Genomic DNA, 288,358 nt, shown 5'->3' with positions numbered 1-288,358 from the left:
TAAACCATCAAGTCAGTAAAAATCAAGAACTCTTGTGCTCGTTAATTATTGGAGGGAGCAACACTATCCATCCATTTACAAATATCAAAATTACAACTAAAATGTATTTGTATTTTGTTTTACCTGAGCCCATTTGGACTTCTCTTGGATGCTGATTGGCTACTGCCACGAGAAGAAATGAAGTCATCCTCATAGATCATTCCATCAAATGAGCTGGAAGCAGAAAGAACAGAGCGGAGAGCTGGGGAACTCTTACCTCCCCTCTCTTCAAATGCTACATAAACACAAGAAACCAAAATATACATTTGTTTTAAATAATTTTTACAAATAAATTCCACATAAGTACATAATATATATATAAATATAATTATATACCTTTCTGGCACATTGTTTTAAGTTAAACAACACCGTTTAATTAAGTTTTTGAAGTTCTCACCATTGCCATAACTCTGCATGTTCTTGGTGAATATACTGATAACACTGTGTGGGCTTCCCTTGGCCAGTTCTTCCCATGGTCCACTGCTCTCTCGTATAACACGTGCCGGACTAAAGGGCAGGTCCATCTCTGCCTCTTTCTGGAAGCGTGAAATTGGGTTCAAACAGTCTCCATTCTGCTGAGCTGCACAGTATCCAATGGTTCTCTGTTTGTGACTGGATTTTGGCAGCTCTTGGAGATCTTCACCATCAGAAATGCTGCCCTCACTCAACAGAGGACCCTCGCTGATGGAACCTCCACTGGAGTCCAGCACAACTTCCTTTATATGAGGCTTTGGAGGAGAAAGGGTCTTGTGTACGTTTCTAGACGTGAGGCCTGAGGCAGGAGGTGTTGAGTAGGGTTTGTCCACATCCTCAGTTCTTTCCCTAAAGCTGTGCAGGTTGCCAACTCCTGGTAGGGCATCATCATAGGTGCTTTGACCTGCAGCAAGGAGCCTCTGAATCCTTTCAACCAGGTCATCAGATTCGGTCTGATTCTCTCTGACTGGTGGACTGACAGGCTTGGCCCAGTGGTTATCGTTTGGGATCGAAAGCCCAGTGACTGTATCCCTGGCACAACTGTAGTTTATTCCGGCACTGGCTAGCTTGCATGCCTCGCTCTCTATGCGATTGGAAAGAGAGGCAGCGGTGGCCCTCAGAGCCTCGATACGGCTCATTTTGCGGGATGTTTCTGAGGGGAATGCAAAAGGTGAAATTCTGGAAACTCTTTCGGGTCCTGATGGTTCTGGATTGAGTTCTAAGAGCTGAGAAAATATTTGGCCAGAGGGGGGTGGTAGAGTGTTGCTACTTTTCATTAAAGCAGGGCTACACCGATCAGACTGGAGCCAGGGCGGACATGCAAATCCCAACTCATTCCTACAAGAAGTTCAAGACAATGCATCATTAGATTATACTTAACAGTTTGCTAAATAAATGTACAGCTTTTAATGGATACACAAAGCTGGAGTAGGCAAAACTTTAAAATAAAAATTCTGTCATCCATTACACACCCTGATGTTGTTCCAAATCAGAATTTCTCTTTCGTGGAACACAAAAGAATTTCAAATTTTTTTTTATATACAATGCAATAGGAGGACTGAGACATTCTGCCTAACACCAATTGTGTTCCATGAAAGAAAGTCATACAGGTTTGGAACAAAATGAAGTTGAGTAAATTATGACAATTGTTTTGTTTTGGGTGGTCTATCCCTTTAACAATATGAAAATGAGAACATCTATAATAAAGATTTTAACAGATAAATATGATATAAAGCATTACATTAAGTAACATCACCAAAATAATTCATTAGAAGTTTCAGGAGTTCACATACCATTTTGTTCTATTTAAAAGCTGCTCAGGAACTTCCCAGTGTCCAAAAACGTTATATACAGCAGATGGCACTGAATATATAAACTTAAATGTGGCCATGGAAACCGATATGGGCCGGTAACAAACACTTCTGTCTAAGCACTGGGCTTAGGAATAAATCTATTCTTAAAAGATCTACTTGAAATACTTAAGAGTATGATTTCTCTATAAGAGAATACAAATGACTTCTCATTTAAAGGAGGTGGATATTTTATTAACTGTGAAAGCTTCAATGCAGTTAAAATGGCTTTGGTGGAAACAAACATACACAGTGTTTTCTAGCTGGTGTTTAGGTGAAAGCATAACAAAACAAAGTCGATGTACTTAGACAACAAAGATTGTCATGGCTATGAAATGGATGGAAATCATTAATGAGATTGAGTGTGCATTTTACCTGGAGAAAGGGGGCTGGAGTCGCCCCGTAAGAGATAGATCACTGCTTGAGGTGGCACTCTGAGGTCGATCGTGTCTTTTGTTTTCTTTATCAGACTCTCCCGATGGTTGGTACACTGGTCTCAGCTGCAATGCCAAAACAAAAACATTTAAAACTAGACATCTATCATTTAGGATTTTACAACAGCCACCACAGATATCTAGAGACCATGGTGTCCGAATGCCAATATACAGTGAGGAAAATAAGTATTTGAACACCCTGCTATTTTGCAAGTTCTCCCACTTAGAAATCATGGAGGGGTCTGAAATTGTCATCGTAGGTGCATGTCCACTGTGAGAGACATAATCTAAAAAAAAAATCCAGAAATCACAATGTATGATTTTTTAACAATTTATTTGTATGATACAGCTGCAAATAAGTATTTGAACACCTGAGAAAATCAATGTTAATATTTGGTACAGTAGCCTTTGTTTGCAATTAAACGTTTCCTGTAGTTTTTCACCAGGTTTGCACACACTGCAGGAGGGATTTTGGCCCACTCCTCCACACAGATCTTCTCTAGATCAGTCAGGTTTCTGGGCTGTCGCTGAGAAACACGGAGTTTGAGCTCCCTCCAAAGATTCTCTATTGGGTTTAGGTCTGGAGACTGGCTAGGCCACGCCAGAACCTTGATATGCTTCTTACAGAGCCACTCCTTGGTTATCCTGGCTGTGTGCTTCGGGTCATTGTCATGTTGGAAGACCCAGCCTCGACCCATCTTCAATGCTCTAACTGAGGGAAGGAGGTTGTTCCCCAAAATCTCGCAATACATGGCCCCGGTCATCCTCTCCTTAATACAGTGCAGTCGCCCTGTCCCATGTGCAGAAAAACACCCCCAAAGCATGATGCTACCACCCCCATGCTTCACAGTAGGGATGGTGTTCTTGGGATGGTACTCATCATTCTTCTTCCTCCAAACACGGTTAGTGGAATTATGACCAAAAGGTCTCATCTGACCACATGACTTTCTCCCATGACTCCTCTGGATCATCCAAATGGTCATTGGCAAACTTAAGACGGGCCTTGTCATGTGCTGGTTTAAGCAGGGGAACCTTCCGTGCCATGCATGATTTCAAACCTGCTGGACGCTCTTAGTGTATTACCAACAGTAACCTTGGAAACGGTGGTCCCAGCTCTTTTCAGGTCATTGACCAGCTCCTCCCGTGTAGTTCTGGGCTGATTTTTCACCTTTCTTAGGATCATTGAGACCCCACGAGGTGAGATCTTGCACGGAGCCCCAGTCCGAGGGAGATTGACAGTCATGTTTAGCTTCTTCCATTTTCTAATGATTGCTCCAACAGTGGAACTTTTTTCACCAAGCTGCTTGGCAATTTCCCCGTAGCCCTTTCCAGCCTTGTGGAGGTGTGCAATTTTGTCTCTAGTGTCTTTGGACAGCTCTTTGGTCTTGGCCATGTTAGTAGTTGGATTCTTACTGATTGTATGGGGTGGAAAGGTGTCTTTATGCAGCTAACGACCTCAAACAGGTGCATCTAATTTAGGATAATAAATGGAGTGGAGGTGGACATTTTAAAGGCAGACTAACAGGTCTTTGAGGGTCAGAATTCTAGCTGATAGACAGGTGTTCAAATACTTATTTGCAGCTGTATCATACAAATAAATAGTTAAAAAATCATACATTGTGATTTCTGGATTTTTTTTTTAAGATTATGTCTCTCACAGTGGACATGCACCTACGATGACAATTTCAGACCCCTCCATGATTTCTAAGTGGGAGAACTTGCAAAATAGCAGGGTGTTCAAATACTTATTTTCCTCACTGTATATAGATCATATAATACAATTTAATGAGAGCTAATAACAATGTATTACAATATCAATAACATAATAATGTCTGAAAGTAAATGTCAGTTACATTATAGCCTTTCATTTTACACAATATTTACTCAATTCACTCAGATATTCAGCAAATGTTTTAGGCATTTGTAAAAAATGTTGCATATTAAGGATGTCTTAAATAATGTCATAAATTGTTTTCATTTATCAGTTAACATCATACAAAATCCAGTAAACATATGAAAAGCTAAATCGATATTTGGTGTGACTACTTTTGCCTTAAAATCTTTTGAGAGATGGGCAGGATGTTCCACTTATTAAATAGTTTTCCAAAAAAAACTGATTAGTGAGGTCGACTAGTGAAATTTATATATATATATATATATATATATATATATATATATATATATATATATATATATATATATATTTTTTACATTTTAACAGTGGAACTTTTAAAATTAAGAAATGCAACATCTCTGAGAGGTTTTACCATGCTGACAGATTGCTTTGCGATGCTGTTCATACAATTTTGCACTTCCCTAGAATTGACATGGGAGAGCTAATCCTTCTGTTAATCGACAAAGTGGGTACAGATAAGCCGATGCCAACAATCTCAAAAAGCTAAATATGAGCTGATCAGTTAGCCAGGGAACGATTTCATTAACTTAGCATATTCAACAGGCTGTTGAAGGTGTTGAATGCATAGGAGTACTAGTTTACCTGTTGGCTAATATTTGTTTCTGAAGCAGCGTTGATCTCTCCTCCATGCGGAGTCTGTTCCAGCAATAGTTTGGTGTATGTTTCCTGCAGTCGCTTCTTAATTGCCCCTTCAGGTGCTGCCGGGCCCTTTGTAGCTCCTGAACGCTGTCTTTTGTAGAGCTCCTGGAGACGTTTATTCTTCTTCTCTTCCTCCTCTCTCTGAGCCTTCCTTTCCTCCACTTGCCGTTTCTTACGCTCCTCCTGTTTTTGAGCGATGTACATACGCACTGCCTCTGCATCATAGTACCGCTTCTTTGGTAAGTGCGGCTCTGGGGGCTCTAGTGTCCTTGTAGTCTTGGCAGGACTGGTACTGCGGGAAGCTCGGGTTGAGGCACGAACTCTGGAGCTGGGCTGGGCTGGTTCCCTTCTGCTGTCCTCCTCCAACTGAAGGTCATCTAGGATGCCACGGATGTCAGCTGAGAGGAGGTCTGTGTTGGAAGACTTGCCTCTATCCACCCCTGCTGATCTAGAGTGTCCAGCTGGCTCCTCAGGAAGCACGTGATTGCAAGGTTGTTCTGTTCTGTTGGGCCTAGAACGGCGGGTCCGCTCCAGACGAGAATCGGAGCTAGCGCGAGGAACAGGGTCTTCAAAAAAAGATGATGCAAAGATAAGGGAATATAAACTGTAAGAGCTGTTTTTTTTCCCATTCCATATTTAATTTAACTTGAATCAAAACAAAGCTATGAGGGATGAGTACAGTCTTATCAATAGGTTGTACCATCTTCAGATCCTGGGGTCAGCAGTTTTTGGTTAACTTCAAATATTTTTAAAATACGTTTTTTCCCAATGTTTTCATTCACATATATTTAAATATAACTACGTTATCTACCCTGACTAAGGTCCACTGCACCTGGCTGCAACCATTCAGGTGTTTGAGAGGTGTTTTTATACTTCTCAGTACAGGACAACCCCAATGGAAATTCCAATAAATTAGCTTAACTAAATCTAAGTTTCCTCTTTCTTTTGAAGGGGGAATTGTTTGGGGGCATAAGTCAACAAAATTACCCAAATACAAAGCATTTGCAGCATATGCCTCTATTTGTACATCTGAACTGAAAAAACATCTACTTCAGCAGTTGCTTGCATATTATGTTTAAATCAATACAGTATCGAGCACTTCTGTCTCTGCAGTCCAATAAATCAGTATTGCAGAGTCTGTACTGTATAAAGTCTGGGTACAGCCCAATGTATCTGGAAAAATCAGGCCGACTTGCATTGTGAAGTGAATCAGAAACACCAAGTCAAACCCTATTTATGGTCACTGAACAGTAAAGATTACCAATTTAGGGAGGCTTTCTGAATATTTTTGTATTAATAGACCTGATACTTGGTCTACAAGCTGCTACAACAAATGTGGCATTTAATAATTGCTGGAATTAAACATATTGAAACATTTGTCACAGACATCATTTGTTTGTTGCATCCAAAACCATTTAGCTTTTGATCCTTTGAAGGGATAGTTTACCCCACAATAAAAATTCTGTCTTCACTCATCCTCATGTTTTTCCAAATCTGTATGCCTTTTTTTCTTCTATGAAACAGAACAGATTATGTTGGCAGTCTGTTAGTCTCAGTCAACATTCACTTTGATTGCATCTTTTCAACCACTCAATAAAAGTGAATGATGACTGAGGCTATCATTCTGCCTAACATCTCCCTTTGTATTGCACAGAAGAAAGTACTTAAGTTTAGAACAGTGGTTCTCAAAGTGTGGGGCGTGCCCCGTGGGAGAGGGGGGGTGTGGAGGTATTGCAAGTGGGGGGCGAGGAAGACTGACCCATCCTCAAATCTCATTCATACATTCAACAAAAATAGTGAAAATACACATAAGAACCGATGTGCGCAATTTCTTTTCCTCTGCCTTTTCTCCAGACTTGTTTAAACTTTCGCCTGGCACTGCAGTGCATCCTGTGTGCGCAGCTCTCAAATGCCCAAAGCGTTGATGTCAGGTGCGCTCATGTAAACAAGGTCATTCTTGCATACATGGCAGTTTCAAATGAGTGACAAGGTGAAATACTCAGCGCTGGCTAGGATGCGACAAATCACAGTCAGTTATTATTATTTCTGGAGAAGGATTTTTTTTTTTTGCTTCAGACTGCTGAAGCATATTTCCATTCATAGATAAGAATCCTTGTAGTTATCAGATTTTTATAAAAAAAATAAAAAAAATTCTAGATTAAAACTGTCTCCAATGTGAAATAAAACTTTCTGGTAGTTAAATGCAGATGAATGGAGGATTCGGTTTTCTGAGAGGCCAAGCGCCCCCTGGAGTAACTTTTCATTCAGATTTCATTGTATTTTTAAATAAAACCTTTTTTGTTAAATGAAGATGAAAGAAAATGTAGTTTAATCTTTTAAAAGCATTTTTGTTTTTTGTAAAAAAACAGGGGGGCAGAAATTATTTTTTTCAAAGGGGGTCGTGACCCGAAAAAAAATTGAGAACCACTGGTTTAGAACAACATGAGGGTCAATAAATGCTAATCTTTGGGTAAACTATCCCTTTAAAAACTACTGGCATTACACTAATTTAAGCTAAAATTCACACTAAAGCCCTGACAAGGTCACAATTCTGTTGTGCATCCAAAATCAAAAAAGCCAAAAACATGTAACTTCTGGCTATTCAAGGCTAAATTAATACTTATATTTAATGACCACATGAGTGTTTTGTTTGTGAATTGGCTGAGCTCAGAGTTGTAGCCATGGCAATGGGGACGGGGTCTGGCAGATAATGCTCCTCTCACCTGTTCTCATCTGTCTCTCTGTGGACTGTGCCCGGGGCTCTCTGTGTAACCGTGACGCTGGCCCCAACATCATCTTCACCAGCTTCTGACCATCTCGCCATGATGACGTGCTGATTGCTATGGAGACAGGTTACCCAGATGCATTAAGGATCCAGTTGTTCCCATTAATAATTTGTACTTGTACAAGAGTGATTAATGCACAGCGGAAAGTATGACAAAGTAATTAATAATGAACAGTCAAGAGTAACGGCTCTGAATAATATTTACACAGATGTTTCATTAAAACAAAACCCTTGTTAAAGACTACTCGTCTTCAAAGAAATAAAAAACCCTGCTCACATTTAATTAAAAACAACATAGTGAAATCAGAATTGACACTTAGTGAGCATAATTCATCAGTGCGTGTTATATAAAGACAAATATCAAGGTGATGATATTTGCATAATCCCAACCTTACCCTAAACCAAAGCCTCACAGAAACCGGTTGATATCAGCAAATTAAGCATAACATTAATTTGTCCACTCTGAGCAATTCAAATAGAAAGGACCACTTCAAATGTCCTCACAAGTTGATTTTCATTTCACTATATTTGTAAGGAAATATAAAACAAAAATCTAGCTCTCCCAAGTACAGCCAAACCAGTACACACAAACACATGTGGAAAGAGTGACACCTCTCCACCTGTCAACAAGGCCACAGCAGATTGAGCTGGGACATATCAAGCATTCCTGTGCAAGTGTCGCAGCAACCATCCTGTTAATCTGCATGCTACATTCTGGAAATGTATGTGGGGATAAGAGCTTTTGCTTGTTTTTACCACACGGTTGCCAAAAATAAATAAAGGATGTACAAAACTACATATTTTCAAAATATACTAATTTGAAAATTTGGGTTGCTTGAATGAATAGTCAACTGTTTAATAAGCTGGTTTCGGGTTCACCTGACCATGATTGGACAAACATTACTTTCTGAAGGACTTTCCGTAAGATGAATTATTGTGCTCACTAAAAGCTGGTCAGAGATCTACGAAATTGAACAGGGTGTAAGAGATGTGTTTTTTAACTTGACATGCCTTCTAAAAACACAACAATCATGGCCGATCATCTCACTTATCAAATAGTCAGTTATGGACGACTAGTTGACCATTGTTACTTATACCTAACTTGCACATTTTCCAGTGCAGATGATTTAACCATCACATGTAACTGTTCTACACACTATAAAATGTTCTGATCTTGATTACAATATAATTTGCTTAAACAAGCTGCAGTTGTTTGCTTGAAAGAAAGAGTGTGAAAGAGAGCTCAGACCTGGTTTAGGATTGGAGTCTGGTGCAGAGGAAGACCTGTGCACTTTCCTGACAGGCTTGGATGGTTTCTTCTTGTTGGCCCGCTCTCGATCTGCAGGTCTCTGCTTTGGTTTTACACTCTCTGCTGTGAAGGGATGGGGAAGACAAATGAGTCGGGTAACACAGTTTATCACACTAAACTTGCATCAACAAAAAGAAACTGAATCAACCAACCACATAAAATGGCACACATTTTAAACAGCGACAATATTGACATCATGGAGAACAGGATTTTACTTGCGCTTAAAAAATAAAACAACAACACTGGAAGTGAAGCTGCATGTCTTCTCAGAATCAGCACACACAAATCAGCTGTAAAGCTTGACGCTAGACTTAAGCAATGGTAAAGTGGGTGAAATTTATAGCACTCTAGCACTCTATTTTTTGAAGTCAATTAATTTAACTTTAGATGTAGACAGTGCCTGATTATAATGAGTAATTATAGTTATAGAGGAAATTTTGTTTTGACACTTCATGACGCACAACTCGCTTCCCGTATAGACAGGGTTTTACATTTACAACATAATGCTGCAAAATGGTTATTTAAAACTAAATGAGTAACATGGATGGATTGCAGTGAAAAAATAAAAAGCTATGGCCCCTTTAATGACATCATCTCAAATCTACTGCAGCCAAACAGGGAGATGAACTGCATTGTAATTGTATATTATAAATTAGCTTGTTTCATATTGCTATCCTAAGCAACTATTTTTGAGCAAACTGATGCAATCCTTTCATATAAAACTCTTAAGAACCTTCAGGATTGAAATGATAACTCATAACTATGGCTTTGGCAGTACGCTGGTTTGTTTTTTTAAACATGTGTTTTGACCTTTAATGTGGTTTTAATTCTGGATGTACAAAACATTTATACATTTCCAGTAGAAATACATGAATTTGTGTGTGTGTTTGAAGTTGCATTCAGTGGTGTGTATACCAGTAACACTGGCCCATTGCCTGTTCATTACTCATCCTACTTTCTTACTCAATAGGGGGCCTAGATTAGGAGATAAAACATGATTGAAGTCAATCACGTCAAAGGATAAGCGTTTTAATTCCACCTTATTAAATAACATCCCCATTCACTATGCAGCAATTTGGCTGAAAAAAAAAAGAGAATTACTTAAATGCAAAACATTTATATCATCAGTGGTTTAAAGATGACAACAATTAGCTGTGCATGACCAAGACATTGCAACCTTTTTATGGCTCTGTATACCTGTGAGCTGTTGTGTCAGGTCTTTGTACATTTCCCTGCTTAAATTCTGGAAATCCTCCTGGGCCCACACTTTTCCATCAGGTGTGCGAATTTTAGTTTCTCTTGTGTTGAAGCCTAGAAGTTGAAAAAACACAGCAGTGAGCTTCCTCTTGCTCAACAACCTCAAATATTTAACTGATGTTTTATCCCAAGTATCTTACAATACTCTAATCACAGGGATAGCGCTCATAGAGCAACCTGAGGTTAAGTGTCCTGCTCAAGGGCCAATGGTGATTACTCTTGGATTGCCCATAATTTGGAGTTTGAACCGACCAGTGTAGGTTACTAGGCCAAGTTTCACCTTTCATCCCTGAAGTCATCTTACCTTTATAAATGGGTGCCGGAGGGGCTGGGGCCACTTTACGAACTTTAGCATTGGGTGCTGTGATACTGTGTCCTGCCTCCCCAATTCCCACTGGCTTATCCAGGTATCCCTGCAGATTGTTTCTATCCATAGCCTCCTCCAGATGTTCCCTCTGTTTGCGAATTCGCTCTTTCAGCTTTTGTAGTTTATCGTCTGGTTGCCGTCGTCGTAGGTTCTCTAGCCGTAGTGAAGCGGAGACTGAACCCGGGCTGGACACCAGGAAAGAGTGAGACATCTCAGCCTGTGAGTGTGTTTTGGGCTTGACCTCTGACCCCGTTGTAGCTTGGTCAGGATGGTGAATGGTGTTAAGAGCAGACAGATCATTGAGGTAGCGTACAGATGTACCGTCTATAGCTGAGGAGTGGGTGCTGTCCAGTTCTGCAGTCTGCATGTCTCGGGTGTCACGCTGATAGACCAGCCGGCTTAGGACACAGTCCGGCTGAGAGACACCCACATCCACTGGTAGCGAATGGGGGTCGGGTTCAGAGTGCATCTGGGACACTGACAGTGGAGAATCTTCCCTATAAAAACCAGGAAAATGCAGCACACACTTAAGAGCACTTGAGAGGTTTTAAACGCTTAAACCTCTGTAACCCAGCTGGCAAGCAGACATGAAGGAGGAAGTGTCAACTACATGTGCGCTGAATCTCAAACAAAAGAAGCAGAAGTGGCGGTTCCTCTATCAAATACTTTAATGAGTTTAAGAGGATTTAACAGTGAACTCACAAATAACTTATGGGTATAAAACCTGCACTCAGTGACTTCTATACTCCACAGCCAAATCTGAAAATAAATTCTTCCAACTAAAGCATGTTTTGAATTTAATCATTCAGCAGTAATAACCAAATATTGAGCCAGTGTTCTCCTCTTTGTAACAACCATAGATTGTTATAATTGTTTTTTGTGTGCGTGACAATTTTCACATTTAACCCACTGAATAATTGTTTTAAATTACCTGTATGAAGCGAGTGGTTCTCTAAACTCTACGGTGCTAGGCTTCCTGGCATTGTTGTCCAGAGTGCTGTTCCTCAGTGGACTTCGGGAACTTTTGTCTGGACTACGGCGACTCCGTGTTCTGGACTTGGACCCACTTTCATCCACACGATGCCCATCTGTAAGAAATACATTTAAGAAATTCTATATTTTAGGTGCTGTATGTATTTCTTTAACACAATTTATATAACCTTTCAGCTTTTTTGACTTTCACTTAAATAGTCCTGAGATGTAACCTTTTCTTTTGGTAAATATTCTGTGAAATCTCTCAATGAGGTAAAAAAAAAAAAAAACTTTTACAAAACAAATAATAAAACATATAAAACAATGCAAGAGTCAAAGGGGAAACAGCTGTTTTCGTATAGCACATAACTTCTTGACATGTCATGTGAACTACCCATTTTTCTTCTACATTTTCTCTGTTTATTCTCATCTATTTCTATATCTACATATTTATTATAAATCGAATCATTAAGTGCAAAAAGCTTTGTGAAATATCTATTATCCCAGATGAAAATATCAGCTAAGAGCATAACACAAACTATAAATCTTAAATGTTCACAACACAAAGATTTAAAACACCTACAGTAGCACAGGGATATAAAGTATTCTCTACTGGCTTGCCTGTTTGTGTACGTGATAGAGGATGTGGCTGTGTCTCACCTCTGCGGCTTATTTTCAGACTGCCACTAAAAGTTGCTTTCTTTGTGTCAAGCACCACATCCAGAAGCACTCCAGAGCCAGGTGCAGCCTCCAGACGATTCTCAATGTGCCGTAACTGAGACAAGACCATATTCAGCCATTCAGTCAAATGATGCACTCGTGGAATAATTATTATTTCAGATATACCAAACCTACAGGGTGTATCTCAAAGTGAATTATAGGTTGAGCAAATAATGTTTTTAATCTTGTCTTGATCTCTGTATGAGAAGCTATTTATAACTGGGCTTCTTTAGAACTTAAGAAGAAATGTATCACAAATGACACATCCTGTATGTAACAAATATCTGAAGGTATCATGCTTTTGCATCATAAGTAGCCCAGCACCTAAAACACAGGTTAACACAAATACTTACGGCAGCTTTGGTCTGATTTAGACTATTCCAGGCATTTGATATCTCTGTTGAGAAAAAACTTTATCATAAGCAACTACACAAACATACAACTGTCTCTATCAAACTGGTTAATTTAGGTGTTTATAATTATGTTGCCAGCATAGCGTGACATAGTTGGACATACCTCTCCTGTTATCCTGCCCAGAGAGGGCAGGCTGGGATGAGACAGCAGCTGGCGGCCCCGCCTCACTTTGGAAGCGACTCCACATCGCTATGACAACCTGTGAGGAAGAGGGAAAGAGAAAAACAAACAATGTAAGACAGCCAATTATCTCGTTAGCACCTGCAGGCAAACACTGTTTCCTTTGGAATTGGCTTGTGGCTGGGACTTTATCCTTAAGGGGCACTGAAACACATGACTCCATTCTCAGTACTCAACGGTGTCCTTTCTGCATTCACTATGATTATGAACGAGGCTTAAAATTTGGCCAAACCACAAGTTTAACTGATGGTTATCAGGCAAATAAGCGATGAGAGCATTCACTTTCTTTTTCAACATTTCTAAATGTTATGAAACTCACCGCCGGCCTCAAGGTGTCTATGAAAGTGAAAACCACTCACTGTTGGACACTTAAAGGGATAATTCACCCAAAAATTAAAATTCTCTCATAATTTACTCACGCCATCCCGTATGTGTGCGACTTACTTTCTTCTGCCGAACACAAACAAAGATTTTTCAAGAATATTTCAGCTCTGCAGGTCCACACAATGTAAGTGAATGGTGACCAAAATTTTGCAGCACCAAAATGCACTTAAGGCCAACATAAAAGTAATCCACACAGCTCCAGAGGTTAAATCCATATCTTCAGAAGTGATATGATAGGTGTGAGTGAGAAGCAGATCAATATTTAAAAATGCCTGAAGGGAGGGTAGAGTCACATGGGGTAACCTCCTCGTGGTCGCTATAATGTGGTTCGTTCTCGGTGGGGCGCATGGTGAGTTGAATGTGGATGCCGAGGTGGATGGCGTGAAGCCTCCTCACATGCTATTTCTCTGTGGCAACGCGCTCAACAAGCCACGTGATAAGATGCACGGGTTGACGGTAGGGCTGCACAATTAATCGAAATTAAATCGAAACCGCGATATAACATTTTGCGATTATTAAATTGCAAAGGCTGTGATTTAATTAAATAAACTAGTCTGCTCCCTTCAAAGTTTATTTGCGATGCTCAGTCCAGTCTATATTAAATTAGCTTATTGTTACAGTTTTTTCAGAGCGGTTCTGTGCTCCACAACTCCCTCTCATGCTTAGAGTAACAGAAGTGATCGGAGTTCGTTCCGTTTGCTTCCATGCGTTAAACGCTTTTACACTAAACTGGCGCATCCTGTGTGAAATGTTTTTTATTATTATCTGCGGTAGCAGCATCTCAGTCTCCGCAAGAAACAGGTATCATAATAATAATCGCAGAATACAAGATGGGGTATAATTCAAACATATTTATTAAATGATTGCTGAGCAAACAGTATTAACAGTAACACCTGTAGAGTCCAGAAACATCTCTTCATTCTCCTGTCATCGTTTATTTCAGGAGAGAGTGTCGCCCTTATTACACTCCCGGCAGAAACAAGTGAAAGCGGAACTAATATTACCAACATCCAACAAAATGAAAAGGAAGGAACATACTTATAATAAATCTATATCAAATATTTAGTTACTATAATATAATGCATTGTTAAATTAAATATAATAAAATAATGAATACAAATAATTTAATTAATTGGTGACAAACTAACCAACATTTTCACTTTAAATTTAATTAAACCAATGGGTTATCAGTTCAACTTCAGTTTGACATTAAGCCTCATTCTTTAGGACTATCTTATATACAGTAAGGAATATTTTGTATAAGCCTACTAGTTTTTAAGGTCTAAAATAAAGCGTAACATTTATATTTTGTGTATACTGAATTATTCAATCAATCAACATTATTTTTGACAGCAAAAACTAGGCAGCAACTATGGTTTTACCAACAAGCAAATTTAGTTAGCAGTGACATTGAGCAGAAAGCTTACATATAACCAGATTTGACAGAGCTGCTGATAAAAAGTTAAATGATCAGCATCGATTGACGAGATGAAAATTGGAGATCGGTGTCGGATGTTAAAATCCTGATTTGAGCATCCCTAATATTCAAGTTGACTGTTTCAAAAACTAATGTTGATGATTAGTGGGCTATACATGGTGGATGGTAACATTTGGATATGAAGAATACTTTGTTTCACTGTTTATATATTTATTTGTTTGTGGTTGAACTGAAAAAAGGTCTCAGTTTGTTTCTTTTTAAGAGGGCTCAAATATGATATCTCCAGTAGCGTTTTTGCAGTTGAACATGTGGAAAACATTACCGTCATAATCGCATTACCATCAAATCGCAATCGCAATATTTTTCTAAATGATAACAATATGACTTTTTGTCCAAATCGTGCAGCCCTAGTTGACGGTCTCAGACGCGGAGGCACCTGAGATTCATCCTCCGCCACCCGGATTGAGGTGAGTCACTACACGACCTTGAGGAGCATCGTGATTCAATCATTTTAAATTGGGTGATAAAAAAGAATGTGATTAGACAAAAATAAAAGAAAAATGTGAAAGTGGAGATTGAAAGTAAAAAAGGACTTAATATTGATCTGTTTCTCATCCACACCTATCATATCACTCCTGAAGATTTGGATATAACCACTGGAGTCAAATAGATACATTTTATGCTTCCTTTATGTCCTTTTGGAACTTTAAAATTTTGGTCACTTGCATGGTATGGACCTACAGAACTGAAATATTCTTCTAAATATCTCCTTTGTGTTGTTCAGAAGAAAGTAAGTCATACACATCTGGGATGGCATTAGTGATTAAATGATGAGAGAACTTTCATTTTTGGGTGAACTATCCCTTTAAAGAAGTTGTACAGCTAATCTTAACTAGAGTTGTTCTCAGTGAAACTCCTGCATCAAATCAATGTTAAATATAATAATCATTCAATTAAGTGAAGACTATTCCAATGAATTTAGTTTTTCAATATTTTTTTTTTCTTTCAATTTCTGATGTCTACATGACAATACTGTAAGATACCTGAAGAACTTCAAGAACTGTTTACCTACTATTAATATAACTATAAACTTAATATAACAAAAAAATGTAATGGGGATATAAATTAAGTAAACAGAAAGTGACTGTTTTATTGCATGTATTTCAAGACTTTTAAAGCTACAAGGGTTCAAGCAACAGCGTCAACATAGCTGAAAATACCCCGGGCCCAGACATGTGATGGTGACAGAGGAAGACTGGGTCATTTGAACACTTTGAAAAGCTCTAAGCACTGCCATTATAACATTGTGTCCCTGTCCTTGTACATCTTCAGTGTGTGATATCAAGCAAGAATATTCAATGGACAATTCTGGGGTAATAACACTGAAGTCTCAAGTATTGTCACAAAAGCACAAAGTATTTCAAAGGAACCCTGAAATGAATTATACTGTATTAATTAGTGATGCACCGAAATGGAAATTCTGGGCCGAAACCGAAATTCAGGATGCACTTGGCCGAAAACGACTTTTTTTTTATACCCATTTTAAAATCATTTTATATAATATATATATATATATATATATATATATATATATATATATATATATATATATATATATATATATATAACTGTATTAATATTATACTTTTTAATTCATCTGAATTGAAAAACTACTGAATCAATAAAATGATCACACTTTATTATTACACTTTTATTGAAACACACCAAAATTGGACAGAAAATATTATAACAATATTAAATATATTATTCTTTATAAATATATATTCAGTTCTTTAACAATCAAATTCAACAGATTTTAGTTTTTTTACCAATTATCCAATAAATGTAATGCAAAACAGCAGTCAAGTAATGAACTTAGCAGCTCTATGCTAGCATCTTGCAAATACAAAAAGTTGAAATATGCTACACAGTAACTTTAATGAAAACTACAGGCAAAACACAGAACGGCAGAGGGCCTCCATTCTGTTTATGTAAACGTATTTATACTTTAATATAAAATGATTGTGCAAAACAACAGTGCAAAACAGCAGTAATTGAACTAATGTGTATGTGTTCTTTTGCTGTGCTTGGGCAGATAAATACCAGCGTGCAATCCGCGCAAGCAACGGAAAGCGATCTTTGTTCATGCGGCAGTAGTCAAGAGGATTGTCGCGTTCGCAATATGAGCGAAGCGATCGACTGTGTTCCGCAACTGCTTTCGGGTCCTTGAATAATGTATAACGTGCGAGGAAGGGCACCCGGTGGACTTTCTGGTGCCCTCCTAGGTAAAGATGGTGCCCTATACAAACTGCGTAGTACGCGAATAGGTTGAGGCAGTACTGCTTATTAGTATTATATAGTATTTCCACACCACTGACATCGGCCATCGCTTGGCAGCACCGTGATTATGATTAGATCGATTGAGAGTGAAACCGGAGCACTGAGGGGCCGGGAGGCATATACATCGGCTCATATTTTCAGCCTTTTTTCTCTTTCGGCAAAAACAAAAAATGCAATTTTCGGCCGAAAATGTTGTGCATCCCTAGTATTAATAATGCATGCATAAGAAATAGCTACCTCAGAAGGCTGCATATTTTAGCACTATGAGTGAATTTCAGACCGATATACTGACAAGCAGCGGTGAAGATTAATTAAAACCAGTTTCGCCACTTCTCTAGCAGTAGCAAATGAGGTAACAGAGACACCAAATGTGTCTGGTATGTGGAAAACCACATTGCATGCAATCAATAAAAATAGTACGTTCTGTAAACCAGCTTTCGCTTATGACACAGCTCTTGTTTATTGTCTAAGCCCTGATCAAACTTGATCTAGAGACACTCAAGTTTTGCATCTCAAACATTCCACCCATGTCATGACAGTTTACAAACAAATGACCTTAATAGTGATCAAGTCCGATTACTGACAGTCTCTGTCTAGCTACATTTTTTTACATCTTCAAGCCAACATGTTTAAAGGAATATTCAGTGTTCAATACAAGTCAAGCTCACTCAACAGCATTTGTGGAATAAAGATTGATTACCACAAAAAAAAAGTTTGTCTCCTGCCTCTTTTTCTTGAAAACAAGCAAAAATGTAGGTTACATTGAGGCACTTACAAAGGAAGTGAATGGGGCCAATTTTGAGGGATTAAAGGCAGAAATGTGAAACTTATAATTTCATAACTTTTTTATTATTATTTATCTGTAAAAACTTATTTTTGTTGTGAAGTTCTTTAAAGTGTCATTTTACAGTTGATTTAGGGTTTGTTGACACTGCATAGTTATGGCAACATAGTTGCAAAATTGGCTATAACTTCACACAGAAAAGGTAAGCAAGTGATTTTATCACACTAAAATCATGTTACCACACATATTATATTTATGTCTTTTGGTTATACTTTTGAAATAGTATTTTAACATTTCCAGATTGGCCCCATTCACTTCCATTGTAAGTGCCTCACTGTAACCAAGGGTTTTGCTTTTTTTGCCTAAAATTTATATTAGATTTTCCTTTAATTAAAAACCATTTCCAATTCAAAGAAAAATGAATGCCAAAATCAGATGATACCATGTGTATGTGTGTGATGTTCAAAGGAACTCTAATTAGTCAGGGAATAACAAGACCACCTGTGACACTCACTTGTCCATGAAAGGGATTTAAAGTGCAACAGAGCAAGTGCTTCCACAGTGTGCGCTGCCCTGGTGATACTGACAGAAGCCATAATATGTTCTGATACTTTTTGAACTATTTAGCACTTCTCACAATGATCAACATAAGCACAAAGAATCAAAGCTTTCCCAGTTTAAATGTCCTAAGTGCAAAGTATCTGCCAAGAAAAGAAAACATTTTACTTTGATTTACCTATAAAAAGATCCAACATATTCATCTATACACTCTCTCTCACTACTCAAATCTACATGATGCTGTCCTAAAAAGGCAAAACGCAGTACCAACACTGGCAGATAAAAAGCTTCAAGGTTACTTGGCTTTATTGTGGATTTTGAAGTTGCTACAATATTCACACTCTTATTTCTCTGCATCCGAGCATAGTTGAGCTAAGCCAAATTCTTTCTAGTAGTCAGTCATCCACTGGTGGCCATCTTTGAAACGCTCCCACAAAGCTATTTCCAGTAAGGACGTGCAGCTCGTAACTACTTGAATGGGGAAAGGATGAAATCTCCAAAACAGTTGGTCAAGACTTCGATCAAAGAACACATTTCAAATCAGCAGTAAAATCTGACAACAATGGAATCATAAATTGTGCTTCTTTACCTCAGATTGCACACACACATGCACATTCTTGAGTTGATTGACAGGCGATTTGTATCCTGATAGGGATGCGTGATATATTGGTGGCCGTTATATTATTGGCCGATAACCGGGAAAATACAATTATTATCATTGCGCCGATAATGGAATTAACGCCGATATTTTGTTATGAATTATTTGCTTGCAACTGAGAATCTCTGACAGCCTGCGGCTTCTTTCCTTCTGACACTGCATGTATACATACACAATGTGTCTGTGTGAGTGAAAGCTAAAGTCATGTCAATCTGTGAGGATTATTTCAACATCAATGCACCTTGTTACATTGTTTTGGGGCTGGTTTTAGTCATTTGCTGTAGTAACAACATGCCATTTCAAATATTCTGAGGCAATAAACGAACAAAAACATGCGTTACTTGGGGGAAATGAAGAAACATTTTTCATGAAACATAAAAGAATGTCAGAAATAACACATCATTACTTACAGCACTGAGATTAAAACAAGCCCAAACACAACCTAAAATGTTACATTTATCTTGAAATAATTCTCACAGTGTGACGTGAGATGGTCAAAAACACTAGTTTGTGAATTAAATTAATCTGCTTGTTATGTATTTTAGAAGTTGAGACTTTTCTAATATTATGACACATGACTATTCAATTTGTATGATGTTACCTATTCCCATTAAGATTGTGGTGTTCTCATTTCACAAGTTATACAGTGGATCTATAACAGATGAGCACTGCAAAACATCTGTGAATGAGATGTGCATAAACACAATGCCACACATAACACACACAAAACCACCACTGCACTTGCAGGCTGACTGCTATAGTAAATATTACACCATCTATACCGAGATTAGGGTTAGTATTGTGTTTTGTTGTTTTATGTTCATGCGATTTATTGCCTCATTTTGGTTTAATGCAATACTACAGTTTAACAACTTTACAACCACCTGCCTAATATCATGTAGGTCCTCCTTGTGCCGCCAAAACAGCTCTGACCCTTCGAGGCATGGACTCCACAAGAGCTCTGAAGGTGTCCTGTGGTATCTGGCACCAAGACATTAGCAGTAGATACTTTAAGTCATATAAATTGTGAGGCGGGGCCCTCTATGGATCGGACTTGTTCGTCCAGCACTTCAAATAGATATTCTCTCTCTATTAGGGAGTCATCAGGACACTAATAAATGGGCACCAATACAATTTATGCAAGTGTACTGTCATTTATTTGTCATTCAAATCAGCAAACATCTGTAATATAGGAACATTTCTGGTTCATGTTACATCTGCTAAACCTTAAATAGTAGCAAGACCAGAATCCAAGCTTTTAAACAACACATTTTAAATTAGAAGCGTTTAATGAATTAGCTAGCATTTCCAGGTTTAAGGATTAAAAAATACAAAAAATAAATAAATAATTATATTGGTCATAATGAGCTGTAAAATTATAGGTTATTGGTATTGGCCCAGAAATTCCATATTGGTGCATCACTACTGGTAGTTAACGTAATTAAAAATTAGTTCAGGAGATGTATAGGAGTAAATAGAGTAGAATGGTGCAGGACTCACCCTCTTGCAGCTTTATTCAGAGAGACATGAGTCTGTCTTGTCTTCCAGACTGCTGGACACATCAGTCAGCTAGCGATTCTGCCCAACACTCCATCTGCAATAAGACCCAGTGGAAAAGGACGATGTTACATCAAATGCTTGCACTGAGACACTCCCAAATCTGAGACTATTAAAATTATTATATGAATCCAACTGATTAATAAGTACATAACATTCAGCCAGCAGACAGTTACACTGATCAGCCACAACATTAAAACCACTGACAGGTGAAGTAAATAACATTTATTATCTTGTTACAATGGCAAAATGGGCAAGTTTAAGGATCTGCGTGACTTTGACAAAGGCCAAATTGTGATGGCTAGATGACTGGGTCAGAGCATCTCCAAAACAGAAGGTCTTGAGGGGTGTTTCCGGTATGCAGTGGTTAGTACCTACCAAAAGTGGTCCAAGGACGTACAACCGGTGAACCGGCGACAGGGTAATGGGCTCCCAAGGCCCATTGATGCGTGTGGGGTGCGAAGGCTATCCATCTGGTCTGATCCCACAGAAGAACTACTGTAGCACAAAACTGCAGAAAAACGTAATGCTGGCTATGACAGAAAGGTGTCAGAACAAACAGTGTATTGCAGCTTGCTGCGTATGGGGCTGGGTAGCTGCAGACCGGTCAGAGTGCCCATGCTGACCCCTGTCCACAGCCAAAAGTGCCTACAATGGGCATGCGAGCGTCAGAACTGGACCATGGAGCAATGGAAGAAGGTGGCCTGGTCTGATGAATCACGTTTTCTTTTAGATCATGTGGAAGGCTGGGTAAGTGTGCGTCGTTTATCTGGGAAAGTAATGGCAGCAGGATGCACCATGGGAAGAAGGCAGGCCAACCGAGGCAGTGTGATGCTCTGGGCAATGTTCTGCTGGGAAACCTTGGATACTGGCATTCATGTGGATGTCACTTTGACACGTACCACCTACCTACAGATTGTTGCAGACCAAAAACACTCTTCATGGAAACAGTATTTCCTGATGGCAGTGGCCTCTTTCAGCAGGATAATGTGCTCTGCAACACTGCAAAAATTGTTCAGGAATGGTTTGAGGAACATGGCAAAGAGTTCAAGGTGTTGACTTAGCCTACAAATTCTCCAGATCTCAATCCGATTGAGCATCTATGGGAAGTGCTGGACCAACAATTCCGATCCATGGAGGCCCCACCTCGAAACTTACAGGATTTAAAGGATCTGCTGCTAATGTCTTGGTGCCAGATACCACAGGACACATTCATAGGTCTTTATGAGTCCATAACGGGTCAGAGCTGTTTTGGCGGCACCTACACGATATTAGGCAGGTGGTTGTAACGTTGTGGCTGATCAGTGTATATGCTGCATTACGTTCATTACTCTAGCTTTTCTCACATAAATATTGGGATCAATACAGGTAACTATAGCAACTGACTTGGCCTACAGTAACAAATCATGAGCGTCAGTCTGTGAAAGGAAAAGGAGACATTTCAGATTTGCATAATCAGCAGAAAGAGACCTCTGCTACAAAAATGCCAGATCAGATTAAAATACATCCTGTTATTTACTAAAGCAAAGTAAAAGTCAAAGGGTAAAAAAAAAAAACAGACGAGCGAGCAAGTAAAGAAGATAATTTACAGCCTGAGAACAAGAGGAACTAAACTGGATAGCATCCGATTAATTACAAAAACACAAATACATCTCCATGTACACTACAACACTCTAGAAAAACAAAAGAGTATGAAAGAAAAATACGTTCAAAAGAACATACGAACATTGAGAAATACATAGGCGTAACATATCAACAACACCCAAGTGTCAATCACAAATACAACTTCACATAAACTACACTACTGACTTAGGAATATACCACCTAGCGAACTGAATCAACCTACCAATAACCAACTAACATATTAGACGTCTGTTGAACCAAACAGCATCTACCCAAGAACAATTTCACAATATCTAACCAATATTGTCTAACTGTGTATGTAAATTCTCTGAGGTAACTTATTGCTAGCAGCTGCTGCTAACCGGCTAAATCATGAAAGCTCTCGAACTAACAAACTTTTTCTTTTCTGTGTTCTGTTTGTCTTTTGCTGGGCGTATAAATCGGAATTGAATTGTTCAATACCTACCTAAAAAGTGTATTGTCTATCCGCTTTTCGGTATCTGTTTCCCGGCTTTAATGATAAGTTACAACTGAAGTTGGCTAGATTTGACGGTCCGCCATTATCCGAACAACTGTTCCCGGAAGTTCACGTCGGAGAGATTCACAAACTCGCGAGACTTTCGAGCAGAAAGTCAGGTGCTTTTTTTCTTGGTTGTGTTTGACCTCTAGTGTTCACTAATGGAGCTAAACCAAACAACTGAAGAAGAGTCTTATGATAAACTGTTGCTATGGTGTTCTGCACAAATGCCTCCTAAAATGTTAGCCGTAATACTATGTATTTTACACACACACACACAAATGGCTAGGGTTGGTAAGTAACGTAATACATGTAACGGGATTATGTATTTAAAAATACAAAATATAAGTAACTGTATTCCACTACAGTTACAGTTTAAATCATTGGTAATTAGAATACAGTTATTTTCAAAAAGTATTTTGATTAGGCCTACTAAAAAGATTACTTTGCATTTTATTGTCATTTGTTTAATTTAATAATTAGTCCTTTCAGTTGGAAAACATTTACATGGTAACCAGAGACTGGTTGACCTGCCCTGCCATTTCACAGCCAACACAATTTTTGCTACCTCTTTTTCATAATGAAATACTCTCCAATTCAATATGAAAGTATTGGTCCGTACTTCCAGAGCTGTAGCAAGGTAATCTGGGCCCCTTTCCTATTAAAAAATACAGTTTAGAATTTGTTGTGGGGCCCCCTGGACAATTGGGCTCCTAGAATCATTACCACCTTTCACCCCTCTAGCTTCAGCTCTGCGTACATCAGTCTAAATTGCGTGAAAATGAAAGAGGCACAGTATTGGTGCTGTTTAGCATATTAACAAAGGCTCTGACCATAGAATTGTCAAACATGTAATGTGGTGTCTCTGAGTTCAGTAGTATATCAATAGTCTATCCATACATAAATAAAAACACTCAACATTGAGAGATTCAGACATGCCACAGAAAGTATTTTGTTGAGGATGCATAACCTAATAAGACCTGACAAACATTCCATATATCCAAATTCAACCTCAAAAAGATTCATTAAATTCCCTCAAATGAATTGAGTAATGGCATCTCCAAAACATGTGTAATTAGATTACCTTAACTTGGTGATTATAAAGAATTAACTTAACTATTTATATTAAGGTAATTAGATGCAAGTAGGCTTAACTCAGATTTCCTATTTAAATGTTTCTACTTAATCATTTTAATTGAATTGACTTAAATTTACAGTAGGTCGTACAGTAACACAGCTTAAATAAAGAAGAAAACAAGTGATTCTAACTCAATCCTTAGACAAACATATTTCTCAACAGAAATGCATAGACACCTGTCCTTCAGTTGCTCATGCACAAGGATAACTGAGATAGTGTTAACATGGTCCAACTTGACCAAAGGTGGCTCAAACTCTAATGGTGACATCACACATAACAACTACTTGCAACAAAACAATATAAATAATACTACAAAAGAGCTAAAACATCTATGAAATCTTAATAACAACTATTTAAATGCCAATGGTTCGAGATAAGCTAAATCGACAGCATATGTGGCATAATGTTGATTACAACAAAAATGTATTTCGACTCCTCCCTCCTTTTCTTTAAAATGGTAACGAAGTTGTAAAATTGGCTATAACTTTATTTTGTCACATTAAAAGTGTTTTTATCACACTAAAATTATGTTTGCACACATAATCCTTTATGTCTTGTGGTTATACTTTTGAAAAAGTGAGTATTTTAACATTAAAAAAAATGGCCCCCCATTAATTTCCGTTGTAAGTGCCTCACTGGTACCTCGATTTTTAAAAAATTAGATATTCCAATATAAATGAATGTCAGAAGAAAAACTTGTGGCCAATTTGACGCATATCCCAGAAGCATATATAGGGATGAGTGGGCCACACTTGTTTAAAGCAGCTCTCAAACTTTTTGATTACAAGGTCTCTGATTGTCTATGTCAATATTTAAAGGCCTTCTTCCTCCCTGAATACATAAATAAAATCTAAAACAATCATCAGAGCATGTCGCTCAGCAGTACATTTTCACCAGAGTGAGAAACATAACCTCAGTTATCTTGAGGTCCACTTGGAAGTTTACTGAGGCCCCCTTGTGGGCCCCGTCCCCCTGGTTAAAAACCACTGGTTTAGAACAACCACAGAGCACCATTAGGCAAGTCCCTGAAATTAATGAATTGGTTATGAATGCCAAAAAGGAGGAGGATGAACCATTTGCAGGCAAAAGTGTGAGATCTAATGAAAATTTGTCGTAGATAAAAGTTAATAACTTAGATATCAACAGTTTATTCAGTACATAGAATGCATATTGTGCTCTGCTACCTAGGGTAAAAACAGGTAATGTGGGACAATTTCTGATCATTTGTCATTGCTGTTGATTTTAAAATATGATCACTATGGCTAAATCAGTGTTATAATAGTTTAGTATAAATGCTGATATTTAGTAATGGACTACATAATGATACAGTAGATCAGTGGTTCCCAACCCTGTTGCCCCCAACACCGTATATTTTGTATATCTCCCTTATCTGAGACACCCAATTCAGATCCTGGAGTCTCCTACTAACAAGCTAATGAGTTGAATCAGGTGTGTTTGATTAGGGAGATATCCAAAATGTGTTGTGTTGGGGGGCCTCCAGGAACAGGGTTGGGAGCCACTGCAGTAGATGATTAAGCTTGCATGTCCCACTTTACCAGTTGTCCCACTTAACCTGTATTCATAACATACATTTAGATTAAATTAATGTGGCAAAGTTGAAGAAAAAAAATTATGCAAGGATTGAAAGCCTATAGTAACCATAACAATTAGTTTGCTATTTCTTTTTGTAATAAAACTATCAAAGAAACCATGCATGTTATGTGCAATAATTTTTCACGCACCGTTTAACGCACGGTTACCCATAACTAATATTTCCAAATTAGACAGTTCTCTGTATTTTAGACATATAAACCGGGCTGCCGGCAGAAAAGTCATTGTATAGTGTGACATTTAATAATTTATGCTCGCTAATTACAGAGACAGTGACTCTCGGCCCCCCTCTGGTGATCTAACCTGTCGTACTCAGTTTGAAACTGGGATATCACTTCTGTTGAGCGCCTGCAATCTCTCCTGTTATACCCGAACCATTTTAGTGCTGTATCCGAGAGAGAGAAAAACAGATGTACATGTTTTCAGAAGACAGACGCGGCAGAATGGAAAAACGCCATCCACTCGTAGGTGAATGTGAGGAATAGTGTGGAAAAACTCTGCGTTCCTGCGCGTTATGGCGTTATTGATGGAGCTCCGAGCACTTGTGGCTGCGCGCCTTGTATCTGATGCTGGTAAGGATTTGATTTATTCACGCTTTTTTATCGCAGAGGTGGTAGATTAATGTTTACCATGACCATTCACATAAATACGTACAATTGAAATGCTTATCGACGTTTAGGTAGAAGTGTAATTTACATTAGACATCCGTTAACTTGTTTCAGAGTGTTGATTTTTTTTTTTGTAATCTTTTTATTTGTAATTATTATTATTGTTTTTTAAATAGACGTTATTTTCCAGGGCGAATTATTATGAACACGTTATGAAATCAAAATCATCTAGTCAATAATTATACTTATGGATTATTAGAATCATTAGATTAGATTATTAGAATCTATGTTTCATTTATTTTTGCGCATTTTGGACCTTTTTTCCAGTTTTATTTGGATGGCTATTAAAACAGTTAGTTAGTTTGCCCCAAATGCGAGTCCAAACCAGTACCCCATTCTGCATTTTGATTCTGCATTTTGATTCTGCATTTTGATTCTGCATTTTGATTCTGCATCGGCGCTATGGGGGGCCCGTGCGCTGCCCTCCATGCGCAGCTGTACTATGGAGTGGCATGCTTAGTGGTTAAACATCTGCTGGGCTCGGTTGTATGTTCGAAACCCTTAAAGGGATATTTCACCCAAAAATGAGAATTCTCTTATCATTTACTTACCCTCATGCCATCCCAGATGTTTCTTACTTTCTTTCTTCTGCTAAACATAAACAAAGATTTTTAGAAGAAAATCTCTCTGCTCTGTAGGTCCTTACAATTCAAGTGAATGGTGACTAGATCTTTCATGCTCCAAAAATCACATAGAGGCCACAAAAATGTAATCCATAAGATTCTAGCGGTGAAATCCATATCTTCAGAAATTAAATGATAAGTGTGGGTGAGAATCAGATGAATATACCCCACCCCTTTTTTTTTCTTCCAAAAATCACACATTTTACTTTCAAAATTTGAAAGAATGTGAAAGTTAAAGTGGAGATTTATAGTGAAAAAAGGACTTAAAGCTGTACTATGTAAGAGTTTTTGGTTAAATATGAACAAATTGCCATTATTGATTGAGTACATAAACAATCAGTGTTCAAAACAATGTCCTTATACCTTACCCCTTACTTATCACCAATTGTAAAAATTATTTGTATTTTGAGTTGTCGGATCGGATTTGGTGCAAAGTCACTGGCTTTTGACGTACATCCATGAATCATCACTTCATGTCCGTAAACACAGGAGAACCTCATGTTCCAGCAGGAGAAAGAGTACATTCAGTTCAGTCAATCACACTCACTCAGTTCAGATTAGTATTGCAGAATATATATCTGTTATCCATTTGGCAAAGTTGTTTACCTTCTATAATGCTTGGATATGTTGTCTGGTATGGTTGTTGAAGCTAATATTGCTTGTCATGCTTGTATGAATCAAACATTACTCGTGTGTTAACCAATCGTGATGTATCTACTTTGTCGGGGGAAGATACTGTTTGCTAATGTTTACTAATATTTACGACTTCTAAAACTGTCTTCTAAACCTGCCTGATGTGCTGAACATGGTCCTGGCTATTATGGGAGAAGATTAGAATATCATCAAAATAAACACAAAACGATCAGCCATGTCTCTGAGCATGTCATTTACAAGCCCCTGGAAGACAGTGGGGGCACTGACCAATCTGAAAGGCATGACCAAATATTCAAAGTGCCCCCTATGGGTGTTAAAAGCTGTCTTCCACTCATATCCCATCCTGATCCGAACAAGGTGATAAGCATTGTATAGGTCCAACTTCGTAAAGACAGATGCTTGCTGCAAGAGTTCAAAAGCTGAGGACATCAAGAGCAAAGGATAACGATTCTTTACCGTGATGTAATTTAACCCACAATAATCTATACAGGGTCTAAGCGAGCATTCCTTCTTCTTCACAAAGAAGATCCCCGACCCTGCCGGCGATGAGGAAGGGTGGATGAGACCGGCTGCAGAGAGATTCATTGAGATACCTGTTTATGGCCTGTTTATGTTGAATACAGCCGCCCCCCGAGGAGGCAAAGTGCCAGGAAGCAATTCAATTGCACAGTCGTACGGGCGATGAGGAGGAAGGGTCGCAGCGCAGGACCGGGTGAACACTGCCCTCAAGTCATTGTATGTCAATGGTACTCCGGATAAATCTGTTGGTTTATCATGTAACGAAACACAAGACTGGACAGGGGAGACAGCAGAGTTAAGACAGAGCGACAAACAGTAAGGACTCCAAGCAAGAACAGTGTTGGTTGAACAATCTATGCATGGGTTGTGCGTTACCAACCAAGGATGCCTCAACACTACCGGTGCCATTGGAGATTGGATCAGGTAAAATTGAGAACTGCTCTGTATGATTTCCAGAGACGAAGGTGACTGGCTTGGTGGACTGGGTGATGATGGACAGGGGCGTGCCACTGAGGGTATGAGCGGTGATAGGTTCATCAAACTGGACCATAGGAACCCGCCATTTGGAAGCCCAGTCAAAGTTCCCTTTGGCTCTGAAATCCACCAGGGCTGAGACCTTGTGACTGGTAGATCCATACTGCAGCGGGCTGGGAGAAGTGTGTGTAATATGGGGGCTTTGTCCAAGGGTTTTGTGCTCGCCAGTAACCCCCTTCCTACTGATGAGCGGTGACAGGAGGCGGAGAAATGACCTGACTGGGCACAATGTAAGCATTATCTTGAACAAGGCATCACTGCTTCTACTTATGCGAGATCCAAGTACTCCTGGGCTCTGCGTCGGGCCGTGATTCTGACCTTGCCGAAGTGGTGGACGGGGCTGGATAGCCAGCCGCCTGGGTGGGTGGAGAGTGATGGCGTAGGGCCAGACATTGATCTACTCAGATGGCCAGATCCACCTAATCATTGAAGCGTGGAGGCAGATCCAAAGAATAGATTTTGTCCTGAATGTTTTTGGAAAGCCCATGCAAAACCCGGTCCCACATGGCGTGATCGTTCCACTCACAAGACGCAGCTAGGGTGTGAGCTGAAACAGGGTTGGAGGAGGAAACGTTGGGAACCATCGCAGCCGGTGAGTGTGCCTCCTTAGCGAGACCAGCATTGGGAGGTTGGCAGAGTTGTTGAATGACAGAAGTGTGCTCAGCGAGCTGCGATGCCATCATCTCCAGAGCCTGGTTAGATGTGGAGATTTGATCTTGCTGACGTCCCAATAAAGCTCAGGTTTGAAGCTATAAGGAACAAAAGAAGAACAAAATATACAAGTTTAGCAACTTACAAGGTTTATGTCTGCAGTTTTTATCATGTTATACTCACCACCGGTGTAGTCTCATTCTTGCTGTCCTCCCCTCTCTCCTCTTCATCTGGCTGGACTGTCCCCATGTCCCTCTCACCATCACCATGACCTGTCAGCTGCAAGTGTAATAAGTAGTTAGACTAGACAAAGTAGTAACGTACATAGGGCATGATGTGGGAAATGAGTATTTGAAAATTAAAGGTCAAAATTCAATTCACATCACATTCATATTCATAATGAATACCTGCTCTGTTTCTGTAGGATGTGCTGCTGCCAGTAATTTGTCCTGAAGACTGTGTCATCATCCTCTAGTTTATGCTTAAACTAGAGGATCCAATGCAGTCGCCTCTCCAAGGAATGCTCTGACATTGACACTCTATTAAAAATATATATCTAATTAGAATAATAAAACATAACACATTTCATCTTTTAAGTGATATTAATTTTCATTATTCTTTTACCTTAAAATGCTTGCACAGTGAAAAGTTTTTTAACTTTTGCAGTATGGGAAGGATGTGTAAAGAACTTGCATGAGTTGGACAAAGTCCTCTGTTCTTTTTAAGTCCTCATCCGTTAATCTAGCAAGTCTGTTTTGGACAACAAAAAACAAACAAAAAAAAAATGCACTTAGCTAGGTAATTGAATTACTCATCATTAATTACATCCCATTATGTAACATGGATCCAAAGAGGCTGCTTGAATTGCAGAATACTGGTCAAGGAATCTCTCAAACATGAGGTAAAGAGAGTTCCAGCGAGTTGTGACATCGAGAAGGAGAGAGTGCTGGGGCAGGTCTACAAACAGCGAACAGTAATGATAACTTTATCTTAGTAACACATACACAATAATATATAATATTTAAATTGATGATAATGAGTAATGGTTCTTACTCAGAATGTGTTGCTTCTCTCAGAGCACAGTCATGGCCATGGTTGACCGCTTTATCCACACAATCACAACCAGTATCTTTGCAGTCCATTTTGCCACGGAGGTAATTGTATACACACTTTGTGCCCCAATAGGTGTGTACAAAGCAGCCTATTTTAATAAGGTTAAGCTTTTGTACTGCCACATTGATGTTGGATGCATCATCCACTGTGAAAGCTGCAACTTTGCTCCTTATCTCAAACTCATCAAAAATGTCCCCAATTTTTTCTGCGACCACTGCCCCTGTTTGTGCTTTGTAGACAGCTTTTGTTTTAAGAACTTTCTGATTCATCTTTCCCTCAGGTGATATAATTGTGCTGTAACTGTAATGTAATGGTCCTGGCAAATTCTTGTCCAGCAATCACTGGTAACTGCTATTTTGCTGACCTTTTCCAGATATGATTTTAAAGTTGTACCAGGCTGGTATCAAGTGATTGGGCACAGACTATCCCTAGAGGGTGGGTTGTATTTGGGATTTAGGGCCTTGGTCATCTCCCTGAAGAGAACATTTACACTTATAATGCCATACCTACCGATGTGCTATGAGACACAGGAGAATATCAAACAAGGCTAAAGTCCATTGATATTGCTGTGAAAAACTGAGAACCTAATCAAGAATGTATTTTGCATACGCATACCTAAAAAAAGGCGACTCAACCATAGCAAAAGGATGTAACCCCTTTACCACAAATCTTGTCACTGCCCGGTGACATTCATCCACATTCACCTTGCTCATTTTCCCCTTCATGGCTAAAGTAAACAGATGCATCCGAAAATAATCCATCACTTTGAGAACAATGTTCCCCAAAGATACATTTTTTATCAGATTTTGGGCATTTCACTCTCTACAGTGCACAATATAGTTAAAAGATTAAAGAAATCTGGTCAAATCTCGATGCGTAAAGGGAACAATGAACATGGGCTTGGGATAACTTTAGTAAACCTTTGTTAGTCTACACCACTCACCGGTGCATCCACAGATGCAAGTTAAGACTTTACTATGCAAAGCAGAAGCCCTACATCAACACTGTCCAGAAGCACTGCCGACTTCTCTGGGCTCGGTCTCATCTTAGATGGAAAGTAGAACAGTGGAACTGTGTTTTTTGGTCTGAAGAGTCCACATTTCAAAATGTTTTTGAAAACAAAGCCGTCATGTTATCTGGGCCAAAGAGGAAAAGTGTCTGTATAGGTCAGAGGTGTGCCAGTGCCCAATGCATGGGTAACTCGCACATCTGTGAGAACACCATGAATGCAGACAGATATGTAAACATTTTAAAGCAACATATACTGCCATCCAGCACCATCTTCTCCAAGGACATCCCTGCATTTTCTAGCAGGACAACTTCAAACCACATACTGCCTGGATTTAAAGTGCTTGGCTGTGTAAGCAGAGAGAGTGGGTGCTAGATTGGCCTGCCTGCTGTTCTGACCTGACACCAATTGAAAATGTGTGGCACATTATGAAGCACACAATATGACAACAGCGACCCCATACAATTGTGCAGCTAAAGACCTACATAATGGATGAATGGGGAAAATTCCATTTCCTAAACTAAACAAACATGTGTCTTCAGTGCCCAAATGCTTAATAAGTGTTATTAGAAGAAATGGTGATTTGTTTGCAGAAATATTTACAGTGGTTAACACTTGACAGTCCCACCTTTTTGGAGCATGTTGCAATCATCTGATTTAAAATGACTGTACATTTAAAAAATAAACAAACAATGAAATTCACAGGGAAAAACATTATATAATGTGTAGTTGTAGAGCTTTCAATATAGCAAAGGGTGAATGTAATTGTCAAAACACTTTGCTAGGGCATTGCTGATGGTGGCCCTAGTCAAATACTGCATAAAAACTGTATACGTAACCCCTCAATTGCACTGTAAATGAATATAGCCACCTGTCGCTGACCACAGATCGATCAATGTACCATTCTTGATAACATGAGCAAGGGCCTCTCAATGCACATTGATTCTTGGTTAGGGAATACGGTTTTAGTCAATACATGCTCTCTTTTGTAAAGTAGATAACAGACATGCCCATTTATAGAGTCAGCACCCCAGGCGGTGCTGTCAATGTCCAGGTGCATTATGTAGAGCTACTTGAAAACACTAGAGAGCTGCCACATCAGTCATAAATTGAAACATAATTGACAAATGGTGTTTCCTATTTTATGTTCACTGCATTATTTATTACCTAAACAGTTACTAGAAAAACCTTATTTTTTTATTGTTTTAATTTTTGTTTAAATGCGACTGAAAAGTAGTGAGACAGATATGGTATATCCACCCTTGCAATTAAAGGGGTTGATCTTCTGACATATTGTATTACAAAAAAAACAGTTAGGATTAAGTTCTGAAAATGTTGAGTTCCTTCTCACTGTAAAAAGAGCATTTGTTAAAACCAAGCTGCCAAAATAACTTGTTCTCTCCACATTGTGATGTCACACTCTGGTAGAGATTTGTATCTAACCGCCTCCACAACAACAGATCAACTGTCACGATTCCCTTGTTGTCTGCCCTGTGTTTCACTTGTCTTTGTCTAAAACTACACTTCCCACAATTCCCGGATCTCATCAATGCCAGCACTCTTGTCATTGTTCGCACCTGATTGTTTTTTGTGATCATCCTGTGTCTGTGTATATAAACCCTGTTTGTTCTCCACTCCTTGTCGATCGTTGAATGTTGATGTTCCTATGTTTGCTCCGTTGCCTGTCTTGCCATGTTTTCTTCCTGCCGCGTTTCTCTAGTTCCGTGTTCCTCCGTTGTGTTCATGTTTTAGTTTCAGTTTCAGTTTTGTCCCCCCGTGGATGTTTTCTTTTGTTCTTGCTTGTTTTGTGTTTACTCATTTCAGTTAATAAAGAACCCGCATTTAGATCCCACTCCTTGTCTGCCCTCGTTTGCATTCATAACATCAACGCCTACTTAAATTTATCACATTTGTAGCCCACCCAGTAGCGGTGAGCAGTGAGCTAGGAAAGAGAGAGAGCAGGTCAGTCAAGAGCAGAGAGCCAATCATAAGAGTGGGAGTGTAGTGCCATGTCTTAAAGGAGAAGCAGCACAAAAATTAGCGTTTCTGATAGAGGGATTAAAAATCCCATATTGGTTGACTACAAATGTGATTTAATTAAAACAAATGTATTATTATTATTATCTGTTTTAGATTTAAGTTCAACTAAGAAAAGTTTGAACACTAACTTAAAATGTTATCTGCAAAGATTGAGATCAGAGTGCCAGCAGTTCCAAGATCCGGGTGATTCTCTGTCTTCTTTTCATCTTTGATCTCTGTAACAGCCACCTGTGAACCCATCAGATCCCATCACTGCATGTGCCTGTCTGGAATCTGCTGAGTCAAAGAGACTTGTACCAGACTTGCAAAAGGATTGAAAATGTGTATTGAAGTCCCCAGCTCATTTATCCTATTTGGTGTGCATATCTGAATAAGTCTAAGTGAAAACACCAGACTTTGATCCAGATTCCCTAAATCACATAGCTCAGTGTGTGAAGCAATGTAAATTACTTTCACTTTAATTAATGTGCGTGGTGGAAAGGGATCCTTGTTTGTTGTCATGGAAATGAGAGTTGAATCAAATGGCTCATTGTTGTGTTCCTCAAAAGTTTAATTAAGGTTTTTTTTTCTTTAACATCATACATTTACTTATAAGCACCGTCCAAAAAACACATAATGAACACTCAGAATTTGAATTTGGTTTCATGTGAATTTGGAATATGTTTCATGTGAATGTGAAGACATGACCTTGTTGACAACAACTTTTTAGGACCTCAGAAATGTTGTTAAGACATGTTGTTAGAATAATGAATATCCCACAGGGGCTGTTGTTCCATGAAAATTAAATAAAAAAAATAAAAATAAAAAAATATCTGCCAGGAAAACAAGATTTTACTGAGATGGCCGTTAAAAAAATACTTTACAGTTGGAGCTCTAAAGAGGCATTTTAGATGTGGTAAAATCCAAGAAGACTATATATTTGACTAATATATTTGATTAAGAGGACAAAACAAGGCCAATACTGTACTGTACCCATCACTGCGAGAAGAACATTTGCTGAAAGTTCAACAGCCCCTTTTTCACAGTAACAAGTCTTTTATTATAATGTGGTGGCAGCATAGCAATTGAGAGCTTTGAGTGGTAAAAGAAGCCTTTTTCTATCAAGCTTAAAAAATCACTAAGTCTTGTGCAGAGCATTAAAAGTGCACCAATGTATGAGAAAGGATGTAATTCAGAGACTGGCAAGTCATCGATTAAAGCATCTTTTCAGCATAATTAAGTCCCTGATTCGTTTTGAGTAGGTTTTCTCCATCTGTTCTAATGTAAATGTCATTCTCAGATGAAGTCTGGAATGTTGGATACGTCCTAATTTAAGGTATGTTTTTCTTAATTCCTGTGACTTTTTTTTCTTACGAGGAATGCAAAAGATGTTAAACAGAATGCAGCCTCAGTCACCAATAACTTTCATTGCATCTTTTTTTTTTTTTTTCATAAAATAAAACAAATGGCCAAAGTCAGATTTATACTTTTGCATCTAACTTATGTGTAGCTATGGTGGTAATGCCATAGCGTGAGCCGTAGCCTGAGTTGCAACTCTCCAAAAATGTAACTGTGTTGTTTCAATACAGACCACGACAGCTGTGATTGGTCTATTTTGGAACCAGAGACTGTGCGTCAGGATGACAAAAAGTCAATTGAGGTAGTCGCATTTTCTCCAAGATTATTTTAAGATCTGTGCATCATATCATATTGCCTTTAGACTCATGAGTATTGTTTTAATTAATTAACTCCATTTTAACAGTACAATAATGTATTAAATACTTTTGAATCCAGTAATTACTTTGCTATTTTTGTCACGTGTAATTATTTAGAAAATACAGTATATGCATTTTCTTTCAATACATTAGCACTCTGGCTATGTATACTTGCAAAACAATGTAGACTCACCAAGGCAAAACTCTAAATGCAAACCTGTCCAACATGGTGCCTGTGTAGGTTCGACACAGAAGTATAAACCGGCCTTGAGGCTTTTAGTCTATATTAATCAGCCTTATCCTTTTGTGGAAGAATAAACTGAAGAATAAAAGACATACATGTTTGGAACAACATGAAAATGAGTAAAGGAGAATTCTTTAACCCTTCAATTTTTTATCTGTTTATTTCAAATGCATTATCTTCAATGTGTACTAACATTTACAAGAATATCTATGTGACATATGTCTCAGTTTTAACTGTCTAACTAAACTATTTAGTATGGCATTATGGGTAACTTGTCAGTGCTCTCCAGAATCTAAACATGCCTTGTGACTGAGATTTTTTGTGACTGAGATTTTTTCTTTTTTTCAGGTTTCTAAATGAGTTAGCCAGGCTTTTCTTCTCACTGTAATAGTATTACATCCCCTGTAATAGGCTCTTTTGTCATGCCACTGGATGTGACAGTATTCTACCTTGAGTGTAGCATCCCTTGATAATTACACTCAAAGATGTAGAAGATATATAGGCTTATTACTTGCACGATAGATATGTATGATGTGATAAGTGTCCTAGTTGTAAGCGCAGAGTTAGACACTGGCATTTGCAACAAATGTATTTATCCTATTCATCTCCGAGTGCAGTTATCTAAGAATAACATGATCTGTCTTGCTAAGTAAACTTACATGTACCCCAGGTGGTAGTGAAGCATGTTCCAGGGGGTATTTGGAAAGATTTCCATTTCACATTATTAAACCTCTATTACAACTTTAAAAATATTAGGGCTGTAAAAAGATAAACATAATTATAATAAAGATTAATAAATAACAAATTAACATTCTCATTTTGTGGTTTTTTTTTTTTTTTTTTTTTTGTAATTTACTTAACTCATTAAGTTTGTTTGTAAGGAAAGAGAACAAAATATTATGTGTAAATTGTGTTTATTTGCATGGATGATATTGCTCATAGGCGGAGGTTGAAAATCTTAGCCTTCCCCAAGCCAAGGGCATGATGTTCTTATATTCAGTGGCGGGCCACGCATTTTATTTCTAGGCCTTCAGTGTGATTCATGCTATTAAGAAAACACAGTTTCACAATGAATAAGACACCCTATGCTTTTGGGCATCATACATTATGTTGCAGCTAACTAGTAATACCAATTAATTGACATTTTAAAACACGTCCACGCACGAAAGCCAGAAATTGAAACAACACTTAATGCTCAAGCAAGCCTAATTTTAACTGCAGCATGACTGTTTTGTGAAATGAACTTCTCCCGAACAGACATTCAAAAATCATAATTTTTAACATGAATCTACCAAAGAGGTCTATAATACCTGGAAAAATCTATTTGCGATTTAAATGTTGCTTGCAATAAATTTCAAGTTGGATGTGGGATATCTCCGACCATAAATGCATTCCATTCCCCCATATTCAGAACTGCAACACTCCCGTTAGCTTAGCTGACTCTCATTAGCGTTAGCATTTGTGCTTCAGGTGTACAATTATCAAAAGAAATTATAATGTTTAATACACCCGTTTCAGCATTGAACAAGCTTTAATATCATGTAATGTGGAAACAACTTATTTATCGATATATTACTTAATTAAGTGAATGTTTATCACTTACATTGTATATCTTCTTTTACTTACTTTGAGTGTCGACATGTGACATCATGCCCCGAAATCAGAGATGAGAATTTCTGCACATTGTGATTCTGAATTTAAGATGCATTCAATTGCACTTTTCCCAGTAGGAAGTTGTAAAATCCGACTTTCCGAGTTGAATGGAACGCAGCACTACTTTTCAAAACTTGATCCGACACTGAGTGCTCAAGCAGCCTAATTTACACTAAGAAAACTCCTGATATTACTATAACAATGCAAAAAGCATTTACCAATTTACTTGAAGTGAAAATCAGTCTTCCTTTCCTGTTTAATAAATTAATCAATCACACAGTTATGGAGAACATCTCGTGTTTTTAAATCCACAATGAAATCTTTCTCAATGGTGATGTGGCAGTGACTCGTCAACAAGATCTCATGCTCTTCGCTTTTAAATGACGTACATCACTTAAAGTGTGATTGCGTCACTCAAGGCCAGCTAGAAGGCCTCGACCGGGACATATCCTAAAGATCACACCATCCAAGAACAAATAAATGAATCTGATTGGCTGATGAATCTGACAATCTGACATTAATTGTCCATTCATTTGCACTGTTGAGGGATTCTGTAGAAATTCTGAAGGCCTGATGTGGTGGAGCTCAGACTCACACGCTGCTTGGGGCATGCAATTTGTGAAACAGTTGTCACACTTCGCTTGTAAGCATCAAGGAATATATTCTGACTGGATAAACTTTTCATTTTTCTCTATTTGTTTGTAGATTAATTAAGAGTGGAAAGTGATTAAGAATACGTATGCAAAAAGGTGATTGAGAATGAAAGGATGTAAAATATTTATTTATTTGGCATGTTAGACCAGCAGAGAAGGCTTTGCTGGCCCTGAGAAATCACTACTGATTAATGTCAACATGATCACACGGTAAATCAACATACTGAATTTTGTGGTACCCTAAATATCAACCCCATTCTGCCGAGTTACTTACAAGAGCCATCATCAGACTTTTTTTTTTTATCAATTCAAATACGTTTTCCTTTTCCTGCAGCAAAATAGCATATTCCGTGATTCCGTTTCACATAATCAGTGAATCGGAGATTGTTTTTTCTCGTTAAGATTCACTTATGGTTGGGTTTAGTGTTGAGGTTTGGATTATGGTGTATTGTTGACGTTGACTGTATTACATCATTGAGACGTAACACTGCTGCAAACTTTGCTACATAACTCAATGTGCAATGGATCAATCTGCGTCAAATCTGACTGGATGGTTTGTTCACACACACTGTGTGATATAGTAAAAAAAAAGCAGTCGCGTTTTTATTTAAAGCTCTTAATGGTTGACACCAAAAGCAGCGGCTGGAAAAATCAAGCTATGAGCTGACGTTCCTGTCTGTGTAACACTATTATAATAGTAAACCTCATTGCTTTTAGTGCCTCTGCTTTGAACTCGGGGCCATGGCAATCAAAAACCATGACTTCATGCTCACCAAACACAATTCACAAGGGCACTTCATGCCCTCGCCATATTTCCAAATCACTCTCAGCTGTTTTGTCATGCTCTTTGTAGAAGAGTCACAGTTGATCATTACAGTTTGTGTTTAATCTTGCGTTTGTCCTCTGTGAAGTTGTTCAAAGCAGCCAATGGTCAATGGTCATGTTCCATTCACAGTGATGATAATTGAAAAGCATATAGTGCAAATGAGAGTGCAGCATTTTGTTTTTATCAGAGAATGCCAATTTCTTTAGATTCATGGACAAATCTGGACATGAGCAGCCTGATTGTGCAGTGGATCTCTGTCTTTCACACTTAGTTTGATTACTTTGTCCAAACTGAGTTCAATTCTACCCCCCTCCACCTACCCCTTCTGGTTTCTTTGCACATTGTACTTTTGGGTTGGAACTGTTGTACATTTGCATCATAACATGAGAAATAACGGCAGCTGTTTAGCTAGGTAACGACTCTGGGTGAAAAGATGCCAGTTTCACTGTGTTATTAATTTTGTTGTCCCTTTGGATTTACCATGAAACTTTGTCTACCATGGAAAGATGGTTTTTGCTCCCAGAATGGTGTAGTAACAATCTGTCTTCTACCATTACTTCTTAAGTAATCTACCAGCAGGGGCTAACTTCCAATACTAACTGGCCAAACCCTTAACCCTTGTTGATACTGGTTTAATGAGAAATATAACAAACTACGAATCACAAAATTCAAAAAAATCTGGAGAGCAACACTCTTATTTTTGGGCTAATTTGTTCAGGCTGTTTTAAGCAAATAAAAATATCATGTCTGTCAGAATGGTTAAAAGGATTCAAACCCACACATTTTACCCCCTGTAAAACAACATTTTGTTTATATTTTTAATCAGTTGCATTCAGTACCTTACAATTTTGTACATTTCTCACTTGGCAAAAACATTAATACATTTGTGTTGATACTTCTTTGGCTCCCTTCCATAAACATATTTGGCATTTCTGAGCCCAGTATTTCATTTTCTTATTTACCCTTTCAAAAGCAGTAAAGTGTATAGCTGCTGGAGGGTAGGCTATAATGTTTGTCCCGGGACAGGTAAAGAATACGCTATGAATACTGCATATTTTTTGGTACTGGAACCAAACGCTGTGAATTTGTCAAGACCATCAAAAGAAATTAAATGAAAATTAAAATGTGTATTTGTATATAAACCATAGGAGTCATTTACGGTGGGGACCTGTCCCCATACTGTATCATAAGCTTGGTACCACTGGCCTCATTTACTGTGGTGATATGTCCCAACCACATGTAATATTCATTATTTTTAGTCAATTTTACTCTGACTAAAATGGTATATAATTTTATAAAATTACATTTTAGTAGACAGTAATGTGCAAAGCAACAAAACATGTATCAAACTGTAACAGACCAAATTTTAACCACATATTTGGAAAAATGTATAAACTACTTACAATAAATTAAACATGAATAAAACATATTTAAGATTAAGATGAGAAACCTGTTCTGAAAACCTGAGCACCTGAAATAATGGAGTATAATGAATATAATTAAGTATTAGGTACTTTTTAGAAGCTATTCTGTTGTGAATTCCTCAGTTTTGGACAGTTTGGAATATTTGATTCTGTGTTGCACGTTTTTAAGGAAACAACATATTCACTATGGCATATAAATGCGACAAATGTGGTTAATGGTAATACATGATGGGACATGTCCCCACCACTTTTTTATAAGCTTGGAACTGTATATGTCATTTATGGTGGAGATATGTCCCCACCACTCGTTCATAAACTTGGAACCATATGTGTAATATGCGGTGGAACCATAGGCATAATATACTTTGGGAAATGACCCCACCACTTCTTTTATTAGCTTTGAACCATAGACATAATTTACAGTGGAGACATGTCCCCATTACTCTTTCATAAACTCGGAACCATTTGTGTAATATACGGTGGGACATGTCCCCACTGCTCTTTCATAAACTCGGAACCATTTGTGTAATATACAGTGGGACATGTCCCCATCGCTCTTTCATAAACTTGGAACCAAAGGCGTAATATACGGTGGGACATGTCCCCACCACTCTTTCATAAACTTGGAACCAAAGGCATAATATACGGTGGGACATGTCCCCACCTCTCTTTCATAAACTTGGAACCAAAGGCGTAATATATGGTGGGACATGTCCCCACCGCTCTTTCATAAACTTGGAACCAAAGGCGTAATATATGGTGGGACATGTCCCCACCGCTCTTTCATAAACTTGGAACCAAAGGCGTAATATACGGTGGGACATGTCCCCACCTCTCTTTCATAAACTTGGAACCAAAGGCGTAATATATGGTGGGACATGTCCCCACCGCTCTTTCATAAACTTGGAACCAAAGGCGTAATATATGGTGGGACATGTTTCCACCACTCTTTCATAAACTTTGACCAATTGCCGTAATATGCAGTGGGACATGTCCCCACCACTGTTTTATAAGGTTGGAACCAAAAGCGGGATTTACAGTGCAGAAATGTCCCCACCATATTTTTATAAGCTTGAAACCAAACATGTCATTTACAGTGAGGGGATGTTCCCAACATTTTTCACACAAATAGGCATACATTTTTTTTTAAAGCTTGGAACCGTAGACGTCATTTATGTGGAGTTCAATATTTGGAGAGAAATTATGCAGTTTTTTCACGCTTTTTCCTTTTCTTCCTTCAAAATGCATACACAAATGGTCACAGGAGATGCTTTTGAGACACATATCATCACCGGTGCAAGCATTGATGTGCCTCGCCTGACCACTTGTGATCAGATAACCCAAGACGAATCTTAATACCAGGTGCAAACAGAGCCAAATCTAAGTGTGTGAACACACCCATGCTTGAAACAGGTTGTGACACGTGTTGACTTTTCCTTGTGAGATCAAGATCACCTGTTCAAAGTGCTTTTTGTTACCCCTGCACATTTTTTTCATACCTGTGGAAAAACTAATTTTCTCTTTTATCTGTTTTTATTTTAACCCTGATTTCCATACCATCTGTGTCTTTCCTTCCTCGTGTTTTGTCTCCCTTTCATTATATTTAGTTGTTTACTTTCTGCAGTGCACAAATGTATGCGTTCCATGGTAAATAAACCGCCTCCTCCAAGCAGCACGGGATGAGCCCAGTTTTCTTCATCTCTTTCTGCTCAGCAACGCACACACTATACTACAGTAATTAGACACATACTCGCTGCTGTCTCTTTTTCTGGGGAGCCATTTTCAGGGACTGACATGTAACTTGGCCCAGGTGGATGGGGAGGTGAGTTCCTGCAGCTGGGTCATTTTCCCTGCCAGTCAGACATTAGCTGGACATGTTTCTGCCGGTCTGTGTGTCAAACAGACAGCACTTCATACAGTTTCAGCCATCAGCAATGAGTCATCTTCATTGTGAATGTTGCAGAGGGAGAAAAACATTCATCCTCTTCGTTTAGTCACCTCTTAGTTTTACACAAGAACATAATTGCAAAAGAGTTAGGGGTCGTTCACACAGAACATGTGCTTGCTTTTGTCTGCGTTGCAAAAATATATGTATTTGTAAACATGCTCTAGGCGGGCATCTTTGAACATTGTGATGTGTCTCCCTGTTCTTTTTTAGCATCTCACGCTGTGTTTCTGAGATAATGTGCCAAGTTAAAGAGAGAATCAGGGGCGTATTGGCCATAGGAAGAACTGAGTGTTCTAGATGATATGCAGATAAGGACTGCGACAACACTACCCCCCTCCTCCACTTTTGGGCCGGTTGTAAAATATAAAAATGCAAAATTCAGGCCTAATTACTCTTCCCAGTCCGCCCGTGGAGATAATCATCATTTACTCACACTCATGTTGTTCCAAACTTGAATGCTTTCTTACTTCTGTGGAAAACAAAAGGAGACTCTTCGCTTTCATTGTATATAAACAAAGATGCTGTGAAAGTGAATGGTGACTGAGGTGTTCTCCATTCCACATCTCCTTTCACTTTCGTTGCAAGTTCATTGTGAACAATTAGTGAAAATGTTTAACAGTGAGTTACATCCATTTGCTTTAGGACTACATAAATATCATGTAAAAAATATGCTACAGTACGCTATTGTTACCTAGGTAACTGCAATATTTTATTTTGACATATCTAATTTTTTTTTTCCAGATTATATACCTCAATTTAGGTTTCCACAGGTTTTAATTTGATGTTTTTTAAATTTACTTTTAAGTATTTTAAATCAGTCACTAATGAGTCTCCATTTATTAGTCTCTATCTAGTCTGTTGGCAGCAAGGCAGCTAACTAGCTTAATATTCAACCTAAATGAATGTTACCTGATTTCTAAGGGATCTTTTGACATCATTGACTGCCTCTTTCTCTCTCTCTCTCTCTACTGACTTTCAAATGATGATAATTATAATGAGTATGATGATGTTGACTATGCTAATCATGACAGAAAAAGCTATGATTTAGCCTTCACATTGTGATGTACCAGACAATAAAGGACACACACATTCCAATGATTCAAATAGGAATTTTAATGAAATCCTTCTCTTTTATAACCATTTCATGGCTGGCACAATGCAACCAAAGATGATTTCATTGTGTGCTGTCAATTCAGTGTGTATTTTCAGCTTCTGCCATTTGCGGAAATTGCACCAACACTTAACCTAACAATCTGTAACAATCAGATTCCTGGTGAATCATGAGAGTTCCCTCTTACCACCTTCAAGCTTGCATTAAGTGTTTACCACATATGGAAAAAATTGTCTTTGTGTAAATAACAGAATATATTATTGCCTATAGACGTGTACAGTAATATATCTATTCAACATGCTTTTACATTGATAGAAGTCAATATGATGGAATGGGGATGTAATTTTAGGGGTGACACCATTGCACACAGCAGAACAATGCATGGGAACACAACATCACTGTGATAAATTACTTCAGTTGGCACCTTTGAATTTGACAGAGTCATTATTTTGCTGACAGAAATGTGCTTGAGACCATTAACACTGACCATGTTCACTCAGTTAGTGGCTGCATTTAGAGCGCATGAAAATTCCTTATTTGTGCCTCAAAACACTGAACATGTTTTTTTTTTTTATTCCCTTTTTATCCCAATATGGAATGTCCAATTCCAACTACTTAGTAGGTCCTCGTGGTGGCGTGGTTACTCATGGTGGAGGACAAGTCTTAGTTGCCTCCGCTTTTGAGACCGTCAATCCATGCATCTTATCATGTGGCTCGTTGTGTATGACACCACGGAGACTCTGCATGTGGAGGCTCATGCTACTCTCCGCGATCCTCTCACAACTTACCACATGCGCCATTGAGAGCGAGAACCACTGATCACGACCACAGGGAGGTTACCCCATGTGACTTTACCCTCCCTAGCAACGGGGCCAATTTGGTTGCTTAAAAGACCTGGCTGGAGTCACTCAGCACACCCTGGATTTGAACTTGCAACTACAGGGTTGCAAGTCAGCGTCCATACTTGCTGTGCCTTGTTAAAACAATGTATTTTTACTGTTTCATAAACAGTTTTACTTACATAAAATACAGCCCATTTCAACAGTACTTGCTAGGAGAAGAAATTAGATAGTAATCAATTTTGGGTTCGGGTTGGGCTATCGTTTGGGTCCATGCAGACTTCTAATATATTTATACTACCGGTCAGTTAAACACTTGACTGAAATGTTTCTCATGATCTTAAAAATCTTTTAATCTGAAGGCGTATGCTTACATGTTTGAAATTAGTTGTGTAGACAAAAATAGAGTTGTGCCACCATAATCATTTAATTACAAAACTAACATTTTATAAAATAAAAAAATAGTTTTTGAAATTGATGACTTAGACCAAATAATAAAGAAAAGCAGCCAATAAGTGCCCAACATATATTAAAATACTGTTTAAAAAGTATTTATCACCCAGGGCGATACCTCAACAAGTTGGTTGAGAACATGTCAAGAGTACATTTCTGCAAATTCTAGATAAAGGGTGACTACTTTGAAGATTGCCAAAATATAACACAGTTTTGATTTATTTTGGATTTTGTTTAGTCACAACATAATTCCCCTAGTTCCATTTATGTTATGCCATAGTTTTGATGACTTTACTATTATTCTAAAATGTGAAGAAAAAAAATTATAATAAAGAATGAGTGTTTCAAAACTTTTGACCGGTAGTGTATATACACTGATCAGCCACAATATTGTGTAGGTCTCCCTTGTGCCTCTAAACCTGCACCAACCTGCATCTCAGTATAACATTCTGAGATTATATTTTTCTTACCACAATTGTACAGAGCGGTTATCTGAGTTACCGTAGACTTTGTCAGTTCAAACCAGTCTGGCCATTCTCTGTTGACCTCTCACATCAACAAGGCATTTCCATCCACAGAACTGCCGCTCACTGGATGGTTTTTGTTTTTGGCACAATTCAGAGTAAATTCTAGAGACTGTTGTGTGTGAAAATCCCAGGAGATCAGCAGTTACAGAAATACTCAAACCAGCCCGTCTGGCACCAACAATCATTCATGCGATCATGTGGATCAGCCAATTATGTGGCAGCATTGCAGTGCATAAAATCATGCCGATATGGGTCAAGAGCTTCAGTTAATTTTCACATCAACCCCAATGGGGAAAAAATGTGATCTCAGTGATTTTGACCATTTTGTTGGGGCTAGATGCGCTGATTTGAGTATTTCTGTAACTGCTGATCTCCTGGGATTTTCACGCACAATAGTCTCTAAGGTTTACTTGGAGTACTCAGTTTAGTTAAAAACTAAGACACTGAGATTGTGGCCCTTGTATAACATTGTCACAATCAGAACAAATATTAATTTGATCAGCCAGCATTGCAGCTGATTGTATAAAAAAAAAGCCCTTTCCGGTTTCTGCTGTTTGTGTGTTCTTTGTGTCAAAAGAAACTGATTCATATAGCTGTGGAGCTATATGAAGTTCTCATTAATGAGATAGAAATGGCTCACCACTGATGTTCTCTTCACCTCCTGTGGTAAAGCAATAAAAGGAAATCAATTCCAACTCCTTTCCTGTTATGCTTGAGCAGCGAGGAGATGCGGATCCAAATTGCAGTTAGGACTTTTATTAAATAAACAAAACAAGAAAACACAAAGGAACAACCCTCAATGGGGAAATAAAACATAAAATTGAAAACCAAAACACGATGAAAACAAACAGAGAACTCTGGCAGGGAACACATACCGGGCTAACACCAAACAACGACCGACAATGACTAAACAAAGAACCAGGGTTAAAATACACAAAGGAACAAACGAGGGAATGAGGGACACCTGGGGCAACAATCAGGGGAAAACCAATCATAAAAAGAACCTACAAAAGGACTACAAAAACCAAACAGGAACTAAACTAAACTTCAACATAAAAGCACAGAAACAAAAGACAACAGTGAACATGACAGCATAAAAGAAACTATAAAGGACTACAAAAACCAAAACAGGAACTAAACTAAACTTCAAAATAACAGTACAAAAAACAAAAGACAACAGGGAACATAACATAACCCCCCCCTCAAAAGGACCAGATTCCAGACGGTCCTAAAGAAAACGACAAGAACAACAAACACAAATAAATGTCCAAAGGGTGAGGGACTGGAACAGGGGGAAAACAGACAGACCAAAGGGGGCACAAGGGGTACAGGGACAGTCCAAGGAGGCACAAGGGGCAATTAGGCAGTCCAGGGAGGCCAAGAGGGCAGACAGGCAGTCCACGAAGGCGCAAGGGGCCGACAAGTAGACCAGGGAGGCCGAGAGGGCAGGCAGGCAGTCTATGGGGGTGTGAGACGGGGCCAGGGTCAGGTGGCCTGGGGAGCCTCCACCGGGTAGGAACAGGTTTAGGAGGCCAGGGAGGTGGCCACAAGACAAGGACCGGTTCAGGAGGTCTGGGAGGTGGCCACAGGACAGGGACAGGTTTAGGTGGCCTAGGAGGTGGCCGTAGGGCAAGGGCTGGTTCAGGGGGCCTGGGTGGAAGATTGGACACTAGGGGAGCTGGCGGAGCCAAGGAGGACTCCTGAGGCGGAGCAGTCGAAGACTTGGGTGGCGGCGCCGAAGGAGGCGTAGGCAAGGCTGCAGGAGACCCTGGGGGCGGAGCAGAGGCAGGTTGAGCCGTGGCAGACTCAGGTGGTGAGGCCTTGGGTGGACCAGGAGGCGGAACCGTGGTGGGCAGGGCCAAGAAGGACTTTGGAGGCGGAGCCATAGAAGACTCAGGAGGCGGAGCTGTGGGAGGCAGAACCATGGAAAGCTCTGGAAGCTCAGGGGGCAGAGCCGTGGGAGACTCAGGAGGCAGAGCTAAGGGAGGCTCAGGAGGCAGAGCAGAGGGAGGCGGAGCCGAGGAAGGCAGGGCCAAGGAAGGCTCGGGAGGCTCAGGAGGCGGAGTCGAGGGAGGCGGAACCATGGAAAGCTCTGGAGGCTCAAGGGGCGGAGCCGTGGGAGGCTCAGGAGGCAAAGCCGAGGAAGGCTCAGGAGGCGGAGCTGAGGAAGGCTTTAGGGGCGGAGACCTGTAAGGCTCTGGAGGCGGAGCCGAGGGAGGTGGCGCTGTAGGCAGCTCTAGAGGCGGAGGCCTGGAAGGCTGTGGAGGTGGAGCCGAGGGAGGGTGCGACCGTAGGATGCTCTAGAGGCGGAGCCCTAGAAGGTTCTGGAGTCTCTGGGAGAAGAGCCGTAGGAGGCTCGAGAGGCTTGAGGGGCGGAGCCCTGGGAGGCTCGAGAGGCGGAGCCCTGGGAGGCTAGAGAGGCTTGAGGGGTGGAGCCCTGGGGGGCTCGGGAAGCTCGAGAGGCGGAGCCCTGGAAGGCTCGAGAGGCGGAGCCCTGGGAGGCTCGAGAGGCGGAGCCCTGGGAGGCTCGAGAGGCGGAGCCCTGGGAGGATCGAGAGGCGGAGCCCTGGGAGGCTCGAGAGACTTGGGAGGCTCGAGAGACTTGGGAGGTGGAGCCCTAGGAAGCTCGGAAGACGGAGCTCTGGAAAGCTCGGGAGGCGGAGCTCTGGAAAGCTCGGGAGGCGGAGCTCTGGAAAGCTCGGGAGGCGGAGCTCTGGAAAGCTCGGGAGGCGGAGCTCTGGAAAGCTCGGGGCAGGCTCTGGAAGCTCGGAGGCGGAGCTCTAGGAGGCTCGGGAGGCTCGGAGCTCTTGGAAGCTCGGGAGGCGTGAGCCTGGAAGCTCGAGGCGGAGCTCTAGGCTCGGGCGGACTCTGAGGCTCGGGAGGGAAGGTGTGGGCTCTGGCTCGTTGACCGGGGAAGGCGTGGGCTCTGGCTCGCCAGACCGGGGAAGGCGTGGGCTCTGGCTCGCGACCGGAGCGCGGGCGCCGGAAGGCGTGGGCTCTGGCTCGCTGACCGGGGCAGGCGTGGGCTCTGGCTCGCTGACCGGGGCAGGCGTGGGCTCTGGCTCGCTGACCGGGGCAGGCGTGGGCTCTGGCTCGCTGACCGGGGCAGGCGTGGGCTCTGGCTCGCTGACTGGGGCAGGCGTGGGCCGGGAGGCGGACGCCTGTCTTCTCCTCCTCCGGGCGGACGAATTTGGCCGTGCGGGTTCAAGGGAAGCCATAGGCGTGGGGGGTTGTTCGCTGACAGGATGGGCTGGTGTGTCAGGGAGCGGTGAGCTGCACGCTAGTAGGGTCGTTCCCAGGTAGTCGCGGAAAGTGCAGCCGGGCGCTGCCTGTGGCACCTGCTCCCTCAGCGAGGGGTTCAAGCTGCTCCTGAAAAAGATCATCAGTGCAGAGTCCAGGAAGTCAGTAGCGTTCGCCAGGAGGAGGAAGTAGCGAGCGTGGTCTGCGAGTGGGTAGTGTTCTTGCTGCAGATTGAGCAGCCGACATTTGGCCCAAATAGCTGCTGGATCCATGTGTGGTCGGTCGTTCTGTTATGCTTGAGCAGCGAGGCAGACGAGGAGATGCGGATCCATTTGCAGTTAGGACTTTTATTAAATAAACAAACAAGAAAACACAAAGGAACAACCCTCAATGGGGAAATAAAACATAAAATTGAAAACCAAAACACGATGAAAACAAACAGAGAACTCTGGCAGGGAACACATACCGGGCTAACACCAAACAACGACCGACAATGACTAAACAAAGAACCAGGGTTAAAATACACAAAGGAACAAGCGAGGAAATGAGGGACACCTGGGGCAACAATCAGGGGAAAACCAATCATAAAAAGAAACTACAAAAGGACTACAAAAACCAAACAGGAAACAGGAACTAAACTAAACTTCAACATAAAAGCACAGAAACAAAAGACAACAGTGAACATGACAGCATAAAAGAAACTACAAAGGACTACAAAAACCAAAACAGGAACTAAACTAAACTTCAAAATAACAGTACAAAAAACAAAAGACAACAGGGAACATAACATTTCCTGTAGCTTCCTATAGCTCAACTCGAGTTCCTGTAGCTCATCTGGTAGAGCATGGCGCTCGCAACGCCAAGATTACGGGTTAGACTCCCAGAGAACACATAAACTGATACAATGTATGCCTTGAATGCACTTTAAGTCGCTTTGAATAAATGCATCTGCCAAATGCATAAATGTAAATGTACATTTCCCTTAATACAGCCTGTCTCTGCTTACTTTAGCTCTGATAATACTCCCAGACAGGCTTGCTAAGTGTCAGAGGTGATGCCGGAAGGCAGAAAAAAGAGGGAGAGGACAAAAACTTGCTAGTTAAAAGGGATTTGTTCAGGGTAGCAGGTGTTGGCGAAGGTCACACGCTCTTTAGGCCTCACCTTGAATTATCCAAGAATGAGGGAGTCAAGTTCAAATTCCTGTGAAAATCGTGAAGACATATTTCCGTTCTCAGCCTCACTAACATATCTGGTCCACTTTTCTAAACATTAAAGACTCTGAAAGGTTTGCTTTTGTCTATTTGACAAAAAATAACTTGAGTCAGTTTATATGATTATGTCTTGTCCCGAAGTCACCTGGCCCTATTTTATAAACTCTAAACATTTCTCATCATCGTTTCTCTTTTCAATGACATATCTCACTTGAATGACTTATTTTCCTTATGATTGATTCATCTGATATTCATCTGCGATCCTCTTCTGCTGATATAATTAACTTTTTCATTCATTTGACTTTTATGAGGAATGCAACCCTTCAACCTATAAAAAAAAAAAAAAAAAAACCTTAACATGAAAGAAAAAAATACAATTAGTTGCATTTCCTGATGAAGTATGACTCAACAAAATAGAGGACTTTTAAAGATGTCAGGTAAACACAAGCAGTGGAGAGGAAAATATCTTGTGGTCGAAAGGCAAACACTAAGTACTGATAAAAAGAATAATCCCTTAACGTCTGTGTTCCTTCTGGTCCAGGTACACCTTGTTAGCTATTTGAGTGGAATCATGGATCTGTGCCAGTCACTGCCAAATATGATTATTACTGGAGACGCTCACATGTGCTCACAGTTTATTTCTGTAGATTTATAGTTTGCTTGCCTTGTTTCTTTTTGAGTGTTATGGAAAAAATATATCAAGGGATATGCTTCATAAACAGCAGTGTTTTTGCATGGCTGTGCCTGGTAAATTATTTGTTATTATTCTTATACTTCGAATATGTATTTTTTGGGGCTGTGAATCGGTTAAGAAAATTTTAGTAATTACAGTTAATAATCGCACCATTTCTGTAATGAATCGCGATAAATCATGTTACATTAAAACCAACTTTAAAATATTATATAAATATATTTACTTTATACTTGTCTCAAAGAACTTGCACAAATTGTTCATCAATTCTTAAAATTCTTAAAATATGTACATTACAATTAGGGCTGTTGATTTAATGCGTCAATTCAGTGCGATTAATTATATTAAAAAAACACATTAAAACAATTTACGCAATTAATCACGTTTCCGGCCCACAATAAGGAATATTCCTTCCATATGAGCAATTCAAGTATGGAGTACCACTTGTTTCCTCCAGGGGCAGTAAGTAAAACTCACTGTATATGGTATGCACTTATATAGTGCCTTTTTAACCTTAGCGGTATTCAAAGCCCTTTACACTGCATCTCATTCACCCATTCACACACACATTCACACACCAATGACAGCAGAGCTGCCATGCAAGGTGCTAGCCTGCCATTGGGAGCAACTTGGGGTTCAGTGTCTTGCCCAAGGACACTTCGGCATGTGGAGTCGTATGGGCCGGGAATCGAACAACCAACCCTGCTATTACTGGACAACCCGCTCTACTAACAGACAGAGAACAAATCACACTTATGGTGGGTCGGCCGCGAAACGGGCCGAATGGACCGCGATAAGCTAAAATGAGCCGCCGCGTTATGCAGAACGGACCACAAAATGGTGCCGTGATATGCAGAAAAGGACAGCGAACACACTTTTGGGCCAGTTGCTATGTAAAATCCCAGGTCGATTTCTCTTCCCAGTCCAGCCCTGCTTGTGTGCCAAAATGCATTCTAATTATGAGTTCAAATATGCAGATTCAATTCATATCAAGCTTTATTCACGTTCAGTCTTTACTGTGCACACGCTGGATCTTTTTCGCGCAGTGTCGTGTTTGACACTAGTTCAGATGACAGTGAGTGTTTTCGGCCGAACCTGGCTCCGAGGTATTTCAAAGAATACCATGGATTAACGAAGCTACCTGTATATACTGTATATAAAAAAACAAACATGCTAGTATCATGCCCAAAACACATGGCTATATAATGGTACATTTCGTTAGTAAAATAAAAAATACAAAATACTAGGGCTGGGAAATTTACTGCGTTAATATTTGTTAATAGTTGAGTGTTTAACGCTTAAAAAAATGTATAATAATAATTATCTGAACCTGGCTCAGAATTTGCGGTTAAATTCTCCATTCTCCGTATAGTAGATCCACTCCTGTGTTTATTTTGCCTGGGACATGCATTGCACATAATGAATAAGCATGTACTGCTCCACACAATTCATTTCTGTGGTGGAATGTGATGTCGTGTCGAGCTTGTACTTCCTGGAAATATATATATATGCCAATTTTAGTCGCATGAAGTGGGGGAAAACATTAGTGAAGTTTCAGGAAATGCTAAATAAAAACAAGCAAAAAAAAAAAAACATAAAAAAAAAAAAAATAATTAACACTTTAAATGTACCAGCTCTTGTATTTTGTTTCTATTTGACAAAATGTACCATTGTACAACCATGTGTTCTGGATATATATATTCCATGGTTAAACTGTGGAATTCTTTGAAATACCTTAGTGTATCTTGTAGATATGGTATATGAATATGGTAATCATTCAGTACAATGGTATTATCATCTGGTACTGTCATTGTATCATTGTAGTGGCACAGCTTTTAATAAAGGCACTGCCTTGTAGCTGAAGTGTGTAATTTCTGTGTCACTTTAATAACATCTAAAATGGCCCTTACATAATTATTCAGAACCATGGTATTATCATCTGGTACTGTCACTGTTGTTGGGTGACCAGATGACCATGGATGCAACAGGATACATGCACAACTGAAATGTGCCCTAAAATTATTTAAAATCTGAAAGTAAAATGCTGTTTAGATGTAAAATGTATCAAAGATTCTTAATCATTTCATATTATTCTAATGAATGTCATTTCACGCAAGGTAAATGTATTCAAGTGTGCAGTTGATATTAGAAATAGGTTAAAATGCCTGTTTTTACTTTAACAGCTCCCCAGTATTATCTTACAGTACAAGCAAAGCCCAGCACACATGATATACATTCTGTTTTCATTGCACAGTTTCTGAAGAGCCATAAATAAACCAGTAACAGCTCTATGATTGGGTTGCATTTCTGTACAGTAGTTTTCAACAAAATTGAAAAATGGGCATATGTCAGAGGAGAGGATGCAGTTAGCTATATGAAGAGGACACGTTTTATTTTGCCATTTGATTACCTTGACCTGTACTGTATGGCGTTAATAACTCAAGCTACAAATGTAAAGGGTTAATAAATCTGAACAAATTTTTAATGGATGGTGGACCTGTGTGTACAACTCTGTTGTTTGGCCGCCTCAATACATATGTATGTGGACTGGGGGAGGGAATCCCACACGACTGTTTCGATGTTTTAATACAGGATAATGGGTATACCGATGTGTTCATTTTGGTCAAAATGCAGGATGTCCTGGCTAATACAAGACAGATGAGATGGCAGCCACTAGCTTGTATCACATCAGAATGGGGAAAAAATGTGATCTCAGTGATTTCGACTGTGGCATGATTGTTGGGGCCCAATGGGCTGGTTTCAGTATTTCTGTAACTGCTGATCACCTGGGATTTTCACACAGAGCAGTTCTGTGGACGGAAACACCTTGTTGATGAGAGAGGTCAATGGAGAATGGCCAGACTGGTTCAAGCTGATAGAAAGTCTATGGTAACTCAGATAACCACTCTGTGAAATTGTAGTGAGCATAATAGTATCTCAGAATGCATAGCATTTCTAACCCTGGCGGATGGGCTACAACAGCAGAAGACCCATAAGTGTTCCTAATGAAGTGCTTGTGAGTTTAGTTGGCCCTGCTCCATCTATCAATATAAGTTTTTTTGCGAAGTCAGAATCACAATAGCTCTCAAAAGAATCCTTAGAGAATTGTTTTGAACAAAACATATAATCCCACACTGAAGCATTCCGTAACTTTTTTTAAATAAGCCACTCATTCCTAAAGTTGGGATCCTTAAGAAGGCTTTGGAGAAATGCAGTTTTTCCACAACCAGAAACACAATGTCTGGGGACCTTACTTAACATCTTAATCTTTTTGTTGGTTAAATGCAAACTACTGTAACAATAGTACCACCTTCAGAGTTAAAGTACCTTAACTGCTCTATCAGTTCAGCACAACGATTACGTATGCTGTGGTGGCAGGGGGATTCAAAAGACAGTGCACTGTGATGTTACAATATAGCACAATTTTTAATTAGTAAATAATAAATGCTCTTTTTGGACTGGAGAGGACGTTTTGAGTTCTGAAACTTACAGAATGTTTTTTTAGTACAAGGACCTCTTATTTGTCAAAATATCAAATTATTCCTTATGACATGACCGCATTAAGCTAAGTCTGATTATTGGGAAAAAAGGCGTCCTGACTGTACCTCCAACTGGACATGGCTCGTAAAATCATGACTGTTCTAGTTTTATCGGGACAAGGGCTCGAGTTGAGGGGGGGATACGAGGGGATGCCATCCCCTTGTTGCAAGAAATACCAAAAAGCATCCCCCCTGTTAAACCACCATCACCCCTTACCATACCCTTTAGATCAATTGTGTCATGTATTACATAGAACTAATGCAAGTAAAATATTTAATATTTAATTTAATACGTTTGATAAATAGCAGACTTTAAACAAGGGAGATTAGCTGGTCAGAATTAGATTTCGACATGTGTGAGATTGACGGATTTCTATAGGTGAAATCCCCAATCAGATCTGGACACTTGTACAGTTTGGATATATGCTGTAAGGGTAACGCTTTAGTCCCACAATCTGGCAAACTTGAGCACACAAGCTCTCTCTCTCCACTGCGAAAAGACGCCAGTTTTTCTGACAACACTGTAAAACAGGTATGTCAGAGTTTGTGATGGGTTGAATTGTCCTTCCTAGTGTTCACATGAAACATGCACCACAACTTTTCAAATGATTCACGCACTTTATTCAAACATGGTCAAGTAGTAAAGTGGAGTAGAAAAATGTGTGTCTTCAATGGGCGAGCGATCTAGAAAAAAACCATTTTAATGATCATAACATGGATTCTTTTTACAAGATTCATCATAAAATACAATAACAGAGGGTAACAGGTATATATTACAGCCATGTGGCATAAGGGACAATGAAGTGATGCTCATTTTTGTCCATATCTATTAAATTAATAATACATTTTAAAAAATGCAATTCACACAAACCATTTACTTGAATACAACTCTTCTATGATAAACATTTTACAATTCCTGAGTTTAAAGTCATATTGATATTTTTTTTCTAGGGCTTAAAGTAAAAAATGTCATGTGGTGTCCAGAGACTGTAAAAAACAAAAAGTAAAAGTCTCATTAAAATCATTCATTGGATCATTGGGTGTAACCAACATGTAGGTAATTCCTTTGTTGTTTATGTTGACCATTAAAAATCATAAAACAGAGAGGACACCTTAAGACCCTCAAGACTGAGCGCGAAGATTTAAAAAACATCTGTTATTTATTTTGACATTTTTGAAAATGCACATTTTGTTCATGTTGAAAATGTATTGTTACTTTTGACTAAAAAATTAAAAATAAGTTTGAAAACTTTTATTCAAGATGCAAAGAAAGTATTATAATACATTTTACTTAATGGTTACACCACATGACAATTTTAAAGTTAAAAAGTTTTTTTTTGTTGTTGAAAATGCTATAAAATGCTATAAAAATTAATGAAACCAAATTGGACACAAAGATTACATTTCTGAGAATATGACAGATTTCTCATTATAACACCTTGTATAACCTTATTTGTCAATAACCTATAAATATTAGACCCCCCTCCCCCCAAATACACCATCCCCCTTGAATGTTTTTTAAATGATCGGGATGTCTGGTCACCAATAATCATGGCTTTGATTGAGCCAATCTTGGTGTGATCAGGATAATTTTTACACTTTCAACTTAAGAATGGCTTATTTATACTGTAGTTGTGTCTGCATATTAAGATGGGACACAAGACAATATTTTAACATTTAAAAAATGACACACTTCATCTACTCAGGACTTTTCAAACTTCAGTTGATGTCACTGATTTTTTTTATATCTCCGTGTAGCTGTACCAGCTCACGAGTTTGATCACAATATCACAGTGTAATCGTTTAGATTTGTTAAGTTCAGGCATGCTCCGGCTCATTTCAAGAGATTTCCAACAGTTTCACTCTTCAATGTAGGAAATGGATCCATCATGTCAATAATTAACGAACAGTCTGCCACAGAGTACATTACTTGGCTTTTGTTTCTATACAAATGCATGTTTATTTCTCAAACACCCTTTCTTCTTTTTTCATTCATCTGGAAACCGCAGTTGCTAAAGAGTCTAATTAGGACTCTTGACTGAAAATTGGCTCTGGGTTGTGTATGTTTCTCTGGCTCTTGGAAGCTCTTATTTGTATCATGCAGCTGCAATGTATCCCTCTACTTCTGAGTCAATGTGTGGCCTGTAATTAGCTCACAATGGGCAAGGCTACAGAAAGAGTCACCACGGGGCAGAGGTCCATGGATTCAGACTAATGGATTCTGAATGAAGGAGTGTCGTTAGCTTCTCACAATGGTGGAAAAATTTATCATTCAGTGATGCCAAAGTGTTTTCATTTTTTTGGTTTTTTATTGAGTTTGTGTTGTCTATTGTGCATTTAAAGTATGTTATTTTTGGGCAACAAGTGTCACCAAACGGAATTTTGGCCTTAATAATCTCACTTTTGTCCTCTAGAGTTTCAAAAGTGATATCATCAATGTCACAAACTGTACTAAGATTTGTCAATATAACAAAGTCTGCAGTCAAAAGTCAGAGATTTCAAGGTGAAGTGAACTATATATGTAGACTCACTGAACACTTTATTAGGAACACTTGTATTAGGAACACCCTACTTATTCATGCAGTTATCAAATCAGCCAATCATGTGGCAGTAGTGTAACGCATAAAATCATTCAGATACAGTTCAGGAGCTTCAGTTAATGTTCACATCAACCATCAGAATGGGGAAAATGTGATCTCAGTGATTTCGACCATGGTATGGTTGTTGGGGCTAGATGGGCTGGTTCCAGTATTTCTGTAACTGCTGATCTCCTGGGATTTTCACACACAACAGTCCCTAGAGTTTACTCAGAATGGTGCCAAATACAAAAAAACATCCATTGAGTGGCAGTTCTGCAGACAGAAAAGCCTTATTGATAAGAGAGAATAGCATCCCAGAAAGCACATCATGTTGAACCTTGAGGCGGATGGGCTAAAACAGAAAAAGACAACTTCAGGCACTTTATTAGGATCATAGTGTTCCTAATAATGTGTTCAGTGAGTGTAAATATACAGTATATCAAATCTTTTTCTCTTCTGTGTTTTTCTTCTGCTCTAACGTCTGTACTACTCCAGCTACAAATAGAACTTAGCGGTGCGATACTGCGGATATTGTTGGCTTTTGCATGACAAATGGCTAATTTTGTAAGTTGCTTTGGATAAAAGCATCTGCTAAATGGCTAAATGTAGCCTGACTCATTTCTCATCAAATTCTTCCACATTATAACGTCAACACATGAATATTTTTTAGCTCTATACTGTCATTGTGTCAACAGTGTATCATTGGTGTCTAATTTTATCTCAGGCAAAGTTACTTGAAGTAAACATTAATGAAACTCAAACCTTAAAGCAATATAATTGTCCAACAGTTACGCATAGCTACTAGAGATGTAGTTGAGTACCGAGTACTCGGAAGTGATAGCAATGATCTATCATAAAAACAATGATCGATAATGAAAATGAGTGACGTGATTTTTCTCTAAGTTCTAAACTAAGTAAAAACTTCATGACAACTAAACACAAATGTGTCAAAGAGGGGCCTTATTTTTAATTTTGAGATAGATTACATGTGATCTTTGATTTTAAGCGGTACCTTGATTGTCAACAGAGATGTCTCGTAGCAACTAAATTGATAAACGATACTGCAGTGCTAACGTTTGTTCTACAGGTTTACGATAATCAAAAGAAAGTTTAATTCACTGTGTTTTGAACATCTGCCTCTGCAAACATTTGCTGAACAAGTTTTATTATCATGTAATGTAGAAACTTTGACTCATTAGTGTATATTTTTTAATAAAAGTTAAGGTTTATCTTTGATTGTAAATCTCCCTCGGTGACAATGTGTTGGGTGAAGTCACACACCTGCATCTCAGCTAAATAAGACCTGAAGATTTCCGCACAAGTTTGATATAAAGTGCCGTTGCAGCAGCAGCCAAAGACATATCAGGAATATGTACGTATCACATATATCTACATGTTGACGTATCACATATATCTACACTACAGAACTGATCGCAGACTGGATCTATCATCTACAAAACAATCGGCAATGCCTTTTTCTCCCCTTGTACTCTCTATTTCATTTAATGTTAATCATTAGCCGGTCTCTCGCTTATCGGAACAGTGCACATACAAGATGCTTGATTGATTTCTTAAGCAGCAACCCTGCTATTTGTGTCACTTTATTATCACCTGTGGTGTGGAAATGAGAAGCTGACATTTGCACTCACATAAGAGCAGATATCTTGTGTAGCCATGCTGGACCAGCAGTCGATAGTTGTAGTTACAGTTATAGGCTATGGCTTGATTAATTCAAAATGAATAATTTAATACTGTTTAAAACTGAGTGAGTGTACTGAGGACAAGATGGATCATGATGAATCAAGAATCACAATTTTGCAATTGTAATCGAATTGAATCGAATCGTGAAGTGAATATTCACGCCTCTCTAGTAATCACTATAGACTTTGAGTGGAACACAGTATCCCTCTCCACACAACAAATATTTAGATTAGTGGTCCAAAAGTATGATGATTCTTAAAAATGTACCTTTGCCCCCCAAACTTGATCATTTGGTTACATAATTGATTTTGTTTTTTGGCAACACTTATGATTTATTTTTTCCCCAGCTGAGTCTTGCATCCTCCCAAGGTTTAATTTAAATTTAAATAACATCTTAAAGAGTTCACTTCTCTCCTCAACAGTTTCCTGTAACATTTAACTGTCTTGGTAAATATCAATAAAACTAATATCATATACCTTCTGCAAATATGCAGATACCTCCTTTAAACAGACGTAATAAACAATCTTACTAACTTGAGGAAAACCATCGTCCTGTGGAGTGCTAATATTTCTTCCTCCAAAGCACGTATTCCATAAGCCTCTTATCAACAGTTCCCTGTAACTTTTAACTTTCTTGTCTAATGATTAAAAGGCAAATATCATACTTCTATCATGTACCATCTGCAAATATGTGGATGTCTCATTTAAACAGATTCATGAACCTCGCAAAAATCCAACCTTTTCTTAACGTCAAGCAGTCATCTATTAATATCTTCCTCTGAAACGCGTATTAAATAAGCCAGAAAACAAGCCTTCAGGATCAGGATCAAAAGTTCCTCAGACGGTCTGTTCATGACAATCCAAGCAGGCGAACCAGACTGTTTTAAATGACATTGGAATGCTGCTCTCGCTGGATCCGCTCTTGTGTGTGAAAGCAACTTCACGTGTGCTGTAAGCAAATGTCTTATTCACTATTCACTCTATGTGCAATTGGTTTCATTCTGTATTTTCTGTGTAAATGTGATTGTTAATGTGGACATGCCATGGTTGCTGGACTACAGTGTGTACTGTTATTTCCTTCTTCCTAATATAATAATTATTTCTTCATGTGCAAATAAATTAAAAAAATTAGAAGAAACTGCTATGTACCATTTAAAATACAATTGTAATTTTTTAAGATTTTAAGGATTTTTAAATATAAGAGTTTATTCATTATTTAGCAATTTTATGTTTATATTATTTACTATATTAAATGGTGTGATACATCGGCATTGTATCCAATTATCGGACACCCTGCTCTCTGGATATTGGCAGCGGCCATTAAAAAACCCATATCAGTCAACTACTAATAAGGATGGCCTCAAAGCCAACAGAAATGGACTAAAAGCCCCCAAATATTGATTTCATGTGGTCTTTAATACAGAATGTTTTGAGTGTATCATTTTCAGATATGTTCAGTATGTCTAACATGAGACATTTGTAAAAGATCAGACATTTTGTGAGAAAATGAACTAAAAAAAATCAACTCAGAATTTGTTCAGTCTGATTAATTTGATGAGCTGATATGGAGAAGATATAATCTTCCCTGAATGAATTGTTTCACAGCATTTGAAGGGTGCCTTTGGACGATTTGTGAGATTAGCTGGTATTTTATTGGGATTTAATTTGTTTACACTCTGGATAACGAATTCCCTCATAAGGTTTATGCAACCCTGCTAGAACACTGTCATGATTTGTAAAGACTGTCAAGGTTTCAGAATTATATCCAAGGCAACGCATAAAGCAAGCAGCATTCTTTCTAAAGAAATGAATGCTTACTCTGAATGAGACTCAAGGGGAATACATGATCATGTTAGTTACATATCTGACTATATAGTCCAAGAAGTGGAGTGGTGGTGGCATAGTGGGTGTAGTGGTCTAAAGCACATAACTGTTAATCAGAAGGTCGCTGTTTCAATCCCCGCGGCCACCACCATTGTGTCCTTGAGCAAGGCACTTAACTCCAGGTTGCTCCAGGGGGACTGTCCCTGTAATAAGTGCACTGTAAGTCGCTTTGGATAAAAGCGTCTGCCAAATGCATAAATGTAAATGTAAGAATACCACAGCTATTTTTTATTTGAAACATCAAGCAAAGGATGGGCCTATTAGCCGTTCATGTTACTGTCAATGGTAAAAGGTGATGTATGTAACTTTTCAGTGTTAAAATACTTTCTCCTTTCCCATCTAAATTTTGATTGTCAACTATGAGTAAGCCATTGGTAGGTTGATTCCTCTCAAAATTGTGTCTCTGTGGCTATTAAGACATTGCTCTGTTTGTTTAAGCAACCCCGGTTGGCCCAAGAGTGCAACATTTGCTCACCTCACCCAATGTCGTGAATTTGTCATGGTTTTAATGATTATTTTTGGATTTCTGTTTGGTGGGGCAGAAATATCACACTGCAAATTCTTTACTTTATTTACTTACATAAACTCTAGACCAACACATAATAAAACACACATAATGATAAAATGTGCCAAATGGTTAAATGTAAATAAAATGTACCCATGGGTTCCAGGTTTTAGGACTTCAAACTGGACTACTCTATTACATCACAAATAGATCATTAGTTGGTCTTTTCCATGGTAACCCTTTGTTCCTCTCTCTTTTCCTCTGTTGACAGAACAATGCTGAGAATCTGGCCTCAGAATGTTGGAATTGGGCACCTGTTCGGTCAGCGCTCAGTCCCTCTCTGACCGTAATGATCTGGCTGTCCCGTCATTCAGTCAGGGTGTGTGTGGTAGTAGCCCATCTCCACGAAGCTATCTGCTCCATCCTCAGGACCCAGAGGCCTGGCTTAAGCACCGAGGAACACTGGAGGATGGCTCCCGCACTTGCTCCCTCCTGGAGCCCCAGAGCCTGGCGGTCAATTTCCTGTCCCATGCATCCAGTTTCAACACCCTCTACGTCCCCCATGCCCATCCGATGGGCCTGGCCCCATCCTCCCTGGATCTGGGGGGGTCATGCGAGGGGCCATTGGGTCTGGACCCCGACATGCACGTCAGCCCGAATATCATTAAACGGCGCAGGGGGGGAATTATCGAACAACGTGACATCATTAAAGCACACCAGGCACACAAGATTCAGAGCACCCCACAGGCCCGACGCAAGGAATGGGAGTAAGTGGCACATGCATACACACAGCATGCAGTTTAATAAGATGTACATATGTTTTTGCTGGCTCATAATGATAGTAGAATTTACTTGAATTAAAGCTGAAGTGTGTCACCAAATGGAATTGCCAAAATAATCACTGTTTTCAAACAAAATACTTCTCCCATCTTCCATTGGTTTGACAGAAATGTGAAGCTTATCATTTATAAAAGCACATACATTTTTCTGTTAAAAGGTGTATTATTTGATCTGTAAAGTTGTTTAAATTGTTATTTTAGCATGTTTACAGCTTAATGTCAACCTGGCAACAAAGCTGTGAAATTGGATATAACTTTTCACACTAAAATCATGTTAACACAAAATATTGATTATTGATCAGCACATTATTTTATCTATACATTTTTGAAGCATTGATACATTACTATCAGCCAACATTTAAATTAAAAGCCTAATTTGTGTGCTTTAATTCACTGCCAGTTGCATTCCATTCAATGTAGTCTGTTGTAATAGCGACATAGTATTTACTGAAGCCAGTCACGGCATGGAAGAGGCACAGGTATAACACACACATTATGAGCTGATGGCAGTCAGCTCGTAACATCCTGGGTACATCCTGGGTTAAGTGTTATTTTCTAATTGCTTATGCCTCAAAAGTATAGAAAATGGCTATTTTTCCCCACAAACTTTGCTTTTGTGACCAAGACAGTGATATTTTGAAATGTACCTATTTCCAATGAGAAAACGGGCTAATTTGTAACTTTTCGTTCAAATAAAGTCAGAAAACAACAACATATGAATCCAAAATGTATGTATTTATAATAAAGTAATACAAAAATGACTACAAAAGATTTAGAAATGAGTAGTTTTTCGAGATTTATGATTATACTGTAAATCACTTTCACGAATCAGCCCCCAAATGTAGTCTCCCATCATGTTCTCGTTCTACTGTCCTTGGTAGCGCCGTTCAAAGTCCAGCATATCCTGATAGAAGCACTTGCCTTGCTCCTCCGAGTATGCTCCCGTGTTCTCCTTGAATCAAAATGAGTGTCAAAGATATGGACTTTGAGGGACATCCTACAGCCCATTGTGCATTATTTCTCAACCAGCTCCACATAGTTTTCAGCCTTGTGATTGTCCAGGATGCCCCGAACCACTACGACAAAGCGGTTCCAAGCCACTTTCTCCTTAATAGCTTCTTGGGGAATTCATTGCACTCCAGGATCTTCATTATCTATGGTCTGATTAAGACACCAGCTTTGACCTTTGCCTCAGACAGCTTAGGGAAGAAGTCTTGAAGGTACTTGTTGTTTCATAAGGCCCAATTTGATGTGCAGTGGTGGCATTAGCACCTTCCGGGGGTCCAACAGTGGCTCCCACTTGATGTTGATGTTGTTCCTCCCCACAGAGAACTCAGTCTGCTGTGGCCAGTACCGCCTGTGGTAGTGTCCCTGTTGTCCCAAAGGCAAAGATAGCATGGAAACTTGGTAAAACCGCCTTGGCGACCCATCAGGAATGCCACCATTTTTAAGTCTCCTATGACCTCCCAGCCATACTCATCATACTTCAAGGCATCCAGGAAGGTCTTGATATGTATTCACTTAGGCAGCTGAAACTAAACTGAACTGGTGGGCTTAAGGCCCCTGTATTTATACTACTATTTATATTACTGGAAAGTTCTAGAAAGTTCTAGATGTTACTCCAAGTTTACTCAGCACTGAATCTATCTGGAATGTTCTTGAAAATATGTACATTTCAAAATATCACCATCCTTGTCACAAAAGCAAAGTTTGTGGGGAATAATAGCCATTTTCTTTACTTTTGAGGCATACGCAATTAGGAAATAACACTTACTACCCAAGAACCAAAACAATAATAATAATTTTGTTACACAGTTTTAAAAAACATTATCAGTTTACTTCCAAAGTGGGCCAGACAATCATGTGTTCCCATAACGATAAGATTCTAGATTATTTCAGGTTACAAGCAAGAAGGTAGGGAAACATGGGATTCCATGCATTAAGTACCTTTGGTGATGCTTGTGCATGACAAAACTGACTTTGTGTGCTTTTGAGGGCAAGTCTTCAATCTCTGTATTTTTCATTAGACTTACAGGTGTGGGTTTGACAGTCGTTTAACCAGGAGAAAAGTGGGCTCTCAATTTAATACACTTTCTGTGAGCTTATTGTTATCAGTAACTTATATAGTACTTGTCATAACACTGGAAAATTATAGGTGTGTTGCATCATTAATAAAGATTTTCAATTCAATCGTTTAAGTAAAAGGACTCTTTGAGCAGAATGGAAAAAAAGACCATTTTGATTTCTAAATCTCTCTTGAATTTTGATGGTTTCATGCAGCCAATAATTCACTGCACAAAACAAATTGTGGTCGGCACAAACCATGTTTATCCTTGCTGCAAGTGAATGCACATATAAGGTAGTGTGGGCTGTATTTTGATGTCAACAAGATATGTTTTCTCTTTCCCTTTAAAATTTGACCAGCCTTTTTTATTTTGCTATCCTAACTATGAACAGTTGTATTGTCAGTTGCATTTTATTATTTACATTTAGCATTTGTTTCCACTGCTTTCCCTGACCTTTTCAAAGAAATTTGCCTAACTGTCACCCACCAGTTTGAGAACCGCTGGATCATACAAAAACAATTGTGAAACAACTTTCTTAAATGTATTTATTGTAGAACTCTTTGGATTGTTTCTCTATAGTATCTTTGATAAGTTACAGCATTAAAAGTCTATTGATGAACTATTGCATAATCAGGGCAGAGCTGTCAGTATGTTGTGGCAGTGGCCTGCTAAAGAGTCCCGCAAGTGCTGGAGCATTGCACTACAGAAATGGTTACCTTTCATTTGGATTTAAACACAATATGACTGGGTGGAGGTATAATGACCCAACAGCTCAGAGGCACACATACAGGCTCTGCATATTTAGATCTAGCTAAGATCCAGCTGAGCCGGACAGCATGTCTCAGCAACTGGTTTGTTCTCTGGTACATTCTTTAAACAAATTCAAATACAGAGATGGGAATGTGTCTGAAAGGGATTTTAATTAGACAGGATGATGAATAACGACATCAGATGAATGTAAAATTATAATAAAGAGATGCAATCCAGTGTTTGATTTGTGTGAATTAAATGACATTTTGATGTACTGTTGCTACGAGATGAAGTGTGTGGGTTTAAATAAGCTTTATATAGCTATACTATATTATATATAAAAACTATAAATTACTATGGTATGTCCTCATTTAGATTTAGGTTTAATGGTTTATGAGGACATTTTTTAAGGTTACAAACTGGTAATTACAAGGTTATTATGCTATAAATTCATGAGGACATTTCTAGTGTCCCCATAATTCAAATCACTTAAAAAACATACTAAACTATGTTTTTTAAAAATGCAAATTAATTTTTTTATGAGAGGGTTAGGTTTATGGGTAGGGTTATGGGATAGAATCTATAGTTTGTACAGTGTAAAAATCATTATGTCTATGGAGAGTCCTCATAATGATAGCTGCACCAACATCTGTGTGTGTGTGTGTGTGTGTGTGTGTGTGTGTGTGTGTGTGTGTGTGTGTGTGTGTGTGTGTGTTAGACGTGTTTTTGTGTGCACCCGTTCTTTAGAATACTTTTGTCAGTGTGTGGCCTTGAAAATAGTTAAGAGAATAATAGACGTATTAATCAAATCTCTTTGACACATTAATCTGTAAGACTGATGGGATAGCAATTAATGAGTTTTAACAGCTCATTGAGACCAAACTGTTTTAACTGTCACAGTCTAACCTATATTCTCTATATTGTTTCAAAAAGTCAAAAGGTTGTCAAAAGAACCCCTGCTTTGACATACAGATAGAACTTTTTAAATGTCAAATTGTCTCTTGGTGTAGCAATATTTAAAGGGATAGTTTACGCAGAAATTAAAATTTTCATAATTTACATAATTGTTCTAACCCTGCTGTATAGGCATAAGACTTTCTTTGTTCTGTGGAACACGTCAAGATGTTTGGCAAAATGTTATCCTCAGTCACCATTAAATTTGATTGCATGAAAAAAAGATTAATGAAAGTGAATGGTGTCTGAGGCTAACACTATGCCTAAAATCTCCTTTTGTGTTCTATCAAAGAAATTCATATGGGTTTGGAACTACATAAAGTTGAGTAAATTATGACAGAATTTTCATTTCATAGTTGTCACAGGTTTTATATGGAATTTAACCTCTTATTTCCATTATACATACAGTATTCGCTATATCATGAGTCATTTCATAATAGTTCTACTGTTTAAATTGAGCTAAAAAGCCAATTCTAGGCCATTATAATGGCATATCCAATAAATTGATCTCATATAATGTCACAACATGCCCCAGAAAGTGTTAACATGTAGTTAAAGGGATAGTTCACCCAAAAATGAACATTCTCTCATTATTTACTCACCCTCAAGCCATCCCAGATGTATATGAATTTCTTTCTTCAGCAGAACACCATTCAGCCTGGTCACCATTCACTTGCATTGTGAGGACCTACAGAGCTGAGATATTCTTCTAAAAATCTTAATTTGTGTTCAGCAGAAGAAAGAAAGTCATACACATCTGGGATGTCATGAGGGTGAGTAAATGATGAGAGAATTTTATTTTTGGGTGAACTATAACTATAACTAACACTTTAAATCTGTCTATAAAACCCTGAGAAATATTCACCGGAGTGTGAGTGTGACATCTAGCCCCGGTCTCCCTTATACTGTAAGCTGTTTCTGATAAAACCATCAGTTCAGTGCTTGAGTTTTTTTTATTTTCTACAGTATTTGTTAGAATTGTACATCTAGATTAAAAAAGGAAACACTTCTTCCAATACAGAAGACTGCTTTAACCTGAAGCTGTTCACGAGTACATGGCTCTCATCAATCTAGCCCTGCTGGATAATTAAGACTTTTCAGCTGTGCGCTTGCTTTGAGGGAGAAAATGAATAGTGTGAGGCAGGGGGAAGGGTGGGGGTTGTAAAGACTGTACTCGACTGAAAAATAAAACTCATACGAGAACTCATGTGGACACGACTGCTGCAGATGATCTTTTTCAAACAGAGTGTTTGTATTTTATGCAAGATTTTGACCACATAAATCAATTTAACATATATGTATTATGTGAACATATGCAGTACAGTGCAAAAGTCTAATACCTTAATTGGGTGTACTCTTTAATATGTAAAGAAACACAAACCTCTTACTTAACATTATTTCAATATAAATGTATACCTTATTAAGAAACACTTTATTATTAACTAGTATACTGGATAATGTAGCAGAAAAATGTACAGTAATCCTAGTATACACTCACCTAAAGGATTATTAGGAACACCATACTAATACTGTGTTTGACCCCCTTTCGCCTTCAGAACTGCCTTAATTCTACGTGGCATTGATTCAACAAGGTGCTGAAAGCATTCTTTAGAAATGTTGGCCCATATTGATAGGATAGCATCTTGCAGTTGATGGAGATTTGTGGGATGCACATCCAGGGCACAAAGCTCCCGTTCCACCACATCCCAAAGATGCTCTAATGGGTTGAGATCTGGTGATTGTGGGGGCCATTATAGTACAGTTAACTCATTGTCATGTTCAAGAAACCAATTTGAAATGATTCGAGCTTTGTGACATGGTGCATTATCCTGCTGGAAGTAGCCATCAGAGGATGGGTACATGGTGGCCATAAAAGGATGGACATGGTCAGAAACAATGCTCAGGTAGACCGTGGCATTTAAACGATGCCCAATTGACACTAAGGGGCCTAAAGTGTGCCACGAAAACATCCCCCACACCATTACACCACCACCACCAGCCTGCACAGTGGTAACAAGGCATGATGGATCCATGTTCTCATTCTGTTTACGCCAAATTCTGACTCTACCATCTGAATGTCTCAACAGAAATCGAGACTCATCAGACCAGGCAACATTTTTCCAGTCTTCAACTGTCCAATTTTGGTGAGCGCTTGCAAATTGTAGCCTCTTTTTCCTATTTGTAGTGGAGATGAGTGGTACCCGGTGGGGTCTTCTGCTGTTGTAGCCCATCCGCCTCAAGGTTGTGCGTGTTGTGGCTTCACAAATGCTTTGCTGCATACCTCGGTTGTAACGAGTGGTTATTTCAGGCAAAGTTGCTCTTCTATCAGCTTGAATCAGTCAGCCCATTCTCCTCTGACCTCTAGCATCAACAAGGCATTTTCGCCCATAGGACTGCCGCATACTGGATGTTTTTCCCTTTTCACGCCATTCTTTGTAAACCCTAGAAATGGTTGTGCGTGAAAATCCCAGTAACTGAGCAGATTGTGAAATACTCAGACCGGCCCGTCTGGCACCAACAACCATGCCATGCTCAAAATTGCTTAAATCACCTTTCTTTCCCATTCTGACATTCAGTTTGGAGTTCAGGAGATTGTCTTGACCAGGACCACACCCCTAAATGCATTGAAGCAACTGCCATGTGATTGGTTGATTAGATAATTGCATTAATGAGAAATTGAACAGGTGTTCCTAATAATCCTTTAGGTGAGTGTAAGTCATCAGTAGAAAAGAAGCCATTTTATTTGCATCTGGAATTTAAAGGATTCAGATCTCTTTTTTTGTTCATTTAGTTGTAAGATATCAGCTCACTTTTCATTCACACATTTATTTTTTGTAACCCATTCAGCTTAAATATTATTATAATTTGTAAAAAAATATATAATATATTATAATAGTAATATATAGTAATATATCTCAATCGTGCACCTTTAACTTTTAGACCCTCAAGCTTTTATTTTGACATTCAGAACTCTCCTGGAATTCCTGTAAGTGTGTCTGTTTGTAGGCAAGTTCACAGTAGTTTAATTCGATTCTTATTCAAATTTTGGTAAAATGCACCTCCAGTGCCATTCTAAATGCATATTATAAGTGACCCGAACTATTAAGATGTTGTTTGTGAGTAGCGCTCAAATATTGCACAACGCGTGAAGGCTAAAAATAGCCACGAGTGTGTGTGTCAACAGAGCAGTGTCATTCACTGACACGCTGGAGCGTTTTATATATTTATTTATTAAACACAGCCTTTTGTGATTAACAGCACTATCGCACGTCATTAAGTGGCTTTGAATAAAATGCACGAGTCATATGAACTACTTTAATTGTGTTTTTATGGTTCTTTTATTTAGTTTATTGAGTTTTGGATCGGGCTCGTCGGACCGATACCCGATCCATCTAAAAACTTCAGTATCGGAGCCGATACCGATCCAGTTATCGGATCGGTGCATCCCTACCAGAAACATATAAGGACAAACTTTAATTTTGTTCTTTTCAAAGACTTTAAGATGTTTTAAAATGTTCAGTGGTTTAGATAATGGCCAGGTTTTTCCATCTGTTGTAAGTGTATTGTGTGAGTGTGTTCTAAAATACAGAGCACTAGTTGGATTTATGTGCTTTCATTTTCACCACACACTAATGCCAAGCAGCTAATAAGAGAAATGGGAACGGCATAACAGTTAATCTTTGAGCTTTGTCATATAGTTTTCTGTCTTAGATCAGTCCAAATTCTTTAGACAGATATGCAACTGGACTAAAACCTGGTTACATGGGGGTGTGTTGCGTGACTGCAGTGTATGTGTGTGTGAATGTGTGCACAGTGTGACTGCGTGTGAGTCTCTAATCAGTTGTTAAATAGCAGACAGGAAAAAGACATAAAGAGAGAGAAAAAAATTTATCAACTTATCAAATGTGTCATTTAACACACATGCAGAGGCAGTTGCACTTTGCAATATACACAAGGAAATTATCGCCAATGTCTGTACATATGCCTAATGGTTTGTTGATACTTGCGCTGGTTGGGTGATTAAGGACTGTCAAAATAATTCCACAGATGAAGGTAGACAAAAGCACTGGTGCAGTCCAGACAGACAATGTTTTCATCTCCCAGTTGACTTTCGAGTGTATTTAGAGTGGTACAAGTCATCGGCATTGCCATGGAAACCTTGCCGTTGATTGTGCCAAAATCGCGGAGGAAACTCTCGAAAAGTGGCTGGAGCAGATGCTTTCAAGGTCTAATGAAACCTCTCACTGATACTGACCTTTGACCCTCCTGTTAAACATGGGCAGCTTTAAACACACTTTGCTCAATAATGTACTAGATCCCTGAAAAACATGAATCAGCACGATATTGGCACCATTCAAGCCGCTGTATGGTTCTAATGTATGGTAATGTAATTTTTTATTTTTAGAATATTTAAAGTGGTCTTTTAGACTATTCTAATAGAACAACAAATATTTAAAGGTGAAGTGTGTAATTCTTTATGTTAAAATACTTTCTGGATACCGTGGAGAATAGCGTGAAGCCTCCACACATGCTATATCTCTGCAGTAACATGCTCAACAAGCCACGTGATAAGATGCGCGGATTCACTGTCTCAAATGCGGAGGCAATTGAGATTCGTCCTCCCTCCACCCAGAATGAGGCGAGTTACTAAACCACTAGGACCTAGAGCGGATTGGGAATTGGACATTCCAGATTGGAGAGAAAAGGGGAGAAAAAAAAATATGTTATTGTTTCATTCTGTTTTCTAAGGATTAAAAAAGATTTCAATACAATTGACAAGGTTTTTCTTCAGGTTTATAGCCTACATCTAACAGTACTCTTATAGAGGGTAGAAACAAGACACGTGGTCAACTTTATACAAAATAAAATGTATTTTTCAGATTATATTTTTTTTATAATTTATTTTGGCTTTAGTACAATGATAATAGAAATCCAGTTATTCAATTATTTTATTTTGTAAACAACAAAATATGTCTTTTTTCACAGTAAAAATTAGTCTTTACACATGAAAACACATGACTGCCTTTGTATTTTTTGGAGGGAGACACATTGTACGATAATGAGACCTGCTACTAAAAAGAGTGGGCAGGAGCTGTTCTGAGTATACAAGAGAGACTTAACATGACAGGCAGGCCTATATTTAGATATGCATGAAATACAGACACATAGTGACACGCATATGCATTCATGACACATAGCTGCACTGATACACACACACAAACACACACACACAAACACACACACACACAGGCAATGAAAACACACACATATACATTCATGAAACACACACAGATATGCTCACAAATATTCACAATTACTCATTGACGTTCATGAAAATTAGATACACTTACATACATTCATAAAACACACAATCACACACATATTTCTCTCTGCATTGCCCTTAGCCGGTATTATCATTCTGTGTTCTGAAAGAGAGCAGAAATATCTGCATAGTTGTTATGGCTGAGCCTCTTTGCTTTATATGAAAACATAACATCTGTGTGTTGGGCAGAATTGTGTGTCTCAAAACCTCCAAAATATCACCCATAAGGAGTGCGATAATGATTTTAGTTCAACCCAAAAATGAAAATTCTGTCATTATTTACACACTCTCATGTCCATATGTACAAGAGAGTAACCCTTCTTATGAAAATGTAATATTTTTATTAACCTTCATCGGACAGTTTACACTGCATGACCAATTATTAGGCAAGTGAGTATTCTGATCTTATCATACTTTCCATACACATTTTCCAACTCCAAATCATATAAACTTGAATGCTTATTGGATTCAATCATTTTCAGGTGGCATGTATTTGTGTAATGAGGGAGGGTATGGCGAAAGAGACTAACACCTTATATCAATGTGTGCATAATTATTAGGCAGCTTCATTACCTCAGGTAAAATGGGCCAAAAAAGAGATTTAACTGACACTGAAATGTCAAATATTGTAAAATGCCTTTCAGACAGATGCAACACTCTTAAAATAGCTAAACTATTAAGACGTGACCACCGGACAATCAAATGTCTTGTTGGGAATAGTCAACTGGGGCTAAAAAAACACATGGAGAAGAAAAGGTGCAAATTAACTGCAAAAGATTTGAGAAGAATTAAACGTGAAGATACCAGGAACCCATTATCCTCCATTGCTACCATATTCCAGAACTGCAACCTACCTAGAGTGTCCAGAAGTACAAGGTGCCAAGTGCTAAGAGACATGGCCAAGGTCAAGAAGGCTGAAACACGACCACCACTGAATATATTCACAAGTTGATGCGTCAAGATTGGGCAAAAAATTACACAAAGACAGATTTTTCAAAGGTTTTATGGATAGATGTGAAATGAAAACGACTTTTAGACCAGATGTTTGGGCCCATGGCTGGATTACTAATGGACACAGGGCACCACTTTGAGTCAGGTGCCAGCAAGGTGGAGGAGGGGTACTTGTATGGGCTGCTATCATTAAGGATGAGGTAGTTGGACCTTTTTGAGTTGAAGATGGACCGGAACTCAATTCTCAAACTTACTGCCAGTTTCTAGAAAGCACTTTTTTCAAGCAGTGGTACATGAAGTCCTCAGCAATCAAGAAGGCCATGCAGGACAATGCTCCATCACATGCATCCAAGTACTCCACTGCTTGGCTAGCCAGCAAGGGCCTCAAATATGCCCAAATAATGACTTGGCCCCTTCCTAACCTGACTTAAATCCTACTGAGAACTTGTGGGCTCTTCTCAAATGTGAGATTTACAGTGAGTGAAGACAATAGACCTCTTTGAACAGCATTTGGGAGGCTGTGGTTGCTGCTTCAGTGAAAGTTTTTGGTGAACCGATCAAGAAACTCATGGCAGTTATTGAAAAGAAGGGTGGATATATTGGTCACTGAATATTTTTGAAAGGTCAACAATTGTATATAATTGTCATTTTTTGTTACTTATTTGTTGCACTTATGCAAATAATTTAGAATAAACAATTGAGTTTATTGTAATTTAGTTGCTTAATAATTGTGCACACTAATAGTTTTCTAATAATTGTGCACACATATATATTCCCCTGAGAAAGACAAAACATACTTTTTCTTTATTAAACATTCAGGTTTGAGGTTTATTAACATTTTGGATTTACTGAGAGCATTGTGTTTGTTCAACAATAAAAGTAATCCTGAAGAATACAAATTGCCTAATAATTGGGCACACATTGCGTAGCACTCTCGGTGATCCATTCATAGCAGAATTATTAACTTATTGCAATTGGATATTATCAGTAAATGATAACTTTGGGTTTGTTTCTCACACAAAGCTGTCATGGCTTTAGGAGTCATTTTGGTATATATACACTGGTGGCCATAAGTTTGGAATAATGTACAGATTTTGCTCTTATGAAAGAAATTGGTAATTTTATTCACCAAAGTGGCATTCAACTGATCACAATGTATAGTCAGGACATTAGTGATGTGAGAAATTACTATTACAACTTGAAAAAAATAAAAAAATATTCAGAACTTCTTAAACTACTTCAAAGAGTTCTCATCAAAAAATCCTCCATGCACAGCAATAATAATAATAATAATAGTTCCTTGCATTTATATAGCGCTTTTCTAGGCACTCAAAGCGCTTTACATAGTATAGGGGGAATCTCCTCAACCACCACCAGTGTGCAGCATCCACCTGGATGATGCGACGGCAGCCATAGTGCGCCATAACTCCCACCACACACCAGCTATTGGTGGAGAGGAGAGAGTATAGTTATGTAGCCAATTCAGGGATGGAGATTAATACGATGCCATGGTAGATAGGGGCCAATGGGGGGTATTTGGCCAGGACACCGGGGTTACACCCCTACTCTTTACGAGAAGTGTCCTGGGATTTTTAATGACCACAGAGAGTCAGGACCTCGGTTTAACATCTCATCCGAAGGATGGTGCCTTTTTTACAGTATAGTGTCCCCATCACTATACTGGGGCATTAGGACCCACACAGACCGTAGGGTGAGCACCCCCTGCTGGCCTCCCTAATACCACTTCCATGACAGCTTTGCAGATCCTTGGCATTCTAGCTGTCAGTTTGTCCAGATACTCAGGTGACATTTCACCCCACACTTCCTGTAGCACTTGCCATAGATGTGGCTGTCTTGTTGGGCACTGCTCACGCACCTTACAGTCTAGCTGATCCCACAAAAGCTCAATGGGGTTAAGATCCATAACACTCTTTTCCAATTATCTGTTGATCTATGTCTGTTTCTTTGCCCACTTTAACATTTTCTTTTTTATTTTTCTGTTCCAAAAGTGGCTTTTTCTTTGGAATTCTTCCCATAAGGCACCCTTGAGTCTTCTCTTCACTGTTGTACATGAAACTGGTGTTGAGCGGGTAGAATTCAATGAAGCTGCCAGCTGAGGACATGTGAGGTGTCTATTTCTCAAACTAGAAGCATATCCTCTTGTTTAGTTGTACATCTGGCCTTCCACATCTCTTTCTGGCCTTGTTAGAGCCAGTTTTCCTTTGTTTTGTAAGACTGTAGTGTACACTTTTGTATTAAAACTTCAGTTATTTGGGGCAATTTCAAGCATTATATAGCCTTCATTCCTCAAAACAATGATTGACTGACGAGCTTCTAGAGAAAGCTTCTTTTTTGCTATATTATGTCCATATTAAGACATGCCAGTCTATTGCATACTGTGACCAATCAAAAACAAAGACAACGTTAAGCTTAATTTAACAAACCAAAGAGCTTTCAACTGTGTTTGATATAATGGAAAGTGATTTTCTAGTACCAAATTAGCAATTTAGCATGATTGCTCAAGGATAAGGTGTTGGAGTGATGCTGCTGGAAATGGGACCTGTCTAGATTTGATAAAAATTACTTTTTTAATGTCCTGACTATACTTTGTGATCAGTTGAATTCCACTTTGGTGAATTAATGTACCAATTTCCTTCTGAAACAGCTAAATCTGTTCATTATTTAAAATTTTGGCCGCCAGTGTATATATAATTTTTTATTATTTAATTTTCGGCCATGGATCCACATGTATAGCGTTCTCTGTGTATCTCTGTGACTTAACACACAAGGTTAAGTTTTCATCTAGTTTACTTTGTAGAATTGGTCTGGATGTTTCTATTGCGATGCTTTGGGTTTTTTTCATCTTCAAGTGATTTTAAAATATTTGAAAGTGTTTTTTCCTCAAATTGTTCTGTTGAGCCATTAAATGTTCCTCCCTCAACAACCAGCAGTGTTTAAGTGTCAGACTTGTTTGTCAAAGCTGAATAATTTATGTTGACATGTTGAAAAGGCCTATTCATCAGCCTGATCTGATGCATCTCTCAGTCACAAAAGGAGGAGGGGCAGAAATAGAGAAAAGTATGTCTTGATGCATGGCGCAAACTCTTATTTGTCAATATGTTTCTAAATTTAGCTTAATGCACCAAGCAATTATACTTAAATACATATTTGTTTGAGGTGGATGGGGAGGGACAAGACTGTGTCATGTTGATTCATTACTTTCATAAAGTACATGTTTGAATGGGTTCGGTATCGATAACCTAGATATGTCTGCAGTCTAGTGTAGTGAACTAAAGAAGGAAACGTCTAAGGATTTCTGTCAAAAATATTATATTTCTAAACTGATCTGGGCATTTGCAGAATATCTGAATTTCAATGGGAGTTGTTTATTCAATTAAATAATTTCATAAGGTTTGGTTGATCATACGCAACATTTGTAAAAATGTCTCTTTGAAATATGAACGTTAAGCCTTGACTTCAATACTATATATCTGAGACCACATTGAAAATATGGGACTTAAAACCCTATTTATATCTGGAAATGAATAGAATATTTTAGGATTTAGAAAATGTTGAACATTTTAGATGTAAAATAAAGAATAAATATTACAGATACTGCACTATTTCTAGGTCACTAATCAAATGTGAACAAAATTGTGACATTGACATGGTTAACTCATTGTGGCTTGTGTTAAAACACACATGCTTTTTTGGAACATTCTCAAATAATGCTGGTATAACATAACTCATCGTTTCATGCCAGCTCAAATGCATGCTGTCACTAATGCAAAATGAGTATATACTAATTTAGAAATTCTAAAATGTATTCAAATTCTTCAATTCAACTGCACTTCAACTCCATAAGACAAGAATGCAAAATAGACACATTTTTATTACTGGTCTTAGGCTTTAGTAAGTGACAATATAAGGAATGAAATCTGCATATATGTACGTATGGCATTGTCCTATAACAAAATCTATGCTGCAGTACAGTTTGCTAAAAATGAACACTTTTCATTTTGCAGGTAGGCATCAAGTTAACCTCAAATCAGCTTCTGAAAAAGGCTATTTATTTGGAGTCATAAGGTGTCCGGGACTAGTTTGTAGCTTGTTAAGAAGTATGAATAAGTCGTTTCAGTATAGGGCTCATGTAAGCGAGGAGAAACAGGGCAACCTTCTGTATAGATTACCTATTACACTGGCAATTTTTCCTGTTTTCACTTCATAAACCCCTTCAACAAACAGCTGCTGCTTCTGGGCATAAGATGAAGGCTGCTTCACTTAGCCTCAAAGAAAATTGATATTTCTTTCATTTCAAAAATCCCCAGTTTGTTGATTTTCTTTATTCAGTTTGTGAGTGTGCGCATTTTGAGATCTATGCTTTGAGGTCTACAAATAATTTGTTTTTGCTTTTTGCTTTCAAGTATAATATGTTTTGGTGGACGGAACATGTTATATTTGTACATGCAAAAGACTAGTCTGAAGATTATGATCATGTCTTCTGAATTCAAACTTTGTGTGAGGAACAGATCCAATTTTAAGCCATTACTACAGTAGCTTGCTTTCAATTCCAAACATGAGTTGCCATGATGAACCAATTAAGAACCAATGATGCGTCTAGAGGCACCAATATTTGAATGAGGACAAATGCAAATGAGATTTGAAAATTACAGCAGAGGGGAAGATTTTCAGTGAATTATGGTTTAAAAATTTTTTTCAGGTAAAGCTATCATATGGCTTCTAAAGACTTGGAATATAACCCAAAAGTGGGGATATTTAGGGGAGTATTAAACTTGTCATTAATTCAGGCCTTGTTCCTTTGAAAATAAAAATAAATAAATAAATAAAAGCAGACAGCTTCTTTTTTAATAATAAACATGCCAAACACCCAGTATATTATTTTACAATGCATGTGTTAATTGAATATATTTGTCATAGTGCAGTTCCATTTTAAATGTATTTTAAATGTTGACAATGACAATAAAATTGTCTATTTTGCTGGTTTAGGTCCAGTGAAAGAGATCAATCAATTTGTTTCATTGCCACTGAAGGTTAAGGTGTAAGAAATAACTCTGTTTAAGAATACACACTTTGGGGACCTGTGTAGCTCAGCAAGTAAAGATGCTGACTACCACACCTGGAGTCGCCAGTTTGAATCCAGGGCGTGCTGAGTGATTCCTGTCAGGCTTCCTAAACAACCAATTGGCCAGGTTGCTAGGGTGAGTAGTGTCACGTTGGGTTAAACTCCTCATGGTCGCTATAATGTGGTTCTTGCGCTCAGTGAGGCACGTGGTGAGTTGTGTGTGGATGTCGTGGAGAATAGCATGAAGCCTCCACATGCACTAGGTCACCTCGGTAATGGGCTCAACAAGCCACATGATAAGATGCGCCGATTGACTGTCTCAGACGTGGAGGTTCGTCCTCCACCACCCAGATTGAGGCGAGTCACTACGCCACCATGAGGACTTGAGTGGATTGGGAATTGGGCATTCCAAATTGAGGAGAAAAGGGGAGAAAATCCAAAATAATGCACACTTAAATGATTTTTCTTGTATTATATTAAACCCTGTTCTCCCCTTCTGCCTCTTTGAGATCATTACCTCCCTGCACTTCCTATTGTAATGTTGTTTTAGCTTTAATAGACCCGGTCTCAGTGGACGAACATGTGAAATATGTTCTATCACACTGCAGCCTGAAAGGACTCTGTTATACACCAACACACAGTCTTGTGCGTTTTTAATTATTTATGCCCCAGATTTATTTGTATAATGGAAGCCGCTGCAGGCAAAGTCATGAAATTACATGTAAACCACTTTGTTGGATGGAAGCGCTTCATTGTAAATTTGAAAGTTTGTCAGTTTAGATACTAGAATCTTTGATTTGCATCAAAGATTCATTCAAAGAGAGTCCATTGTCTAAGCCGAATTGTTCATATTAAATCATATTAAAAGATCTATCTATCTATCTTTCTTTCCTTCCTTCCTCCTTCCATTCATCAGATTCCAGATCAAGAAAGTGCTTTCCAGTTTTGAGTGCAATATGCATCAGACATGCTGTCTAAGTGCTAATTATTCAGGCATCTCATTCTCTCTTCATTAGTGATCTAGAATCTTAAGATATTAGAATCTTGTGTTTTCAAAGCAAAATCATTGTCTTAGTTGAAATGCTAATATTAAACCAAATGAAACATTAATAGCAGGTTTGACTCCAATTGTATGTATGATTGTATGAAGCTGTGACGAGGAGGAGGGCGTGGCCAGGCTGTGAGGATGCCTGGCGCTGAGTTGCCCCAATCAGCGGGAGAGAGAGATAAGGAGGAGTCGAGACGCCAGAGAGAGAGAGAGAGAGAGAGAGAGAGACGCAGCGGAGGATGGTGTGGACGGGAGGATGCATGCCTGGCGCTGAGTTGCCCCAATCAGCGGGAGAGAGAGATAAGGAGGAGTCGGAGATGCCAGAGAGAGAGAGAGAGAGAGAGAGAGAGAGAGAGAGAGAGAGAGCGAGAGACGCAGCGGAGGAGGGTGTGGACGGGAGGATGCATGACTGGTACCGAGTTGCCCCAATCAGCGGGAAAGAGAGATAAGGAGGAGCCGGAGATGCTAGAGAGAGAGAGAGAGAGACAGAGAGAGAGAGAAACACTACTGCGTGCGTGTCTCTCTCTCGCTCTCTCTCGCACACTCTCCCGCTGATTGGGGCAACTCAGCACAAGGCCTGTATCTTCACGGCCCAGCCACGTCCTCCTCCTGATCACAGAAGCCATTAAAACATAATGTTCAATAACAAGAGCCATATTGCAAGGTAGACTCCCACATACTGTACTTCCTTCAGTCTGTTTTGTTAAAGTCTTATTGATTTTTTTCCCCCATTAGTAATTTTCAGAAAAGAGATAACATTTTCTTTTCCTTTCACTCTTATTTTTCATTATGTCCATTGATGTCTCACACAAGCAAATTCAAAAGGAGCAATTACAACAGTACAAAAAGATTTCTACTTGCAGTCATAAAAAGTATGTCATTTCTGCAACCGAACTGAGTGATTAATTAGACAATTATTAATTAACAATGCTAAATGGCAATCTAATCCAATTCAGTGGTATTTTGAAACAGATTAATTTGTTACTTGGTCGTATGGCTAATAAAGTAATACAACTTTTGAACACGCATTTGTTTCATATACTGTATTAGGCTGTTAAATCACACTTTTGCTGTTGTTTATGCATTAAATATTTATTTATTTATTTTTTCCTATTTAGCCTATAAAATTTGAATAATTTTGCCTATTAGTGGTCCTACGGTATTTGCAGTACATGTTACTATACATTTCAATTTTTGACTTTAAGGATTTTTTTGTTTACGTTTGTATTATAAACAATTTTGATCCTGTGTTGGGTCACCACTTAATATGCTATGTAAAATCTGGTTCTTGAAACAAAACCAGTTTTGTAGAAGGACTCTTTGGTGATGGGTAGCTTGTGTCACGATACAAAGACAAAAATTTTGCAATTGTGGGGGTGGGAGCTTTTAGGAGCATCACTCTGTGCTCTGAAACATAAAAGTGATGAATACAGCAGGCCAGATGAATGTCGGATCCTTCTTTTACTGTGGAATCACTTGCATGTTCATACCACATTTAAATATCAAAGGTAACAGTGTATTTGGAAACCCTCTGCATACCAGTGAAAAGGTCTGACGAAGGAATAGCATTAACCCCTTTTTGGCCTTGTATACGATTTAGAAAAATTGGTGAAAACCTGTTCTTTGAGCATTCACCACAAATTCGTTTTTAATGAATGTGTCTGACCTTCCTGTTGTTCACCTGGGACAGTCTTGCACAGTGGGGGAGTTTGCCAACACTACAGGCAGGTGAAAGATTGTGTGTGTTTGTGTCATCAGTCATCTTGCCTCTTCATACCTCTGTTGGGAGGCCACTGTTATTTCTCATGTGTGGTGAGTAATTTCTGTTTAGAGAGTGTGCTGATTGATCAAGACAGCTAAAAGGTGCATTTCATGGAAGCACCTGACGCCTGCTTTTTTTCAACCCTAATGCAATCTCATCAGCTCTCTCTAGTGTTTGATTCAGATAATGCATTGAAATATTGTGGAGGTCTGGGTTGATTTTCAGGGATAGTACACCACAAACCTACTTCATGAAGTAAAAATCTCATTCATGTTCTTCATTTAGATTTTTAGTGATGATGTGTAAACCTACTATGAGCTTAGATTTTTAACCATTGATACATGCATATGTAGAAGCCACAAGTTAGTGTTTCCTGGTTAAGAAATATACTACCCAATTAGAGAAGTCACTAAAACTGGCAATCACTTCAAATAAGTTCCCATGAAGCATTTAAAATGATGTATTTGAGTCAGCCTCCCTACACTTTCAAACTAGTTATATTTTTGTATACTGTCTCTGCAATAATTTTCGATATTCTTGCATTATATTGTTTTTGTACTTGTAATGAATACCTTTGTCTTCTTTCTAATTTTCAGATACTTTTTTACTTTGAGTCCAAGTTTGTGTTCAGAGATAATTGGTTTAGTTCATGCTTAGAACTTTTTGGAAATCCTAAAGGAGAAAATGAATGTGGATTATACTTCCGGAACCAAGGATGCTAAAAAAGTGTGTTGGTCACTATTGTGCTCTATTATCATAGTCCTCAAGTGAATAAATACCTTTTAGAAAATAAAGAAGTAAATAAAAGATACTGATTTTATGGAATTTTATGCATATAATATTGATGCACCTTTCTATTTGATTGCATCATTGTTGTAATCAAAAACCTAATTTTAATAACATGATCATATGAAGTGATACTTCACTTACCGCTACTAATCATAATTGAACCCTGCTTAAAACAAAACATCACACGCACTAAATAGTAATATAGTGTTTGTTTTACTATATTAGTAAAGACATTTCATAGACAAAACATTTTTTATAGGGAGGTGATGATAATTGCTATACTGTAAACACTTTCAGAAACTTGCAAATATCAGTGCAGTTAAAGCAAAACAACACATGATTTAAGCAGATTTATGAACCTTTAAAATAGTGAGGACTTCGTAAAATGTCCTTACAGGTTAGTTTTTGACTTTTTCACTATATTTGTGAGGACTTTTTCCAAAAACGTTCCCCTCACAGGTATAGCCAAACCTGCATACACGTTTACTTTTCTATCATGGATACTTTCCATAGGCTTCTATAGTTTTAAAGGAATAGTTCACTTAAAAATTATCATTCTCTCCTCTTTTACTCACCCTTGTGACGTCTTAAACCCATATGACATACGTTATTCTTCGGAACACAAACAAAGATATTCTCAGATGTGTTTTAATCCATACAATGCAAGTCAATGGGGTCAAAAACTTTTAAACTCCAAAAAGGACATTAACATAATCCTCGTATGGTTTAATCCATGTCTTCTGAAGAAATACAGTCGGTTTTGAGTGAGAAACAGAACAAAATGGAACTCCTTATGCAATATTAATTACTATAAATGTAGATGTATGTTTGTGTTCCGCTGAAGAAAGGAAGTCATACAAGTTTGAGACAGCGTAAAGTAATTGATGAGAGAATCGCCATTTTTAGGTGATGAATTTCTTGAAAACTGAGCAACTGAAATTTCCCTAAATTTATTCTGTCCATCATCCTACAGTTTACTCCTCAGTCAAACCTTTTTGCATTTAGAGTTAATGAGTTTAGAGTTTAAAGTTTATGCTGGTCCCAAAAATGTAGGCAAAATCTGACCCTCACAAACTCACAGTCAGCACTACTAGTCTTCCTCCTGTTCATCCACAGCCCCATCTGTCCCTTCCCTGAATCTATGACTGATGCCCTTTTCTCTGCCAGCGGGGCGAGAGCCAGGCTTTTCATCCATCTTCCTCCGCCATTTGGGTTCTAAACCTCCGGGAAACCTTGCCAGTGCCATCTCTTGAGGGAGGCTTCTGAATGGTCACTGTACAGGAAGTGTAATTTACTATGTTGCTGAAATCTGCTCTCTAGATGCCAGTATGAATAACTACATTCATTTCACCTCATTTAAATAATAAGAGCAGTAAAATGTATTATACGAAGATTGATTATTTAATCTCAGAAATAGGAGTAATATACTTTAGCATTGTTTAGAGGATCTGGAATGCTTGTGGGAGATTTTTAGAATTTGTTTTAATAGCAGATTTCTGCTAGTTTATAATTTTTTTGTCATAAGGTTTAATACAGTCCAGTTATTAAGGAGCTTCTAGTAATTGGAAAATAAATATCAGGGGGCCTGAGTGTCACAGCCAGTATTGACACTGACTACCACCCCTGGAGTTGCGAGTTCGTGCTGAGTGACTCCAGCCAGGTCTCCTAAGAAACCAAATTGGCCCGTTTGCTAAGGAGGTTAGTCACATGGGGTAACCTCCTCATGGTCATGATTAGTGGTTCTCGCTCTCAATGGTGCACGTGGTAAGTTGTGCGTGGATCATGGAGAGTAGAATGAGCCTCCACATGCTGGGAGTCTCTGTGGTGTCATACACAACAAGCCATGTGATAAGATGCGGATTGACGTTCTCAGAAGTGGAGGCAACTGAGACATGTCCTCCACCACCCATAGTATCATTCAGACTTTCTGATTTCTGAACATTGTTTCTTTTACTAATTTAATGCTTTGATCCATTAACTCAAAACAATCTTTATAAAATGTAAAACCATTTAGTATTGTTTTATATAATCCCTATACTCATTTGAGGTAGTGTGATGGGTGTGCATATTTAAATTAAATTAAATGATATACAGTATTTAGCATAACCTCAGACATGCTGATTTCTATACAATGGAAGTAAATGGGGTGCAAAATGATACCATCAAGCTGCAAAAATGTCATAAAGCACCATAGAATTGTTTCATAAGAATTGTGTTACTGACTTCTGTTACTGTCACTGGGGTTTTCTTTTTATGCTGTTGCTTCAATCTCTTACCACTAGATGGAGACAGTTGTCTGTCTTCTCTCACTGTGTCCAAGCACTGCAACATTTCACACATGCAACAAAAAGTAACAGGTGTGTCTTACAGTTTGTTTGTTTTTGTTTTTAATTCAGAGTCCAACATTTTTTTTTAAAGATTACTGCAGCGAAAAAGCTTTTATGTGAATTCTAAGAAAGAATCTGTATGAAGCCAAAATAACAAAACAAGCAGGATGCTACTTAACTAGACTGGGCTTGAAGATATGAAACAGGTAAACATTGACATTAGAGTTCAAGTGTGGTTTTGCAATTATTTTTATACACTTTTATCTTATATCTGAGGTATATACATATATTTTAAATGGACAAAACAAGAAAAAGCTTCTCTGCTTTTGGATGAATGCAAACAGCAGTTCACATGTTCATACAAAGATCGCTGCTGTCATATTTGATTATATGTTAGGTGATCATATACAACAATTAATATCTTGTTTCATGTTGTTGTTGATAGTCTTTTCTCTTACCCTATAAAATTTAGCATTTCTGCATCACATAGGAAGGTGAAAACGAGTGTGGCTTTAACCTTAGGTATCTCCCAAATACAAACTCACAAATTTACATTTGTATTTAGTTTTGCACAATTTGTGTAATTTCTGCTGTCTTCCAAGTGACAATATATTATCGTACACTAAATAAAGATTATTGTCTGAATATGCAGTTTATGTAAGCCTGAGTTATGGTTACAGCCCAGTCAGTTGAGATGAGGAGAAGATGAGCCTGTTGCTAGGGAACAGAGGACAGAATACACAAGCCAGATTACCTGATTTAGGGCTTGGTTGAAATACTGCAGTGAACCCATAGACAGTCATTATTTAGTCTCTGTTAGTTGTGATCAAGTGTTCTTGTCGGGGCTATTTGTGTTGCAGACACTTTTTGTAGTGACATTTCTAAGGTGATTATTTCAGAAGGTTCCCAGGCTCATTTTGCAAGACAGCAATAGTGTGTGTGTGTGTGTGTGTGTGTGTGTGTGTGTGTGTGTTTTCTTGTTGAAACAGTGTTCTTCCCATATTGATTTTGACGTTCAGTGTTAGGGACACTGTATAAGTTTGGTTCATGATCCCTAGTAGGGCTGTATGATATATTGGTGACTAATTTTTATCAGACAATATTAATGGTCTTGACAGATTGACCAAATTTGGAAGCAGATTGTATCAGGGCATTTCACCCTCCCTCCCCAATTCATGAGTGTACTCTTTATTTTAAGCCAGGTTTCAGAAATAAAAAGAAGTACATCCTTTCAAATGTATGTTATAAAGAAGTAAAGTCCAATTTTTCTTTAACCTCTTCAACTCTGTGGACACTATGGGGGCACTATGTCACGAAAAAAAGTTTACGCTTATAATGTTGAAGTCTCTGAATAAAAAAGTCAGGCATATGGGGTATTGTTTGAAAGATTAGAATCTGAACTTTTCAGAGTTAACCATCACTTCTTCATTTATTATACATAAAATAACAAAATAAGGCCTGAAAACATTTGCATCGCAAATCAGCGCCTCCTAGATGTCATGTGGTAGAAATATTAATACAAATAATAGTCTTTCAAATAGCACTTAAATAGGCAAATCATATATCAGATGCAAGCTTTTGTTCTCAGTGAAAGTGAAATATGATATCTGATATTAAATACAAACATCTCTTTTGCGCCGATAACTGGTAGCTTAAAACGTTATATACTCTTTTACCTTCTGAGAAATTAGACCAATTTTGGGCAATTAGTCCATATTATATATGTAAATGGTGAGCTTTTTAATTTGAGTGTGAAAAATCTTGAAGAATTTCAAGAACATCACAAATCTGCACAACACGTTTCTCCTTGAAGTCAAATAAAATACATCAACTTTCCATTTAGTCATCATCCATTTTTACTGCCAAACAAATTTACAGTTCTCTACCTTGAACTCTGCATCTATTGAGTGTTTGCACTGAAAAATTATCGACTCTTTGTATCAGTTTTTAAAGACTGACAAATAGCAGCCTTTATGGGAAAATATGTTGTGTTTTTGGTTATGCAATGTAGTGTACTTCACTATCAGGATGTATTGTCAGCTGAAAATATACTGTAGATTTCAGTGTCAATTTCACACCTGCTATGCGTCTTTGGTTTTAAAGAGGTAATGTGACATGAGAGCCAAGTGTTTGAGTGTGTATGTATTTGATCACAGCTGAGAAAGGTGTCTTTTGCTGAGCGAATCCTGTGTAGCCAACAATGTGATGAACAAATTAGAAATTCAAGGGTGTTCAGTCACCATGGAGACCACAATTAGGATGACAAGGACACTATATTAAGTGGGATCAGAGATGTCGTACAGGTTCATGCCTTTTAGTTAGCTTTTAATTAGTAGGAACTAAAGTGCAAAACTTAAACAGAGAGGTCAGGGTGTAAAGATTTACCTTGGACTGAGGTGCTAAAAGAATTGTCAAATTAATTCGATGTTTTCTGTGATCAAACACAGACCCGCTGGACAGAAAAAGGGAGAAAAACTAAAAGAGAAGCAATTACCAGTCTAAACATTACATATTTTAAATGTTTTTTATTAGAATTAAGTGAATAGTAACAATGAAATGTATACTATATAATAAGTAGTACCCTAAACATGAACTTAAAGAAATGGCTTACATAAACATGAACATCTTCCATTGTTAACTTTATTTTAACATCTAACTTAAATTTCGGTATGTTCCACAGAAAAAAAGAAAGAGATTGTATGGCTTCTTTATGTGTAAAAGAACTGTGTGAAGATTCTTTATAAATGCTCCTTTCGTGTTAAAAGGTAAAAAAAAAAGGGTTTGGAATGACATGAGGGTGAGTATATAATGACAGATTTTATATTTTTATACCTTTTACTTCCTACAAAAATATTGATCTGAAAAATTATTTTTGGTCTCTCATTTCTCTTTGGAAAAGAGAACTGAAAGTCCTAGCTTCTCTCCCTGAGAACAGTCAAGCTGTATTCTGTTCAGGCCACTCCCATGCTTTCCATAAGGCTTATTCAACAGATTATTATGAAGACGTGTTGACATTTGGTGAATGCATATGCTACAGTGTTTCCTCCCTGTTTCTTTCATTCTCCCATTGTCTCTCTCTCTCTCTCTCTCTCTCTCTCTCTCTCTCTCTCACACACTCTCTCTCACTCTGACACACATTCACACTAACACTTTCTCTCACACCGTGCACCCTTGCACACACTCACACACACTCTTTTTCCCACCATGAAGCAGAGCTATACTTTCACATTGTATGTAGTAACTGGCCATTGAAGATGGACTATTTAGCAGCTCTGGAGTGAGACCGAGTGTTTCTGTGTTTCAGTGCGTTTGTGTGTATGTGCTTGCTTATTTATAGTAAGTCTCAATATAGGGCACCTGCTGAAATGTGCTTCTTCTCAAACTCATTTCAACTGGCATTCAACTGCACTACTTAAACATGTCTGTAATTAGGCCAAAGGTCACAACGTTTCAGACAGGCATTCCCTGGAGGGTATTGGAGATATTGAAGACACCAACTGTATTTACATTTTATTCTGTCTGCACATCTTTTTTGTTTTCTGAATCATTTGTTTCTATGCACTTCTGGGAGAAAGAGAAAGGACATAAGTCTATTTTTATCCATCTTTCTGTACTATTATTTAGATAATTACCTCAATCTAGAATGATCTACGGGGTCATTGGACTATTGCAGTTCCCACAATCATTTACATTAGCCAAATCTATTTTTTCCCCGCTCTACTACATCTCTCATTTTGCAGTTGACTATTATTAGCAGGTCCTCTCTGGCCCTTAAACAGTTTTGCTCATTAATTTTAAGCAGATTAAGTGACAGAAAGCAATGTCTCACTGTCTCACCTCACATTTGTAGAGTGCAGTTATTCGCTTTCAAGTAAGTTTATTATTTGGTTTCTTGGTGAGAAGAGAAAAAAGGGAATATATTTGAAAATGTTGTAGAATTAGTCATATCTATTGACATAACTATTGACTCTGTTAACAAGTAGCAAAGCAACATCTTCACTATGTGAATGTTCATTAAGCAATGATGTGTTATGACTCATGTTCAAGAAAGTACAAGGTGCAATTTGGGGTTCTTAAAGGACAAATGCAACCTACATTGCACCTGAATAAATGATATATGAATTCCGGTAGGGTTGTTCAACTGATAATGTTTTGTCTTGTTTCTTCGTGTCAATTTGTGTTGTTACCAGGCCAACGGGCCCAATCTCGCACACAAGGTATCAGTAGAACTTGCTGGCACCCCGGAACAGTGACTTTTAAGCCCCAATTATCTCTCAAAGCAAGCTGAACGAGACGCTCCAAGAATAGAGATGTTTTTACACCATCCAGAAATCACTTGGTAGAGGTGTCTGTTGTGAGATATTTTTTTTTTTTTTACAGTTTTTTACAGCACTTGTAAGGATGCACTATACTGACATGCCTCAAACATTCTGTTTATGGGATTGTTCTTGTAAAATTATTTCTAGACTTTGTTTGTCTGTTCGAATTGCAAAAACCACACTTCCAAAATAAAAATAAAAATCTTTTGGAAATTCCCCATAGCTGTTGTTTTCTTCTACGGGTGGGTGGGCAGTCCATGTCTACTGTGGGTGTGTTCCATTCAGAAGGGGTCATCCCTATGTCCTAGACATTACCATCCACTGTGAGTATTTTGGAGGGCTGAAAGGTGTGGGGTTTAAAAAAAAAAACAGTCATTCAGAACTTGGGAATTCTGTTAGAAATGACATCACAGCATGGCTATCAGGATTATTCTCCCTCAGAAGGCATCATATATGTTATTTAGAGCGTAAGGATTGTCAGCAAAAAGGTGGGACATGACTTTATCCATTGGGATTTGATTGGATTGTGAAAAGTGATTTCTATGAAAGATGGTTGGAGGAGAGGGGATGAAGTGGGCTAGATGACGTCAAACGAAAAATAGATGAAAAAATGCTTATGAAGAAAAATATATATATTTTTCTCGTTTAGAATAACAAGCACAAATTAGGCAACAGTAAGAGCAGGAACGTGTGTTTAGAATGTAAATATGGTCAATTTTGATTTCATGTTATTTGAAATGTTAACAGATTTTTAGTATTCCAGTGGCTCATGCATGTTAACAGATATTTGACGAACTAAACTGTTAAACTCTTTCAGATTAAATTAAGCTGAAAAATATATTTTAATCCCTTTTAACGCTCGTGGTCTTAAATATAACAAGGGTACAGTAACATGAAGGAAATCATGAAGTAACCTGTTCGAAATGCCGTAGATTCGGTGTATTTTTCCCGCCTTCTGAATAATTAAAGCGAGCGAATAACGGTCGGAGAGCTGCACGCGCTCAAACACATTCGCGCTTTGATGAGGGCTGGCCAGGTGCGCGTGCCAAGCTTAAACAAACCACATTCGCGCCTCCCCGCACACACAGTGAAGATGGAGCTTGTGGTTGATGCGCTAAAAGATCAAATAAAAACATAACATAAACATAAATGAGATGGAAGAGTGACAGAGGATTGAGAAATAGAAGCTGAGGGACTCAAAAAACGTTGGATTTTTAGTTTTAACATGGCGTTGTAATACAAGAACATGGGCAGTGTTGATTTGTACTTTTCTTCAGCAAAGTATTTGCTTTCCTCCTGTTAAAAAGAACATATTCATGGGATGTACGACTGGATATTCGGATTATAAAACGTGTATTCCCTATTGTACTTTCAGGTAATGTTTCTTTTGATGTTTTTGCGCTTTTATGGTCTTCTGTTTGGAATAAGCTACATGTTGCGCTTTTTGGAGGATGATGCAGTCGATCGTTTAATTAATCTGTTTTCATAAAAGGGGAAAAAAAAAACGATTACAATAAACTCGTGCAGTGTTGGATGGTTATTTTCAAGTCACCATGTGGATGTAATTTTACTTTTTTCTTTCTTTTTTCATTTTTTTTTTTTTGCATCTGCTGAAATTCACTCAGCCTTGTTTTCTAAAGGGCTGTAAGATTTCTCTGTTTTTGCCCCACACAGAATGGCTCGGTTCGGAGACGATGTTCCCGGTCTTTTGGGAGCCGGGGATGGTGGGTCGGAACGCAGTCGGAACCTGGAGGCTCCGGCGGTATCCACAGGTGGAATTTCACCAGCTTTCAAACAGACCAAAGCGCAGCGAGCAAGAACTATGGCCCTGTATAACCCAATCCCAGTCCGACAGAACTGCTTCACCGTCAACAGGTCGCTCTTCATTTTCGGAGAGGACAACATCGTTAGGAAGTACGCCAAGAAGATAATAGAGTGGCCATATCCTTTTTTTCATAACGGTAAAACACGCCCTACCCCCAAACACACACACACACACACACACACACACACACACACACACACACACACACACACACACACACACACACACACACACACACAGATGTTGGTCTACCTATTATTATGAGGACTTTCCATAGACATAATGATTTTTATACTGTACAAACTATGGATTCTATCCCCTAAACCTAACCCTCACAAAAAAACGTTCTGCATTTTTACATTTTCAATAAAACATCGTTTAATATGTTTTTAAGCTATTTAAATTATGGGGACACTAGAAATGTCCTCATAAACCATATTTATAGCATAATACCCTTGTAATTAACAGTTTGTAACCTAAAGAATTGTCATCATAAACCACATAAACACCCCCCACACACACACGCACACTTGCACAGTGTTGACAGGATGCTTTGTCAACATGTATTTACAAAAGCATGCTCTCTTCTAATCTGAAACTACAAATGGTTTGTTCTTGTTCATACTCTTGTACATTGTCTCCAATTTGCGCAAAATATGTCCTTTTATTGTACCAAATGTACAGAAGTTGTTGTTAAATAATATATAAAATGGAACTTCCTGTTTTTGCTGCTTCTTTTTAACTTTCTAAATATACGTCATATTACAATGCATAATTCACAGAGGAAACTAATGTATTTCAGAACCACGGACAGGGACAATGCACTAGTCAGAAGAGTCATCTGCAATGACTATTGCAAAATTGGTTATAGCCAATTTTACAACATCGTTACCATGATGATGTAGTCAGCAAACCTTAAAATGACTTCAAAAGCACATAGCTGGTAATCTGATAATCAGAAGGACGCTGGTTCGAGCCCCACAGCCATCACCATTGTGTCCTTGAGCAAGGCACTTAACTCCAGGTTGCTCCGGGGGGATTGTCCCTGTAATAAGGGCTCTGTAAGTCGCTTTGGATAAAAGCGTCTGCCAAATGCATAAATGTAAATGACTAACCCAGAGCCATTTTTAACTATTTATTTATGCAAACCTGGATTATGTTGTTCCACGTTCCAGACTGTTCATACTTTACCCTGGGTTAGTAATTGTAACGAATGAAGGCAGACGAGGAGAGCGGATCTAAAAGCAAACCTACTTTTATTGGAACAAACACAAAGGAAAACCCTCAATGGGGAAATAAACACAAGACTGAGGAAAACGGGCAGGGAACACACACACACACACACACACACACACACACACACACACACACACACACAGTTTGGTTTCCATGTTTTATGGGGACTTTCCATAGACATAATGATTTTTATACTGTACAAACTTTATATTCTATCCCCTAAACCTAACCCTACCCCTAAACCTAACCCTCACAGAAAACTTTCTGCATTTTTACATTTTCAAAAAATATAATTTAGTATGATTTATAAGCTGTTTTCCTCATGGGGACCGACAAAATGTCCCCACAAGGTCAAACATTTCGGGTTTTACTATCCTTATGGGGACATTTGGTCCCCACACAGTGATAAATACACGCACGCACGCACGCACGCACGCACGCACGCACGCACGCGCACACACCAGGCTAACAACATTCAACGACAGACAAGGAGAAAACAAGAAGCAGGGCTTAAATACACAGGGAGTGATGACTAAATTGGACACAGGTGAGAACAATGAACAAAATGGCAGTGATGATGACAGGTGGATACTGGGAAGTGTAGTTCTTTAACAATAGACTAGTGAGACACAGGGCAGACAACAGAGGAACGTGACAGTAATTAATCAAGGGTAGTCAGGTTTTGAGATTTCAAAATGTAAATTTGAGCACCCCGTCTGTGGAAATGTTACCAGTATTTAACAACACAAGGTTAAATGTGGTGCTAACCTCCTTTGAAAATGACTTTGCGTGAAGCATTGCTTAAAGGAATATTCAGGGTTCAGTACAAGTAAAGCTCAATCAACAGCATTTGTGCCATAATATTGATTGCCACAAAAATGTATTTTGACCTGCCCCTCATTTTCTTTAAATAAAAAAAGCTAAAATCTGGGTTACAGTGAGGCACTTACAATGGAAATAAATGGGGTCAATCAATATACGTTAAAATACACACAGTTTCAAAAGTGTAGCCTCCAGACATAAACAATTTGTGTGTTAACATGATTTTAGTGTAATAAAATCACCTACTAACCTTTTCTGTGTAAAGTTATAGCCAATTTTACAACATCGTTACCATGATGATGTAGTCAGCAAACCTTAAAATGACTTCAAAAGCAACGATTTACACAACAGCTCAAGTAATACAGAAGTTTTAACAGAAGAATTAATGTAAGTGTTTTTTTTAAATAAAATTATAAGCTTCACATTTCTGCCTTGAAACCCTCCAAAAAATGGCCCTGTTCACTTCCATTGTAAGGATCTCACTGTAACTTTGATTTTAGCATTTTTTCAAAGAAAAGGGTGGACAGGTCTAAATAATATTTTCCTGTCGGTTTGAACCCAGGCTATTCCTTTAACCCAGATTTTAAAAGAAATGAACACTGTGTTAAGCATATTGTCAAAAAACCTGCAGAATAGAGGTTTGTCTTTTGTGTTGTAGCATCACAAATTACAGCCAGACAGTATGTTCTATGTACGAAGAGGTTTTTATTTTGTTACAAGCTCATTGCGTGAACTTCTGGAGTAAATTAATACTCTGTTAAACTGCTAAATGACAATGAAGATGCATGTAAACAATTGTTGATTAGTTTGTCTGAGGAAGGTAGAAGCATACTCACAACAACATATACCCTGCATGAGGTGTTTGGCCATGTGTAATTGATGATAGATTTTAAAGTGCCTTAGTGTGATTTAAAAAAGGCATCTCTCTGATGCAAATGAGATGAGTCAGTGACAGGAGAAGATAAGGGTGTCGACCATAGTTGTCACAGATGGGAACCACTGGACAACTGTTGGGTTTTGATTGGCCCTTTTCAATTCCTATCATGGCAGACTGTCCAGTAATTAGGAAGGTCAGACAGATGATGGCATTTAATTAAAATAGGCAGAGGATGGTTTATAATTGCACATTGTCAATTGGTTTGTTAAGCCACCGTCAATTTATGTGACTTGTTTTGTAATGCATCTTACAATTGATTTACTAAATGACTGTAAAGAATCAGTAAATGTCTTGCTGTAGTCTAGCGTGTTGTCACTGGTGGTCTAAAGCTTTACGATTTTTTAAGGTTCAACATTATTTTGAGGGGAAATTAAGAGAGAATGTTAGATAAGCACTCTTCAGGAAGAGCACAGTGTGTGTTTATTGGGACATTTAGATGAAAACATTTAAGATTAAAAGATTAATGCTACTTAGACATGAGAAACCTTGGTTTATCTAATCACAAACTTGGAAGTCTGTTTATTTATACAGTATATTAATAGGCTTAAAATGAGCTCTGGTTTACTTTACATTTTATGCTAAATTTAAAACGATCTAAATCAACTTTATTTGCTGAGATGTCTTCTCTCACATGCAGGCGAGGGCTGTAAAGTGTGAACCAATCTGAGCCTTAAACAGAGGCGTTCAAATGTAGAGAGATGTTCAACAACATGTCAGCATGTGTTTATCCCTGCATCAATTGACTGAAATCCTTTACTTATGTTGAAAAGGAGGGCTTAGAGCTGGCCCCTCCACTGATCATGTGACAAAAGTTTTTTGTAGTTTTTTGTGTACTGATGGCTGTTTTAAGAAACTAACATGTTTAATGTTACAAGCACTTCAGCAGCTTAGTAAAGAAAGGAGAGTCATTGATGCCTGTGATATCATGGAAATGTGCTCGTCCATGCTGATTGATATGATATTCCCCTTTCATTTGCAAGAGTATGACTCAGTGTACAACTGAGTTGGCATTTGTGTGCATGTTAAATTAAATTATAGCATCTATCTGGACTCAACTCTCTCGTGTATCTAATGGGCCACTTGCAACATAATTCTTGTGTCAGTGTCTGCGATCACCTTTTGAAGCATAGACATGGTGATGTAATGACTTGGCATTGCCCCAAAACAAATGCAACTGCAATCTGTCCCTTAGAGAAAGTAGAAAACCATGTCCCTGTTGGAGTAATATTCAAGTGCGCTAAATGGAAAGATCAACTGTGTAATTAAATGCATGTTATAAGCCAGGGGTCGGCAACCTTTTTGGCATGAAGTGCCATTTTTTTATTCTTTGTTAATCAATGTGCTGACAACATACATGTATGAAACTTTTTAATCTTGTTCTAACCCTGGCCTGGACCATCCAACTCGGCTGCGCAATTCATTTCGCCAGGCCCCTGCTCCCTTTTGCCGGCGTCCGCTTTACCTCAGTGCATGGCGAAGACGCCAACACCCTGCATGTGGAGATCGCAATTCTTTAACTAATAAAGATGTGATAGAGCCTGTCCCTCCAGCCGAGATGAAGAAGGGTTTCTACAGCCCTTACTTCATAATACCCAAGAAAGACAGTGGCTTACTACCGATCTTGGACTTGCGAGTTTTCAACCGGGCCTTACACAAATTCCAGTTAAAAATGCTCACACAAAGACACATTCTAACTTGCATCCAGCATCAAGATTGGTTCGCGTACTTCCACGTCTCAATTCTGCCTCGACATCGAACCTTCCTACGGTTCATGTTCGACGGCCAGGCATTTCAGTACAAGGTCCTCCCCTTCTGCCTGTCCCCTCGACAGGAACCAGGTGCTCATGCACCTCAGCTGTTTTGGGCTTCAGGTTATCTGGCAAAAGAGCAAGCTCACCCCGGTTCAGAGCATCTCTTTTCTCAGCATGGAGTTAGACTCAGTCTCAATGACAGCACGCCTCATGTACGAGTGCACGCAATCTGTGCTAAGGTGCCTCACTCTCTTTGAGCCAGGCACAGCGGTTCTTCTAAAACAATTCCAGAGGTTCCTGGAGCATATGGTATCCTCGGCAGCAGTCGCGCTGCTCGGGTTGATGCATATGATACCGTTTGAGCACTGGCTTCAGACTCGAGTCCTGAGATGGGCATGGTGCCACGGTACGTACCGTGTGTTAATTACCCGTTCCTGCCCTCAGACTTTCAACACTTCCCTCCCAAGACAACTCCCACTGCCCACTCTGGCACTCCCTAACGGGGGCCCCCCTCGGGACAGACGTGCTGGCACACAGCTGGCCCCGGGGGCTGCGCAAGTACGCATTTCCCCCAGTGAGACTTCTTGCACTGGTGCTGCGCAAGGTCAGGGAGGATGGGAAACAAGTCACCTTAGTGGCTCCTTACTGGCCCACTCGTACTTGGTTCTCGCATCTCATGTGACATCACCTCCCTGGCAAATTTCCCTGAGGAAGGACATGGTTCCTCAGGGACGGAGCACCCACTGGCATCCGCGTCCAGACCTCTGGAACCTCCACATCAGGTCCCTGGACGGGACACGGAAGATCTAAGATGACCTACCACCTGCAGTCGTAGACACGATCAACCAAGCCAGAGCTTCCTCTACCAGGCAACTTTACACCCTAAAGTGGCGCTTGTTCGCAAATTGGCGTTCTTCCCGGTCTGAAGACCCGGAGAGATGCGCAGTTTGGTCTGTGCTATCATCCCTGTAGGAGAGGTTGGAGGGGAGGCTATCGCAGGCCACCACGACGCAGTGGACTGCAAGTCCTTAGGCAAGAACGACTTGATTATCAGGTTTCTTAAGATGCGCCTGGAGGTTGAATCCTCCCTGGCCAAGCCCGTTCCCCTCCTTGGAGCTCTCAGTGGTCCTCTCGGGCCTTCAGAGACCCCCATTTGATCCGGGTTGAGTCGGTCTCATCCTGTGTTTTCTCAGGTCCGAGCTGGTAGAACTTGGTAATGCGGAACAACTGACTGGGTGTACCGCTTGCACCTAACGCCTTTCCCCTCCACTGAGGCGATCAAGTGCGCTCTCATCCCAGGAGATCCCACTTACTCGGCTCCCTGGATGACACCTTCCTAGCCCTCTGGTCTGCAAATTCAGCAGAGGAATTCCCCGACCAGACCCACTACGGGTACTAAAATGTCTCTGTACTGGAATAGGTGCTCCATAGGACGTGTGTGGATTATTCACCCTGTGTGTATCTTCCGTGGTACGGTCACCCTACAGGCAGACCCGCGTCTCCCTTGGGCAGTCCCCACTGCCCCCTGGTTGCCATGTTTGTAGCAACTCCTCCCTCGTAGCAGGTATTATCTACCACCGCGCCATTTCCACATGTGTCCTGAAAACCCATGTGATGTATTCTGCTACTAGTTATCTCCCCCCAGCCTGGGCAGGTGGTGGTCTCAGCGGGTCTTTTCCCCCTGAAAGAATAGGAGTTGGAAAAGAACGCCTTCCCCAATGCGTGTGATGCGTTAAGATGGCCCCAGCTGCTTTGACTCTATGCGAGAAACATAGAGAGAGAAAAGGCGTGGCTGGCGCGGCATGCTCCCATGCTTGGCACGTTGCTTTCTTCCCCCCTTCGGGGTGCCGGGAACCTAAAAGGTTTATGACGATTTTATGGGGTGTTGGGTAAGGGTAAGTGCAGTCTGACACAGCCTGTCTCTTTGGCATGCCACTGCCTGCCAGCACCTGCATCAGCAGCACACGTACACGGTTCAGCACATGGCGCGATTGAATATGGACCCCTTGTGTCGCTTCTTCAACACAACGCCGAAGTGAGCGACAGACAGGGAACGTCTAGGTTACTGTTGTAACCTCCGTTCCCTGATGGAGAGAATGAGACGTTGTGTCCTCCTGGCCACGATGCTGAACCGAGCCACTGTTATGGCCGAACCTCATTCTCGGCTCCTCAGTGCAAAACCTGAATGTACAGATGCATATTTCCCTCCCTTTATGGGAATATACAATTCGGTCTGCCAATTTCTCATTGGCCTTTTCTCAAGTTCAGAGATGCGGGAGGCTCTCAAGTGAGACACCTAGTGTCGCTTCTTCGATACAATGTCTCGTTCCCTCCATCATGGAATGGAGGTTACAACAGTAACCTAGATGTTTTGTTGTTATAACCTAACGTATAAAGGTAAATTCAGTGATGTTAAACATATTTATTAAAATATTTATTGTTAAATATATAATTTTTTACTTGAATCAAAGCAGTTCATTTTTATGTTACTACATGAAGCACATAGGCTACTTGTTGTCAGTGTGTATTTTAAGTTTGAGTCCACTCTTAAATATGCTTCTGCTCTGCGTTTTTCAAATTTAATGCAGTTTAATTTTCAATACAAAATATATTGTCAGCATAAAGTTTCAAACTCCTGCAAAAATTTTGCAAATTCTGCTGATCCATGTTATCCAGTGTGATTTGTGAATGATCCATAGAGCATCTTGACTGTCTTAAAAGAAGTAAGGAAATCTGACCTTTTGTGTAAAAGGAGTTAACACGGTTCATTTGCTTATTTAATTAGTGACCTAAAAAATTGTGTGGAATCTTAAATATTTATTTTACATTTTATTACTTAAAATGGTCAACATCTTTTAATTTGTCAATTTCCATATTTAATTTAGATTTTGAATCAGACTTTTGAACCACACAATGTAAGTTTGTTCTTTTAATGTAGTTTTAGTTTGAGAGTCACCATCATTGTGGTTTAAGAAGCATTTATTCTGGGCTGAAAAAATCCAACATGGTTTGCATATCTTCTTATTTACATTGTGTTGTTCTAAAAGCAAAAAGCAAACAAATAAAATAAGAAAATAAATTATTTCCTCCACTCAACTTCACAGTACAACCGGCGCAAATTGGACACGTTTACAAGCGCTGCCTCAATTGGTCTGTGCCACGCTTTGTGCAGATTGTGATGTTCAAGTGGATTGCACAAGCTGTGCTAGTCTAGCTCAGTATTGTCACACTGTAAAGGTGCACTAAGGAAGTTTTTGGTAATTAAAAAAGTTTTAAACATAAAGACATGAATAGCATTTTTTTTAAATATATCAAAAATGATATACACTCACATCAGATGAAGACTCCAGTCATATTAGAAACCCAATAAAAGCAGTTTGATTTTATATGGAGTGGGTTGTCCCCTAATCGGTGCTGCCATGTGATACTTTGTCATGTAGTTGACTAAGTAACTACCACTAATAATTACAATAATAATAATACATTTACTTTATATAGCACTTTCAGACAATGCTTAAACATGAAAGTACATGCAAACAATAAAACTGTTACGTTCCCGTGTTGTCTGCCCCGTGTTTTCTGTTTTACTCGTCACTGATCACGCTCCATGTCACGTTTTCCTTGTTGTCCGCCCCGTGTTTCACTGTCCTTGTCTAAAAACTACAATTCCCACAATTCCCGGCCTCCCTCACTGCCTGCACTCATCATTGTTCTCACCTGTGTCTCGTTCAGTCTTCATTGTGTCTGTGTATTTAAACCCTGGTTCTTTGTTTAGTGACTGTCGATTGTTGTATGTGATGTTCCATGTTTCCAATGTTTTATGCCTGCTCTTGTTCCCATGTTTGATCGTTCGTGGATGTTTCGTGTTTGTGTGTTAATTTCATTTTCCCATCGTGGACCTTTAATTTGTTCCAGTGTTAGTGTTCTTTTCACCCGTGTGTTAGTTTGTGTTTGAGTTACTTTTCCCATCGTGGACCGTTTATTTTTGTTCCAGTGTTTTGTGTTCCTCTTATTATTTAATAAAACCGCATTTGGATCCGCACCTCTCGTCTGTCTTGTCCTGCTTCCACACCATTCGTGACAGAACGATCAGCCAAAAATGGATCCAGCGGTACAACAGGCAAACTACCGGCTGCTCTGTCTGAAACAAGGGGACCGACCGGTGAAGGACCACATTGGTGACTTTCTCGAGCTGGCTAACGTCTCTGACTTCCCGGACTCTGCCCTGGTGGTCTTCTTCAGGGGCAACCTGAATGCCTCACTGAGGGAGCGGTTGCCACCGGCAACGCACGAGTGGACTCTCTGCAGCTTCGTGGAGGTGACTTTGCGGGTCTGCGGCTCGTCGTTAACCGTGGGCGTCGCTGAGGAGGACCTTACCTCCCCTCCCTCAGTGGTGACTCTCCAGTCACCCATGGCGCTTCCTGTCACGCCAGTCCCACCTGTCAGCGAGCTCACCCCTACGCCAGTCGCCTTCCACGAGCCAGCGCGGTCCACTTCGTCTGCCCGGAGGAGGAAGAGAAAACGGGCTTCCGCCCCCCGGCCCACGCCTTCCCCGGTCTGCGAGCCAGAGCCCACGCCTGCCCCGGTCTGCGAGCCTGCTCCCACTCCTGCCCCGGTGAGCGAGCCTGAGCCCTCGTCAGCCACGGTCAACGAGCCTGAGCCCTCGTCAGCCCCGGTCAGCGAGCCAGAGCCCGCATCACCCACGGCTGGCTCCACGACTGGCTCTTGGACCGTCATGGCTACTGGCGCTGGCTCTTGGATGGTCATGGCTACTAGCGCTGGCTCTGGGACGGTCATGGCTACTGGCGCTGGCTCTTGGACGGCCGAGGCTACAGGCGCTGGCTCTTGGACGGCCGAGGCTACAGGCGCTGGCTCAGGGACGGTCGAGGCTACAGGCGCTGGCTCAGGGACGGTCGAGGCTACAGGCACTGGCTCAGGGACGGTCGAGGCTACAGGCGCTGGCTCAGGGACGGTCGAGGCTACAGGCGCTGGCTCACTGACATCGGGGGCTAATGGCTCTGGCTGGTTGACCGTGGGTGATGCGGGCTCTGGCTCGCTCACCGTGGCTGACGAGGGCTCAGGCTCGCTCACCGTGGCTGACGAGGGCTCAGGCTCGCTCACCGTGGCTGACGAGGGCTCAGGCTCGCTCACCGTGGCTGACGAGGGCTCAGGCTCGCTCACCGTGGCAGGTGTGGGCTCTGGCTCGCAGACCGGGGCAGGCGTGGGCTCTGGCTCGCAGACCAGGACAGGCGTGGGCCGGGGGACGGAAGCCCGTTTTCTCTTCCTCCTCCGGGCAGACGAAGTGGACCGCGCTGGCTCGTGGAAGGCGACTGGCGTGGGGGTGAGCTCGCTGACAGGTGGGACTGGCGTGACAGGAAGCGCCATGGGTGACTGGAGAGTCACCACTGAGGGAGGGGAGGTAGGGACCTCCTCAGCGACGCCCACGGTTAAACCCTGGTTCTTTGTTTAGTGACTGTCGATCGTTGTATGTGATGTTCCATGTTTCCAATGTTTTATGCCTGCTCTTGTTCCCATGTTTGATCGTTCGTGGATGTTCTGTGTTCGTGTGTTAATTTCATTTTCCCATCGTGGACCTTTAATTTGTTCCAGTGTTTTGTGTTCCTCTTATTTAATAAAACCGTGTTTGGATCCGCACCTCTCGTCTGTCTTGTCCTGCTTCCACACCATTCGTGACAAAAACTACAAAGACATATATTACTACAAACAAGTCAACAGTATAGTCCAGAGTGATGATATGGTATGATCCACCACACCGTCCAAGTCACGGTCCAGCGTACAAAAATGCCCATTATAGGGATGTATATATTATGAGATGGATAAAATGATATGATTTACACAGACTAAAAGTAACAAAACGGAAAATAAACAAATTCGGTGTGATGTGACAGCATTCCTGGACAATGGGTGTCGGTATAGATTCCAGAATCACAGGTTACTATTGGGACAGATGGGACGAGTAAGAGCCAGCTAAAAACTTACTTAGTGCACCTTTAGTGTTTAGCTTCCCATTCAGTTCATAATCACATAAAACACACTGCATGAATATGAGGAAGGATTACACCAAAAGAGTAGACTAGCGTGCCAGGGACTTCTCTCTTACTTTTTCTTGTGTGCCGCCTGGGCAAGCTTTTGCCCTCTAAGTGCCAGTGATGGCATGCATGCCATAGGTTGATATCATTATTATTAGCAGTGATAATCACCTAAAACTTTAGCACATTCCTTTTTTTTTTTTTTTTTTGCCTTTTAACCACATATATATATAATTTAACTTAACAATGTATTCTGTATTCACCAACAGCTGTTGACTAAGACTTTTCTAGGTGCATATAATTGCCAGACATTGTGACCTTCCCAAGGGTGAACGGACTCCCATGCCATGCACACATGGAGTATATCAAACCTTTTGAGTATTTTGAGTGTCTCTTTAGATGTTGATGACTTCAGTCACAATCAGGACCCGACTACTGATGTTGATTATAATTTACTAAAGGTTACCATGTAGCTGTTATCTATTTTATTTGTATTTATTATATTCTCCCCTTTTTCTCCCCAAACTTTTATGTTTTACTTTACTGGAGTAAAGGAGTGTTAGTACAAATCTTAAAAAAAACACACATCTTTGTTCATTTCAAAGAATATTACACATGTATGTTCGGGTATGTTTTGACTCACGAACATCACACGTATGACTCACAAACGAACAGTGCACAAGGGCTAAATGCAGTTATATTTAATGTGTTGTAGCTTTCTTAAAGTTCAAATAATAAAGTAGCAGCATGTAAATAACTACATACTCCTAAACTGTAATTTATCTTTGCGGCCAGCGCCTCTTCTATGAGTTGCGCGAATGTCCCAATCTAAGGGGCAGAGACTTGTTGTATCATTATTGTATTTATAATGGATTTTAATTAATTAATATCTGCAAAGATTTACTCAGCCGCTTTTATTTACCCTGGTTTCTGTGCATTATCATTAATATTAACCCTTACATTTATTATTTTAATTTTGAATTGTATGTATTGATGTAACGTATGTGACATCAAGCCATAACGGATAGTGAATAAGTGAACAAAAACACATCCCACCTCATGCACAAGCACACACAGAAGCTTGTGTGATAACCAAAGGTCACACCAGTTTGCAGAACAGCATGTTCACAAGCCCTGTGTGACAACCTGTGTGTGATAGCGGTAATTTAGGAGGGCTTTGTTTGAAGTGCTGCGTGATGTGTGATTTGAGCTCAGGCTGATGGAGCGCTGGGGAGGATGGAGCAAAATGTGTTTGGAGAGAAATGCAATTATTTGGGAAGGAGCACATCAGGTGATGTCATCATGTGGCGTCTTGGTTTCGGTTAGGGTCAGTTGTACAGGTGGATGTCGATGGTCACTGTGGGAAGGACAAAGTCTTAATGAACCACATGGGCCACTATGCTGCTTGGCCGGTGGGGAAGCCACAGCTGTTTGCCCCTCTGATCCCCACTGTGTGGCAAAGGGAGGAAGTACCCCACCGTGCCCATGCTTACTCAATAATTTATCCTGTCATTCGGCCCTGAGACACCCTAGAGAGAAAAGGAGACAGAGAAAGAGGATATGGGTGTGTGTGGGGGGGGGGCTCTATCATGTCTTTGAGTAGAAGGGTCGCTATCCCCAAATCACCTCCATCGCCAGCCGGGTCGTCCTCAATCCGGTGGGAAGAAGGAGCGACGCAGGGGGTGGCTGTAGTGGCATTCCTTTTTAGGAAGGAAAGCCACGACCACAACGTTGCCATGGTAAGGTTCTTGCAGTGAGAACACGAACCATCCACAAATGCTGCCTCGGTGTGATCGTGGCCCAGACACACGAGGCAGCTCCTGTGACCATCATGAGCAGAGAGAACTCGACCGCTTCCAGGAACTACACAGGGGCGGAAGGGCATCTTTATAAAGACACGTCCTGAAAAGTACTTTCAACGTTGCCGCTTATTGCTCTTTTAGAGAAATAAACTCTTTTAAATGAAACTATTCTCTTTCAACAGTGCTGTCGAAGTGCCCAGGGGCAAAGCCGCACTGGTGTGCAGAGAAGGAGAAAGCTGCTGATATGCTCTTGCAGAAATGAAGTGAACAGTCTCATGAAAGCAGCTCACTGATCACACAACCGCTCGGCTCCAAAGTAAAAATTTGAATGGACAGACACATTTCCCTCCCTTTATATGTCAGGGGGCGGGACATGCAAATTCTGTTTGCTAATTTCTCATTGGCCTTTTCTCAAGTTCAGAGATGGGTGAGGCTCTCAAGAGAGACCCCTAGTGTTGCTTCCTCAACACAACGTCGAAGTGAGTGACAGACGGGGAAATAGATTTGTAGATTAAGTCACTAAAGTCACATGTTTGTAAACAGAGATTTAATACTGCCCAGTTTTTCTTGAGCTTGTTATTAATTGATCTGGTGAAATATTGAACATTTAGTTGTGGCTATACTGAAAGGATGTTGGTGTAGATGAGCTGAATAAGGGAGTCACTATTGATTGTATGAATGCACGTGGAGAACACTAATGGCTGAGAGACCATATTAACTCTGAATACTGACTTATGGCAGAGTGGAGAGATCTTGTTGCCACGGAGACCACCCTCCCTCTCTCTCTTTCTCTCTCTCTCTCTCTCAATCCCCCTTAGATTGTGAAGGCTGTAGTATCTTTGTTTCTCACTTTCGTTTCCCATAAAAGTCAAAATACAGCAAGCGAAATGCTGCGTTAATTGACCAGAATGTATCCAATCAAAACAAGTTACATATTTATTATACATGTGGAACAGGATTTTGGACCAATGAAGTTTCACAACAAAAATAGAAATAAAGCATATAATGAAATGTCTTATTGTGCTTTGCTTGTCACAATGACAGGTGGTTATGACAAAAAGTGTGATTATCAAGTAAAAGGTAGGATTCATTCCTTGTCGGTTTATTGCAGTGTGCAAGGGTGTAAACTTTAAACTTTGTAAATTTGACACAATTAAATTGCTATTTGTTTAATCAAAATTATTTTTATTTTTATCTAAAATAACATTAAACATAAAGTCCATTTTTTAACAGAACCATTAGCAGAGCATATTGAATGTACTGTTTACAAATTGTACTGTAAACAGTACTGTTTACAAATTAGATTTACTGATCCGATTAAATGAACTGTAGTGTCGTACTACTAGAACTCAAGAAAGTCTATTAGGTAGAGCTAAATTTAATTAAAACAAACTGGTAGAGAGAAAGAGGAACACTTCCCAAGGGGTCTGTCCTGTTTGCACTGAACTCTCTCTCTGTCTGTCTTAAGCAGATTTGGGCTCCTTTATTTACCACAGATTTTTATCCTCACACACACTGGCAGAAAAAGGGTCAGTGTTCATGCTGCAAATTCAGTAATTTTTCATTACACATGCAAATCAGTGGCTGCCTGTGAACTCACACCACCAGGGTTCATGAGAACATCTTGACAATTTGCAGTAAGTAGCTTGTCTCTTTCATTTGATGAGACAAGACCATTTTGTTCACTCATTCTTTGGGTGTGTGTGTGTGTGTGTGTGTAAGTTAGACAGAGTTGCTTCAGGGTATGTTCTGTGTCATTGCCAGCATGCCGTGCCCTACTGGGGTGTTCTGACACAGGTTACATCAGAAGCCCTGCTCAATGTTGAAGGACAACACACACACACACAATGCAATACAGTTATTCTGATAATATCAATATTGGGTACTATTGGATGAAGCAAAGTGGACAAGCCTCAATGACTCTGGAATATAAATACTGGAATCAATTAAACAGATTATTTTATGTTAAAATGGCCTTATTATAAAATTTTTAAGCATATCCCTGCTGGAGTTTTCATAATTTTCTTTTATGCTACCATTTTTCAAGAATTAAACTGTTGTTATTACTGTACCTTTAAGACTTCTATATGTAAATTACCTCTATTATGATACTGTAAGCCAAGGCTACTCAACTTTGGAAAGGTCAGGGGGCAAAAAGCTGGATCCCTGTACCCATGAGGGCTACGCTCTTAATTTTTATGATATATAGTAAGACATAGTAAGAATGTTGGAATGTTAGTTAACTGGATAGAAATAAAAATTACATTTATGATTATTAAGAATAAAATATTTCAGCTCTGTGGATGGGAGACACAGCAATATTTAAGACCTTTTTTTCTATAAATCTCAACTTTCACTTTCAGATGTGAAAGTGAAAATAAACAGGCACCACATGTGAATTACAGAGGTGAAAGTGGAGATTTATTGTGTAAAAGGTATTATATATTTATCTGTTTCTCACCCACACCTATCATATAACTTCTGAAGACATAGATTTAACTACTGGAGTCATATGGATATCGGTAATGCTGCCTTTATGTTCTTTTTGGAGCTTCACATTTCTGGCCACCGTTTACTTGCATATTATGGACCATCAGAGCTGAGATATTCTTCTAAAAGAACCCTGAATGACCGGGAGAAAGATATTCTTCTTTCTGTGTTCAGCAGAAAGTCATACACATCTGGGATTGCATGAGGGTGAGGAAATAATGAGTACATTTTCATTTTTGGGTCAAATATCCCTTTTAATAATTATTTAAATCTGTTTAACAGTTCTATTTTCTGATGTATATCAGTTTAGTTGTAACTGTGATTGTCTACTAACAAACACCATGAGGGTTCAACATCACACACACCTGAGATGTGTTCAAAAACAAGAGCGATATACCCAAAATTAGCACCAAAAATCCTTAAGTTACAAGTCATAAAGATTTGTTCAACCCCCTCAGCATTTTGCGCCAAAGTAGATCACTAAAAAGCATTTGCGTGACGGCATCTAAACTGCAGGAAAAACGAATAACGTAACCTCGGTTCTCTCTAGATGAGGGAACGAGTATTGCGTAAGCTGGCTTACGCTACGGGAAAGATTAATCTTTTCTGAGATATTGAAGCCAAAAAATTATCCTTAATTTTGTATCATTTGTCAACGCAGTGCAGCAACTGCAGACCTTGAGCGGGCTAGCTAGCAAGCTCATTGGTTGCTCTGCGGCAACTGCTGCAGCCTATAGACGAACTTGGGCGAACTCGCGTCCAATGAGAGGCGTCCGCGCGTTTACTGCATCAAAGCCCGCCAAAATGGGCGTGGCTAGAGTGCATATAAGCGTAGTTCGTAGGCTGGAACCCTGGTTTTCATTGAATGAAGCGAAAGTCGCTCGTGGCGCGAGCAAAGCCGGCTACGCAATACTCGTTCCCTCATCTAGAGAGAACCGAGGTTACGTTAGGTAACCGATTCGTTCTCTTACGAGAGGTTCTCTCGTATTGCATAAGCTAGCTTACGCTACGGGAACCCATTGTCAACGCCGTGCACGCCAAGCATCCACTGCATGAGCCCCGGGGTGGGGGACCCGGGGAGCCCTTGTGAGTGGGGAAATAATATTTGGCCGGCAAGAGTGCGGGCCAGTGTGTGTGTAATACATAAGCACATAGTGGGAAGGGAACGACAGAGCGGCGGTGCCGGTCTGTGTGGAATGAGTCCCATCAGTGCAGCTCACCAGGGGAGCTGTAGCGTATTAAACCGCTAGTAATTTTGCCTGCAGGGCGGGCACTTCCAGATTGTAAAATCTGACAAAGGTGGAGGGGAAGCCCAGCCCGCTGCCACACATATGTCGTGAATGGAAATCCCGCTGGACCATGCCCACGATGAGGCCATGCCTCTAGTGGAGTGAGCCCTAATGCCCAACGGGCATGGCAGGTCTTTTGACGCGTATGCGGCAGCAATAGCGTCCACTATCCATCTAGACAGTGTCTGTTTCGAGGCGGCGAGACCTTTGGTGCGCCCTCTGAACGAAACGAAAAGCTGCTCAGAGCGTCTGAAAGAGGCGGAGCGCGCAGTATACAATCTCAGTGCTCTGACTGGGCAAAGGAGATTGGCGTCGCGTTCGCTATCGGATGCTGGCAGCGCCGATAGGGAAATGACCTGTGCTCTGAAAGGAGTACCGATCACCTTGGGAACATAGCCATGTCTAGGCTTTAAAAATGACCTTGGAGTCACTTGGTCCAAACTCAAGACACGCAGCGCTGACAGACAGCGCGTGAAGGTCTCCCACATGTTTGACTGATGACAGGGCAGTCAGAAAAACGGTTTTGAGTGAAAGGTATTTCAAATCCACGGATTGAAGTGGTTCGAAAGGGGGGGCTTTCATAGTTTCGAGAACTATAGAAAGATCCCAGATAGGAACCGATGGGGGGCGCGGGGGGTTCATCCTTCTAGCTCCCTTGAGGAAGCGGATGACCAGCTCGTTTTTTCCCAGTGACTGGCCGTGCAGGGGTTCAGCGAACGCTGCGACGGCCGCCACATACACTTTGAGCGTGGATGGGGAGCTGCCCTTATCCAGCAGTTCTTGTAAAAACACGAGCAGCGACGACACCCCACATGTCCGTGGGTCCAGGTCTCTGTCGGTGCACTATTTTGAAAACACAGACCATTTTGACGCATAGAGTCTTCTCGTGGAAGGGGCTCTAGCGTGTATGATGGTGTTTATTACCCCTTCTGGCAGAGCGACGGGTAGTCGCTGATCACCCACGCTGCAGCGCCCAGTGCTCTGGGTGGGGATGCCAGATCGTGCCGCGAGCTTGAGAGAGGAGATCTGCTCTCACTGGGATGGGCCACGGCGCTGTCAGTGACAGCTGCGTAAGCTCCGGAACCATGTCTGATTCTCCCAACGTGGGGCTATGAGGAGCACCGAGTGACGCTGCTTCCCTGATCCTCTGCATTACCTGTGGCAATAGCGAGACGGGAGGGAAGGCGTAAAGCGGGCGGTTGGGCCAGTCCTGGGCCAGCTGCCCTCGCTCGAGAAAAATATTGGGCAGTGAGAGTTCTCTTCTGACGCAAGAGGTCTATCTCTGCTCTGCCGAATATGCGCCATAACTTCTGGACTGTTTGAGCGTGCAGGGACCATTCCCTGGAGGAATATTGTCTCTGGACAATCTGTCTGGGCCGCCGCTCAGGTGGCCTGGCACGTGCGTCGCCCTCAGTGAGCGCAGGTGGCACTGGGACCAACTCAGTATGCGTTTCGTCAGATGGAAGAGGTTCCTGGATCTGACACCGCCCTGACGGTTTAGGTAGGATACCACAGATCTGTTGTCCGAACGGACCAGGACGTGGTGACCCTGAATGACCGGGAGAAAGCGCACAAGCGCGTACTCGACCGTTATCATTTTCAGACAATTTATGTGAAGGAGCTTTTCCTGAACTGACCATAGGCCAAAAACCGGAGAGCCCTCGCAGACCGTGTCTGTCGAGATGACTTTTCGGCGAGATACAGCTCCCATCGTCACTCCCCGCTGATACCATTCGGCCACTGTCCAGGGCTGCAGAGCTGAAATACAGGTCTGAGTCACCTTGATCGGCTGGCGGCCTGTGGCCCAAGCCCGGCAAGACGCGCGGGTGTTTAGCCAATGCTGAATCGGGCGCATGCGCAGTAAACCCAGCTGAAGTACTGCTGCGGCTGAGGCCATGTAACCTAGCACTCTCTGAAATTTTTTCAGAGGCGTGAGGCTGTTCATCTGAAAGGACGCGGCTAGTCGCTCAACACGGCGTGCGCGCTGTGTAGATAAGCGAGCCGTCATTGCCACGGAGTCTAGTTCTATTCCAAGGAAGGAAATTGCCTGACTGGGCTGTAGTGAGCTCTTGGTCCAATTGACTGCAAGACCCAAACTGTTCAGATGGCTGAGGAGAACTGTTCTGTGAGACAGAAGCTCCGTATGTGACTGTGCCATAATCAGCCAGTCGTCCAAATAGTTCAGAATTCGCAAGCCCTGACTCCGCAGGGGTGCGAAGCGCCGCATCCATGCACTTCGTGAAAGTACGGGTGCTAAAGACAGGCCGAACAGAAGGACGGTGTATTGATAAACCTGGCCGTCGAGGCTGAATCTCAAGAATGGCCTGTGACGGGATTTATCTGAATCTGAAAGTAGGCATCTTTCAGATCGAGAGAGATAAACCAGACCCCTGGCGCGTATGCGCGAGGAGTTTCCTGATTGTAAGCATTTTGAACGGTCTTTTTGCAAGCACCTTGTTCAAACCCCTGAGATCTAATATTGGTCTGAGGCCGCCGTCTTTCTTGGGAACAAGAAAATAACGGCTGTAAAACCCTGACTCGCTCAGCGAAGGCGGCACTTTCTCTATGGCCCTTTTGCACAGAAGGTTTGCTATTTCTGAACGAAGCATGCAGGCTGCTTCCGTGTTCACAATAGTTTCAAGCCACGCTCTGAAGCGGGGAGGACGGCAATCGAACTGTAGCAAATAGCCCTGTTTTATTGTGCTTAACACCCATTTGGATATCCCTGGGATATTCCCACGCTTTGAAGCGTAACGCTAGAGGGTGAATGGCCAAATCGCCCTGATTGCCGCACACAGCACGCTGAACAGAATGTGTGAGCGCGCTTACTGTGCTTATGCATGACTGCTCGCAGACAGCAGGGACAGGCTGTTCTGTGAGTGACTTCCCGATTGAGGTGAATGGGGAAAGAGTCACATCTGTTAAGTGATGCGCGAGCATAGTCACGGGCACGGGACTTACATACAGAGAAGTGTTTGCTGGCCGTGTGACAAAGCGGGCAGAGAATGGGCGCGCGCACGTATTCGTGAGCGCGTTTATTGACTCTAACACTCGAGCGAGTTGTGTCCGCTTTATGTGAGTGGGCTCTGATCGGGACACGGGAAGTGTAATGCTTGTGTGTAGAGGTGAACACTGGATTGTGGGCACATTTTCTACACATAAGGCTGGTCGTGTGACAGAGTGGCCAGAGAAGGGGCGCGCGCACGGATTCGTGGGCACGTTTATTGACTCTAACACTCGAGCGGGCTGTGTCCGCTTTATGTGAGTGGGCTCTGATAGGAACACGGGAAGTGTAATGCTTGTGTGTAGGGGTGAACACTGGATTGTGGGCACATTTTCTACACATAAGGCATGTTTGCTCTTTACAAGATTTCTTTGGGTCGCCGTGAAAACGGCGTTTGAGTGCAGGCAAGCGGGCAGTATCACCGGCTTGTTGGCTGCTGAATCCACCACTGTAGTAGCCTGAGAGAGGGGACTGACAGGGGCTAAGCTTTGACGGTGGTCCGCCGCGGCGGACTGAGCCGCCGTTTTTTCAACAAGGCTAGGAGGACTTCGGTTGCTCAGGTTTCAGCGCAACCTTAGACCGAGGCCCGCGGGGGGCGGCGGTCTGCGGCCGCCCTGTCGACGCTGAGAAGTCTGACTTTGTTGAGCTGGGTGCTGTGAAGAGGCTCGTGCAGGAGGCTGGTCACGTGGGCGGCCTGCAGAGGAGCTAGCGCGACGCGGCAGGAAGAGGTTCATGGCTTGGGTGGCTTTCTGGACTTCTGAAAAGGGGTCAACAATGCCACTCACCGCGGCGCCGAAGAGACCGGTCGGAGAGAGCAGTGCGTTGAGGAACGTGGAGCGCTCTGCTTCTCCCATGTCGGCTAGCGTTAGCCACAGATGTCTCTCGGTCACAGTCAGCGAGGCCATGCACTTCCCTAGAGTTTGGGCTGCAGCTTTGGTGGCACGAAGGGCCAGGTCCGTCGCGCTTCTTAGATCTGTAACAGCCTCTGGGTGCCTGCCTTTCTCATCCCACTCCCGAAGAAGGTCCGCTTGGAGGATCTGTAAGACGGCCATGGAGTGCAGAGCAGATGCGGCTTGGCCGGCGGCGGAATAGGCGCGGCCAACATAGGCGGAAGTCACTCTGCAGGCCTTAGACGGGAGCACTGGCTTTGACCGCCATCTCGCGGAGGGCGGGCAAAGGTGTGCTGCTACCGAATCCTCGACCGGGGGGATGGAGGAGTAGCCCTTGAGTGTGGAGTTCCGGCAGGAAGGGAGCGGCCCGGGCCGCGGTTGTTGCGCGCCGACGGCTCTGAAGAAAGCAGCCGTCGAGTCTGTTGGGAGCCTGCTCAGGGGGCGGTGACCACTCGAGCCCGAGGCGGTCGACGGCCTGTGTGAGGAGGCGTGTTAGTTGCCCTTCGACTCCGGCGCGGTCCTGCTGGATTCCCGGGCCGAGGAGGAGGCGTGGGAGCCTGACCACTCCTCGCTGTCCGAAGCCATGATGGAACAGCCCTTATCCTCCGCCTCGTCCTCCGAGATGGCAGCAGTGCGGCCGCTGGGCGGCAACTGCGCGTCCCGGGGGGGCGGGGAGGGTGAGAGCGATGCTCGAGGGAGAGGCTCCGGCGAGGCAGTCGCTTCTATCACCGGTTCTGGCAGCCTTTGGGAGCGGCGCTTTTTCCTGCGCGGCGGAACAGAAGGCGGCGCGGCGGCTTCGGTTCTGAGCGCTTCGAGTCGAGCCCGCAGGGTCGACATCGGAAGCTCCTCGCAGAGGTCGCATCCGCCTTCAGCGAGGGCGAGCTCTGCATGCCCCAGTCCCAGGCAGAGAGCGCAGATGATGTGGCGGTCTCCGGCGCTGAGAGGGGCGCGGCATGAAGCGCAAGTGGTGTGAGGCATCTTAAAAAAAGACGCTCGTTACTCTTTTGTGAAGTTCGTTAAGAACTAGCTTGCTCTAAAAAAGGATACGTCGCCAGATGGCGTAGCTCGCAGGATGGCTGAAGGTGGCGGAGACGGCCGGCTTCTTCGAGCGCTGTCCAAGCTTGCTAGATGCCCCTCGAATGGCGACGCAGCTTCCAGTTCAGAGATGCGAAGAGCTTCGCTGAAGAGATGAAAATCAGGGTTCCAGCCTACGAACTACGCTTATATGCACTCTAGCCACGCCCATTTTGGCAGGCTTTGATGCAGTAAACGCGCGGACGCCTCTCATTGGACACGAGTTCGCCCAAGTTCATCTATAGGCTGCAGCAGTTGCCGCAGAGCAACCAATGAGCTCGCTAGCTAGCCCGCTCAAGGTCTGCAGTTGCTGCACTGCGTTGACAAATGATACAAAATTTAGGATAATTTTTTGGCTTCAATATCTCAGAAAAGATTAATCTTTCCCGTAGCGTAAGCTAGCTTACGCAATACGAGAGAACCTCTCGTAAGAGAACTGTTGTTATTTTTTTTCCTGTAAATACTGTTGTCATGATGAGGACATATATCTGATGAGCTATTCAAGAGATTGGTTGAGATTGTTGAAGTGAGAATGGGAGCACGTATGTTTGATTGACAGACCGCGCGTGAGTCCACATGTATGAACGCGTGCATGCAGACCGACCTCCTCTCTCATAATGCCATGCTCAGATATTATAATTTTATTATTATTATTATTTGTAACATGCTCTTGCAGTTGAATTCCCACTCTAACGTGATTCAGAAATGTAGAGAACTAGTGTAAATCCTCATGAAAATGAACACCTCACAATTCATACTAATTTGATAGACTGCTGATAAATATATTTCTGATGATGATATCATAACGCGGGCAGCAAAAAATCGCTCAAGACCCGGATGCAGCCCATGAGTCACGTGTTGAGTAGTGCTGCTGTAGGCTAACTTTTTTTGCATGTGAAGTTCACAAGGAGTTCACACTCTCATTGGTCAGGGTGAGCTAAGTTGCTGTGTACTGGATTGGTGTTAATACGAAATGTGGATGGCCATATGTTAATGTTCCTATGGTTGTGATTTCATAAGAACTTTGTGAAAGGTGGTTTTCATGTTAATGTTGTAATGCAATTCAGTTTTATGGTTTGGCATGTAAAAAGTGTTCACTGTGTGTAAGTATTTATTGTTAAACTTTGCACAGTATGCACTGCAGTGTAATGTTGTATTTATTAGGAGGCCAACAAATAATGAGAGCAATGTGAGTTTATTAATTGCAACATTTGTTTTCTTAAGTCTGTAAATTCCTTAACCTTCCTGCTCAACTCCATTTGAGTACATGATCCTAGCCACCATTATTGCCAACTGCATCGTCCTGGCCCTGGAGCAACACCTGCCTGGAGAGGACAAGACGCCCATGTCAAAGAGACTTGTGAGGACACACACACACACACACACACACACACACACACAGTCAATTTAAAAGAATGTTGAAAGAACTAAATCACTCACTGTTGATTAAAAATTTCGCATAGTCATCCATTTATAAATGCATTTATAGCAACTCTGGAGACCACAGTTTTATTTTAAATGCAGCACAGTCTTTCTCTCCTCTCTGTGACTACATTTATATGGACACCAGTACGTGGCTAATTGTGAGAAAGTGCCATTTCCTTACATTTCTATTGAGACCTGCAAACTCTGTGAATCTCCCAATGTACGAGTGCATAAACACGGACACGAGGGACAGTCGATATTTTACATTGGTGTGTATAAATGGGAATAGTTTTTTATTATTAACACAGAAAAGAAAAACATAAATACACAGAATCAACTTTTTGCACCCACTACCACCCCTTCCCATCCCCAACCTTACACAGACCCTCAACAAACACTACATAAGCACATACAAAAGAAAACGAAAACAAAACCATGAATAAAAAAAATATAAAAATCCCACACATCTCCAAGCAAAACTCCTGAAATGGGGGCGCTCCAGTCGACTTCCAACCCCTCAAAATCACCTATCTGGCGACCATAACACTGGTTAGGACCAAATCCTCCACATGTTTATTCCCCACCTTGATGACCGCCCCATCTCCCAAAATACCAAAAGTCTGGGGCAAAACAAAACCTGAGTGCCCAAGATGTCACATACAAAACTCTGGACCCTCAACCAATACCCTTGGATCTAAACACCCCCAAAAACATGGGTTGTGTCTCCATCCTCCGATTGGCATTGCAAGCAGTTGGGTGTGTCTTTAAGAACAAGCCTATACAATCTAGAGGGGGTCCAATAGAATCTATGTAAAATCTTGAATTGCATAATGCGAACCCTTGCATCTCTAGATACAGACTTGAAATTTTTTAGAATCCTAGCCCACACTTCCTCCTCCAATACCAAGTTTAAATCTTTCTCCCATAATCTCTTGATAGAAGTTAGAGCTCTGTCTCCCAGACTCTGAATTAACAGGGAGTAATACTGCCTGATGACCTTTCCCTTTTTACTTTCTTATCGTGGCTGCTTATGGTTCCAGGGCAAGACAGAACAAGAATGGGGAAAGAAGGCAACCCTGCTAGGTGCCCCAATCCAGAGCTAAATAATCTGAAATTAATCAATTTGTTTGTACCACCGCTACCAGTTGTCTATAAAGTAACTTAAACCATCCAATAAAAGTATAAAAATCTTAAAAAGAGAATCCCATTCTACCATAACAAATGCCTTTTCAGCATCATATGAGATGGCCGTGACCGGAGTCTGATCATTCGCCATTGACCACATAATATTGATGAGACGGCTAATGTTATCAGAAGAGCTGCAGCCCCGAATAAACCCCACCTGACCTATTTGTATAATAGATGTCATAACTTTATTTAATCGGTTAGCAAAGATTTCTGACAATATTTAATGTCTAGCTTAATCAGAAAAATTGGAATATAATTCTTACACTCACTTGCATCTTTGTCTTTTTTAAGAATCAGACTGATCCGGGCATGTGTAATGGTTGACGGAAGCTTTCCATTGTTTGATGATTTAATATAAACTTCTAACAAAAGTGGAGCCAGTTCTGTAGCATTAGATCTAAAAAAACATGACAAATCCATCTGGCCCTGGAGCCTTACCTGTAGACAAGGCCTTAATTACCTTGCCAAGCTAATCCAAGGTTATCTCAGAATCAAGAGAATTGCTCATCCGTCAGTTTAGGGAGTTCTAATGGTTCCACAAAATTTCTAATATCCTCATAAGTAGACGAAGATGTGGAATTATAGAGATCAAGATAATATTCTTTAAAAGCATTATTAATATCAATGGCTGAGGTAAAAATTTCACCACCAGCATATTTCACTGAGGGAATGGTAGAAAAATACACTCTCTGCTTTATATATCTAGCCAAAAGCTTCCCTGCTTTGTCCCCCCATCTCAAAGTATGACTGTCTTGCTCTGAATAACCAAAATGCCTCTTGAAATCTGTATTTCAATCGGGTCAATTCTCTGAGACCATCAGACGACATTTGGCACTTCAGCTCTGCCACTGCACTTTTAATGTTCCCTACCAGCTACACGAGTACTCGTGCTTTGGATTTTTTGATGAATGAGGCATACTGTATGATCCAACCCCTAAGAATCACCATAAGTGCCTCCCAAGCCACACCTACAGAGGATACTGAAGACCAGTTGGTCTCCATATAAACATTGTTTTCAGCCTTTAACATTTGTTGGAAATCAGGATTTTGCAAAAGGGATACATTAAAGTGCCAACTATATGATTTATTTTTCTTCATATGTGGCAACATAATAAATATCTGTAAGACCAAGATTTTTTACACATCCTGTGAAGTATCAATGTTGCTCTAGGTGGTTTACACACTTTTGCTTCACTATGATCAAGGACTGAATCCATCAATAGATTAAAGTCTCCTCCCAATATGTTATCATGAGGGGTGCCAACGGCATGCAACGTCCTTTCAAGATCTATTAAAAAAAAAGCCCTAATCATCAGCGTTAGTTGCATAAATATTAGTCAAAATCAACCTATGCCCCTAAATTTCTACTAAAACAATAATCACTCTTCCTAATTTATCTTTAATATGTTTGAGACATTTGAATTGTAGATGCTTACTTATCAGTGTAATGACTCCCCTGCTCTTTCTTGAGCCAGCACTAAAGAAAATATGCCCAATCCATATCTTCTCAAATTTTTCAGCTTCCTACTGGGAAAGATGCATTTCTTAAAGAAACACTTTATCATATTGCTTACGTTTAAGCAAATAAATAACCTTCCTTCTTTTTATGGGGTGCCCCAACCTATTCACATTCCACGTGGAGAGAGACAATCCACTCATAATAACATTTGACATTTTGACACACGAGAAAAAATAGATTGTGTGCCAAAAATGTAATTATAAAGACCACATTCCAACATTAGAGCAACAACCAAACCCTGAACTGCCCCCTGAACCAATCAAACAGAAAAAAGAAAAATGTGGGCATTAACCCCGTGCATGACAGCGCCACATGGCGCACAATCCATGAATTCCTGTGAGAGCCCCCACGGCAACTTTGCCGTCAGATTACTTTAGTTTTTATACACATTTTTTGAGACAGAATGATATAACAGAAAATAATCTATAAAACAAACTCCAGTCAATATGCAGAATAAACACAATGAATGTGTAGATTCATTCACAAAACTGCCCAAAGGTGTGTTCCTCCACAAAACAAGCTCCAGCTGCTAGCGGAACCAGCAAAAAAAAAAAAAAAAAAAAAACACAAAGAAGGTGTAGATTCATCCACAACTGTCCTGAAGGAGTGTAATTCCACAAAACAAACTCCAGCTGCTAGGCAGAACCAGCACAAAAAGAAACACAACAGTCGCCCAGTTTCTTCGGATGGTCAAGTGAATTTTCAGTGAGTCAGGTCCACTAGGCTGCAAACCGAGCACCACACCATGACTCACTAATTCCGTAGGCTTATTGAAGATCGCATATTAGGGACAAGTATTCACTTTACAGCCCTCCTTAGCATCTATTCTCAACCTGGCCGGGAACTTCAGTGCAAAGCGACCCTCCGTTGATGCAAAAGTTTTTGAAGGAGTGTTATTCCACAAAACAAACTCCAGCCGCAAGGCAGAACCCACACAAAAAGAAACAAAAAGGTGCCTAGCTTCCTCAGACAGTCAAGTGAATTTTCAGTGAGTCAAGCCCACTAGGCAGCAACATGAAAATCACCAAATGGCTTACTCACCCTATTGTCTCTATGAAGGACAATGCTTGGTGTGGGCATGTAAATATTTTGCAGCCATACTTAGTATCTATTCTCAATTTGGCTGGAAACATCATTAAAAAAGAGACTTTCTGTTGATATAAGAGATTCTTGCATTCCTTGAATCGATCATGTTTCTCTCTTGTCGAAGTCTGGGAACAAGAAAATGTTATGGTTCTTCCAATAAAGCCTTCCTTTACTCCTCGCGTAACACAAGCTCTTTATTGGGTGATCTCAGAAATTTGACCAGAATTGATCAGGGCCTGTCTCCCTCAACGGACCTCCGAGCCAGGACACTGTGAACTCGCTTGATTTCCAGTTTATGGCCTGTTATGTTGAGCAGACTTGGAAAGAGCTCATCTAGGAATTTTACCATATCTCGGCCTTGCTCATGCTCAGGAATTCCAACAATTTGGACGTTGTTTCACCGATTACAATTCTCAAGGTCTTCCAGCTTTTCCCAAATGCATTCCAAATCTACTTTGGTCGCTAGTGGATTAGCAGCTAATTGCCTCTCTGATGACTCCAGATAATTGATACATTTTTTCTACGTTCGGAAAAACTTTTCGATTTTTGTAACCAACTCAGATTTTTGTCTCCATCGCAGTGATCGTTCAACATATTACAGCAAGATCCTCCAAGTCCGCCACAACCTTCGCCAGCTTTACAGATATATTCGACAGTTTCCATTGAATCTCTCCCACCTCACCTTCCAAACTGAGTCCCTGGTCTGCAACCCTGTCTGGGGTATTAGCTTGAGCATGTATGTTTCTTTTAATATCTCCTGAGCCCGAGGATTTTGAATTCTTTGACATGTTAACTTCATAGAACAGTTATGTAGCAGGGTGTATCGAACGGTTTAAGACACAAAAATAATTAAAAACTAGCAAAGTGCGCAGAGCTCGCCGTTCACACTTCCAACCCCCACATTGCGCCATGCGACTCCCCTTAAATGGGTAGAGTTAATAGTGTTTCGCACTGTACTCCCACAAATGTTAATTCTTTGTGCTGTGTTGACTTGGTGGGCTCCCTACGATGTTTGATGTTTGCTATGATGTTTGTTAAATAGTCTGTTCACGCACATGCACACTCCTCAAAAACCTGTTAGAATGCCGCATATGTGTTTTCATGGCCACAAAACAGCTTTCAATGGGAGAAACATAGGTGTGTTTAACCGATTTCTCTTAATCCCTTTAACAGCGTAAGGAAATTGGCGTTCTCATTTACATGACATTTCAGAACGCCACTTTCTGCAAACACCCTGGAATAACCCGCTTTCTTAAGTGCATGTAAACGTGGTCTCTCTCTCTCTCTCTCTCTCTCTCTCTCTCTCTCTCAAGATTCAAGTTTCAAATATATCTCTCACTCTCTGTCTCTCTTTCTCTACCTCCCTTCCCCATTCTTACCTTCCTCTTTGCTTTTGACAATTTATTCAGACTTTAGTAACTTCTATTGACCCACCAGAAGCTAATTATTCCAGTATAAACTGTAACGGTATTTCTGTGCTCTATTTGAGTTTTATGACATATTTCATAAAATATGTCATAAAGTGAGTCACACTCGCCTCACTCAATAACACCTTAATTAAAACCAATACCGCAGGAATTGCTTTTAACAGAGTATCTAAATCATGCTGTTGAAAATAAGTACAATAAAACAATCTTGGCTAAGTCTCAAAATCTACTTAGCTTACTACTTAGAGAGCATTTTAGGGTGTCTACACACTAGAGTTTACACTATGTCACAGGGTTCCTGAGAAAATCCCAAGGATTTACGAAAGTGCCACTCCATGCAAACAAAAGTTGTGAAAAATGTAACTTTAGCTCAGTTTTTTTTAATTGAAGTTTAACTCAACTCAACTCAATTTTATTTATAGATCACTTTCAAAAACCGCACTAAAAGTGCTGTACATGGAGTTATAATAAATGTGTAGTATGTAGTATGTGATAAAATCACATACATACATCTTAATAATACAACAAGCATTTAAAACCAACTAAGACAGGATAATTAATTAAATTAAATTAGTTTAATTTATATGTTTGAAACATCTATGATTATTCCCAATAATGCTGTCTAGGTAGGCATCTTTCTAGTTTTTGAGACACTGCCGTTGTCCTTTATGGCACAAATTCTTCTGTTTTCATCTGATTGTCACATTATTTATATTGTCTCACACCAGTCTGTTCTCTCTTTCCTAGGAAAAAACAGAGCCCTACTTTATAGGAATGTTTTGCCTAGAGGCTGGAATTAAAATCATTGCCTTGGGATTTGTATTCCACAAGGGCTCATACTTGAGGAACGGCTGGAACGTTATGGACTTCATTGTTGTCTTGAGTGGGTGAGTGAAAAGTGGCGCTCTGTTCTGTATGATGGTTTGTGAGCAATGGAGCAATTCTAGACTAAGGAAATTGCTGATTAAAGCCTTTCTAGGAAGGATCATTAGTTGGATAAACCTCATAGTACAGTTTTTTTTAAGCATCTTCATTGTTTTAGAGTTTCATGAATGGCTGTATGCACTGTAGGATAGGAGAGAGAGATTTATCCTGAAATACACTTGCAAGCATTCTGCATTGGCAAAGTTTTGCACAACACATGGTTGCAGATTTGCTGAAATTCACATGACTCTTACCTCATTTCACCAGTAAAACTCTGCTTGATTGAATCATATAGATGGAGAGTGCTAACTCTCAGACCAGACTGAGTGTAGAAATGAACAGTACCTCGAGAACACTCTATTGACAAGAACAGATATTGCCATATCTGCAAGAGTTCTCCTGAAGGGAAAGGCTGCTGCAGCTTTCATTTGCAGAGTAAATCACAATGTAGTAGTACCTTAATGTTCCTCATCTGAGTTTTTCAGTGAAGAGAACTAATTAAGAGAGAAAGCAAAAGAGAGAGAAAAAGAGAGTGAAGCGCACACATTCATTCACAGAGTGCAATGTCACGATACATATGAAATATTAACAGCTGTCATAGTGTTAAAGTACAAAGGCAGATGGGCTTCTTAGAGAATTTTACATGATTCCAGCTCACATTCATTATTGATGAGCCCTGAACCTTTGTCTGGTTTAAGAGAGGAAGAAGACTTTAACCTTTCAATCTCTATGTCTCATGAGTTCCTAAGGCATATACTGACACCAACACACCGTTAGTTATGAAGTGTTAAAAGAAAGTAATCAACAGAAGCTAAATGTAATCATACAAATTAGGTTAAAAAGGCAAGTGGTGTAATTAATTTGGTGACTGAGACTCTAAAGAGACTGAGACTCTTTTCACATGCTCATAATTCATTAAGGTTTATTCATACTCTCAGCATTCTGCAGCGCTAAAGTCACCAGAAGCCATTCATTTTCAAAGAGAGCTGGACATGAGCAACATCGCCTGTTGGCTGACACAATGTGGGTGTGCCCAGCAACTTGATTAAGTTGCGACATGTTTAGTGTTATGCAAATGAGCAGAGACGCAATTCAGCAACTACCAGTGGGAGAGTAGACAGTGAAGCTTACATGATAAATCATTCACTTGTTGCTGTGTGTTGTATTGAAGAGACGGTAATAAAGTTTGCTTCTTACTTTACATCGTGATGGTGCTGTGTTTCTTGTCTCCATGTAAACTTCCATTTATATGTACCTGCATAACCTCCAATGATGCCTTTATTTGTTTATTTCCAAAGGCAATGTTTCATTAGCCATGCTGAATGCGAGATCTGTGTTTCAGTTTACTATACGCTGATAAGGAAGAGAGAATGCTTTCTGACAAGAACGGAGAGTAAAATGTGTTTATTAATTTGCCAAGATGAAAGAAAGTTAAAGCAGAATTTGCCCAGTGGCTTTCTTCTCTCTGCTGGTTGTGTAAAGTTTGTGGAGGTGTGTCAGATGGTGCAGAGGACTGTCTTGTCAACGCCTGATCTCTCATTCATTCTGCCTGTGCAACAATGTGATAAAGCAATGGCAAAATGGGATATATTGTAAAACTATATGCGTTCAAAACCAATGAGTTTATGAAAATCATAATTAATGATAATATAAGGACATATATTGCCGCCTGTACAATAAAGCATAATGTAGTATTTATGTATTGCCGGTCTTGTATTACGGATTGACGGTCTCAGATGTGGAGGCGACTGAGATTTGTCCTCTGCCACCCATATTGAGGCGAGTCACTATGCCAACACGAGGAATTCCACAGCAATGTATCTTTTTTTTTTTTTTGACAATTTTTTATCAAGGATAGAAAGGATATTTTTTTACACATTAATTAGTTCCTTTCTTGAATTGCTTTCAGAAGTTTCTTGAGGAAATTTTATAATAATAATAATACTAGTCAACAACTTAACTCAATTTAGCATTGTGGTAAGGTTGATTACCACCAATTTATTTAAAAAAAAATTTACTCTATGTTTGTCAAGTTCCAAATATAGAGAAAATGATATAAGAGGAAGTAGTTTTTATTTCTAAAGTATTTTATTAAATTACTGGATTTAAAAAAAGAAATAAGCATTACAATATTTATTTAATTTATAATTGTTTTTATTGATTTTCTTTTTAAATGTAACTATATTGTGATATATATCGTTATATAAAATGAGTAATATCAGTCATATACAGTATCGGCCACACATATATATATATATATATATATATATATATATATATATATATATATATATATATATATACATATATACATACAGTATACTGTATGTATATGTATATATGTGTGTGTGTGTGTGTGTGTGTGTGTGTGTGTGTGTGTGTGTGTGTGTGTGTGTGCGTGTTTTTGTGATTTACGAGGACAATTTTGTAAGTTACAAACTGGTAATTACAAGGTTATTATGCTATAAATGTGATTTATGAGGACATTTCTAGTGTCCCCATAATTCAAATCGCTTACAAATCATACTAAACAATGTTTTATTGAAAATGTAAAAATGCAGAAGGTTTTCTGTGAGGGTTAGGTTTAGGGGTTGTGTTAGGTTTAGGGGATAGAATCTATAGTTTGTACAGTATAAAAGTCATTATGTCTATGGAAAGTCCTCATAATGATAGGTAGACCAACGTGTGTGTGTGTGTGTGTGTGTGTGTGTGTGTGTGTGTGTGTGTGTGTGTGTGTGTGTGTTGTAAAAATAGAAATTAATTTCTTTAGGAGTAAAACCTTTTTGAATGTGGAAAAAAAATACTTACTGTTAGTACTTTGATGGATCATCTGTTGCGCTGTTGGTCTGATCTATAGAAATCCTTGCAGTGGCGAATGTTGACTGATATGAAAGGGCCTTTAGTGAGAGAGGTTGTTCGTATTGAGACATACGATTTCTGAATATGTTTTCTGATGGAAAAAGATATAAAGTTTGTAGGATTTTGCAGGTGTTGAGACAAATGCAGTTTTTAAGCTTTTTAGATTTTTGCTCTATTTTGCTTTCACATGAACCTTTTTGTGTTGTGTTGATGAAACGATGAGTTAGTATTTCATCAAAGCTGTACCCTCATTAAGAGTTGAGGGAAGATTATACGATTTGGTGGTATCAGAAGATGAGTCATCGGCACTTATTAGATTTTAATGAAGTCATATGCACACAGAACAGGAAGATAGAAGGGGAAATTAATGAAAGAAAGAGAAATAAAGAAAGAGTACAGAAAGTTCATGAAATGTGTGACGTCATTGTTACTACATATACTGTCTGGTAAAATTTTACAATAAGCTTGTATTTGTTAACATTAGTTAATGGGACAATTTTGCCATAATTTACTCAACCTCATGTTATTACATACCCAAATGACTTTCTTTCATCCGTCGAACACAAAAGAAGATGTTGGAAAGACTAGCCTCAGGCTGTTTACACTGTCACAAATATCAGATTTTTTAGTTACATCTGACACAGATCGGATATTGTTGCACATGTGTAAACAGAAAAAATATGCACAAGATCAGATTTGTTCGCATTCGATCTGCGCCACTTCCAAATGTGGATTTAAATCAGATAAACATCCGATATCTGGACATCTGACCTAAGATTAAACATCCGATTTCTCTTGGCTTTTCTTAACGGCATATCCTTATGAAGTAGTCGTCAGTATTTCCGACACGATTTTGTGAGACCTTGGACTTTCTAGGGGGGTGTGGGGGCATGCTCCCCTGGAAGAACATTTTGTACATTTTAAAGTTAAATGCATCAATATGGTGCACTTTGAGAGCCAAATTAAGAGGCTAGATCTATGAAGAACTTTGTGCTCTTGTAAACAATGTTGTGCTCTAGTAGTAATTTAATCATAAATGGTGATGACATGGCAAAAAGTTACACCCACAAAGCATGGTAAACTAGACAGAGTTTAATGCAGTTCACAAATGGTCAAGACACAAAATCGACTAGAGCATACATTTCAGCCAGGGCTCGACATTAAGCATTGTCATGTGCTTGTCTTCCGGACAAGTAAATTGGTCATTCACTTGTCAGAGTAAAAAAGTTACTTGTCCGGAGAGAAAAAGAGGACATTTAATTACATGCTCAAGTAACACGTCAAAGCTTATGTTGTATATTTTTTTTAAATTATGACCGATGACAACCTAATAGTGTACCAATGCAATCAACTAAATTCTCTGCGACAGAAATGTAAACTGCACTGGGTAGGGAAGGAGGCCATTGTTATATGATCATTATTTTATGTTATGCATGGTAAAGAAAGGTATTTTCTTAAAGAAAAGTCTCCATCGCCATTGTTTACAGCGATGCTCATATTTCTATGGAATGAGATCTACTTTTTCATCATGTTATTGCAGTAAGATCTACCATGTACAATAAAGGCTATACATTACCACAATAACAAAATTTCAGAAGTCTGCAGTGAAATTTGACGATTCTCAATACCAGCTTCAAAACCCCAACAAATAATAACACTAATTAATATATAAATTATGGATGAATGGTTTTAAGTCCTTAAGTAATTATTCAAGACTAGTAAACAGTCAGTAATAAAATTTTTATAAAAACAGCAATGAATTGAATAGATTAAAAATACTATAACAAATAACATAAATAATAATATAACAAAATAAAAATATAAATTAAGAAAATTCAGTGCTTTTTTTAATAGCTTTAAAAGTCTATCAAATGTTCAAGAAAATATTCAGAATGAAATGCAACATAAAACTACTACTGGTCTTCACTGTATGATTATAATATAATAATACTTTTTAAAGCTACTAAAGTTACCCAGTCAAGAGCAGAGAGTGTTTTCTCATTTTCTTGTTATGGTTGTTTGATTATTATAATGACACACTAGAAAACTAGATGCTGAAATTGCTCCTCAGATTCTGAATATTGTTACGTTGTCAGAGCCTCTGGTAATAACGTTAGCATTAGATAATTAGCTAACGTTAGCTAGCTAGATACAGTATAATATTTAATATGTTATACATTGTTTTTCACTACAAGCAGCCAGATATATCAGTCGACATAAGCGAGGAGACTGACAGCTAACGTCTTTATTATCGATTTTGTGGCATGCTTGCAATAGTGGCATGCTCATCAATTGTAATGACTAGAAAGGCATGATGCCTTGTTGTCACACTAACATATTAAAGTCAACATGAAACTGTGATCCCAACCCATTTTACTTCGTGAAAAAAATGGGTTGGGAAATTAATTTTATTCATCAGGATTTGATTGGATTTTAACAAGGGTTACAATCAATGTTGAAAGAGATAATGAAAAATAAGATGGCTTGATGGTGTCAGCTGAAAAAACAAAGTCATTTCAGAGGCAAAGTTACTCATTTTTTATTTTATTTTGGAAAAAAGTTAATCAGGAACATGTTTTCAGAAAATAAACAGTCAAGTTTGATTTCATGTTGACTTTTAACATTGCAGAATCCAACCAAATACTCATTCTCCTTCGACAGCAATATCTATGTCTGTTTCATTGAAGCAATTGTAGTCACCATATTCATGTTACAAGAGCCCTCCACGTCCTTGTTTCATTTTCCAGTGTCACTGCATTCACAGATCATAGAGCTTGCAGATTGTTTTCATGCTAGTTATCGTTCCTTTACTCATGAGTGTGTCTTAGCAGCGTTGTGTACAGGAGATACAGATTAGTGCAGTATGGTGGCATGGAGCTGAAGTCTGATTGTATAGTCACTGTGAGTAGGTGGATAAATGGGTTGCCAGTCCTTCCTAAAGGCTATTATCGGCTGGCTCAGGACTCCAGTCATTTAAATGCAAATGGAGTCTTTGCAATCTTGGGCCTGCTTACAAGTCAACATCCAGCACCAAAATCTTGTGGAATGAGAGCACCCCATCCCTAATGGCGTTAATATGCACTGGTGTCTACTTGTCATCTGCCCCCTCTTTAAGCTGTGAGCATGTGGCATTGTGTACCCCTATTGCACCCTCTGTCTTTGCCTCTGCATCTCTGCCAAAAAACACAGAGCTCTCACAAAGACTGTGATAAGCACCCTTCAAAACCACCAACATCAGTCTTCACTGCCAATTTCAAACCATCAGCATGCAAATAGATGAAACTGTGCATATGTGACAGTAAACCTGATTTATTTGGATGTTATTCAAATTTAAGAATCACTAGATTTATGTCAGTACAGCCAACAATAGCAAATCACCTTTGGTGTTTTAAGCCAAGTGCTTACTGTACGATTTTTGCCATGATTTTGCCAGACAAATTTTTGCGATCATAATTAACTTCTTCAATGTAGAGCAAAATCTGCTTTGAAAGGTTAGTTTGTTCTAACAGTGTCAGAAATTTGGAATTGCATGGAATGAAATGTTTTTGAATGTTGAACTATTTTTAACTCTTGTGCATATGCATAGACCAACAATAAAATAAAAGCAGACAAAATGTGGCCCATAGAACTATTTAGCTAATTATTTACATAGAATTTCCTTCTGTGTGTGTATCATGATTAAATTAATGTTCCAGATTCAATACAAGTTAAGCTTAATTGAAAACATTTGTGGCAAAATGTTGATTACAACAAAAAAATTATGGTCCCTCATTTAAGAAAAAAGCAAAAGTCAAGGTTACATTAAGGCACTTACAATGGAAGTGAATGGGGCCAGTCCATAAATATTAAAATACAAAAAAGCACCTAATGGGCATTATGTTAACATGATTTTGTGTGATGAATATGCTTACTAAATGTACCTGTGTAAAGATATATCCAGTATTACTTTGTAACTTTGTAATCATGATGGTGCAACGTTGGTTACCAGCGTTCCAGGATCCAAAAGCAGAACATTTATTGATAAATAAACAGAATAGAATACTACTCTGAAGGAATCTTATTATGAAGAATGTAACACAAACATAACAGCAGTATGCAGGTTAGCAAAGCGCTACATACAAAAATAACAACAAGAACCGACAAGGAACAAGAGAAACACAAGGACTAAATATACACAAGGACTGATAGGCTAAAGTCCCAGACACACCAAACTGACATCAAAGAACTAGTGGCGACATTGCCTGTGTCTGGTGAAAAAGTTGCTCTTGAACACACTGCAAAGACTACACCCAACGGCCAACAAACACGTACGTTCTGCACCTGCATGAGAGGAAATAACTCTCCATACCAGCAGGTGGCAGTAGTCTGTATTCGTCATTCAAAAAGTGAAACTCGAAGAGCTATAACTATGGTTATACAAACCGTAAATGAAGCACTTCTTGCTTACAATTTTCACAGCAATCTCGCTCACCACTGACAAATGCTTAGATGAGATGAATAATGAGAAGAGCCTTCTGTGTGTGTGCCCTCTTGACTTTGTAGTTTGCATGCTTTTGTCACTTCCGTTTTTCTTCTCGTGCACTGGTTCGCTAAGCTGAACAGCCAATCAGACTGATCTGTCTCACTGACGGGTTTCGGAAAAGCTGGCGACAGGGGTTCAACTAGTGCCAACGGTGGGGAACACACCGCAAAAACTAAGCCGACAGATGCTCAATGATGGCTCGACATTGGCCGATGGCCAACCATCGGCATAGTGTGTCACAGCCTTAAATAAGATATAGCTGAAAACAATGAGGAAGGGAAACAGAAAACTAAACATGACAAAGATGGCAGTAATACATTTCAAAATAAGAGTCTTTGTAAATTTCAAATTTCCCCTTGGGGGGAAAACATAATGATGTGATGTGACAGAAGCACTCTCCTTAAAGGGCAGCTCCTGAAGCCCAAAATAGAAAAATGACAACAGTCCAGGGCAGAGCTGGTATTGGGTTTGGTGAGGCATGGCGAGAAAGGGCGTGGAGCATGGCCCGGCGAGACAGGGCGTGGAGCATGGCCCGGCGAGACAGGGTGTGAAGCATTGCCCGGCGAGACAGGGCGTGGAGCATTGCCTGGTGAGACAGGGTGTGGAGCATGGCAAGACAGACAAGGTGGCCGGGCCCGGCAAAGGCTGAGGAGTGGAGCCACAGAAGGCGGGGCTGCTGGAGGCAGAAGCCCAGGGCTGAAACTGCTGAAGCTGAAGACCTAGGGGTTGAGGCCTCAGGATGCTCGGGGGTCATGGCAACTTGCCATGATAGGATAGGTGGGAAGGCAAGGCGGGGCCGACGTGGCAGCCGAGGATTCAGGCGCTTGCTCTGGGATGGTCGAGGCTTCAGGTGCTGGCTCTGGGATGGCCAAGGCTTCAGGAACTGGCTCATTAACCATGGCAGGCATGGGTGCTGGCTCGTTGACCATGGCAGGCTTGGGCGCTGGCTCATTGACCGCGGCGGCCATGATGGGGAACTCAGGCTTGGCAGCCATGACGGAGAACTCAGGGTTGGTGACCATGACGGGGAACTCTGACGTGGAGGTGGATATATATCTTTTCACTTCTTCGAAATGATCGAGATGATCCTCATTTTGTAGGTCACTTTGGATAACACTGGCTGCTAAATAATTAAATGTAAATGTAATTTTCTTCTTAATGGCTAATTTATTTACAGATCAAATCCAGATGGGATGTTTAACAAATGTAAATAAATTTGTACTTTTTGCATGTTAGAATTTTATTATCAAAGCTTGACATTTTTTAAATATAACCTATCCTGAGCAAAAGACATTTTCTTTTTTAATATATTGGCAGTTCTAATTGTTACATGTTACAAGGTCATAAAATTGTGTCTTTATACCACAAACCCCTTTGTCTTTTGCATTTGTATGTAAACATTAGCATCTACCTTAATTCAGTGCTGAAACATATTTCTTTACATGCAGGTTGATACATTTAAAAACTGCTTTGGCAGCTTTGACAATGGAACTACAAAAGTCGAAAAAGAACTGTCAAAAATACAAACACATACACCATTCTGTTTTCAATGTACTATGATTTGGAAAGACTGTATGAGATCATATATGCATATGCTTGCGTGCATGTGCATGAGCATTTGTGTGCTTTGTGTGCACACGTTTTGTGTGTGTTAATTACAGTGCCTGTCTGTTGGCTGTTCCTTTCAACATGTGACTGTGGAATACAGCTTCTTCTAAATAATGCGATCGCGCAATCTATCATTACCTCAACTGCTGCTGTAAAAATGGCAAACTAGTGCCTTGACTGAGATACTGATGCTTCAGTAAGCAGAAAAAGGGTGAACCTACTGTATCGGACACACTTAACCTGTGCTTCTGGATAGAGAATTTATGCCCAGAGTGTTTTGGTTAAAGCTGTTTTTACCTTAAATTTCCAAAGGGGGCCACATTGCTCACATTGTATTGCTTTTGAGATACAATGTTCTGCATTGATTTGGTTTTTGTTTCCCAGAAATAGTTGTGTACTCAATTTTCTGAAGTGTATCTGTGACTAATGGGACTATTCTGCAATTGACTAAAGTATTATATTGCTCTAAAAAGATAGAGCATTAAAAAACTGAATAAAGGCAGAGATTATAAATGTATTTTGCCAACTCTACTTCCCTGTTAATTTATTATTCAGTTTTAATAATAATAATAATAATAAAAAAAGAAATGTATAGAACTTTTAATGTTTGTCGCAAAGCGGGCGAGTTTACTTATTTTTTTTCTAAAACTTTACCAGTTTACATGCTAAAAGAGTCTTTCAGCACACAACTGAATAACACAACTGCATGAATATGATAAATGATTACTGCAAGAGTTAGAATAGCATATAGGTGCGAAGGGACTTCAACGTTTCTAAATTGCACAAATAAAAAATACATTTACATATTCGTCTCCGGCTTGCTTTTGCTCGCATGTCAATGATTACCCCTCCATGTGTCAATGATGCCGAGATCTACTTTTATATTTAATTTAATCACTGAGAAGGTTTACCTGCAAAATTAGTAGCACCAAACATCACAAGCAGCCTCAAGAATGGACACAGAGTAGCCGTGTAACACTTTTCCTTGAGCAGAATATTGCACTACAGATCAATACGTTTTTTCTAAGGAGAAAGAGATACGTGCATGGTTACCAGATTGCACAAAATAAGTATAACATTAGGCGGAATATTTCCAATTTACGCAAGTATAAATCTCAAACTGGGGGTGTTTCGTCTCTTATCTGGCAACCCTGAGCATGTTAAACGCTTGTGGAGACGCATTAGGTCCCAATGCAAGTTAACTGAAATATCCAATGAAAAATAAAAACGCTTTCACGATAAATGAGACACGGGCCACATTAAACCATGTGGAGGGCCTGATCCACCCCGTGGGCTGTATGTTGCCCATGTCTGCTTTAGCTGTTTGCGAGATTATCATTAAATCTACGTCGGCAGTCCTAAATAGCCTATACCTTGTGCGGCCCCCAAAATATCTTCAATGGGAGAACCATGGCATTGCTCTTTCCCTGCTGTCTGCGACCCAGTCCGAATAGACCAGTTGAGAAACACTGCTTTAACTCACACACACACTCGTCAGACCCCCTCGCCTCGCTTCTCTCTGACATTTTCTCTGCTGCATGCGTGTGTGTGTCTTAAGTTGACAAGTCTGACAGGCAGGCAAGGAATAAAGGAGATGCGCACGCGCATATGAGATTCTCCGTCCGGTTGCATTTTTTTCTCAATACCGTAAATAAGCAAATGTACATGGTATGATAACCGTCAATTTTCAAACCGTGGTATACCGTGAAACCGGTATACCGCTGCAACCCTAGTGTCAGTGTACACAATCCTGAACATCATCAAACGTTTGTTCACCGTTTCGAATGATTATGATCTGCACAAGTATCTGGTTCCTGTGTGCAAATTCATAATTTGTGTAGGACAAGGAAAGGCTTATTTTCCCCTCATTTAATGGGAGGATAATATAGAAAATGAAGAAGCTCTTTTTTTTTAGTTTTAGGCTATTTAATTTCTACATTAGATTGACACAGTTTTTTTATGTTGGTTAGATACACACTTTAGCAGATCTAAATGTGCCTCCTCAGTTTTCATAAATTAGAACCCTACATGTTTTTATTAAGTAAAGTTAATCAAAACCTATTTTTTAGTTGAGGGTTTGAGGTCATGTTTGTTCTTCAGACAAATTTGAATGTAATTGCATACTATTTTAATGTAAATAAGCATATTTTTAATAGTGTTTTTTTTCTTCATATTATCATGTTAGTTACAATAAAAGTGTTAGGTAAGATGGATACAGAAAAAAAGATTGGCCCCAGCTGAGTGTTCATCTGGATAATCTGGCCCCCGCAATAAAGTAGTTGAAGAGCCCACCTGTATAGTATAAACCCCAAGTGTATTTATTTATATATAAATAATCATATGTTGTTAACAAAGACAGTCTCACAGTATAATTTATTTATCACCAATAAAATTACTTTTAATACCAACATGGAGAGTACCTGCACTTTGTTTCTTCCACTTCAAGCACTGTAGATTACACTGTGATAGGAGAAGCTTTTTAGGCATCGCAAATCACCTTTAAGATTTCTATATGGGAATGACCTCTGTTATGATTGGCTAACTTCTGCATACTGGAGTAGTTCAAATTATATTGATCAGAATAAGTCAAATTGCTGGCACTGATAATTAAATGTGAACAGACATATTTTAATGTACATGTGTTTTACACACTAATTCCTCAATTAATTATGAATCAACAGATTTTTCATAAAAGGTCTGGATGAAGTGTGGAGGGAACTTTGCATTGTTATTGTTGAACTACACTCACTTAGCACTTTAATATAAACACCTGTACACCTACATATGCATGCGATTATATAATCAGCCAATCATGTGGTAGCATTGCGATGCATAAAATAAAGCAGACACGGGTCAGGAGCTTTAGTTAATGTTCACAACAACCATCATAATGGGAGAAAATGTGATCTCAGTTATTTCGACTTTGGCATGAGTGTTGGTGTCAAATGGGCTGGTTTGAGTTTTTCTGTAACTGCTGATCTCCTGGAATTTTTACACACAACAGTCCCTAGAGTTTACCTAGAATGGTGCCAAAAACAAAAAACATCCAGTAAGCTGCAGTTCTATGAATGGAAAAGCCTTGTTGATGTGAGAGGTCAATGGAGAATGGCCAGACTGGTTCAAGCTGACAGAAAGGATATGTCAACTCATATAACCACTCTTTACAATTGTAGTGAGCAGAATAGAATCTCAGAATGCACAAAACATTGAACCTTGTGCGGATAGGCTACAACAGTAGAATTTACCATAGTGTTCCTAATAAAGTGCTCAGTGAGTGTATGTCATAGTACTTGACAGTGAACACTTTATAGGAAAAGAGCAGAAGATACCCTGTTTTCCATGAAATTTCTCCTGTAAAATATATTTGAACCTGCTTAGAAACAAGTTATCTGGCAAAAACACTCTGATTGCATGGGCGGCAATAGTGGGAGGGTACTGGGGCTTAAAGTGTCATGGAACCCCCAGTTCAACACCATTTGTTCACACATCAGACTGAAAAAAGGATTATCAAAGAGGCCGTACAAATGTAGGCGGTCATGGGGGTGTGGGAGGATTGGAGTGGGTCAAGAGCTTCTTCCAAATCACACACAAAACAGATAGCTGAACATCGCATTATTGGGGCTTTCCACTGTGGATAGTACCTGGTACCTGATACTGTTTTTAGTACCACCTCGGTCGAGGTTCCAAGCGAGTCGAGCCGATACTACATGTGACGTCAAAATCCTGCAGATCACTGATTGGTCAGGGAGAATCGTCACTACCAGCGTCACAGGATTTCTGACACGTGACATCAACCTGCTAGTTTTAAAGTTAGCAACAGCGATAACAGTATCGTTTAGTCACGCAACATTAGAATTGTGAAAATAGAAATGGCTGTGCGTAAAACCATGCCGTGGTCATGCAGCTGTTTGCCGCATACGGCTACCACCGGACCTACCAACAGAGTAAGCAAAAGTAAAAAAAATTTTTAAGTGACTGCAGACCATGCAACGTGTTTAAGATGATGTCACAGCAGTAGAGGTGAGCAGTAGAGATTTCTGGCTTTTGTTGTCGATCTCCAAAAAACTGTCAGCGAGTGAAAATTGGGCCTAAAATCATGTAGTGTAAATTCTGCATTAGGAGCCTGGGTATGCGATTTGTGAAACAGTTGTCACACATTGCTTGTAAGAATCGAGGAATAAATTCTGATTGGATACATTTTTTTGTTTTTTGTTATTCGTTTGTAGATTAATTAGGAGTGGAAAGCTATTGTAAATACATAGGCAAAAATGTAGATGAGAATGAAAGGATGAAAAAATATAAATTTATTAGGCATGTTACGCCAGCAGAGAAGGCTTTGCTCTCCCTGAGAAATCGCCACTACCAAATTCACAGCTGCTTCATGTTTAGTGCACAACGGTGGCCGGCCAACAAACATGCTTGCTTCAGTGTGGTCATTGACTGTGGTACATTCTGAAGAGTAATTTCGGTCTTATCCTGTCCAAGATCCAACACACGGAAAGAAACAATTAAATCAGTGCTACGTTTAATAGCTTTCCTTCATAAACAGCATGTTTGGAGTGCGAGTAGCAGACATATCTGCAAACTAATTGCTTTTCGGAGAAATTTGCTGTTTTTAATCCAAAATAGTTCATTTACATGATTCACACAGATCCGATGAGTTTTTTCCGTTGGGTCTGTGTTTGACAGATGCGATGCATTTCTCTCAAGGCTGACAGGCAACACGCTCTAATCGCACTTCCAAACCAGGGTAAGGTATTCGTACTGTTGAAGTGTATGGTACAAAACTGATTTTCTAACTGTATTTGTCGCTTTATATACTCCAGAGAATTTGTTAATACAGAACATGACTATAACATGTTGTAAAATGGCCATAATGTTTGGGTATTAGTAATGCACAAACTGTCTTTATGATGTCTGTTTGAATATCTCTTATGTTCTTTACTGTCAGTTGTTGATGATAAAAAAAAACAAGATCAATCACATTTAGTGCAGAACTGGCACAGAAACAGTGCAGCGACTCTCTCGTCTATGGTTTCTCATTTCTAAAACTGTCTCTTTTACTTGCATTCTTTCCTTGCATCCTGTCAGCTCCCTCTTAGGATACAATAAAAAGATGCAAGGATGTAGGAATCCAAGTGAATTATAGGCTGTGACTCGTTTGGAAGGCCGCGTCCTCCGGAGGTTGCATTTGTCGGCCGCATACGTCATCGAGTCTCGTTTCAGAAAAGCGAGATGGAAACTTTGAATGCAGCCTTCGAATGCGACCTTATTTCATGGGAATTCAGAAGATGCATGAGGTGTATCCTTCATGGGCACTCACAACCCACAATTCTTTACTTCAACGGAAATGTAAAAAATAAATAAACAAATGACGACAATTTGCACGTAAATATGATGTTCAAACGCAAGGAATGTTAATTCCCAAGTTGAAATACCTCAGTAGATGGTGCAGAGTATATAATATGTATAATGATATTAATATATAATTCAAACAAAGTATTAGACTAAAAGTACACCTGTAATATATATATTTTTATATATTATAATTCTTCTAAAGTTTACCTCATTTATTCCTTTCTAAAGGGACTTTGTTCCCTTCTCACTCGAAGCGCTGGCGCTTGTTATAGCAACATGTTACATTCCGTTTCCGTTTGTCCTACGAAGGCCATCTCGTTTAAACAAAGCTTGCTTAAAGGAGGATGCTCGGTATACTGCAGCCTTCAAAGGATGCATCCTACCTAGCACGCAGCCTTCCAAACGAGACACAGACATATTTGTAAAATGAAATGCCCCGCTTATTTAAGCGTCATTTCAGAGCGTCGCCTATGCATATCTGCATTCCCTCTGAGCGCTTGCCGTTATGTTGTTCAGATTTTATTTATTGATATTTTAAGAATAAATTATAATAATTCAAGATGCACTCTTGAAATGTGACAATTACAGTTTGTTAAAACAGCAATGAAAATGAATTAGATCTATTGTGTCAGATGTGAAGGGGGAGGAGAATTTATGCATGAGTTAGATGCTTCGACACAAAAGATTTTCACATCGAATCCACTTGTGCATCCTTCCTCTGTCCTCGTTTAAATCGTTTTTCATATAAACGTGCTAGATGAATGTCTTTTTGCCAAGTTTTGCTGTGTTTTTAGATGCCTTTAAAGAACTTAAATTGTTCAAAATGCATCTCAAGACACCTGAATTCTGCCTTAATCATTGCACGGCATCTTGCTTTTTTTAGCGCAAGAACGCGTTTGGTCTGAACCAGGGTCAGAAATTAACAAGGGCTCAGGGCAAAAATGCCACTGAAGGTGACCAAAAGTACCCCGAAATTACAAATGTGGGGGCAAAAATAAAATTGCCATTTATGATTTCTATTTCTTATTTGCAACATTGAATACTGTATATTTATTTTTCTGTTCTAGACCTAATAGATACATATCACATTCAATTATTTGATGTTCATTTAAATTTACAGGTAAATCTTATTATTAAGGTTGAAAGTGCATTTTAAGGAATTGCTTAATTTGAAGTATTTGAAATAACACAATGATGCCATATTGTCATATTATTTGTATGGTTATAAAATATGCCCTAACAATGCCCTCATAATGGTAAAAAAACAAAAAAACCCACCTAAAAACAACTCTTCATTACTTGGTCATATGTCTGTGTGTACCCAGAGATGAAATCCGGCAAGCACCCATTGATGAGGCAATGCCATTATTATGCCACATTTTTATGGAAAAAATTTTGTCAAAGGAAAATAGGTTTGATATGTTAAAATATATTCATAGATGTTTGTTAAAAAGCACAAAACCTTTTCCAACTGTACTGAGTTTGCAGATATGAGCAGAACTGCAGCCAAGAAACGCCAGTCCGGTTATGGACTGTGGTCTATTTTGACGAGGGATTTAGATCTCACAACATTGTTTCATGTAAAAGTCTGCTCTTGTGTCTGTTCCGCGAGTGCTGTTGAAGTCTCGCGTCTGCCTGGAAGAGCTGTTGCGTCCATAATTGTAATTCTCCATTGTAATGTGAGCTCATGTATGAGGCTGCATGTTTTCATTGAATGAAAACTTTCCTTCTCATGAATAATGTGAAGAAATGCTGAGAATTTACTGACGTTCATGTGTATTGTACTACCAATCATAAATCAGAGTTTACAAATATACTGTACCTAATTTTTGTGACGTTGCTTCAACTTTCATTTTTAAAATGGAAAAATAACAACTTTCTACTTTAACAGTGAACATAATGAGTGCTATCATTATTTTCAATGATGTGCAACCGTTCAGATCTGTTAACATCTCAAATCAAAACAAATTTGTTTTTGGGTTTCATGACACTTTAAGCCCTGAATGTTTTCAGTAAAGCCCCGTATGTTTTTGCCATCTTGTAGTAGTGATGTCAAACTTACCTGTGCTTTAGAATCAGATTGATACTTAATGTATTTATAAAGACACAATGTCATGAATCTTGCGAATTTGGGGAAATTTAATGATATTTTTTTCAAATGACCACCTTTTTTAGCCTATTTTCAGCCTGCTATTTTCTAAGTTAACTTACAGACAAACCCTTAATAAGCTATAAAACTGTCAATTGTACAAAATGTGCGAGGAACTTCTGATCTCTGAGCGTAACTGAAGCTAAGACAAAAGTAAGCGGGACCCTTTTAGTTCCAGTAATATTTAAAGAATTGCTATATATATGACACCCCACAAATGTAACATTTAAACTTTTATTATATAGTGTAGAATATTAATCATACTAACTATACAGAGGTATATAGCACCACACCTGACTGACTACAATCAGAGACTGGCCAATCTAACAAACAATCATATTGCAGCCTTGTCTAATGAAGCAGTTTACCCAATTTAGTGCATAAACATGACAGTGTGCATTATAACATTAACTTAAAAAAATCACTTTGCACTTCCTGTTTTCCATGTCTCTGTGGTTTTGGCACAACTGGTTTAGATGAATGGTTGATACTTAAGGACTAGAGGCATTCTACTTTCATTTAAATGCTCTGGACCAATTAGCTCTCAGCTTGATTGATGTATTGGACAGGGTTATTGTGTCTGAATAAAGACTTCACCCCCTGGGGCTGTCTTTTGAAGTATTGGAAATGTTCCATAGGGTGCACTAGGATTCTAGTTGTGATGTACTCTATTGTATATCTATACTCTATTCTGATCCGAATTAGGCAACATAGTTCAAGGGGTCATATCATGAGAAATCAAAATTTCCTTAATATAAAATTTAAAGTAAATTTATATTATATTTATAGTAAATTTAATTAATTGGATGATGAAATCATACTGTAACTTTCAGAAATCTAAACTTCCTACCCAGTGAAAAGATAATTTACCATTTAAATAGCTATATAGTCTATATATTACAAGCACACGTGCAGCTCACACCAGTGTTGTAGTACTCCAGTCCACGACGCATATTGATGACTCGTGATTCGTCTCAGACTTGAACACTAATGACTTGGAGAGGACTCGTTACATCTGTTAATTTTTGCATTCTGCCCTTTTATGGCATGAGATCACATGCCTGCCGTGTATCGGTTTCCTTTGCTTTCACTCAAAACTGGATGTGCATTCTCAAATCTCCCTCCTCTCGTTCAGAGAGTGCGTGTGTCACTCAAAACATGTCATGTGTACTCGCAAATCTATTATAATGCAAAATAACTCTTCCTCTTAATCATACAGATAATCTGCCTCTGTAGACATTGTATTGCGAGGGAGAATAATGGAGTTTGAGGAATCGCCATTTGGTCAGTGGTGCATAACAAGAATGATATTCGGATGCTCTGACAATGTAAGAGACATGAGCAAATCAAATGACATAAACTGTTAACAAAGAACATGTTGGGACTCAAGTCCTCTGAAACATTTCACCTCAGTAGAAAACGTACCTGCACAAGTTTGTCTAGAATACATAAAGGACTATTCAGAATCTGTGCGGCAGGACATATCGCAAATCATTATTACGAGTTATAATTATAATGGTAAAATAAGATCGTGTTGACGTGTGTTCATGCGGTTATGACAGTTGCAGTTTCACATAGAGACGAGACTAGCTCATGTGATTCAAGTGATCACAAATGTAGGCTAAAACAGTTAAGTAATCCCTTTGTTAAAAAGAACAAACAGACCTTCATCCATTTTTTATCCATGAAAAATCATGTGAATTGCTCCAACACCTGAATTATAATGAATTTTGATATTATAACACTAGAGGACAATACCTGAGAAAAAAATTATAAACTTCAAATAAATGGCAAGAAGGCACTGTTGTTTACAGTGGAAAGTTATTTTACTGACATCTAATTTTTTATGTCCTTGATTATTTTATAAGCCTATATACAACATTCATATAGATGGATGGATGGATGGATGAGAGAATAGGAGGAACAAATTAATTTTGTTTTGTTAAACCACAAATGCTGTCGATTTAGCTTACCTTGTATTGAACCTGGAACATTCCTTTAAGGTTGATTAATTTCATTAATTCATTAAAGTTCATTAATTATTAGTTTAAGGCATTTTGTGTAGTTTTTAGAAAAAATTTAAATGTTGGCCATTTTTTTATTTCGTAAAGGAAATAAATGAATGATTTTGAATAAAAAAAAATCACTCTTACTGGTTTAAAAGCGAAGCGAAAATGACAGTTTGACATCTTTTCATAACCAATTTTCTGAATGACGATCACATGGTCAAGTGTTTGGAGAGCTCACCGGTGGACTGTGTGCTTCAAAGAGAGGCATCTAAAGCTGGTCAGTGATATTTTAATTGGCTTGTGTCAGAGCTGTTGTCTGGAAAGGTGTGTAGGCTGGTGTTTCTAGCCAGCAGCTGTAATGCTGCAACTACTGGATGCACTGTGACATAAAAAAGGATTGTTTTTAATGAATTACTCCATTTAAACCCATGAATGAGATTCAAAACTATGTTCATAGTTCCCTCCAAACAACATTAAATATTTTTCAAGCAACAAAGATGATTTGCTGCTATGTTTAAGATTAAGAATTTATAATTTGATAACTCTTTTAATATCATACAGCCATGTCAAGAAACCTTTATAGCTGTTTACACAATTGGTTCGATTGCACGGTCTCGGAATTATGATTACTCTTCACTAGTCCAGTTCAATTAATGACTCTATTGGAACTTTTGAGTTAGAAATATTTGGATATAAGAAACATAATTCTTATTGAATTTACTGTTCTTATCAGACTGTTAGAAAAGGATGAAAACATTAGGCCTACATATTTTAACAAGACAGATTCGTGCAAATTTACTTTTATTTTTTATTTTTTCTCCCAATTTGGAATGCCCAATTCTCACTACTTAGTAGGTCCACATTGTGGCACAGTTACTCACCTCAATCTGGGTGGCGGAGGACATGTCTCAGTTGCCACCGCTTCTAAGACAGTCAATCCGTGCATTTTATCATGTGGCTTGTTGTGCATGACACTGTGGAGACTTCCAGCATGTGGAGGCTCATGCTACTCTCTGCAATCCACGCACAACTTATCACGCGCCTCATTGAGAGCAAGAACCACTAATCGTGACCATGAGGAGGTTACCCCATGTGACTCTGATTAAAGTTTCATGAGCCTTAACTACACATACAGTAACAATACTTGGTTCATTTGGAGTCAGATATCCAATTAATGACTTGCGGATAAATACGTTTTTGATTCAGTATTATCAAAATTATCAGATATATACATTTATATATTTATTTTTACTTAATAGTATTCATTTTATATTCTTTTACTGTTTAATCTTATGTTGTGTTCAATATTGAATTCATAAATTAGATTATTTCATTTCAAGGTCTTTGCATCTGATTACTCTCCTCCTGATGATTCCAACGGACCTCTTACATTAAAACTCTGCCCATTACAGTGGTTGCCATCTTAGAATATGATATTTACAGTTTAAACTGTATTTTGAATTTAATAATAATTCATTGTATGTTTTGAATGCATTGTCGGATTTCAATGAAAATTGGTATGTGACTTCGACATCATGTCCTGGGGGTACCTGAGCAGATTGGAGACAGTGCCACATAATGGTCATAATGCTTTGTCAGTTTATAAAAAACTTTTGATATACCATTACTTCCTCATTCTAAGTTTAAAAAAAATATAGATGTAAATATATATTTTTTGTTATTATTTAAAAGCTACTGACTTGCAGATTGGTATGTCTCTATCACTTGTTCAGCATGAGGCTATTTACCATAGTGGTCTGTGTGCCATCCTTGTTAACCATGAAGAGCAAAAGGGAACAGGTTCAAACCCTGCTTTGGAAAACTTGGCAATTGTTTAGAAGATGCAATGAACACTTGCTGGGATCCCTTCCAAAATATATATTTTTAAGTGAATCCCTAAAAATTCGACTTAAGAAAATACAAATTGTTGTGTGTTTCCATTCACTACATAATGCACATTATCATGAGGGAGCTGCCTTATCATGATGGCATAGTTGAGTGACCTCTCCCTGCTATGGGGACAGTTTTATTTGTAAGATTGGAGTAAGTATCTCATTATATTAATTGCATCCACGAGACACTCCAAAATAAGTGTAATATCTGATATAATGTGGGCTGAAATAGCTGCGATGTCCCCACACGCCAATCTCCACCTACCTGGGAGTGCCCGCTCTCAAATCTGTTCTGACAGACTTTATCGACCAGCTGTGGGTTAAACACTTCCAAATGGCACATGCACAAATGGTCAAAACATGTAATCATTTTGCATGGTTATCCTGCTACATGCTATAATAGCTTAGCATGCTAATCGGTTAGCTTACATGCTAATCAGCCATATTGTCTCTTTATATAAAAAAGTGATAAATCTTTACAAAATTGGTATGCATCATAGACATCATGTCCCAAGGATAACTCAGAAGTTTGGAAACCATGTCACCTATAGTTCAAAAGATAACCTAGACTTGCATGCTAACTTTAACATAAAGAAGTCTCTTTGCCAGGCTGCTGTTAGCCCAGTGGCTGAAAAGAACTGTTGTTATTGTCATGAAATGTCAAATGGCAGGTTCCTGGTTTGATCCCCACCTCAGAAAGTCATGCATTAGAATTGAGTGTAGTTCTGGAGTTTTTGTATTGTGCTTACTTAATAGAGGTAGGGCTTTTCCCCCATCAAATGTTGATTTGCATCTTTGTTGAAAAGTTACATGAATATAAAGTTGATCATGGTTACAGCTGTGCTCAGCTGTGATTCATCAAATCTTGTTTCTTCCCTTTGTTGACTGCAATGTGGTGCAGCACACTGAACTGTGGAATGAAAAGGCATGGGCTCAAAACCGTCCAGGGGCAGTGTGTTCTGTGCTTGCTCTGTGAGAGCTATGGGTTGTGCAGTAGTTGCCATGCTGAACTGTTTGTCCTAGAAACACAATTCTGAAAATAAATTTAAGGCTGTGTCTCAGCAATGCTGTGCTCTATCAAAACAAAACTTGGTATGCCTCATGAGGACCTTGGTCTGAGGGGATATGCTGAGTTTTGCGACAGTTCCATGTATGGGTCAAGAAGTGTGAAGAATTATCAAAAGACTACGTTGAAATTTAGTAGCTTGACCATATCTGGGATAATTTGAAAAAATTTACTGGAATTCCTGGCAAAATACAACAGAACTGGTAGCTTTAGTGAGCCTGTAATCGTATATTACATCAAATTCACCACCTCAACCTACTAAAACCACGAAGAGAGGTGGTCCCTTTATCCTTGGCGACGGTAGTTCCGGAGAGGGATGAGCTCTGCCAGGAGGTAAGTCTAAAAGCCAATCAGTTCAACACCAGAGGTTGCCAGGTTGCAAAATAACTTGTTCCTACCGCTTACCCGAACACAAGAAACAAGTGGTATGGGAAGAATTAAAGGCCATTCTTGATATGGGCATAATAGAAGAATCCCACAGTGACTGGGTGGTTCTGGTACCTAAGTGCAGTGGCTTGGTCTGTTTCTGTGTGGATTATAGAAAGGTCAATGCAGTGTCGAAATGTGATGCTTATCCAATGCGTCGTGTTGACGATCTGGTCGATTTGTTGGGCTCGGCTCGCTTTTATTCGACAATGGATTTGACAAAGGGATATTGGCAGATCCCATTAATGCCGATGTCCCGTAAGAATACAGCCATCTCCACACCGTTTGGATTACACCAATTTGTGACCCTTCCATTCGGTTTGTTTGGGGCCCTGGCTACGTTTCAGCATCTTATGGACGAATCCTCAGACCGCACGCTGCGTATGCCGCTGCTTATTTGGATGATATCATTATTTATAGTAATGATTGGCAGTGGCATATACAGCATCTGAGGGCGGTTCTGAGGTCGCTGCGAGGAGCGAGGCTCACAGCAAACCCAAAGAACGAAGAAACGAAGTACAGCACCATAGAGGAGTGTTTGGCCATAAAGTGGGCAGTCCTCACTCTCCACTACTATTTGTTGGGACATGCATTCACCCTCTGTTCGGACCATGCCCTGCTCCAATGGCTCCACCACATGAAGGATGCCAATGCCCGGATCACCTGTTGCTATCTGGCACTCCAGCCATTTAAGTTTGAGGTACTCCACAGACCAGGGGCACAGATGGATGTCGTGGACTTCCTCTCCAGAAAACGGGGGGAGTGGGCAGTCTGGACTGTTCCCTCATCCTGAGTCAGTCGGTGGGGATATGTGGCGGTGAGGGCGTGGTCGAGCACCCGTCTGGGGAGAGAGAGAGAGCTGTAAGGACATCCAGCTGAGATTAATTGTGACTAATTACTATCTCTATGTTCCCAGTGAGAGTAGGGGGAGATAAAAAGACAGCTAGTTCACAGAGAGAGACAGACAGACCAGAGTCTTTGAGTCTGGCCCCTGAGAGAGAGTTTTGTGTTGTGTGAAGCTGAAAAGAGAACTGTTTATTTGAGTGATGCTCAAAAGCTGTCTTGTGTTTTGAGTGAAGCTGTACATATTTGTTTGCTGGATATTTGTGAATAAAACAGACTCACGTGAACTGTGGAATCCAGTTCCCACTTCCTCCTTTATCTGCCAACCAGAACCTTTGTTACACTAACCAAGAGAAAACGAATTCTTTGTCTTTTACTTAGATAAATAAACACTAAATAGCTTGAAATGCTTGAGACAAACATGCATCACTCCAAATACAACAGTCAGCATTATCTGCAGTCAACGTTTCAGAGATGTTTTGATTTACATTAAAATAATGTAGGAATTTACATTAAAACTCTGTCCAAATCCATCAAAACTTGGAATATGTGAATTAATTTGGGTGCTTTTATATAACATTTGGTATAATATGACCCCAAAGCTCTGTTATTTATGACTTTATTTATCTGTCTCTGTACACATGTTGTGATTTATTTTTCTTAATTTGAGTTAATTACTCTCAGCATTCTTTTTCTCTTATGTCTATTTTTATATGTAGGCTGTTGTTTTTCTGTCCTGAAAACTATTTTCTGTAATTGCAGTACAATAATTAAAGAGACACTTTTTTCTGGAGTCTTCTCATTGGCCAACATCCACTCTGTGAACTTAAACAACATGCTGGACTCTTTTTTTTTGCAATCGCACAGGATTAGTATAACCTGGGGTTATTTTTACTGGGCATTTTGGTAAAAGATGCCATTATCTTTATTGTCACACAAATGTGTAGTCCATAAAACATCTGGAAAACCTTCCATCAAGAATAAAGGTAATGTTGCTGTCTTTAATGAAATTGAGGAAATCTCAAGTAAGTCCGAGAGTTCCTCTCAACTATGCTGCTTGTTAAGACATGTGTGATGTAAATTCTATCATGTGACAGAATGTGTTAATGCCATTGTTCTCCACAAAAAGTGTTTGTTTCCAAACTAGTTTTTCACAACATTGTCACAACATTGAAGCATTGACATAGGATTTATGCTAAATATTATGTAGACACTTTTTTATAGATAATTTGTGTTTCCATCAGCTATATTAGTAAACATTTTGATGCACTAAACCTTTTTTCACAAAAACAAATCCTTGGATGGAAAGATAGTTAATGATAGTGATCATTTCAACTTTAATGTTATTGAGGGAAGACATTTCTTTAATGACACAGTAGAACATTCTGCACTATAGATTAGTGAGCTGTGAGTTCCATCTCCCTTTCTCCTTTTCCCCTGCTCTCTTGCCATTAAAAACCTGCACTTTACCTTCAGCAATAAAACGCTAAAAAGAAGGTAATAACAGTAAGTCTCTTAAAAGTACAGCAGTGGGCGAATCATCCCTTTGGGGCAGTTGAAAGTGCCATTTCAGTTAATAGAACCGTTTTTTCAGACTGGTGTGTGGTCTTCTCTGAATGCATAGACAACATAGACAGTGTAAAAGACAAATGCCCTGTGTCCAAATGTGCATACTTTCCTTTTACACAGTATGCAAAGTGCATCATGTCGAATTAGTAGAATGTAAATTTGTTTTGGGCTAATAGTGGCACAGAAATTACATTGTTCATCTTTAGATATTGTTGTTTATCACTATTAATCGCTACTTTTTTATATATTCCAACTTGACGGGTTTACTCGAGTGATTGACAAAAAATTTGCAAGTTCAGTAGTGGGGAATATAGAACAAAAAAAACATACAACATCTCTGTAAGCACACACACACACACACACACACACACAAATTGTAAAATGCTGGCATCCTAAACCTATGACCCAAAGGTAATAACTCCAGCTCTTGAAAGAGTGGGTGCCTATGGTCTGAAATAATTTTCTCAGCTTTGTTATGAGATTTGGTTTTATAAATTTGTTCTAGGTCAATCGGGAATGCCAAGCAACTTGCTTGCAGTAGTTAAAATGTCTTTTGTGCCACAGTAGCATTTCCAAACCAGCAGATGATACAAAAACACACGACCCTCTAAGTAAAAACACTCTAAATCATTTTCACTATTTAGGCAGTTACATAAAAAGAAACCATGTCTGTAAGAAAAAAACTGTCTTTGATGTCCCTTTGTGTTGATTACTTCAGTCCATTTATTCCATTGCAACCTATAATCTAAAACAAACCCAAGGTATTTGTACTCTGTGACCATCTGAATTGGCTCTCCTTTGATAATTGTAACACACATTGAGGACTCTTTCCTAAAATCTATACACATCTCCTTGGTTTTAAAGGTATTGTAAAGTAGGTTAGAAGCATCACACCAAGAGATAAACTCATGCAAATCAGGTCTGTGACTGTCCTCATCCCCCCTGGAGGAGACTGACTAATGCAGTATCATCTACAAATTTAATAAAATGTTTTCCATAAAAAGAACTCAACTATTTATACTATAAAACTAACAACTATTTGCATACAAGATAAACAATGGTAATAGCTTTGTCAGACAAGGAGCAACCCACACACACCTGCTGTACTTTGCAACTTAAGAAGTCCAACAACCACAAGATTGTGCCTCCATCTAGGGAAAACTCTGTTGCAAATCTTTTGGCCAAAATATATGGTTTAATATTATTAAAAGCAAAAGAAAAAATCAACAAATACAATTTTAGCATTGTTCTTTGGAGACTCAAGATGTGAATATATAAGATGCAGCAAAGTTAAAATAGCATCATCTACTCCCTTGTTGGACTGGGATTGATATGGGTCCAATAGGTGCTGTGTGGTTAAAATAATATGTATTTTAATAAACCTTTCAAAGCACTTAAACACCAGGGAAGTTAAGGCTATAGGACAATGATCATTTAGTTCCACAGGTTTGGAAATCTTGGGAACAGGTATAATGGTTGAGGTTTTCCATAAGACTGGTACTATATGCTGATATAAAGAGGATTGGAAAATTTAAGTGAAAACAGGAGATAGTTGCTCAGCACAATATTTCAACTCATGACCACAGATATTATCAAGCCCTGGGATCTTATGTATATTACAATTTTGAAACAATTTCCTAATGTCTGACTCCTTATTAATAAGATTACGTGTCGGTGTTAAAAAAATTGTCTTCTTGACTATTTTTACCATTGCTTGTATCTTCAAAACGTGATACATTTTTGTTTAACTTATTGGAAACCTCAATATTGTTATATTCACCATTTACTGCATCCAAATTAGTATAATGCTTCCCTTTGCCTTTATGTGGTGCACTAATAATGAATTTGATACCCTCCCAAGCCTGCTTTGGGTTTCCCTGGGACATTATATCTACAATTTTCTGTTAGTAGACGGTCTTATCTGTTTTTGTTTGTCTTTTAATTTCTCTTTGGATATCTTTTAGCTAACTCAACATTTAACTATATATAATCTGATACCACAGTAGTTTGTGTTTCTAAATTTGATGATTCAAAGGTTTCCCATAAAGTACAATCAAAGCATCCCTGCAGACATAGGATACTGTCTCTGCCCCAGATCGTAACATTCTTGACCACAGGTTTATTTTTCTAAAAGTCTTTGGTATATTGGTCGGAGTTTGTCAACACTGTGATCCGACACTCCTAACTAAGGCAAGGGAGAAACAGACACTGCACCTTTAACAGTGCCATAACACCTATCCAGTGTCTTATTCCTCCATGTATAACAGTTCACATACTGATAGTATGTTCGTAGACTGTTTTTCAAAGAATTAGGGGATTAAAATCCCCTAAAATAAATTTGGGTGCACTGAGGGAAAGCGTTTCAAGTCTTTGTGAAAGTTGGTATAGCACCTCTGATGCATTAACTGAGTTTGCTTGGGGATGAATACAAACAACTGTGAAAAACAGTTGTGGAAACTTCCGGGAAATGTAGAATGGACGTGTTGACACACAAAGTCAGTGGTTCAATATCTGTACCCCAGATATTAAACTACTTTGTGCAAGAATGTAGATTTGGCTTTCCAAATTTTGGGGTTTCCATTGATCATGGTAGTTCAATATCTGGGGTACAAAGTTTCGATCCATCCTATATGCAGTAAAGCCCATTTTCTCCACTTCGCTCGATGGAATGCTCCTGTCCAGCAATGTTTCTAATATTACCAGCAGGAAGTAATTCCTGTATTCCACAAAAAGCTTGGTATGCGATGTGCTGTATTTATCCATACAATAAGTAGAACAACCTATTTATGTGGGGCCAAACTAACAACAGTTTAAAAATGCCAAGGTGTGTAACGTGCTCATGAATAAAAGCAAAAGACATAAGCAGGGTTGCCAACTCTCACGCATCTGGCGTGACACTCACGCATTCAGCCTCAATCTCACGGTGAGGCTGAATGCGTGAGTGTCACGCCAGATGCGTGAGAGTTGGCAACCCTGCATAAGTGAACACCACACGTGAAATGCACTACAGGTCGGCACAGAGCAGCACCCCGAATGTGTGTTCTTACAAATATTTTAAAAGAAACAGCTCAAAAGAACAACAACAAAAAACTTTCAGGAATCAGACCTTGTTCTAACACAAGGAGGGATGTCAACTGTTCATGATTCCCACATTTGATACATGAAATTGCCAACATTGTGCCTTCTCCCCAGTTTATTTTCCTCCAAGGAAATCTAAAGTTTAAAGTTTATGCTTTCAGGCTAATCTCTGCTCTCTCAGTGCTCCAGACTGCGACTAAAATGGTCGCAAATGTGACCAAAAATTGCAACAATAATTTAAATGGTTGTGTGCGTTCATATGCGGTTTCTTCAGATATCATCTTATGAGTTATTGTATACATATTTAGAGCGTACCACCAGTGTGTCTTGCGCCGTTATTCCCCCTTTCTGTTGTGATGATGAGCTCGCTGTACCAGATGCAACAACAAACCCAATGCAAGGGAGTCATGAACAAATATCTCTTTTGAACTGGGTCTTTTTCATGAATCACCTGAAAAGAACTGGGGGTTTAAACTCTGGAGCTCAGGTTAGCAGTTTGAATCAGAGTCACTTTCTCAGTGAATCAGCCGTAGTGTCAGTGCACTCTTGTAGTCTCTGTGTGGTCCATTGGTAGCAGTAAAGAAGGACTACGGCAATATTATAAACAACTATATATATATATATATATATATATATATATATATATATATATATATATATAACACTTTTTGGACAATACAGGGACTTGAACATAACTATTACACAAGGTGCAAACGTTCCTTGATACTCAATAAGGCAACACACTACTATATGCATACTATACTTTATGTAAATATCTGTAATGTACATTCTGAAGGGCAGTAATAAATAAATAAATATTTTATCTCTAATGTTTGTATGAATTAATAAAGGGGTGTGAACATTTATGAGACAAAAGGGGAATCCAAATTTATCTTCTCATCTATACATACAGTTATTATCAGCAGTTTTCCTTTGTCTTTCTATCTTCTTTCTGAACAGCAGTCTAAATCGAGCAATTCTGTGATTTGGTGACTAAAAACACCCATTTGGCTCCTTAATGTTTCAGTTTAGGAGCCAATGGCTCCTTGTACTTTTTAGTCTGGAGCCCTGTCTCTATTTTAAGTCATTGGGTAAACAAGTTCCTTATGGACGATGACCTATTCTTGGGCCTGTAATTTCTTTTTCACTGTCTTGGCACACTGACAGGATCCGTAATCACTGGCTAGGACTCTCTCTCAAAGTCTCTCTCTCTCTCTCTCTCTCTCTCTCTCTCTCTCTCTCTCTCTCTCTCTCTCTCTCTCTCTCTCTCTCTCTCATATTTCTCTCCTTTTCTCTCTCTCTCTCAGTAAGGTAATGTTAGCTCCTTATGCAACTTTTCAAGGTTACTTCATCAGAAAAAACATTTTCATCAACACTTTAAAGTGAACCAAGTTTTCTTAAACCAATTGTTATCAAAGAAATGCAGAGTAAAAATTCTTAATAAACGTCATTTTTAATTAAGATTTATTACACAGCTTTCAGGAATTCTTGATTACGATCAAGATTGATTAAATTCGACCCAAATCATTACAAAAGTACAAAGATTTATTTACTCTAGCCGTTGCTGGATGATATATTGTGTGTATGTATTGTTTATATAGTCAACACAATATATTTTCAGCTTCAAGTATGTCATTTTGTGGTTTGATAGCTTGAATAAAAGACCTATTCAAGGCTACAAACAGAGATATTGCATAAGAAACATTGCCATTTCTAATCGCTCAGTTTGCACAGTTGCATCAGTTACATACACTAACCTGCAAACTCATCAACATCACTTCGTTCATCCTTGAAGAAGTACAAAATCCTTTGTAGCTTTGGACTACCATCTACTGCACCACATCAGCTCATCCTGCATGCTTGCGTGTGTTTGTGTGTGTGTGTGTGTGTGTGTGTGTGAGGCCAACTGAGGGAGTTGGAAAGCATGCAAATTATGCTTCTAATTTTAAAAAAACGGCTCATTTTAATATATCAATACCTCCAAAATATATACTGTAGATAAAATAACATACCGATCAATATTTTATGACATCCCAATTTTTAATCTTTCTGTCCATATTACGCTCTTGTGTGTATACCCAAACTGTTACTAATAACGTTGCAAAGTGATGTAGAACTGTAATGCAGTCAACAAACCTGGGACTACTTCATAGAAAAGTAAGCAACACCCTTTTAACATGTGTCAACCAAACAGAATTCAGCATTATACCATGGTGTAAATACATAATAAACTTTTCACAATACAGTGCGATCACAGTACACTAAAAATAGCTATAACAATAATAAAATTGCACCTATGTTTGTTTTGATATATCCCCTGTAAAGAAATATCATCAGTGGGATTGTTGATTGGGCCTGGAGTTGGTGAAAGCAGGGGGTGTGTCATATAGCCAGATGGAGGGAGAAATTCCCCTGCTGCTGTGAGAAGTTCCAGTGATGGTGGAGGAAGCACTTCCACCTCAGATGATGAGATAACTGACATACTTTAAAGTCAGCATGGGGTAGTTATGCAAGGGGGGTTATGGCTTTATAATTCAAATGAAGGAAGGGTGACCTGATGTCAAAGTGGCCATCTCTTCTGTCAGCTGTTTTCTACCAGTGTTTGTTAAATTTATGTCACTTATACTTATGGTTTAGCTGTGGTCACACTAGACTTTGCACATGCACAATTATTTTGGACACCACAATATGTGGATATGAGCAAAATGTCATAGAGACCTTTGACAAGGGCCAATAAGCAACCACCTGGCAACACCCCAGCGACCACCCTGAATACCAGACCACATAGCAATGCCCTGGCAACCACCCATTGCATCATGGCGGCGAGTTTTCATGGGAAAGTCCCACTCACATTTTCTTCAGAACATTTTGAAATCTAGCTGTTTTACTATGACTTCTCATTATGTTTTTCTTTTTCTATATCTTTTACTATGATTTCTCTATACCTTTTTCACTATGATTTTTCTATACCTTTTTTACTATCTCTTTCTGTTTAGTTCCTTCTGAGAGATTTTAGCATTGAATTGTGATCACAAATCAGTGTAGGGCATCATATGAATACAGTGGCGGCCTGTGCATTTTAAGTGTAGGTCTTCAGTGCGATTCGTGCCATTAAGAAAACACAGTTTCACAATGAATAAGACACCTTATACCTATCATACATTACACGGCAGTCAACTAATAATACCAACTGACATTTTAAAAATGTCCACACACGAAATCTGGAAGTGTTATTGAATGTATGGGCACTGATGAGCTCCAGTTTCTAGGTAATTGTCCACAAAAATGGCACAAAAAGCAAGTTACATAGTGATGTGCTTTTAGTTGTAAATTATGTAATACACCAACAGGAATACATACTTGCCCTAACCCAAACCCCAACACTAAACCTAATTGTCTATGGAGTAAAAATGCCATCTTTGTGTGAAAATGCAATCTCTGTATAACTCTCTCCGTTGTTTATGTGAATGTGATTACTTAATGGTTTCCACGGCACAATTACACAATTAAGTCCTTGAGTCTGCCAGTCAAAGGTAAGCACATTTGTCTAGATGCAAAAATGTATGATGGGAGTAGCGCTTGTCAGTAACTTTGGAGAATGGAGGCGATGTAAGGTAACTGGAACATTTAGTAAAAACATGTTGATTTCCTATGTGATAATTTTGGTTCAGAACCCTGTCACTATGATTGGTCACCTCAATTCCTGGTTGGATATGGAGAATTTTTTTTACAGGGAATTTCAGGATACTTGCGGCCCACTGACCATAGATTTCACCATAGATATCTCATATATCTATTAGTAGTAGTAGTAGTAGTAGTAGTAGTAATAGTATTTATTATTACTGATTTATATATGGGTGTTGTGCATAAATAGAATAGATTGATCCATGCTATGAGCCACCGAATGATGTAATTGATGACTAGGGTTTGGAATCGTAAGGAATTATTAGATTCCTGACTGTTCCAATTCCGATCCCTTCTAATGATTCCATTTCCTTAATTGTTCCAGTAATTGTTCCAGTCCATTATTTTAGTAATTAAGGCTTGTGAGACTTCAACAGTTCTTATTTAATTTCGAGTTGGACATTAAAAACTTGCATTTCAGTATAAGATTATTTGTATACTGGACTATAAATGGAAGCACTGTAGATTCAAAAGAACCGCCTCATTAGAATGGCGCATTGAAATTGTTATAACATATGACAAACAACCTATTTTAGGAAGAGTTCCATTCAGAAGTGATCATCCCTATGCCCTATTCCCTTCGAAGACTTTACCATCCACCATGAGAGCTTTAGAGGACTAAAATATGAGGGTCATTCGGAACTCACTTTTAGGTCATTTTAATTGGAAATTATGTTTGAATGGCAATATTCTAAATATTTATTCACATATTTTTATACTAATATATATATATATATATATATAGTATAAAAATATGTGAAAAATATTATAAATAAATATATATATATATATATATATATATATATATATATCCGCTAGTGGCCCACCAGCCCGCAGGCTCAGCGGGAAAGGTCCAGAATCTCCAAAATTCCTATCCAAACCTGCCTGTCTCTGTCTCTTTCTTTCTCTGTCACTCTATCTCTCTCTCTCTCTTTCTCCCACTTTGTCTGTTTCTCCCTGCCTGTTTGACAATTAGTAAAGTGTTTGCTCTTTACCCATGATGAATAATTGATCTACTGGTGTCTTAATGATTCAAATGCCATCTGTCACAATGTTACGTTTGCATGTGTGAGTCAGGGGCCCATCAAAGTGATGTGTATCTGCAGTGGGCAGAGTGAGATAATTAACCAAAACTGTCTGGCTAACAGACAGAAGACAGGATATATATACCACAATATAAACATTGCCAGAGATGTGGACTGCTAAAACAGAAGCAATATCATCTGATGTTGTTGATGGAAGAGAAATATTGAGAGAAAGCGATTTGCATACACAGATTGACATTTTGTTTGTAAATTGAATAGAAAACATGAAAAAATAACCAACAAAATAAAAACAAAAAAACAATAGACTTACATTGAAGGAGGGGCCCAGCTTAAATTTATGGACCAAAATATCATAAAGTCTTGAGTTTGGGCTCTTGACTTGGGGCCACTAAGCAACCATCCAGAACACATTAGAAACACACTAGCAACTGTATAGCAATGCCTTGCTGAGTTCCTGTGGGTCCTTAAAAAGTCTTACAATTTCTTAAATTTAGTTTTCTTAAATGTAAGGTCATAAAAAGTCTTAAATATCTTAAATGGTATAACAAAAGTCTTAATTATCATTTAAAGATGTCTTAAATTTTGGAATGGAAAGACACAAATCACGATATAGCCTAATGTGATTATTACACTTCAAAAGTATCTGATTTAATTATAAATGCGTGCACTGCATTCTTTAAATTGTACATTCTATAAGAACGTGGGCGTTTGTGAGGGTTTCCAGCTGTTGCAGAGTGTTTCACAATCAGTGAGTACTCTACATTCATGACAAGTGATCGTTGATGAGCTTCTGTTGATGAATTATAAAAAATATTAACTTAAAAGTGTTTATATTGAAATACATAGTACATTGTAAGACTGCATTTTTAATTTCCCTTATCTCTTTGAATGAAATGTCTATCCTGAGTTGTTTTTACATTTTACTTGTTTGTACTGTTTGTTTAGATTTCCAGTTGTATAATGCTGGATAATACATTTTACAGAATGTCACCTCATGTTCTTTGGAAATCATTGTTTTCTCGATGTAGAACTGTTTACTTGAAATACAATCATGGTTTACTTGCAACTCTATCAAACTCAATAGTAATAAAACTGAGGTTCTTCTTGTAGGTACTAAGTCTAATCTTGCCAAATCAAAAAGTTTTGCTCTGACCATTGACAATTCCACTGTCCTTCCCTGTTTGAAATGTAAGAGTCTGGGTGTCATTCTGGATAGCACACTTTCTTTTGAAGCATATTTATATTTGAATTTATGTTTTATATTATCTTATTGTAAACTTTATTATGTCTGTAAAGTGTCCTTGAGAGCCTTGAAAGGTGCCTATAAATAAAATGTATTATTATTATTATTAGATCTACTTGAAAACAATTGAATTTATTAATCTGAGGTTTATCACATCGCATGTTGCTGTCGCATAATCCAACATTGCATATCGCATTTTTCCTCCATACCTTCCTATTTCCTTCCTATATAGGAAATTAGACTTATTTTTATAATTTTTACTTATTATATTTTACCTATATTACCAGACTTAATACCAACATTTTCCTCCTTGCAATATGTCCCTACCAACTTTCAAACCAAACTTACGCCCGTGGATACAAGTATATGTACAGTATACATGCCATGAAATCAGTGGACATGCTGTAATAAAAAATTTGGCATCTGGTTTTCCAGGGAACTTTTTTTAATAATACATATTCATATATATATATATATATATAGTATGCAGTATATGTGGAAAGTTTTACTGATTAACAGTGTTAAAGCCTTGTTCAATGTGTGCTCCAGCCTATTTAGGAGATAGTCTTGTATATTATTTATTTTCTAATTAAAGTAACCGACATCCTGCTACCTTGACACCCCAGATGTGACTAATATGCAGTACATTCTTGGTTTATTAATCCACTGTTAAATATGGACAGGCATGAGAACTCAGAAGTGACTGTAATTGTTTATCCTGAAAACTATGATCATAATGTGACTTTTCACTAACTTTCGAAATTCAGTGACTATCTAACAACTAAACACAAATGTTTTAAAGAGGGGCCTTATTATTTTAGATTGATTATTTCATGATTTTCGGCAGTAACTTGCAGTCTGAATCATCACAGCAACAATTTCCAACACAGCGCGCTTTGACTTTCTGTCCGGAGCAGAGAAGTGGAGAAGTGCACACAAACCAGGCAAGCTCTTTTTTTAAACTGCTAGATGGAGCGCAGCTGAATGGAACAGAATGCAGTGGTACCCGCTTATATAAATAATTTTGGTGTCTGTGTAGGTTCTAGTATTGACATTTTATTTTTTTTTTAGGTCTTTTAAAGGGTCTAACAAAGTCTTGAATTTAATTAAAAAAAGTAAGTAAAGTAAAGATGCTGACTACCAAACCTGGAGTCGCAAGTTCGAATCCAGGGATTGCTGAGTGACTCCAAACAGGCTTCCTAAGCAACCAGTTGGCCTGGTTGCTAGAGTTGGTAGAGTCATATTGGGTTAACCTCCTTGTGGTCACTATAACATGGTTGTCGCTCTCAGTGTGGCATGTGGTGAGTTGTGCGTGAATGCCGTGGAGAATAGCGTGAGCCACCACACGCGCTAGGTCTCCGCGGTAACGCGATCAACAAGCCATGTTATAAGATGCGCAGATTGATGATTTCAGATGCAGAGGCAACTGAGATTTGTCCTCAACCACCTGGATTGAGGCAAGTCATTACACCACCATGATGATTTAGAGTGCATTGGGAATTATCAAATTGGGGAGAAAATTCTACAATCTTGCCCTGACAACCACCTAGAACACCCTAACATTGTGATGTGAGGTTTTTGCACGGTCGAGCACCGCTCAAATTTTCCTCTGAAAATGTCTAAATCTAGTTTCTTTCTATAGTGTTTTTTTATTTGCAGAGCCAACTTGTTAATCATCTGTGTAAACATTGACTATGACAGGCTCATCAGATAAACCACAGGAAGTGCATCCCATGTTTATTTATGGGAATCTTGTTGTCCTTGTTTTGTGGTAACATGTCATACTATTCATTCAATGCCAGGGAATTGTCTTCATACTGGCTTTGTGTCCACCCACGCACAATGTTGTTTCCTGAGAAAACAGTCAAGATCATGCTCCTTCCTATCTCTCTCTCTCTCTCCTGCCAAAGTGAGAAATTAAATTTTCCTCATCTGATCACAGAAATCCATGTTATGACTATATACAGTACATATGAATTAATGTTTGCTTTAGGCATGTCTTAGAAAGTTTGTCTCTCGGAAGTGATGGATTTTTACAATTGTAATGTTTTACCATTCAGGTTATAAACACAAGCTGATATTAATTATGTAAGAGTAATTAAACATGTGCTGAATTAGTGTTACATAATTTGTACTTATGGACCATTCTCAATGCTTGCATGGGGCATGACAGTTTTTATAAAAAATTCTTCAAGAAACAAGAAGCAACATACAATTCTTGGTGACAGCTATAACGGGGAAAATAATCATTTTGATACTTTTATAAAAAAAAAGTGTCATGCCACTTGTGATAGGAATCATAATGAGTAAAATTATTATATTTCAGAGTCCGATTTCGCATAGCAAAATAAACATTTTATTACTTTTGAGGAAGCACGCACTTCCAGTAATTGGTCCTTACATAATTAATACCTCACAGAAGTAATATTACTTTTGGTAACATATTTGTATATTTTGTTTTTATGATTAAAGCACCATTTAATACTACAAAACTCTGTTCTAAATCTGTATCCAGTCAATATTTACACTGATTTAAATATCACAAACATAACAGTTCTTGGTTCATTTACATGTGGACACGACAAAAGTAATGATTTGTGGTTCAGTAGATACATACAAGTCAAGTAAGTCAAGAAATTACCAAATCGGAGAACAAGTAATTTGTTAGACTGATTCAAACCAATAACTCGTGAGTTGTAGACTGATTTAAGAGTATTTTTGACTGATGAGTTTAAACAACCAGCTCATAAAAGAAATTCATGCATCAAACAGAATACACTGGTTAAGCTGTATGTTGTTGCAACAAGTAAGGACAGTGCAATCCGAAAGACATTTTGTCTTTTTAATGTCTTTGTATTATTTCTGAACTGAGTCTTTTTAAACACTTACAATTCAGACTGCAAACTCATAGCTAAGCTAAAACATAATTTCTATTGCCATGGCACTGCAGATTCAGAAGTGACATCTACAGTTGCATAGCAGTGTAGGAAATAATGTCAGAAAGATTTAGCATGATATTCTATCCACATCGGAAGCTCTCAGTTCATTCTGCATAGTTCATATGCAGTCCTGATCTTTAAATACGCACAGAAGATGTAGGAGCTCTTTCTCTCTTTCTTTTTTTAGCAGTCTTCCAGTGAAGTCTTTCATCTCATACCTGTGCCGCTATTTTAATTCTTTCTCAGATTCTAATTAGAGTAACCGACATCCTGCTACCTTGACACCCCAGATGCGACTAATATGCAGTGCATTCTTGGTTTATTAATCCACTGTTAAATATGGACAGGCATGAGTACTCAGAAGTGACAGTAATTGTTTATCCTGAAAACTATGATTGATAAGGACCATAATGTGACTTTTCACTAAATTTCGAAATTCCATGACTACCTGACAACTAAACAGAAATGTTTTAAAGAGGGGCCTTATTATTTTAGATTAATTATGTCATGATTTTTGGCAGTACCTTGCAGTCTGAATCATTACAGCAACAATTTCCAACACAGCGCACTTTGACTTTCTGTCCGGCGGCAGAGACAGCACTCAGTACTCTGGAGAAGTGCACACAAACCAGGCGAGCTCTTTTTTTTAAACTGCTAGATGGAGCTCAGCTGAATGGAACAGAATGCAGTGTCTTCCAAACTATTTTCAACTTAACACATTCTCTTAACAGAATCTTAACACAATTAAATCATGATGTTATGGGTTCTCTGGTCAAGCCAAATGTGGTTTGAAAATACACGGTTCAGCTAGCCACGAGGAAAACAGTGGTACCCGCTTATTTAAATAATTACGGTTACCTGAAGGAAAAGCAGAGAGACACGCTCTTTGAGCATTGTTTCATTGAGTCAGCCAGCCAGTCTTCATGCCATGATTATGCCATTTTTTTAACTTTTTGTAACAGACCACATTCTATCAGCCTATATTAATGAATATATGTGACAATGGAACAACGAGATGCAGTGTAGTATCCAAAGATGTTTGTCTGACATACATGTGAATAGATATAGAGATACTCACTCATCAGCCTCAGTAACCATTCACTTTCATTATTTGAAAAAAATATATATTTCGTTTTCATCTTGTTCACACTGGCTTTTTTAAAAACATCCATCCATCCATCCATCTTCAACCGCTTATCCGAAGTCGGGTCGCAGGGGCAGCTGCTCCAGCAGGGGGCCCCAAACTTCCCTATCCCGAGCCACATTAACCAACTCTGACTGGGGGACCCCGAGGCGTTCCCAGGCCAGTGTGGAGATGTAATCTCTCCACCTAGTCCTGGGTCTTCCCCGAGGCCTCCTCCCAGCTGGACGTGCCTGAAACACCTCCCTAGGGAGGCGGCCAGGGGGCATCCTTACCAGATGCCCAAACCACCTCAACTGACTCCTTTCAACGCAAAGGAGCAACGGATCTACTCCGAGCTCCTCACGGATGACTGAGCTCCTCACCCTATCTCTAAGGGAGAAGCCCGCCACCCTTCTGAGGAAGCCCATTTCGGCCGCTTGTACTCGCGACCTAGTTCTTTCGGTCATGACCCAACCTTCATGACCATAGGTGAGGGTAGGAACAAAAATTGACCGGTAGATCGAGAGCTTTGCCTTTCGGCTCAGCTCTCTTTTTGTGACAACGGTGCGATAGAGCGAGTGTAATACCGCCCCCGCTGCCCCGATTCTCCGGCCAACCTCCCGCTCCATTGTCCCCTCACTTGTGAACAAGACCCCAAGGTACTTGAACTCCTTCACTTGGGGCAAAAATGTTTTTAAACATTTGTTAAATTAAAGTTTGAACGTCTAACTTTCCACACTCATACATGTATACACACACAACTTTCTTTGGCAGTCTCTTTTATCACAGTGGGGTAGAAAGTGGTAGATTTTAATTAGCCAACAGCAGGAGTGCCAGGTGAACTAGCCACTGCTTTACTGCCATAGATAGAATCCAGTATTTCAGCTTTGAATCATTTCTTCCCAGGTTATACACACACTTTATTCAGTGGGTAGCTGTCAGAAACCAAACGCTACCAACACAAAACTTTATCTTGCTCTCTAAAGAGGGCTCCGCTCATTTCCCTATGAGTGTGGCATGCTAAAGCTCAAAATGAGAAACAGGAATTGTCTAATATCTTCTGTGTGCAATTTGTGATTTAGATAAAATTGAGATGTATGTTTAGTCTTGGTGACTACTCTCATGGATTTTACTATTTTGGGTCACAGTCAAAGCACCACCACCTAGCAGCAAGAAGTGTGGCTCTTACAACAGACTTTAAAATAGTCTAATTATATTTTCCCAAATTGCTTAAATTTTTTTTAGAATAATGTCAAATGCCAAATGCATGTGTCCACCTTGCATTGTTTTCCGAAAGCCACCGGGTGGAAATGGACCATTTGTGCTTGTGCCCATCATAGCTGCTTGCAGCTATAGTCTTCATCTTTTGTTGCCCCATGTTTGTTTTATTTTTTGTATGCCGTACAGTATATCCTGCCCCCTCCCAATTCACCCTGCTGGAAACACCACTTATTAGGGCAGGGTATCGATACATATTTCCCGATTTGATTACGAGTTACAAGCTTTTAATTCAATTTTGATTTTAATATGAAGCAAAATTATGAGGGTCAAAACTATGCATTTCAATTGCAATATATTTATTAGATTTATCAGATATTCAAGGTAAAAGTATTATTAGTAGTAAGTCAATATCGTGATCATTTAAATGAAGATTGCGATCAATCGGAATATTTATATTTTGACCCAGCCCTACCATTTACCCTCTCCTGCCTACACACACACACACACACACACACACACACACACACACACACACACACACACACAACACATACAAAAACACACACACATACCTTAGAAGCTATATTAGTGAGAAACTCTCATAGACACAATGGTTTTCATACTAAGATTTTGACATTTACAATACCCTATACCCCTAAACCTAACCATCATGCAAACCTGTTGACAGTGTTATATTTAAACCAACACATGATTTGTTAGCCTGTCAAGTTTCATACTAATTTAACATTACAAGTTGTTTTATGACATTTCCCACTATATTTGAGAGGACTTTTTCATATAGCTGAACCTGCCTTATAGCCAAAGCCACACCCACACACACACAAATTCAGATGGAGGTTCTGATGTAACTGAGTCTTGAGTGTCACATCTGTTCCTCCTGGCATCCTTATTATTGTCACTTATGACAAAAATGAAATATCAGGTTTCTCCATATATTAAAGTTGTGTGCTTCAATCTGAAAATGTGTGTGATGCTACAGTATATGTGAATGCACAGGTGTATGAATGAAACACAGAGATGACTCAGTGGTCACACCTGACGAATGTCTGCTGCTCTTAAAAGGAAGCTCTGAATCTGAATTGACCCTTATTAGTAAGTGTGCTGGCTGTCAGTCACAGAGAGTTACAGTATTATCTCATTAGGGACTGCACACTTTTAGCACCAGTACTCGATTACTTTACCTACAATATTACGTTGTGCTATCAGTGATCACTATAGCGACGATTACCATATCACTAATGACTGAGATTGTGTCGTTTACGAAACATTATCATTGTTATAGTTGTGAAATATTCATGGATTCTGCAAATTGTTTTTGCAAATGCCTTGTTTATTTAGGTTAATTTGTATTTCTAGGCTTAATTGGGTTTTGTTTCCTTCACAGGATTCTGGCTACAGCGGGAGCCCACATGAATATTTCATTAGACCTGCGCACACTGAGAGCTGTAAGAGTGCTACGACCCCTCAAACTGGTTTCTGGAATTCCTAGTATGTTCATGTTTCTATATGAAAAATTTTAAATTGTATGTGTTATTTGATTGTAGAGAAGAAATATGACACTATATATACATAGTTTATTTATTTTGCATCATGCTGGGTAGCTCCGCCCATAGCCAAATCTCATCTGTCCAAATTTCCACTCCACATATCTGTACATTAAACACCAAATATGTTCTGATTGGCTTTGATTTTGACATTTTATGGCAGCATTTCACATTAAGTGAAGAAAAGAAAAGAAAAGTTGGAAACGGAACATTGGCCTGGATGGGACGCTTAGTTATGTTAGTTATGCATGTGGGTATTATAAAGTTGTTCGCAGGTAATAAATAGGATATTTTTATGTCTGTGTTTGTGTTATCAGGTCTACAAATTGTTCTTAAGTCTATAATGAAGGCTATGGTGCCACTGCTACAGATTGGTCTACTGCTTTTTTTTGCTATTCTTATGTTTGCCATCATCGGACTGGAGTTCTACAGTGGGAAACTCCACAGCCATTGTGAACTTAAACATGACATCAGTGGTAAGAAAGATTACACACTCTAACTTATATTTCAAATATTTGTTTGAAATCACTGCGAATCAATTTAATATCTAAGCATTCTTAAAACATTTACCTGAGAAGCAATTATTTTCAGAGAAAATTTTTTAAAAGAAAAACAAACAATTTGCAAATCAGGTAAGAATGATAAACAGAATTCAAAGGAAAAACAAGTTTTGTTTTTCTAACCCCATTGGCAATTTTATAGATATTTCTGTGAAAATAAATCGTAATTAATTTAGCTTCAGAATTAAATGTCTCTCCTCTCCTCTCCTCTCCTCTCCTCTCCTCTCCTCTCCTCTCCTCTCCTGCAGACAATGAGACAGTGCACTCATCTGATTCTGAAAACCAGTGTGGGTGTCCGCCAAAATATAAATGCTCTGGCAATTGGACCGGTCCCAATGATGGCATCACCCAGTTTGATAACATCTTGTTTTCTCTACTCACCGTCTTCCAGTGCATCACCATGGAAGGCTGGACAACAGTTCTCTATAATGTGAGATTCTGTCTCAGTTCACTTTCTTTTAGTGCAGCAGATCTTTTTATAAAAAAAACTTGTCACCTGCTTGAAATGAAAAAATATATATTTAAGACTGGAAAAGTCATGGAAATTTGTAGGTCTTAAGGTGCGAGAACCCTGCTTTTAAAGAGTTTTAATTTTTATAGATCTGATTTGAATTGTCTATGCCATTGGTACCCAAACTGGTATACTGCCATGACTGGCAAGGGGTGCCACGGAATCTCTGCTCAGTTCAATATTTTAATCAAATCACTTTATTCTCACACGACCATATGCACAAGTGCAACAGTGGGTGAAAGTCTTGTGTGCAGTTCCGAGTAACATAGCAGTGACAGTGACGAGACATATACCAATTTACAATAAACAACATATTTACACAACACAATTTACATATCTAATGTACATATAATTACACAACACATTAATAATATACAATGTACAGTAAACCATACACACAATGTAGAATACACCTAATATAGAATACACATAAAAAAAAGCTATATAAAGTGTAAATATATACAGTAGGTTGTATTGTAAAGAGAATAAAATTTACAACAGTCCAATGTGAGATAATAAGATTAATAAAGTGCAGTGCTGATGTATATTGATCGTGAGAGATTGAGTGTTCAAAAGTCTGATTGCTTGGAGGAAGAAGCTGTTATGGAGTCAGCTGGTGCGGGTCCTGATGCTGTGACAGCCACAATGTTAAAAATAACGGCAGTAGAAAGAGCTGACTCAATTTGGTACCCGCACACTGTTTGACTACAGCCGGCTGAATTCAAAAGCTCACATGCGTATAGTATGTCTGTGCATGCTCTATAGAGCGCTCATGTCTCATTGTGAATGCAGCTGCACTTGTGAACAGTCAAATGCACTTCTTAGTCAAAATGCCCCTCTTGACATGATATTAATTTAAACACAGCCATTAACATATTATGGGAGTGTAAAAAAAATTTAAATAGTGTTTTCAAAAGCATATTTATTTATCAGTGGTTGGGGTGCCATGGAAAGTAAACACAATAAAGGGTGTCGTAGTATAAAAGCATTTGGGAACCACTGGTCTATGCTACATTAAAAACTAAACACAGACAATGTGTACCAGAATAATTAATGTATTTTCTGATATACATTAGATTAGAGCTAAAATAAAGAAATGAAAGAAAACCAGATCCAGATCAAGCGGGGTCATCAAAGTCCACAGTGTTTTTGATCAGTCATCATGTGCTGTCATGCATGTTGATGTGGGTTATGAGCACACGTTCTAGTGTCTGTTTTTCACCCTCATAACTGAGCCGCTGCAGCAACACTGGGATGCAGGAAAATTTGTCTCAGTTCAGCTGGGTAATTATGCTACCTGCCCACACAGTTTTCACACCCTTTGCATGACAGAGCAGCACCCCACTGACCCGTCACCAACATGTTTACAAGGGCAGATTTAGTTTCCCTTCAACTGATAATAAAAAATAAAAGAATCAGAACACCCATGGAAAATACATTCTGGATCATAACAACCTCTATACATTTCTATACTGTTCTTAATCCGTGTATCATTCATTCATTTCATATTCAATTAGGAATTCAAAATTGGAAAACCATAAAACGACTTGTTTGTCTATTTAACAGATATATATTCTATATAATAGAAATATTTAATTATTAACAATAACAATATTAAAAAATAAATAATTGTTTTTGTAATTTCGATTTAATTCTCAGTTGGAAAAATTGCCACGGTACACTGTGCGTTTTGATTATTTGATTCCACTAATAAATGTATATGACATGAATATTTGATTTGCATGAATGGGTGGACCTGAAACGCTCCTTTCTTCTGATTGGTCAACCTGCACTGTCTTCTTCCTCAATGCTGTGAGACAGAATAAAAGTTCTCTGTTGTTTAATAGTTCAGATGAATTTGTCTCAGTTAATATTAAATTCTTTACCACTTATTTTCTAAATCTCGCCATGCTTATTGCAGCTGAGCTATCTCTCTCATCAAGTAGCCAGACACAGTGTTTTTGTCCATAAAAGTGATACATCTGAGAAATATCAATATATTCTCCATTGTTTACATGCAATCTCGCCTGAAAGAATTACCCTTTGTCATCGTTCTTCAACAAACTATGCAATCTGAGCAGCATTCATGTTGTAAAACTGTATATGAGCTTATATATTAGAGTCCTGTAAACAAAATGAGCCTGTCTCTAAAGTCTATTTTTAAAAATGCGGCGTAGTCTTATTCATAATATCCAGGAAGTGCGGTCAAATTTTGTGCCGTCTTGAAAGGCAGAGCCTTAATTTTACTCTGTATACCGGCAGCAATTTTCAGAGAAAGAAGCTTGCAGGAACCTCATTTTTTGTTAGATCATCTTCAAATTTGAAACATAATTTCTTTAGACTTGTGGCTTTGAGAACATTGTATTTCTGGGTTGTCTTGGCACTTTTATTATAGTTTTTCTAGATTCTAAATACATTTTCAGCACAAAATATTTCCATTACTATAAACTTCAGCTTCTCTAACTTTAAGAAATAACAACATATATTAATTTCAAAAGATACCACAACTGTGTCCATACTCAAAAGGATTCAGAAAATACAACCATTTAAGTTCACGTATGTCATTTTCATGGTTTGTGCTCAAAAAGGGGGCACTTATCAACAAGTTAATGTTATGGTATATAAATATGGTAACACTTTACAATATGGGTGCATTTTAATTCATGCTTAACTAATCCACAGATAATATTGAGTTAATGTTTGACTCATGATTAGCTAAGCCATTCCTTAATGACTGCCACATCAGCAACTATTAAAGAGTCTGTCTGATTAATATATTAAGTCATATATGAATTGCTATTAATTAAATGTGTCATCATGGATTAATTCACTAACAATTTATTATATGAACTAATAGTGTTAATTATCACAATGAGCCAATGCCATGTATTTGAATGTCCACCAATACGGGTACAGTAATATGCATTTATACATGCTTAATTACTGCATTATTACTGAAAATGAATGTGTTAATTACAAAAATGACTTAATGATGAGTTAATAGTCATGTGCCTCAACAAGTAAAGTCATAACATAATGATATCTTTGCAAATCATTAGTTAATATTTCATTAAAACAAATGCTGATACAGCCAAAGTCCTGCCTAAAAGTCATGACTTAAGAACTCATTTATCATTAATGACCATCATTGGACTTTATAAAAGCTGTTTATTTAACATCGGTTTCCAAAAACATTGCCTCACTAAAGAAAAAAAAAAAACAGTGGGATGCGGAGATAAAAAAAGAGATGATTACTGAGTGCAAATCTGTATCAAACCCGCCTGAAGAGCTCACCAGAGATACAGTATATACTCATCACAGTAATAAACAGAAAAAAATCTATTGTTTATTTTGCAATAATGCGTCTAATGGCATGAAGACATCTTCACACAAATGCTTAATAGTAATCTGCAATACTTTACCACAAAATGTTAAAGAGGGTGAACAAACTTTTTTAAGTGGATGTGTGCAAATTTTAAACATTAAACATCACTTTAAACATGTATTATTACATCTGTAAATAAAATATTATTGATACACACTTTTTTGTGTTTCCTGTACAGTTCACAACATTAGACAATTTCTTAAGTGTCCAAGAAAAATTGACATTGGGGGCCTGGGTAGCTCAGTGGTAAAGACGCTGGCTACCACCCCTAGAGTTGGCTAGTTCGGTGCAACACAGAAGAAATAAAAACCAAGCGATTGACAATACCGTTTTATGGCTTATAACTTTATCGCATTGCATGCATGATACTTAGCCCTACTGCAAAATAAAACCTCAATGTAAATTTTGCTTTATTTTTAATTACAGACACACTACATTTACCCTATGTTAGTTATAATGCTTAAGATTTATGTACTTCCTTTTTTATGTTTATACAGACCAACGATGCCTTAGGCCCAACTTGGAATTGGCTCTACTTCATTCCTCTAATAATAATTGGCTCTTTCTTTGTGTTGAATCTGGTATTAGGAGTCCTGTCAGGGTGAGTACAATTTACCAGTGTGGTCTCTAAGTTATGTTGACACTACATCTAACCTAATGTCTGAGCTGGCCCAGGGTAATGAGTTTTATCAGAGGTTAATGTGAAGTCGATTAACTTAATCTTTACAGAAAAGAGGTGGATTAAGTCAATACATACTCAGCTACCTTGTCACTGTTTCAACCCACAGTCTCTACACATGTCTCTTGAATTTTTAAATGTTTTTACTGACTTCACATACTACTACTGCAAACTTAAAGTACATACTTAACTTGTGACATCAAAGTATATACTTTTGAGCAGTGTTGTATAGTCAAGTAACTAGATCTTGAGTCCGAGCATCCGTCCGTCCGTCCGTCTGTCTCTCCGTCTTACAATATTATATGTACAATAATCAAGGAAATTAAATATGAGATGAGATGTCAGAAAATAACTTTCCACTTGCCATTTATTTGAAGTTTATTTAATTTGTTTATTTTTTTCACAGGGATTGTCCTCTAGTGTTATATTTTCAAAATTCATTATAATTCGGACGTTGGAGCAATTCACATGATTTTTCATGGATGGATGGGTTTGTCCTTTTAACAATGGGATTACTTAACTGTTTTAGCATACATTTGTGATAAACTCCCATCACACGAGCCAGTCTCCATCTCTATGTGAAACTGCACCTGTCATAAACGCATGAACACACATCAACATGATCTTATGTTCCCTTTCGTAAACTCGTAATAATGATTTACTATTTTGCTCCACATATTTGCTAATTTTTGATGTATGTGCCGCCACATAGATTATGAAAAATCCTTAATGAGTTCTAGACAAACTTGTGAAGGTAAGTTTTCTACTGAGGTAAAAGGTTTGAGAGGACTTGAGTCGCAAAGTGTTCTTTGTTAACGGTTTCTGTCATTTGATTTGCTCATGTCTCTTACGTTGTCAGTGAGCATCAGAATATCATTCTTACAGTACAACTTTAACTATTTATTACCACCGACCAAATTTTTAGCTGATTCCTCAAACTCCAGTATTCTCCCTCACTATACCACATCTACAGATGCAGAATATTTGTATGAATAAACAGAGGAACAGTTATTTTGTGTTATAATAGATTTGCGAGTACACAAGACATGTTTTGAGTGGCACATGCACTCTCTGAATGAGAGCAGGGGGATAGTTGGAGTGCATATCCAGTTTTGAGCGAAAGCAAAGGAAATCTGCGTGCGAGCACAGAGATTCACGCAACCAGTACATGGCATGACATGCATGTGATCTCAAGCTCTAAAAGGATTAACGGTTATAACTAGTCCTCACCTCCAAGTCAGAATCCAAGTCTGAGTCATTAGTGTTCAAGTCTGAGACGAGTCATCAATATTGCGACTTCAGTCGGACTCGAGTCCGTGTCCTGGACTCAAGTACTACAACACTGCTTTTGAGTATGTAGTAAACCATATACCAGTGATATATAAGAAGGCATACTGTCAAATAATACAAAAATGAAAGCAAATCTGACATGGGTCATTTCTCAATCCTGATCTTGTCGAGTTAGTATGCAAACTGGAAAGCAGCCCTCTCTCACTCTGCCTTACTTGATAAATTAATTGTGTTCCCATTCCTGTCGTCCCTCTCTGTGTGGGTAATTGTATGTTGTCGACTCCTGTAGGGAGTTTGCTAAAGAGAGAGAGCGAGTGGAGAACCGAAGAGCCTTCATGAAGCTCAGGAGACAGCAGCAGATCGAGAGGGAGCTGAACGGATATCGGGCCTGGATCGACCGTGCAGGTACTCCTACATACAACAGGGGCATCTGTCACAAATGTACCATGCAAAACAAACAAAGTGCATCATATCTGTCAGAACATAATGCTGTGCCACAGCGTCGCCCAATTTTCCAGCAGAACAACAGTGCAATCAGAATTTTTTTTGTTTTTAAGTAAAAATATTGAAACATCATTCAAATAAGATATTTTTTGGAAGTAAAATTGTATAAAATAATAAGACTTTCAGAGAATATTTCTTGAAACAAGTTTGTTTTTCTCACACCCTTGGCAATCTTTTTTTCTGATTTCATGCAGAAATATTTGTGAGGTTTATACTGAAAAACAAGCAAACAATTAAATTAATAATTACATTTCTGGAAAACAAGACAAACACACTGATTAAGAAAATTATTTATTTGCAGTGAACATCATGCAGTATCATCTTTAACATTGTAAATCTGTATGAAACTTTTCACAATTTGATTGTGTCTTTCATTTTTCAGAGGAGGTTATGCTTGCAGAGGAGAACAAAAATTCTGGACGGTCTGCATTAGATGGTGAGATGTTTGACCTCTGCTCTTTTTCTTTCTGCTTTTCCCACATATAGTATATTGTGGGATGCAAGTGTGTGTTTTTTAATAATTTTAGGGTTAAGGCCATGAGTCTATTTTGAATATCCTTAACCCTTAAGGAGTGGTGGTGGCGTAGTGGGCTAATGCACACAACTGTTAATCAGAAGGTCTTTGGTTCAATCCCCACAACCACCACAATTGTGTCCTTGAGCAAGGCACTTAACTCCATGTTGCTCCAGGGGGATTGTCCCTGTAATAAGTGCATTGTAAGTCACTTTGGATAAAAGCGTCTGCCAAATGCACAAATGGAAATGGAAATATGCATTCCCTTTTTGGGGGGGCCTTGGTAGCTCAGCGAGTAAAGACGCTGACAACAACCCCTGGATTCGCAAGTTCAAATCCAGGGTGTGCTGAGTGACTCCAGCCAGTTCTCCTAAGCAACTAAATTGGCCCGGTTGTTAGGGAGGGTAGAGTCACATGGAGAAACCTCCTCGTGGTCGCTATAATGTGGTTCTTTCCCTGGTGGGCGCATGGTGAGTTGTGCGTGGATGCTGTGGAGAATAACGTAAAGCCTCAGTAATGTCTCAGCGGTAACACGTTCAACAAGCCACATATGATAATATTTTAAATAAATTAATTCGCTCTCTGTCCCAGATTTTATAATTTATTCAAAAGCCTTTTATTGTGTTTTTGACATTATATTTATATTGTGATTCAAAGGTCTCATAATGCATCACAGGGATATTCAGACTGATGTCATAATAAATCGAATGTCATGATCCTGGTGCGCATCTGTGAAGCGATAACCTTCCATATGACACCCAAGCCCTGTGCAAGGAGATTGGTTTTCCCAAACAAAGGTTTTTATTAAATGTTGATTGATTGACAGCTTCCCTGAGGCTCTCTGAATGGAAAACAGGCAGTAACCATGGTGAATTCATTAATATGTCCCTGCTGTGTGCAGTTCTCTTCTATAATCATCATAAATGATTGACTTAAAAAAAAAAAAAAAACTGTCCCAAGTATGCTAAGAATCTTTAAGGCATCAGTAGAGACTGAGACTTGACTGTGGACCTTGGAATGAGGTTTGATATTGGTGGGTATCCGGGTTGCTTTCCAAAGGGCTTGAATATAATGCTGTACATATTATATAATTGCATGGATTTGTGTTTACACCATTGTTGCCTTGGCAACAATGACTGTTGTTGCCGTTCAGTGTGTCCCTAAGTGCAGGCTATTAGACTGGATGCTTTGATTAAATTGGGGAACTTTCAGTTGGTGTTGTTGATTCTGTTATATCCTCACATCCTGATAACAAAACATACTGGCATCTTAAATTGAATCGCTTATGTTTAAGATGAATCATTTATGTTGTATCCTTCCTCATTTTGTAAGTCACTTTGAATAAATGCATCTGCTAAATTAATAAATGTAAATGTTTGGAGCGAGAGGTATGTACTGTCCTGTACATTTACACTTGGCAGGTCTTCTGACCTGCCAAGATCCAGCAAGATTTCAGCAACAAGTAATTTGTCTGTCAACACTGAAAGCAAAAATGCTGTGTTTGACACAACAAATCTACAGCCAATCAGAACATATTTGATATATGTTATATGTATATTGATGTACTGTACAGTGTATTACTGTAATTAGGAGACAACAACTCTGAGATTCAAGTGGGAGAATTTTTCATAAAGTTTCCGACTTTTAATTAGAAGTTAAAACTTGTAACAGTGAACATTTTTTATTAGTCGGTAACTCTTATTATGGTTATTTCGACATGCGGTGAATGCAGCAGCATTATACACAGCTATTTGTGTCATAATTTTGAACCAATGAAATGTGGACAGGCTACCCACCTTGATGCAACATAAAAAAGTAAAATACTTTTCTTACAGATATTAGTTGATTAATTTGTTGATTTGTTTAGTTTGGAATAACAATAGAAATGGCTTCATCTGTTCTCAGTGCTGAAAAGAGCCACCACCATCAAAAGAAGAGGGGCAGATGATGTCCGGAGACCTGCAGAGGAGCACTATGCAGACATCTCATCTGTAGGTGAGTGGCTTCTTCCAGCAGCAATCTGAATATGATCAGGGCATGTTTCTGTTTTCATCAGATTTCCCTCTAGATCTAACAGTAGTTTCAAGTTATTTGCTTTTCTATGTATCTTTATTTTGTTCATCAGGGATGCCTTTGAACAGAGCCAGCATACGCAGCACTAAAAGAGGACCAACTTCCTATTTCCGTCGGAAGGAACGCATGCTGCGGATCTCCATTCGCCGTATGGTGAAGACTCACACTTTCTACTGGACTGTTCTGAGTCTGGTGGCCCTCAACACAATCTGTGTAGCCATCGTACATCACAAACAGCCTCCATGGCTTTCTAGCTTTCTCTGTAAGACCATGAGCAAAATTATCATTTATTTTCTTTATATACTTTCGCTGTTAGACTGATAATGCACTGCAAGAATTATTTTCTAATAGTCTTTATGTCTTGTTTTCCAGTAAAAATATGGAAACGTCCTTAAAATAAGGCACGTTTACTTGAGAACCATCAGTGCAAAAACCTGCATCTTATTCACTAACCACCCGAAATGTAGTTTAAGCAGGTTCAATCAGTGTTGAAATTGCGCTGCACCTTGAGTATTTAAATTAAAGGTGCTGAAAGCAATTTCAGTCGTTCCACTTACACGAGACTAAGACGTTGAATTAGCCATGCCCTCTCTTTCCAAAACCAATTCTGTTTTTTTAAAACAACAGCAGCCAAATAGTACCCTCAACATACAACTGTTATGAAAAAGATTGTGGCAGGGCGGAGGGTGGGGCCGGGTTGTGATCCTATACACCCGGTCCCATATTAGGCTAATCAAGCCTCCGAGAGGGATAAAGGTCAACTGCAGAGGATCGTGCGGGAGAGAGAGAGATCGTTACGGACATGTAACGTCATGTCCGTCATGTGTGTTTGTCTGTTAAAGTTTCAATGTAATGTAGTCGATGGAAAGGAGGAGGCGAGAACTGGCTTGATGATGTAAATAATATTTTAATAGTAAACTTAAACAGACACACAAACACACACATGACGGACATGTCCGTAAATGATCTCTCTCTGCCACACGATCCTCTGCAGTTGACCTTTATCCCTCTCGGAGGCTTGATTAGCCTAATACGGGACCGGGTGTGTAGGATCACAACCCGGCCCTGCCCTCCGCCCTGCCACAATCTTTAAGGGAGGATGACAATTTTTTGCATACCTTTCCGCTTACAGCATCTTTAAGTAATTGTCATTGCTTTCTGCACAAACGAGCCTTTCTATGTAAGTTAGGCTTATTATAGATTGCGCTTCATTTAGAAAAATTGTCCGGCACAATTTCAATATTTTTTACATTTCACGGGCTGCTACGCTGGATGTAAGCAGGCAGTAAAATGTATTTTATTTAAAAGAGATGTTTGTTATCCACAGCAATTCATCAAATAATGACGAAAAGTGTTAAAACCTGGCATATATTCAGATGTGTGGTGTAGTCTAGCCTTTTTCCAACATATTAAAGTGCTGATTCCACTGTCTGGATCACCATAGTGATGCTGTTCAGTCCTGCCAAATTGTTTCAGATGTTTTGTCTGCTGCATCCTCCACAATATAGCACTCAGAATCTGCCTGCAAGATCAGAATTGCCCGTGCAAATTGCGTTTAGCAGTGTTTTTGTGGCCGTGTTTGCAGTGTTGCCTGATCTGCATATTCCTTTAGTGAACCTGGCACTTAACCAATGCAGACAGTACATGCAAATAACCAGTGCTTTTACAGTGCACAATTAATTCTTAGAGAATTCCCCATAAGTCTTTATTTAGAAATATCTAGCAAACTAAATATATAAACAGTGATCAGACACAACATTAAAATCACCTGCCTAATACTGTGTTGGTCCCAGCCCATGTGGCACCAACAATCATGCCATGGTCCAAATCACTGAGATCACACTTTTTTTTCCAAATTCTGATGGTTGTTGTGAAATTTAACTGAAGCTCCTGACCCCTATTTGTATGATTTTATGCATTGCACTGCTGCCACATGATTGGCTGATTAGATAATCGAATAGATGATTGTTGGTGCCAGACAGGCTGGTTTGAGTATTTCTGTAACTGCTGATCCCCTGGGATTTTCACGCACAACAGTCTCTAGAATTTACTTAGAATGGTGCCAAAAATAAAAAAACATCCAGTGAGTGGCAGTTCTGTGGACAGAAATGCCTTGTTGATGAGAGAGGTCAACAGAGAATGGCCAGACTGGTTTGAACTGACAAAGTCTACGGTAACTCAGAAAACCACTGTGTACAATTGTGTTGAGAAGAATAGGGGTTGCTGTTGTTTTGGCGGCATAAGAGGGGACCTACACAATATTAGGCTGGTGGTTTTAATGTTATTTTTACTGCAAATACTGATTTTTTGCTATGTGAATTATTAGCAGCATAACGTAACGTTCAAGCCATTCCTTTCTGCTGCAGACTATGCAGAGTTCCTGTTTCTGGGCTTGTTTCTCACTGAGATGTTTCTAAAGATGTATGGACTGGGGCCCAGACTCTATTTCCACTCCTCTTTCAACTGCTTTGATTGTGGGGTAAGTGAATTTGTTCTTTTAGGTGTCAAAGAGCATCAAGGTGGTGACTCCAAAAATAAAAGTTTAAATAAACTTTTTATCATGAAAGAAAAAAAACATGCATAGAAATAAGAGGAGATGAAACTGGAGATCGAAATTGATAGTTTTTAAAGTTATGCCTTGCCACTCAAGGCACAATGAACACGTCTTTAATTTCTATGTAAATTTGAGAACCCAGCTCTGAATATCAATATGTGGCTTTATATAATTAAAATTCAGTTTTAATTCATATTTAATAACTCTGCATTAATTATCAGATTATCTTTAAAATCTGATGTGTGTGATTTTTTTTTTATGTTAAAATTATCGTATCCCAGCTTAATATGCAGTGTCAACTCTAAGTGACTCTGGCAACTCATCAACACAGTGAGTCTGTGACACTATCAAATCATAGCTCTGTTTGTTTGAACGTTGCGACAAGACTGACACAGCAACACTGATTCAAACAATGGTGTGATTTTGGGACCTATCTTTTTGTATAACAAATGAAGGACAGGAACTTTTTCTGGAATCTGTTTGAAAACAGTGACTATTTCTGCAATTTTGTTTATTTTGTCACGCTATTGGCACAGAAATTACACACTTCTTTAATTATAGCTTTAAGTATGAGTACATTTGTGGCTGATATAACCCAATAGCAAGTATGCAATGTACTGTATAGGCATTAAGCTGATACTGCTATAAAGAAACGAGACCAGAAGTAAATTATGAAACATGCATGTTTGGGATTCAAAGGTGTGTTTGAATATTTGAACACCCTTATGATGCCGATAGTGTGCTGCCCAAGTAGGCAGCTCACTATGTTTTGAAGCACAGTAGATGCTAGCCGTTTTTATGATAACGAAATCTAATCAAGCCTATATATATGAATTTTTTCCAGGTGATAGTGGGTAGCATATTTGAGGTTCTCTGGGGGTTCTTTAGACCAGGCACATCATTTGGAATCAGCGTTCTGCGTGCCTTGCGGTTGCTGAGAATCTTCAAGATCACCAAGTAAGTGCAAGCCCGCCTGGAATAGTAGCCCCCTGGGTTTATTTTCCTCTATAAGAGGCAATAATCCATTTACTGGACTGTGATGCTTTGCTCAATTTCTAGATGTCCCTGTGCTGAACTCAGATATGCTGTATTTATGTTCTGTTAAGGTACTGGGCATCCCTGAGGAACCTGGTTGTGTCTCTCATGAACTCCATGAAGTCCATTATCAGTTTGCTTTTCCTGCTTTTCCTATTTATTGTGGTCTTTGCCCTTCTGGGTATGCAAGTCTTCGGTGGAAGGTAATATATATTTTATCAATCTCACAAGTAACGCCCGACATAGTAGACAATTTTGTGGACATCTCAATGCATTTAAAAATGCATTTATTTTTACCTATCATTGCATATCATACATATCATTATTTAATGTTTTTTCCCCTAAGGTTTACTTATAATGGTAGTAATTTAGTTTTTTAAGATTTTTAATCATCATTTTACACCCTCTCTATGATTGTTTTTTATTTTGTATTGCTGCTTAAGACTTCTATGTGAATGCTCCCTTTGCATTTGAAATGAAAAACAGCATTCTGGCACCGCTCATGCATCTTTGAAGTTTCTATTCTTTGTACTGATCGAAGAGGGTAGTCTTTGTCACATTTGGATCCTCTGTTGGTCTAAGATCTGTACACCATACGAATACGAAGGTCAGACTGTGATCTTTGGTACACAGCAAAAGATGTACTGTAAACTCTTCGCTTGAGCTTGTGCATCCGCCATCCCATGTTCTTCTGCACAATATCACACTTGTGGAAGTGATCCGGTGATTGCGATTGTCAGCGGCGACAATTAATTGCGTATGGCTGGCTCGCCATACCTTTATGTCACATGCAATAACACCTTAACATCATCAGCCAACTGCTTCACTTTTAAACTTAACAACAAAGTGTATCAATCCACCAGACCACTGGCAACAAATTTCATGCTACAAAGCAATTCTTGGAGTGCAACCATAAGTGACAGGTGTTGAAATACAATAGAAGATTCATCAGGTTATCCAGTTAGTAAAAGCAAATCATTTATTATTCAGGATCCTGGTCAGGCTCATATTGAATAAAATGGCTTGCACACAGATGTCGCATTTTCTTTTTTTCTCTCTACAGGTTCATTTTTGAAGACTACACCCCCACTAATTTTGACACTTTTCCAGCAGCTATCATGACAGTGTTTCAGGTAAGATTCAAAATAGTAATCAGAGTATAATGCATGACTCTTAGTGAATGAATTTCCTTAGTGAAATATAGGGCTATGAAGGACAGCTAAATATTTAGATCAAAATCTAATTGCATTGATTCAGATTCAGTGAGGAAATTAGAATCAGCGCACAGTATTACTGTTTAACTACTTTGTATATGAATATACCTGTTCGTCTCAAATTATAGTCCACGTCTTTCAGGTCTTAATGAGTTAAATGCAAGAGACTACAGTGGCCCCGCATAGAAAAAAGATTTGGTATACCCTGAAATGTAGATAATAGTAATAAATTAACTTTCCTTTTAGATTCTCACTGGTGAAGACTGGAATGAAGTCATGTACAATGGAATACGGTCTCAAGGTGGTGTCAAGTCAGGGATGTGGTCGTCTGTCTACTTTATTGTATTGACTCTGTTTGGAAATTGTATCCTACCTTAATTTATCATCCATTACAAGCAATGTCAGTGTATTTGAATGCTTTTAACATTTGTTAAATACTAATTTTAACCCTTTCAACCTACTTTCTTTAATCCAAAACTTTGACAAAATTCTCTTTTAGCAAATATTTACATTTTAAAATGTTCAGCCTCTCTCTTTCAGAAAAAATGTCCAAATAAAATTAATAATGCATCTTAATCTCAGGGCCATTTTCAAGTTTTTGTCCAATAAAATGCTCTTTAGAATGAGAATGTCCTCTCCCTCTTATATGTAGCACATTATATTTCATGGTTTAAAAAAAGGACCACTCTGATACATTCAGCCCCAACTTCATATTTCAAAAATCTTTGAGATTGTAATATGCTTGGTTGAATTTTTGCTTCTTAGTTTTTGTGATTAATGCTGCATAGCTCTTTGTTTTGAGTCAATTTATCCTTGACAATATTGTCAGATACACTCCTTAACGTGTTTTTGGCTATTGCTGTTGACAACTTGGCCAATGCCCAGGAGCTCACAAAGGTTTATCTAGCTCAAGTTTTTTTTGTCTCACAAACTAAAACTTTAATAATTCAATTGAATAACACATAGCCTTGCTATTCCAAAGGACGAAGAGGAGGAAGAAGAGGCATTCAATCAAAAACATGCTCTGCAGAAAGCCAAGGAGGTTGGGCCCATGTCCTCGTTTATGTCCTCAGAGTAAGTGAACCAAGCACATCCTCGCCTATAACATTCGTCCTCTCACAGAGATGCTTACTAACATTGCTAGCACCAGTCTCTTGTCTGGACATTTTATTTTAGGCTGGATTCAGATAATATTTTAGATAAATCGAAATTGGAACTGTTGCTAAACTATACCTGTAGGACTTTCCTGGCCAGATCACTTAGATGCACAAGCTATTCCGTTAGTTTTACTTTATAATGATGTTGTTGTAAGGTTGCCACAGTATGTAAGTAGTTGGTAAAGTTTTATCTTCTTAAGATATTTTGCCTTAAAATCAAGGTCAGAGTTGTAGAGCATTGTGCATTTCACGTGTATCACCCTATCTACACCAGTTGTGAGTAGTGCGTCACAATACATCAAAAGCTTACCTTTGCCCTTCCACTCAATGAAGCTGTCTACACTGGAAGCATCTGTTGCGGTGTGTCGCACCGACAGTGTCACACCTTTTTGTGCTGCACAAGCTGGCGCTACTGCCAACAAATAAAATAAATGGTTTAGAATGTTCACTTTGACGCATCTAGCGTAGACAGCCACAAGCAGTTGCAGCGTGTTACATCAATTGACACGCCTAGTGTAGACAGGTTGTATGACTCAAATTAAGTTAAATAAGTTTGGTTTGATTTAATGGCGTGCACGTTTTTGCTGCAAGATTGGAATGTAGCAACAAGCATTTCAACTTGGAGGTTTTTACAGCTAGTTTACAAAAGATGGATCGAATCAATTACTTGGCTAACAATGTTCCTTACTGATATATTGCATTGGGATTTTTTAGGGCCGTTTATTCAAAAAGCACAATAATTTTCTTTAAAATCAAAAGCAAGTTGTTATAGCAACCGGCAGGCTTCCCAGCTTCTGCAGGGTTGAGTCTATTATGTTGTCATGGAGACAGCTTTGTTGCCATCAAAAGGAGAATTACTGAGTTTTATATAGTTTTATATCAGTCAGCCTAAATACACATGCTATTTTTTGTAAGAACAGAGAAGAGGCATCTAGCTCTCCTTAATCTCATAAGATAACAGAGAATAAGCAACCAAATGGCTAAAAATTCATATTAACCATGAAGTTTCCTTAAATGAAGTTCTCACTTAAAAAAAAACACCTATATATTTTGGGGAACTTTTTGGGATAATTTAACCAAAAATGAAAATTCTGTATGAATTTATATCTTTTTCCATAGAACACAAAAAGAGATATTAGGCAGAAAATCAGTTGCTATTAATTTTCATTGCATCTTTGTCCCAGACAATGAAAGTGACTATAAGTGACCTAACATTCTGCCTAACTCTCTTCGTGTTCTAAGAAAAAAGAAAGTTATACAGGTTTAGAACAGCATGAGGGTGAGTAAATTATATAATTTTCATTTTGGGGTAAATTATTCCTTTAACACTGCATGGATGTGATGCCAGACCTGAAATTGAGCATGTGCAAGTATGGGATGACAGTCTAATGTGTTTTGGCATGACAGTCCACTCACCTCTACATCTCTTGATTGATCATAGATGCTTTAGAAGCTCTAGGTCCATTTTTCCTTCTCTTTTTGCTTGACATATTAGGTAGGTTGCATAATGCAGGAACATATTGCTGTCACAGTAGAACTTTGTGAGTTGGATGATTGTTTGAGTGCAGATGCAAATATTTTCATGCTGGAGGTGATATATAGAGTTCTATCAACCCTGTACTGTGGCCATAAAAGACAATAAGAAAGTTAAGCTAAGCCAGAATTAAGTTGTCATTCAAGAAATGTAAAAGGTTTCAAACCTTTGGCAACTGTCTCTATTCCCTATACAATGTTATTATTTTATTTTGGCCATGCTGACAATTTTCTATACCTAATAACCAATGTTTGTGGCTGTGTTGGATAGAAAAGAGCGTCATTATAGAGCAATAAAGTAATCATTCATCCATAGAATTCTGTCATTATTCACTCACCCTTATGTTGATCCAAACCTGTATGAAACTCTTTCTTTCATGGAACACAAAAGATTTAATTTTTCTCTGTGCAATTACAAGGAATGGGAACTGGAGCTTCAAAAGGGACACAAAAACACCATGGAGAAACAGACCAATGTTAAAATCTTGATATACACTACAGTAGCTCTCCATTGAAATATCCATAGCCATTTCTAATTTGTAAACAAATCATTCAGACTGGTTTTGTCAACTGGAGTAAGTGATTCATTTAAAAGATCTAAATTGACTGATCACTTCTATTTTCATGAAGGAGATCTAGCATAGATGCCAATATATTCAGTGAAGAACAATTTAAATTTCAGTCATTTTCTAATGCAGAAATTAGTCGTATGGACCACTTTTATGATATTCTTGTGATTCTTTTGAAGCTTGAAAGCTCCACACCTTATTCATTGTAACTTCACTGAAAACAGTGACCAGATTTGAAGGTGTGGTATGTAAGATTCGGAAACCCTTGTTATTAATTACACCTGTGGCCATTAAGTAAATCAAAACAATGACATAACGTACAAAGAGGCTGACAGTGATTCACTGGCATCATGCTGACAGATGAGGTAGCATAATTAAAATTACACTTTTATGATTTTGTGATTACTACAGACTTTGAGACTAAACTAAAACTACTTATCAGCTAGCATAGCATACTGATACAGCTACATACTACTGAAATATACCAGACAGTTTACTGTTGCACTGAACTGTTATGTTGCACTATTGTATGTTTTGTATGTCATATGTTGTACTAAGAATAAGAAACCAGCATATTTGCTTAAATTTATCCTGTATACCTGACTTTTAGTATAAAGAGAAGATCGTTGCAAGGTAGCTTGCAATTCATCGGAGTTAGCTGGCAAGACCAAGTTAGCTAAAATTACACAGATCAATCCTTATCACACTTTATTTCACATGGTTTGCAGTTATGTAAGTTTACCTGTCCAATAAGAAGAATGCCAATTCTGGGTCAGTTTTGATCATGGCTGGACTGATAATCAGGCATACCGGGCATTTTCCCAGAGGGTCCACGCACTTTGGGGCCGATCAGGGGCAGACTGGCCAATGGGAGAACCAAGCGGGCTGGTGGGTCGGCCACGATAAGCTAAAATGAGCCACGCGTTATGCAGAACGGACCACAAAACTGCTGCGATATGCAGAAAATGACTTTTTTGGCTTTCTCTGAGTTTGTGTTGGAGTTGGTGTTGGTGTTGTTCTGGGAGCCGGCCGTTTGATTACGTTACCTAGTGTTGCAGTTTGTTGTCGCTGTGGAATAGCGGAAGAGAAGCACTGAGGCAAGGCTCTCAGGAGCACGCATAAATGTCACATCCTTTGGATTTTCCCGTCAAAAGCGGCCCGCTCCCTTCGCATGAAAATCAGTCTGCAGGCTTTAATAGGCAACCTAGAAAGTCCGGGAAGTTGCATTACAAGTCGTTCACACATTGGCAAAAAAAGGTGAATATTACATGAAAATTTTTACATAATGCACCTTTAAAAAAATTATTATTATTTTCTGTGTTTACACACACACATACAAAGATGCTCTGGCCTATCTGACTCAAGTACATTTAGTTTTTTTTTTGTAATTTATGTGTGACAGGTTGTCAGGTTTTAGACAAAAAGACACATTACTGCATTACAAACAGCATAAAATGATGCCTTTACAGTGCACTTTGAAGGGAAAACGATAATGATGGCCACGCTGAAGAATTTTCAATAAAAATTACTTATAAAGTGAGTTCAAAATTACGTTTTATTACACCTTTTAGCCTTCTGTCTCAGTGGATGGTCTTTGAGGTGAACAGGGCATAGGTATGATTATTTCTAAATGGAATGCATGTCGGGATTCAGGGCTGAACTGGCTGTGTGTGTGGAGCAGTAGTGTAGCGGTTAGCGTGCTGCACTATGAACCTGGTGACCTGACATTGATTCCTGCTCATGGCCAACACCAGTGATGATTATCTGAACCTGTCCCAGGCCTCCCCTAGGTTGACTCTGCCTAAAATGAGTACCTGGTGTGGTGTGTAAAACATTGCCACTGGGGAGACAAAAGGTGGTCGGGTGTGGTGCTGGCCACCCACCCCCTTGTGTACTGTTCTGGCCTTCATAGGTGCTTGCTAACAGCACTTGCCCCTACAGTCTGTTAAGGCTAAATGGGGGATCTTTGTCTTGTGTGTGTCCGTGCACGTCTGATCTCTCTCTGGGCGTGTATTTGTTTTTTGTTTGACAGTTATCATGTGTCGCCGCACATGGCTTGTCTCTATTGAGCGGGTCTTGTGCCAGCGTGGTTCTTATTACACTCAGCTGTCTCTCATCTTCTCATTACATGCTGCCTATTTATTCTTCCTCATTTCTTCAGTTCTTCGATGGATTTACTCCTGAGAACTCTTCTCTCTAGTTTAACCAGTCTATGTATCAGCTGCTTTCTAAGCGGATACGTTTCCTTATTAATTTTTCCGATCCCATACCACTCACTTCAAGCGGGGCATATTATTCTGAAAAGGCTCTGGGATTTCCTGTTTTTCTGATACTTTTCTCCTTCTGTTGCTAGCCCAGTTTGTACCTTTTTTGTTTTCTCCAGACCCGGTGGACCAGTCAGCGATCTTCCCTCTTCATCTCTTCTTCTTGATCGTCTGAACCCAACTTTGCGAGTCCTACGAGGGTCCACTCTCCTCCGCCCCATTGTTTGTTCAGCGTTCGCCATCTCGTCGGAGCACAGATTTTACATCCAACCCACTCCTGCTGATTGTGTTATATACTTATACAGTGTGTGTGTGTGTGTATATATATATATATATATATATATATATATATATATATATATATATATATATATATATATATATATAGCTAGCTCTTTAAAAAATTAAAAGACCACTGCAAAATTATCAGTTTCTCTGGATTTACTATTTATAGATATGTGTTTGAGTGAAATTAAAATTTTTGTTTTATTCCATAAACTACTGACAACATTTCTCCCAAATTCCTATTTATTTGCAGAAAACGACAACTGGTCAAATAACAAAAAAGATGGCATGTTTTCAGACCTCGAATAATGCAAAGAAAGCAAGTTCATATTCATTTAAAAAAAAACAATGCTAATGATTTAACCTAGGAAGGGTTCAGAAATCAATATTTGGTGGAATAACCCTGATTTCCAATCACAGATTTCATGCATCTTGGCATGCTCTCTACCAGTTTTTCACATTGCTGTTGGGTGACTTTATGGTGTACTCACATTCCAGAGGTTTTCAATGGGGTTCAGGTCTGGAGATTGTGCTGGCCATGACAGGGTCTTGATCTGGTGCTCCTCCATCCACTCCTTGATTGACCTGGCTGTGTGGCATGGATCATTGTCCTGCTGGAAACACAATCCTCAGAGTTGGGGAACATTGTCAGAGCAAAAGGAAGCAATTTTTCTTCCAGGATAGCCTTGTATGTGGATTGATTCATGCGTCCTTCACAAAAAGATTAATCTGCCCAATTCCATCCTTGCTGAAGCACCCCCAGATCATCACTGATCCTCCAACAAATTTCACAGTGGATGTGAGACATTGTGGCTTGTAGGCCTCTCCAGGTCTCTGTCTAACCATTAGATGACCAGGTGTTGGGCAAAGCTAACAATTGGACTCATCAGAGAAGATAACCTTACTCCAGTTCTCCACGGTCCAATTCTTATGGTCTTTTGCAAACCTCAGCTTGGCTCTTCTTTGCTTCTCCTTGATGAAGGGCTTTTTTCTACCTTTGCATGACGTCTGCCCTGCCTCTAGGAACCTGTTTCAAACTGTCCTCGCCGTGCACTTTACCCCAGCTGCTGTTTGCCATTCTTTTTGTAGGTCATTTGATGTCATCCTACGGTTGTTGAGTGACATTCGAATGAGTTGGCGGTCATCCCGTTCAGTGGAGAGTCGTTTTCGCCCTCTGCCGGTCTGTAGCTTTGTTGTCCCCAATGACTGCTGCATGACCTTGTTATTATGAAACGCCTTCTTTGAAATTTTAAGGAAATTTTAAGCACCCTAAATGGCTTCTCCCTTGGCAAGATCCTCATGGCCATGGCCCCCGTGAGTCTGAGAATATTCGCCAACTATGAGGAGGTGATTGTGTTTTACCTGCTCTGGACTCCCAGTAACCCAGTGGTTTTTGGACATCTGTGGCTGGTATAAACAATATAAAATTGTGCTGGCAACTCTGTTTATGCTTGGAGTTCTTTTTGCTCTTCCCACTGTCGACGGAACGGAATTATGATGTTGTGATCGCAAATTGCTTGCCGTCAGGCTTGTGTTGGAGGAGTGGCGCCACTGGTTGCAGGGGATTGAGGTACAGTTTTTGGTTTGGACTGATCACAAAAACATAGAATGCATCAAAACGTCCAAGAGACTCAATTCCAGACTGGCCCGCTGGGCTCTCTTCTTTGGTAGATTCAATCTTACTATCTCCTACCACCCGGGGTCTAAAAACATCAAACCTGATGTGCTCTCTCATCTGTTTGAGAGTCCCTCTGACTCCTGCTCCTTTTACATGGTCATTTCCCAGCACAATTTGGTCACTGCCGTGTCTTGGGAGGTCGAGGCAAGGGTATGGAGAGCACTGTGGAGAGTGACAGCCCTGGAGGAAGTACCAGAGGGTCTACTCTTTGTGCCCCGATCAGTCCGACCCACCGTCGTCCATTGTGGCCACTCGTCCAATGTGGCTTGTCATTGTTGGGCACTTCATTCAGGAGCGGGTTTGGTTATTAGCAATAGTTAATAATAATCAAAGACAATAGAACATTGATTAGAATCAACATTAGCTTTATAATCCTTTTAAACAACAATCATCAAAGATAAACATCAGTTATAAAATTCAATAGAATAGTATTTGTTATCAAAGATAATTATTCATTTTATAATCAATAGAACATTGGTTAGAATTAACATTAGCTTATTTATCCTTCAAATCAACAATCATCAAAGGTAATTATTAATTATCAAAATCAATAGAATATTAGTATGGATATTATTGCCAGGGCACCACCCTGAAATTTGTCTCACTATAGGATTGTTTTCTTTGGAAAGTCAAAGTCCGGAGAATAAGGAAAACAATGAAGGCTTCAATCCGAGCACTGACATCCCCTGCCATCCTTTGACACCAGTGCATGCAGAACAATACCAAAACACTTCTCTTTCAAGGATAACAAAATTTATTGATGCAGCAATATCAATTAATAATCAATACAATGCAGTCAATAAACTTCCGACTTCCAACCACAAACTAAACAGTAACATGATTAAATATGGTAACAAATAAGCCTATAATACATGAGAGGAAGGCGAATGTGGCTCTCATGGAGAGTACGTCACGCATATTTTCTGGCAAGAGAATGTGTTTGTGAATGTGGGCGGAGAGACTGGTTAATGGCGTCTGCCCATTTAATGCGTGTCTCCACTGGTGCGGCAAGTTATCTGCTCACCAAATGGACATGTTGATATGTGCGGATATGCGGATATGTTTGTTAGGGTTCGTGTGTGTGTGTGATTAGTAGGAGAGAGATAGAACAGAGTGACGCCACCGACGCTGGTTTTAGCAATCATGGGAGAGAAGGCAACCGTTAGTTTTATCACTCAGAGACGCTGTGAACAGCTCATAAATAATATCCTTGATACACAAGAATAACACACTATAATAATCTATCACTGCCAAGATGTTAACCTCTTGATTCGTGTGAGGACATGGGTAGAATGTGTGTTCATTTGTCTTTTGACTCTGACACGGTTCCTCGAAGCTCAGGTGATGATGGAAGTCAGTTTCCTCGCACTGTCGGCGGGTGGTATGGTGGCTGATTCTCTGAGAGTTGGTGGAGATATCAGCAAAGTCGACTCGGTTGAAGAGGGAAGAGAAATCTTCTTCACTTCTGCAGGCAAATGGGTGGTCTCCTTCGGATCCATTAGCATGCTCATGAAACATGGAGAAATCTCAGCTCTTCCTTCCAGGTCATGTCCTGTTCTGCGCCTAGCTTGGCATAGATTGTCAGTTTTGTTGGAGCACGATGAGCACTGCTGCAATCTCCACGTACTGGCTTGTCTTGCTGCACTGTCGGAAGTTGTTTGGTTCGTCGATGTTGTGGTTGAACCAAACAGTTCCGGCTCCTGCGCTCCTAGCGTGTGTCCCTGGGTTTCCTAGGGGCACATTTCTACTGGTTGTTGTCAGATGTTGTGCTGTGCATTTCCTTGGTGACCAGGTCAGCAGCTGCATTTACCTGATCTGGCTTTGCTTTTAGCTAGGTAGCTCTGAACTGCCTGCGCAGGGATTCATTTACCTCTTGCATCCAGGCATTACCGTCCTGTGCCCAGACTCTCTCATCTTGGGTTCACCTAACTTCTTGACGCAGGTTGAGATTTTCCCTCTGCACAGCTTGGTAGCTGTACTGTAGCTGGGTGAGCTGGGCCTGGTTTTCTGTGGTTTACATTTGGGTTCTGCGGTGATGAAGGAAAATTTTGCCCACAAGGTTTGGGAGGTTTTCCTACAATGCTTCATCACAATGACTAACATTGTAACTGTTGAAGTTATCTCTCTCCTCTACAAAGAGAACGAGGACAGCTTCGACCACATCTTGCAGTGCTGGGTCATCTGACCTCAGAGGAGCTTCAGCTCCGGCCACGTTGAGCAACTGCCGAGTCATTTTACCGGGGCAGTAAAAATACTAGTGACACAGTGGCTCTGATAGCTTGTTGTGCTTTAATGCTGACTGAACCCACAGGTGAGAGGCTTCGACCTGTGGCTTATGGGTTACTTTTATGCATTGTGCGAATTTCACTGCGACCTCTCCTTGGTGGATGTTAATTAGGTGGCCTGACACCTCTCTGTAACATCTAGACGAAAGCGTTAGGAGTTAAATAACAACAACAGCAGGCTTGGAGCAGAGTATCCACTCTAAGAGCACTTCCATATCACACTGGCTTATGCATGGCAAGTCATGAGAGAAGTCAATCATCAAACAGATACATACTTTGAACTACTGATTCAAATTACTACTTTAGATTCTTATGAATACACACTGTGACAAAACTGGCACGTAGGAGGCCTCACATGGGGCATCATTAATGTTGGGCGCTTCGTTCAGGAGCTTTTTTTTCCTGTTTTTCTGATAATTTCTCCTTGTGTTGCCAGCCTAGTTTGTGCTTCTGTGTTTTCTCCAGACCATGTGGACCAGTCAGCGATCTTCACTGTGCACCTGTTCTCCTTGACCACCAAAGTATGTTCATTTCTAGGAGACAGAATGCGTCTCCTTCCTGAGCAGTATAATGGCTGCTTGGTCCCATGGTGTTTATACTTGCTTTTTTTAAGCCATTGTCTGTGACTAATATGTTCATATTTGGATACCGCCTTCATGAAAACCATAATAAATTGCAAAACATCCATTGCTAAACTCTCACACATGGTTAATCTATGCAAGTTTGCATCGTAACCTTGACAATTAATGTGGACATTCTAGCAAAAGCAACTGCTGTCTGAACAGAAAAAATTTGATCTGACCATATATAACTTGCAGTCTGAACAGTCTATCTAAAATTGATTTGAGAAAAAAAAAAAAAATGCAGTTTGAACAAAACTCTTTTGTTTTCCACTGAAGAAAAAAAGTCATACAGGTTTGGAATGACAAAGAGTGTTTAAATAATTCAGAATTTTACATTTTGGGTTCAAATTAATATAATAAATTTTTTACGGACATATACTGAAATCAAACCCAAACCAATAAGTTCTGTATGAGACAGTGCAGGCCATGCCTTTGTCAGAACAAATAGGTGTGATGTGAAAACCACAGGCTCTCTTCTCTACTGCAGTTTTGGAGATAATGTGAGAGCCAGTTGCACTTTGTCAGTGAACTCAGACTGGAAATTGTGGCCTGTGGTATTTGGATCTTGCATGTTTTCACGTTTCAACAAAGGAGGTTGTAGCATGTCCGAAACTGCTTGACAAACACTGGAAAATGAATGCATGTCTTCTGTTAGCATGACTAATATGGGCTTCTTCCCTTAGAAATGCATATGTTTGACTGGTTGAAATTATTAAAGAAATTATTTATAGTGCTCTCTCTCTTTCTCTAATAATGTGTGCTTATGCATATGGACTCCATTTATATATGTCCTTTATCTGTGCCATGTTTCTTACTGTCTCAACATTACAAAAAGTTCCAAAATACTGTATTTGTTGCTTCTGATCTAATATATCATCATGTTGTCATGTGACGCTTTTGCTGCCATGCTACACAGCCCAAGACTTTTTATACTATTATAAAATATATTGTAATTGTAATGTAAAATGTAGAAAATGTTGTTAACACCATGTCCTATCTTTGTGCTACGCAATCAAATGACAAGCGAGTAAAAATAACTTCCATGTTGACTTTTCATCCTTACCAGATGTCACAACTACAGGGCATTTTGTTGGTTACTTGATTTCTATTTCTGCTGTGTGGGGATGGGTAGTCCCACCCACTGTAAAATTTAATTTGTAGAAAATCCTGCTTCTCAACTGTGCATTAAACATCAAATATCTTCTAAATTGGCTGTGATTGTGTCACATTGCAATTGCTTGTTGCTTGGAAAACCTGTAAATATCAGGGAATATTAAAACGGCTTGGAGAAGTCATGAAAATTGTTAAAATCTTAAAAGTCATGATTTTATTTGTTTTCGTAATTATATTTTTATCTTGCAACACTCTGCTGTAAAATAATATATCATTGGCTAGATGTTGCACTTGTGTAGAGTAAAACTTGCACACAAGCCATGTAATGATGTCCAATTTGTGAGCAAATTGATCTTATGAATTGTTCAGTTAATCTGTCGACCCAACTCACAAAATAATCTGAATGTTTAATTAGTGATTCGGTCTAAAATTATTTGATTTGCATCAGAATTACTATAATTATTTTAGGTCTTTTTCAGTAATCACAAATGTCTGGAAAGGTTGTGGAAAAGTCATGGAAATGGAAAAGTTTGCGAGCCCTACAGTTAGGATACGTGTTTATTGACAAACCCTAAATATATGTTTGTCTAGATTTTCTTTTTTGGGCTGTGATGCTTGGCTTGTTTTGTCCTTGTTCTCGAAAGCACTAATGTCTTTTTTCAACCAATCGCTCATTGATTACATGGACCACACAAGAGTACAAGTACCAGTAAGTAATAGTCTGTTTATATCAATTTTAATATTCTGCACCGCTTAATTTTCCTATCTGGGTGAAGATTTCTGTTCTGCCATCTTTATCTGAAGTCTGATTTCACATTTTCAAATCTGATCTTTGGTTGTATTTTAATTTATCAGTTACAATAATTCATTTCCTGAACCCATTTTCCTCTTTCCATCCTGAATCAACTCTATTTCAAGTTTTCTGTTTTGTTTTTCACTTTGATATTGCAACTCTATCGAGTTGTTTTCCATCTCTGCTGTACTAACTAGCTGGACCATGAATTCCAGTCACAAAGAAACAGTCACAAACACTGAAATACTTACCTTTTCTAGCAAATGTACTTGTTACAGATGAACTGCAATTTATTATTAATATATTGACTTCACATATTGCATTTCCAATTTGTGCAAAACCAAAGCTGACATTTGGTTATTTCTACCTTGCTGAATGGACCTGCATACCTGGTCACCATCATGTTACTGTATGCTTTGGACACTGGTCCCCACCATGTGCTGCTTAACCAGTAAGATTTCCTTGGTCAACCAACTTTCAAATTCAGTAGACTTCAATATCATTCAATTCATTCAATGGTAGAATATCCGCTGGTGTGTTGAGAAACAGAAATTGGTGTCAAGTTTGTTCTAAAAGGACTGTGAACTGCAAGGAAAACTAATGCTAAAGGCAAATAATAAAATGCAATTAACTATATTATCGTAAATAGTGATGGTATCATAATAATCTTATCAACATTTACGGTGTATTTTATGTGCGGTATTTACTGCTAAGAGTATTAAACTGAAATTCAAGAGACATTTAGAAACAAAATGCTCAAAATATAAAGACAATGTACAATTAATAAGTAAATTTTCCTTTTCGGCATACACTCACTTAACACTATATTAGGAACACCTGTATACCTGCATATTCATTCAATTATCTAATCAGCCCATTGTGTAGCAACATTGCAGTGCATAAAATCATGCAGATATGCTTCAGATGCTTCAGTTTATGTTCACATCAATCATGGGTAAAATGGGTGATTTTGACCATGCCATGATTTTTGGTTCCAGATGGGAACTGGTTTGAGTATTTTTGTAACTGCTGATCTCCTGGGATTTTTACACACAGCAGTCTGTAGAGTTTACTCAGAATGGTGCCAAAAGCAAAAAACATCCAGTGAGTGGCAGTTCTGCTGTCGAAAATGCCTTGTTGATATGGTAACTCAGATAACCACTCTGTACAAATGTAGTTAGCAGAATAGAATCTCAGAATGCACAACATGTCAAAGGCGGATGGGCTACCACAACAGAAGACCACAACAGACACTTTATTAGGACCAAAGTGAGTGTATGTCATTTTAATTTTGCATATTGTTGGCCCTATGCAGTTCGTGGTTTAAGTTAAACGTTTGATTTCAATATTTTGTTTTTGCATTGGATGGTCACTTGATATCCAAAGTAAAACTGAAGCATGAAGCAGAACCAGTTGGGAACCACTGATCTAAGCTGGTCTTTTCAGTAGGGTAGAAAGGGTTTTGTATGGTTTATGAGTGAAAATGCACATTGTAATGCTCACACTGTAATGTAAACCATGGTTATGGCATGACTGTTGAAATACGTTGTTTGTCACCCTGGCTTATTGTGTGTCCTTTTTCTATTCTTCCCAGGAGGAGGAGAAGGCCTTACCTGTATAGGAAGCGTGCAATTCACCGGAGCCGCGCTGCCTACTCCTTTGAGGACTCCGAGAGCCTCGCAGATGCTCCTCCACTCAATGCCTCTAACTCTTTCATGTCCAGGAGAGAAAGGAGGAGAAGGCTGACCATGTCAGTCTGGGAGCAGAGGACCAGCCAGCTGCGCCGACACAGGCAGATGTCCAGCCGCGAGATACTTTTCAGCAGCCCGAGCGAGGAACAGGATGGACCACCTGGCTGCCACCACCAGCTGAAGTCTGGAATATCCCCGTCTGACAGCAAGCGTGAAGTCATCGAGACCACAACTAACACCACCATGCCAGAGGCCACCTTAGAGCCTCCCATGCCTATGGATATGCCCGTGGATGAAGAAGCTTTGTCCATATTTATTCCAGAACCCCCTTTGGCTATTCCAATACCAGATCCTCCCATGCCTGTGGACATATCCCTCCCTGAGCCCTCAGTAATGCTAAATCTACCCCTAATAGAGCCGTCTGAATCAAAAACCTCACCAGAGGACATCAACAACCATTGCCCTAGACTGAATGGGCATAGGCGAGAGCGGGTGGTGCGTAAGTACAGGCCTCCTGCGAGGGGGGACATGCTGACCCCTGATATGGGGCCCAGGCCCAGATGGCCACGCCGTCACGATCCTCACTTAGACCCTAGAGGAAAGGAGGCACAACAAGGAGATGGTGGCTTTGACAGGCGAGATCAGAGGCTCGGGAATGAGGGAGAAGAAAAGGAATCAAAGAATGATGGAGCTATCAGTTCAGACAACAGAGCAATTGAACATAGGTGATGCAAAACTATTTGTTTAATTATTTTCTGTTTTGTTTTTATATGCACTTTGAAGTATATAGAAAATGTAAATATTTATTAAGGTTAGTACGTCATAAAAGGCACTGACATGTAAATAAACAGAGGGCAATAATTGGTTTATATGAATATTCAAAGTAAATTGTATTATGTAATCTCTTAAATAGTAACAAGAAAAAGTAACGTACATTTTTGAATTTACACCATAATACCCAAGTGTCTTTTTCAAAAGAGTAAAACTCTACCAAATGCAATTGGAACCTGCACCTTTCCTATAACAAATTCACAAGCACCAAACACATCTCTACACTTCAATCGTGTGGCCAAACTCTATCGTTCCGACTACGTTGAGATGTCAGAATTTGTCAAAAAAATAAAAATAAACACGTAAAGCTGAAGTTTGTAATTTGCATGCCACTAGCATCATCAGAAATTGTCTTCAAACAGATTTCCAGAACACCAATTTTTCATTGGTTGGACAAACAAATATTCCTGCTCCAAACACAATGTTGTTGTGTCGGGCTGGTCATGACAGTTTTTTACACAGTACACAAAATTCCTTGTTGAGAGTCCGGAGAGAGAAATACTGCCATTAACATCTCCCCCTCTACAGGCAGAGCAAACCAGACAACTCTGAATCCTCAGAGCCCAAACCAGCCATCAATCCCCCCCGCAAAAACCAGCCTCAGGTCCCAGAACCTGCAATGCTACAGCTCACTGAAAACACACTCCAGCAGTCCCCACAGGCCACTAAGAATGCCGGCGAGACAGAAAATAACAACCACGGACCCTTGAACCAGGAGAAGTCCTCCCTCAAAACCAGCATCGTTATAGAAGTGGCAGACACTCAGCCATCCATGGAGTTGACCTCGATAACGGGTTTGAGAATCCCTGGACCCCTAATAACCCTGCTGATAAGACCAGCATGAATTTCCATGCTGGTCCAGACTGATTGCAGGGCAAACTGATGAACCAGCAGAGCTATGCTGTTCACCAGCAAAATGGTCAAACATCTTCACCAGAAAGACCATGCTGGTTGACCATTTTTGCTGCTGAACAGCATAGCTCTGCTGGTCCTAGGTAATATAGCTGGTTGATTTAGTTAAAGATGCTGTTTGTGATTTGTTTTCTTCTCTAATACTTGACAGATATTAGTACAAATATCTGTCAAGTACAAAAAAAATAGTACAAAGCAAAAAGGAGTCATGGGGGAGCCAGTCAGAAAAATAGCCAATCACAAACGCTCTCTGCCTGTTAGTAATTTTTAGGATTCAGGTTTGTTGACATCAGGTTGGCTGATATGTCTTTGGAAGGTGGGCTTTTTTAAGAATGGGTATGTGGTTAAGTTTAAGCTAAATTGTGGAAGTTAGCAAATGGCTGAAATTGCCTACAGCAACTTTAAGCTAGTTAAAAGTTGGAAACACCAGCATCCAAAAAAAACTAAAACATCATGTGACCAGCAATGCAGGTCTTTTCAGCAGGGAAACTAAATGAATTATTTGAATAGTTACTTGGGTAGTTTTAGTCAATTAGGATAAATAGCACAAGAATTTTTGCATAAATCTCAATTCTACACCTACAATTCTTACACTAATTATCTTACGCAGTTGTTTGTTAGTGCAATGTTTGTTTATTTATTATGGAGGTTTTAAGCCTGGCGAGCCTTTATCATATTAATCCAAAGAATAGTAATTTATAATACACATACCTGCATTTTACAGGTAATTGCAAAGATTTGGAGGCCTCAAATCCAGAGAAAGAAGAGGAAACCGCAAATGATCCCAAAGGCCCGCCACCTGTCAGCATGTTCATCTTTAAACCAAACAACCCGTAAGGCTAGACATTTTTTGAGCCACAACTGTACTCTTTATATTCTGAATCTGCTTGCGCTTATCCGTCTGTCTTTCTCTCTTTCTCTCTCTCTTTCTCTCTTTCTCTCTCTCTCTCTCTCTGGATCTCTGTCTCTCTCTTCCTCATCTCTTCTACAGGGTCCGCAATGCCTGTCACTACATTGTCAATCTTCGCTATTTCGAGATGTCAATCCTTCTTGTGATTGTCGCCAGCAGCATTGCCTTGGCTGCCGAAGACCCAGTCAACACAAATTCAGAAAGGAACAAAGTAAGAATTTCCCTCTACCAGTGTGTATCCTTCTGAGAATATTTGTGAATGCAATGACCATTTGTAAATATTTTTTAATAGAAAATAAAATCACACATATAAATAATACTTCTAGATTTTTAAACTAATGATTTTATAATTTATTTAGCATGACAATAAGTAATTCATTCTCAAGCATTCTAAAGAAGAATTGCATAAATATTTTATTATACCACGGGGCTGTTGAATGCTTGATTCTGATTGGTTGACAGACATTCAAAGGTGTGCAATTATTTTTCAGTAAACGCATGGCTATAAAGTAGTTCCAGGTCTTGACCACTTAACGGGTCCATATCACTTCGTCAAATTATTTTTAGTTATTTAAGATTAGTTCAGGCTACCACAGCAAGAAAACCAAGTTAAACAATTAAATCAGATAAGAATGACAATGTCTATAATATACTACATTTATTCCAATTTCTGTGGAAAGCACCCTCGCGCTCCCATTCTCTCTCGCTCTCGCTCTTGAGACAAAACACTGATTTTCACATCTTAGCTGCATTATCACCTCGGATGTGCATTGTTTTTCAATAATTGAACAGTCCGTTGTCAATTATTCCTTCCTTAATTGCATCTAAGGAAGCTTAGGCCACATACGTAAATATGTTTTCGTTTAAAAATTGTTATTGATTTTGCTACACCTCTCATCCACACTAGAACGCCATTTGTCCTCCATCTAAAATGGAGACATTTGAAAACACTCCTAAATATACTTTGAAATATAAAAAAATACTTTGCTAAAATAATGACGTTAGGAAACTGAAAATTTTGTTTTCAAATATAAACAGATTAGTGTGAACGTTGCCTTAGAAACAACATTTCGTATCTTCACCATAGTTATTTACCCACTGCATTCATAATGACATATTTAAAGGATATTGCATGATAATGAACCTCAGAAACAAAATTGTATAGATTACATACACATATATTACTATATATGTTGGTAGTAGCACAATCTTACATCAAACACTGACATCACATTTGTTTTTTCTCTTTTTATTGAGATGTTCACCTCAGATTCGCTCCGAATAATGTAATATCACTACGAAAGTAAAATCTGGAAGAAAAGGTGGAATTTATTTCCATCTGATTTCCAGATTTGTTTTTTAAACTTTTTGGCAAAAAATCAAACAGACAGACAAAATAATTTGGATCCAGGCATGTTTGAGTTCCTTTGGTCCTGATGATGTTGTTCACTGTTTGCAAGCTAATAGAATGAGATGTGTTTTTCAGGTTTTAAATTTCCCTAGTGCCAGTGCACCAGCTGTAAAACACCACAGCTAATTACAGGCTAAAACTCTTTCAGTAAGAGTTGATGAGATCTTCTATGCATGTAAATTAATTATATGAGTTATACAGTAGATTCAAAGAATGACAAGAAACCTCTTCATCACAAACTAAGATACATCACTCTCCATACAGTGTGAGTTATATCACTACTGTGATGTCATCAGTACATCTATCATGAGTATCATGAGAATAGCTACATTCTGTCTCACATGTTCAAATTTTGCAGTCAATTACAAACAATGCTAATATCTAAATTTCAGACTTGCTGTTGACTCACTATGCCTGTTTGCCAATGCCACAGTACTAATCCTGTTTTTTATCTGTGCTTTGTGCTCAATAGGTGCTCCGCTATTTCGATTATGTCTTCACTGGTGTCTTCACATTTGAAATGATAATCAAGGTTAGTGAGTTTCCTGGTTTATTCTGGGGGGGTTTGTTTCCTTTATGCTCCTGAATAAAGGCTCAGTTCACACTGTAATGATGACAGATGCATTTAATGAGATATAAGCACAACATAGAACGGAGAAGTGGGGGAAAAAAAAACGAAAGCAATAGCAATAGAAGAAATGCAATTACTGTATGTTATTGTTTCCACTGTGGTGCAAATAGCATCTGTGGCATTTTATACCTGGGTCCAAATAACATGCATTTGTGCTAATCATTTACACTAATTATTTGTCATTTTTGTTATCATTTGATAGCATGGTCTATGAACATGATTTTAATGCCCTGGTAATTTTCTGCTTGGCTCAACAGAATTGCTTTTTCCCGTATAATCTAATAAAGAGATGTTAAACTTGCTGTTACCAGCTCATGAATGAAATCTTAGTGGTGCAGTGAGATCCAGCAAATGGAAAATGACTTCAATAAATCAGATGATTTGTAGAAGGAATAACACATTTTATAGAATTCAAATTAAAGTGAATAAAAATATGAAATAATAAATGCAATAATACAGAAAAATTTACATTTGAATATAAAATGTTAAGTAGATATATCTTAAGGAAATATATCCAAGGACTAAGTCTTGGAATGAACCTAATAATAATACAATGCCTTGTCTTTGTCTAATGAACAAAGTAAATAAATGAAAGAAGTTAAAGTACAGGTAATGAGATGAGGCATCAAAGCTGGAAACAGGTGCGTAGAGCTAGAGAGTTGAGCGGTTATACTCTCATGAGGACCAAAGTTAAGGTTTTAGGGCTTTATACCCTCTTAAGACTGTACCAAGAAGATTTCCGTTCTTGGTACTGTACGTTCTGTATAAATGACGAGGTCATAACTGAGGGTGTCAAGTCATATTGTCATGACCTATTGAAGTGTGACAGCTGTGGTTAGGTGACATATCTGCCATGCATCCTGTGTGTGTGTGCGTGTGACTAGCTTGCTTTGCAACCAGCTCTGAGCTCTCATCAGGTCAAAAGGTCAACTTATCCATATACTAAGTGCTTAATAGTATATTCATTGCTGCACTCAAAGCTCCACCATTTCCCACCTGGACAATGATAAAGCAATGTTGCAACCTTATAAGAATATGGGAAAGAAACAAGGAATAGTCTCCTAACATATACACTGAACCATGGGAGACTTTTAGTCTCTTAAGCATACATGCATAAACACAGGAATAGATGGATGGACATACAAGGAGTACAGGGAGTCTTAATACAATGATAATGTCATATAAGCTGGTTTCACAAATGTGAAGTATATGATTATATTCATAAATATATAATTGTGGATACATTAATATGCTTATATAATATCAATAAGCAAAAGTATAAAATATTGAAATGACTCTAGCCACTTGCATTACTTAGATGTTTAGAAACGCAGAAAAATACTGATAACTGTACTCCATTTGTGTGTTTTTCTTAGATGATTGAGCAGGGTTTGGTCTTGCATGACGGCTCTTATTTCCGTGACCTGTGGAACATTCTAGACTTCATAGTTGTGGTGGGAGCTCTGGTGGCCTTTGCTCTCACGTGAGTCAAATCAATCAACAGGTGCATTAGTAAATACAGACAAAGCAAGTGCTGTTTTGTGTACAGAAATAAAACTGTAGTTTAAGCCCAAGTTCATTTATATTTAGGCATCAGACATCAGATTTCACTGTCAGTTTAGCCAGTGTATTGTTCATACTGTTGGTAAATCTGAAACATTCTGATTGAGCTGTTTTAGCTGGATTGCACAAATGTTTTGTTATTTACAAATTCTACTACTGACATGTGACTAGGCCATGGGTTATGTGAGAAAAACCATTCAGACATTTCAAATTGTTGACATATATTGCTGTTAGTGGATGCTCTCTTTTCTCTGTTGTGAATGTAAAGCATTTGTGTCATCATTGAGAAGATCTCGGGTTCAGAATGTCTGTTTCTCGTTTGTTTCTCTGTTGATTTTCTTGTGGCTCACGGCATCTGGCAGGAATGTGATGGGGTAAAAACACTCTCTTGTGATTTTGTGCGACTGCCATGTGATAATGTGTGTCTGTGTGTTTGAGAAATATGAAACAAAGGTTTTTAACCTGTGTTTAGTAATACATGTTTTTATTTTATCCAGGAGTAACACAGGACGTGACATTAAAACCATAAAATCACTGCGTGTGCTTAGAGTTCTGCGACCTCTCAAGACTATTAAAAGACTTCCCAAACTCAAGGTATATGAATATAAAATGTGTATATCACTGACCAAATGTATCCATTTAAAAACATTAAAAAAATACAAAGCCATATTTGTAAATATAAAGTTATTAATATATAAATATAAAGAGCAGGCCTATTTTTGTCTGGCTTTTCTGCAGCATTACAGCTTTACATACAGTTTTGGCAGGCACAGGGCAGCCTAACTTGGCTGTGTAAAGACACCTTATGTTTTATTGTGACTTTAACTAACAAGGCATGTTATTTGATTTGTAAAACAAAAAAGTGAATGTGTCTACATATGTTTTTTATGTAAATACAAAAGAGAATTGGTGTAAGAGATGGCGAGAAAGAGAGAGAGAGAGTGATGTGCGGAAAAAAGTGGCAAAGTGAAAAAGTGTGAGAGACAGATTTAGAAGACAGAAGGACAAGTGCTTTCTGTCTCCAAGGAAAATAAAGTGGAACAGATCTCATTAGAGAGTTGCAAATAACTCAGCTGACAGCTGAGATGACAGCTTTTTTTTACCATTGCCATTTGTACTGACCGTGACAAAAATACCTGAAACCATATTTTAATATTAGAATTAAAGAATAGTCAGGAAGTGTCACATATAATGCTAATGTAACACCAGTTCTGCCATAAAGCAGGTGTTTTTATGTTCTTTCTAAATTTTTACTCTTGTCTCAATGATTTGCAGGCAGTGTTTGACTGTGTGGTCACATCACTAAAGAATGTCTTCAACATCCTCATTGTCTACGAGCTCTTTATGTTCATATTTGCCGTCATCGCTGTGCAGCTATTTAAAGGGAAATTTTACTATTGTACTGACAGTTCCAAGGACACAGAGCAAGAGTGCAAGTAAGTGTTAATTAATTATACAGTATAAATTATTAGCATGATGGTAAAAATGAGTATTTAGCTGCTAAGTTTAGCTGCTTAGCTGCTTTTGTGAGATTAAGCCAGAAAATGAAAAACGATTACCCGTTTATTCTGAATGTTTTGTAGAGGCTACTACATCGACTATGACAAAGAGAAGAAAAAAGAGAAGCGAGAGTGGAGGAGACATGATTTCCACTATGATAACGTCATCTGGGCCCTGCTCACTCTCTTTACTGTGTCCACTGGGGAAGGCTGGCCGCAGTAAGAGCAAACTTTGGTTCTGAACTCTCTGGAGTTTTGTGCAACTTCATTTCACACTGTATTATTTTGACAAACTTATTAATCCCTCAATAAGATTAAGATTCTTATTGACACCTTTTTTGTTATTAAGCTGTGTGATATTTGCATATTTGGTAACTCACGCTTAAGGCTTTACTTTCACATGCTTTAGTTTGTTGTTTTAGTTGCACTTTTTTAACTTTATAAAGGAAACTTGGATGTGAATTATTTTTTTTGTATGTGGTAAAACTCTTAAAGCTGTAGTTAACCCCCACCCCCACAAAAAAAAAAACTCAGCTGATTGGTTATAATACATGCAATAAAAATAGTTTAATACAAAAGTAAAGCATTGATCGATGTAATAATCATCTGGCTATAAACAGACCCTTGTTCGGTGTTGTAGAGTTCTGCAGCACTCTGTGGATGTGACCGAGGAGGACCGTGGTCCCCTCCAGGGCAACAGAATGGAGATGTCCATCTTCTACATCATTTATTTCGTTGTGTTCCCCTTCTTTTTTGTCAACATATTTGTGGCTCTCATCATCATCACCTTTCAAGAGCAGGGTGACAAAATGATGGAGGAGTGCAGTCTTGAGAAAAACGAGGTGACTAATTATGCATACACACGGCTGTATTTTTTTAAGAGATTAGACAAGTTCTATTTTACAGTGTTTTCCAAATTTTGCATTCTAGCTACAGTAAATGAAGATTACAGTGGAGTGAAATAATGTTCCTAGTTCGTCCTCTGTCATGTTTCTTAAAGGGGTAGTTTACCCCAAAACAAATAAATTTACTCACCGTCACGTTGTTCCATACACATATGATATTCTTTCTTTTAATGGAACACAATGTGAGATGGTAGGCAGTATGGGCTTAGTTACCACTTTCATTTTCATTGCATCTTTTTTTCCTTACATTAAAAACTGAACGATGACTGAGGATAACATAATGTCCTAACATCTCCTTTTGTATTCCATATAAGAAAGTCATATGGGTTTGGAACAACATAATTGTGAGTTAATTATTACAGAATTCTCTTCTCAGGTGAACTGTCCCTTTAAGAAAATACCATAAAACCTTTATATTTTCAATGTAATGAATACAATCTATTTTTTTAATTTTTTTTTTTTTAATTTTTATAACCCCAGATTATCATCAATAATGTCATATTGGCTCTTTTATTTCAGTCATAGTGTCTGTTCCAAAACTTAGTGAGCTACCTCACTGTATCCTCCTGATATAGGCGTCTGTGTTTTATGGCAGTATCTTAACTGAAATATGGCCTCATAAGAGACCGATTTTGAGTGCTCTTCAACTGATTTCAATACAGATGGCGCAAGAGGAATGATGTGATACTTTAATGAGCATAAATATACAAAGCACTCAGTTTTTGGGGAAAATTGTAAGTTTATAATTGTATTGTTACAATTGATAAAAGTCATCTTTTATCAATACTTTTATGTACTGAATGGATTATAAATATATTTTTAATGAAAATTTCTTCTGCCATATTAGATTTATTTTTCACCGAGCTCTTTACAGTGCATCCTGGGATTGCCAACTCGGGGAAGCCTACTGTACATATGATGCTACCTTTTAAGTTTGCCTAAACAAGATATCTTGGGAGCATAATTAAGATTTTACATTTTGGAACAGCATTCACGTCATGAGCGCACATATGATCCCTAAAAATGCTGCCTCTGGAGGAAGCTCACTAAATTTTTTAACAGGCCCATAGTAACTTGAATTCTTAACAGAAGTGCTTGTGCTTTACTTTTGACAATTACATGCTAATTTAATTTAATGTGTTTTTATTTGTAAATGTCCTTTGTTCAGGCAGAATGCCAGAGTCATAGAAACTGCCCCTGTCTTACTGTATTTTGTTTTTTCTTAGAGGGCTTGTATTGACTTTGCCCTCAGTGCCAAGCCTCTGACCCGCTACATGCCCCAGAACAAACAAACCTTACAGTACCGGCTGTGGCACTTTGTTGTGTCACCCTTGTTTGAGTACACCGTGCTGACGATGATTGCTCTCAACACCATCGTGCTCATGATGAAGGTAAGGAGAAAACTCTTAATGTTGACTGTTGCACAGCTGCATATGATTATTAAAGCTGGGTGCATGAAATTTGTAAACACCTGAAACTGGAGTTTTGTAGCTTTTTATCCTTGTGTGTTTGCCTGAGGCCATATAAATACAGTTTACACTCAATAAGCATTTTATTAGGAACACTAAGGTCCTTATAAAATGCCCAACGTGCCCTTCTGGTGTTGTAGCCTATCCGCCTAATTTTAACAGATATACATATTTAAACTAAACACTTTTTATTTGATTTTAAAGGACAAGCCCTTCAATATGTCAAACCAAATTTCTGTTTGAAATGAAAAAATGTCACGAAGCACAGGAATGAAAACATCTAGGTTACTGAAATATAACCACAATTCCATGAAAGGAAGGAATGAGATGTTACTTACGTTGAATGACGATTAGTTGTCACTCCTGAGTCTCCAATCTCTCTGAATAGTTTTCAATCACACCAATTCTGACTGATCATTCGAGGTCACTCCTGCAAGCTCAGTGAGCATATAAAATAGAGAGAAAGATGGGCTCATCAGGACCTTCTTCGACTGAAGCAGGGAGAGGAACTCAAGCAACTTTTCAGCTGTAATCAGTATTGTGGCAGGAATAGGTAACTTCTTGTTTCCTCCTTTCAGGGATCTGGGGTTAGGTTTCAGTAACCTAGACATTCACTTTCAAGTCGGTCTGTTGGAATTATTTACGTCAAATGATGATTAGGGGGTCCATATAAAATAATGCCATAATACTGATATGACTGCTCTTGCGCCCCAACATGTGGTAGCAATGAGGTTTATCCAATCTCTTCCATATAACTCACATCAGGTAGGTGCGGCAGATAAAACATATTTGGGGACCCACTGACCCATATATATAAGATTACTGCTATCGTATACAGTCCATCTTTAGCAATTCTTCCCGTTTGTATCTAACCATTCCGGGGAATATATCAAATTAGTTTTATGCCATAAGTGCAGTAATTATACTGTATAACCAGTGAGAAGTGGTTTTTACCCAATGGATAATACTCTTCTATTTGGTTCAGAATGAAACTTAAAAAATAAAAATTGTAACCAACAACAGTCATTTTCAAAGGCAATTGCTTCAGTGCTACCCATAGTGATGAGAGATAAATTCCCTTCACCGAGAGCACCTGTGAAACAGGGAGTAAACCCCTGCAGGTGACGAAATCTGGACACCTATTGCACAGGGCTCCACAGCCAGTGGTGGCTTCTGTGGTGGACATATTTTGTCTGGTCACCATGATGCCTGCTTGATAAACCGCAGTTTCCTCTAACTGTGAGAGCAGCCAACAGCAGCGTGTCATGAGCAGGCATAATTTACCGTGGCTCCATGCATCCCATGGCACTTTCGCACTGACCCCACAATGAAGGGGTCTCATGTGCAGTAAACCCAGTGGTGTGGCTGCTATTGAGGTGACCGTCAACCTGTGATTTTTCCCACAGAAGTGCCATTTTCCCCCCAGCATGAAACTTGCAAATGCAGATAATAGAGTGGTTTCAGCAGGGTGTGCCTCTACTGAAAATAATGAGCAAAGCTGCTTTTTAGCAGCTGCAATACGAATCAGCAGGAAATGTTTCATAAACTGCAAGTGCTTCTTTGCAGTTTGCCGTTCTTCTCAGAATGGGTATTCGTGTCTCTGAATAAGCCTAGCTGAGATACCTGTGCCATATTGGTTTTATCGTGGTAGAGGTGTTCACTCCTAAAACATGCGTGCGAGCCCTTTCAGGGTGCTCGCCTAGAGAGAATGCATACCAGTTCAGCTGAATTTTACCATGCCGTGCCAAACAGTTATCCAGTGATATGTGAAATGAAATGAAATTGGATCCTCCATCTAGCAGAGAATTTCGTTGGCATATTCCATAGTTGAGGAAACTTCAAACAGAGGGCAAGGGGCTCGCAAAATTTGCAGCCTCCCTGAATTCTCATCATTCCGTATCTGAGTTTCGCACAACACCTGTCTGTGAAACTGCAGACGTGGCAGTGTTCTTCGATGAGAGCGAATAGTGTGTTAATGCTCATACATTCGCAGAGAATACATTGTGCATCATTGAATGTTGCTTCTGCATGGGCGAAGCCTGAAAAAAATGTTTAGGAGAATACACTTGTTATATTCCATCCCGAAAAGGACATATATATCAAGAGTGTTACATTTTGATTGTATGAAAAATGAATTTTACACTTAAGATTATCTTGTCCTAAAAAGGATGTATATACATCACACTGTTGCATTTTGTTTGTATGCAAAACAAGAAAGTTTAACACAAAAAACAATATTTTATCAATAGTAATACCACTCCTCTTTTGATAATCATTAGGATATACTTCGCTGGGCACTCATATAGGCAAACTTAGTACTGCTAGTAGTACTGAAGAGAACTTCATCCGCTGAAACTGTTCTTCCTCACAACTAAGGGTGTGAGGAGAGAGATACTTTCTCGACTGCTGAAGGAGAAGGTTCTGACAACCGTCTTTCTCTCTGCCTTTTATATGCTCGCTGAGCATGGAGGTGGGACCTTGAAAGACATCTGCCAATCACAATTGCCGTGACTGAAAACTATTCAGAGAGATCGGAGACTCAGGAGTGACCCCTGGTTGTCATTCGACGTAAGTGACCGGCTTGAAAGGGAACTCCGGTCATCAAACAATTTCATGGCATCTTTAATCATTCTCACATTGAGGCAAACTGATACATGCCTTTAATGTTATTTTACTAAACTGATATTCATGAGCAAATGATTTGCCTAGTATATCTGTAACCACTTCACAGTGTATGCTCCCTTGTAGGCATCTTTGGTAAGAAAGTGGCAAGAAAATTATTATACATTTTATTGCTGGGGCAATGTCTCTCTTTCCATGAATGTTTATTTGTCAGAATAAATTGGGTTGATTTTGCTATTTTTTGTGGGTGAGCGTTTCTCTCTACTGTGGCCTGTGATACTGCTCTCAAACCAGACAGCGATGAGTCACATCTTATTAAATATTGATCTGAAGCCACCAGCTACTGTATAACTCTGACATCCCCTGTGACTAATTTCACCTTAGAGTTAGAGGTGGGCTTCCACTAGTCTTCATGTCTGGTGTGGTCTGCAACAGAGATTTTAAATATTTCTATAATAATTAGAGATAATATAGAACATATATTTTTAGATAGTTTTAGTGAAGTTTGAATCAAGAGTGAATCAAGTCATTCTTGATACTTTAACAAAAACGGTTTTATAATTAAGCCTTATGTACAGTAGTTTGAATACTTGGGCAGTTTGATGAGGGATTTAAAGTTCAGCTGTGTTGTGTACTGACATTAATAAGATGGATGGATGGATGGATGGATGGATGGATGGATGGATGGATGGACTGATTTGTTACGCCAACATAATTATAGTATATAGAATAAAATGTAATAATAAGACTCTTTGTCTGTCTCTCTCTATCAGCACCATGATCCTCGTCCTGAAGGCTATGAGGATGTGTTGAAACACCTCAACACTGCTTTCACAGTGATTTTCTTTGTGGAATGTGTCCTCAAAATCCTGGCATTTGGTTTTGTGGTAAGCACTGGGGACATAGTGCAATGCATAATATATTTATTGAAATTTCCTCATCCTGCATCACCTGTGTGTTTTTCAGAATTATTTCAGAGACACATGGAATATATTTGACTTCATTACAGTTCTTGGAAGTATCACTGAAATTGTGGTTGACCAATTATCTATGGTGAGAATAAATTACATTTATATACACACTTATAAATCTGTACACTTAATTATTTAATCAGTGAGTTTTACACTTCTCCAGTTTGCCGTCAGTATCCATTTGCATTAAAAATCACTTTATTCTGATTGCTCTGTACCCAGTATTTATTTGCATGAGCAGTGAACTTTGTATTCTGATTGGTTTGTAGACAGTACTTATTTGCATAAACAATCACCTATGATTGATTTGCAGGCTGGCCCTTTTAATATGAGCTTCCTGAAGTTATTCCGGGCAGCTAGGCTGATTAAACTTCTGCGCCAAGGCTACACAATCCGTATTCTGCTCTGGACGTTCGTCCAGTCCTTCAAGGTCAGACATTTGTTTCACTGGTGCATTATTAAAGTCAAAATATTGACATGTCAGCTGATATCAGCAACATATGGTGTTTCAGACATCTATGGTTTATTAATGGAATATGAATCATTATAGGAGAGTCTCAATCTTTCTCTTTCCCTCCCTCTGTCTACAGTATATTTCAAGTATATTACCAAAAACTTTAGCTCTGTTCTTTTACTGCTCTGTTTAGTGGCTTAACAAGACATTTGTCTTGCAGGCTCTTCCATATGTCTGCCTGCTCATCGCCATGCTGTTTTTCATTTATGCCATCATTGGCATGCAGGTAAAGGTTGTCTTTTTCCCCCAGATGTCTCTCTAAATCTCTATATTCCTGTCTATCTTTCTTTCTCTAAGCATGTAAATGTAACCAACCCCTCATGTGTGTTTTGTAATTTTCTAAAGGTTTTTGGCAACATCAAGCTAAATGAAAAAAGCCAAATCAACCGACACAATAACTTTAAGACATTCTTTGGTGCCCTCATGCTATTGTTCAGGTAAGATTATGTTTATGAAAAAGTATTTCTATTCTTACAACATCTGCATCTGTTTTCATGTAATTTCTAAATGTTATTATATCTATTATTTCTCTATGAAGAAAATACAATGAAACACATATAGTGTCTAATAATAAATAAATTATATATGTGTGTGGTGCGTGTGTGTGGTGTGTGTGTGTGTGTGTGTGTTTGTTTAGGAGTGCAACAGGTGAGTCATGGCAGGACATCATGTTGTCGTGTATAGGAGAAAAATACTGTGAAATCGACATGTCTCTCCAAAACTCAACTAGAAAGGATATAAGAAAAGAATGTGGTACCGACTTTGCATACTTCTACTTTGTCTCCTTCATCTTCTTCAGTTCCTTTCTGGTGAGATGCATTACAGTATACTGACACAAACACACAGAATCAAAAACTTTATACTTAAAAGCAGTATAATTAAAGGAATAGTTCGCCAAAAATCCACCCATTTACTCACCTTTAAGTAGTCTCAAACTCATATGACTTTCTTTTGTGGAACACAAAGAAATATATTTTGATGGAGATATGGTGTGTTTATATTCAATGGGGTCCAACACTTTCAAACCCCAAAAAGGAAATAAATGCAGCATAAAGTTAACTCGAGTGGTTTAATTAATGTCTTCTGATGCAATACGATTGACATTGGGTAAGAACAGACCAAAATGTTACTCCTAATCAAGCTTCAAATCATGATTTCCAAGGAGACTGATGATAAAAATGTATAGTGGAAAAGGAGTTACATTTTGGTGTATTTCTTACACAAAACCGATTGTATTGCATCGTATTAGAAGACACGGATTAAACCACTTGAGATGCATGAATTACAGTACTTTTATGCTTTTGTAGCTAAAAAGTGAATACCCCGTGGACTTGCATCGTTTGGATATAAACATATAATATCTCTGCTCCACAGAAGAAAGTCATATGAGTTTGAGGTGGCATGAGGGTGAGTAAATGAAGAGAGAATTCATATTTTTAGGTGTACTGTTCCATTCAGGCCTATTCACACAACATCCACATTTTCAGCATAAACATACTATAAATATAGATTTACAATTAAACATGAGGTCTGTATGAACTCCTTCACACTTAGTTTGAAATAATCTACTATGATTTGTCTTTTTTGTATGAACCAAAACTGTCCAACTTTTTTTCATGGAATGGGGAAAATTCAGCATCATACTCGAATAGTTTAGGTGTAAAAATACTCAGATTTACATGGAAGAGCTTTTATTGATTGTTACTTTATTGCACTGTGCCTAGTTAGGACATGATGTTGATCTCACTTGATATCATTTAACAATTCTATCTCTATTCTTCTCTCTCTCTACCTCTCTTTCTCATAGATGCTCAATCTGTTTGTAGCTGTGATCATGGATAATTTTGAGTACCTGACACGCGACTCATCCATTCTGGGTCCACATCATTTGGATGAGTTTGTACGGATCTGGGGAGAGTATGACCGTGCTGCATGGTGAGAGAGACGGTTTTACACTCTTACACTCAGTTGATCATGTTGCCCAGATTACAATCAAACAAAAACATTTGACGTTAGACAGACGTTTTATAAGGGCTGTTCGCTTGTTTTCTCATTTTCGAGAATATTATGTATGAAAAAACGTAAACTATGTATTTACAGATTGGGATTTTTTTAATTATTTCTCATGAATGTCCATTATGAAAACATACAACTGTGTATTTACAGTTGGGAATTGTAAAAGTATGTTCCATGAAAGTCTTTTATAAAATGTACAGGATAAATTGCTTTGAAATTTTAAATGGTATGTAATGTCTCTCTGTTAATCTGAAACTAATGTGAAAAACTGCAAGGTGCTTTAGAGGGGTCATATAACTGAGGGATCCATCTTTTCTTTTGAGATAAGAGTTCACTGCACTATGAAAACATACTCTAACTTTCAAAACTTGAACTTCCTCCCCAGTGCAAAAAGACAATTTATTTAAAATAAGCTGAAAATAGGTTCATACTGAACTTCTGTCTACTTGTTTTACATCTTAAAGGCACAACAGCAAAAACATGTTCTTTCTCCCTGCAAGATATCACAAAAATTTGTGTTCTGAGATATCTCACCTGTCAGACTGTAAACAGAAAACAAAAATGTGACCGTGGGCCATGGACACATTCTTTGATCAGCCAATCAGATGACTTTAATATGCTTTCTGCCTATCAATCATTTTGAATGAGAAATTAATAATGTTCACTGCCACAAAAATAAATCTGGACTTGTCCCTCCTTAAGCGAAAACCTGGCCAAAAGTATAGCCACAAGACCAGTGGTATAGTTGGGGCAATACGCACATCTACGCCACATGCTTACTTTTTTCCCAGGACTGTTTGTGTATAACGGATTCTAAGAGTCAATATTTGTGTATACCCTCGGTATACCCACTTGTTTTGCTGCTTTAGAATTCCATAATCTACTGTCGTATTAGTTTCCCTTCAACTGTATTGGATGCTGTTTTGTGAAACTGGAGATTCTTTGTTGTAATTGGTGCATTATCACTTGAATTCTACCATTGCCCGCCCGCACATTTTATTGCATATGTCAGAGCTCGTTTTGGAAAAGAGAGAGAGATAAGAAAAACTGCATTACTGCATTAATTCAAAATAAAATTACAGTAGTACAGGTTTAGTTAAAACACTTAACATGATTTTATTACATTACGCTAATGATAAACCCCATTTACTGCCAAAACAATGACACTAATCCAATGAGAAAAACACTATTTTCGTGTTAAGCCTTTTCTCTCCATTTCTCTCTTCTTCCTGGTTGTTGCATTAAAGCATTTTTCCTTTTAAGTTTAGTAGGGGACATTCACGCTGAATGCGTTTTTGCGTCTGTCCGTGCTGTTTTTCAATGTTAATCAGTGTCTCGCACAGGAACGCCTGTAACTATGGGTCATTCCTGCAATTCCTTTAGTAATTTAGCTTGACTAGTATGACTAATACAATCTTTAATATGTCCCTGTAAAGATGAAACATGAGAAAACTTGTAAAAGTATGTTTTTTTTTTCAAAAGCTTCAAAGCTGGGATGCCACCGAATTGTAGGAATGACCCATTAACGATATGTACAGATTTGCAGTTTACAGTAACAGTAAAGTACAGTGTATAGTAACAGACAATGCCCTGATGTAAGTGTTTTATAAAATTATAAGCTTCACATTTCTGCCTTTAAATCCTCCAAAAATGTAAATAACAAAAATTGCGTGATATGAGAGAGTGTCTCATAATCTTATAAAATAATCACTCCTACCTCATGTAAACCCATCCTAAAATGTCCATCTACTGCTAACAACTAGTGTTTCCTTCTCCAGTGGAAAACTACACTATAAGAAGATGTACAAAGTAGTACGCACAATATCACCTCCTCTGGGCTTTGGAAAGAATTGCCCCTACAGGGTGGCGTGCAAGGTTTGGCTCACCCGCGAAAAACGACCCCACTTCCCTTTGCTCCTCCTCTTCTTTTATCATTACCTGCTCCTTCACAATCTAACAACCCCCATCCCTCCTCCTCCTCATCCTGTGATCGACTCCAGTACTCAAAGACACCACCGGGTCAAAGACTTGCAGAGACAAGAGCTCAGTGCACAGAGAGACAGCTCATCATTTTGGCCCATGTCCCGCTCCTGGAGTGTAAATAACTAAAGCCGTTAATGGCACTGAGAGCCATCCATCAGTAAACGCCATTAGATCATATCTAACACTGCCAATGGATATCAGGAGGGATGTCAGTATCTCTGCATCTGAATTGGATTTGGGGCTTTTATTGAACATCATTCCATTAATGTGGATTTTAGTTTAGAGGAGGGCAGACTCCTTGTGTTCACCATTGTCTCACCTGTTTGTAATTCATGAGAGCATTATGCCTATCTCTGCCCTCGTCTACTGCAACCACTTCTGTGGGTTTCTGTACTATAGTAGCAGGGCTTCATTTTTCATAGAGCTGTTCAGTTTGTAGGCCTTTAACCCTGGAAGAGAATTAGGATTTCAAGCCATGGATCATGAATTTACAATGTTTTTTTTAGAATAGTGGTTTCCACATTTTGTTCTAAAACATTAATTGCACAGTCTGACCTCAAACGCTGGGCTGTAACTACCATAGACTTTGAGGAGGATACCAATGTTTAGAGATTAGATTTGAGTCGATACAAAAACTATTTTTAAATGGGAGATTATTAGACTTTTCATTTTGTCCCCCAAATGTTGAACATTTGTTTGCATCCTTGCTCAAACATAAATTGAAACCACTGTGTGCTTTGAAAAAAGTTTTAACATTAGAACTAAAACATTTGTACAATTCATCAAGAATGTAAACACACATTCACACACATTATAAACTCAGCAAAAAAGAAACTTCATCTCACTTTCAATAGCTTTTATTTTCAAACTTAACATGTATAAATATTTGTATAAACATAAAAAGATTACACAACTAAGACAAAATGAACAAGTTTCACAGACATGTGACTAACAGAAATGAATAATGTGTCCTTGATCAAAAGGGGGTGTCAAAATCAGAAGTAACAGTCAGTATCTGGTGTGGCCACTAGCTGCATTAAGTACTGCAGTGCATCTCCTCCTCATGGACGGCACCAGATTTGCCAGTTCTTGCTGTGAGATGTTACCCCACTCTTGCATCAAGGTACTTGCAATTTTCCCGACATTTCTGGGGGGGGAATGGGCCTAGCCCTCACCCTCCGATCAAACAGGTCCCAGACCTGCTCAATGTGATTGAGATCCTGGCTCTTCGCTGGCCACGGCAGAACACTGACATTCCTGTCTTGCAGGAAATCATGCACAGAACGAGCAGTATGGCTCCCTTTTAACGCACAGCATTGAGATTGTCTGCAATGACAACATGCTCAGTCCGATGATGCTGTGACACATCGCCCCAGACCATGATGGACCCTCCATCTTCAAATCGATCCCACTCCAGAGTACAGGCCTTGGTGTAACTCGAGTCCGACATCACCTCTGGTGAGACAAATCCGAAACTTAGTAACGTGGGCAGATGTTGTTGCCATCCTGCACCTGTTCCGCAGGTGTAATATTCGGATGTACCGATCCTGTACAGGTGTTGTAATAATAGCCTGTCACTGCAAGGATGATCAGCTGTGCTTCCTATATTCCTGCAGTGCTGTCTTAGGCGTCTCACAGTACGGATATTGCAATATATTCCCCTGGCCACATCTGCAGTCCTCGTGCATCCATGCAGCATGCCTAAGGCACGGTCACACAGGTGAGCAGGGACTCTGGGTATCTGTCTTTTGGAGTCAGTAGAAAGGTCTCTTTAGTGTCCTAAGTTTTTATAACTGTGACATTAATTGCCTACCATCTGTAAGCTGTTAGTGTCTTAAAGACCATTCCACAGGTGCATGTTCATTAATTATTTATGGATCAATTAACAAGCATGGAAAACATTGTTTAAACCCTTTACAATAAATATCTGTAAAGTTATTTGGATTTTTACAAAATTATCTTGAAAATACAGTGTCCTGAAAAAGGGATGTTTCTTTTTTTGTTGAGTTTAGTAGCTTTAGTCCTTATTTAGCAACTTGATAGCATTGTACAGAGTGGTTTAAAAATTTATGTTTGTGGTATGACTGTGTAATTTACTTGTTAGAACAAAACATGAAGTGTCTTAAATTAATGTCTGGAACAGACCCTATTTTAAAAAGCAACATGAAATTCCTGAGGGAACCCAAGGCGAATGAATCAATCTTCCATGTTGGCATACATATCGAGTGCAACAGTGCCCACCCACTTTTTCAGCTATATTGGTTCTGGAAGTATTTTTCCCATTTATTTTTTCCATAGGGTTTTCGTAAACTTTTTAATATAAGAGTTGAAGGAAACCAACCAGCTCCGAAGTGTATTACTATTAAAAACTTTACTTTGAATGAAAAAATTATTTGAAAATTGGACAAAAAGACAGTATTGTGTACTTAATGTCTCTCATGAGAGCATGAATTACAATCTAAAGAAGCATTGGGAATGATTTAATCAAATTTAAATTATGAAAAATTATAAAACTATTAGGGGTGTAGCAGTTCACTCATCTCACGGTTTGGTTCGTTTCACGATTCTTTAAACTGAATCAAGAAAAGTTAAGATTTAAAGTGTATTATTATTACTATTATTATAAAAATGGAGCTAACAGTACTGTTCTTAAAATTGCTAAATAATCGATCAGAGATGTACTAGCACTAAAAATCCACCCAGAACTGGGCATTGGTTACACCAAATGGAAATATTAGCTAATAATTCTGTTTACTGAAAATACTACATTATTTTAAATACATATGCTGCTTACATACTGTCACTGATTACAAACATTTAAATTATTTTAAATTTTAATTGTATTTTTCAAAAAATAGGATTGTCTCTGATTACATTTAAATATTCTTTTAAAAAATACATAGGCTATTTAATGGAAGTGCATACTTATTCAGTTCAATAATACAATTTTACTGATGATTTTAAATCAGAAATGACATTTGACATTAGTATTATATTCCCCCATAGCATTATTATACATCATAATCAGCATTATATACAGTAGTAGTATAAACTAAAATGTTCTATATATATAAATATATGGTATATATTCTTTAGCCGTCACACCTCCAGGGATTGTGTGTAGTGCTTTATTTGCTGCGATTCTCTGATTAGTGGATTCTTTCCCTTCATGATCACGGGTAATGTAGTTCTTAACCAGGAATTCTGCTATTATTTTAGATTAGATTAGATTCAACTTTATTGTCATTGTGCAAAATACAAGTACAGAGCCAATGAAATGCAGTTTATATGTTATACATGATTTCATAATTTTGAAGTTGAAATAATGCAGACTGATGGTTTCAACAGAAGCAAATTCCATTGATTATAGTAGGTCTGTCTCTCAATGTGTATAACTTATTGTTAATTATAATTAACATTATTATTTATGGAAGTTTTAATTCCAGAACCCAACTGTTGTGCTCTATTGGCATCATGACTGAACAGCTCTATACACCAAGTCAAGATCCCCTCTGATCCACTCACTTGCCTCATCAGATCTTTGGCTGTTGTAATAATTTCTCTCCTTAGCCTCTTCTATGCTGGCATTGCATAGAAATACCTCCACCTGGCTGCACCTATTTGTTTGAACTAATTTGTTTAATTTTCCTTTTAAACAATGGTTTATTTTTTCTTTTCCTGTTTCTCTATCTTTTCTGTTGTTTCCTTCTCTTTCTCCTCACAATCTTCCTCTCCTCCCTTGTTCCTTGAAAATGCCCTATTCTTCCTCCTCCTCTTCATCACATTGCCCCTGTTGACTACCCCTCTCCCAGTGGCCGTATTCATTACACTGATATGTACGAGATGCTGACCTGCATGTCGCCACCGCTTGGCCTGGGCAAGAAATGCCCCTCCAAAGTGGCGTATAAGGTAGTCTGCAGTCTTACTATTTAGTCTGCTTGTTTACAAGAGACTCAAACTAATAAAGCTTGTTTTCCCAGTTTACAGTGGGGTGTGCATTGATATGCATTTTTTGCTTCCAGGTAGTCATGATTAAATGATTTTGTCATGATATCAGTGAGCATCAGTCACACCTGTTGTAAAATGGCACCATATGGAAGCAAGCAAAACTGAAATATTTTATTTATAAGTTGTAGATGGTATTTGGTATCTTAACCTTTTTATGCATTTCCATTTCATATTTATCATTTTTTATATGTTTTTCCATACATTACAGTACTTGTATGTCATTGTGGCAGGGCGGAGGGTGAGACTGGGTGTGTAGGATCACGACCCGGCCCCGCCCTCCGCCCTGCCACAGTCATGCACTTTGCTTGACTTGTTTCATAATTTCCTGACACATTTAAAATTTAAAACTATACTACATTTTTACTAGATAGTTGATTTAGGTTTAAAATTCAATTGGTTATAGTAGCAGTATTGCCATTCTGAAATAACTTTTTGACATCTCATAAGGCTCTTATTTTTCGTAGATTATAATTGATGTTATTCTTTGTTATTGTCTTCTAGTCAACTTAGCGTAAAGTCTCTGTACATCCATCAACAACACTTTATTTGAATATGTCACTATAAAACTCTTAACCCTGACCTTAGTTTATTACAGGGTTATAGATGTGTTATAAATGGCATGTTCATAAAGTGTGATCCTTCAAACATTTCCAATGTTTCTATGCATAAATCCCATCCTTTCTTCTCTGATCTACTTTAATATGTGACTTAAATGTGTACATGAATGTGTGTTTGTGTGTGAAATTTTGGTTTTATGTTATCTAACATAAGTATTTTTTGAGTCTCAGTCAATTAATTTTTAACAAACTTTTCTGGTGAATATTTCCCATTTTACTTCGAGGAAGATGCAAAAATGAAGCTCTTTAAAAAAAAATGATTTAATTAAAAACTACACTGAAATACATCCTTAACTAAAATCTTAACCTCCACTGAGAAATAGATTGGCATTCAAAAATCAGGAAACATGCTTAAAAAATTGCTAAATCCATTAATGGCGAAGAAGCTAAAGACAGTTCCAAAGAGAACCCACAAAGACATATATGCTCACCAGAAAGGTCCTCTAGTTGTGCTCATACAATAAATGCAATGCTTGTATTTCATTTGTCTTTTCCTGTGTCCCTAATGTGGCCTGCTCTCAGCGGTTGGTGCTGATGAACATGCCAGTGGATGACGACATGTCTGTTCACTTCACCTCCACCCTTATGGCCCTGATACGCACTGCACTGGACATTAAAATTGCTCGAGGTAAGCATAATTTCTAATAGTGAGGCCTGTTTTCACAAGGTAACAAATAGATAATATTAGTTACTGGCCTTTGTGTGGCAGGGGGTGAGGACAGAGGTCAGATGGACATAGAGTTGCAGAAGGAAATCAGTGTCATCTGGCCACACCTCTCCCATAAATCTCTTGTCCTGCTTGTACCCATCCACAAAGGTGAGAGATGAAAACTGGCAGCTCTAACTCAGGGTTATTTTATTTTTATTTTAGCTTTCATTTTAAATTTGTCATTTCAATTTAGGAAAAGTTTAATTCGTTTTCGCTAATAACTCAGCAGATTTATTATCTTATCTGTCTGAAATAAAATAATTTAGCATACTAAATATGAGACATTTCAAACTTTTTGACTAATTTCGTTTTTTTTACATATTTCAATAACTTCTGACTCCTATATTAAAGCCAGCTTGTGATGTTTCTGGTCTATGTCTGGTACTTTTCTTACTATTTACATTTATAATCAATATTAGCAACAATAACATTTCAATAATAATTATATATTAAGTCAATTTTTATACCAGCGGAATTCCATTAAAAATAAAGTAGTATACAGATTGTTTTCCTATTTAACCATGGCTAACATCTACTCAAGCTCATAGCTGATTGGTTCATGCTATCTGCATGTAATTTAGAATGCTGTTGCAGCACGTCAATGTAAGCGCCCAGTGTAGACAGGATATTTAGCATTTTAGGACATCCCAAGTTAATGCCTTAACTGTTTTCACTTAAATAATGTAAACATAGATACATTTCTCTGGGGCTACTAGTGTTATTAGTATCTATAAAAAAAAAAATATATATATATATATATATGTTTAATTATTACAATTTCAAATAGTATAATATGCTCTATATCAGATGTTAAAGCTAAAATTAATTCTAGGTAATATGTATTTAATTTGACATATTTTGAGTTTATGAGTTATGAAAATTTATTTTAGATAAGTTTAAGTTGTTTCCAGCTATACTAGTTTTTATTTTCATTTCAGTTAACAAAATAATTGTGTTTAGTTTTTGTTAGCAATAAAAAAAAACAATTTAAACTGCTCTGACCATTAAAAAAGAGGGGAAAAATTATTTTTATCATACAATTCTAGTTTAGGAGGCATGATTCTCTCCCATAAAGTGTATACTGATGCTGATACTGAGTGGAGTTCATTTATTTTGACCTTAGAAATCTTAGTTTCTTACCAAACTCTCTTTCAGCTAGTGACATGACTATTGGGAAGATCTATGCAGCCATGATGATCATGGACTACTACAAGCAGAACAAAGCAAAGAAGCTCCGCCAGCAGCTTGAGGAACAGGTAAGTGGTAGTTGACATAAAATACTTTTGGTAAGTTGACATGTCCTGTGGTGTAACGTGCTACATAAATACTTCATTAAAAGCTACCGTAAGCAGCATTTTGCTACTTGTTTCAAAAATATTATGCATGCAGTTTTATGACCTCAATATAAATGAGAGATTATTTTGAATTTTATATCCGTTAAAAATGCATTTGTCACACCGCAGCACAACTAGTGCTAGATAAAAAATATTTAAAAAAAATGTAAAGAGTCACCAATTACAGCATCTGACATAAATATTTTCCTTACACATTCAAGGAAATTTTCAACTAAAATCTTGATGTTGATTTAAAACAGATTGGCATCTAATTGTTTGTAATATTGTTAAATTTACTGAAGTATAATATAATTCCTGATGGTGAAAATGTGTGCTGTTTTGGGGTGTACTGGTAACTGTGTCCTCAGCTCTGAGATTGCTCTGACACAGTATTGTTGTCTTGCAGAAACATGCACCGATGTTCCAACGCATGGATGCATCCTCGCTGCCACAGGACATTCTCTGCAGTGCCAAGGCTCTGCCATTCCTGACACACAGTGCAGGATCTGCCCTGTAATTGTACATGTTGTGTGTGTGTGTGTGTGTGTGAGCGTGTATTTATCACTTTGTGGGGACCAAATGTCCCCATAAGGATAGTAAAACCCGGAATTTTTGACCTTGTGGGGACATTTTGTCGGTCCCCATGAGGAAAACAGCTTATAAATCATACTAAATTATGTTTTTTGAAAATGTAAAAACGCAGAAAGTTTTCTGTGAGGGTTAGGTTTAGGGGTAGGGTTAGGTTTAGGGGATAGAATATAAAGTTTGTACAGTATAAAAACCATTATGTCTATGGAAAGTCCCCATAAAACATGGAAACACAACATGTGTGTGTGTGTGTGTGTGTGTGTGTGTGTGTTTAAGTTGGCCCTGTATCTGTTTTAATTTTTATGTCCCCATTTTATCTTTCAATTTTCATGTAGATGATCTCATTTGACAAGTTTCTGTTTTGTATTCACAGCACCAGAGGTGGGTTTGTGGCACTGAGTCCCATCTCTCCCCAAGATCTTTACATGCAGCATATGACCCAAGACACCATGGAAGAGAAGGAGGAATACCAACACCAGTATCACCTCCAAAGCATCGTAGGATTAAATACATTTAAAATATACAAACTATTATATTTCACATGAGATATATTGGCATGTGTCATGCATATACTGTATGCTTATCTATTTTTTAATTTTTTTATTTTATAGTTTTTTACCTACAGTAGCTGTAGAAAGTACTTGGGCATTTTTAAAGACTTAAGTATAACATTTATTTCAATAGATAACAATATTACACAAAGTGGTATCTGCAAACAAATGCAGATGCTAGAGGTTTTCTTAGAATTAACTAACGTTTGAAACTGTCCAAAAATATATTTTTGTGAAATATTTAGCTTAACGTGATCTTGTGCTATCTAGGGCTGAAATTATTAGACGACGTTATCGACAGCATCAACAATAAAAAATGTATTACATTTAACATAACATGAGATCACATTAAACTCTAACGACATGCGAGAGCAGTACTGCAGTTCGCGCCTGATTGAGGAGAGGAAGAATTACACAGCTCACCGTCCAGATGCACTCTAAACTTTCCAAACAGCTTCAGGTGATGTAGATCGCAAAGAACGCACATGCTTAATGCAGCTAGATTATAACGTGATGGCTTGCGACATATCGAATCATAATATGGCAATATGCAGCTTTATTAATAAGAGAGAATTTTGTTTTGTTATTTGTGAGATAAATATGGATTGAAGTGAACAGAAAGGTGAGAGATTCTTCGTCCCATTATATATTTTTTTGTATTTGTTTTTGTTTTGGCTTGTTTTCCAATATAAATATCTAAATCTACTTTAAAACAATGTACATTTTATTTAGCAGCTAGACTGCAGACATTTTTTTTTTTTATCTGAGAATGTTAAATATAATATTAAAAATACAAATATTTAAAATATCTAAAAATCATTGAAATAAAGATGCATTCACATGAGAAGCAGCATTTAAGATATTTAGACTTACTTTTAGAGAATAGATCTTGAATATTGCAGAAGTATAACCAAGTGAAAAAAATGCACTTATATAGAAAATACACTTATACTTAAGATAAGATTTAAAGCAAGTCTAAATATCTTATATGTTGCTTCTCAATTTAAAAGGATTTTTAGACCATTTTAAATTGAAAACAAGACAAAAACACTTCATAACAATAGGATTTTTTGCAGTGAATTTATTTACTGAATTAAACTTAATAAAAAGTATTTTTTCCCCCTTCAATTCAGTGAATGTCATTTAGAGGTATTTTTAAAAGATACATTTTCTTTCCTCTTTATTGTTAGTAATCACATTTAATACAACCTGAATAAGCAGTTTAGAGCTAATGATTAATCGTTGCAATAATTGCAGAATAGTCGAATAATCATTCTAATAATCGTTAGATTAATCGATTATCAATATAATTGTTAGTTGCAGCCCTAGTGTAATCTTTTCTTTCTTGGTTTGACTTTGCAAAAACATTCATACATTGTAAAGTGTGGCTTAAGTGTCCAAATATTCTGTGGGGCCAGTGTACGCTGCACTTAGTGTTTGTTTTTCTTCCATAAGGACTGAATTTCTCTCCCTCCTCCCCAATTTTTCTCTCTCTAACTGCATAGGTGCCAGAACACAAAGAATTTAGCAGTGTGCTGTGCAACACTCGCATGCAGGCCGATCCTCTGCAGGTACCAGGAAGAGGCATCTCTATCCGAGCCTCTTCCATGCCTCGGCTGGCAGTAGAGACACAGGTACTGCTGTCTGTGTTAGCTTAGCCTTGTGATAGCTAGCTGCTGTTTCTGAATCTGCCTTATTGATGAGGGTGTGATTATAGTTATTTAGCATCAGTGTTGTCACTGGTGCAAAAGAGGGAAAGGGAGAGATGATTGAATGGGACTGTAAGGGCTAACCCCGCTGAAAACCCCCCCAGCTAAAACCAACTTTTAAGGCTAGTTTATCATAAACTGGTCCAAACTGGATTATGTGTTTGACCTGCCAGTGATGACCACTTTGGTAAAGCTGGTGGGTGGATCCATGATCTTACCATCTACCAGCAAAATAAAAAACAAAAACAGATTGACCAAATAAAATGTGTCTTATTGTGAGAAATCAAATTTTCCTTAATCTTTGGAGATAAAAGAGCTTGATGTACTTTAGAAACATACTGTAACTTTTAGAACTAAAAACTTCCTCCCTGGTGAAAATGTGCATTTATTGAAACCAATCTGACTCATTCTTGTTTTTTGCAGCTTACTAAAAAATAACATTAACTTAACTAACATTATAAGTGGGCCTCGTGTGGTAAAAATAAATAAAATCATGTATAATATGACCACTTTTAGCTGGTATGACCTGTATTTTCCAGCAGAGATGAGAAGTTGTACCTGCCTCAATTTAAAAGCTCTTGTTTTTCAAGATCTCTTTTAATTTTGTATTCTTTTTATGTCACTGTGTATGTTTTCAGAGACAGATAGGGTGCAAATCCAACAAGCGTAACATGTTTACTTTTTGTGTCTGTTTTTGTGTCTGTTTGTTGATGCACGTGTGCTCTTGGGGTTTGTTTGCATGTTCTGTTTGTTCTCTGTTGCATTTGTGTTTGCATGTGTACAGCAGGTGTCTTTAGAGAACAAACTGATGAAGCGCTCATTCTCCACAATTGGTGATCAGTGTGTTAATGGTAACTGGCAGGATGAGTTCTCTCTGGAGAGGGTGAGCCCCGACCGACTGGAGAGACCAAGGCAAAGAAGCTTCAGAGGTCAGTTTGCAGCATTCATTCCAAACATTCAGTTACTATTAACACTGGCTAAGTTGTCATTCATATTCTCTGTAATGGTGAAGATACTGTGCCGACCTGTGGTTAAGGTAATTATTACCATGAGTCCACTAGATACACGGTGTTATCTAAGATTATAAGGCGAGGTACAGATCCAGTGGACAGGAGACACAGATCAGGGTCTCTCTCCCTCTCTCTCTCTCTCACACATACAGTATATATGCTGATATATATATATATATATATATATATATGTATGTACAGTGGGTGTGGCATCAGGCCTCAGAGAGGCATTTATTAAATAATAATAAACATAAAATATTCAAAATTGTGAAACTAATGTGTCCATGGGGAATTGTGTTTAAAATAAAGGGGTTTCTGGCATCATCGCAGTAAAAGGGGGCATTTTGTTGGATGGGAGTGTCCGTAGAATGATCCAGGACATGGGCGGTGTCCGACGGCCACATGTGCTCCCCTCCTTTTGGGACACTGCAGCTTGTCATTTGGGTGAAAATGACGAGAGGGAGGGGTGGGTTGTTCTGCCACAATAAATACATACTGTAGAGTGCATCTGATATATCTACAAATGTCTTGTCTCTGTTTGCACATGTGTGTCTAAACATGTGTTTACCATATGTTTTTTACTTGCAGCTATTAGATCAAGCCTGCGGGAGCCAGTGGACAATGAGAGGGGACGATCTAAAGAGCGAAGACACCTGCTGTCTCCAGACATGTCTCGCTGTAACTCGGAGGAAAGGAGCCATTCACAGGAGAGATGTCGTTCTCGATCGCCCAGTGATGGCAGAAAGCACACGACACTGAGACAGGTTAGGACACACAAACAGGTGAGAACACACATACACACACATGTACACACCCTCTGTGATACTAGTCAGACCTGGTAGAATATTTATTTTCAAGCATCACTATTATTTACTATTGCTTAAAGTAATGGTTTGGGATTTTAACAAAGCCACATCACAATAAATGAAACCAAACCTATGTTTCTAGAGACATCATTTTAATGTAAGTTTTTTTTTACTTGACACTACACCTGAAAACACATTGATAATGTTTAAGATGCTGAAAAAATATTGAGACGTGTCACAATGGTAAAATGCGTCCATCTAGCATATGTATACATTGGAAAAACAAATAAAAAAAGGTGCAGATGGACAAAAATATGTTCAGTCTGAACCTACATAGACTTCCATTGAATGAGGGGCCAGAGCATATCCAATTTTGGGGGTGATGTCTTTTTACTTGGGCCTGTAAACAACAACCTAACAATCACCCAGAACACCCTAGAAACCATATGCAGTATCACTGCCTTGGCATCTTTTTGGCAAGTTTTCAATGGCCAAGCACTACTCACATTTTTCAAATGTCTAGTTTTCACCACTCTTCCTCTGTGGATTTAATATTCTGATTCTGCATTTATCCATCCCCTCAATCTCTTAATCACATCTTTGCTCTGTTTTTCTCTCTCTATTTGCCCACAATCCTTAAATCAATCTCTTCCTGTCACAATAGGGAAATAATTCAGGCAGCCCTGGCCCCTCCAACTCTGATTCAGGCACTCCTCGAGGGCGCCGTCAGCTCCCACAAACGCCCTCACGCCCTCGACCCCACATATCGTACTCTCCTTTAGTGTGCCGTGCAAATCCAGCATCGGGGGAGGGCCGTGCACGTGTTCCAACCACAGAGGAGAGAGAGGAGCATACTGAAACACGGCCAGAAACAGCCATTGCTCACTCCACCCCACACCACTACATCTCTGAGCCATACCTGTTACTGCAGGAAGGCGTTAACACCTCAAAATCCAGTGAAATAAAGGAGACTCTTACTTTTGAGGCTGCAATGGCAACCAGCCTGGGCCACTCCAACACGATCAGCTCTGCCCCTCAACTACGTCACACTTGGCAGGTGCCAAACGGACATTTACGTAAACGACTAGCACAAGCAACAGCAGGAATGTCAAGCTGCGACCTTCTAAGTGACACTGATGAAGATGACCATTGTTAAGGGTATCGGAATCTAAGACTGAAAGATTCCATGAAATAGTACGAGCCAATGCAGTGGCATTCTGGATTAATGACTGTGAACGTGAGATTTGTGCCTCTATCTATCTAAATTTGCCTGTTTGTGTGTGTTTTTTTTTTTTTTTGTGCCTGTGATTGTGGAGTCTGAGCAGAGATGTAGAAGTATTTCTGAAGAACAGAGAAAGATCTGACTTTGCCAAACATGCTGAAATGAACACCAGTCAAAGCTGGCATGAGCACGTTGAGGTTGAAGATCAGGTATGTGCCCTTACATTTTCTTTGGATCCACCCTACAGATAAGAAGACAAGCTAATACAGATGAATCCAAAGCAGATAGCAAGCTCATCAGCAGCAACTGTGTCATTCCCCAACACACTCAGGTTTCCAAACCTGCCTCAAGATATTGAGAAATTCTGTATACTGCAGATAAGCGTGTACAAACCGAGTGTTTACATAGTTATTTCCCTCTGTGCTGATAAGGTAGCGTAAATACAGCAGCATACGCTCAGATCTGTGTGTGTGGATACAACCTCTATGGCAGGCAGATGTTTTGATTTTCAGAGGCTGATGAGAAGATTCATAAAGGGAGGGCTGGGAAGCTCTTTGGCATCCTAATCATTCTGTGACCGGTTTTGATGGTTCTTTCACATTTAGGAGGTGTAGACACTCACACACACACACACACACATACATATACTCCAATATACACTCTCAGAATGCAAGTAGGATATTACAGTCTGTCATTGACGAGAGGTAAATACCCCTTTAACTATATATCTTAATAATGACTGAAATTCCGTTCAGTTAACAGGGACTTGAAGGGAAATACGGCCTAATGAATTGTTTATTCTGAATAGTGCATGAAGTTTAACGCAAATGGAACCAGGTGATGTCCTGGCCTTTAACAATAGAGTCTATATGGAGGACTCGTGTACCATATGTAAACATCTCAAATCCAGTATATGAAGTCTCCAAGCCATGTTTATGTGTAAATAAGTTCAGTTGTCTTAAAAATGTTATCTTTTGTGAAATGATGACTAATCCCTGTCATTTTGCCTTGTAATGGAAACTATTTAAAAAATGGATATGTTTCACATACTTCATGTTGTTTGATTAGACCAGCTCATTCTTATCCAGCAGATATTTTCTTGGCTCACAGAAAATCTAAAGCACTCGGGAATATTTCTTCTCTCTATTAGTGAATCTCAAAAAGTCTGTCATAAACATTTCTGGGCTAAATCAAGAGAAAAGTAAGAAAATATATTTTGCATAAAGTAAATTGGGCCTAAAAAAAATGGGCTTCTTTATGCAAAATATTATTTCTTATTTCTTTCTTAGTGAAATATGACCCGAACATGTTTTTGTGAGTTTCACAACTGTAGCTCCATTACTAGAATGGGAAAGCAATTACAATTCAAGTTTTGTTGTTTCATTTGTAATGTTTACTGTGAATATCCATTCATAATGTAGTTTGGCTTAGAAACTGAACAAGGCCCTTAAGACAAATATTTTCTGACAGTTACGCACATTTTACCACCCAGTTTTCATTACCATAATGTGAAAAAAGATGGTCATCGTGATATTCTCATTACTGCAATATATATATATATATATATTTGGGGTTATATGAGATTTCCTGAAAATCACCTGGTTTTCTATGAATGCATTTGCAGAAATTCAAAATGTACATTTAGCCTGAATGTGGATGATCTGGTTTTTAAAGGTAGCTGTGGGAAACTGGCATAATTTTATGCATAATATTAGTCTATAGAGTATTATAATGGAAGTATGGATTGTGGTTCATATAAATGCCAATTTTATTGCTCATCTCAAGACCATCCTTCTCTCTGGATTTCCCACAAAAAAAAAAAAAAGAAAACAACATTGATTTTTGATTAAAACACATTTGAAGTCTTACTCTTTGGTTAGATTTTGTATATCCAACATCTTAAAAAATTATTTTAAGATTAGATACCCCCTCTAGAAAATGTCTGTATCATGTATTGTGTTGTAATTTGTTTTCTTGACATGTTCCTGAATGTGAATAGAGAGTATTTGGTACTTGTTTTTGATGACCTGCTGGGGGTCGTTGCTTTGTGAATTATATGAAATAAAAAAGATTCCCATTGCACCCAAATCTTGTGGTTCATGTTCAACATGCTTCGTCTGATTGAAAAAAACTTTATACAATACATTAGATACTGTACATGTATGAAATGTTCAAACACAGAAAATACAAACAATTCAATAATGCCAAAAAATAATGCAAAACATACTGTTTTCTGTCAGCCCTTAAAACACTTTAAACACTTGTACATGCCTTCAAATATTCTCTCTCTATATATATATATAGTTATGTTGGCAGTATCACAGTTATTTATCATCTCAATTTCTGTATAGCACTTTAACAGTGTGTTGTTGGTGGTGATATACTGCTGTTGTCTATATTTGGCCTGTCCCACTTTCCTGGAAGCCTAACCATCTGTTTTCTATTAACTGTACAGTAAATGTCATGTTAGAAACATGTATCTATGTATATATATCATCTACTCACAGAGCACTTTATTAGGAACACTATGGTCCTAATAAAATGCCTGATATGGTCTTCTACTGTTGTAGCCTATCCGCCTCAATGTTTGACATGGTGTGCATTCTGAGATGCTATTCTTCTCACTTCAATTGTACAGAGTGGTTATCTGAGTTACCGTAGCCTTTCTGTCAGATCGCATCAGTCTGGCCATTCTCCATTGACCTCTCATATCAACACAGCATTTTCCATCTACAGAACTGCCGCTCACTGGATGTTTTTAGTTTTTGGCACCATTCTGAGTAAACTCTAGACTGTTCTGTGTGAAAATCCCAGGAGATCAGCAGTTACAGAAATACTCAAACCAGCCCGTCTGGCACCAACAATCATGCCATGGTCAGAATCACTGAGATCACATTTTTCCCCTTTATGATGATTGATGAGAACATTAACTGAAGCTACTGACCCGTATCTGTTTGATTTTATGCACTGCACTGCTGCCACATGATTGGCTGATTAGATAATCGCATGAATATGTAGGTGTACAGGTGTGTTTAATAAAGTGCTCAGTGAGTGTTTTTGTTTTGTTTGTATTTGCAATCTTTTCTTTTCTAGTATTTATTTATTTCCTTTCAGAAAAAAAGTCACTATTTAAGGTACAAGGCTGTAACTGGGGTGGGACACTTGTTTTGGGTCAATTAAAAATACAAATGTAATTAATACATTTTAACTAGAGGTACAAAAAAGGGTACCACCATAGTGATGGCTCTTTACTTTAAATGGTGCCTTTTTTTTCTGAGAGTGCATCAATTTAATATAGTCAGAATGTCTCATTCGTTTTTCGATTTTAGGATGTTTTCAAATGTTTAAGCTGTTTTGTTTTCCCCTTAAGTTATACTTAAACTGTTTCATTTTAAGGAAATGTCTGTAATCTATTAAGGCTTTTATGATATGGTGACTTGCCATAAATTTGCCTAAAATGTTCTCAATATAGTACTGTAACAATGTTAAAAATGGGAAAGCAATTTCTCAGATGCTATTGCTGATGACCTTTGATCTTGCAGGACAGGGTGACCTGTTGATTTTCTGTCTTGCATTGCCATTTTTTTCTGTTGATTGTCAGAAAATCTTGTTCCCTTTGCAGCTTATTCTGCCTGTGTGTGTGTGTGTGTGTGTGTGTGTGTGTGTGTGTGTGTGTGTGTGTGTGTGTGTGTGTGTGTGTGTGTGTGTGTGTGTGTGTGTGTGTGTGTGTGTGTGTGTGCAATTTATTTAGCCTGAACTGCTTAATAGACAGACTCGTTTCCAACTCTGTTTTGTAGATATTTTCAGCCTTACATGTGTCATCTATTTCCGGTTGGCTTTCATATATATAATGTTTCATTTAATGTTAGCACTCAAAATGTGTCGGACTATTTTGATTCTTGACTGAAGCCGACTGAAAGTTAATTGACACAGACCCAAAGGCAAAGCCTAAAGCCCAAGCTTACCATACACTATTCTTTTGATGCCCTTCAGGAAATGCTAATCCAGTTGTATTTAATTCGATTTTTCTTCTACTGCTGTTTCTCTGCCTACTGTGAGTTTTTTTACAACCCACTTAAAATCACATTTGCATTCTGGTGTTCATTAAAAGGGCATTTTCACCCGAAGCCTCCTCAGTGTGGAGTTAGATTGACATGACATTTGGAACAGCTATATTAACTGTAATGTGTAATGATATTAAGTGAAATGCAGGTCACTGTCTATACATACCCAGTTAATTTAACTGCACATCTTTAAATGCTGTATACTTGTTTATTTTGTTAATTGAAATATAATTGTTACATCCTTCACTCGATATACATTTTCCCCCAGTGCTCGAGGGTCTTAATATTACCATTGATTTCTATGAGACTTTAGAATAAATTTTTTATAAATTAATGTTATGACTTACTGTATGCATTACATTTTAATTAATCATATAGAATTAATTGATTAATTAATTAAAACAAATTTTTACATTTTATGTTTACATTATCTGTCTATTTCTACTTTTTTTATAGTATAGAAATAGTTAATTTCTGTTTCTAAGAAACGCAACATAAGTTTATGTCCATGCAAAACACACTAGTACTTTGATCCTAAGGTGGGAAAATCTTTTTTTAAACTTCTGCAGTAACCTTTCAATTGAAAGGATAAAACATTTCTAAAATATTTTTTTTATTTTTATAATTTTTTTTATTTTAAGAAAACAAAAATCCTGAGTATAACCCACAGATTCCCAATTTAGCCTCTTAAGGACACAACCTGACACTGGTTAGAGCTGTTAGTGTCGCTCTAATTTATAACTGTACACTATAACTGTAGAAACAGCTTTCTGATGGATGGAGGCCTAATGCCCAGCAGGGGCCCTGCAGCCATGCCTCACCCTCTTTACTGTAAGTTAGACATTCCTCTGAACACCTTGTCACATTCCACACTGGGGTCATAGTGTGAATATAACATATAAACACACACACACACTCTTATATCCTGAGGAAAAAGGAATATGGAGATGATGAAAGAGGATTCCATGCTGTGCTTGGTGTGAATATGAATCATCAAACCAAATTTGGTTCACACACACTGTTAAAAATCCAATTTCAATGTTGTCAGATAAACTCTGTTTTAAAATTTAACTGAACTATCTAATGTAGAAAAAGTTGATATTATTTAAAACAATCAATAAAGTCAACTTGCATGCTAATCAGAGCAACTTAAAGGGTAACTAAACCCTAAACCAACTTTTTTTAGTTAATGATCTGTAAGCATGGGGCTTTATTAGTACTGGTCATTGATTCAAGTAATTTTTTTGACATTTGTGTATAAAGTGTTTTAATTCTACAATATATGGTGTAAAAACGTCTGAGTGCTGCCCTCTTCAGGTTGAACGGTGGCTACTGCAGTTGAATTTTCCTATTGGCTGTTGCGGTACTTCTTGACGTAAGCGGTGACAGCTGACGTAAGCAGGTTCCAGCTCACCACGCCAGATTCATGTACATGTCGTCTTGCGACCGTGTGAGGAATAATAATAACATAGAGTCTGACAGCAGATGTCAATTAATCCGTCACTACGAGTCTCAGGTGCCCCCTCAGCCCCGCACTCGGTTCGTTCCCTCTATCCCCGCCGGGGTCTGCCCACTTTTCCAGCATTTTCAAATATTTCTAGTGGGTGGAGTCAGACTCTGAGCAGGTGTTTAGTTACCCTTTAAAATTGTAAACAGTGAGCAAGTCAACATCAGGGTGATTAGTGTTCGCTTTGATTAAGTTTCTTCAATTATTAAGTTGACTTCTAAATGTTTAAGTAATTGCTACCAGTGCTGGGTAGTAACTGATTACATGTAATCTGTATTATGTAATCAGATTCCAAAATTCAAGTACTTGTAATTGGATTAAACAACATTTTGAAACAGTCATAATCAGACTACAGACTTTTTATTGATTACATTATTACATATTATCATGGTAACAGCAGTAAATTGTTAATAATTTATTAATCATTTTCATATTAATATCATCATAATCTTACCCTGAAGCGCAACAGTCTTACAGATGAACATTTTGAGCATGTGCTCCTTTTATGTTATCAATGTTTTCCATGCTTATTCATTGAACCATAAACAATTAATGAACATGCACCTGTGGAACAGCTTACAGATGGTAGGCAATTAATGTCACAGTTATAAAAACTTAGGACACTAAAGAGACCTCTCTACGGACTCTGAAAAACACCAAAAGAAAGATACCCAGAGTCCCTGCTCATCAACGTGAACGTTCCTTAGGCATGCTGCATGGAGGCATGAGGACTGCAGATGTGGCCAGGGCAATAAATTGCAATGTTCGTACTGTGAGATGCCTAAGACAGCACTACAGGAAGATAGGAAGCACAGCTGATTATCCTCGCAGTGGCAGACCACATGTAACAACACCTGCACAGGATCGGTACATCCGAATATCACACCTGCGGGACAGGTACAAGATGGTAACAACAACTGCCCAAGTTACACCAGGAACGCATCTCTCCATCAGTGCTCAAACTGTCCACAATAGGCTGAGAGAGGCTGGACAGGTCCAAGGCAGGTCCTTACCAGACATCACCGGAAACAACGTCACATATAGGCACAAACCCACCTTCACTGGACCAGACAGAACTGGCAAATGTGCTCTTCACTAAAGAGCTGCAGTTTTGTCTCACCAGGGGTGATGGTTGGAATTGTGTTTGTCGTCGAAGGAATGAGAGTTACACCGAGGCCTGTACTCTGGAGTGGGATCGATTTGAAGGTGGGGGGTCCATCATGGTCTGGGGCGATGTGTCACAGCATCATCGGACTGAGCATGTTGTCATTGCAGACAATCTCAATGCTGTGCGTTACATGGAAGACATCCTCCTCCCTCATGTGGTACCCTTGCTGCAGGCACATCCTGACATGACCCTCCAGCATGACAATACCACCAGCCATACTGCTTGTTAACTTTCCCTCAAGCCAAATATCCAATTCCTGCAAGACAGGAATGTCGGTGTTGTACCAAGGCCAGCAAAGAGCCCGGATCTCATCAACAATTTTGCCACGCTCCAAATGACTGAGATATAAAAAAAATTACCCATTCTGAGGATTGATGTGAACATTAACTGAAGCTCCTTACCCGTATCTGAATGATTTTAGGCACTGCACTGCTGCCACACGATTGGCTGATTAGATAATCGCATGGATGATTGTTGGTGCCAGACGGGCTGGTTTGAGTATTTCTGTAACTGCAGATCTCCTGGGATTTTCAGTCTCTAGAATTTACTCAGAATTGTGCCAAAAACAAAAAACATCCAGTGAGTGGCAGTTCTGTGGATGGAAATGCCTTGTTGATGAAAGAGGTCAACAGAGAATGGCCAGACTGGTTCGAACTGACAAAGTCTACGGTAACTCAGATAACCGCTCTGTGGTGAGAAGTATTGCGGTTTGGCTCTTGTTTAGCAGCACAAGTGGGACCTACACAATATTAGGCAGGTGGTTTTAAAATCGTGGCTGATCGGTGTAAGGTGAAACAACTATTTGGTGTCTTAGTGGGGCTGACACATGATCATATGTAGAAATGTGGATCTGCTTAATAACATATCAAAAATATTGAAATGATGATCAGTTGTACTTAAAAATGCAAGTTTATTGAACTTAGATCTACTTGTAAAAAAATGTAATATATTTGAGTTTACTGAACTTTGTATTGTATTGAGTTAATTTGCCTAAAATTGAGTAGCTGGTTGCTTTACTTTTTTAAGTTTTAATCAAATTTGTATTTTGGTCAGTGCTGAGCTCAGGATTTAGATCTACAGAACTGGATAATAAGCCAGATTATTGTGATTCACTTGTTCATATGCACATTATGCCCTAATAATGGCTCTAATGCTCATCAATGTGAATTCAGTTTTATTTTTTTGAGAGCAATAGTTCTCAACTGGTTACTAAACCTTAAACATCGACTGGTGACCCAACACAGTACCAGAATTGTTTATCGTTCACAATTAAACAAACATGTCCTCTGAATTAAACATGAATTTATTTAGTTTTTCAATTGTTTCATGGTCTCATCAGTATGTAAGTAATAAGTAATTAAATAATGAATCAATAATTCAACATTTAAAAGTTGCTTATAAAAGACTATCTTAACTGTGGACATTTATAAGATTGGTGGCATTGTATTATTTACTTTCATTTAGCAATATTTTTCTATAATGTCCGTGACCATTTTAGAACAGACTCATGATCCAGTTTTGGGTCGCGACCCACCAGTTTAGAATCACTGCTTTAAAGTTGTTTGCCTTTGCATGTAAAAGTGTTTTTTGTTTTTTCATGCTACAAATGACAAAAACAAGTCAGGAATTGCAGTCCATAATTTTTTTATTTTTTTTATTTTTTGCAGATTACATTGAGTACTCAAATATTAATAACATATTTTATTAATCAAATGTTAATAATCTTTCATCTCTGTCCCACTCTTTGAACCTCCATTAATCTTAGGTCATGTGGGAGGTGTCTAAGAATAAACCAAATGCCCCCTCTAATCCAGGGTCACAGAAAGTGTCTCTTGCAAGCCTTTTTCACTTTTTTGTGATGCACGCAAGACTCCTTTGCAATACAAAACATTGGATATTTGGCTTAAGGGAAAGTTAACAGGTGTCGGGAATATGAGGCTTGTGTGCTGGCTTGCTGTGATTCTCTTGTCACTGTGGTGGGATCTACACTTGTGCAAAGCTGTGCAATGGAGAGTGTGTCCATGGCACAGCCCACCTCTGGCCACTCTCCAGGTACAGTTCTGTTATATTGCCATCCAGGGGTCTAAAACTGACCATACAGTTCCTCATTCTGAAGTGCTTAAGACTCAATGAAACATGCTGGACTCTGATACTCTACTTAAACTTCTCTGCTGTGTAGTAAGTGTCTTTCTTATCCTCATATACAACAAATGCTTGAAACCAAATTTATATTTGTATGTATTTATTTGTAAGCATTTATTTTTTTTATCCGAACCAAAAGTGTGTATTCGAGCAATTAATTGTAACACTCTTTGTGTTTCTTGGGAATTAAACCCATGACATTGTAGTTGCTAGCACCATGCTCTACTCTACAGTAACAAAATCTACATTTATTTTACATCTATGCATTTAGCAGATGCTTTTTGTCCAAAGCATTTGATCTTATAATAATTCATTAAAGGTACATATTTGACCAGTTTAGGTGTTCCGTTAATCAAACCCAATATCTTTGATGTTGTTAGGATCATACTTTACCAGTTGAGCTACCAGAATGTGAACATGTAGTAGAACACTTACACTCAAAAACAATATTTTAACCTATTTTAAGATTAACTTATTTAAATTCCATCAAATTGAATTTGTAATGTTTAAATAAATTAATAAAACATTATTTTGTTTTATTGAAGATTACTAAATTCACTTTGAAACTGGAATGCATATATCTTAAAACAAACTCATAGGAAATCATATGAAATAGCCAACTCATAAAATATGTAAGAATTTTCATGAGACTGGGTTGATTCAGTCCGTGAGTGAACTGTCCATAAGATTTAGACTAAATTGCGAACTGATTCAGATTCGATTTGATTCATTGTCAAGAACTGAGTAAATCTGGCATTGCTGGTTCTGATTCTCAACTGCGGACCGAAAATACGGGACACACGACATGACTGCTCAAATATTGTTGCTGAAAGTGTTTCTCAGGTCGGTACCCAGCAAACACAAAATGTGCCCCTAACGTTAGCATTTGGTTCCCATTTGGTAAATGTTTTTGGGAACCAGCTCCTAATGTTCTAGAAAAGTTCTCTTCAGGTTCTATTGTTTTGTAACTATAAACTAACATTCTAATAAAATTGTAAAGATTTTGTTTGATAACCTAATAAGAACCTACACAGAACGTTCTCTAATGGTTATTTTTAGGTTATATTTTATAACTATAAACTATCCTTCCCAGAACATTGCAGAGAGGTTTTTTGTGTGACAACCTAATAAGAACCCCAGAAAGTTATCTAAAGGTTATTTTTAGGTTTTATTTTTATAAACATAAACTAACTTTCGCAGAACGTTGCACAGAGGTTTTTTGTGACCTATACATAATGTTCTCTAATTGCTCATTTTAGGTTTTATTTTTATGACCATAAACTAAACTTTAATGTTTGTGCATCTTATTTGAAGACTTCTTTCATAAATAACTTCCATTATATAAGTTTGCTCAACAAATGTAAATGTAAATGTATATAAGTTTGACTTATATTTGACGTAATGTATTGTATGATACAAGTTATGTTATGGCTGTTTATAAGAAGATATTGCTTTCGTTACTTAAAGCAGGCAAAGGCCACTTATAATATGATCATGGCATAAAGTCTTTTGAATGTTTACACTATGCTTCACTTATCCAATTAACTTTATAGGCTTGTCGCTTGTGTTATAATGCATTATACTCTAAAGTATACTCTATGAATAAGGGAAGTCTTATAATGTTTTATCATTTTTTTTACCTTATAATATATTATAAGGTGTATTATGAGACATTATGAATGCAGTAAAATGCATTATAAATATGGGCTTCATAGAGAGTGTTCCCAGAGTTATTACTGAGAATACAGTGAACAAGTTGTCGCTTTTCGTGAGACCATAGATGGCTGCACTGTGTAACTGTTGCCCCTGACAACCACTGTTGGCATAATCACAGTTCAAGTTCAATGTCGGCAAGAGCGTTAGCACCAAACAGCTAGTTTTTTTGCAATGCAAACCAGCTGGCACCGTTGTAGCCTCAACAACAACACAGGCTCTATTAAATGAAAGTGAAGTTCAGAGCGCTGTGGAGCCTAAGTTTGAAAAGTAAACACAGGCTATTTCACATTCATTGGCTAAGGTTTACATTTAGCTCAACAAGCACATGATAAAAATGATTGGGATTATTGTGGCTGCTTTACCAGAAATTATGAAGCAGTGATGTTTTTCCATGCTGCGTGTATAACTTGAGCCTTCATCTATTTAAATGCTCCCCTTTTGGACTTCAGAACCAGTAGGCTACTAGCTTATCCAATCAATAAACTAGGGAATTTTCCCACATTGAATCACCATTGATTTATTGTGTTGACATGTAATCACAACTAATTTCATGGTTTCAACCATGTAATGACATTCATTTAATAACTCAAACAGCCGATCAGTAAAAGTGTAAAGTATATGTCACAAATAGATCATGTATTTATAGCTCACAAATTTAAGGAGGCAGGGAACAACAATACAATATTATGACATAAGGGCTTTCATAACAAGGTCATGAGACATTGTCATGGCAACTGTGGAAAAGTCTCACACACAGTGTACCTTTGCTAATAAATCAATGAATGCTCAAAGGCAAATAATAATTTATTTATTTTTATTTCAGAATCTTCAGACTACTGTATGCTTTTGCCATATTATCGTGTTAATAGGCCTTATTCATGAAACATGAGCACTGTGTATAAATCGTTAGGGAAATGATTCCAACATAAATTGTTTCAATTCAATGGGACAATTTACGTGAGAATGAATTTTTACACAAATTTTTTCTGTTCATGTTTCATGAATGTGGCCTAATGTGTTTTCACTTATGGGACTTAAAGGTGCACTCAGTAACTTTTGTCTTTGTGTCATCTTAGACACCTAGTGGCTCAGATGCAGCAACATTTATAATCAATAGTTTTCAGTTTCAGATGCCATATAAATTAATTATTCACAGTCAGCCATGATTCATTTAATCAATGAGTGAAAGTGTCCAATATCAGGACGGTTACTGACATTCAGAGCCATATAAAGAGAGAGTTGCGACAACGGAAGTTTTAAATGCTTGATCGTCACGTGATTCACGTAGACTTCAGATAGTTCCAGGAAGTTCTTTGGCGGGCATTTCAAACTGTTATAGTAGAGTGACAGAACTGCGATTTCTGGTAATTAGTAGTCAATAAATGCATTTATTTTATATATTTATGTAACACACCGACATATGTATGTAGCATGAGTATGTTGTTACAGCGATGTTGTTTTTAAAGATCAAATCAGCTAATATTTGAGGATTAGTGTTCGCTTACCATTATTTGCCTCAACTTATTTCAGGCTAGGGTTTCTGTTGCCTTTTTATGTTACCTCATGTTCATTGTTTTCACTAATCTCATGGTAACTAATGTCATATTTATGACTTTTCAGATAGTACAGAGACAGGCTGGTGACAGGTGATTTCCAGCTCGCACCGCACAATGGGTCAATGAACTATTAACTATTAGCAGCAGTTACATAAATGTAAAATTTAGTGAAATGAAGCTTATTGTTTACAATTCTATATATAGTAATATCATTATTTATGTATTATAAATATTATATATCTAATGTATAATTCTTACAATACTTATTCATATACACAATATATTCAGCTTTAAAACAACTTAAGCATACTCGTATATAAACTGCCGTTCAAAAGTAATGAGGCTGAAAATTCAGCTTGGCATCACAGGAGTACATTACATTTTAAAATACATTAAAATAGAAAACAGTTATTTTAAATTGTAATAATACATTACGATATTACTTTTTTTTTTTAAACGATGGATGAAACTGAATCGAGAACAGATTTTACAATTAATAGGGTGTTCGTTACTAACTTTATCCAGCTCCAATCCTTGCCTAATCTGTTAGTTATCCGATAACATCCCTTATCTCCTAATTTAATGAGTAATAATCAACTATAAGGTTTTAATTTACAAGTTATTTTTATTTTGTACTGATAATATACAGAATAAGATAATATTATTCTTTAAACGTCTCACCTTTTAAAAGTGCATCGCAAACGGTTTGTTCTGCTGCATCTCTACGGCGCGGCATGTGTTTGCTGCTACTTCCGGGAACTATTGAGAGGCTCCACGAGCCGCCATTGCTGTAAAAAAAACGTTCCACTGGAGTCAATGGCGTTGTCGCAACTCTCTCTCTATATGGCTCTGCTGACATTAAGTGAGTAGTATTCGGCTGGTGATGTTATTATAACATGGCAGCCCCATGTGCGGATCCTCTCCATGTAGAGTAAAACAGCTTTTATAAGGTTACTGATATGACTGGAATCTTCATTTTAATGTGAGCGGTCATTATTTCCTACATACAGTATTTTGCAAATTTACAATTCATGTCTTTAGGAGTTAAACTTTTTAATGAGTAAAAAATGACTGAGTGCACCTTTAAAAATCTCAAGTGTAATTAATGTTGTTTTTAGATGAACTTTAGCAATGTTTATTGGTCTGTTGCAAAACGTACCAAATTTTCTCATGACCTATTGAACCCATTATAACACCCTCATTTAATTTCTTTTGTAAAGATCTTAAAATATTTTATGACTCATTGAAGTCAATCACTAGAAATAAGAAGTGCATAAAAACATCTCATATTTTGAAAAAAATTGTCTGTAGAATTTAATGTTTTACTCTGTATAATGTAAGATCTGTTTTATGTTTCCCCCAATATATGTTTGTCCTATGTTTGATGTTAAATGTCATTGTAAGCTTTTATGAAAGTTGAATAAAAAAATAAAATAAAATAAAAACCTATTGAACCCATGACCTTGGCATTGCAAGTACCCTGCTCTACCAGTTAAGCAGTTAGCAGGCAGTGATTTTCATTGTGAAGTTAATGTCTGGGTAATCTATTTTTTAACGAGTTGTCTTGTAATAAGCACAGTTCCATCTCCATTTGCACTCTCTATTTATAGTCAAGCGTAGCCACTAATGTACAGTTATTTTTGTATCCAGTAGTCGCCATTTATTTGGATTTATAGGCAGTCACAGTCAGTTGTAAATGTCAAGGGGTTTGTATTGCTGTAGTTATTGGAGTTGCTTTCAGTGTTTGTAGGTTTTATTATATATACGTCTCATCAGACATGTTTTGTATATATCTTTGGAACTTGTCATTTTTCCCAAGTGGGTGTGTAAATTTGTTTTCAGAAACTCACTCGATATTTACTTTCCTGTTGCTAGTACCTATTGATGCCACAGGGTTGATACATGCCTATGGGTAGCCACAGTACCTGGTGGTGAATTCTCAATCTTACTAGCAACCTACCCTTTTTAATTTCAAATATGTATGAATTATCAGAGACATCTTACAGGTCACCTGCCACCGTGGCTGCATGGCAAATAAGCAAAATAATTTGTCGTAGCACATAAGTTCCCTGCATATTGCTAGTGGCGGGTGTTTGTTACAAACCCTAGTAACATCCTGTTAAGATGTGTACTGTGTGCTAAATACATCTTTGATGCAGGATTCTGAGGCATTTGATCGTCTGATATCTTTCTGGATCTCTTAACATGTTCAATTCTTGTAACACTTAACAATAAGTGTGTATTTGTTACACGTTAATGGCATTAGTTAACATGAACAAACAATGAACATTAGGTCTACTTTTATAGAATTTACTAATCTTGGTTAATGTTAATTTCAACATATATTAATGCATTCTTAAAATAAAAATATATATGTTTAAAGTAATATTAACAGAGATTATTAAATGCTGTAAAACAATATTGTTCATGTTAGATTATGATACCTAATACTCTACTTTTTCTAATGTTAACAATAGAACCTTACTGTAAAGTGTTATTGTAATTCTTCTGTTTGTTATCTTTTCCGTCACCACTCAAAAGTCATTATCTGGGGGTGTGGGTAGCTCTGCGATTAAAGGCGCTGACTACCTCCCCTGGAGTCACGAGTTTGAATCCAGAGCATGCTGAGTGACTCCAGCCAGGACTCCTAAGCAACTAAATTGTCGCGGTTGCTAGGGAGGGTAGAGTCACATGGGGTAACCTCATTGTGGTCACTATAATGTGGTTCTCGCTATTGTTGGGGCACGTGGTGAGTTGTGCATGGATGCTGCGGAGAATAACATGAAGCCTCCACACGCACTATGTCTCAACGGTAATGCGCTCGACAAGCCACGTGATAAGATGTGCGGATTGGCGGTCTCAGATGCAGAGGCAACTGAGATTCGTTCTCCGCCACCAGGATTGAGGCGATTGGGAATTGGGCATTCCAAATTGGGGAGAAAATATATATATACAAGTTATTATCTGTAGACTGGACATTGTTGTTTACCTTAACAGGGTATCATGCAGCAAATGACTTTGGGTGACCCAACAGTTGCTGGTTGCAAGAGTCAGAAACACAAATCTCATTGTGTCCAAGAGTCAACAAAACAGGTAAATAAGATTTACAGTATCTAATTTAGTCTCTCCAAATCACGAGAAGCAAAACTGTTAGGCTCTATATGTTTGACTGGCCTGTAGGTTACGTATTTCCCTGTTATAAAGATGTAAGGGCAATGAACCAGTCCACATCAGTGTGCTAACTTTATGAGCGGATAAAAGACTCAATTTACTTAGGACACAAAAGTGTGACTAAAGAGGCACAACCACTCTTTGTTTGTGTCTGATCGCTGCTGTCTGGAATTCTCTAGAGATTTGCTTTTTAAATCAAGCTAGACATAACAGGTGATTTCAGGATTTGTACACAATCTGCTGTGGGGTCCAAAAGTCTGAAATTGTACTGAAAATGCTATTTTCTAATGTACTTGTTTTTAATTACTATTATTATTTTATTTTTAATTATATTATTAGCATAAAAATAGGAAGAAATAGTAATTTTATTATTAATAACAAATTTATAATAAAAAACGCATCCAGCATGATTTGAGAATGACCCAAAGAGCATCTTGCGTGCTTCAATGGAAGCAAATAAATCTGAACACCTTTTCTAAGGAATTAAGATGGTCAATGTCACCAATATACTTACATTTGATCAGTGACCTAAAAAAGGTGTAAAATCCTAAATAGTTCTTCCTCCTTTTACATTCTAACTTTTATTTGTTTAAAAATGTTCAGAATCCTAAAGCTTTTAATTTATTTCCTGTTTCATATAAGAAAACCTTACATTTTCAATGTATTCTCAGACCTTTGGACCGCACTGTATATTGTGAAACATAAACAATAGTTGTTATAACACATCATATTTTTCTTTCAAATCTTTTCCCAAGGAAGAACAAGTGGGAATGCCAGCAAATGTTCCCCTTTCCGACTTCACCTCTATTGCCATGGTGGAAATGGAGGAGAGCAATAAAAAAGTGGATACTGACACAACGGGGAACAATGATGAATGCCTGCACATGATGTCATTTCCTTTGTCACCTGTTGATTTAAGCAAGCAAAGGACATTTTCAGAAACAGACACACAGTCACAGAGGGACCTCACAGGAATAGGGATGTCATCAGACCCTGATCAGCCAAAACAACAGATTTTACCTGAAAAAGACAGAACTCTAGCAGGTGGGAAGTGTCTTGCTGATGCCACATGTGAAACAACATCTGATTGGACAGATGCCTCAGGTATTACCCCAGACAAGTCAGATGAAGGTAGGATTACAAAGAAAGAGATAATTTCTTCTTCCCTCAAAGCCCAGCCCACCAAAACAACTCAATCATTTGTTTTTCCAGAAACCACAGGCATACTTGATCCAGAACATAAAACTGAACCTGTTATGAGTGTTAGAAGTATTGACTCTGAAGCTTCTTTCAAAATGAGCACTAAGTTCAAGTCAGAGACCAAAGAGGTCAAAGGTCTAACTATGGAGAAACCCATGCCGACACCACAACAATCTGTCTCAACTTTAAAGAACAGCTCTGAGTTTAAGGTTTCAATGACATCAGAGCAAGGGGAAGTATCAGACATAGATGTCCATTCAACTGATATTTTAGATGCAACTAATGGTGTTTTACAAAAACAGTCTGTTAAAGATTCAATCACAATACCAGAAGTTGCACCTCAGAACCTGACCACCGTAACCATGGAAACCGGCACTGGCAGCACCTCAGATGATAAGGAAAAGTCACAGGAGAAGAATGCAGAAATTAGAGTGACTCGTCGACCCACAAAACCAAGGAAAACCAGTTAAAATTTCTCAGCGAATGACATTTCATCAAACTGAGAGTCCCAAAGCTGAAAGAGAGGAAGTTAGTACTGAGACTAGACTGAGAGACATAGAGCAGGAAAATATGAACATAGATGAGAGTCCACAGGTTAGACAGGAGGGTCCCAGATATAGAAATGTTCCAGAACAAAAACCACAAGAATCAGAGACTGATGAATATGATTCAAGGGACATTGATGCCTCTCCAGAAAGTGCTACCACTGCACAAGGTACCACATTAGAGATCCACTGAAGTGTTTCAACTAAATCAAATAGACTGTGATATATTTTCCTTCAAGAGTTTAAAAAACAGACAAAGCTTCTCTATCGAGATGCAGAAAATGCTGTACAATACCTGAACTGTAAATGTGTGTATTTTCAGCCAGTCAGATGCACAGAAACAAGCACAGAGAAGGAGATCTAGTACACAGACCAGGTTTCAGAGGGCCAAGGGTGAGAAATACATTTATCACACTTAAGATGTCTGATCATTTATGATTATTACATGATCTTTGCATGAATATTAAAAAAATAATAGGCTTTACTTGCAAATGTAATGATACTGTGTGTTGTTTACATACTGGTTTCTGATGGTATATAAGTATCTGATATATAAGTCTCTACTAGAGGCTTTAGCTCCAAAAGTCTGGGAATATTGTTGATATAGTGTAGTATACAGCAAGATATTTTTTTAGGAAATGCTTATTGCAAATAACCACTTTAGCAAATGGAGTAGCAATTTTCTGCTAAATATTTTTTGGCATTACATCATTTTTTTAAAGCTCTTATCTATTATTTTAGATTTTAGATCATAAAAAAAATAATAAAATAATTTGTCTCAAAATGTGATATTTCAGGGTATCTCCGTAGATACTCATTTATTATGTAACATTTTGAACATTTGCAGTGCAGAAAGAGAAACACTTTAGGAAAGTGATGTGGTGGTTTCTGTTTATATTTAGGGTTTTGGGGGGAGGAATCCAGAAAGGAGGATATGAACCCTTTTGTAACCCACTAATATACTGATTATATATAATTTATTGTTTAAATTATAGAGAAATTCAGCATAATATTCACATGGCAACATTTAAGAGACGTAAATTAAAGTGTCCTTAAATCTCTTTCATACATGAAGCATTCCGTCATCATCTTCTCCTTGGCTCGCTCAGTCTAATGCTATGATTCTCACCCACATGGTCATCTTGGGCCCATCGCAGTCAGAGCCTATATAGGAAATTGAGTTTGCTGAGGGATTATTCAATTAAGTGTGCAGTAGAGGAGAGGGAGGTCATTTACCTCTGCTGAATAGAGCTCATGCACAAGAACTGACTCACTGAATGACATTGAGAGTGAAATATTATCCTGAATAGAGGAAAAGGATTACAGAAATTATTGAATAAAGCCTGTGCTTTTCTCTGTGATAGAGGCAGAGAAAGAGAGATAGAGAAAGGATAGTACAGACACTTCATGTACCACTTTTGTTTCATTTTATTGCATTAATTATACTTTCTAGTGCATTAGCTAGTTTATTTCATACGCCCGTATTATGTAAACTCTTGAATGCTTTGGCAGAGAGAGAGAGAGAGAGAGAGAGAGAGAGAGAGAGAGATCCTTGATAAGATGAGGATGCTACAAAGACATTTTGCTGTGCACTAATGCCCTCCAGTGGTTGAAGTGTGTCCATGCCAATACTGTAGTCTTGCAAAACTTTCTCATAACTGCATTTTAAAGGAGTTCACCCCAAAATGAAACTTCTGTCACTATATATTCACCCTCTGAATCTTTACACAGCTCTGAAAATCTTCTCTTCTGCTTCAGATCTCAAATCTCATTCTCAAGTTGAAATATATAAACAAATATTTGTATTTATACAGTAACACATTGACTCTTTTTAGGGGTATCCAGGCTCACCTGGGTTGCCAGGTCATCTAGGTGAAAAAGGAGACAAAGTATGCAATATCCATCGATTATATCACAATCTTAGTACATTAATTATGATCCCACTTTTATTTAGTAAATATTGTACGTAACCTTTCAAAGAGTTTATTTATTGCAAGTGTTTTAATGGGTGTTTGGGTGTCACACAGGGCTATGCAGGGGTGATGGGCCGGACGGGCCGTACTGGGTACAGAGGACCGATCGGACCGCCCGGTATGCCCGCTATCGTAGTGTGGAAAACATCGGAAGAGGAATGGCAAGCTTTCAAGGTGCATTATTACTGCTCATCCTTAGTATTCACTGCATATTTTATATAATTTTTTATAGTTTAAGAGATCTTTCAGCCATTTTGTTGAAACAAATACGTAATTTGATACCAAATGAAGACTTACATTTACACTTAAAGGAATTTGAATGTTCTGACTACAACTGGCAATTCAGTGGTGCCTAGATGCCTAAGGCCTATGTAGAACAGAGTCTTGTGGTCACATATTGCAGCTTATTTGGACTTTTCCCTTTGTTTGCAGAAAAATAAAATCTACAAAAAACTAGTGTCATCATGGCCGGTGAGTTTACATTTACAGTAAGATAATCATTCATTTTTTATCTTACAAAAGGGAAATTCAACAACAGTTCAACAACAGAAGTGATTCATCCAAAGGCGATAGTAACTTGCGAAATGTTGCAAGATAAAGTAGCACAATTGTTTGACCTGTACCTGTATTTGACCACTACAAAGATATCTGCTTGAGTTTCATAAGTATGTTATCTTAAAATTAATTTATCCTTTTCTATAGAGAGTGAAGGGGTTACCAGGGTCTTTGGGACCACCGGGAGATCCTGGACCACCTGTAAGTAATTACATTATTGATTCATTATGACAACACCAACCTGCATTTGTGAAGCCATATTGATGTAAGAGTGTTATGCAAGTAGTGTGTTGGGGAAACTACTCTGAAACTACTCATAACATAAAGTAGTTAAACGAAACTACAAGCTACAAACAAAATGTAACTTTTGACTATTGAACCTAAAAAAAATTTTTTTAAAAGAAGACACAGTGACTTGTGTCAGGTGCTCAAATGAATTGGTAAATGCTTTATATAAATTGGTTCATTTACATACTGTATACCGTCCAAAAGAACTGTTTCACTAAAATAAATTGTACTTCTCAGTGTTAAATAAGTAAATTGGTAAATCGCTTATTTATTTTAAACAGTGACTCATGAAATGTTTAGTTAGTGGCATCACTATTTTTAGTTATTTACTTCTCAACCCTGTATAATATGCTGTATGTTATAATTGGATATTTCATTAATTGGTTTATTTATCTATTTGTAGGGGCCTCCTGGAGTTCCAGGGAAACAGGGGAGGAAGGGAGAACGAGGGAAAATCGTAAGTATCTCTTTTGGTCCTCTGTCCTTCATGACATCATCATAAAATGCTGTGTCACAGTTACATAGAGAAACATGATGTTTGGTTTTATATTGAGTGTGATTAAGCCATGTGGAGACATGAGACTATCTAGAGAATTTGACAAACTTAGTGGGTCAACAAGCATAAACAAGCATGAAGTTAACAAGGAACACATTGTTCAGACTTTAGCTCATTCCATGTTGGCTGATGGGAACTCAAGTAGGCCTGTTGCCATTCAAATCATCAGAGCAGTTTCATCTTTGCATGTCGAAGGGAAAAGTGTGTGTCAGATCATATTTATCTGAACTGTTCACAGAGAGCTACATGTTTTCATATATACACTGGTGGCCAAAAGTTTCAGAAGGAAATTGGTTCTTTAATTCACGAAAGTGGCATTCAACTGATCACAATGTATAGTCAGGACATTAATGATGTAAAAAACAGCACCTTCACTATTTGAAAAAAGTAATTTTTGATCAAATCAAGACATGCCCCATTTCCAGCAGCCATCACTCCAACACCTTATCCTTGAGTAAGCATGCTAAATTGCTAATTTGGTACTTGAAAATCACTTTCCTTTATATCAAACACAGTTGAAAGATATTTGGTTCATTAAATGAAGCTTAACATTGTCTTTGTTTGGTTTTGATTGGTCACAGTATGCAATAGACTGGCATGTCTTAAGGTCAATATTAGGTCAAAAATGGAAAATAATGAGAACGCTCCAAAGTTGTTGACCATTATTTTTCATAATGGTTTGGGTGAAATTATTTAATTAAGTTATAAGTTTTTAATTAAAGTATAAGTCCAAGTGAATAGAGCAATATTTAATCCTGTGTCTGCTAAAGCCTGACTGATAAATGTGGTCAATCTTACCTGATGGCTGACTGAGTATAATTATATCTTTCTAGACTGTGATAGCTCTGATTTATTAGTAAATCAGAGCGGTCATGGAGTGAGAGGCAATTGCCGATGACTTTAAAGAAGCCTCTCGCTGACTGGCAGCGCTGACTGAAGTGATGGAGGAATATCTAACTGTACCTTATTTTCTGCATTTTCCTTGTACTAGGGGAGGATAGGACCTGTTGGGATGCCAGGCCCACCTGGTAGACCAGGACAAGAGGGCACAACAGGCAAGGACAAAGAGATGGGCCCACCGGGGCCACCCGGGGAGGATGTAAGACTTATAGGAATTTAAATACTCCTGTTCAGTGTCTTCATAATTGTATTTGGTTCATGTTTGCTTTGTGTAAAATATATTGTAAAAGTCAAATAATTGCATGCATATTTGTGCATATTTATTTTCTTATAGGGCCCAAAAGGCTATGAGGGAGAGAAGGGCAGTAAAGGGGAGCTGGGTGAGTGGGTAAGAATGGCCATGGTTTCTCTCTGGATGATGCTTTGTCTGACCCAATGCAGTCAGAGAACCATATTCAAGACCAAAACAAGAGTCTAGGACTGAGCACTTGCATGTTTATTTACATCATATAGAAATTAAACAAGTGATTGGATCCTTTATGCACCAATTCAGAGTCCATGCTTTATTCTCAGGGTGACATTGGAGATCCAGGGCCACAAGGAACCAAAGGAAGGAAAGGAGAGAAGGTAAGATGCCATTTCTGCTTTCCAGAATTTCACTAGATGTTTGATATCACTGACTAGATGATTGATTTATTCCTCTATGTTTCTCAAGGGAAACAAGGGAGTGAAGGGCCAGGTTGGGGTAACAGGTTATATTGTGAGTAACTACATGCTCCATTCTGTCAATGCCGATTTGACGTTGAGTATATTAAAATAATTATCTTAAAAGACATACTGTATATTTAAAGAAGTTCCATCTATCTATCCATCCATCCATCAATAAGAAGCTAAAATATACTGACCAGTAGTATTAATAAATAATATTTAGGTGTGTCAGAACTTACAAACAATATATTTTCCATACACAGGGTCCACCTGGATCCAGAGGGCCACAGGGATTCATTGGAGCAAATGGTTCACCTGTAAGTGCTAAGCTATCATTATCAAGATCTAACATACAAAAAATAGGAGCACACCTATTGTTCATGTTGAATAATGAAAGTTGATCTCTGTGACAGGGAGAGTTAGGTGGAATTGGCTTTTCTGGCTCACCAGGACCACCAGTATGTAACATACCTCAATCATTCCATGTCATCTTTCTCATTTTCTGACTTGTTCATAATTTAATCTTTGACCTCTCTTTACAGGGACATATGGGACCAAGAGGGTTAAAGGGAGTTCCAGGTGTCAATGGACCACCTGTAAGATACTTTGAATACATTAATTGGTTTTTACAACCTTCAATCCAATGGTACTATTTCCAAAAGTCACGGAAAGCCTGTAAATATAAAATAGAGATTTTCAGGCCTGGAAAAGTCATGAAAATTAATACAATCTTATACAGTCATGGAAAGTATAGCTTCAGGCAATATTTATGGGGCCTGGGCACTTAGGGCTTGTGGTAATGATACATAACATCTTCAAAGTTAAATTCATTGATGTATTACGTGTTTGAATGTTTTGGTATTTCTAAAAAGCTTTAACAAATTTTGACTGGTTTGTCAATTCCCTCACTGAGCCACATTCAAATCTCAGTTCAACAACAGTTTTGTTTTATTTGTGACATTTGTACATGTAATCTACTAAAACTATTCAATAAGAATTGGTACATGACACTCAAATGAAAATCCACCCAGCGAAAGGTGTGGGAACTTTGAATTAAACAGAATGCTGATCATCTTTTATAGGGACAACTTGGTGAGATTGGGCCAAGGGGACCACCTGGAAAACCAGTAAGTGGAAATAACAAGTCTCATTTTTATATGCAAAGGTTTTCTTCATGAATGAAAAATATAACAATTTGCTAAGGTAATAATAATATATATATAAACAGTCAAATGTACTATAAAAAGATCTATGTCAAAAGTACAAGTAGAGAGTAAAAAATTCATGTAGAAATGGGTAATACTAAATGTCATTCTATTTTGCAGGGAGAGGAAGGGTCTGATGGCTTTACTGGTTTTCCTGGAGTTCCAGGTCCGCAGGTGCTGTGCATTGGTCAACAACTTTGTGGGCATTCCAATTTTTTGCCATTTTTGACCTAATATTGACTTTATGACATGCCAGTCTATTGCATACTGTGGGAACTCAAAAACAAACACACAGACAATGTTAACCTTCATTTAATGAACCAAATATCTTTCAACTGTGTTTGATATAATGGCAAGTGATTTCCTCAAACTGTCACATCCACTGATTACCTTTTTTATATCACAGAAGTTGCTTTTTTTTTTTTAGGGCAAACCAGGGGGAGATGGGCAACCGGGTCCTAAAGGAGACCCTGTATGTGCATTTCAACTTTTTTGTAAAACCTTATAAAATATGGTCACATTGTATTTCTTGCTCCTTTTGTTTCTTCTGGGTTTACCTGATGTTAAATTAATATTAAAGGTTTAATACAAGTTAAGCTCAATCAACAGCATTTGTGGATAATGTTGATTACTAAAAAAATAATAATAATAAATTCGACTCTCCCCTCGTTTTTTTTTTTTTTTAAAGAAGCAAAAATTTAAGTTACAGTGAGGCTGTGACGAGGAGGAGGCGGAGCGGTTGAGGCGGCAGCGCATCCGGGAGCCGGCGAGCAAGTTCTTCTCTCTCTCCTCTCTATCTGTCGCTCCGCCTCGCTCTTTCCCTCTCCCCAAAGGCAGGGAAGACCTGCCGGCAGGCACGTTCGGAAGGACAACACAACTCATGCATTATTTAAACTGTAAAGTTGTTTAAATTGTCATATTTACAGTAGTTTATGAAGTTCACACCAAAAAAATTAGAAAGCAATTTATCTCACTAAAATCATGTTAATACAAATATTGTTTATGTCTAGTGGCTATACTTTTAAATAGTGAGTTTTTTATTTTTCGGATTGGCCCCATTAATTTCCATTGATTGAACCTGAAACTGATTACATTTACATGGACACCAGAAAGCAGATTATTGCGAGAAAGCAGCGTTCCGGTTTACATGAACTGTATAAGCGGTATACTCTTTACTCCCGTATACATGCGATTTGTTCTGTAGGCAGCTTTCTCCACAGCAACGTATTTTCTCCACGACGCTTGTGTACATAACAAACATGGCATCCCATGAAGACTATTTATTCTCCATTGCTTTTCTTTATTTCCAGATGTTCAATATATTCATATTGTTGTGTTTGTTTTCGTAACTTTCTGTTGCGACCTACAGCGGAGTTGCGCTGCAATAGTGGGGTTTCCCTTTTACGTAAAACTTGAACGCATATATGTAAACGTGAGGGACAGTCAATATTTTACATTGGTGTGTATAAATGGGTAAAGTTTATAGTGTATGTGCTTTTCCCACTGTACTCCCAGAAATGTTGAATTCTTTCCGGTGTTTTGACTTTGTTGGGCTGCATCCAATGATATTTGATATTCGGTCTGTTCACGCATATGTGCACTCTTTAAACACACTTCAGAATGTTGTTTATGCGTTTAAATGGCTGCATTTAACCGTGTTCTTGAGGAGAAACCCGGGTGTGTTAAACCGCTTTTTTTCCATCTCTTTAGCGCCATAAGGAAACCAGCGTTCTCAGAATGGACTTACTGCAAAAACCCTAGAATAAACAGTTTCCTTATGTAAATGTGGTCAATGTTACCCAGATATTTTTTAAAGAAATGGAAGTCATGAATATCATTCCACCATTGCTGTCAATTGAGCTTAACTTGTATTGAACCTGGAACATTCATTTTAGGCCTTTAGACATCTGTTATTCAAACAGGGAGATGCAGGAATTGAGGGAGTCATTGGAAATCCAGGACCACCAGGCATTAAAGTAAGCCTGCAGACCACTCTTTATAAAGATAAAGAGTATAAATGTCTTCATACTCCTCTATTATTACTTTTATATTCCAGCATTTTTATAGATTAATGCAGGTATATTGTGTTTTCAAGCATAACGTGATATCCTTATTTTAGGGCACCAATGGAAAAGAAGGAAAAAATGGACCCTCAGGTGATCCAGTAAGATTTCTTAAAACAACTCCTTTATATATAATCTGAAAGATTGATGAGAGAATGTTACCATATGTATTTTCTTTTGTAGAGGCATCTGGTAAAGAAATATACTATGTTCACTGTTTAGCTAGAGATACTTATATAACAGTTGGGATATGTCTATTCGGTTTTCCATAAACTGTAGGGTTTGAAACCTCAGCGTGGAACGAAAGGTGATCCAGGACAACAGGGAAATCGAGTGAGTTCTCTGAAATATTTACCAAAGCTCTTGCCAAATAAACAATGTTTTTAAAGGGATAATTCACCCAAATGTGAAAATGATTTTATCATTTACTCAGCCTCATATCATTGCGAATGGAAATTTGCCATTTGTGTTCTACAGTAGACATTTTGGGCTTTTGTATACTTTAAGGAAGACTTGAAAAATAACACAAGTCAGATTGACCTCTTCTATGATACTTTTTAGAGCTTTTTTGTCATTTTGGGGCTTGAATTTCCCATTCACTTTAATTATATGGAAGAGAGTGGACAGGATATAGTTCAAGAATTAACCTTGTGTGTTCCTCAGAAGAAAAAAAGGATTACATGTTTGAAATGACAAGAAGGTGAGTTAAAAAATAAAAGCATTTTTCTTCTTTGGGTGAACTATTCCTTTAATATGCAGATATGCTTGAAGAAGTGGAAATTGAAAGAGTGAATGTTAATTTGTTGTTGTGTGGTTTCTCTTTGTTAGGGTCCTCCAGGGCAGCCAGGTAAACAAGGATTCCGAGGCAGAGGAGGGCAGTCTGGAGTACAGGGAGAGATTGGCCTTATCGGCCCTCCTGGTTTACCAGGACCCACGGTGAGCAATGATGACTTTTTAACTTGTTAAAAGATGGCTCGGTATAATTCAGACACTTTGACATTATACATGTATTGCTTTTTGTTTAGGGCTTTGATGGACCTATGGGAGACCCAGGGAGACAGGGAAAAGATGGACTGAAGGTATAGTAAAACTCTACTTCTCTTCAAATTCTACAGTTTTTATAGACTTCAGGGGGTCCTAACTCTAGAATACTATCTTATCTGTTTAGAATATATTGGGATTTCAGTTAGGAACTTAAACTTGTCCGATCTTTGCTTAAGCCTTAAGTGTCTGTTACATGGCCTCAGTACTTTATTTGACTAATGTAATGTGCTCTCCCATTAAAATAATGTTATCTTATATAAATGGCATCCTCAGGGAGAGAGAGGTCCCCCTGGTATCCAAGGAGTTCATGGGCCACGAGGTGACAAGGTGATACATACTTACACATCATGTCTTTTTTAAGAGATGTCCTACATCAGATAAACTACCATATAGATAAACATTTGAAATAACAGCACATATTATTTTACTTCAAAAGGGTCGGATTGGTCAAAGCGGATTTGCTGGTTTTCCAGGACCTTTGGTAAGTATAATTTCATAAATATGGCTTCAGGCAACAATGGGGCCTGTACATTTAAGGCATTGTGGTAATGATATGTAACATCCTCACATTTAGATTCACTGATGTGTTACGTTTGTTTGAACAATTTGGTATATCTAAAAACAAAATAATAAGCAAACTAAGAGATACATATTACACATTGACCCCTAATTAAATGCTGATCTCAACAAAGAGAAGGAGACTGTAAATATTCTAAACATTGCTTCTTGTTTTTATAGGGGGAGATGGGAAAATCAGGAGAGCCAGGACCTGAAGGAGAGCCTGGTATTAAGGTTCCCTTGTTCATCAAATCATTACTTTTTAAATACCATTATATAAAATGTTTCAGAATGAATTTAACTTATTTGGCGTCTTTTATGTTTTCCTCATTTCTTTGGTTGTAATTATTTACATTACAACAGAAAATCTTATTAATTTCTTCAAAGAACAAAAGTGGACTAATTAACTCAATAAAGGAGGTTGTTGATATTTTTTCATTTTTGTTTGCGACAGGGTAGACCGGGGGTCCCAGGAGGAACTGGATTTAAAGGTCAAAAGGTAGATGTACAATTTTACTCATGATGGGTCAAATGCTGGTCATTCTCTAACACTTTATCTATAAATGGGCCAGATGGAAAAAATCTTCTGGGCCAAGCCAGAATATTTTATTAACGAAAAGCTTCTGTCTACAGATATTGTATTACAGTAGGCCAATGTTGTTTGCTCATTATATAAATAAAATAATAATTTTATAGCTTTTATTTTTTTATCATTAGAACATGTTTCACCTAGCAGGAAACTACAGGTAACTTGGAAAAAAAAAATGAACAAAAAAGTCCATAACAAAGAGAGTAAATCAGGCTAAAATGTTATTGAACAATAACGGTAAAGTTTGATATAGATGCAATGATTTAAACTTTTGATTTTTAAAATCGAATATTTTCTTGATCAGTTTAATGAATAGAACTTTTCTGTTTCCCTGAACTCATGCTTGTCAGTCGTCCATGATTTTACTTCTCTAATCTTCCCTTTTGTCAAAAATGATGGATATTATTCGTAGCAAAATCTCTGAAAGCATCTAAAAAAATGTGGCACTTCTGCATGAAAGACTGTAAAAAAGTGCTAGACATGGCGCGGCTTCCATCTTGTGCAAGTTTACATAGGAAAACAATTGAAAAATTGCACGAACAGACACAAAACGTGTTCGGTGTGAACAGCCCTTAAGACAACTGACAACCTCATGGGGGCCACTGAAAATTTCAAATGGATGGATTTAGCCTACGGGCTGCCAGTTAAACAGGCATGCTCTAACATAAACATCCACTGCAACCTTTAAATAGCAAAGTGTTTGCCAAGCATTAAATGTTACAAAATACTTTGTATGATATTGATTAACCATAACCAGTGATTGTCAAACATTTCAGGCCAAGTACTAGCTTTTACCAAATCAGAACATCCCCTCTGTGTGTTAACGGATATCATATACTTTGGTAGCCCTAAAATACTAAAATGTAAACAAAAATGAATACTAAAACCCCTTTGCAGATCTGTGGGAGCACCCCATCAGCACTGATTGAGAACTAATGGTATACTGTAGACTAACAGACTAACATGCATAATGTTATCTTATTGACCATAGTCAAGTTTTTATGGTTTGATTTTTATGTTTTATCATCATTTAGGGACTAGAGGGTGTTTCAGGAAGTCAAGGACAGGATGGGATTCATGGTGCACCTGTATGGGCCATGCAAACACATTTTAATAAAGAAATATCATCATGTTAGTTTGCCTAATATGACACTAATAGTAATATGTGTTTCAGGGATCCATTGGATCACCAGGGTTAGATGGAGACGGAGGCCCTCAAGGACCCAGGGTAAGACCTCCTCTGGAAAATGTTGGTTCTTCAGACCTCTTTACAAGAACACATCAAAAAAGTTGTAATGTGTGTGGTACATACACTGTTAAAAGGATAATTCTAGGAAAAATGAAAAATCTGTCATAATTTACTCACCCTCATGTTGTTCCAAATCCATATGACTTTCTTTCTTCTCTAGAACACAACTGGAGATGACAGCCTCAGTCACCATTTATTTTCATTGCATATTTTTCCATACAATAAAAACTGAATAGTGACCAAGGCATTCTTGCTACCATTTCCATTTGTCTTTAAGTCCTTTTAATTATCTATTTTATGCTAATTTTCTTCAATAATATATATCTATTCAGGGTTTGCAGGGAAAGCCTGGAGCACCAGGAATCCAAGGCCCTGTTGGAATAAATGTGAGTTTTATTTTCCTTACATGATTGACAGTGTTTCCAAACCCTGCTGTCTGTTGGTTAGGCAATTCTCCATCTTGTGGTACAGAATATTTAGCTGTTAAAAATGTCAGAGTTCGCCAATTCTGACAGTACTGTCTAAGAATATGACCTGCAGTACAATAAAATTACTTTTTAAAGGGGGAACCAGGCAGCCGAGGTCTCACTGGCAAACCTGGAAATCCTGGCATCAGGGTAAGTAATGATGTCATGATGTTCCAACCACGTTTTTTATTAGACGCTAAAATATGACACCCAGTTCCACAGAAGTATACAGAGGAAACCTCAAAAGTGTCCAAAATTCAATATTTGTTTTTCAATGCTATTTTATTGCAACTAGCAATGCATTTTAGGCAGTTAGTTGAGCCTTGATAGCTTGTGTTGTGGTCTGTTATTCTCAGGGTGTTAAAGGCAAAGAGGGATCAAAAGGGCTTCCTGGTAGTTTTGGGGAAAAGGTTAGTGATTTTGTACAATTTTGCTGTCATATCATGTGACACCATTACTTATGATGACAAAAAATAAGTCAAAAACACTGAAAATATTATTAGTATTCAGAAACTGCAGGGGGAAAAACAACAACTTTTTTTTATACATGCATCAAATAAAAAAAAATCCATCTGTCCATTTTTCTATTCGCTTTTTCTCTTGGATTTATATTCAAATATATGCCACAGTCTAACTGTTTATTTGTGTTTAGGGGAAAAAAGGCCCTGAAGGATCAAAAGGAAACCCTGGTCGAACAGTAAGTGCTTTAGAAGCTATATTTTCTATTTAATCTTATTCAATTATCATTCATCTTTAGAGTCTGGAACTGTTGTTGAAATCTATTCATTTCACTCTCTAGGGTCCTCAAGGCATATCAGGCCAGAAAGGTTACAAAGGACCCCCTGTAAGGGTTTGACACATGTGCACGTGCAAAAACATTATTATTTTGATCTGTTTGTCAAATGTGTAATGATGACATATTTCTAAGGTAGTAATTATGTCATTATTTACTCATTACTATGTTGTTCCAAACCCCATATGCTGTTATTTTTCCATCTAAGTTTTTACACAGTTCTTTTCATAGTGACCACATCTGGCAAGCTCCAAAAACACCATGAAAGCATACAATGCTAGAATGCTAGTCTTTTATTTAAAGGGGTCATGATATGCATTTCTTTTATCATTTGAATATGTTCCTAGAGGTTCACTTATAATATTGGTAGTTTCTTTTTTTTGTTTGTCTTTTTGCACAAAAAAACATTTTCCACCCTCTGTCAGAAATGCTTGGTTTTGGTGCTGCTTCTCCTTTAAGACTTGATAGTAAACACCCATTCTTCTGATTGGCTCTCTGCTCTTGACTGACCTGCTCTCTTTTTGACATTTCTCTTCTCACCTCTACTTGGCAGGCTACAGAAATGATTAAATAAGGTAAAGTAGGCAGTGCGTTGATGTGTTGTAGTGGAGGCGGTCAGATGCAAATGTCCACCACAGTGTGACATCACAATGTGGAGGAAGCAGAGAACAAGTCGTTTTGGCATGCTATTTTTACAGTGAGGAGGTTTTGAGTTCTGAAACTTACAGTATGTTTTTTAAAGTTGATGACCTCTTAAATGTAAAAAAAAATCATGGAAAATTTGATTCCTCATATCATGACCCCTTTAGTTTTATATGACAGACAAACCTAATTTTAGAAGTGAGATTTTACTTTAAATGCCATCTTCTTAAGGGACTACAAGGAAACGTAGGCCAATGGGGAAAGACGGGTCAGCAGGGTCCAATAGGAGACAAAGGACAACAAGGGCCACTCGGGCCGCCTGGAATGGCTGGTTACCCAGTATGTTTTTTGCTTTATTTGATGTTTTGATGATTGGTGTAAAGACAGGTTTCAACACTGATCCCATCTTGTACTCTCTCATTCAGGGTACAGATGGACCACCTGGACCTATCGGCGCTCCTGGAGACAAAGGAGACAAGGTGAGCTAATTTCTTCAAGTTTAATTTAAATTAGCTATGTAACACCTGTTTTAAGGTTCCCCCACTGTGGCCTTGTATGAGACCTTTTCTTTTTGAATGTATCGGCCAAAGGGATTGAGAGGACCTATTGGATTGAACGGAGCTGCCGGTGCTGATGGTGAGGAGGTAGATTGCTTATAAATTTGGATCAATATGAATGTGGCACAAGCATTAATATTTCAGAGTATCTCAAATGTTTGTATCCAAGATGAGTTATGCTTTGCTTTTAGGGCCCAGTGGGTGTAATGGGACAATTCGGATTATCAGGAAGTAAAGGATTATCCGTGAGTATAAAATATTTGATATGGTATTTTTTGTCATCTCCATTAAATAAGTATCCATCAGAGTTTAATGATGTTCTATGTAAATGATACATGAGGGAGAACTGTCTGTTTAGGGTGAAAAGGGTACAGCAGGATCTCTTGGTGATCGTGGCCCAAAGGGAGTCCACGGAGAGAGAGGAAACCAAGGACCACTGGGAGTGAAGGGACCAATAGGAAGAGATGTGTGTAGGGCTGTTCTCACAATCACTTTTCCATTATGTTTTGTCAGTTTCTGAATTTTTATGAGATAGACAAAATGAACAAATGAGATATTATGTTTGTGTCAGGGTTTAAGAGGTGCTTCAGGGAAGAAGGGAGAACCTGGATTCCCTGGTAAAAAAGTGAGTTTTTAGATTATAAACAAAGAGACGTTTGGGTGACATTTGGTTTGGGTGAGTCAAACATATTGAAATATTCAGATTTTGGTCTATTTGTATTTTTTTTTAGATATATTGTGTATTTTTGTATTTTCTCAGGGTCAGTCGGGTGTAAGAGGTCACTCTGGTTTAGCTGGAAAATACGGCCCTGGGGGGGGCATGGGAGATGCTGGAGAGAAAGGGGACAAAGGTCTATATGGCCTCATTGTGGGTACCTTCTGCACTCTCACAATCCATGTAGTGCATTGGACATTGATAATGGAAAAATATCGAGTAGATTTATTTTGTTTATTTTAATGTTTTATTGGATAATAGGGTGAAACTGGAACACTGGGGCCTCCAGGTACAAATGGTCCCACTGGATTACCAGTAAGTCTGTAGTGTATTATTGTAAGGTTCGATTTACTTGGTGTATATTTTTATGTATACTTCTGAAAAATGTATTTGAACCTAATTTAGGGTTTGGCTGGAAAAGAAGGATTTGTGGGACAAAGTGGACAACATGGGCTAAAAGTAAGATTTGTACTATTATTATTAGCGGTAATTTCTTTTTGCAGATTTACCTTTGAAAATCATCCAGCTCATTCCATTTGAAACACATAATAAAATCTGATCTAAATTATTTACCTTTGACATACTGTTTGTTCATACAGTATAACTGTACATGCCAAGATACGATTAAATAAAGAATATGTTAGCCTTTTTTTTTCTCTTTCTTTTTAATAAAGCTACTTTTCTGCTTAACTCTTTTACAATATCATACGAGTAAATACAACTGCTTTTTTTGTCCTGTAGGGAGAGCCTGGAGTTCAAGGGAATTCAGGGGCCCCTGGGAAGACAGGACTTGTTGTAGGTTTTTACCTCTGAGGATGCATGAATTGTAGAGTATGCTATCTGGCCTTTAACTTTGTATGTTTTATACTGACCTCATATTTGCATTTTGTTTACAGGGTGTTGCAGGTCCAAATGGCAAGAAAGGAGAAGCTGGAATTAGAGGCAAAATGGTGAGACCATACTTTACACCCTGAAACTTTGCCTTTAAAAACACGACCAAGGCATGACACTTTGAACCATGGCATACAGTATGTATACCATACTGTATGTAAAAGAATATAAGAAAACTTGCCTAAAGTTATTTACAGTTTTTCTCAATCGCTTTGGCTCCATTCTTGAATGAGAATTATTGTTTTTCAAAACAATACATTCAAATTTCTGAACAATTAGTTTCTTGTACACACCAGATATTAATTTCTTATTAATTTAAGCAAATTGCACATGTTTTGGCACATGTGTACAAAAGAGTTAGTACAATTGTTTACAATTTGCACAATAACTAAATGCACATGGCTTGCTGATCAAAACTGATGAGTTGATTCTCAGTGAAATTGTCACACTCTTCACAACTTCTAAAAAAAATTCATCATGTGAGCTATTATTTCCATTAAATGATATATATCAAAATCTGTCAGACATACATGTGTATTACATACATATCTATGATATGGAATGTTTGTGATGTCTGCTAAATTGGCAAATTACCTGCCAGGTGGCATAGTAATGAAATAGGAATCGCAATCTTACCAATCAACCAATCAAGTTTGGAAGCATATATATGGACCTTGCCCACAGCACAATCACAACCATTTTTTAACATGGAAGAAATGTGTAAAAATGGACATGCAAATGTGAATTTTCTGTTTACATGTAACACTGCTACAAACATAAATGTACTGTATACATACAAATGTGCATGTCCTTTTTCTGTGTACTACAGTATTTTAAGGTATTGACTTTTCCAAGTAAACTTTTATATACTGTTAAAATCGGTATCTAAAAAGTTCAGTGTGATACACAATAGCTTTCAGCAAGACAAAACTGACATTCTTTTATAGTACAATAAGCAATCAGTGTCAACAAAAAAGTACAACAAAAATGAAATTTATATATAACAAACATTTCCAGGGTTGACTGCCAAGGTGAAAAAACATCTAAACATTTTGACCGGTACGGTTCACACGATGACAAGAAAACCTTTTCATTTTGGTGGCATTGGCCAATTTACTGACACAATAACCAGGTTTTGAAGCATGTTTTGGGTGAGTCACTACATTTTGCAGACATGCAACAGAGTTGTGATGTCCCATAAAACAGTTGTGACAATTGCACTTACAGTTTAGAGAATGTTAAGACTGTTTAAAAAATGAGCCAAAGCGATTGAGAAAAACTGCAATACGATATATAAAATATAATTATAATACAATTCATTTGATTTAGCAATGCTATATGCATCTGTATAGGGGCCAGTGGGACATCCAGGAAAAGTGGGCCCAAATGGATTGAAGGGCAAACCAGGAACTTCTGGACCTCCAGGAGAAAAAGGAGATAAAGGTCAACTAGGGCCAAAAGTCAGTAGGTCAATTACTTTGCAAAAGTATGATTTCATCTTGCCATAAATTACTGCAAATGTATTTAAAGGTAAAGTGTGCAATTTACAGTCATTAGTGGCACCAAACCAAATTGAAAAAGGTTTTTCCAAACACTCTGTCTGTCAATATTAACCGACAAACAGATGCCATTGGTTCAGCCAGTGTTGCTGTATCACACTGGTCAGAATGTTTTGTGCGGTTCATTTATTTATTTATTTTTATAGCACCACAGAGCTAAAGAGTACAAATGGATTTCTTGTAGCTGTCTTTGCATATTAAGCTGGGAACTGAAAAAATATTTTAACATAAAAAAAATGACAAACATCATCTTTTTTTTTACACAGGGAATGAACGGATCTCCTGGAAGAAGAGGAAGTAAAGGTGTTGCAGGAAAACCAGTGCGTTCATATCAGCTTTAACTGTATTATGTCACATTTTCCCTAAACAAACAAAATAGTTAAAGGTATAGTTCACCCAAAAAGGAAAATTCTCTCATCCCTCATGCTATTCCAGATGTGTATGACTGTCTTTCTTCTGCAGAACACAAACAAAGATTTTAGAAGATATCTCAGCTCCGTAGGTCCTCACAATGCAAGTGAATGTTGACCAGAACGTTCAAGCTCTAAAAATCACATAAAGGCAGCATAAAAGTAATCCATACAACTCCAATGGTTTAATACATCTTTTGAAGTGATGTAATCATGTTGGGTAAAAAAGATAAATATTTAAGTCCTTTTTTTCTCAATAAAACTTCACTTTCACTTTCAGAAGGTAAAGAACTAAATATATGTCTTCAGAAGCGATATGATAGGTGTTTGTGAGAAACAATCAATATTTAAGCCCTTTTTTAATATAAAAATGTCCACGTTCACATTCTTAAATACCAATGGATTCATGTGAATAATATTTATGCTGCCATTATGTGATTTTTGGAGCTTAAAAGGTCTAGTCACTATTCACTTGCATTGTATGGACCTGCAGTGTTGAGATAGTCTTCTAAGAATCTTTGTTTGTGTTCTGCAGAAGAAAGAAAGTCATAAACATCTGGAATGGCATGAGGGCGAGTAAATGAGAGAATTTTCATTTTTGGGTAAACTATCCATTTAAATAATAAATAAAAGGTTAGTTAATGCATATGATTTCTTTTTCTACAGGGACCTCAAGGACCACATGGAAAACATGGCAATGCTGGTCACCCTGGAAAGCCAGCAAGTATCCCTATTACAAATTTATCTCTACACGGTTTTAATTTTAATTTAATATTCATGCAAAACCTGACTATTTTCTGCATTTCCTTTCACACTTATTTCATTTAAGGGACGCAGTGGAACGGATGGGCTGCTGGGAGTTATCGGCACTGAGGGAGATCCAGTGAGTAGCTAGGCCTCTTTTTCACAATTTAGCTTGTTAGAGAACAGTCTTGCTTGTATTTAAGTATCTAATTCTATATTTGTATACACTATATGACCAAAAGGATTTGGACACCTTATAATTAATGGCTATTCCTGTAGTGTCTGTGAGAACAAAGCTTAATGCTACTCTGTACAATGACATTCTTGCAAACTGTGTGCTTCAAACTTGGTGGCATGGGTCCTTTACAGTTCCAGCATGACAATACCTCTGTGCACATAGCTAGGTCCATAAAGACACGGTTTACTGAGTCTGGTGTGGAAGATCTTGACTGGCCTACACAAAGCCCAGACTTGAATTGTAACATGGGCCATCATTGCCTGACCTCACTTATGCTCTTGTGTCTGTATTGGATCAAATCCCTGCTGCCATGTTCCAACATCTAATGGAAAGCTCTCCCAGAAGAGTGAAAGCTGTTATAGCAGCAAATAGAGGGATACATGCCTTTGATTTTTAAATTAAATGTTCAACATGCACATTTGATTGTGGTGTTTGGGTGTCCACATACTTTTGGCCATATAGAGTATGTACTGTATATCTTGTTACAATAGGAGGTTGACAGAGTAACCAATTCGTTCAGGTGCTGTAGAGTGAACGTTTGTATTAACTTCCAGGGTGACACTGGATTCATGGGACCTCCTGGAAGGCCAGGTCCACAGGGCAGCACTGTTAGTAAGCTTCTTTTACAAAGACCATTTGAATGATTCATTATCAAACATATCAATAATATGAAGGACAGAATTTCAAAGATATTTTGTGTTTGCTGTGCAATGATTTCAAATATGCAAATGCACAGGGTGCCCCAGGAAAATCAGGTTTGCAGGGGAGGCAAGGTCCAATTGGATCAAAGGTAATCTCCACTCTGACGCTTAAGTCAATATTTCCTAATAAGAAAGAATACAACATTGAATTTCCAGTCTTTTCACCACAGGGCTCTATTGGACTGAAAGGGAAACGAGGGCCCACTGGACCGATAGGACCAAAGGTACAGTTGTGACAATGGCTATGAAATTTAAACAATTGTTTCAGAGGGACTGTTTGCTCTCATATATTCTGGTGAAAATAAAGACAAACGACCCGGGTTCGACTCCCCCATTTGTCCCACTTTTTCCCATACTGTTTCCTGTTTCAACTCTTAATCTTTCCTTTAATACTACTTATAATAATGTTTAAATATGAATATAAAGGTTGATTGCTTCACAGTGATTTAGTCACAGTGACATTCGGTTGGGGATTTGAGAGAAAGGTTTGATCCTGGTAAAATTAACCATGGCGTAACCAGTGTCATATGGTGTTAATATAGTACCATGATTTATGACGTCTATGATTTTACTATTAAATATCATGGTGAGACTATGTTTACTGTCGTCTAACCAAAAAATGTAAAAATGTAAATTGGGTTTAGGAATAGGTATAGAGTGTCTATGGGATACAATAAACACAAAAAACAAACACTATTTGTACTTAGTGCAAACAAGATGTGTAAGTGCTAAGCACAATGCATTGCCTTAATTCATAAGTGCTAAATGAATTGGCATGGCCATTAAGTGTTGGTATTTTCGTACAAGCATGGGCTAAGTGTAGGCACAAATGGGTTTGTCGAAACCGCGTGCAAGGTGCAAATCAAGGTCAATGGTGGTTTTTCTCTGGCACGGTCTCTGTAGTATTATACAGTCCATTCCCTGTCAAGCACCAGTGATATAAACAAAGACAGTACATTCATAAGAAGTTGGTAGTGTAAATGATCTATATGCAATGAATTGGAAGAATAAAATTGTAGATTTATATTATTTTGCACTGAAAATGTGGTTCAGGATATGGATGTAGGCTCCATTTAATTATAGAGAATGTAAGTATAATTAATCATTTTCATCTACTGACACACAAATCATGGCTAGGAGTGGTGGTGGTGTAGTGGGCTATGCACATAACTGTTAATCAGAAGGTCACTGGTTCGATCCCCATTGTGTCCTTGAGCAAGGCACTTAACTCCAGGTTGCTCTGGGGGGATTGTCCCTGTAATAAGTGCACTGTAAGTTGCTTTGGATAATTTCTGATTTCTCCAGTTTAGAATTAGTGCACTCACAAAAATTGGATAAGACGTTGTGCACAGTTGTAGCGCATTGCTCATGAAAAAAGACCCCTCAGTGTAAATAGCATTTATTACTATTTTCACATAGTGCAAATAGCATTTGCCTTATTGTTTTGCCATCTACAAGTGTTAAATCTGTCTTTATTGTTTTGTTCAGGGGATTCCAGGACTTGAAGGTGAAAAGGGAGATGTCGGTCAAGAAGGATCAAAGGTATCACTGTATTTCTTTATAACAACAATTAGTAAGGAAGCCCCAGCCACCTGTTGTGGAATATACAGTAAATATGTTTCTTTTATTAAATTGGCTGCCATATGTTTGCTTTATTTGTGGTCCAAAATCCACACAAAATCTTGCCACCAGAATATAATGCATTACACAATGCATCTCTCCACATTTACTAAAGAGATTAACGTAATTAGTAAAACTGTTTAACTATCTTAACATGTTATTTAATTCAATGTTTTACAGGGCTATTCAGGTTTTAAAGGATTGCAAGGGCCCACCGGACCACCAGGAGTGAAAGTAAGTTCAAATGAAATAAAAGAAGTCATTTACATTTTTCAGCAGTATTGAATGATTTCCTACATCTTGCAGGGAAAACAAGGAGCTCTAGGGTACAGGGGGCGACCTGGGCCAAAAGGGATACAGGCAAGTTACTACCTGCAGTATTTCATTTTCAGTGTAACTTTACTTTTAAAAGTAACTCATTCGAATATTGCGTTACTCCTTAAAAAAGTAACTTAATCAATTAAATCCAATTAATAGATTTTTTTTATGGAAAGTAAAGTATTACATTACATTTGCATTACTTTTTTCTCACAGCCACTTTCTCTTCTGCTATGCAATACATTCCATACAAATAAGCCATGCATTGCATACAAGAGACATTACAGGTCATGCTAGCTACTGTTCACCACTCATGTCAAAACAACATAGTAAACAAACAGATATTTATAAAGTAGGTCTTCACGTCATATTTATAATAAAGAATCAATAACATGAATATGCATGATTTGTTTTTCCATCAACATGGCAGCCAATATAAATAAAGAAGAATAACCACTGTCTAACCTAAAGCAGCAAAGTCCAACACTTGAACCAGCATCATATTTGTCATCATGTGCTGTGCCCATCGACAATGCCAGAGTCAACTTGAGATGTTCTTCAAAAGTCAAGATAAACTTCAGTGGGGAATGCCAGTCTAACATGTTCAAGGAACAAGTCTGATGAATAAATTAAAGTTATCTCAGTGCATGCTTGTTTAGAGTTGATCCACAGTGTGCACAGATGCCACAACTTCAAAGGCACATTTTGATACAACTTGAATTAAGTAGTTTTTAATGCTACCAAAATGTCATAAAAATGGTTTGTTTCGTAAATCAAAATACTTGTTTATTATGAAACAAAAATGTAGAATATTTTTAGAAACTAAGACATTTTCTCTGTGTAGTAAATCGATGTACAATGCTGCTCGGAGCCACAGATCCAGAGTCTTTTCTCATCCCATTCTCCCAGTTACAGGGAGCTGTAACACTGAGCAGTTCGGCAGCATAAGTTCGAGCGAGTATTTCACCCTGTGTATCATGTCGTTGCCAGTGGATGAATAGTCTTATAATCCCTCTGCCTAAACGGGTTTTCTGATTTAATGCTATGTATATTAACACATGAATCATCCGCGTTTCACTCAAACAAATGTTGACCTCATATTACGCTAAACATGAAATGCGTATGCACATTAGCGAGTTGATTGAAAGGTGATGTTTGTATCTAAAAGGTGATTGGCTTTTTTACCTGCAAGGTGGGACTTCCTTTCTACACCCATTGACTGTTGGGTGCTAGAGCTTCTTGGTTAGGTGTTCCAATTCCCATTCATTTAAATAGAAATGACTCATTTCTATCTGCTAAATAATCTTTGACCTCACATTCAATAGAACTATAATGCCCATCATGCACTACGTCTCCTCCATGAAGTTTGCACACTTTTACTCCTGATTTCTCCTAATACAAGAACAGTAGATGTGTACAAAAGCAACACGTTTTTTATTAAAAAATTAACTCCGTTATCATGGTCTAAGATAAAAAATACTGCGTAACTTTATTCGTTACTCGAAAAGTAATCTTATTATGTAACGCACATTACTTTTATCGTGTTACCCCCAACACTGTTCATTTTAATTTTTCTTGTCTTGTTTACATGTTTCCTGTGAATCGAGTTTCTTATTTTACAAATATGTGTTGTTTGTTGCAGGGTGAAACTGGTGCTCAAGGGCCTCCTGGCAGGAGAGGATTGCGTGGTGCACCTGTAGGTCTATTAGTAAACTCATTAACCGGCTTTATCTGCTTTATAATAATGACACAGATCAGTCACATTCTTGTTTTGCTTTACAGGGTCCATCTGGAAAGAAGGTGCGTACTGAAATTGCAGGTGTGATTATGTCATTTATATAGCTCTCCTTATCTTTAACCTGTACCTGAGGTAGGTACAGATTTAGATCTTATTCACAGTCATCATGACCTGTACGTGTCCTGAAATGCTGTATTCAAAATTCTGAAATGTAAACCTGGAAATAAACAACGTTTTAGGATTTTAAAAAAAGAAAAAGAAAAAAAAGTAATAGAGTAAAATGTAGAAGTTTTTAGAATTCTGCACTTTTTACAGGTCACTAATGAAATGTAAGCAAATTTGTAATACAGGTTAGATTTCCTTGCTTCCTTTGAAACAAACAAATGTGACCATATAAACAAATTAGACATAAATGTTTTTCTTAACCTCTTCAACTCTGTGGACCCACCAGCAAGTCCAAAAGGGGGTGCTATGTCACGGAAAAAGTTTACACTTAAAATATTAGAGTTTCTGGATACATAAATCAGGCATATTGGATATTGTTTAAAAGCTTAGAATCTGACCTCTTCATAGATAACCTCTGATCAATTCTGCATTAATGTTACATAAAGTAACAAAATTAGGCCTGAAAACATCCGCTTCGGAAAAAAGTGCCACCTAGAGGTAATGTATTACAAATATAACAATTAACATAAAAGTCTTTCAAATAGGGCTTAAACAGACAAATCGTATGTCAAAGGAAAGCTTTCATTCTCCTCATGAATGTGACTGTACAGTTTATTTTGTTGCCCTAATACCACAGTTCGAACGATTTTCCAAAGAATCAAAAAATTAAGTATGACATCAACATCTTATATGTCCAGAACAGGAAAGGCATGCTAAGCAAATCATCGGAAATATATGTTATCGACTATTGACGTTAAAGTGACACCTTGTGCTTTCTAATGACACCTAGATTAAGCTTCTAGTCCACTCACATGACAAAATATTCTATGAAACAATGGGGTTGTGCATGAACTAAAAATTAGACGGAATGTGTACGAGCACATCTGTGAAGGCTAAAATGCATTACAGTGCCATTGACCTTTCAGATCAGCATATTGTGATGGAAGGTAATTGAGGGAGATAGAGTGAATTGAAACAGATTTATTGTACAGTACATGCTTAAAAGGTTTTTGGGTTCTGAAAAATGAGACCACTTTTCGGCAAGAGTCGACAGTGTGAATGGTGAGCTTTGAGAGTGAAAAATTTCAGACGGCAACCCAAAATTTACCAAGAGTTGAAGAGGCTGAGCATTGTTCATATCAACAGGGTATTGAAGGGGTTCAGGGATTACCAGGACAAAAAGGTGTGAAAGGTCGGAGAGGACCACCAGTAAGTGACTGTTACTGTGTAATTGTCATTTAATTATTTAAATTCTTTTCATTCTTTATTTATTTTTTTATAGTTTTATAGTAGTATCATTGTTGATCTATTGAAACATTGCATTATTGTCCTTTCAGTTTAAAATGTATATGTTCATATTATTTCTGTTTTGTTTGTTTTTTCTTTGTTTGTTTTTTGACCAATCATATCTGACCCATTGAATCAATGATCTCACAGGGAAAACCAGGTATTCCTGACCAGCAGACACCAGGGCAACATACTCAACTTCTGGTGCAGAGAAGAAGGTCACAAAATGTTGGTACAAACTCAAGCAATAAACCTTGGTTTGTTCAGCACTGAAACACACTTTTATGGTCAAATATACCTAGGTAGAATTACAGGTGACATGGGGTTGCAGGATGACTCAAGATAATTAGCATTTAGAGGGATGGGATCAATATCATTTTGTTATATTGATTGTACATGCATCTTTTTTAGAAAACATCCAGAAAGTTGCCCAGAAATTCTCGATTTGATGAGCACGAAGAGTGGATTGGGGAGGAGTGGCACTCACACAGCTGGCATCTGGGCACCAAAGACAGCCCTGCCACCAACTGCAGAGAGCTGAGTCTTATCCACCCTCATATCAGAGATGGTGAGCAGAACCCCAAATGGTCCCTTGAGAATCTTTACATTTTTACAGTGTATGTTCTGAATAGTGTATTGGGAGATGCCCAGCCTCTATATCTGGAACTTGTCAATTAGCCTATTTATTTAATTAGAATATGCTGGTCTTATTTAAAGGAATTTTATGTTTACACTTAATGGAGGTCGTTTTTCACAGGGCATTACTACATTGATCCTAACCAGGGATGTCCATTTGATGCTCTCAATGTGTTCTGTAATTTTACTGCTGGAGGTCTAACCTGCGTGTCTCCTGTCCAGTCCAAAGTAAGAGGATCTTTATGATATATAATTTTCTTTTGATCATTCAAAGACATGTAAACAGATTTTCTTTCATCTAAAATGCCCAAAACTGGAAGATATGATATTGAATGCAATACTATAGCATTCAATATCATACAAACTAATATTTGTCACATTGCTGTTGTAAGACTTCAGGAATATGGTCGTCATGGGATACTAAAAAAGGGTTTAGTGAACAATACAGAGGCTTCAAGGTAAAGATGTTAACAGCAGACATTTTTTTAAATTGTTTAGAAATCTTCTATTTAGTTCTAGTGACTATCCTTATCTATTGACTGCTGTGTTCCACAGTTTGAGTACAGAGATCTTGATGTTGTCCAACTGCGATTCCTACGGTTAAACAGCAACTCTGCCATACAAAACATCACTCTGACATGTCCCAAAAACCACAGCCCCACTGCTAAACACAGAGATATGACCAAGAGGGTGGTACATTTACTAGGAGACTCCAGTGAAGAAATTGATCCATCTCTTGTCACCATATCAAAACGTGGTTGTGAGGTTAGAAGTTTCATCCATCCATCCATCCATCTATCCATCCAATGCAATTTTATTACAATGCATTAAAAGTAAATCTATTCCATAACCAAGCATGTTGTGATAGCCAAACATAATTTTATAAAAATGTCCCTGCTTTATCTTTGCAGGTAGTGGCACTGGTGAGGGTTTTGAGTAATTTAGAGCTCCATAGAGGAGACATGCAACTTCTACCCATTAGAGCAATATCTATAGAGGGCAGAGGAGACACCTGGGAAGAAGATGTAAGCATTGTTCTGGGACCTTTGTGCTTTTTATAGCCTCCTTCCAGAAATAGACACTTCACAGGGCATTTGGGAGGCATGCATTGTTCACAGCAGATATTATACATGCAACCTATGGGTAATCATTATATAGTTTGTAATGCATTATGATCAATGATAATAACAAACGGAATCTGTTCTCTGGGTTTATAGTGTTCTAAAATATTTAAATAGTCTAGACTGAAGTGCAGTAATAGTGTGTGTGTGCATGTGTTGTGGGTATGTGTTTATTTAGTCTTGTGTTTCAATGTTTGGTGAGTATTTATGATAAAGATTTATTTATGCAATGTTGTAGGAATTTCATGTTTGTATCAGAGGATAAAAGCACAATGCTTTCACAGTTTTACTATTATACAAATTTCAACATCACAGGAAGGGCATTGATTATATATATATATATATATATATATATATATATATATATATATATATATATATATATATATAATTTTTTTTATAAATATTGTGAAATTATTTTTTTCTTTCTGTGACTTTTGTCATGTAGAAATGTCCTGTAGTGTTTTTTCTTTTCTTTTTTTTATCTTAATGATGCAATAAACAAACCCTGGATGATGAATACTGTTGTATTTTGTTGTTCGTTTGAATGTGTTTAATTCTTTTTATTTGAAAACTCAGATATATTTCTGATGAATTGAATGAATCAATTACTAGTTTGTTACTGTTGTGAAGTCAAGTCAAGTCATTTTTATTTGTATAGAACTTTTCACAACACATATCATTTCAAATCAGCTTTACAGAAAATTACACTTTAATGTGTAGAATGACCTTTTGGAAGTTCTCAAGATATGCACTCTGCACAAGTACTTTACCCTTTAAAAACAGGGTTCAAGCTTAAATAGGGTAACAGGTATTTACAAAGAACACAAAAGTGTCAATTTAAAATGAAACGGCATAATTTCACATAAAATCACATCATTTACACTAATTTGTACAAACAGAATTATACCTGTATATTAATTATTAATAACATATTTACATATGAAATTCTGCAAACTCATTTTGCACACACACACACACACACACACACACACACACACACACACACATATATATATATATATATATATATATATATATATATAACTATTTTAAAGTAACATAGAATGGCTACTCCCTTGAAGCAAAATAAACAACAGCAGTCCTAACAATATAAATATGTTATGTTAATCCACGTTACATATTGGAGAGGTGTGAGATAACCAATTATTACATAACAAATCAGGCAACGTATTTATACTGTACGCTTAGAATCAATTTAAATACTAGAAGGAGCTCGGCCAATCAGATGGCGTTTAGATGCATTCTCCGCCCTCCCGGTAGAGAATGAGCGTATCCGTTCGTCAGCAGGCCACTGCTGCTGTAACATTTCATCTCATTTATTCACACAACTGCACCGCAAACAAGTGTTTCTCATTCACTGGGTTTGTCTTCAGAACCCGAGTTGGCCATAACAGACGGGCATATTTTTGGAAAAACAAATACAAGTAAGTGGTTTTTTATTTAAACCGGAGCCAGTAAATTAGACATCATTCAATCTGCTCGAAAACATTTCCTGGTTAGTGAACGTCAGTTGTGCCGTAATAACGGATTCGATTATTTATTATATTGCTTGCCAACAGCGTAGTTTATGTCATTTGAATGTTACTGTTTAGTACAGACGAGAAGTTACACCAAAATATGATAACTACACAACATTAACACAGTTTACCAACCCATAGTGTAATGTACTAATACAGTTTTAGTGTTAACAGCACTTGAATTGATGCAGTTGCGTTTGTGGTGGATGGAAGCTAGTTGCTAAGAAACTTTTTACTACTTGTGACATCACCTTGAAATGGTCTTGACGTAATATTCAATTTGATGTCATCAAGATTAAAGGAATATTCCGGGATCAATACAAGTTAAGATCAATCAACAGCATTTGTTGATTACCACAAAAAAAAAAAAAAAAAGAAAGAAAGAAAAAAAAAAGAATTCAACTCATCCCTCCATTTCTTTAAAAACAAAACGAGGTTACAATGTGGCACCTACCATAGTAGTAGGCCAATTATTGTAGAGTTTAAAGGCAGAAATTTGAAGCTTATACTTTTATAATTATATAATAATTATATAATAATAATAATAATAGCTGTAAAGTCGTTTAAATCATATTTGTTTACAGGAATTTTAGGTTTTGTTGACATTACATTGTAATGGCAATGAAGTTGTAAATTTAGCAATGACTTTATACAGAAAGGATAAGTAAGCAATTTATCACACTTAAATCATACTAACTTGAGTATTGTTAATGTCTTGTGGCTAAACCTTTGAAACTGTATTTTAATGTTTACAAATTGGCCCCATTCACTTCCATTGTAAGTACCTCAGAGTAAACCAGATTTTATTTAAAGAAAATGAGGGGCAGATCAAAATAAATTTTTGTGGTAATCAATATTATGCCAAAAATGCTGTTGATTGAGTTTAACTTGAATTATTGAATCCAAAATATTCCTTTAACATTGCTAAGAGTCGTGTCATTTGCCTTTGTAAATTATTTAAATACTTGCCATGAATACACTTGCCTGTTGAGCGAGATTAAAATTCGGTCATAATTTACTCAACCTCATGTTGTTCCAAAGCCTTTCCTCCATGAAACACTAAAGTAGAAATTTTGAAGAATATTGACGTGCTCTTTTTGTCCCATACAATGAAAGTGAATGGTAATTGAGACTGAACATTCTGCCTAAAATCTCCTTTTGTATTCCTCGTTCCACATAAGAAAGATAGCCATACAGGTTTGGAAGAAATTATAACATAATAAAAATTGTTTGGTGATCTATCCTTTTAAGGTGCCTATTGCTCATCAATGTGATGTTTTATGTTGAGTTTCAGCAGTAGAATGGCAAACGAGGGTGCTGGCGCCCCACGCAGTCGCAAGAGGTCTCATAAGGTGGCTCCATCATCTGACCAGGACAGCACAGGGGCCGAAAGAGCCAAAAGAGAGCTCCCCTGCCCCAGTAATGGTAAGACTGAATCACTGCACAAAACAGTGGTGTCAATAACTCTAATCTTCCAAATGTAGACTATTGAAACTGGGAGCAAGTCATATAGACACATTAGGATGTTGATTGCAGGGGTCATTTAAGGGTATAATTCAGTTCATTCAACTCTCACCTAATGTTATAAGTTGCAACATGTTTCATCGTGTGACATAACTGTTTATTTTACGTTATCCTATTAGCTGCCATTATGTTCTTTTGAATTACAACACATACTCATATGAAACATACTCTACCAGTCAAAGTTTGGATACATTTACTGTATTACTATTTTACACATTTTAGTTTAATAGTACAGTCTTAAAAACTATGAAATAACACAAATGGAAGTATGGGAATGATGTAGTGACCATACAAATATAACAAAACTATTTTATTTATCAGCTTTTTTTAACAGTAGACCTAGATTACAGCTCTGCACACTCTGGGTATTCTCTCAACCAACTTCATGAGATATCAACCTGGGAATTTCTTTAAAGAGAGTTCCCATGTATGCTGGACACTTAGATCAAACTTTTGACTGGTATTATATATCACATATTTGATATATCTAATAAAATATCTCTACTTTTATGATTGAAAACATTATTTACAGTAAGACTTGATGATGACTGTGTAATCTAATATTAATTTAAGCAATCAGGAAAAACAATAACTATGATACATTTCTGTTAAGATAGTGAAACATTCAAGCTTTGTTTGGAGATTAATAGACTTCCATGCGATTGACCATGTGACTTGATTGAGTAATTGCCAGCAATGTTATCAGTGGTGCACTTATTCCCATTAACTCTGAAATGTACATGGCCCAGTTATTTTTGATTATTCAGGTTTTGCTGCTTCTTGTATCATAACAATTATTGTAAAAGATGAAATATGATTAATCTTGAAAATGCTAGAGTAGGTTTTTTACATTGTGCAATTTAGTGTGAAAGTGAATATAGCATGATTACAATTTTGTCTAAATGTTTTATGACAATTTTATTGCTAGCTAAAACAATGGTTTAGAACAAGATGTATTTTTAAAGAGTTAAAATATTTATTTAGAAGTCATGGGTTTTACACCCTCTATGAATTTGTAATTATTTGCTGTTTGTCTAACCCACACTTTGTAGACTAAGGACACTAGATGAATCACCTGATCTTCTGTGTTTGTACTGTAATGGGTGCAAGTATTCGGTTTGCATTATGTTGAATCAGTTAAAGATTAGTGGTATGGTAACCAGGTTACCGTGCCCTCGAGTGTCACAAAATGACCTACGTCCAGCTGTATTTAGATGTGACTATCTACTCTATCAAATATTCATGTTTCATTTCAGGAACTGTGGAAGTGGAGCACATTATTATCAGGAAGCTACAGCTAAAGAAACAAGCTGAGGTAAACTTTCCCATTTTCTTCTTGTCTTATGTCTCCAATCAGATATCAAGTCAGATAAGTTTGACACTTGCAGATACACACAAAAAAAGAGAAATGTATTATTCTCATGTATGAAGAAAGTAATTTTAAGTATGTTTAAACCATGAGAGCAACAAAGTACTCAATGTATTACGTGTGCGTGTTCTGTTCTTTATCACTGTATTATCACAGATTATGTCACAGATTAACAGATCCTAAATTTCAAGTGTGACCTTTGGGTTAACTAAATCCTTTGATTGATTTAAATCAAATGCTTACAGCTAGCACTTATACAATATCTGTACTTTATGTTAATTTATTCTACTAAACTATACAGTATATTTTAAAGATTACATCTGCAATGCTGTTTGCTATACATCTGTGATTCTGATTAGTTTATCTGCTCCAAATGTTTGTTCTGCTTTGTCCTGGTTTATCTTATGTGACAGACACTTCTAGACATAAGTAATCTTGTCAGATGGCACTTTATCATGCTGGAAGTTGTACCTTATCAAGCAATGTCTCTGTTAATGTTTAAAATGTCTGGCACAGTATTTCCACTGGTATTAACAGATGAAGGAATAACTGTAATTAACTGTCATTGATTTTTTTTTACAAGGGATCAAGCTTTAGCTTCCAAGCTAAAGCTTCCAAGCTAAAGCTTCCATAAGTTCTTCCAAGCAAGTGCATATAAAGGTTACAGGAAGTGTAAAGAATGATATGGTTGTCAGCCAGGGTTTATATAATAATATTGACATATTAAAAAGATATACCTCTTAAAAAGCCATATACACTCACTGAGCATTTTATTAAGAACTCTGTGGTCCTAATAAAGTGCCAGACGTGGTCTTCTGCTGTTGTAGCCCATCCACCTCAAGGATTGATAAGTTGTGTATCCTGAGATGCTATTCTGCTCACTACAATTGTACAGAGTGGTTATCTGAGTTACCGTAGCCTTTCGTAGTTCAATGAGTGTGTGTATGTCTATATATACTGTAATTGTATACAGTGGGATAACGTAGAGTTAGCCAGTTGTTATCACAAAATAAACGCCAACAGGGTGATCAGGACTTCGACGCGGAGCGATTATTACACGGCTGCATACCAAATAAGATTGAGTTGAAATCTGTTGGTGACCGTTTCACTTATTATCCAGCCTATTACAAGACTGCTTGCAACATAAATAAAGAAATGGACATAACACATTGATTTTCGTTAAAATTATGTAATTATGTGAGAAGAAATAAATTGCTGAACAGCTGAAATTCCACCTTGAGTTCTGTTGGTGTATTTTGTCATTAATGAACATCTGACTGTTCATTATGAATCTTATTACAAGACTACTTGCCAAATAAATAAATATTAAACATTAATTTGAAATAATTTTATTTGCTTATTTGTTGAGATCACTCAGTGAACTGAGAAGCTTGAAAGATGGCTTGCAATTCCCAGATGAGCTGATACATGGAGTGTGGTTCTTACTGAGAAATACCTTTAACCTTTGACTGGTTTGAGCTGACAGAAAGGCTACAGTAACTCAGATAACCACTGTGTACAATTGTAGTGAGCAGAATAGCATCAGCAACAGCAGAATAAATAAATAAAGTGTTCCTAATAAAAGTGCTCAGTGAATATATATGCAGTATATACAGTGTATCCGGAAAGTATTCACAGCGCTTCACTTTTTCCACATTTTGTTATGTTACACCCTTATTCCAAAATGTATTCAGTTCATTATTTTCCTCAAAATTCTACAAACAATACCCCATAATGACAACGTGAAAGAAGTTTATTTGAAATCTTTGCAAATTTATAAGAAATAAAAAATGGAAAAAAAATATCAAATGTACATAAGTATTCACAGCCTTTGCTCAATACTTTGTTGAAGCACCTTTGGCAACAATTACATCCTTAAGTCTTTTTGAGTATGATGCTACAAGTGTGGCACACCTATTTTTGGGCAGTTTCTCCCATTCTTCTTTGCAGACCTCTCAAGCTCCATCAGGTTGGATGGGGAGCGTCAGTGCACAGCCATTTTCAGATCTCTCCAGAGATTTTCAATCGGGTTCAAGTCTGGGCTCTGGCTGGGCCACTCAATGACATTCACAGAGTTGTCCCATAGCTACTCCTTTGTTATCTTGGCTGTGTACTTAGGGTCGTTGTCCTGTTGGAAGATGAACCTTCGCCCCAGTCTGAGGTCCAGAGGGCTCTGAAGCAGGTTTTCATCAAGGATGTCTCTGTACATTGCTGCATTCATCTTTCCCTCGATCCTGACTAGTCTTCCAGTTCCTGCCGCTGAAAAATATCCCCACAGCATGATGCTGCCACCACCATGCTTCACTGTAGGGATGGTATTGGCCAGGTGATGAACGGTACCTGGTTTCCTCCAGACATGACGCTTGCCATTCAGGCCAAAAAGTTCAATCTTTGATTCATCAGACCAGAGAATTTTGTTTCTCATGGTCCGAGAGTCCTTCAAGTGCCTTTTGGCAAACTCCAGGTGGGCTGTCATGTGCCTTTTACTGAGGAGTGGCTTCCCACTCCTCAGTAAAATTGGCCTGATTGGTGGAGTGCTGCAGAGATGGTTGTTCTTCTGGAAGGTTCTCCTCTCTCCACAGATAAATGCTGGAGCTCTGTCAGAGTGACCATTGGGTTCGTTGTCACCTCCCTGACTAAGACCTTTCTCCCCTGATCGCTCAGTTTGTTCGGCAGCCAGCTCTAGGTAAGAGTCCTGGTGGTTCCAAACTTCTTCCCTTTACACATGATGGAGGCCACTGTGCTCTTTGGGACCGTCAATGCTGCAGAAATTGTTCTGTACCCTTCCCCAGATCTGTTCCTCGATACAATCCTGTCTAGGAGGTCTACAGACAATTCCTTGGACTTCATGGCTTGGTTTGTGCTCTGACATGCACTGTTAACTGTGGGACCTTATATAGACAGGTGTGTGCCTTTCCAAATCATGTCCAATCAACTGAATTTTCCACAGGTGGACTCCAATCAAGTTGTAGAAACATCTCAAGGATGATCAGTGGAAACAGGATGCACCTGAGCTCAATTTTGAGTGTCATGGCAAAAGCTGTGAATACTTATGTACATGTGATTTTTTTTGTTTTTATTTGTAATAAATTTGCAAAGATTTCAAACAAACTTCTTTCACGTTGCCATTATGGGGTATTGTTTGTAGAATTTTGAGAAAAATAATTCAATTATTTTTGGGATATGGCTGTAACATAACAAAATGTGGAAAAAGCTACTGCAACACATTCTCACACCCCAACTCGTCACATACGGACACTAGGGCAGGACCCCTTGGCGTCGGTTATTGACGCGCCGGGTGTACCTTTGGCGTCATTTTACGACGCGTCCGGTTTTGAAACATAAAAAACCAGTTGGAGGGCCATTGTAGCCTATTCCTTTTGATTTTTATTGATTGCGGTCTCGACTCTCGACCCATTCGTGGCGTGAGCTTACTCGAGACGTGACATTTCAGCGCTACACGCTCCGGTTCGGAGATATGTAGAACGGCGTCATTTTACGACGTGTCCGGGGTTTTAAACATCAAAAAACAGTTGGAGGGCCATTGTAGCCTATTCCTTTTGATTGTTATTTATCGCGGTCTCGACTCTCCACCCATTCGCATATATTGTATAAAAAGTATTTCTACCAGTAACCCATGTACATATGAAATTGATACTTTTGAAACACACATTTGTTAGGAGTGTAGCTAAAGTATTGGACTTAAGAATTCAAATCTAATTTCTGACCTTTTTTTAAATTAGGGATACAGGAGAAGTACTGCGTCATTAATACAATTTCTTGATTTTGTGTCTGTGTGGTTAAGTGTAGTATTATAAAACAACTCAGAAGTTTCACAGACATACAAGTCCTTCATTTGTCTCCATGAACAGCAGCCTCAGTCAAACAAAATGACCATGACAGGAATGAAGTAGCTTGAGATATCACATGAGATCAGTGTCTTTGACTGAGTTATTATTTTGTGTATATTATGTATCTAGGCTAGAAATCTGTCGGTGGATAGAAAGACCTTCGTAAGACCTTTTTGAACCTCCTTTGATGTATAGCTGTTTTGTGTATTTGCTGTTTTTGTTCAGCATTTGAAGGTAGACCTGATGCGGCAGTTTGACACTCAGGTGAATGAGTTCATGGACTGTCTTATTGAGGAGTCTGCCAGTCTGGGTTCCTCCCATATGAGCACAGTCTTTCCACTCTCTGATAAGGAGAAAAACAAACTCAGGTACTCAAATGGATAGAGCCTACTTATTAGGCACGGAGAAGCCCCCTCAAACCCGCATACAAATTTTGTCCCCATTTCTGTGAAAGCAAATGTCCTGCTTGAATATACAGCATTTGTGAAAGTCATCAAGTGATCTTGGCACCTGACTAATATGCCTGTTGTCAGCCTTTCAGCATATTGCTTTTATCTCATATCCTTCCATTTTGCATTTTTCCCTTTTATCCTCTTTGTGTCTAACTCTTTCATTTTCTTCTCTGCCCCTGTAGGCATACACAACCTTCACAAGGCCATAGCAAGCAGTTTGTGATTCGTCGTTCCTTGTTAGAGTGAGTCATGTGTGTCTTTTCCCTATGAGCTTGCTTAAACCTTGTACTGACGTGAAATTTGATTCAGTCTGTGATCAGATCTGAATGACACAGTATTCATTTGATTAGCTGACCTTAATAAACCTGCCCTATGTTTTAACACAATATATGGAATGTAAAATTATTCAGCTGCTTTTTTATGTATTTAATGTTTGATCAGGAAGGCAAAGTGACCAGAAACATACAGAACTGGATTGGAGATAAATATTTGAGATGTATTAGGCATGTAATCAGCCCCACACATACTCATTGCCACACTCTAGATTTGCTTATTAGTAAGGGTCTGAACATTTCATCCACTGTTATTAAGGATGTAGCACTATCTGACCATTTCTGTATTTTCTCTGATCTAATGATTTCTCCACCCACTGAAGTTTGATCTGGCTCCGTCAAGAAGAGGTACATAAATTAAAACACTAGTGTGTTTAGAGTATATCTGCAGAATCTGTTGATGTTCTCCTTGATAACTTTAACTCTAAAGTTAAAAATGCTATTGATGACATTGCTTCTGTAAAGGCCAGGAAGATTACTGGCAGGTGTAAAGCTCCTTGGAGAAACACAACAGCAGTGCAAAGCATGAAAAGGAAATGCAGAAAATAAGAATGAATGTGACGGAAAGCAAAACTTCATGCTTTTAATTTGGAACTAGGCACAGCTATAAATACTTTCTTCTCCAACATAATAAACAGCAACATAAACAACACCCGGACTCTATTTGCTAATGTAGAGAGACTAGCTAACCCACCAACACAAGTTCCCAGTGACATGCTCTCTGACAGCTATAAATTCAGTGACGTTAGAATGGCAATCTGCTCGTTCTCATTTTGCACTGAGGTTAGACATCACCCACCACAACAACTTCAGAAATTAGACAGTATGTCTGATTTTTAGGCAATTGATGGCAAAACCCTGGAAGAAACAGTACAGCAGCTTAAAACATCGGCCTGCTGTCTTACACACTCCCCACTTCTTTTTTCAAAAATGTGCTTAACGGTCTAGAAACCAATCTCTTAGAGATTGTGAATGCCTCACTCCTTTCGGGGACTTTTCCGAAGACTCTGAAAACTGCAGTTGTTAAGCCTCTTTTAAAATGAGCAATCTGGATAATGGCATATTAAACAACTATGGGCCAAATCTTCCTTTCATAGGCAAGATCATTGAAAAGGTTGTTTTCGATCAGCTTAACAAATACTTAAATTCAAATAGCTACTTAGACAATTTCCAGTCTGATTTTCGACGGCATCACAGCACAGAGATGGCACTCATAAAGATAATAAATGAAGCCAGTGCCAGTGCCTTGATGAAATTAACAGTTGGATGTGCCGAAATTTCCTTCAGTTAAACGCAGACAAGACAGAGGCAACTGTATTTGGCAAAGGCGAAATTCCCAAGGTGAACACATACCTTGACTCCAAAGATCTAAACTAGAAAAAAAATCAAGTAAGGAATCTTGGTGTCATTTTTGAGTCAGACATTAGTTTCAGTAGTCACATCAAAGCAATAACTAAATCAGAAATATAAAAGATATATATAGATATAAAAATCATCTCAAAAATATAACGAGAATTGGATATTTTGTATCCAATCAAGACTTAAAGAAACTTGTACATGCATTCATCACCAGTAGGGTGGATTCCTGTAATGGACCAATAGACAGCTGAAGCTCATTCAGAATGCTGCTGCCCGGGGGCCGGTTGCATAAAACTGTTTTCGACTAGTCTTAATTGTTAGGCGTCTAAAATGTTGGTCTTAATTTTTTTTAAGTCAGTTGCATACAAACTTAGATCAGTCTAATTTAAGACCAAAATGTAAGACAGCACACCGACTTCCAGTCACATTTAGAAATGATTTTAAGGCACTATTACTAGTTTATAAATCACTCAATGGCCTAGGATCTAAATACTTTGCAGATATGCTTGTTGGCTATCAAACCTCAGTAAGAAAATACCAAGGGTTCACTCAAAACAAGGTGCAACTGTGTTTAGCTATTATGCCACCCGAAGCTGGAACCAGCTTCCAGAAGCAGTTAGATAAATGACCCAACAATAGCCACTTTTAAATCCACACTGAAAGCACATCTGTTTAGCTGTGCATATTCTGACTGAGCATTGTGCTGCACTTATTGATTGCTTTCATTTTAATCATTCTATTTTATTATTTTTAACAATTTTGTATTCCTTTTCTTTTTTTATAAATTTGTATGATTACTTTTTATTCTTATTTCATGTTCTTAATTGTTTTTTAAATGTATTTTTATCATATGTATCTTATATTTTCTTTATAATTTTTATGTAAAGCACTTTGAAGTGCCATTGTGTATGAAATGTGCTATAAAAATAATCTTGCCTTGCCTTAATCATTTCCTTTGTGTTTTTTCTGTGACGCAGTGATCTGTTCGAGGTGAATCACATCCGCACCATCTATCACATGTTCATCGCCCTCCTCATCCTCTTCATCTTCAGCACACTTGTTGTGGACTTCATTGATGAGGGCAGGTCAGAGCAGTCATTGTGTATAGTGTGCCAGTCATAATAATCGTTATTTATCAAATAATTTTTAATGATATAGGCCTATACTGACATATTATCGACACATTTGGAGCTACAGTAACTTTGCTCCCATTTTTGAGACCACAACCTTGTAATGATATAAAAGTTTTAACCTTGCTGACAATGTGGTTTCACTCAGATATTAGATGTATTTTGCCTAATTGATGTTTGCAAGGTCTCCTAAATAAACTAAATAGGCTAGAACATGACCTTGAAGTTTATGACCAAATCTTATATCACAATAATGATGTATACTTCAGTGTAGTTATTTGTTCTAAAATAAACAAAAGTAAAATAGTATTTAAAATATTAAATGATCATATGATAATGCATATTTTGTGTTACTACAGTGCAGAAAGTACTTGTAATTAATTGTAATTTAATTTGTTTATGTTTTCTTTTAATTTGAAACTTGATGGATGCTAACCAAAAGATAAGATGTTTTACACCAAATGAATAAGTCTAACGTCAATGTAAACAGCTTCACATTATATAACACTTATAAACAAAAAAGTGACCTGTGACCACGCATCAGTTTCTTTAATGTAACAAGCTGTGACATTGCTTGGCAACCAATGAAATTATAATAAATAAATATAGTTCGTTTTTGGTCTAACTGTTGCATCATTCTCGCTTGCTCTCTCTAGACTGGTGCTGGAGTTTGACCTGTTGGTGTACACGTTTGGCCAGTTCCCCCTAGTGGTTGTCACATGGATGTGTATGTTCCTATCAGCCCTTGTGGTTCCTTATGTACTGCTCAGTAGCTGGGCCAGCGTCTATCCAACATCAAACTATCGGTCCTTGTGGACATTGCTGGCTGGTTTCCTCTTGGTGCTTTATCAGGGACTGTGTTTGGGTTTCCTGCCCACATATGTGGTGCTGAAGAACGGCCTTCCCCCCGCATCACGCTTCATTCTCATTCTAGAACAGGTACTCAGTCACAGGTGGATGTTTATTTAAATATTCTGCTAAACTGATCAAAGGTGCATTAACCTTGATTTGAACTGTTTAGACATCCATCCTAGTAAATTATGCATTTATTTCTACTTGTATTTATTGTTGTGAACAGGTGCGGCTGATCATGAAAGCTCACTCTTTTATCAGGGAAAACGTGCCAAGAATACGATCCTTAGAACTAAGTAAAACAGGTAAGATATTCACTTCGATGCATAGATTTTTAACCAAAACAATATACAAACAAAAATTTTTGTTTTATTTTGTTGTTTTCTTGTTGATCTTTGCAGATTCTGTAGTCGTACCTCAGCTGACCCAGTACCTTTACTTTCTCTTTGCACCCACCCTAATATACAGAGACAATTATCCACGGTAAGATTCCCTGCGACTGGTTTTAAGACAAAGTAAATATTTGTAGCTGGATATTTAAATTAGCTTTACTATATGTTTGGACTTTGGCATATTTGTTCAGAAAAATGAAACAGTATGCATTAGGGATGTGCCAGGGTGTTCACTAATCAGTGTGGTCAACTACTAACATTAATATTTTTAGTGGTAGTGGTTTTAATGGGAGATTCTTAAATTAATTGAGAGACGCAACTTCTTAGAGAGCGTTTGTGAGATGATAGCTAGCTGTGCTTAAAAGTGAATAATAGTCAGCACAGCAAAACCCTCTGCAAGACATTTTGTGACTTTAATGCTTTAGGTGTAGTCTTTTTATGCACTGTTGTAACAGCAAAGCTCTGCAATGCAATTCTCAACAAAACATTTCAAGACAATCACAAGGGCCAATTACATGTTCAGAACTGTATATATATAATAACATATCTGACAAACGTCTATGGCTGCTGCATTGCTTCTTGTTGTTCCAGTGTATCGTTGTAAAGTGGAAACACTGAACCAAAAACACAGAAACATAAACACAGAGCAGCTGCATGTCATTCTCTCTCTCTCTCTCTCTCTCTCTCTCTCTCTCTCGCAAACCGTCATTACCGGCTGCCTTTATCCCTATTGCACCCCCATCAGGCTGATTGAGGACCGGGCTTGTGTTGTTCCAGCCCGGCCCCGCCTTACCCCGCTCTACAATCGTCTATTTATTATTCAAGTTCAAGTTCTTTTTATTTATGTAGCACATTTAAAAACAGCATCAAGGCTGACCAAAGTGCTGTACAATACAAAAGTGTAGAAACACGATATAGAAGCGATTTAAGAACAGGACATTACATACAATTAAAAGCCAGTGAAAAGAGATACGTTTTAAGAGAAGACTTAAAAACAGATGTAGAAGGTGAAAATCTAATACTGATAGGCAAACTATTCCATAAAATAGGACCCACAACCGAAAAGGCTCTCCCTCCTTTACGCTTCAGCCTCGAGCGTGGGACATCGAAGAGATATTGATCACCGGATCTCAGATTTCTAGGTGGATTGTAAGGATGTAGTAAGTCTGACAAGTAAATGGGAGCTTGGTTGTGTAATGATTTATAAACAAACAATAACATTTTTAAATCAATTCTAGCGTGAACTGGCAGCCAGTGAAGTCATTTTAACATTGGGGTAATGTGATCATACTTCCGACCTCCTTTTAGAAATGTTACTGCTGCATTTTTAACTAATTGGAGTTGAGGAATAAGAGATTTGGAAATTCCACAACAATGAGAATTACAGTAGTCCAGACGAGAAGTGATGAAAGCATGAACTGCTATCTCTAACGTTTTCTCAGTCAAAAAGGGTTTAACTTTAGAGAGTACTGAAAGAACCCGCTTGACAATATAAATAATAGTTTAATATAAAACTGAACCAAAAAAGACAAACACACACGCACACACAGGTCTTGGACAGCTGTTCGTAAATCTCTCTCTCTGTCGCACTGCAGCTTCCAGTTGGCCGTTATCCCTTTCTGAGGCTTGATTATCCTGATTAGGGGCCGGGTGTGCGGAATCACGACCCGGCCTTGCCCTCCACCCTGCCACAGTATGTTACAAAATGCTGCATCGTGTTCCATTGACTAGCTGTTTGAAACACTCGCCTGCTGTACAATGCCACATGCGTTTTTTAAATAATATCCATTAACGAGTCAAAGATTTTACATTAAATGATAATAAAGTGTGTTTAGCCAATGTTTTACAGAGACAGGTTTTCAAAACACGGGATGCACACAAGTGGTTTTGTGCCGCTCTGTATTGAAGCCTTTTGTATTTCTAACTTTAATAGTTTTGTGCAATAAGATGTTATAGTTATTTATTCAATTTATTTGTTGATTATCCGTTAGTAACAATGTTTCAGTGCTTCACTTAGCATCCGTAGATCCCTATGAAATGTGTCTGATCGGGTTCATATGACTATAACAGAGCCTAATTATACATTATTATCCTTAACACCGACTAGTCGTTCAAACAACCAATCGACTAGTCAATTATGAAAATTGGTAGTTTAGCACATCCCTAGTATGCATCAAAAAAGTCAATAAAATTATATTATTAGTTTTTTCAAGTCAATATGAAAAACCATTTGCAACCCAATTTACTTCCGGAATCACCAAATGAATATTCACCAGATGGATATTCAATGAGAAAAATGTAGGGCGGGACTTTGGTAAATCCATCATGATTTGATTGGATCATGAGAAGTTTGTGTTACATACTAGAATGGAGCCAGGTGGTTGGAGGGGAGGGGTAAAAAAGCAAATGAGATTAGTAACATAAACGAAGAGGAAAGTGGTTGCAGAGGCAGAGCAAGTTACTACATTTTAATAAAAGTTTATGAGGACAAGCATTTCTTTAATTTGGAATAACATGCACTGATGAATTGTGCGCAAAACAAAAAACTGTAACTAGGAGCAATTTTAATTTCATGTTGACTTCAAGAGCACTTATTTTGATTTGTCCTTGTAGAAATCCATGTATACAGTGGAGCTATGTGGCTACGAAGTTTTCACAGGTGGGCTCTTTGAAAGAGTGCATGTTTATGATGTGATTTTATAAACAAGTTAAAAATATCTAATTCAAGACTGGGTAAATGTAATTCTGTTTTCTTCCTGTATCATTCCAGGTGCTGGTGTGTTTGTTTTACGCATATTACATATTTGTGCGGCTATGTATCCCTCAGTTCCGCAGTATCAGTATGCAGCTCTTTGACCTCAGGGTCATGGTGTTGTGTGTCTTCAACTCTATACTGCCAGGTACACAGCACTGCCAACACGTCCTCCACATTTAATTCAAGCACATCCTCTCATTCATTTATACTGATAAAGATATGCATCAAAATAGTTTGAGAAGGTTGTTATGTAAAAAGTCTATGGATGCAGCAGTTGCAACAAATGGCAAATCATGATGAAAACAAATTATGTTTTTATTATTCGGTTTGTGTGATGTTAGTGTACTTTGTGTGCTTGTAGGTGTGCTGGTGCTCTTTCTGGCTTTCTTTGCCTTTCTGCACTGTTGGCTAAATGCATTTGCTGAGATGCTAAGGTTTGGAGATAGAATGTTTTATAAGGTAAGGGACAGCACAGGAAGGTCACACACATGTGGCCTGTACTTACATTTCACAAACGCACATAGTCTATGGGTTTTGATTCAAGAGTATGTTCTGAAGGTTTCACATTATCAGACTTAAATTGTTTTTTAAAGGATTCATTGCTAAATTCAGGATTCCCAGATTCCTGTAAATATACAGAAAGGATTTGGAATTTGAAAGTGAATGGTGATTAAACATGGAATATATACTCACTGAGCACTTTATTAGGAACATTATGGTCCTAATAAAGAGCCTGACGGGGTCTTCTGCTGTAGTAGCCCATCCGCCTCAAGGTTCAACATGAGATCCTATTCTGCTCACTACATTTGTACCGAGTGGTTATCTGAGTTACCATAGCCTTTCTGTCAGCTCTAACCAGTTTTTTTGTCTTTGGCACCATTCTGAGTATGGTGACTCTAGACACTGTTTTGCGTGAAAATCCCAGGAGATCAGCAGTTACAGAAATACACAAACAAGCCTGTCTGGTACCAACAATCATGCCATGATAAAAAATTTTGACCCGTATCTGCATGATTGTATGCATTGCACTGCTGATACATGATTGGCTGAATAGATAATCACATGAATATGTAGATGTACAGGTGTTCCTAATAAAGTGCTAAGTGAGTGTACATCTTTCCATTTATGCTCTGCTCTAAAGTACCGGTATTTAATTGCCTAGTTATTGCTCTTGTGTGGAGTATAAATTGCTCTTAAACCATAGTGAGGTCTGATTCATATTATTTTAGTCGATTCTTTTCAGTGAATTGGTCAAACCTGATCACACACTGGCCTAAATTCTTATTCTAAATGACTGGAACGGTCATGGAAAAAGATTTATTGCTGGAAAATTTGCATTTTCTCTAGGACTGGTGGAACTCTACTTCATTTGCTAACTATTACCGTACCTGGAATGTTGTGGTACACGACTGGCTGTATTACTATGTCTACAGGGACTTTATGGGGGTAAGTCATCAGATCTGAATGTCAAATGTGTGGCGTATTTGAATGGAATAGATGATTGTGGTAAAATCCAATTGTGCATCATACTAAACCAAGTGTGATCATCCATTTATAGATGACACAAAAGCGATTTCGTGCAGCAGCCATGTTTGTTGTCTTCACGGTGTCTGCCGTGGTGCATGAGTACGTTCTGGCCATCTGTTTTGGCTTCTTCTACCCCGTCCTCTTCTGCCTTTTCATGTGCTTTGGAAGTAAGAACCTCACATACTACAATCTTTGTTTTAAAGTTTAGGTTACCTTTACTCAACGTTTCATGACTGATTAATAAGACAGATCTTATATGTGAAAATCTGGAATCCTTCACTCCAAATCCTTTTTTTTTAGTGGTGTTTAACTTCATCCTTCATGACCGGAGAAAAGGGCCGATCTGGAACGTGATCATGTGGACTGCGCTGTTCTCGGGTCAGGGACTTCTCATCTGCCTCTACTCTCAGGAATGGTACGCGCAGCGCTACTGCCCCATAGAAGAGGTAAACAGTGGTTTGGTATCTGGTGGGTTAATTTGTGAGGAAATATTATTGTGGAAATTATTTATTTATCATAGATATTCTCTCTTTTATTACTCTTTGTTTCTTCAGCCCTCTTTCATAGACCTGCTGAAGCCTCGATCCTGGACTTGTTATCCACAAACCAACACTGCTGTGTACACTAACTAAGACACACCTCCAGCCAGATGAATGGGATTTACACTGGGGGAAAAGAGAGGAGCACAATTTATTCTTGAACTTAAAAAAAAAAAAAAAAAGATTTTTAACTTTGTATTGCACTATGACCAAACTTTAAAATGATAATCTTGCGTTACAAACCTGCCTTAGATATTTTATTTACTATTTACTGAGATCTTAATTATCATAATTTATGATAATGCCCATCATAGAATGAAGAATATATTTAATGTATCTTATTAATTTTTAATTATTTCCCATTTCTAAGCAACAAAGTCTAGTTACCATTTGACAATCTATTTTAGGTTTTGATTGATCTGGCTTAAGAGATACTTTTTTTTAAAAGTCTTTGTTATGTCATAAAGTTAAGGTCAGATTATAAATGTGTTTCATTTACTGCCACCTCACCTCACAAGTCATTTCATTTTGTTTTAAGGTAGCGTTTGATATTGTAGTGTTGACTGTTTGAGAGAACTGAATGTATTTTAAAACAGGAGACAATTGTGATGTCATAGACAAGCTGGGTATTGATATTGTAACTTTTTGACCAGTTTTCTCTTGGACACGCACCACAGCCAAGCAATTCCCTAGAATGTTTACAAAATGGGGAATTCCAGAACCCCAGTAGATTTAGCTTTTTTGCCATAATGTGATGAAATACAAACATTTTCTAAACTTGCACTTGCAGTTTTAATTATAAGGAAGAGTTTTAGAGAAAGCATCTAAAATGTTATATCTAGTTCCTTTTTCAATTCAGCCATTTTGTACTTTATTTACTGTTTGATACGTTTAACTGGTAGCCTGGACTAAGATTTGACTTGGACTCTTGTATTGTTTTTTCCCTAGAAGTATACAAAGGGTTATATCAAATAATAATTTTATTGCTGTGATTTAGGCCTTATTTATTGCACAGTAGAATATACAATTTTGTAAGTATTGAGGTGTTGTGGCTGGCTGCACTGATCATTGTAGTATTACTGATGGTTTTCAAGCACATTTCATTTATAAGTTCCAAATTGCTATTATCGTTTACACTACCAGGACATTATCTCCTGTATTTATTGTAAGTGCTAACTGTGTTGTCATCAGTTTAAAGTGAATATTCTCTTAAATTCCACAAGATAATTTGTATGTGTTCTTTGTGATATTGTGTAATTAATGTGATTTATTTAACATGTACCTGCAATAACTGTAATAACCAGCAGGTGATGGTGGAGAGTTGATTGGACCATGTATGTATTCAGTGGGGGTTTTTTAAGCACCTGCTATGTTAAATCTCAGTTGTAATTTCCAGAACAATCGATAACTGTAATATTCATCACAAAAAAAAAAAAAAAAGAATTGATCAATATTTTGGAATAACACAAATCAAGTGCCATATTTTTAAACAAAATGTAGTCTGTCACATCATGAAAAGATAAATAGACAATTTACAAACTTCACTGTGTTTTGCTTGTATTAACTACATGTTACCAGGTTGTGTGTTTATTAAAAATCAGTTTTCGAACCATATCTCTCATGTGACATGGTCACATTAAATCAAAAGCTTTAAAAGTGAATGAGAATATAAAAAAAAATTAAATGGGTGAAATGTTCCACAAAATTAAATATGCATTGTCAAATTATATTTTGCCATTGCTGCCAGAAACCATAATGAATGAAAAGCCTGAATTTACTTATTGCTAGATATTCAAGAGGGACAAATCAAATTGAATAATTTGTAAAGAGGCTGGAGAATCACAAAGCTAAATAATGCCTTATTACATAGTAATAAGTCAGACTTTGTCTATTAGCCTATTTGATTTATTAGTAAAATGGGCATGCTGATTCAGAGTTGGTCATTCAGCATAAAAAGATATTAGCTGTATTAAAAATGGCTCACTGTATTACAATTAACAAGACAAAGCATGACATTTCATAACTAACATGTTTAAAACAATATATCAGTGGCGGGCCTTGCATTTAAAGTCTAGGCCTTCAGTGTGTTTCATGCTATTAAGAAAACACAGTTTCACAATGAATAAGACACCCTATGCCTTTGGGCATCATACATTATGTGCTAACTTGTAATACCAATTAATTGACATTTTAAAACACGTCCACGCACGAAAGCCAGAACTTGAAATGACACTTAATGCTCAACAAGCCTAATTTTAACTGCAGCATGACTGTTTTGGGAAATACTTAATAAAGTGAATGTTTATCACTTACTTTGTATATCTCCCTGAGTGTCAAAATGTTGTGACATCATGCTTCTCAGAGAAATCAGAGTTGAGAATTTCTGCAGGAGCCTACAAGTTGTGATTCTTATTTAAGAGGCATTCCATTGCACCTTTCCAAGTAGCAAGTTGTAAAATCCGACTTGAGTTGAATGGAACGCAGCACTACTTCTCAAAACTTGATCCGACACTGAGTGCTCAAGCAGCCTAATTTACACTAAGAAAACTCCTGATATTACTATAACAATGCAAAAAGCATTTACCAATTTACTTGAAGTGAAAATCAGTCTTCCTTTACTGTTTAATAAATTAATCAATCACACAGTTATGGAGAACATCTCGTGTTTTTAAATCCATAAGGATCTCTTTCTCAATGGTGATGTGGCAGTGACTCGTCAACAAGATCTCATGCTCTTCGCTTTTAAATGACGTACATCACTTAAAGTGTGATTGCGTCACTCAAGGCCAGCTAGAAGGCCTCGACCGGGACATATCCTAAAGATCACACCATCCAAGAACAAATAAATCAATCTGATTGGCTGATGAATCTGACAATCTGACATTAATTGTTCATTCATTTGCACTGTTGAGGGATTCTGTAGAAATTCTGAAGGCCTGATGTGGTGGAGCTCAGACTCACACGCTGCTTGGGGCATGCAATTTGTGAAACAGTTGTCACACTTCGCTTGTAAGCATCAAGGAATACATTTTGACTGGATAAACTTTTCGTTTTTCTCTATTTGTTTGTAGATTAATTAAGAGTGGAAAGTGATTAAAAATACATATGCAAAAAGGTGATGGAGAATGAAAGGATGAAAAATATTTATTTATTTGGCATGTTAGACCAGCAGAGAATGCTTTGCTGGCTCTGAGAATTCACCACTGATATATATAGTTTATATATATATATATATATATATATATATATATATATATATATATATATATATATATATATAAAACAACTAACATTACACAAAATTGATACATTTTTAATTATTTAAACTAAATTTTAGTCCATAAAAAAAATAAAATACATAAAAGTTCCAAACCCACCACATTTTTTATTTAATAGTTAAATAAATGTTTTTTTTTCAGCCTCAGTTATGTCAAAACATCCTATCCATGCGTCACAATGGTAGTGATTCGGTAAACAGAATATTTGCATCACTGCCATAATGTGCAGTGTGCGCGGTCTCCGTCATTGCCTCGTGAAGCGCACGCCACTGATTCTGCGGTAAAGATGGCGGCGGCGGAGGGGGCTCGTAGCGGCTGGAGCAGAACTGAACGACCCCAGGCGGGTCCGCTTTAAGAGAAACAGTCGGGGGGCCAGAGGATCGTACATTGCCGTTTAACGCAGCCGCTTATCCGGTGCTGTAGTAGAATTGAACGTTTTGACTGTGTGTTGTTTGCTGTTAGGTGGTGGGTGGGTTCACATACACATCGATTGCTAAGCTAAGCTAAGGGAGCTCGGTCCGGTCCGGTAGAGGAGGGTGAGTTAGAGCAGCAGCAGCAGGAGGAGGAGGAGGAGGAGGAGGAGAGGTGATCCAGAGGAGGAAGACTCCCATCCTGTGCAGAACAGCCGGTTTGGTTGGGGGATGTGAGCGATCCAAACGAACGGCGGGTCTTTCCACGGATCTGTGTTGTTTTCCCACCCAGAACACTCGTAGGATGGGACAACAGGTAGGCCGCGTGGGAGAAGGGGCTTCCGCGGGGCTTCAAACCCCACCGCAGGTACAACCGCAGCTTCAACAGTGTAGAGCGAATCGGTCCAGCAGCTCCGGGAGGAGACCCCGAGACGGCAGCAACAACACCGGGACGCCACCGGGCAGAACTGCTGCAGCAGCCGCCGCCGCCGCCGCAGCAGTCTCTGCTGCAGCTAACACCATGCCAGATCCAGGAGTCAAAATATTCACCCAACACTCAGGTATGGACACATTTATATTAATGCAGTTGTGTTCAGTTTCCAGGTTTATTTATGCGAGTGTTTATTCTGGTCTATCCATTCGGCATGCATGCGGTAGTTGGTGGAGGATGGAGCTCTTCTGTCCGATGAGATGTTGAGATCTTAGAGTATATACACTCAAGCTGTGTCGCAAAATCAAGAGAGTTGCCTAGTTAGACAGCATTATTTGGCTATCACGAGCGCGTTCGAATGCTCGATTTGAATGTTTTTTACATCATGTGAGAATTCGAACGCTTCTATGACGCCTAAACATGCTGGTAGGCTGTTCACCAGGCTTTGAGACAGAACCTCTGAAGTCCATTAAGGGCTCTGGTTAGCTAGCTAAACCCCCTATTTTCTATAAGAAACACCTACTTTGACACTTTTAGTGACTGGGTGTCTTTGAATGAATAGTTTGAGTAAAATTATTTTGTATTTGTTTTAAACTGTGCTTAGTGTTTGGTCATCTTCCAATATGATAATCTGACCTTTGTAGAGTGAGAAGTGCTGGTTTGGTTTGAAAGCTGGGCTGGTAGCTGAGAGGTTGTAAGTTCACAACCCAGTAATGGGTGATCTATGAACTTGCACTTGTACCTATTCCAGGAGGACTAGGGTATTGTACATGTAATAAGTTAACTTTAGGTCACTTTTCACAAAAAAGTGACTGCTAAAAGACAAATTAGTAAGGTTTATGGTCCCTGAAATGTAGAAAAACATTGCTTTTTAGATTCTATCAGTTAAATTTTCAGGTAAGAATGATATTATTGTTAATTTAGTTTTAAAGTGGAGAATTATAGTTGTTTAAGGACAGTAACTAAACTGATAGAGAAGATCAGACAGAATGCTTTCCTGACTGTAGAAATGTTGTCTGATGCCAATTTGTGTTATTTGATAGCATTTTTGTCTATTATGAAGCACTTGGTGGGAAAGCTGCTGGGGAAGCCATCCACTTTCTCCTATTACACTCTAGAGTGATTTCACTGACTCACTACTGTTTCATTTGCAAGGAGGAACACAAGTGCACATGAGTGAATGTAATACTGATTGATTGCAATATTGTGCCATACAGGTTTATCAGCACAAATCTCATATTCCAGACATTGTTCGGATTATTGTGATTTAAGCACATTGGTTGAACTTTTATTATTATTATTATTACTACATTAGGCTAGTTGTTCGGTTCAAATTTCAAAGGAAGCAAAGATATTGTCTTTTAATTTTGCTGTGCACACACATGTATACTATGCAGTATTCAGAAAGTTTGTTTCATCCTGAGGATAGATGCTATCTTTTGATATTTTTGTTGTGAGTCCCCCAAAGAAAGCTAACTAGAGTGTGGTTTGTTACAAGCTAAATTCATAAATACTGGAACATATGACCTTCTCAGTGGCCCTAAGCCATAGCATGGCATTAACATCAACTGATTTCAGATGCATATAGACAATGCAAAGGCCAAAGATGGAAGGAATATCGTTGTGATCAGGCGACACTGGGATTGGAGTGAACATGATGTCAGTTGTCTACTACCTACATGTAGAAAAGGCAGTGTTAGGTTGGGTTTCCTTGGAGCCTTGTGCCCAGTGATGGGCTCTTATCCATTGGCTGGGTTGATCAATGCCAGAGAGGACCTTTTCACATCTTGTCAGTTGAACCCCTTCAGCTGGAAACTCTGACCTGCATGGGCCACAGATGAGTTATTTTTACTCCCATCCCTTATAGCCTGATGTATAGCAGTGGTTGAAAGTAATTTGAATAATCAGGATAATAATTGTAGGGTTACAGGCCTGGCTTGTCATACCAGTGATGATAAACTGCCATGCCAAACTTGGATCAGACACACCTTGTATCTGATGCTGAAGGGTTATGAAAGGAGAATGGAACATCTTTGGTTCTTGTCTCGGTCTGGAGGAAAGATCTGATCTAAAATTATTTAGCTTGGTCACACCAGTCACTGTGGAACAAACACTCAAACATTTTCCTTTTGTACAGTATAGTGAGTTGGAGCCTTGTGGCCGTATAGGAAATATATAATAATAATGTTCCTCCCTGTCTCAGGCCCTCTGTCTAAAATGCCCAGTTTTAAGATGTCTTAACCCTTCAATACTTCAATGTAAATGCACACTGTTGTGATTGGCTAACATCGTGCAGACCTTCCAATAGAGCCATATTTGAAACGCAGTCCGAAGAGAATGAACAAACTGTTCACTCATGCAGCACCATAAACTATCAAACAGTCATGACATATGAAATATTCTTGAATTAAATTGTTTACATACGGATTTGCCTGGCGACCTGTCCAGGGTGTCCACAGCCTTTCGCCCAATGTTAGCTGGGATAGGCTCCAGCTCCCCGCGACGCTGTACACAGGATAAGCGGTTGACGAATTATCCAGAAAGGCACATAAAGGTGTCCTGTGTAAGTTAGGGCTGGGGATAGGACTATATAATCGATATCGACGATGTCGTACAAAGATCCCAATGCCGACTGCGAACAGGCGATGATCGACAATATTGGGAAATGGCAAATCCATTAATCTGGGAAGTCGCCAAATATATTAAAGAGTGGTCAGGGTATGAAACTAGCACTCACCACATGCAAAATGCGACAAGGCTGAATCTAGTTCGCAAGTTCCTGGTCCATATGTCATGTGCGGGTGATTTTGTTCATCTACCTGTAACAGGCGACACGTGAGTGACACGTGACAAGAAATGCTGTTAGTCACAAAGACACGCACTTGAAGATACACATTATTATATTTTTAAGAACAGACAAAATAAAAGCCATCAATGCTTGTGTCTGATTCACTGTTTGTTCAGAGGTGTGCAGTGCAAGCCTGTCACGTGGAACAAGCATATGAAAAGAGATTTCACTCTTTTTCTTTCTTTTTTTTCTGACTGTTTCATTCATCTGAAAACAGTTTACAAGAATAATGTAATCTATGAGAATGCTGCAAATTATCTCTGATCATCTCGGGTGGTGCTGTGAGTTTGGTTCGCTTTATTTCCACACGGTTGGCATGCATTGTGAACGCAACTCTGCAGGTTTAGTAATATATATCTTATTAAAGAAACAAAGAGAAAAGTGATTAAATTATAAAATAATACAAAAACAATTATTTTATAATATAGAACATAGAACGTTATTTTCTTTAGGCAGCATTAACTGTATTACCAAAACACATTACAAACACTAATTCGACAAGAACACATTTGGCAGCATTATTTTGGGAACACAAGGGAATCTATTAGACTTTATTATTAAGATTATTATGTTCTTTACATTTATGATTGTCTTTAGTTCTTAATCTGTAGGCTATTAGTAATTTTACACCTGCACAGTACGACTCGGCTCTGCTTGCTTTTTGTGGGTTTTCCACTGTGGATAGTATCATTTGTTCAGACAACTTTCAAATTGTGGAAAAATAAACTGTTGTGTGCAAAACCATGCCATGGTCAATAAACGAGGTGCTGGCGGTCCACTCGTTAGTGATGAGCAAAACAAAAAAGTCTCTCAGGAAGTGTCTCAGCTGTTTGCTGCACATGGCTACCACCGGCCCTACCCACAGTGTAGGGAAAAGTATAAAATAAAACTTAGAAGTGACTACAGAACCATCAAGGAAAAGTGGAAGGGGTTCGACCAAATGGATGCAATCTATACCGGCGAGCAATGGGAGGGAGAGTGCCCTGGACTCAGCCACGATGGACGATGGTACATTTTGTTAGGTTATCTCTATACTCTGCTTGAAAGCTTCACTTTATTTAGTTGATCAGCTACTGGAAGCTTCCTTCTAAAACAACCAGGCCAATTTAACCAAGTTACACTTGTAAAATCAACATGCAACAACTGTTTTATGCTGCACAATGAGCTAGTAGCTAACAGCTAACGGTTGTGTTATTGTTTTGGTCAGTTTGTGTCGTGTTTAAGATGATGTCACGGCAGTAGAGGCGGTGCAACTATGACGATCATCCTATAATCCCACCCTCGTTGAGGGTCTCTACACTGCAGTGGAATTGCATGCTCAGAAAAGTAAAGCGAGTAGAGTTGAGGCGAGTCGTAACGTGCAGTGGAAAAGTGCCACTAGTGTGGTTAATGGATGCTTGCATGATGGCAAATGGATCCATTGGCGACGTTAAATGTTTAAATAAGGTGGTTAAATAAAGAGTTATTAATCACTTCTTTATTTTATTGCTTTTTTTTTTTTGTAAAGTGCAATTTGAATTTAGAAATGGTTCAAAGTTTATTATTTGTTACATACATATTACATGTGATGTAGTGAAATGTCTTTACTTAGTTCCTCGTCCCACAGTGCAACAACAAAGAGAACCAAAAATGAACTAAGGACATACACCCACATAATGATAAAAATATATAATAAAATATATAAACTAAAGAAATGTAAGATAAATAAATAAAATATAGTAGAAAATAGGCTAAATGGGTTAGGTTGAACAAATGTACACAGTATACAGAACTATACAGCGTGCAACATTTTTTGTTAAAGCTTCCGGTTACAAAGTCCTGGATCCAGTTGCAGATAAGAGGAGTTCAGCCCCAGGTTCTGGAGATTTTGCAGAGATATTTTGTTTGTTTTTCGTGTTTCAATATATACAATTTTTAAAGCAAAATCAATAAAGCAAAGACTTTCTGCAGGGGGTTGACGATGTAATCGGATATCACTATGTTTAAGGCAGTTATCGATAAACTAATTTGTACATATTGCCCAACCTTAGTGTAAGTCTCCTTTGGTGTAGATGCATCTCCCATGACAAATCTCTCTCATCTTCACCTTTGTTACTGACTGAACAACAGTGGGTGGTGCCAAGGGTGCAATGACAGAAAAATAGGCATTGATGTCTTGTTGAAGAGGCAATCATATGCAGATGCATTTGGTCCTTGTGACATCACAAGTTCCACAAATTCCAAACCAGCTGTTCTTGCAGGAAGTTTTCAGTTCTGATACAGTATTTTTTTTTTATATTAAAATGACCTCATACAATGTCAAAAGATTGACAGATTTCCCATTTGATGACCCCTTTAAAATAAAAAAATAACTTATTTTCATCATAATAGAATTGCAATAGCTTTGTATGTCTCTGAGAAATGTTTTCTTTTGGCTTACATCACAAATCCCTCTTTTTTTCCAACCCCTTCTATCCAGCCACCTGCCATCACTTTTTATGATCAAATCTGCTCCTAATGGATAAACCATCTCTACCTTTTTTCCCCATATATATATTTATACAGTTGAAGTCAGAAATGTACAAACATTTAGGTTGAAGTCATTAAAACTCCACCAGTTCTCTGAAGAAATGGGCCAAAAATTCCAGCAACTTATTGTGAGAAGCTTGTGCAAGGCTACCCAAAAAATTTGACCCAAGTTAAACAATTAAATAAATAAAAGCAATGGTTCCAAATACTAACAAAGTGTATGTAAACCTCCGACCCACTGGGAATGTGATGGAAGAAATAAAAGCTGAAATAAATAATTTTCTCTACTATTATTCTGATATTTCACATTCTTAAAATAAAGCAGTGATCCTAACTGAACTAAGAGAGGGAATATTTTCTACGATTAAATGTCAGGAATTGTGAAAAACAAACACAAACACAAACACAAGCGGGGGCAAAGACACGGGAAACTAAATACAATAACCAACAACCGTGAGACGAAAGGGTAGTGATATATATAGGGGCGAGTGCAGGTGTAAACCATGACAGGTGATGAGACGAGTGCAGGTGAAACTAATGTGCAGGAGTGCAGATGACGCGAGTGCAGGTGGTCATAATGTTCTGGGGGATTGGAAACGCGTGAGAAACTTGAGGAAGGGAGATTGCCTACGAGCATGTGAGCGAGTAGGAGCAAAGTGGGCGTGAGGGCTCGAGCGAGCAAAAAGAGCGTGCGAGCTCGAGGGGCGGAACGAGCTGGGAGCTCGAGGGGCGGAGCGAGGGCCGGGGTTCGTGACAGTACTCCCCTCTAAAACGGACGGCTCCTGACGGCCGCGACTCGGTTGCGAGGAAGTGGTGCTGGACTAACCCAACAAACAAAAACCCTGAACAGACAACCCACAAAACACACAAACAAAATTGAGGGCAGTCCAAGGGGCACAGAGGGAAATGAGACAGTCCATGGGGTCAATGGGCAGTATCAAGGCAAGGTCTGGGGGAACATAGCGGACAGGCGGGTGGTCGGGAGATCTAGGGGGCAGCCGTAGGGCAGAGACAGGGTCAGGGGGTCTGGAAGGCGACTGGAGGACAGGGACTGCGTCCGGGGGTCTGGAAGGTGACCACCGGACAGGAATAGGGTCCGGAGGCCAGGGAAGAGGCCACAGGACAGGGAGAGGGTCAGGAAGTCCGGGCTGAGCCGTGCAAGGCGGTGCCATCAGTGGCGGCACTGTAGGCGGCTCTGGAGGTGGGGTTCTGGAAGGCTCTGGAGGTGGAGCCGAAGGAGGCTTTAGGGGCGAAGGCCTGAAAGGCTCTGGAGGTGGAGCCGACGGAGGCTTTAGGGGGGAAGGCCTGGAAGGCTCAGGAGGTGGAGCCAATGGAGGTGGCGCCGTGGGAGGTCCCCGAGGCAACGACCTGGCAGGCTCTGTAGTCTCGGGGGTAGAGCCGTAGGAGGCCCGAGAGGCGGAGCCATAGAAAGCTCTGGAGGCGGACCTGTTGGAGGCTCGAGTGGCGGAGCCCTAGGAAGCTCTGGAGTCTCTGGGAGTAGAGCCGTGAGAGGCTCGGGGAAAAAGGTCGTGGAAGACTCGAGAGGCTGTAGAGGTGTGGCCCTGGAAGACTCGAGAGACGAAGCCCTGAGAGGCTTGGAAGGGGGTGGAGCCCTGAAAGACTCGAGAGGAGAAGCCCTGAGAGGCTTGAGGGGAG

The 288,358-nt window shown here is 38.4% G+C and overlaps 7 protein-coding genes across 13 annotated transcripts in view; 6 read left to right on the top strand and 1 right to left on the bottom strand.

Annotated features, from left to right (window-relative positions):
* The window catches only part of LOC127621241 (centrosome-associated protein 350-like), a 53,958-nt gene extending 31,193 nt beyond the window's left edge, over positions 1-22,765 (bottom strand). For all 5 annotated transcript variants that reach the window (XM_052094745.1, XM_052094748.1, XM_052094747.1 and 2 more), the window contains exons 1-14: positions 22,663-22,765; positions 20,517-20,610; positions 12,777-12,873; positions 12,614-12,657; positions 12,201-12,315; positions 11,500-11,656; positions 10,506-11,065; positions 10,142-10,255; positions 8,885-9,007; positions 7,574-7,690; positions 4,794-5,416; positions 2,238-2,362; positions 437-1,350; positions 124-274 (exon numbers count right to left, since the gene is read on the bottom strand). In XM_052094745.1, the coding sequence (XP_051950705.1) occupies positions 124-274; positions 437-1,350; positions 2,238-2,362; positions 4,794-5,416; positions 7,574-7,690; positions 8,885-9,007; positions 10,142-10,255; positions 10,506-11,065; positions 11,500-11,656; positions 12,201-12,315; positions 12,614-12,657; positions 12,777-12,861 (3,128 nt within the window). In that variant the 5' untranslated portion in view covers positions 12,862-12,873; positions 20,517-20,610; positions 22,663-22,765. The remainder of the gene's footprint in view (positions 1-123; positions 275-436; positions 1,351-2,237; positions 2,363-4,793; positions 5,417-7,573; positions 7,691-8,884; positions 9,008-10,141; positions 10,256-10,505; positions 11,066-11,499; positions 11,657-12,200; positions 12,316-12,613; positions 12,658-12,776; positions 12,874-20,516; positions 20,611-22,662) is intronic.
* Positions 22,766-60,292: 37,527 nt separating this feature from the next.
* Positions 60,293-218,316, top strand: LOC127621128 (voltage-dependent R-type calcium channel subunit alpha-1E-like). The gene is made up of 48 exons (XM_052094594.1): positions 60,293-60,762; positions 87,881-88,147; positions 110,631-110,736; positions 116,769-116,908; positions 156,986-157,089; positions 157,463-157,603; positions 157,942-158,135; positions 162,099-162,202; positions 163,860-163,975; positions 164,457-164,510; positions 166,494-166,583; positions 166,714-166,923; positions 169,028-169,140; positions 170,060-170,172; positions 170,322-170,453; positions 171,314-171,383; positions 171,711-171,828; positions 172,294-172,361; positions 172,447-172,538; positions 185,359-186,180; positions 186,815-187,080; positions 187,923-188,031; positions 188,190-188,319; positions 189,992-190,051; positions 191,527-191,633; positions 192,076-192,087; positions 192,211-192,307; positions 192,989-193,149; positions 193,297-193,431; positions 193,853-194,054; positions 195,344-195,508; positions 198,982-199,095; positions 199,175-199,261; positions 199,493-199,609; positions 199,854-199,919; positions 200,039-200,130; positions 200,331-200,502; positions 201,501-201,628; positions 203,488-203,584; positions 208,840-208,945; positions 209,027-209,134; positions 210,182-210,282; positions 210,767-210,873; positions 211,322-211,445; positions 213,005-213,133; positions 213,996-214,137; positions 214,807-214,982; positions 215,689-218,316. Exons 1-48 carry the CDS (start codon positions 60,293-60,295, stop codon positions 216,178-216,180), a joined length of 7,326 nt encoding a protein of 2,441 aa, XP_051950554.1. The 3' UTR covers positions 216,181-218,316.
* A 6,804-nt stretch (positions 218,317-225,120) lies between these two features.
* On the top strand, positions 225,121-233,240 carry LOC127620689 (uncharacterized). The gene is made up of 3 exons (XM_052093882.1): positions 225,121-225,163; positions 231,397-231,492; positions 232,326-233,240. The coding sequence occupies exons 1-3, from the start codon at positions 225,122-225,124 to the stop codon at positions 233,238-233,240; spliced, it is 1,053 nt and encodes a 350-aa protein (XP_051949842.1). The 5' UTR covers position 225,121.
* Positions 233,241-233,253: 13 nt separating this feature from the next.
* LOC127620688 (collagen alpha-1(XIII) chain-like) lies at positions 233,254-244,940 on the top strand. The gene is made up of 24 exons (XM_052093881.1): positions 233,254-233,485; positions 233,638-233,708; positions 235,343-235,462; positions 235,991-236,044; positions 237,679-237,786; positions 237,922-237,975; positions 238,161-238,214; positions 238,303-238,347; positions 238,559-238,612; positions 238,709-238,753; positions 238,838-238,891; positions 239,378-239,422; positions 239,621-239,674; positions 240,705-240,724; positions 241,396-241,476; positions 241,620-241,656; positions 241,843-241,896; positions 242,392-242,499; positions 242,589-242,642; positions 242,881-242,934; positions 243,044-243,088; positions 243,346-243,391; positions 243,620-243,664; positions 244,789-244,940. The coding sequence occupies exons 1-23, from the start codon at positions 233,254-233,256 to the stop codon at positions 243,622-243,624; spliced, it is 1,494 nt and encodes a 497-aa protein (XP_051949841.1). The 3' UTR covers positions 243,625-243,664; positions 244,789-244,940.
* LOC127620687 (collagen alpha-2(I) chain-like) lies at positions 244,235-252,810 on the top strand. The gene is made up of 25 exons (XM_052093880.1): positions 244,235-244,255; positions 244,789-244,842; positions 244,929-244,982; positions 245,336-245,389; positions 245,567-245,620; positions 245,827-245,880; positions 246,123-246,167; positions 246,270-246,314; positions 247,137-247,244; positions 247,331-247,384; positions 247,496-247,549; positions 247,654-247,707; positions 247,821-247,928; positions 248,034-248,087; positions 248,223-248,330; positions 248,439-248,492; positions 248,583-248,636; positions 248,919-248,972; positions 249,074-249,127; positions 250,421-250,528; positions 250,894-250,947; positions 251,704-251,761; positions 251,867-251,920; positions 252,574-252,627; positions 252,756-252,810. The coding sequence occupies exons 1-23, from the start codon at positions 244,235-244,237 to the stop codon at positions 251,908-251,910; spliced, it is 1,401 nt and encodes a 466-aa protein (XP_051949840.1). The 3' UTR covers positions 251,911-251,920; positions 252,574-252,627; positions 252,756-252,810.
* Positions 252,811-257,201: 4,391 nt separating this feature from the next.
* Positions 257,202-259,920, top strand: LOC127621461 (collagen alpha-1(XI) chain-like). The gene is made up of 7 exons (XM_052095059.1): positions 257,202-257,770; positions 257,999-258,076; positions 258,260-258,416; positions 258,606-258,712; positions 258,877-258,942; positions 259,040-259,249; positions 259,396-259,920. Exons 1-7 carry the CDS (start codon positions 257,621-257,623, stop codon positions 259,543-259,545), a joined length of 918 nt encoding a protein of 305 aa, XP_051951019.1. The 5' UTR covers positions 257,202-257,620; the 3' UTR covers positions 259,546-259,920.
* A 997-nt stretch (positions 259,921-260,917) lies between these two features.
* On the top strand, positions 260,918-278,829 carry LOC127621029 (sterol O-acyltransferase 1-like). Of its 3 annotated transcripts, none has more exons than XM_052094448.1 (16): positions 260,918-261,053; positions 262,441-262,571; positions 263,927-263,985; positions 268,116-268,258; positions 268,525-268,584; positions 271,011-271,118; positions 271,820-272,102; positions 272,242-272,320; positions 272,417-272,498; positions 275,021-275,066; positions 275,178-275,307; positions 275,524-275,621; positions 276,510-276,608; positions 276,721-276,856; positions 276,990-277,135; positions 277,244-278,829. In XM_052094448.1, exons 2-16 carry the CDS (start codon positions 262,448-262,450, stop codon positions 277,319-277,321), a joined length of 1,671 nt encoding a protein of 556 aa, XP_051950408.1. In that variant the 5' UTR covers positions 260,918-261,053; positions 262,441-262,447; the 3' UTR covers positions 277,322-278,829. The 3 variants fall into 3 exon arrangements, with proteins under 3 accessions (XP_051950408.1, XP_051950409.1, XP_051950407.1); XM_052094449.1 differs by having other exon boundaries at positions 260,943-261,053; positions 262,435-262,571; XM_052094447.1 differs by lacking the exon at positions 260,918-261,053 and having other exon boundaries at positions 261,652-262,571.
* Positions 278,830-288,358: the final 9,529 nt, after the last annotated feature.

The sequence above is a fragment of the Xyrauchen texanus genome, chromosome 27 (genome assembly GCF_025860055.1).
Source record: "Xyrauchen texanus isolate HMW12.3.18 chromosome 27, RBS_HiC_50CHRs, whole genome shotgun sequence".
In the NCBI taxonomy this organism is placed as follows: domain Eukaryota; kingdom Metazoa; phylum Chordata; class Actinopteri; order Cypriniformes; family Catostomidae; genus Xyrauchen; species Xyrauchen texanus.
The sequence above is the reverse complement of the archived record's forward strand: the minus strand, read 5'-3'. Positions and strand labels throughout refer to the sequence as shown.

Coding starts and splice junctions, on each gene's coding strand:
- LOC127621029 (XM_052094447.1), top strand. CDS start 262,427: ATGTTGAGTTTCAGCAGTAGAATGGCAAACGAGGGTGCTGGCGCCCCA. Junction 272,499..275,020: donor TACAGAGACAATTATCCACG/GTAAGATTCCCT, acceptor TTGTCCTTGTAG/AAATCCATGTATACAGTGGA. Junction 276,609..276,720: donor TCTACAGGGACTTTATGGGG/GTAAGTCATCAG, acceptor ATCCATTTATAG/ATGACACAAAAGCGATTTCG.
- LOC127621461 (XM_052095059.1), top strand. CDS start 257,621: ATGGTGAGCTTTGAGAGTGAAAAATTTCAGACGGCAACCCAAAATTTA. Junction 257,771..257,998: donor AAGGTCGGAGAGGACCACCA/GTAAGTGACTGT, acceptor ATGATCTCACAG/GGAAAACCAGGTATTCCTGA. Junction 258,943..259,039: donor AACAATACAGAGGCTTCAAG/GTAAAGATGTTA, acceptor TGTGTTCCACAG/TTTGAGTACAGAGATCTTGA.
- LOC127620689 (XM_052093882.1), top strand. CDS start 225,122: ATGCTGGACTCTGATACTCTACTTAAACTTCTCTGCTGTGTA. Junction 225,164..231,396: donor TTAAACTTCTCTGCTGTGTA/GTAAGTGTCTTT, acceptor TTACCTTAACAG/GGTATCATGCAGCAAATGAC. Junction 231,493..232,325: donor TCCAAGAGTCAACAAAACAG/GTAAATAAGATT, acceptor TCTTTTCCCAAG/GAAGAACAAGTGGGAATGCC.
- LOC127620688 (XM_052093881.1), top strand. CDS start 233,254: ATGACATTTCATCAAACTGAGAGTCCCAAAGCTGAAAGAGAGGAAGTT. Junction 241,477..241,619: donor CAGGACCACCAGGCATTAAA/GTAAGCCTGCAG, acceptor TCCTTATTTTAG/GGCACCAATGGAAAAGAAGG. Junction 243,089..243,345: donor CTGGTTTTCCAGGACCTTTG/GTAAGTATAATT, acceptor TTGTTTTTATAG/GGGGAGATGGGAAAATCAGG.
- LOC127621128 (XM_052094594.1), top strand. CDS start 60,293: ATGTTGGAATTGGGCACCTGTTCGGTCAGCGCTCAGTCCCTCTCTGAC. Junction 199,610..199,853: donor CGTTCGTCCAGTCCTTCAAG/GTCAGACATTTG, acceptor TTTGTCTTGCAG/GCTCTTCCATATGTCTGCCT. Junction 208,946..209,026: donor GGACATTAAAATTGCTCGAG/GTAAGCATAATT, acceptor TTTGTGTGGCAG/GGGGTGAGGACAGAGGTCAG.
- LOC127620687 (XM_052093880.1), top strand. CDS start 244,235: ATGGCGCGGCTTCCATCTTGT. Junction 244,983..245,335: donor GAGGCCCTCAAGGACCCAGG/GTAAGACCTCCT, acceptor ATATCTATTCAG/GGTTTGCAGGGAAAGCCTGG. Junction 251,762..251,866: donor TCACCCTGGAAAGCCAGCAA/GTATCCCTATTA, acceptor ATTTCATTTAAG/GGACGCAGTGGAACGGATGG.